At 40.4% G+C, this 288,358-nt stretch overlaps 2 protein-coding genes and 1 pseudogene across 3 annotated transcripts; all 3 read right to left on the bottom strand.

Annotated features, from left to right (window-relative positions):
* Positions 1 to 50,615: 50,615 nt before the first annotated feature.
* CAP2 (cyclase associated actin cytoskeleton regulatory protein 2) lies at positions 50,616 to 259,855 on the bottom strand. Of its 2 annotated transcripts, XM_010596195.3 has the most exons (14): positions 259,747 to 259,855; positions 219,150 to 219,216; positions 202,555 to 202,676; positions 195,297 to 195,397; positions 158,298 to 158,375; positions 104,659 to 104,802; positions 104,221 to 104,306; positions 95,996 to 96,101; positions 70,535 to 70,724; positions 68,362 to 68,537; positions 67,242 to 67,365; positions 67,051 to 67,133; positions 58,368 to 58,508; positions 50,616 to 52,034 (listed from the first exon to the last, which is right to left on the bottom strand). In XM_010596195.3, exons 3-14 carry the CDS (start codon positions 202,673 to 202,675, stop codon positions 51,951 to 51,953), a joined length of 1,434 nt encoding a protein of 477 aa, XP_010594497.2. In that variant the 5' UTR covers position 202,676; positions 219,150 to 219,216; positions 259,747 to 259,855; the 3' UTR covers positions 50,616 to 51,950. The 2 variants fall into 2 exon arrangements, with proteins under 2 accessions (XP_010594497.2, XP_003416506.2); XM_003416458.4 differs by lacking the exon at positions 219,150 to 219,216.
* LOC104846475 (small ubiquitin-related modifier 2-like) lies at positions 53,567 to 54,728 on the bottom strand. The gene has a single exon (XM_064281066.1). The coding sequence runs from the start codon at positions 54,334 to 54,336 to the stop codon at positions 54,052 to 54,054; it is 285 nt and encodes a 94-aa protein (XP_064137136.1). The 5' UTR covers positions 54,337 to 54,728; the 3' UTR covers positions 53,567 to 54,051.
* Positions 259,856 to 275,895: 16,040 nt separating the features above from the next.
* Positions 275,896 to 279,349, bottom strand: LOC111752369 (S-formylglutathione hydrolase-like; annotated as a pseudogene).
* Between the last annotated feature and the right edge of the window lie 9,009 nt (positions 279,350 to 288,358).

Genomic DNA, 288,358 nt, shown 5'->3' with positions numbered 1-288,358 from the left:
TTACTGGTCTGACAGAGACTGGAGGAACCCTGAGACTATGGCCCTGGCCACCCTGCTAACTCAGAACCAAAGCCACTCCCAAGGGCCTCCTTTCAGCCAAAGATTAGACAGGCCTATCAAACAAACAGTAATACACATAAGGAACATGCTTCTTGTCTCAGTCAAGTATATCAGGCCCAATGGGTAACATCTGCCCAAAAACAGTGATGAAAAGGTAGGAAGGGACAAAAAAACTGGACGCATGGAAACAGGAAACCCAGGATGGAAAGGGGGAGTGCTGACACATTGCGGGGATTATAGCCAATATCACGAAACAATTTGTGTATAAATTTTTGAAAGTGAAACTAACTTGCTCTGTAAACTTGCACCTAAAGCACAAGAAAATTAAATTTTTTTTTTTTTTTTTTTTAAATAATAAGCTTACTGTTAAGGCTGAGCTTCCAGAAGGATAAGAAGGGGCTTTATTTACTTGCTTTGTTTGATACAAACCTTGGCTATGTGTGAATTGTTGAAGAAAATGAATTACAGTTATGATATGCGTTTCAGCCTAATGTTAACACATTTTAGTTTAAGAAAATACATCAGAAAGTAATTGGTTTTAAGACAAGTCTTATATTTTTCTCAGTGACTAAAAATTCTTTGGCAGAGATGCAAATATGCTATTTTGAGTTTTATCTTCTGGTACAAAAACAGTGACTACTACTGATACAATCATAGAACATTTTAATAAAAGAAAAAAAAAACGAATGTCTGCCTCGAGCATTACGCTCTTTTAAGATCTACATGGGGTCAAATTGACAAGAGCAAATTGAAAGATTAGCTAGGAACCTTAGGGGTCAGTGAGTTTATGTTAATGGGGGAGGAACAACTTGGAAAACGAGGGTGAGAATGGTCACACAATTTGAAGGATATTATCAATGTTACTGAATTGTACGTGCAAAAATTGGACTGGTGTACGTTTTCCCTGCGTACATTACCAACAACAAAAAAATAAATTATTTAAAAAAAGAATTATTTTCTTTATAACTGAATTTTTTTATTTTAAGAATTTAAAGTGACCTATAAATGTAGCGTATTTCACAAAAGTCACTTTTTAAGATGCACTTAATAGCTGGGCCACCACCAAAAAAAAAAAAGCTGGGCAGAACTCATGAAATAACAGCCAACCTCGTTACATAATGTAAACTGACAAGACTTGAGATAGCCAGTAGGTGGCGGAATCTCCAAAGCTAAGAACTCGATCACTATCTAAAGGAAACCATCAGACTTCAGAACCCGAGGCCCTTAGAGATAATCAAGCCAGTCTTGTTTTATACTAACAGAAACTAAGAACTATGAACTGAGCAGCATGGTGTGGTGGAAATAAAAATGTACAATTTTCCGTTAGAACTGGATTTTAGTTCCCGCTTGGCACTTAAGGAGCAGTGTGGCAACGGACCAACTACCTCAGCACCTCTCAATTTCCTCATCTGCAAACGGGATAATTATACTATCTGCCTACCTCCCAGAATTGTTTAACAGATGAAATCCAGTCTCTTTTGTAAACAAGCGTTGTGAGCGCCAAAGCGCTATATAAATGATAGCGCTTCTGGAGGGAGTGGTTGTTATTAGAATCCGGACCCAGGTTTAACAGCTATTTTTCTTTTTCTTTTTTCAATACTCAGATCTGCTTTCTTCTAATGCAGCGATCTGTTCTCAAACATCCATGTGTACCAGCAATGTTTATCAAAGTGGAATTTTAGAGAAAAAAAAAAAATTCTCGTGGACTCCCCAGTATTGAATTAAATTAATTTTTATTGAAATGGTAAACAGAACAAACATTAATCTAGGTGTAAACTCTTTATAGAACTCGAAAACCCGGATTTATCAATTATGTTCAAATTCACACGAAATACAAGGCATTAAATTGTGTCCTGAGCCTAACTTGACAGGTGATGTTATTTTGCTGAAACTAAATTGTTGAAAGCAACATGAATGTGGTACGGACTGCTACAGAGAGTGACCTTTTTTCCTATTTAATCTACTACGTAGCCTTCATTTGGCCTCACTTGGCTTGATTTCTTAGTCTGTTTATTTTATTTTTTCATTAAAAACCTGTTGCTTTTGAGTGGATTCTGACTCATAGCCACCCTACAGTGCAGAGTAGAGTTGCCCCATAGGGTTTCCAAGGCTGTAATCTTCCCAGAAGCAGACTGCCACATCTTTCTCCTGTGGGTTGGCTGGTGGGTTAGAACTGCTAACCTTGTGGTTAGCAGCTGAGTGCTTAACTGCTGCACCACCCGGGCTCCTTTTCATTAGCCAGCGACAATTAGAGGAATATGGCTTACTGCAACATAATCATAAACACAAATGTAATCTTGGGCATTGAAATTGGATGGCCTAGAATATGCTTTCATTGAATTTATTCATTAATAGTTGATATGAAACATGAAATTATAGAGTACTTGTTAGGTAGTCCCCTACCCCACAGGACTTGAAGAGCGCATTTTGGAATGCAGTTACAGAAAGCTTACTATTCTTTCAGACAGCCTGTTCCATCATTGGACATCTAGTTATTTATCAGTAATTCTTTGTATGGAGCTAAATCTGTCTCCTTCTACCACGTAACTAGTTCTACCTTTTAAACCATAGAGATCTAATCCTCATCTTCCTCCACATGACAGCATTTAAATTTGTCGTTGCTTTTTAACTAATAGCTTTACTGAGATAGAACTCAAACCAAAAAACCCATTGCAGTCAATTCCAAGTCATAGCAACCCTATAGGACAGAGTAGAGCTGTCCCATAGGGTTTCCATGGAGAGACTAGTGGATTCGAACTGCTGACCTTTTGGTTAGCAGTCGAGCTCTTCACTGCTATGCTACCAACTTAAACACCATAAAATTCACCCCTTTAAAGAGGATAATTCAATTTTTTTTTTAGCGCATTCACAACGTTGTGCAACCGTCCTCACTATCCAATTTTAGAACAAAATTATCACTCCGAAGAGAAACTCTGTAGCTATTAGCAGTCACTCTCCATTACTCTTTTCCTCCGTCCCCTGGCAGCCACCAGTTTACCCTCTGTCTCTGTGAATTTGTCTATTCCAGACATTACATACAAACGGCATCTCACAATACGTGGCCCTCCGTGATCGGCTTCTTTCCCTTAGCATAATGTTTTTAAGACTTACCATGCTGTAGCATGTATCAGTACTCCATTACTTTTTATTGCCAAACAACATTCCATTGTATAGATGTATCACATTTTGTTTATCCATTTTCAGTTAATGGACATTTGGTTGTTTTCCTTTTTGGTTATTATAGACAAGTCTGCAATAAGTATTTGTTTACTGGCTTTTGTGTGGAAATGTATTTTCATTTTCTCTTGGGTATATACCTAGGAGTGAAATTGTTGGGTCACATTGTAACTATGCTCAGCATTTTGAGAAACTACCAAAATGTTTTCCAAAGTGACTGTACCATGTTACATTCCTACCAGCAGTGTGTGAGGATTCTAATTTCTCCACTCCCTCACCAGCACTTGGTATTGTCTGCCTTTTTGATTATAGCTATTCTTGTGAGTGTGAAGTAGTATCTTGTTGTGGTTTTGATTTGCATTTCCTCGATGGCTAATGTCATTGAAAGAGTCCCTGGATGAGGAGAACAATTAAGTGCTCAGCTACTAACCCAAAGGTTGGCTATTTGAATCCGCCCAGAGGTATCTTAGAAGAAAGGCCTGGCCATCTCCTTTCAGTAGGTCACAGCGTCGAAAACCCTGTGGAGTGAAGTTCTACTCTGAAACACATGGGATCACCAGGAGTCAGAATTGATTTGATGGCTACTGGTTTGGTTTTAATGATGCTGAGAATCTTTTCATGTGGTTATTGGCCATTTGTGTATCTTTTTTGGAGAAATGTCTATTCAGCTCCTTTGCCCATTTTTAAATTGCATTATTTGTCTTTTTATTTTTTTAGTTACAAGAGCCCTTTGTACATTCTAGATACAAAACGCTTATCAGGTAAATGATTTGTGATTGTTTTCTCCCATTTTGTGGGTTGTCTTTTCACTGTCTTAAAGTTGTCCTTTGAAGCTTCCAATTTTTAATTTTTACAGAGCCTGATTTAGCTATTTTTTTTTCTGTGCTTTTTGTATAACATCTAAGAAACCATTGCCTAACTCAAGACTTACTCATATGTTTTTTTCTAAGAGTTTTATAATTTTAGCTCTTTAAGATTATGGTCCATTTTGAGTTGGGTTTTGTGAATTGTGTGAGGTAGGGATAAAATGTAATTCTTCTGTACATACATGGCTATCTAGTTATCTCAGCAACACTTGTTGAAAAGACTATTCTTTTCCCATTGAATTTTCTTGGCATTTTTGCCAAAAAATTAATTAATCGTAAGTATAAGGGTTTATTTGTGGACTCAGTTCTATTCCACTGGATTATATGTCTATCCTTATCCCAGTATTACACTGTCTTGATTAGCTTTGCAGTAAGTTTTAAAATTGGGAAATGTGAATCATGCAATTTTGTTATTTTTGAAATATTGTTTTGATTATTCCTTGACCCTTCCATATCCATATAAATTTTAGGGTCAGCTTGCCATTTTCTGCAAGAAAGGCAACTATATTTTGATAACGATTTCATTGAATCTGTAGATTCATTTGGAGGGAACATTGCCATCTTAACAATATTGTCTTCTGATTCATCAACATGCAATGTCTTTTCAGTTATTAAGGTCTTGTTTAATTTCTTCCAACAATGTTTTGTAGTTTTCAGTGTACAAGTTCTTATACTTCTTTCGTTACATTTGTTCCTAAATATTTTATTCTTTTTGTGATGATATTGTTAATGGAATTATTTTCTTAATTTCATTTTCAGATTGTTCACCGCTAAACCCATTGCTGTTGAGTTGACTCCAACTCATAGCTACGCTATAGGTTGGAGTAGAACTGCTCATAGAGTTTGCAAGTCTGTAAATCTTTTTTGTTTGTTTGTTTTTACTTGTACTTTAGATGAAGGTTTACGGAGCAAACAAATTTCTCATTAAACAATTAGTACACATTTTTTTGTGACATGGATTGCCAACCCCATGACAAGTCAATACTTACCCATTCTGGACTTCAGTTCCCCATTACCAGCTTTCCTGTCTCCACCTGCCTTCTCATCCTTGCCCCTGGGCTGGTGTGCCCGTTTAGTCTCATTTTGTTTTATGGGACTGTCTAATTTTTGGCTGAAGGATAAACCTCAGGAGTGACTTCATTACTGATCTATAAGTGTGTCCAGGGGCCATACCATCACGGTCTCTCCAGTTTCTGTCAGATCAGTAAGTCTTGTCTTTTTTTTTTTTTTTGGTAAGTTAGAATTTTGTTCTACATTTTTCTCCAGCTCTGTCCGGGACCCTCTGTTGTGATCCCTGTCGGAGCAGTCAGTGGTGGTAGCTGAGCACCAACTAGTTGTGCTGGACTCACTCGGGTGGTGGCTGTGGTAGTTGTGTTCCATTAGTCCATTGGACTAATCTTTCCCTTTGCCTTTCGTTTTCTTCTTTCTCCCTTGCTCCAGATGGGTGAGACCAGTGGAGTATCTTAGATGGCCGCTCACAAGTTTTAAGACCCTAGACGCTACTCACCAAAGTAGAATGTAGAACATTTTCTTTATAAACTATGTTATGCTAATTGAGCTAGATGTTCCCAGAGACCATGGTCCTCACAGCCCTCAACCAAGTAATTTCTTCCATTGGGGAGTTTGGATGTGTCTATGGAGCTCCAATGATTTCATAGCCTTGGACAAGTTGTGCTGGCTTCCTCAGTATTGTGTACTGTCTTACCCTTCACCAAAGGTACCACTTACCTATTGTCTATTTAGTGTTTGTCCATCCCCACTCCTCCCCTCCCTCATAACCATCAAAGATTGTTTCTTTTTGTGTGTAAATCTTTTCATGAGTTTTTATAATAGTGGTCTCATAAATATTTGTCCTTTTCATTTATTTCACTCAGCATAATGCCTTCCGTGTTTATCCATGTTGTGAGATGTGTCACAGATTCATCATTGTTCTTCATCATTGTGTAATATTCCATTGCATGTATGTACCATAGTTTGTTTATCCATTCATCTGTGAACAATGCTGCCGTGAACATGGGTGTGCATATGTCTTTTCGTGTGATGGCTCTTATTTCTCTAGGATATATATACTAGGAATAAGATTGCTGGATGACATGGTATTTCTATTTCTAGCTTTTTAAGAAAGCGCCATATTGTTTTCCAAAATGATTGTACCATTTTGCATTCCCACCAGCAATGCATAAGAGAGCCAATTTTCCAGCAGCCTCTTCAACATTTATTTTCTGTTTTGTTGATTTGTGCCAGTAATATCAGGGTGAGATGGTATGTCATTGTGGTTTTGATTTGCATTTCTCTAGTGCCTAGTGATCGTGAGCATTTCCTCATGTATCTGTTAGTCATTTGAATGTCTTCTTTGGTGAAGTATCTGTTCCTTTGCCCATTTTTTAATTAGATTATTTGTCTTCTTGTTGTAGAGGTGTTGGGTTTTCTTGTAGATATTAGAGATGAGGCCTTTGTCGGATTTGTCATAGGCAAAAAATTTGTCCCAGCCTGTAGGTTCTCTTCTTACTCTTTTGGTGAAGTCTTTTGATGAATGTCAGCGTTTAATTTTTAGAAGATTAATGCCGTGTTTTAGGGCCTCCAACATCGATCCTATTTTCTCTTCCATGACCTTCATGGTTTTGGTTTTATATTTGGGTCTTTGGTCCATTGTGAATTAGTTTTTGTGTATGGTATGAGTTATAGGTCCTGTTTCATTTTTTTGCAGATGGACATTCAGTTTTGCCAGCACCATTTATTAAAAAGACTGTCTTTTCCCCACTTGATGGACCTTGGGCATTTGTTGAAGATCAGGTGACCATAGGTGGATGGATTTACATCTGGGTTCTCAATCTTATTCCATTGGTCAATGTATCTGTCGTTGTAGCGGTACCAGGCTGTTTTGACCACCGTAGCTGTATGGGAGGTTCTGAGGTCAGGTAGTGCTAGTCCTCCTATTTTATTCTTCTTCTTCAATAGTACTTTACTTATCTGGTACTTCTTTCTTTTCCATATAAAATTAATGATTTGTTTTTCCATCTCTTTAAAGAATGCTGTTGCTATTTGGATCAGGATTGGATTGCGTTTGTAGATTGCTTTGGATAGAATTGACACTTTCACACGGCTGAATCTACCTGCACATGAACATGGTATGTTTTTCCATTTATGTAGATGTCTTTTCGTTTCTTGCAGTAGCATTTGTAGTTTTGGTTGTATAGGGCTTTTACATCCCTAGGTAGGTTTATTCCTAAGTATTTTATTTTTTTAGGAGCTATTATAAATGGTACTATTTTCCTGATTTTCTTTTCATAGTCCTTTTTATTGTTGTTGTTGTTAGGTGCTGTCGATTCAGTTCCGATTCATAGCAATGCTATGCACAACAGAAAAAAATACTGCCTGGTCCTGAGCCATCCTCACAATGAACCCATTGTTGCAGGAACTGTGTCAATCCATTTCGTTGAGGATCTTCCTCTTTTTTGCTGACCCTCCACCAAGCTTGGTGTCCTTCTCCAGGAACCGATCCCTTCTGAGAACATGTCCAAAGTATGTGAGACGTGATCTTGCCATCCTTGCTTCTAAGGAGCATTCTGGTTGTACTTCTTCCAAAGCAGATTTGTTCATTCTTTTGCCAGTGCGTGGTATATTCAATATTTTTCACCAACACCACAATTCAAAGGTGTCAATTCTTCTGTCTTCCTTATTCACTGTCCACCTTTTGCATGCACGTATGGCAATTGAAAACACCATGGCTTGGGTCAGGCACACCTTAGTCCTCAAAGTGACATCTTTGCTATTCAACACTTTAAAGAGGTCTTTCGCAGCAGATTTGCCCAATGCAATGTGTCTTTTGATGTCTTGACTGCTGCTTCCACGGTATTGATTATGGATCCAAGTAAAATGAAATCATTGACAGCCTCAATCTTCTCTCATTTATCACGAAGTCGCTTATCTGTCCTATTGTGAAGATTTTTGTTTTCTTTATGTTAAGGTACAATCCATACTGAAGGCTGTGGTCTTTGATCTTCATCAGTAAGTGCTTCAAGTCCTCTTCACTTTCAGTAAGCAAGATTGTGTCATCTGCCTAGTGCAGGTTGTTAATAAGTCTTGCTCCAATCCCAATGAACCGTTCTTTTTCATACAGTCCACCTTCTTGGATTATTTGTTCAGCATACAGGTTGAATAAGTATGGTGAAAGGATACAACCCTGACACACACCTTTCCTGACTTTGAATCATGTAGTATCCCCTTGTTCTGTTCGAACTACTGCCTCTTGATCTATGTACAGGTTCCTCATGAGCACAATTAAGTGTTCCGGAATCCCCATTCTCCCCAACCTTATCCATAATTTGTTATGATCCACACAGCTGAATGCCTGAGCATAGTCAATAATACACAGGTAAACATCTTTCTGGTATTTTCTGCTTTCAGCCAGGATCCATGTGACATCAGCAATGGTTCTATACCCTCTTCTAAATTCTGCTTGAATTTCTGTCTGTTTTCTGTCAATATACTGCTGCAGCTGCTTTTTAATCATCTTCAGCAAAATTTTGCTTGCCTGTGATATTAATGATATTGTTCGATAATTTCTGCATTTGGTTGGATCACCATTCTTGGGAATAGGCATAAATATGGATCTCTTCCAGTCTGTTGGCCAGGTAGCTGTCTTCCAAATTTCTTGGCATAGACAAGTGAAGACTTCCAGCGCTGCATCCGTTTGTTGAAACATCTCAATTGGCGTTCTGGCAGTTCTCTTTTGCCAATGCCTTCAGTGCAGCTTGAACTTCTTCCTTCAGTACCATGGTTTCCTGATCATATGCTACCTCCCGAAATCATTGGATGTCGACAAATTCTTTTTGGTTCAGCAACTCTGTATTCCTTCCATCTTCTTCTGATGCTTTCTGTGTTGTTTAGCATTTCCCCCGTAGAATCCTTCAGTATTGCAACTCAAGGCTTGTATTTTTTCTTCAGTTCTTCCAGCTTGAGAAACGCTGAGTACGTTCTTCCCTTTTGGTTTTCTATCTCCAGGTCTTTGAACATGTCTTCATGATACTTTACTTTGTCTTCTTGGGCTGCCCTTTGGAATCTTCTGTTCAGCTCTTTTACTTCATTGATCCTTTTGCTTTAGCTACTTGACATTCAAGAGCAAGTTTCAGAGTCTCTTCTGACATCCATTTAGTTCTTTTCTTTCTTTCTTGTCTTTTTAATGACCTCTTGCTTTCTTCATGTATGATGTCCTTCCACAACTCATCTGGTCTTCAGTCATAAGTGTTCAACACGTCCAATCTATTCTTGAGATGGTCTCTAAATTCAGGTGGGATATAATCAAGGCCATACTTTGGCTCTTGTGGATTTGTCCTAATTTTCTTCAGTTTCAGCTTGAATATGAGTAATTGATGGTCTGTTCCACGGTTGGCCCCTGGCCTTGTTCTGATTCATGATATTGAGCTTTTCCATTGTCTCTTTCCACAGATGTAGTCGATTTGATTCCTGTGTATTCCATCTGGCAAGGTCCATGTGTATAGTTGCCATTTATGCTGGTGAAAATGTTATTTGCAATGAAGAAGTCGTTGGTCTTGCAAAATCATGCGACCTCCGGCATTGTTTCTGTCACCGAGGCCATATTTTCCAACTACTGATCCTTCTTCTTTGTTTCCAGCTTTCACGTTACAGTAATTACCAGTGCATCCTGACTGCAAGTTCAATCAATTTCAGACTGCAGAAGTTGGTAAAAATCTTCAATTTCTTCATTTTTGTTCTTAGTGGTTGGTGAGTAAATTTGAATAATAGTTGTTATTAACTGGCCTTCCATGTAGGAATATGGATATTATTCTATCACTGACAGCCTTGTACTTCAGGATAAATCTTGAAATGTTCTTTTTGATGATAAAGGCAATGCCATTTCTCTTCAAGTTGTCGTCATTCCTGGCGTAGTAGACCATGTGATTGTCTGATTCAAAATGTACAATACCAGTCCATTTCAGCTCACTAATGGCTAGGATATTGATCTTATGTGTTCCATTTCATTTTTGAAGATTTCCAATTTTCCTAGAGTCATACTTCATACATTATGTTGGCAGCTGTTTCTTCTCATTTTGAGTCCTGCCACATTAGCAAATGAAGGTCCCGAAAGCTTGACTCCATCCACATCATTAAGGTTGACTCTACTTTGAGGAGGCAGCTATTTCCCAGTCGTATTTTGAGTGCCTTCCGACTTGAGGGGCTCATCTTCCAGCACTGTTATTCATAATGTTGTCACTGGCTAATTCTTTTCACAAGTAGACTGCCTGGTCCTTCTTCCTAGTCTGTCTTAGTCTGGAAACTCAGCTGAAACCTGTCTGCCATGGTTGACCCTGCTGGTGTTTGAATAGCGGTGGCATAGCTTCCAGCATCACAGCAACACACAAGCCCCCACAGTACGACAAATTGACAGACACGTGGTGGTCTCTTTATTGGTGCATAGGAATCCAACTGATTTTTGTAAGTTTATCTTGTATCCTGTTACTCTTCTGAATCTTTCTATTAGTTCCAGTAGTTTTCTCGTGGAGTCTTTTGGACTTTCTATGTATAGTATCATATCTTCCACAAATAGGGACAGTTTTACTTCTTCTTACCAATTTCAATGCCCTTCATTTCTTTTTGTTGCCTTAGTACTGTAGCTAGGACGTCCAGCACAATGTTAAATAGGAGTGGTGATAAAGGTCATTTTTGTCTTGTTCCTGTTCTCAAGGGGAATGATTTCAGCCTCTTCCCATTACAAATGATGTTGGCTGTTGGTTTTGTATAGATGCCCCTTATTATGTTGAGGAATTTCACTTCTGTACCTATTTTATTGAGAGTTTTTATCAGGAATGGATGTTGGACTTTTTCAAATGCCTTTTCCGCGTCGATTGAGATGATCATGTGATTCTTTTATATTATTTATACGGTGGATTACGTTGATTGATTTTCTAATGTTGAACCATCTTTGTATACTTGGTATGAATCCTACTTACTCACGGCATATTATTTTTTTGATATGATGCTAAATTCTATTGGCTAGAATTTTGTTGAGAATTTTTGCATCTATATTCATGAGCCATATTGTTCTATAGTTTTCTTTTTTTTTGTGGTGTCTTTGCCTTGTTTTGGTATCAGGGTTATGCTGGCTTCATATAATGAATTCAAAAGTATCCCTTCCTTTTCTGTGTTCTGAAATATTTTAAGCAGTACTGGTGTAAACTCTTCTCTGAATTTTTGGTAGAGTTCTCCAGTGAAGCCACCTGCACCAGGGCTTTTTTTGGTCGGGAGTTTTTGTTTTTTTAATTACCTTTCAATGTCTTCTCTTGTTATGGGCATGTTCATATTTTCAGCATCATTTTGTGTTAGTTGTGTGTTTCTAGAAATTCATCCATTTCCTCTAGGTTTTCAAATTTGTTGGAGTATAGTTTTTCATAGTACTCTGTTCCACAAAAAAACCTGCTATGATCCTTTTTATATCAGTTGGATCTTTTGTAATGTCCCCCATTTCATTTCTTATTTGGGTTATTTGTGTCCTCTTCTGGTTTTTTTTTTTGTGTGTGTGTGTGTGTATTTGGCCAGTGGTTTGTCAATTTTGTTGATACTTTCAAAGAACCAACTTTTGGTCTTGTTGATTCTTTCTATTCTTTTTCTATTATCTATTTCTTTTATTTCTGCTCTGATTTTATTACTTCCTTTCCTTTTTTTTTTTTTTTCTTCTGGTGGCTGTGGGCTTCTTTTGCTGTTCTTTTTCTATTTGTTCGAGTTGTGTAGGTAATGTTTTGATTTTGCCCCTTTCTTCTTTTTTCATGTGTGCATCTATTGCTATAAATTGACCTCTAAGCACTGCCTTTGCTGTGCCCCAAAGGTTTTGGTATGATGTGTTTTCATTCTCATTTGATTCTAGAAATATTTTTGATTTCACCTATTACCCAGTTGTTTTTAAGCAGGGTGTTATGTGGTTTCCATGTATTTAATTTTTTTGCCGTTGGTCTTCTTGCTGTTAATTTCTACTTTGATGGCATTGTGATCAGAGAAGATACTTTGTATTATCTCAGTGTTTTGGATTTTGTTGAGGGTTGCTTTGTGGTCTATTTTGGAGAATGTTCCATGTGTGTTGGATAAGAGTGTGTACTTTGCTGTTGTTGGGTGGAGTGTTCTATATATGTCTATGAGGTGAAGTTGGTTGATGTGGCCTTTAGATCTTCTGTATCTTTGTTGAATTTCTTTCTGTATGTTTTGTCCTTTACCGAGAATGGTGTGTTGAAGTCTCCTACTATTATTGTGAAATTATCAATTTCTCTTTTCAGTGCTGCTAGAGTTTGTTTTATGTATTTTGAAGCCCTGTCACTGGGTGCATAGATATTTATTACGGTTATGTCTTCATGGTGGATTGTCCCTTTAATCATTATATAATGCCCTTCTTTGTCTTTTATGGTGGATTTTGTTTTAAAGTCTATTTTGTCTGAGATTAGCATTGCCACTTCTTTTTGTTTTGGTAGCTGTTTGCTTGATATTTTTTCCATTCTTTTATTTTTAATAAATTTATATCTTTGTTTCTAAGGTGTGTCTCTTGCAGATAGCATATTGATGGGTCCTATTTTTTAAAATACATTCTGTCACTGTCTGTTTCTTTATGGATGCATTTAAGGCATTTGCATTCAGTGCGATTATTGATAAGTGTGAGTTTATTGCTGTCATTTTGTAGTGTTTTTTTGTGGTGCTAATGTTTTCTTTGTTCCTCTTACTCTTCTGTGCTGAATTCTTTTTGTTTGTGTATTTTTTTTCATTTCTTTCATTTTTATAGATTTTATTTACTGAGGTTTTGTTTTTCTTTTTTATTCTGATGAGTAGGTTAGCTAACTTCCTTTGTGTTTACCTTGAAATTTACCCCATCTTCCTAAGTTTAAACCAGTCTTTTATTACTTGAGAGTGCCTTGACTTTCTTTCCATTTGAAGGTTCTATACCTACACCATTTATTCCCTCTTTTATTATTTTGACATTGTTTTCATTTACAGATTGATGTCTCTGGTTCCCTGTTGTAAATTTTTTGGTTTTGTTTTATCCTTGAGAATTTATTGTCTAGTTTGGTATCTGGCTGATGCTGTCTTATGTCCTAAATTCAGGTTGTTGTCTGATGTTGCTTCTTCTCTTACTGAAGGTCTCCCTTTAATAATTTTCATAAGTTTGGTTTTTTTTTTTTCATATTTCCTTAATTCTGTTATCTGGAAATATCCTAATTCACCATCATACTTGAGTGAGAGTTTTGCAGTGTATATTATTCTTGGTTGGCAGTTTTTTTCTTTTAAGGTTTTATATATGTCATCCCATTGCCTTCTTGCCTGCTTGGTTTCTGCCGAGTAATCAGTTTAATCCTATTGCTTCCCCTCTGTATGTGACTTTTCATTTTTCTTGAGCTGCTCTCAAGATTCTTTCTTTGTCTTTGGTTTTAGTGAGTGTGATTATGATGTGTCTTGGTGTCTTTCTTTTGGGGTCTATCCTATATGGGGTTCGCTGAGCTTCTTGGATAATCAGCTTTTCATCTCTCATGATACTAGGGAAGCTTTCTGTCAGCAAATCTTCAATGATTTTCTACCCGTTCTGGAATTCCAATCACATGCAAATTTTTGCTTTTGATTGTATCCCACATAATTCTCAGGGTTTCTTCATTTTTCTTCGTTTTTTTCCCCAAAGTGGTATCCAAGGATTTGTCTTTAATTTCGGTTATCCAGTTTTCCATTATTTTAAGTTTGCTCCTAAAATCTTATATTGTACTGTCTATTTCTGAAATCTTGTTATTTATCTTTTGGATTTCTAATTACTGTTTTTGTATGATTTATAGTTCTTTATTTTGACATTTTGTTCCTGTATTATTTTCCTGATTTATTCCATTGTTTTGTCTGTCTTTTCCATGATTTTGTCTATTTTTTCCTTATCTATGTCTGCATTTTCCTTCATCTGTTGGAGAATCCTGAATATTAGAGCTCTGAATTCCCTATGAGGTAGTTCCAGTGCCTTTTCCTCTAGAAGAAGGCCATCTGGTGTTTATTTTGGTAGCTTTCTGGATCTATCCTCTCCCTCTCTTTTTTAAATATGTTTTGATATTTTCTCCTGTTTCTGGGACATTCAGGAATTACTTTCTTCATTTATTGATTTTAGATTTGGTTGTCTTTTTCCTGCCTTTTTTTTTTTTTGCTTATGTCTGGGCAGCTGGGCTTGGTGTGTGTTGTTGCTTGCTCACCTGTGGGCACAATTCTTCTCATCACCTTGTTGAAGTGGGTAGGGCAAGCCACTCAGCTATGGTGCAGCAAGGCATGTCCAGTGGGGGTGTAGAGGTAGGGACAGGTAATTTGTGGTGTGAACTGGGGGCAATGAGCAGGGCTGGGAGGCAGTGCAAGGCAGGGTCTAGGGGACTGTGCCAGTACCACTCAGGGGTGTGGCACTTGGTGCATGGTGCAGAGAAGCAGGAGGGAAATGAGAGGATGTGATGAGCACAGCTATGTGGGTGGGTGAAAGAAGGGAAAGAAGAGAGAGATAAAGGCCAAAAAGAAAAAAAGGCAAAAAATGAAGTAAAAAGTAATAAAAATAAATAAAATAGTGGTACAGTAGGATTTGATGGGTCAGGGTGGGGCACACTGAGTGAGGTCATGTGCTGGTGCCTCTCTAGCCAAGTGGTGTGGGTTGGTCTGCTGAGAAGCAGTGTGGATGGTACATAGGGCTAGGTGGGCAGGGGAAAGAAAAGAGAAGAAATAGAGAGAGAAACTAACAATCAAACATATAAATAAAAAAACAAAAACAACCACCACAACAAAAAAATATGGTGCTGCGTGCACTGTCTGTTAGGGGAGGCACAGAATTGGGGTGGTGGTGAGCTGATGTCTCTCCACTGGTGGCATGGTATGGCCCATCAGGAAGGGGTGGAGGCAGTGAAGGGCCTAGGTGGGAGGGAGAAAGAAAAGGAGAGGGAGAAAGATAAAAGCATAAAGTATGGTGCTGAGGGAGCTGGCCTGTGGGGGCACCTCTGACCCAGAGAGGCCGTGTGCCAGTGGGTCTCCAGCTGAGTGGTACAGTGCAACCCACCAAGAAGTTGGGGGTGGTGCATGGGGCTGGGTGGGTGGGAGAGAGAAAAGGAAGGGAGAGAGAGAGGAGAACAATAACAACAACAACAACAAAACAGAAAAAAAAGACCAAAGACAAACAGTAAATAAAATGGCATTGAGGGAGCTGGTTGGTGACAGCAGCACAGATCCAGGGAGGCCTCTCGGAGTGACTCTACAACTGAACTGTACAGTGCATTCCCTCTAAAAGGGGTGGTAATGATGCACAAGTCTGGCAGGCAGGGGAAAGGAAAGAGAGGTAAGGAGAGGGAGAGAAGAAACAGAAAAAAAAGAAAGAAAAAAGAACAAAGAAAATAAACCAAAAAAAAAAAAAAATCACAGCCTATCAAGAAAGGGGAGGGGATGGCACATGGGGCTAGCTGGGTGGGAGAAAGGAAAGAAGTGAAAGAGAGGGAAGCAACACAAAAGGCCAAAACATTAAAAAAAAAAAAAAAAGACCAAAGCAAACAAACCAAAAAATCACAATCCATCAAGAAGGGGAGGGGATAGCCTACAAGCCTAGCTAGGTGGAAGAAAGAAAACGAAGGAAGGGAAAGAGAGAAAAGAAACAAAAAAGCCAAAAAAAAAAAAAAAACCCAATGAACAAAACAAACAAACAAAAGGAAAAAAGCAAACATACCATACAAGCACGGTCTGTCAAGAAGGAGAGGTGAGATGGTTAAGATTGTGTGTCAGCTTGGCTGGGTCATGATTCTCAGTGTTTTGGCAGTCATGTGATGTCGTGGTCACTTCCCTGTTGAGATTTGATATGTGATCACCTCCACGATTAGATCTGCTGTGAGGAGACAATTGATTGAAGGGGAGTTTCCTTGGGAGTGTGGCCAGCATCAACTGTAGACAGACATTCCGTCAGGGCTTGGGGGCTTTTGCTCATTCTGGATCCTGCAGCTGGCTCCTGTTCTTCTGACCTCCAGTTTTTGGGACTTAGGCTAGCAGCTTACCTGCTGTCTTGCCAGCTGATCTTGGAATTCATCGATCTTCACAGCCTGTGAGCAAGAGCCTTTCTCTCTGACCTGCCAATCTTGGGTTCACTAACCCCTGCGGCTACATGAATCAGGAGAAGCCTCTATCCTGACCCATGTACTTGAGACGTTATAGCCTCTTTAAAACCACATGAGCCATTTCCTTGATATAAATCTCTCTATAAATATATATTTATATGTTTTACTGGTTTTGCTTCTCTAGAGGACCCAGTCTTAGACAGGAGGGGATGGCACATGGGTTTAGCTGGGCAGGAGAAAGAGTAGGAAGAAAGAGAGAGAAAAGCAACAAAAAAAAGCCTTCCCCCCCAAAAAATCTGAGAGAACAAACCAAACCAAAAAAAAAAAAAGAAAGAAAAAAGCAACCAAACCAAAAAATCACGGCCTGTCAAGAAGGAGAGGGGATGGCACACAGGGCCAGAGAAGAAACAAAAAAAAAAAGTGCCCCCCTCAAATGCAAACAAACAAAAAACAAGCAAGCAAACAAAAACATTAGGCTAGAGGGGCTGGCTGGTGGGGCAGAGCTGACCCAGGTGGCAGTGAGCTAATGTCAGTCCAGCCACCAAAGAACTCAGACAGGGATATGGGAAGGCAAATTCATGGAACTCCCGGCAGGAGACAGATCACCCAGTAACCAGGGATGCACGCTTTCCCAACCCCCATCCTTCTTATCTCTACAAGGCCTCCACTACTTGCCAACGGGCTGTAGCCCAAGATGGTGAATTCAGCCGCGTTAGCCGGTATGGGACTTCCACTCCATAGCTCTCCTCATCTTCTGTTCTCTGTCAGTTTCTTATTCCATTTGGTGCTTGATCAAAGTCTTTAATTCCTTCTTTTGGTACTTAGGGTTCCAGGATTGATGTTTGTATCTGTTTTACTTAGTTTTTTGGGTCTTTGCTGCAGAGGGATGGCATGGTGCTTCTGTCTATAGCACCATGTTGGCTTCCTAAGCCCAAGGCTGCAAATCTTTTTGGAAGCAGAGTACTACATCTTTTTTCCATGGAGTAGCTGGTGGATTCTAACAGCTGACCTTTCAGTTAGCAGCTGAGTGCTTAACTACTGTGCAACCAGGACTCCCTTATTCACTGCTAGACTACACCTAAATTTTGTGAATAGCTATCATGCCTTTCTTTGTGTTTTATTATTTAGGTTGACCTTATCCAATTGCTTCAATTCACTTGAGATTTTCAACATCTGTCATGCTTCTGAGAACATGCAATGACTTAGTAGTGCTTCTCTTAATATGTCCTTCAGTAGAAATGATAGATATTAGCAATGCCTTCTTCCAGGACTAAATGTGATCCTCCAATGTGATTTTTAAAGTGTATTGTATAGTATGCGCACTACCTCCCGTAATCTGGATACTATCCTTTGGTGAATGTAGTCTGAAGCAGAAGTGGCTCTTTAGTAACTGCATCCCGTTTTTGAGTTTTACTGAGATTTTCATCAGGTTCAAGTTCCAGGTATTTTTTTCTAACATTGATTCCTGTGAATTTATTCTTCTTTGCCTTTTACCAGTATGACTGATTTTTTAAAATAGTACTTTAGATGAAGGTTTATAGAACAAAATAGTTTCTCATTAAACAGTTAGTATGCATATTGTTTCATGACATCAGTTGACAGCCCCACGACATGTTAACACTCTCCGTTCTCAACCTTGGGTTCCCTATCACTAGCCCTTCTGTCCCCTCCTGCCTTCTAGTCCCCATCCCAGGACTGGTGTGCCCCTTTAGTCTCATTCTGTTTTATGGGCCTGTCCACTCCTTGGCTGAAGGGTGAACCTCAGAAGTGACCTCACCACTGAGTTGAAAGGGTGCCCAGAGGCCACACTCTCAGGGTTTCTCTAGACTCTGTCAGGCCAGCAAATCTGGCCTTTCTTTTTGAGTTAGAATTTTGTTCTACATTTTTCTCCAGCTCTGTCTGGGACCCTCTGTTGTGATCCCTGTCAGTGGTGGTGGTAGCTGGGCACCGTCTAGTTGTACTGGGCTCAGTCTGGTGGAGACTGTGGTAGATGTGGTCCATTAGTCCTTTGGACTAATCTTTCCCTCGTATCTTTAGTTTTCTTCGTTTTTCCTTGCTCTCTGTCTTAGGCTGGGTTCTCTGAAGCAAAACGAGTAATGCATATAAATATATATAGATTTATATTAAGGAAACAGCTCCCGCGATTGTAGGGGTTGGAAAATCCCAAGTCCTTGGATCAGGATAGAGTCTTTCCCAATTCACAGAGCCACAGAAGCTGGTAAATCCAAGATGAGCAGGTTGGAGAGCAGGGATCCTCCTTACACGTTGTGATGGTCGAGGAATCCCCAAGGTCGGCAGGCAAGACCACTAGCTTCCTTCTGAGTCACTTAGCTGTAGGGGCTAGTGAACCCAAGATAGGTAGGTTAGGGGGCAAGTCTCTTGCTCACAGGCCATGAAGATTCGCAGATCCCAAGATGGACAGGTAAGCTGCTAGCTCAATCCCAAGAATCAGAAGTCAGACAAGAGACAGCTCCTGGATCCAGAACAAGCCAACAACCTTAGCAAGGTGAGCAGGAAGGAAGTATGTGGCAAAAGGTGGAGAGATAGAGGCTGAGGGGGCGGTGAGCTGCCACAGGCCCCACCCCTGCTGGTACCACTCAGCAGATTCCATCATGGGGGTGATCACATATCAAATTTCAACAGGAAAGTGATCATAACATTACACAACTGCCAAAACACTGAGAATCATGGCCCAGCCAAGTTGACAACACAATCTTAACCTTCACAGTCCACCCTTTGTCCACCTTGGCATCTGTACATCTCCCCAAACCATACGTAATCTCTGAACAAGCACAATTACAAAGTTGTACTTGCCCTAACATGATACAACTAACACACATAAACCAAAAATGCACTAGCCCCATTTACATCTTATATTTTATAAGTGAAGAGAACAAAAATATCTGATGCACACATACAAAGCAGAAATACTCATAACAATTACAGTCCTCATTTCTGCAACTGGTCACTTGACTGTAACTGGTATTTAGAACTACCTTCTTCCACCACCCAGTCTGTATTCCCTTTGCCCTCAGCAAGCACCTCAGATGGTTGTGGTTCTTTGCCTGGTGGGGTAACCCAAACCTTCATTCCTGCAGGGTCTGGGCCATTAGTAGTCATGTCGGAATTGGGTTGGTGTAGTTCCATTGACTTTAATCACAGGACAGGGTAGTACTAAGAGATACCCTAAAGGATCTCCTGCATTCCAGACATACTCTTCTTTACTTCCATTATGTAATATCAGTCTGATTTCCTCTTGGTAGTCTGATCAATCACACCAGCCAGTATTGTAACTCCCTTCTTTGCCTGTTGTTCCAGAGGCATAAGGAGCCCAAAATGGCCAGGTGGCATCCTTAGCTTCCGGTTCAACGGGATCAGTGATGTGTCTCCAGGTGGGAGCATTCCTTCCTTTGGAACTAAGACCTCTAGGCCTGCAGAGCATAAGGTTGTGGGGACAGGAAGCAAAAATCTCACAAGTGGGTCACTAGGGGTAATAGTGAGTGGTACCACTCCCATTTCCACCCCTTGATTCCTGGACCCATGAGTGCTTGCTATGGGAGAAACAGCACCATATATTGGACGCTGGTTTAGAGCATATACAACCTCCTGGAGGACACTGCCCCAACCTAGCTTGTGCCATAATTGTGTCTTTAGGAGACCATTCCATCGTTCTATCAAGCCAGCTGCTTCAGGATGATGGGAAACGTGGTAAGACCAGTGAATTCCATGAGCATGGGCCCACTGCTGCACTTCGTTTGCTGTGAAGTGAGTCCCTTGATCAGAGGCAATGCTGTGTGGAATACCATGATGGTGGATAAGGCATTCTGTAAGTCCACAAATGGTAGTTTTGGCAGAAGTATGGTGTGCAGGGAAGGGAAATCCATATCCAGAGTGTCTATTCCAGTAAGGACAAAACACTGCCCTTTCTATGATGGAAATGATCCAATGTAATCAACTTGCCGCCAAGTTGCTGGCTGGTCACCTTGAGGGATGGTGCTGTATCGAGGACTCAGTGTTGGTCTCTGCTGCTGGCAGATTGGGCACTCAGCAGTGGCTGTAGCCAGGTCAGCCTTGGTGAGTGGAAGTCCACATTGCTGGGCCCTTGCATAACCTCCAACCCTGCCACCATGGCCACTTTGGTCATGAGCCATTGGGCAATGATGGGAGTAGCTGGGGAAAGAGGATTAGGGGTTTCCACAGAACACATCATCCTATCCACTTGATTGTTAAAATCATCCTCTGCTGATGTCACCTTTTGGTGAGCATTCACATGAGACACAAATATCTTCACTTCTTGGGCCGATTCAGAGAGGTCTATTCACATACCCCTTCCCCATAAAATCTTGTTTCTAATTTTCCAACCATGTTCCTTCCAAGTCCCTGACCACCCAGCCAAATCATTGGCCACAGCCCATGAATCAGTATACAGTCAAACATCTGGCCATTTCTCCTTCCAAGCCAAATGAACAAACCAGGTGCACTGGTCGAAGTTCTGCCCATTGGGTGGATTTCCCTTTACCACTGTCCTTCAGGGAGATCCCAGAAAGGGACGGTAGTGCTGCTGCTGTCCAATTTTGAGTGATGCCCACATATCAAGCAGAACCATCTGTAAACCAGGCAAGAGTTTTCTGTTCTTCAGTCAACTGGTCATAAGGAACTCCCCATGAGGCCATAGGTGCAGACTGGGCGATGGAAGGTAATGCGACAGGATTAGAGACCATGGGCATTTGGGCCACTTCTTCATGCAAATTACTTGTGCATTTAGGTCCTGCTTAGGCCCAATCTCATATATACCACTTCCATTTAATGATGGAGTGCTGCTGTGCATGTCCAAATTTATGACTATGTGGGTCAGACAACAACACCCAGTTCATGATGGGTAGGTTGGGCCGCATGGTGACTTGGTGGCCCATGATTAAGCATTCAGTCTCTACTAAGGCCCAATAACAAGCTAAAAGCTGTTTCTCAAAAGGAGAATAGTTATCTGCAGAGGATGGGAGGGCTTTGCTCCAAAATCCTAAGGGCCTACACTGTGATTCACCAATAGGGGCCATGCATCTCTATCTGCCGTGGACACTGCAAACACTATTGATCAGCTGGATCATATGGCCCAAGTGGCAGAGAGGCTTGCACAGCAGCCTGAACCTTTTGTAGAGCCTTCTCTTGTTCTGGGCCCCACCCAAAACTAGCAGCTTTTCGAGTCACTTGGTAAATAGGTCAGAGAAGCACACCCAAATGAGAAGTATGTTGCCTCCAAAATCCAAAGAGGCCCACTAGGCACAGTGCCTCCTTTTTAGTTGTGGGAGTGGCCAGATGCAATAACTTATTCTTCACTTTAGAAGGAATATCTCCACACGTCCCACACCACTGGATCCCTAGAAATTTCACTGAGGTGGAAGGCGTCTGAATTTTTGTGGGATTAATTTCCCACCCTCTAGAACGCAAATATTTTACCAATAAGTCCAGAGTCATTCACACTTCTTCCTTACAAAGTCCAATCAGCATAATGTCATCAATGTAATGGACCAGTGTGACATTTTGTGGAAGGGAAAAGCAATCAAGGTCCCTGCAGATTAAATTATGACATAGGGCTGGAGAACTGATAGAGCTCTGAGGCAGGTAAGTGAGGTTGTATTGCTTCTGGTAGTCCTTTGAAATAGGTATGAAGAAAAAGGCATTTGCCAGGTCAATAGCTGCATGCCAGGTACCAGGAGATGTATTAATTTGCTCAAGCAATGAAACTACATCTGGAACAACAGCTGCAATCGGAGTCACCATCTGCTTAAGTTTTTGATAATCTACTCTCATTCTCCAAGATCGATCTGTTTTTTGCACAGGCCAAATAAGAGAGGTGAATGAGGATGTGGTGGGAATCACCAGCCCTGCATCCTTCAAGTCCTTTGACGGTGGCAGTAATCTCTGCAATCCCTCCAGGAATGTGGCATTGCTTTTGGTTTACTATTTTCCTAGGTAGGGGCAGTTCTAATGGCTTCCACTTGGCTTTTCCTACCATAATAGCCCTTACTCCATTTGTCAGGGATCCAATATGGGGGTTCTGCCAGTTGCTGAATATATCTATTCCAATTATGCGTTCCGGAACTGGGGAAATCACTATGGGTTGGGTTTGGGGACCCACTGGACCTACTGTGAGATGGACATGAGCCAAGACTCCATTAATAACTTGACTTTCATACATCCCCACTCTGACTGGTGGGCTACAGTGGCATTTTGGGTCCCTCGGAATTAATTCCAGCTCAGAGCCAGTATCTAGTAATCCCCAAATAGTCTGATTATTTCCTTTTCTCCAATGAACAGTCACTCTTGTAAATGGCCATAGATCCCTTTGGGGAAGTGTGGGAGAGAGATTAACACTACAAATTTTTGGCAGTGTATTGGAGTCCTTCCTCTAGGGGACCCAGCCTCACGTTCATTCAAGGGGTTGTGGGTCTTTAAACTTGCTCGAGTCTGGGAATTGACTGAAAGACTATGACTCTCTATTCTGGTGATTCGAGTTAGGTCACTATTCACCTGACCTAGAATTCATCCGTTTGTACAGATCAAGTAAATATTTAGTAGGTTTCCCATCTATTTCACTCCTAGGGACACCATGACTAAGTAGCCAAAGCCATAAGTCCATACGAGTCAGACTATTCTGATTACTGCTTTGACTCTGCTGTCCATTACTGTGACCATGCCCACCTCGTCTTTGTTGATGGAGTGCAGCCACTTGGCCCCTACTACTACAGGGTCCAATCAGCCCCATTGTAGCTAGGTGTCTTAATTCAGTTAGGGCACTTCCCACTGTCAAATCTGATTTACATAAAATAGCAAACACAGCAGTCTTCATGTATGCTGGAACTCCCTTCACAAATTTGTTCCTCAGTTATGGTAAAAGGTGTGTCCTCTGGGCATTCCATGTATGGGTCTGTGGGTCTAACCTGATAAATTCACTCTGGCATGCCAAATTCCCTAAGCCTTTGGATACCTTCTCCTACAGTACACCAAGGCAGGTCTGGTACTTCAACTTGGTTTAGTGTAGGCCACCACGAAATCCATGCTTCAGCAACCCAGCCAAACTATTAGATCCTTTCCTAACTTCTTGAGCTGAAACATTGAATGGAAGCTCTGTACTTATTGGACCCATACCAATAAACTCAGACTGATCCGTTTTTATGTTCCTTGCACAATTATCCCACACCCTTAATAGCCATTCCCACACATACTCCCCAGGTTTCTGTTTGTATATATTCCAAAAGTCAAGTAGTTCTTTTGGGGTGTAGCATACCTCCTCCCAGGCCACACTTTGTATGTCGCCTTTTGGGGCTTGCTGGGACTTAAGTCTAGTTATAGGTCTAGAAGCCAGAATTGGTAGTGTGAATTGTTTTGAGAACATTCAGCATTCTCTTGTAAAGCATTTACCTCAGGAGATGCCGCAGGCAGTGACTCCAGCAAGGGCTCTTTAGAGGCAGCTGGGCTACTGCTAATCTCCTGAGATGGGAGTGGAGAGGTTAATGATTTTTCTGGGCAGGGTGGTGTAGCAGACAAACATGAAGTAATCTCTTCAGATGGGCGTGGTTCTGTTGGCAGGAGTGATTTAACTTCAATGGAATTTAGGGGCCTGGTGTCTCCAGCTTCCTGATTATCTGCCCATATGTCCTCATTCCAAGTTTCAGGATCCCATTTCTTTCCAATCAATGCCCTCACTTTAACTTCAGATGCCTCTCTAGGTTGGCAATTGAGCTGGCGTTGTAATTCAGCTACTCTTACAATAAGAGCCTGGGTTTGGCTTTCGGCAGGATCAGCTCTGTTACTACAAGGAATAAGGCTTTCCTTCAAAGCACAAGTGGAAGCTTTGAGGTCATTTATGTGGCACTTGGCTTTGACTCTGAAGCCTTGAGCACATCTATTTCTTTCACCACTTTGTCTAGTGAAAGTAGGACTCACCAACCAACTTCCTTATACTTCTCATTCTGACAAAGCTCTAGAAAGAAATCACACATGTGTTCACCCAGAGCCTCACCTTTCACCAATGCCCCATCTACTGGTGGTGGTATTTTGCTTATTTGTTTTGCCACCTCAGCCCATGGATTAGCAGTTCCCTCTTTACTGTTGGAAGCAGAGTCATCAACATCTTTAAGACTACCCAGACTTGAGAACCAATTTGGAATGTTCATCCTTACAATTTTGTTTCTCTAAAACAACTCTCAGTACCAATTGTCTTAGGCTGAGTTCTCTAGAAAAGCAAAACCAGTAATGTGTATAAATATATATACAGAGATTTATATTAAGGAAACAACTCATATGATTGTAGGGGTTGGAACATCCCAAGTCCTTGGATCAGGATATAGTCATTTCCCAATTAATGGAGCCACAGAAGCTGGTGAATCCCCAAGGTCAGCAGACAAGACTGCAGGTTTCTCCTCCTCACTTAGCTGTAGGGGCTGGTGAACCTAAGATAAGCAGGTCAGGGAGCAGGACTCTTGCTCGCTGGCCGTGCAGATCGGCGGATCCCAAGAGGGACACGTAAGCTGCTGGCTCAATCCCAAGAATCAGAGGTCAGACAAGAGACAGCTGCTGGATCCAGAACAAGTCAACAACCTTAGCAAGGTGAGCAGGAAGGAAGTAGGCAGTGGAAGGCGGAGAGATGAAGGCTGATACCACTCAGCAGATTCCATCATGTGGGTGATCACATATCAAATTTCAACAGGAAAGTGATCACAACATTATACATTATACAATTGCCAAAACATTGAGAATCATGGCCCAGCCAAGTTGACACACAATCATAATCATCACACTCCTGAAAGGGTAAGACCAGTAGAGTATCTTAGATGGCTGCTCACAGACTTTTAAAACCCCAGATGCTTCTCACCAAAGTAGAGTATAGAACATTTTCTTTATAAACTGTGTTATGCCAGTTCGGCTAGATGTTTCCCACAGCCCTCAGCCTAGCAATTTGGTCCCTCAGGGAGTTTGGGTATTGGTGTGATTGATTTTTAAAACCTGAGTGTAAAACATCTTTTTTTAAATTGTGTTTAAGATATCTATACATATGCTGTTTCAACATTTTTTACACGTACAATTCAATGACACTAATTACATTCATCATGTTGTGCAGACATCACCACTATCTGTTTCCAAATTTTCCATCACCCTTAACAGAAACTCATTGCCCCCCAAGCAATGATTTCCCTTCTACCCTCCCTTCTGCCTCTGGTAACCATTAATAAACTTTGTCTTATAAAAACAACCAAAGCAAACCAAACCTGTTGCCGTTGAGTCAATTTCAACTCATAGCGACCCTATAGGAAAGAGTAGAACTGCACCATAGGGTTTCCAAGGAGTAGCTGATGGATTCAAACTGCTGACCTTTTGGTTACCAGCAAAGCTATACATGTGCCAAATTAAAGACATTTCGTATAAATGGGATCATACAATATTTGCCTTTTTGTGAATGACTTATTTCACTTACCATAATGTTTTCAAGATTCATCCACATTGTAGCATGTATCAGTACTTCAATTTTCTTTATGGTTGAGTAATATTTCGTTATATGCTTGTACTATACCTTGTTTTGTTTATCCATTTACCTGTCGATGGACGTTTAGATTGGTTCCACCTTTTGGCTATTGTGAATAGTGCTGCACTGAATATTGGTGTGCAAGTATCTGTTTGAATTCTTGCTTTTAATTCTTTTGGGTATATACCTAAAAGCAGAATTGCTGAGTCATATAATTCCATGTTTAATTCCTGAGGCGCTGCCAAACTGTTTTCCACAGCAGCTGCACCATTTACCATTCCACCAGCAATGGATAAGGGTTCCAGTTTCTCTACATCCTTTCCGTCACTTGTTGTTTTCTGTTTTACTGATCATAGCCATCCTAGTGGGGTAAAATGGCATCTAATTGTGGTTTTGATTTGAATTTTCGTAATGACTACAGATGTTGACCATCTTTTCTTTTTTTTTTTAATAACTTTTATTAAGCTTCAAGTGAACGTTTACAAATCCAATCAGTCTGTCACATATAAGTTTACATACATCTCACTCCCTACTCCCACTTGCTCTCCCCCTCTTGAGTCAGCCCTTTCAGTCTCTCCTTTCTTGACAATTTTGCCGGCTTCCCTCCCTCTCTATCCTCCCATCCCCTCTCCAGACAAGAGTTGCCAACACAATCTCAAGTGTCCACCTGATATAATTAGCTCACTCTTCATCAGCGTCACTCTCCCACCCGCTGACCAGTCCCTTTCATGTCTGATGAGTTGTCTTCGGGGATGGTTCCTGTCCTGTGCCAACAGAAGGTCTGGGAAGCATGGCCGCTGGGATTCCTCTAGCCTCAGTCAGACCATTAAGTATGGTCTTTTTATGAGAATTTGGGGTCTGTATCCCACTGATCTCCTGCTCCCTCAGGGGTCCTCTGCTGTGCTCCCTGTCAGGGCAGTCATCGATTGTGGCCGGGCACCAACTAGTTCTTCTGGTCTCAGGATGATGTAGGTCTCTGGTTCATGTGGCCCTTTCTGTCTCTTGGGCTCTTAGTTGTCGTGTGGCCTTGGTGTTCTTCATTTTCCTTTGCTCCAGGTGGGTTGAGACCAATTGATGCATCTTAGATGGCTGCTTGTTAGCATTTAAGACATTTCAAAGTGGGATGCAGAATGATTTCATAATAGAATTATTTTGCCATTTGACTTAGAAGGTTGACCATCTTTTCATTTGCTTGTTGGCCATTTTTACATCTTTGGTGAAAGTCTATTCGAGTCCTTTGCCCATTTTTTTATTGGGTTGTTTGTCTTTTTGTTGCTAAATTATATGAGTTCTTTATATATCCTGGTTATGTAACCATTACTTCATACCGTATTTCTACCCAAATAATGCATGCCTTCTATGTTTGCTAACTGCACTCTCCACCTGAGAGGTATTTTCATAGGCATGCTATGCTGATTTTTTTTACAGCAACGTGGTTCCCCAAAATTTCCTCCCAGCCTTCTGGTTTTTTCTTTCCTTTCTGACAAAGTCCTCTGTGTGCAGAAGTTTTTAATTTTGATAAAGTCCAATTTATCTGTTTTGTCTTTTGTTCTCACGCTTTTGTTGTCGTATCTAAGAATTCATTGTTACGAACTAGATCCCAAAGCATGACCCCTATGTTTTCTTCTAAGAATTTTATGACTTTAGTTCTCACATTTATATCTTTGATCCATCTTGAGTTAATTTTTATACGGGGGTCCAACTTCAGTTTTTTTGAATCTGGAAATCCAGTTTGTCCCAGCACCTTTTATTGAAGAGACTCTGCTTTCCTCACTGAATGGCAAGCATCCTTGTTGAACATCAATTGACTGTAGATGAAGGATTTATTTTTGGACTCTCAATTCTACTCCATTGGTATGTATATCTATCATTATACCAGAACCAGACTGTTTTGGCTACTGTAGCTTTATAATATGTTTTGAAATTGAGAAGTGTGAATCTTTCTATTTTGTTCTTTTTCAAGCTTACTTTCAATATTCGTCGCCCCTTGCAACTCCATATAAATTTGAGGATTGGCTTCTCCATTTCTGCAAATAAGGCTACTGGAATTATGATAGGGATTGTGTTGAATCTATGGATTGTTTGGGTAGTATTAATATTTTAACAATATTAAGTCTTTTTATTGATGAACATGGCATGTCCTTCTATTTATTTAGGTCTTCTTCAGTTTCTTTCAGTTATGTTTTTTAGTTTTCAATGTACAAGTTAAATTTATTCTATTCTTTTATATACTATTGCAAATGGAATTGCTTCCTTAATTTCCTTTTCCAGGATGCTTATTTCTTATGTATAGAAACCCAACTGATTTTGTGTGTTGATCTTGTACGCTGCAGCTTTGTTGAATTCACTTATGAGCTACTAGAGCCTGTGGATTCTTTGAGGTTTTCTAGATATAGAATCCTATAAAAAGGAATAGTTTTACGTCTTTCTTCCCAGTTTGGATAACGTTTACTTCTTTTTCTTGCTTAATTGCTCTGGCAATTAATTCCAGTACTGTATTGAATAACAGTGGTGAGAAGTCATCCTTGTAATATTCTTGATCTTAAGGGGAAAGTTCTCAGTCTTTCTCTAACGAATACGGTGTTAGCTGTGGCATTTTCATAAATGCCTTTATTCATAGTGAGGAATTTCCCTTCTATTTCTAGCTTGTTGAACATTTTTATCATGAAAAAGTGTTGGATTTTGTCAAATGCCTTTTCTGCGTTGAGATGATCACGTAGTTCTTTTGCTTTGTTCTGTTAATGTGGTATATCGCATTGATTGATTTTTTTATATGTTGAATCACCCTTGCATTCCTGGAATAAATCCCATTTGATCATAGTGTATAATCCTTTTAATATACTTTTGGATTTGGTTTGCTAGTATTTTGTCGAAAGTTTTTGCATCTATATTCATAAGTGATACTGGTCTGTAGTTTTTTTTTTTTTTTCTTGCGGTTATCTTTGTGTGGTTTTGGAATCAGGGTAATGCTGGTCTCATAGAGTCAGAAAATGTTCCCTCTTCTTTTCTGGAAAAGTTTAGGAAGGATTGGAGTCACTTCTATAAGTGTTTGGTAGAATTGTCCACTGTGATGGTTAATTTTATGTGTCAACTTGGCTAGGCTATGATTCTCGGTGGTTTGAGCAGATACTGGACTGGTTGCCCTTCTATAATGCAATGCAATGCCGTGTAATCACTTTCCATGACATGATCTGATGTAATCAACCGGCCAGTTGAAAGGGGAGTTTCCTTGGGGGTGTGGTCTGCCTCCAGAATATAAATGGATATTCTGGCAGAGTTTACTCTCTCTCTCTCTCTCTCTCTCGTGACAATGCACTCTTCTTATCTTCTGAACTCTGGATCTTGGGATGTAAGTCTGCAGAAGTCTCTGGTCTGCCACCTGACCTGCAGATTTTGGATTTGCCAGCCCCCGCAATCCTATAAGTCATCAGAGTACTCCAGTCTATGGATTTGGGACTTTCCAGCCCCCCACAATTGCATGAACCATTTCCTTGAAGTAAATCTCTCTCTAGATATTTATATACATATGCACGTCTCACTGATTTTACTCCTCTAGAGAACTCAAGTAAGACACCTAGTGAAGCTATCTTGTCCAGGGCTTTTTTTTTTTTTTGGTGGAGGGGATTTGATTACTGATTCAATCTCTTCACTTGTTATGGGTCTGTTGAGATCTTCCATTTCTTCTTGAGTCAATGTAGGAAGTTTCTGTGCTTCTAGGATTTTGTCCATTTCCTCTAAGTTATCTAATTTGTTGGCATACAGTTGTTCATAGTATTCTCTTAAGATTCTCTTTATTTCTGTAGGGTCAGTTGTAATGTCCCCACTTCAATTTTTGATTTTAGGTATTTGCATCTTCTCTCTCTTTTTCTTTGTCAGTCTCGCTGAAGGTTTGTCAATTTTATTGATCTTTTCAGTAACCCAACTTCTGGCTTCATTCATTCTCTCTTTTGTTTTTCTATTCTCAGTTTCATTTTTCTCCATTCTGATCTTTGTTATTTCCTTTCTTCTGGTAGCTTTGGGTTTGATTTGCTCTTCTTTTTCAAGTTCTTCACATTGTAAAGTTAGGTTATTGACTTGAGATTTTTCTTCATTATTAATGTAGATGTTAACTGCTATACATCTCCCTCTGAGCACTGCTTTTGCAGCATCCCATAAATTTTGGTATGCTGTGCTTTCATTTTCATTCATCTCTAAGTATTTTCTGATTTCTCTCTTGATTTCAGCCTTGAACCCCTGGCTGTTTAATACTGTGTTTTTTCATTTCCATGTATTTTCTCTTTTCCATTTTTCATTCTATTATTTATTTCTACCATCATTCCATTGTGGTTGGAGAACATTCTTTATATGATTTCAATCATTTTAAATTTACTGAAACTTGCTTTGTGACTTAATGAATGGCCGGCCTATCCTGGAGAATGATCCATGTGCACTGGAGAGGAATGTGTAGTGTGCTGTTGTTGGGTGGAGTGATATATATCTATTAGGTCTAGTTGGTTTATAGAGTTTGAATCCTCTATTTCTTTACTGATCTTCTTTCTAGATGTTCTATCCATTATCAAAAGTGGTGTGTTGAAGCCTTCAGCTGTCATTGTACAGCTGTCTATTTCTCCCTTCAAGTCAGTCTGTGTTTATTTTATGTATTTTGGGGTTCTGATGTTAAGTGAGGAGCTCTGGTGGGCTCGGCTGCAGTTTGAATCCACCAGCTGCTCCTTGAAAACCCTATAGGGTAGCTCTACTTTGTCCTATAGGGTCGCTTTGAGTCAGAATTGACTCAACAGCAATGGGTTTTGGATGATGTTAGCTGCTTATGTCTTCATGATGAGTTGATCCATTTACCATTCTATAATGTCCTTCTTTGTCTCTTACAAGAGATTTTGACTTAAAGTCTATTTTGTCTGATGTAAAAACCACCACCCCAACTTTCTTTTGACCACTATTTGCATGGAGTATTTTTTCTATGCTTTCACTTTCAACCTATTTGTGTCTTTTGGCCTAAGATGTGTGGATATGTTCCTTGTAGATAGCATGTAGCTGGATCATGTTTTTTTTTTTTTTTATTTATTCCTTTCTGTTTTAATTCATTCTTCCATTCTCTATTTTTTGATTGGAGCATTTGATACAATTATATTCATAGTAACTGCCAATAAGGAAAGACTTACTTCTGCCATTTTGTTGTTTTTTTGCATATATTTTATCTTTTTTTCCCCTATTTCCCTGAATACTGCCAGCATTTATGTTTTGTTGATTTTTTTGTAGTGAATCATTTTGATTCCCTTCTCTTTCATTTTGTGTGTATTTTTTTACTTATTTTCTTTTAGATTGCCATCAAGATTACATTTAACGTCTTACTTTTATTACAAATTGGTTTAAATTGATACCTTAAATCAGTAAATCAGAGGGTTCTTTAGGTGGCAAGTTAATTTTGGTAGGCCAAACCTATCTGATTAATACATACAGATATGTAATAAGTTAAGCGAAATAGAAGTTTATTTCTCAAGTGACCACTTAAGGCAGGTTCAGGGCAGTGGGTGGTTCTTCTCTACATGGTGATTCAAGGACCCAGTCTTTTTCTAACTAGTGGTTCTGGTATAACCAGGGCATACCATCATCTATATGATTGAGGCTGGTTGCCACGTCCAGGGTTTGGTTGGTGGAAGAAAAAGGGAACATAGACAAAACATGCTGTGTTAAAAGACTGAGTCCTGCAGTAGCATTTACCGTATTTGTTAACACTCACATTCCTTCGAGGAGAATTTAGTCATGTGGCCATTCAACTTTGAGAGAGGCTGGGAAATGTAGTCTACTAAGAAGGAAAGAATAGGATTTTTTTAAACATTTAAAAAATCAAATGTAATGCACAAATTCTTTAATGAACAAGATATCAAATTTTTAAATGAAGACAGCATCAGTTTTAGTGATTGTTCCTTTTGCTTCAAGCTCCAATGTAACTTTGCTTAGCACTGCTTCTGAGTCTCACTTCCCTCCATTCTTTTTTAATTGTGCTTTAATTGAAAGTTTACAGTTCAAGTTAGTTTCTCATACAAAAATTTATACACACATTGTTATGTGACCCTAGCTGTTCTCCCTATAATGTGACAGCACACTTTTCCTTTCCACCCCAGATTTCTCATGTCCATTCAACCAGCTCCTGTCCTTTCCTGCCTTCTCATCTTGCCTCTGGACGGGAGCTGCTCATTAGTCTCATGTATCTACTTGAGCTAAGAAGCACTCTCTTCATGAGTATCATTTTATGTCTTATAACAAAATGTCTTATAGTCCAGTCTAATCTTTGTCTGAAGAGTTGGCTCTGGGAATAGTTTCAGTTCTGGGGTAACAGAAAGCCCAGAGGCCATGTCCTCTGGGGTCCCTACAGTCTCAGTCAGATCATTAAGTCTGGTCTTTTTACTAGAATTTGAGCTCTGTATCCCACTTTTCTCCTGCTCCATCTGGGACTCTCTGTTGTATTCCCCTTCAGGGTAGAAATTGGTGGTAGCCAGGCACCATCTAGCTCTTCTGGTCTCAGGCTGATGAAGTCTCTGGTTTATGTGGCCCTTTCTTCTCTTGGGCTCATATTTTCCTTATGTCTTAGGTGTTCTTCATTCGCCTTTGCTCCTGGTAGATTGGGACCAGGAGAGAATAGGTTTTGGTGAACAAGCTAGAGGTTCTGCCTCAGGCAGTTTTGTTCTGTATTTGCTTAATTTCATATTTGCCAGTGGTTTTAAACATATTGATCTCATTTTTAAAAAATCCCATGTCTTTAAAGATGTCATAGACATTGGTCAAATAGACATACCTGTGGTTGGTGTCAGATCCAGAAGGGAAATCAGATCTTCTGACTCTCATGGCTAAGCTCTTTCTAATTAATGCAAGACCTACTCCAAAGGGCTTTAGTGACATACGAGCCCTTTTTCACCTAAAGATGATAAGGGCTACTAGAAATATCTCTAGTAAGATGTTCAAGGCTTTTTGAGAAAGACTTATTTCAGTAAAATACAGAGTATGGATTAATTTAATTTGACAAAATGGCTCTCTAGCCAGTTGGTAGAAGCAGCCTGCTGAATGTAGACCATATTGTGGGTGTGATTATTTTAGATGCTAACAAATGAGAGAACATTTTGGTAACTCTCATGAACCAGTTTTTAGCTGTTAAGATGAAACATTACTCCCGAATTCCACAACCCCTGATTGGGCTTTCATTAAAATATTTCTTCTTATTCTCCAAATACTCACATATCAGTTGTGACTGAGTATATAGGAAAGTGTTGATCATTTATTTGGTGAATTTGGACAGGTAATTTGGATAACTTAGGTTTTCAAATATTTCTTTTTCTTATAAGCATATGCAATTAATTTCTTTTTGCTCATGTTTTGAAGGTAAATATAGATATCACTGTTTAGATTTGTCATTGTAGTTGGAGTTCAAGAAATGAGATTCATAATGGTGGAGGAAACTCCTGGTTATTTCTTTTAACTCTTCTATCTATCCCAGAACATACATATAGCTTACAGCTCCTTTAAAAACCACATTAATATATATTTGTGTCCTTATTCGGAAAATAAATGTCATACATGGCTTTTGTAAAATACTTCTTTGGGTCCCTAAATAACCAGTTGCCATTGCTTTGATTCTGAGTCACAGCAACCCCACATGTTTCAGAGTAGAACTGTGCTACATAGGGTTTTCATTGGCTGATTTTTTGGAAGTAGATCATGAGGGCTTTCTCCTGAGATGCCTCTGGGTGGACTCAAATTTCCAAACTTTTGGCTAGCAGCTGAATGTGTTAACCATTTGCACCACCCAGGGAATCTTTCTGAGTCCCTGTTGTTGATGTTAAGTATCATTCAGTCAGCTCTGACTCATAGCCACCCTATGTACAATAGAAGGAAACACTGCCTGGTCCTGTGCCGTCCTCACAGCCATTGCTAAGCTTGAGCTCATTGTTGCTTGAGGGTCTTCCTCTTTTTTGCTGACTCTCTACTTTATCAAGTATAATGTCCTTTTCCAGGGACAGATCCTTCCTGATAACATTTCCAAAGTATGTGAGATGTAGTCTAGCCATCCTTGCTTCTGAGGAGTATTCTGGTTGTACTTCCAAGACAGATTTGTTCATTCTTTTGACAGTCCATGGTACATTCAATATTCTTTGCCAACACCCAATTCAAAAGTGTCAATTTTTCTTCAGTCTTTCTTATTCATCGTCCAGCTTTAGCATGCATATGAGGCAATCAAAAACAACAAGGTGACATCTTTGATTTTTAATACGTTAAAGAGGTCTTTTGCAGCAGATTCGTCCAATGCAGCGTGTCATTTGATATCTTGACTGCGGCTTACTTGAGTGTTGATTGTGGATCCAAGTAAAATGAAGTCCTTGACAACTTCAGTCTTTTCTTTGTTTGTCATGGTATTGCTTACTGGTCCAGTTGTGAGGATTTTCGTTTTCTTTATGTTGAGGAGAAATCCACACTGAAGGCTGTGGTTTTTTATCTTTATCAGTAAATGCTTCAAGTCCTCTTCACTTTCAGCAAGCAAGGTTGTATCATCTGTATAACACAGGTTGTTAATGAGTCTTACTTAAATCTTTATATGGTCCAGCTTCTCAGGTTATTTGCTCAAGCATACAGATTGAATAAGTACGGTGAAAGGATACAACCCTGACGCACCCCTTTCCTGACTTTAAAACCACGCAGTACCCTTTTGTTCTGTTTGAATGACAGCCTCTTGATCTATGTACAGTTTCCTCACAAGCACAATTAAGTTTTCTGGAACTCCCACTCTTCGTAATGTTATCCATAATTTGTTATGACCCACACAGTCAAATGTCTGCATAATCAATAAAACAGAGGTAAACATCTTTCTGGTACTATCTGTTTTCAGACAGGATTCGCCTGACATCAGCAATGACATTCCTCATTCCATGTCTTCTTCTGAACCCAGCTGGATTTCTGGCAGCCACTTTTGAATGATCTTCAACAAAATTTTACTTGGATTTGGCATTAGTGATATCATTTTATATTTTCTGCATTCAGTTCTATCACCTTCCTTTGGAGTGGACATAAATATGGATCTCTTCCAGTACATTGGCTAGGTAGATGTCTTCAAAATTTCTTGGCATAGACGAGTGAGCACTTCCAGCGCTGTATCCATTTGTTGAAACAACTCAACTGGTATTCAGTCAATTCATGAAGCCTTGTTTTTCACCAGTGCCTTCAATGCAGCTTGGACCTCTTCCCTCAGTACCATTGGATGCTGATCATATGCTACGTCCTGAAATGGTTGAACATTGGCCAAGTCTTTTTGGTAAAGTGACTCTCTGTATTCCTTCCATCTTCTTTTGATGCTTCCTGTGTAGTTTAATATTTCCCCTGTGGAATCCTTCACTGTGGCAACTTGAGGCTTGAATTTTTTCTTCAGCTCTTTCAGTGGGAGAGAGGCTGAGTGTGTTCTTCCCTTTTGCTTTTCTAACTCCAGGTCTTTGCACATGTCATTATAATACTTTACTTTGTCTTCTCGAGCTGCCCTTCGAAATCTTTTGTTCAGCTCTTTGACGACATCATTTCTTCCTTTCTCTTTAGCTACTTGATGTTTTAGCTTCTTTTTGCTTTAGCTACTCAGCCTTCAGGACGTTCTGGGTCCCTACACATATTTTAATAAGGCTTCTGGGCAATGTTTTTAAATATTCATAAAGGTTTGTAGATTTTTTTCATGCTTCGTTGCAGGAAGCAGTCACTTCCCTAGAGCTGACAGTCTGCATCCTTCTTACTCTGATGTCTCTACAGCTTTTAAACTGAAGAGCATTGTCTGAAACAGGGTGTAACCAAACAGCAGCTGCATGAACTGCAGGCTGCTGGGGAATATGTGTTATTGGCACTCCTTCTCTCCCCACCCCCCCGCAAGGGGATGTGTACTATTCATTATGTGAGGGCATGATTATACCCAGGGACAGCGTGTAAGAAAGAGCAGGAACTTTTCTCATGCTTCATAAATAAATCTACAGAGCTTTTATGTTCATGGGATGCCTTCCTATGATAGGTTTATTGACCTTTGAATCCAAGAAATGAGGTCATAGAGTTGTTGTTAAGAATAACAAGACAACAGGGAACAGGGAGTTCCTGATGGTGCAGGAGAAAAGTGGGGTGCAGAACTCAAATTCTAGTAAAAAAAAAAAAAACAGACTTAACGGTCTAAGACTGAAGGGACTCCAGAAGACATGGTCTTCAGGCTCTCAGCCTAAAACTAAAACAATTCCCAAAGCAAACTCTTCAGACAAAGATTAGACTGGACTCAGACATAAAACAATACTTGTGAAGAGCGTGATTCTTAGCTTAAGAAGATACATGACATGAAATGGGTAGCTCCTGTCTGGAGGTGAGATAAGGCAGAAAGGGACAGGAACTGGTTGAATGGACATGAGAAATCCGGGGTGGAAAGGAGGAGTGTGCTGTCACTTTATAGGGAGAGCAGCTAGGGCCACATAACAATGTGTGTATAAATTTTTATATAAGAAACTAACTTGAACTGTAAACTTTCATTTACAGCACAGTAAAAAAAAAAAAAAACAAAAAAACCAAAACCATTTTAAATGTGCACAACATCTCATTAATTTGACAGAATAAATGATTGATACTATGGGGCATTACTAGCTGAAATTCAGCAAAGAAATTTTGAATGGGATGTAAAAATGGATATTATGGTTTAGTAAGTGTGGTCAATGATGTATTTCTTTCATCTGGCTCCATATAATTGTAAAGTATCATTTTTGGCTATGATAGTCCTAAAAAGCAAAGTATTGTAATAAAGTGGACATATTCTAAGTTGTGGTTTTAGGTAAAATTTATCTTTAAAGATTAAATGATATATTTTACTGGTGGTGCTAAACCTGGCAAAAATTCTCTTCTCGTAGGCAAAGGGCACCCTTTGCTGGTTGCATATTCTGTGCCAAGTTACTAAGCGAACAGTAGAGGAACAAAAATCAATAGAGGACATCTGGCTGAATTATTACTGGCTAATTTGAGCTGCCCCCACGTGTCTGTCAGGTTGTCGTACTGTGGGGGCTTGAGTGTTGCTGTGATGCTGGAAGTTATGCCACCAGTATTCAGATACCAGCAGGGTCACCCATGGAGGACAGGTTTCAGCAGAGCTTCCAGACTAAGACAGACTAGGAAGACGGACCCAGCAGTCTGCTTCAGAAAAGCATTAGCCAGTGAAAATCTTATGCATAGCAGCAGAACATTGTCTGATACAATGCTGGAAGATGAGTCCCCCAGGTTGGAAGGCACTCAAAAGATGACTGGGAAAGAGTTGCCTCCTCAAAGTAGAGTAGACCTTAATGATGTGGATGGAGTAAAGCTTTCAGGACTTTCATTTGCTGACGTGGCACAACTCAAAGTGAGAAGAAACAGCTGCAAACATCCATTAATAATCAGAACCTGGAATGTATAAAGTATGAGTCTGGGAAAATTGGACATCGTCAAAAACGAAATGGAATGCATAAATATCGTTATCCTAGGCATTAGTGAGCTGAAATGGACTGGTATTGGCCATTTTGAATTGGGCAATCATATAGTCTACTATGCTGGGAATGATAACTCGAAGAGGAATGGTGTTGCATTCATGGTCAAAAAGAACGTTTCAAGATCTATCCTGAGGTACAACACTGTCAGTGATAGGATAAATGGCTACAAGGAAGACCTGTTAATATGATTATTATTCAAATTTATGCACCAACCACTAGGGCCAAAGATGAAGAAATAGAAGATTTTTATCAGCTGCTGCAGTCTGAAATTGATCGAATATGCAATCAAGATGCATTGATAATTACTGGCGATTGGAATGCAAAAGTTGGAAACAAAGAAGAAGGATCTGTAGTTGGAAAATATGGTCTTGGTGATAGAAACAATGCTGGAGATCGAATGAAAGAATTTTGCAACACCAGTGACTTCTTCATTGCAAATACTTTCTTTCACCAACATAAACAGCGACTATACACATGGACCTCACCAGATGGAACACACAGAAATCAAATTGACTACATCTGGGGAAAGAGACGATGGCAAAGCTCAGTATCATCAGTCAGAACAAGGCCAGGGGCCGACTGTGGAATAGATCATCAATTGCTCATATGCAAGTTCAACCTGGAACTGAAGAAAATCAGAGAAAGTCCACAAGAGCCAAAATATGATCTTGAGTGTATCCCACCTGAATTTAGAGACCATCTCAAGAATAGATTTGACGCATGGAACACTAGCAACCAAAGACCAGATGAGTTGTGGAATGACATCAAGGACATCATCCATGAAGAAAGCAAGAGGTCACTGAAAAGGCAGGAAAGAAAGAAAAGACCAAGATGGATGTCAGAGGAGACTTTGAAACTTGCTCTTGAGGGGTCACCTAAAGCCAAAGGAAGAATTGATGAAGTAAAAGAACTGAACAGAAGATTTCAAAGGGCCTCTCGAGAAAAGAAAGTCAAGTGTTATAATGACATGTGCAAAGAGCTGGAGACGGAAAACCAAAAGGAAAGAACACGCTAGGCATTTCTCAAGCTGAAAGAACTGAAGAAAAATTCAAGCCTCGAGTTGCAATAGTGAAGGATTCCATGGGGAAAATGTTAAACGATGCAGGAGGCATCAAAAGAAGATGGAAGGAATTCACAGAGTCATTATACCAAAAAGAATTAGTTGATATTCAACCATTTCAAGAGGTGGCATATGATCAGGAACCGATGGTACAGAAGGAAAAAGTCCAAGCTGCTCTGAAGGCACTGGCAAAAAACAAGGCTCCAGAAATTGATAGAATATCAATTGAGATGTTTCAAGAAAGAGATGCAATGCTGGAGGTGCTCACTCGTCTATGCCAAGAAATATGGAAGACAGCTTCCTGGCCAACTGACTGGAAGAGATCCATATTTATGCCTATTCTCAAGAAAGGTGATCCAACCGAATGTGGAAATTATAGAACAATATCATTAATATCACATGCAAGCAAAATTTTGCTGAAGATCATTCAAAAGCGGCTGCAGCAGTATATCAACAGGGAAATGCCCGAAATTCAGGCAGTATTCAGAAGAGGACGTGGAACCAGGGATATCACTGCTGATGTCAGGTGGATCCTGGCTGAAAGCAGAGAATACCAGAAGGATGTTTACCTGTGTTTTAATGGCTATGCAAAGGTATTCAACTGTGTGGATCATAATAAATTATGGATAACATTGCAAAGAATGGGAATTCCAGAACACTTAATTGTGCTCATGAGGAACCTTTACATAGATCAAGAGGCAGTTGTTCAGACAGAACAAGGGGATACTGAGTGTTTTAAAGTCAGGAGAAGTGTGTGTCAGGGTTGTATTCTTTCACCACACCTATTTAATCTGTGTGCTGAACAAATAATCCCAGAAGCTGGACTATATGAAGAAGAATGGGGCATCAGGATTGGAGGAAGACTCATTAACAACCTGCATTATGCAGATGACACAATCTTGCTTGCTGAAAGTGAAGAGGACTTGAAGCACTTACTAATGAAGATCAAAGACCACAGCCTTCAGTATAGACTGCACTGCAGCATAAAGAAAACAAAAATCCTCACAACTGGACCAATGAGCAACATCATGATAAATGGAGAAAAGACTGAAGTTGTCAAGGATTTCGTTTTACTTGGATCCACAATCAACACCCATGGAAGCAGCAGTCAAGAAATCAAAAGACACATTGTGTTGGGTAAATCTGCTGCAAAGGACCTCTTCAAAGTGTTGAAGAGCAAAGATGTCACCCTGAAGACTAAGGTGCTCCTGACCCAAGCCATGGTATTTTCAATCGCATCATATGCATGTGAAAGCTGGACAATGAATAAGGAAGACTGAAGAAGAATCGAAGCCTTTGAATTGTGGCATTGGTGAAGAATATCGAATGTACCATAGACTGCCAAAAGTATGAACAAATCTATCTTGGAAGAAGTGCAACCAGAATGTTCCTTAGAAGCAAGGAGGGTGAGACTACATCTCACATACTTTGGACATGTTATCAGGAGGGATCAGTCCCTGGAGAAGGACATCATGCTTGGCAAAGTACAGGGTCAGCGGAAAAGAGGAAGACCCTCAACGAGGTGGATTGACACAGTGGCTGCAACAATGAGCTCAAGCATAACAATGATTGTAAGGATGGCACAGGACCGGGTGGTGTTTCGTTCTGTTGTGCATAGGGTCGCTATGAGTCAGAACCAACTCGACAGCACCTAACAACAACAACAACAATTTGAGCTGGGTTACTTTGCACACATAGCATAGATATAAGCTTCATCATGCACAGAAACAATGAAATGGTTAAACTTGCAAAAGAAATCTGTGGAAGATTACAAAATCAGCTTGTCTTAGTTGAAGCAATTAAAGTCCTTAAAATTGCATTTGTGTCTGAAGTGGTGCAGAAAGTGCCAATGGTTTAAAATAATTCTTTTGAAATGAACATGTTTAATGAAAGTCATTTTTGAAATACTAAACTTTGGAAATGATTCCTAAGGATCTGGTATGGGAGACAGGAAAGGGCTCCAGTTCCTATATCCAACTACTTGCTCTCCATTCCCAGTTATAGGTCACAAAGGTACCCTGAATTAAACATGTTAAAGATTGAATCATGGCTTTTTCCCCCAGATCTGGTTCTTTTTCAGTGTTTCCTATCACAGGAAATGGTTGGTTTGAAGCTTATGATAAAAAGTGTGATGGGGTCATTGATAGAGTCCCTCGGTGGTATAAAATGTTAATGCACTTGACTGCTAATCGAAAGGTTGGAGGTTTTAATCCACCCAGAGGTACCTCAGAGAAAGGCTCGGTGATCTACTTCCAAAAAAATCAGACGCTGAAAAGCCTAAGGAGCACAGCTCTACTCTGATACACGTAGGGTCACTATGAGTTGGAATCGGCTTGACAGCAACTGGTACTAGGTCATTGACAGGAACAGGAAAGGCAGATAAAGAAAATATGGCTCTGTGGGAGATGTGCACTAATTTTAGCCATGTTGAGTGACGTTGGGACAGCAGATGGAATATTCCGTGGACACTTGGAGTTACGAATTTGGGGAGATGGATTTGGGTTGTGCGAATGGATTTGGGAATCATCTTCATCGACCTGATAAATGAAAGTTAGGGAAAGAAATAAGCACCGAAAGGGAATAAAAAGGTTGATTGGAGAGGGGCTGGAAAATTGTACTGTGTGTCGCAAGATCAAAGGAACTCTGGTGGTGCAATAGCTAAGCGCTTGGCTGCGAACTGAAAGGTCAGCGGTTTGCACCCACCATCCACTCCACGGGAGAAAGACCTAGTGATCTTCCATAAAGATTACAGCCTAGGAAACCCTATGGGGCAGTTCTACTCTGTCATAGAGGGTGGCTATGAGTTGGAATTGACTTGACAGCATACAACATCACAAAATCAATGGGAGTCCAATAGGAAAAGGGCAGTGTCAAGAATCTTGGATGAGGGATGAGCTAAAGCCATTGGATTTGGTGACCTTTGAGAGTTTCAGAAATGTGGTAAGACTAGAAGCCAAACTGCATTAGTTTTAAAAAGGGTGTGTGTATTCTGCCTCTAACCTGCTGCCCGTCCTTAGGCAAGTTGCTAACATCACTGGATCTTTGCTTTTTTGTCTTTAAATTGACGGGTTCCCTAGATAAATCCTTCTAGATTCTAAGAAATTTAGGTAGATATTTTCAATGAATGAAAGAGTAAATGAATAAAACTGTATGTAGTTCCTGCCAGTTCTAGAAAGAGTTTCAGTAGGTAAGAAGTGGTTAGTATTGACTACTCACTGTGAGATGTTTTGCTGTGAAAGGAAGACTGTCACTAATAGATTATCTAATAGGGACAGTAATGTCAAGGAAGGAGCCCTTGGGTGGCACAAATGATTAAGTGCTCTACAAACTGCAAGGTTGGCAGTTCAAACCCACCAAGAGGCACCTCAGAAGACTGGCTTGGCGGTCCGCTTCCAAAAGGTCACAGCCTTGAAAACCCTACGGAGCAGTTCTACCCTGCACACATGGGTCACCATGAGTTGGCAACTAACAACAATGTCAAGGAAAAGATTTTAATGACGATAAAAACTACCTCTTTTGGATTATTTTTAACCTGGAATACTACAGTAAAGTGATGTAGGAGATCTTTGGCACTTACGGATGTAAGAATTCTGGTTTTGACTTTTTGTGACTGTACATGACATGCAGTTCTCCTGAGTGTGGATTTCTTAGTCCTTCGATGACATTCACTAGGTCATAGCATTGGTAACACTGGGATACAGCAATGTGCAGGAAAGAAGAATGTGGTAAATGCAGTATTTTTTAAAAAAATTTTAATTGTGCTTTAATTGAAAGTTCACAAATCAAGTCAGCCTCTCACACAAAAACGTATATACACCTTGCTACATTCTCCCAATTGCTCTCCCCCTAATGAGACAGCCCGCTCCCTCCCTCCACTCTCTCTTTTCATGTCCATTTTGCCAGCTTCTAACCCCCTCTACCCTCTCATCTACTCTCCAGGCAGGAGGTGCCAACATAGTCTCAAGTGTCCACCTGATCCAAGAGGCTCATTCCTCACCAGCATCCCTCTCCAACCCGTTGTCCAATCCAATCCCTATCTGAAGAGTTGGCTTTGGGAATGGTTGCTGTCCTGGGCCAACAGAAGGCCTGGGGGCCATGACCACCGGGGTCTTTCTAGTCTCAGTCAGACGATTAAGTCTGGTTTTTTTAATGAGAATTTGGGGTCTGCATCCCACTGCTCTCCTGCTCCCTCAGGGATTCTCTGTTATGTTCCCTGTCAGGGCAGTCATCGGTCGTAGCCAGGCGCCATCTAGTTCTTCTAGTCCCAGGCTGATGTAGTCTCTGGTGTATGTGGCCCTTTCTGTCCCTTGGGCTCATAATTACGTTGTATCCTTGGTGTTCTTCATTCTCCTTTGTTCTGGGTAGGTTGAGACCAATTGATGCATCGTAGATGGCTGCTTGCTAGTGTTTAAGACCCCTGACGCTGCTCTACAGAGTGGGATGCAGAATGTTTTCTTAATAGATTTTATTATGCCAATTGACTTAGATGTCTCCTGAAACCATGGTCCCCAAACCTCCACCCCTGCTATGCTGGCCTTCGAAGCATTCAGTTTATTTAGGAAACTGCTTTGCTTTTGGTTTAGTCTAGTTGTGCTGACCTCTCCTGTATTGTGTGTTGTCTTTCCCATCACCTAAAATAGTTCTTATCTACTATCTAATTAGTGAATACCCCTCTCCCACCTCCCCTCCCTCCCCTGCTCGTAACCATCAAAGAATAGTTTCTTCCCTGTTTAAACTGTTTCTCGAGTTCTTATAATAGTGGTCTTATACAATATTTGTCCTTTTGCAAGTGACTAATTTCACTCAGCATAATGCCTTCCAGGTTCCTCCATGTTATGAAATGTTTCACAGATTCATCACTGTTCTTTATCGATGTGTACTATTCCATTGTGTGAGTATACCATAATTTATTTATCCATTCTTCCGTTGATGGGCACCTTGGTTGCTTCCATCTTTTTGGTATTGTAAAAAGTGCTGCAGTAAACATGGGTGTGCATATATCTGTTCATGTAAAGGCTCTTATTTCTCTAGGATATATTCCAAGGAGTGGGATTGCTGGATCATATGGTAGTTCTATTTCTAGCTTTTTAAGGAAGTGCCAAATCGATTTCCAAAGTGGTTGTACCATTTTACATTCCCATCAGCAGTGTATAAGTGTTCCAATCTCTCCACAGCCTCTCCAACGTTTACTGTTTTGTGTTTTTTGGATTAATGCCAGCCTCATTGGAATGAGATGAAATCTCATTGTAGTTTTGATCTGCATTTCTCTAATGGCTAATGATTGTGAGCATTTCCTCATGTATCCGTTAGCTACCTGAATGTCTTCTTCAGTGAAGTGTCTATTCATATCTTTTGCCTATTTTTTAATTGGGTTAGTTGTCTTTTTGTAGTTGAGTTTTTGCAGTATCATGTAGATTTTAGCAATCAGGCGCTGATCAGAAATATCATGGCTAAAAACTTATTTCCAGTCTGTAGGTAATCTTTTTACTCTTTTGGTGAAGTCTTTGGATGAGCACAGGTGTTTGATTTTTAGGAGCTTCCAGTTATCTAGTTTTTCTTCTGTACTGTTAGTAATGTTTTGTATATTGTTTATGCCATATATTAGGGCTCCTAATGTTGTCCCTATTTTTTATTCCATGATCTTTATCGTTTTAGATTTTATATTTAGGTCTTTGATTCATTTTCAGTTAGTCTTTGTGCATGGAGTGAGGTATGGGTCTTGTTTCATTTTTTTGCAGATGGATATCCAGTTTATGCAAGCACCATTTGTTAAAAAGACTGTCTTTTCCTCATTTAACGGTTTTGGGGCCTTTGTCAAACATCAACTGCTCATATGTGGATGGATTTATGTCTGGATTCTCAATTCTGTTTCATTGGTCTATGTATCTGTTGTTGTACCAGTTCCAGGCTGTTTTGACTACTGTGGCGGTATAATAGTTTCTAAAATCAGGTAGAGTAAGGCCTCCCGCTTTGTTCTTCTTTTTCAGTAATGCTTTACTCATCCGGGGCCTCTTTCCCTTCCATATGAAGTTGTTGATTTGTTTCTCCATCTCATTAAAGAATGTCGTTGGAATTTGAATCGGAATTGCATTAAATCTATAGATCGCTTTTGGTAGAATAGACATTTTTATAACGTTAAGTCTTCTTATCCATGAGCAGGGTATGTTTTTCCACTTATGTAGGTCTCTTTTAGTTTCTTGCAGAAGTGTTTTGTGGTTTTCTTTTACATCTCTGGTAAGATGTATTCCTAAGTATTTTATCTTCTTGGGGGCTACTGTAAATGGTATTGATTTGGTGATTCCATCTCTGATGTTCTTTTTGTTGGTGTAGAGGAATCCAACAGATTTTTGTATGTTTATCTTGTATCCCGATACTCTGCTGAACTATTAGGTTCAGTAGTTTTCTGGAGGATTCCTTAGGGTTTTCTGTGTATAAGATCATGTCATCTGCAAATAGAGATACTTTTACTTCTTCCTTACCAATCTGGATGCCCTTTATTTCTTTATCTAGCCTAATTGCTCTGGCTAGGACCTCCAGCACAATGTGGAATAAGAGTGGTGATAAAGGGCATCCTTGTCTGGTTCCTGATCTCAGTGGGAGTACTTTCATGCTCTCTCCATTTAGGATGATGTTGGCTATTGGCTTTGTATAAATGCCCTTTATTACGCTGAGGAATTTTCCTTCTATTCCTATTTTGCTGAGAGTTTTTATCACAAATGGGTGCTGAACTTCTCAAATGCTTTTTCTGCATCAATTGATAAAATCATGTGATTCTTATCTTTTGTTTTATTTATATGATGGATTACATTACTTGTTTCTCTAATGTTGAACCATCCCTGCATACCTGGTATGAAACCCACTTGGTCATGGTGAATTATTTTTTTGATATGTTGTTGAATTCTGTTGGCTAGAATTTTGTTGAGGATTTTTGCATCTAAGTTCATGAGGGATATAGGCCTGTAATTTTCTTTTTTTGTGGTGTCTTTACTTGGTTTTGGTATCAGGGATATGGTGGCTTCATAGAATGAGTTTGGGAGTATTCCATCCTCCTCTATGTCTCTGAAATACCTTTAGTAGTAGTGGTGTTACCTCTTCTCTGAAAGTTTGGTAGAACTCTGCACTTAAGCCGTCCGGGCCAGGGCTTTTTTTTTGTTGGGAGTTTTTTGATTACCTTTTCAATCTCTTCTTTTGTTATGGGTCTATTTAGTTGTTCTAACTCTGTTTGTGTTAGTTTAGTTAGGTAGTGCGTTTCTAGGAATTCATCCTTTTCTTCTAGGTTTTCAAATTTGTCAGAGTACAATTTTTCATAGTAATGTGATATGATTCTTTTAATTTCAGTTGGGTCTGTTGCAATATCGCCCATCTCATTTCTTATTCATGTTATTTGCTTCTTCTCCTGTTTTTCTTTTGTCAGTTTGGCCAATGGTTTATCAATTTTATTGAGTTTTTCAGAGAACAAGCTTTTGGTCTTGTTAATTCTTTCAATTGTTTTTCTGTTTCCTATTTCCTTTAGTTCTGCTCTAATTTTTATTATTTGTTTTCTTCTGGTGCCTGAGGGTTTCTTTTGTTGGTCTCTTTCTATTTGTTCAAGTCGTAGGGATAATTCTTTGATTTTGGCAGTTTCTTCTTTTTGGATGTGTGCATTTATTGATATAAATTGACCTCTGAGCACTGCTTTTGCTGTGTCCCAGAGGTTCTGATAGGAAGTGTTTTCATTCTCATTGGAGTGTATGAATTTCTTTATTCTATCCTTAATGTCTTCTACAATCCAGACTTTTTTGAGCAGGGCATTGTTCAGTTTCCAAGTGTTTGATTTCTTTTCCCTGCTTTTCCTGTTATTGATTTCCACTTTTACGGCCTTATGGTCAGAGAAGATGCTTTGTAATATTTCAGTGTTTTGGATTCTGCTAAGGCTTGCTTTATGCCCTAATATGTGGTCTATTCTTGAGAATGTTCCATGTGCACTAGAAAAGAAAGTATACTTGATTGGTGTTAGGTGGAGTGTTCTGTGTATATCTATGAGGTCAAGTTGGTTGATTGTGGCATTTAGATCTTCTGTGTCTTTATTGAGCTTCTTTCTGGATGTCCTGTCCTTTACTGAAAATCGTGTGTTGAGGTCTCCTACTATTATTGTGGAGCTGTCTATCTCACTTTTCAATGCTGGTAGAGTTTGTTTCACGTATCTTGCAGCCCTGTCATTGGATGTGTAGGTATTTAATATGGTTATGTCTTCTTGGTACGTTGTCACTTTAATCATTACGTAGTGTCGTCCCTTATCCTTTCTGATGGATTTAACTTTAAAGTCTATTTTGTCAGAAATTAATATTGCCACTCTTGCTCTTTTTTGATTGTTGTTTGCTCGATATATTTTTTTCCATCCTTTGAGTTTTAGTTTGTTTGTGTCTCTGTCTAAGGTGTGTCTCTTATAGGCAGCATAAATGGATCATGTTTTTAAATCCATTCTGCTACTCTCTGTCTTTATTGGTGCATTTAGTCCATTTACAGTCAGTGTAATTATGGATATGTATGACTTTAGTGATACTATTTTGATGTCTTTTTTTGTGTGTTGTTGACAGTTGCTTTTTCCCACTTAATTTTATGTGCTGAGTAGATTATCTTTACATATTGTCCTTTCGTCATATTCATTGTTGTTGATTTTATTTCTGCTGAGTCTCTATTTTTTTCTTGTATTTTGTTTTGATGTGTAAGATAGTTTGTCTCCTTTGTGGTTACCTTATTATTTACCCCTATTTTTCTAAATTTAAACCTAACTTTTATTTCTTTGTATTGCCTTATCTTCCTCTCCATATGGAAGATCTATGACTATACTTCTTAGTCCCTCTTTATTGTTTGAAAGTTGTCTTCTTTTAGATAATAACATTGCCCTTACCCTGTTTTGAGTGTTTTTCTTTTTTTAATCTTGATTCATTTTTTTTTGATTTCCTTGTCTGGGTTGACTTCTGATTGCTCTGCCCAGTGTTCTAGTCTTGGGTTGGTACCTGATGTTATTGATTTTCTAACCAAAGAACTCCCTTTAGTATTTCTTGTTGTTTTGGTTTGGTTTTTATGAATTCCCTAAATCTCTTTGTCTGGAAATGCCCTAATTTCACCTTCATATGTGAGAGACAATTTTGTAGGATATATGATTTTTGGCTGGTAATTTTTTTCCTTCAGTTTCTTAAATATGTCATCCCATTGCCTTCTTGCCTGCATGGTCTGCTGAGTAGTCCATGCTTATTCTTATTGACTCTCCTTTGTAGGTGACTTTTCGTTTATCCCTAGCTGCTCTTAAAATTCTCTCTTTATCTTGGTTTTGGCGAGTTTGGTTATAGTATTCCTTGGTGACTTTCTTTTAAGATCTACCTTTTGTGGAGTTCGATGAGAATCTTGGATAGATATCTTCTCATCTTTCCTGATATCAGGGAAGTTTCCTGCAACAAAATCTTCAACAATTCTCTCTGTATTTTCTGTTATACTTCCCTGTTCTGGTACTCCAATCACTCGCTGGTTATTTCTCTTGGTAGAGTCCCACATGACTCTTAAGGTTTCTTCATTTTTTAAAATTCTTTTATCTGATTTTCCTTCACATATATTAGTGCCAAGTGCTTTATCTTCAAGTTCAGAAATTCTGCCTTCCACTTGCTCAATTCTGCTCCTCTGACTTTCTACTGAGTTGTCTACTTCTGTAATTTTATTGTTAATCTTCTGAATTTCTGATTGGTGTCTGTCTATGGATTTTTCCAGCTTATTAAATTTTTCATTACGTTCCTGGATAATATTTTTAATTTCTTCAGTTGCTTTATCTGTGTGTTCCTTGGCTTGTTGTGCATATTGCCTCATTTCCTTCTTGATGTCTTGAAGGGTTCTGTATATTAATCTTTTGTATTCTGCCTCTGGTAATTCCAGGAAGGCACTTTCATCTAGATGATCCCTTGATTCTTTGTTTTGAGAGCTTGTTGAGGCAACCATGGTCTGTTTCTTTATGTGACTTGATATTGACTGTTGTCTCCGAGCCATCTATAAGTTATTGTATTAGTTCATTGTATGTTTGCATACTGTGTCATAGCTTCTTGCTTTGTTTTGTTTTGATATGCCAAAATGGGTTGCTTGAGTAAGCTAACTTGATTATTTTCGCCTTTCGAGCTCTGACATCCTGTCCCCAGATGGCTAGAGCTGTTATCTGGTATATCAGTCTAGGAGTGCATTCACTTTTCTTGTATGAGTTCAGCTCTGGTGTCCAGGTAGCTGATCATCAAGTGAGTTGTGCAGGGTCTGTCCTCCAGTCTTAGAGGAACAGGTGTGATTGGTGTAGTTACTGGCATCTGGTTGCAGCAGGGGGTCACACTCTGAACAAGGCAGGGGGCTGAGAATTATCCCCCATCTGTCTCTGAAGAAAGCATGTCCCTGTTCCCTAGAGTGTACAGGTGGGTGGGTTCTGCAGACAGACCATGGGCACCCAATGTTTTTGGTTGTGAGGACTGGGAGGTACCAGTTATCCTTGGACCCCGTCACAGGTGGCTGGGTGACCTGAGTGGAGTTACCAGTCCTTATGCCCCTGATGTGGGTAGATGAGGACCTTGTTTAATAGGCAAAGCATTGTCAAACATCAAACACCCACCTCTCCACCGCACAGCTGAAATGGTTGGAGTCTGTCAACAAGAGCCTATTCTCCTGAAATAGGCCCACGCAGGAAATGTACTCAAAGTCCACAGACCATTTATGCCTGGACAGGAGCCACTTCTGTCCTGAGCTCCCCTGGTTAGTGGAGCTGGCAAATTATCTTTTCCCCCACTGGCAAATTTATTCCTTCTCCAAGGCAGGGAGGATGGCTCTAGGCACTCAACAGGGCCTATCTCAGGCCCAGGAAAGTCAGCCACTTGGAAGCAGGGATGAGGGTGGGGGAGGGTGGTGCGTAAAGTGTATGCAAGTACAAGCCATTCTTCTCTGGCTCTGGTGGTGTGAGTAGGCTGTGTATCTGGCTGCTTCTCCCTGAGGAAACTGCAGCCGAATGCTAGTACCAGCCCACCGCAGCCACTCCCAGGAATGGTGCCTGAGGGCTCCATGTGATTCAGGTAACTCCTCTCCGCTTCTGAACCGTATCTTCCTCCCCCTACCCCTCAGTTTGCTTTCTAAGCTTGCCTTTGATGCTCAGGGGTCCTAGCTTGTCATAAATATACTCATTTTACTTGTTTTTTTCAGGTCTTTGTTGTAAAGAGGGCTTGCTGGAAGCATCTGTATAGTCCACCATCTTGGCTCCACCTCCTTTTATTTTCAAATGCAGTATTTTTGATAATTGTCTTATTTCCTTATACATTGCCAAGGTCCACCCCTCCTCCACAAATTCAACCTACTCAAAAGCCGGTAGATGGCTTACTAAAACCTGCTGCTGTCGAGTTGGTTCCAACTCACAGCGATGCTATAGGACAGAGGAGAACTGCCCCATAGGGTTTTCAAGGAGTGGCCGGTGGATTTGAACTTGTGACCTTTTTGGTCAGCAGCCAAGCTCTTAACCGTGGTACCACAGGGTTCTGTGCCCTCCCCCTGTGAGGTATTTTTGTAAGCACTGCTATCGCAGTGGCACTTACAAAAATACCTTGAGGTGGGTGGGCAGGGCTGGCAAACAAATGTAGAAAACGTATGTTATTTGTGTAAAAGTGTGGTAAGGGCTGGTAAAATAAGCATTCAAATCTCAAGTACAGATTTTCAATATCTGTGGTGAAGTGTTTCGAAAGGTTGATGCCAAATTCAAGGCCAGTGACAGATACTAAGAATTTTGAATAAGTACTTCTCAATACAAAATTATTGCTATATAATGGGTATGCAAAAACCAAAAAAACCAAACCTAGTGCCGTCGAGTTGATTCCAACTCATAATGATCCTATAGAACAGAGTAGAACTGCCCCATAGAGTTTCCAAGGAGTGCCTGGCAGATTCGAACTGCCGACCTTTTGGTCAGCAGCCGTAGCACTTAACCACTATGCCACCAGGGTTTCCAATGGGTATGCACTATGTCCTTTTTTATTGTCTTTTATTTCTACTTCAAATTTTTTGTTCTTTGGAAAATTTTTCTCAGTATCAGTAATAATACATTTGTTTGCTGGGATTTTCAAATTAATAAAGTTCTATCAGGATGATTAGAAAACTGGATTCTAGAATCTTCTGACATTCATTCCAATTGCAAATCTCTTTATCTGATCTCTGTCCCAAAGACACCTGGAAGCTGATGGCAGGCTGGGTAAATTCTCTGATTTGACCAGAAGGACTCAGCTGTTTTCCTTAAATCTGACCTGAGCAAAGAGCAAGTCATAAGGGAAGGGAAGGGAATAATTTTAACACCCAGAATTAATCATGGTATTTAAACAACTAGAATTTTACTTTATTTCAGAATAAGTTCACAGTCGAAAAATGCTATTTACTAAAGCCACAACATTATTCATATGGACAAAACTTTTATAGCAAAACCCTGGTACATGAGCATTAGTAATTTGAATACTATACAGATATAGAAGATATTTAAAAAACGGAAATGGTGTATTCCAAAGGCTGTAATAGGCACAATATATAGGCTTGTATTGGGTCTGCAAGCATTATACTATGATTCATTACAAGTGATCCAAGAAGTTGCAGGTTTTTTAACACTACGGACTGAAAAAGACATAAATGAATATCAGAGTTAGTCTTGTGTTAAAAAAGCACGTACTATCAAGACTATAAAATAGGAATGGCAAGCCAAACCAACAAATAATTGCTTCAGTTTTAGAAGAAGTAGTACATCTATGGCTTTTTCATGTTTCTTTTTGAGACTGGCTAGTAAGGGGAACACTACAGACATCATTTACAGGTTCAAAATTGGAAAACGAAAACTGAGCTTGATCTTTAGAGCAAAACTGTGAGGTCTTATATATATGTCAAGGAAAATGGTTTCCTCCTATCAACTTCTTGGCATAAAAATCTTGATGCAATACAGTTTTTCATGTGACATGGCAGAAAAAAAAATTAAGATGGCTAACCGGAATTTATTTTTGGTTTTAAGTAACTATAAAGAATATAGTCTTCCGAGGATCAAGAAAGTAAATTTGACCCTTAATATGGACTTCTAACTTTTTTTTTTTTTAAATATGGGCTGAAATATGTATTCACATTGACAATGTGTTCATGCTGATAAAGGTGGACGTGTGGTCAAAAATAAGGAAAAAATTGTACACTTTTCAGGGTGCACTATTACTAGATCATATCGAAATTACCTAAAAAATAAAAACGTACATCTTAGTCTCTCAAAGATTTTATTTTTTGGCTAGCAATTAATTAAACATAAGCATAAAAGTGAACCATGCAGTATTTTTACCTAGTGGTTACCGTGTTCATGACATGAGGGGAACAGACTTCCTTTTCTTTTTTTTTTTTAACCTTTAAATACGTAATGCTCACAGTCATGTGGAACTAAAATCACACATGAAGGCGAATCATGAAGAAACATTAAATACTTCAAAATGCCCACTACAGTGTGCCCAAAACAGCACTGTTTCCATAGCACAGAGTTACTGGAGGCCCAATCCAAAGCAGCAGGTGCTACCGGAACTTCTAGGTCTTCAATTCTGCTTTTTTTTTTTTTTGGATATGGGAGGTTCAGGAAATCAGGGGATTCGGTCTCTCTGGAGGTTAGGCCATAATTTCTGCAGGTTCAGTGACCAACTTGGATCCATCCCATATTGTCTTGAACTGTTCAGGAACCGGAAATTCTCTCTGGAAGAAGAACAAAGCCATTTCAACAACTGAGGCTTCCTTTGGAAAACAGGTGGGTATATGAATGGTGCCAAACGACGGGCAAGAAAATCTTATTGAACCCAAACCTGGATTGTGCAGAGGCCTCTCTACTTCCCTGCAGAAGTCATGTCAGTCCCAGTGGGAGACTGGCACGGGACAAAAGTTTTATAGCAAAACCCTGGTGTGTGAGTATTAGTAATTTGAATACTATATGGATATAAACTCAACAAAAACCAAACCTGCTGCTGTCAAGTCGATCCCGACTCATAGCAACCCTAATGGACAGAGTAGAACTGCCCCATAGGGTTTCCAAGGAGCAGCTGGTGAACTCCAACTGCTAACCTTTTGGTTAGCAGTAAAAGCTCTTAACCACTGCACCACCAGGGCGCCACTGTGCCACCAGGGCTTCTATATGAAAACAGAAGATATTTAAAAAATGGAAATGGTGTATTCCACATCTGTGCTTGCACTGGGTCTGCAGGTGCAGAGTTTTTAGCACTATGGAATGGAAAGGCACAAGCGAATATCATAGTTAACTCTTGTTTTGCAAAAGTATGTACTATCAGGTCTGCAGCTCTGTGCTGCACTTATTCAGAACCAGGCATTTTTTTAAGCACCAGGCATATATGAACTCAGTTAACTCTGCAATCATCCTATGACCTAGGCTTTATAGAGATCCCATCTACAAGAAACAGGTCTGGTGAGGTTAAGCAACTGGCCCAAGATGATATCACTAACCAGCAGAAGAGCCGGGATCTAAAACTAGGCAGCCTCTCTCACCCATTACTCTCTACCAAACTCCAACACACACGTGAATCAGCTGGGCATCTCGATAAAGTGCAGATTCTGATCCAGTAGGTCTGCATGTCCAAAAAGCTCCCAGGTGGTGCTGAGGCTGTTGGTCCCTAATTAATTTTTTTTTTTTTAAACAAGAAATTCATTTAAATGACAAGATGGATGACTTGAAGGGGGAAACTAGTGTTCATTTCTTTTAGAGTAATTTATCCCTACTTAGAGGGGAACCCTGGTGGTACAGTGGTTAAGAGCTCAGGCTACTAACCAAAACGTTGGCAGTTCAAATCCACCAGCTGCTCCTTGGAAACCCTATGGGGAAGTTCTACTCTGTCCCATAGGACAGCTATGAGTCGGAATGGACTGGACGGTAATGGGTCTGAGCCCTCGTGGCATAGTGGTTCACTGCTATGGCTGCTAACCACAAGGTCGGCAGTTTGAATTCACCAGCCACTCTTTGGAAACCCTATGGGGCAGCACCTATAGGGTTGCTATGAGTCAGAATCGACTTGGTGGCAATACGTATTAACTGATTTTTTAAACACAGATTGGAGCACTGGTGCAGAGGTTAAGAACTGGGCTGCTAACAAAAAGGTTGGCAGTTTGAATCCACCAGCTGCTCCTTGGAAACCCTCTGGGGCAGTTCTACTCTGTCTGATAGGGTTGCTATGAGTTGGAATTAACTCGACTGCAGTGGGTCGACTGGTTAGGAAAACAGATTGCCCTACATGTAATAACTATGTACAAAAAATGTTGTAAAATCATCCTTTGGCTTTACAGTGATAAATGAAAACCATTAAAATTCTCCAATTTAACAAGGTATGCAAGGATTTTTTATGTCGTTTTTTGTTAAACAGTGAGAGCAAAATAACTTACTGGAATATAAAGATGAGAGCTGAATGAGCATGCTGCTAATGGAGAAAGGGGGTATTTTCACTAAGGGGGTGTTTTCCGCCATCCCGCCTACACTTGATGTCGATCAAAACATACCATTGGCCATTTAGTTAAAAAAAAATGCAACATGCTTCGGCACATACACCAGTTACTTTATGTACAACAAAAGAACGGGGTAGGGGAAAACGAAAAAACAGAAAACTCTACTGTCATAGCCAGGATATGGTGGAGCCAAATTGTGATTTTCTAATTGAGAGTATATTCTCGGTCTGTAGGAACAGAGTTCTGGAGTAAGTAGCAGGCTCCCTTTTTAGGAGGCACCTGCCTGCTGCTGGAACACATCAATTGTATCTTCAGCCTCCATTTCCAACTGTCCAGGTGTGTCTGTCTCATTGATTTGCTGCCCATCAAATTGGAATCTGATCTGCCTCATTGACAAACCCTGTCGTTTATAATAGGCTTTCATTAGTTTACTAAGTGGAGTATGGCTGTTAATCCTAAACTGCACCACAGAACCATCCTCCCCCGCCATCTTCAAGTTAATATGATTGTTGTTCTCAGTCTTGACTCCTTCCTTGGGTTTTTCGTCAGCCATGGTGAGCACCGGAGTCTCCTCAGCTGCTGCTTCACAAAAGAGGTACCAGGTCTGCACTGAATGAGCACAGAAGCAGCACCAAGGGAGGCAGAAGCCCTACTCACATTTTGAGGAGCAAGGCTTTATCCCAGTGTTCCCTGGCTATTCTGGAGACCCTGGGTGGTGCAAACAGTTAACACACTACACTCGGCTGCTAACTGAAAAGTTAGTGACTTGAGTTCACACAGAGGCACCTTGGAAGAAAGGCCTGGTGATCTAGTTCCGAAAAATCAGCCATTGAAAACCCTATGGAGCACAGTTCTACTCTGACACACGTGGGCTTGTCACGAGTCAGAATAGACTTGACAGCACCTGGGTACCTGACTAAGTACAAAAATGTGCTTAGAGTTGCATATACATTGTTCACCCTTCACATGGCCACCCTACTCTTCCCATTGGGCACGCACACATACACAAAGGTAAAGAATAGCCAAAATAAAAATAGTTTGGACTCTCCCCTTTCCCCAGAGAGTGGTTCTCTAGTCATTTCAGGAGGGGATGTAAAAGGAGGGCCAGGAGCAGCCCCCATGGCCCTGACTTCTGTGGCCTCGCTGGATTTATTGTACACAGTGTTGGTTGAAAGCTGATGCATCTGGTAAACTGCTGCCTGTTCTCCTCCACTGGTGAGATGTGATGTTTCAGTGGAATACGCCCATGAGCACACCTCTTCCTAGATGTAGAACTCAATCACATCTTTTGGAAGAAGCAAATTATTATTATTATTATTTTGAAGAGAAGGCCCTTGTTATAGTGAGTAATGAATTCTCCTTGAGTGAAATCTGCAATGGAAAATCTTAAGACTAAGCAAAGAAGCCAGAGTCTTAATAACCTACTGCATGTGTGTGTGTGTGTGTGTTGAGGAGGTGGGTAGCCAGCATACCTTCTGGGACTGTTACTGAGAGTAAATGGGGGCTTGGTTTTGGTTCTTAAGCATCAGGCCAAGTGGAGAATGCTCTGGAGTGAAGCCCTCTTTGACAGTAAGTGCATTACAGCCATTCCAAATCGTTTTTGGAAATCACAGAAGTATGATGACAGATCTGAGAGACTGATTTCTTTATGGATGAATCATCCTTGCCATCTGTCTTAGTTATCGAGTGCTGCTATAACAGAAATACCACAAATAGATGGCTTTAACAAAGAGAAATTTATTTCTTTACAGTAAAGTAGGCTGAAAGTCCAAATTCAAGGCATCAGATCCAGGAGAAGGCTTTCTCCCTCTGTTGGCCTTTTCATCAATCTTCTCCCCAGACTAGGAGCTTCTCTGAGCAGGGACCCCGGGACTAAAGGGTGCTCTCTACTCCCAGCACTGCTTTCTTGGTGGTTTGAGGTCCCCCTGTCTCTGCTTGCTTCCCTTTCCTTTCATCTCTTGTAAGATAAAAGGTGTTGCAGGTCACGCCCCGGGGAAACTCCCGTTACATAGGATCAGGGATATGACCTAGGTAATGGTGTTACAATTCCACCCTAATCCTCTTTAACATAAAATTACAATCAGAAAATGGAGGACAACCACACAATACTGGAAATCATGGCCCAGCCAAATTGATACACATATTTTTTGGGGGACATAATTCAATCCATGATACCATCCATTTCCAGATTACAGTCCCCGTGGCAGGACCTCCTGTGTATTGCTCCCTACCGCCTCAACTGGAAAATGCAGGAAGAGGGCCGTAGACTGAGGACAAAGGTAACGGTCTATAGGTAAAACTTTACTTTTTCAGCATAAAAGCTCAGGTTTTGACCTAGACTCACGCTTTAAGCCAGTGGATCTCAATCTTGGCTGTATAGTAGAATCGCCTGGGAAGCTTTAAAAAATACACATCCTGGGCCCCACCCCCAGGGATTCTAGCTTAATTGGTCTGGATGTTCATCCAAACCCCATCGCCTTTCTTAGCAAATCCAACTTCCATGCAGCCGAGCCCTCTGCTTAAACAGCTGCCAAGACCAGAAAGCATTCTCATTTTTGGCTCTCCTACTCTGAAGCTGTTCTCCTGTACTGGGTTTAGTTCTTCAGTAGGGTTTTTGTTTGTTTTGTTTTGTTTCTTTTAAAAAAATTTTATTGCAGTAAATATATATATATATAAAAAACATTTACCATTTTAACTATTTTTAGGAGTACAATTCAGTGGCGTTAGTGACATTCACCATGTTGTGCAACCATCACTACTATCCATTTCTAAATGTCTGTCACCCTCTTTAGCAGAAACTCAGTATCCGTTAAGTAATAATGCCCAATTCCCCTCATTGCCCCCTGGTAACTACTAATAAACTTTTGTCTCTATGCATTTGCCAATTCTAAGTATTTTATATAAGTGGGGTCATGCAGTTTTTGTCCTTTTGTGAGTGATTTATCTTACTCAGCATAATGTTTCAAAGTTCATCTATGCTGTAGCATGTATTAGAAATTCATTTCTCTTCATGGCTGAGTAATATTCCACTGTATGGATATACCACATTTTGTTTATCCATTCACCTGTTGGTAGTCAGTTGGGTTGTTTCCACCTTTTGGCTATTGTGAGTAATGCTGTAATGAACACTGGTGTGCAAGTATCTGTTTGAACCCCTGCTTTCAAGTCTTTTGGTTATATACCTAGGAGTGGAATTGCTAGGTCTTCAGTAGTCTTTTAGGTAGAGCGCCTAAGAGGGGGCTCTTTTCTAGCTCAGGGTCGGACTAACCACATGCCTAGTAGTGAAGCATGGTTCAATGTTAGCAGAGTTCTGTTTTTTAAACTAAAATGATGACTTCAAGGATGCAATATGTGGCAAATGGCTCTGTAGAGCTGAAGACCTTTCTGACAGGTGGGGAGGGGAGAGAACAGGTCAGCAGTCGCCCAAGAAAAATCTGTCTGCCCAAGAAAATCAACCTGCATGTTGACAGCTGTATAGAGGACTGGCGATGGACCTGCAGGCCGATGTGGGGCCCCTCCCAAAGGCGTGCCTGATAGTTTGGTTTTCTCCTATCTTCTCGTGTTCACCGGACTCCTGCGCAGTTAGAATCAGAGTGAATTATCTCTGTATTTATTTACCTACTTCCAAGAAGCAACAACAGTAAATTCTACAGTTTTACCACACTGCATGGTCAACAAAGTGTTATTTATACTTCCTTTTTCATTTGCAAGAATATCTGCAAGCTGCTTTTAGAAGTTACTTTGTTTAGGAGAGGAGGCAAAAAAAACCGATGGTGGCAAAGTCACTTAGGCTAGGCTGGTGTTTCTCAGAAGGGCCATTGGTGGATTGCTGGCACTAGAATCATCGGGGATGCCTACTAAAAATACATATTCCCGGGCCCCACTCCAAACCTCCTGAATCCAACCTCTAGGTACTGGGTTGGGAGGTGGCCTTTTTATCAAGCTTCTTATGCCATGGCTGAGAACCTCTGACTTAAGTGTTCCTACACAAATTAGTCTATTATTACCCCCCTCCACTGTCTGCCTACACCACAAGCAGCAGAAAAACTAAAAACCAACCCATTGCCACTGAGTCTATTCTGACTCATAACAACCCTACAGGAGAGAGTAAAACTGCCCCATAGGGTTTCCAAGGCTGTAATCTTTTACAGGAGCTCATCACCAGGTCTTTCTCCTGAGGAGCAGTTGGTAGGACTGAACTGCTAATCTTTCGGTTGACAGCGAAGTGCTTAACCACTGTACCGCCAGGGATCCTGCCTCTGCTGCAAGCAGCATACTGAAGGAAAATATTGAGTCCTAAATAATGGGAACTCAGATGCATGGGGTACTTCTCGATAAAAGCTAGCCCATTAAGGTAATTATTAGTAAACTGCCTTGCAACTCATAGATCCTGGAGTGAGGGGAAATCAATCAAACAACTAACAGGGGAGAAGGGTGAGAAGGGCAATTCTCTAAATTCCTGCCCGGCCTGTGAACTGTTCTATCAATAAAGCTCATAGCTTGGTAGTTGGTTGATCAATCTCTGAGGATGTTAATAATGAAAGCTTGGGAACAATTCTTCAGAGTCTTTTCAAATATACTCACATAGTCACCATCCTGAGGGATAAGTATGTTCATTTCTGATGACTTGGCACTCACAATCTCACAATCTAGTGCATCTTCGCTGAGGTATATGTGGCAACCTTCTGTCTTATTAATGGAAATTGTTGGCACTCTCCCCATTACCTGATGTCAGGAAGGAAAAAGAGGAAAAAAAAATCTGAGCACGAAGCAAAGCGAAGCAATAGAAATCGTTTGTGTTTGTTAGTTGCTGTCGAGTTGGCTCCGACTCATGGCGACCTTATGTACAACAGAACGGAACGTTGCCCGATTCTGCGTCATCTTCATGATCATTGGTGTATTTGAGTTCATGGTGGTCATTATCTAATGATCAGCCACTGAAAACCCTATGGAGCACAGTTCTACTCTGACACACATGGGGTCGCCACGAGTTGGAATCAACTGGAGGGCAACTGGTTTTTAACAAAAATCATAACATCCCAAAAGAAGTACAATCCATTGATTCCTTTAACTTGGGCTTTAGCCTGGGCTTAACCGAGCATTAGGAATAGTTGGGTCAGGGCTGAGGAGGCTGGTTAATGGCAACTTCTGGAGGGTGAATTGGGCAGGAGTCAACTGGGGACAGAATGAAGGGACCACACAAGGGAATTTTCAAATCTCACAGTTTCTTTCATGAAACAAAATAAAGGGATTGATTTGAAAACAGCAGCTAAATGTTCAGAAAAAGCCTCACAACCCTGTTAGTGGATTTCAAACATATATTTGATTTCATGATAAAAGAAACAAGTCACATTTGCTTTTATTTGCTTAAAATTTTAGTTTGGATCAGTCTCTACGCAAATTGGCTTAAAACAGGCACTAAATCTTGTCACTTAAGAGTAAATAAATTATTCTGTAATTGAGTAGATTTTTTTCCTGAATATAAAAAGAGTAAGAAACAGTATAATTCTTTTCACGTAAGTCCTCTGCTGGATAAAAATCTCACTGGTTGAATGTGAGGCTTAAATGAGATAATGCGTCTAGGTATTTTGAAAGGTATTAATTTCAGGAGCCAATGCTGTGGACTTGGCTCAGGTCACTCATTGTATAGGTAAGCAGGACCATACACAACAGGAGGAGATCCTTTCTCTGTATTGTTTACAAATATCTAAGTGCTATAAAAATTCTGATCGGTTTTAAATTTCTCTTCCAACAATGGTTTTCAGATAGATGTCCCTCCAGATCTCCACAGGGGCAGACTGTTTCCCCAAGGACCGTATTACAGCTCTATAATTTGCCTTCTTATAATGGTAATTGAAGTGATAAAGACAGCTCCTCTTTCCCCTCGAAGAAAAGACTGGATTGCAAACCAAAGGAACAAGTCCTGCTGATGGTGCAGGTGATGTAAGCATTCCTTGGGGGGAGTCTAGCCAGGTTGCCACAGGTTTCCTCCTCTCTCCTTAGAAACTGGACGCTGCGTTGGAGTTGAGACCCAGTGCACAAAAAGGCAGAGGTTGTTTAAGGCCAAGTAAGTGGCAGGGCTCTGCCATAGATGAAATAATAATAACAATGTATCGAGAATGTGTCATCAGTCATGTTTTGGTAACTTCTGGATTTGCTTATTTTATAATGATGAAGAGCACTGGCATACTGGCCAGAACTGTGTTTATAATACCCAGGCCAGTAAAGAGAAAGGGGTAAGCTGTCAGTGAGTCTTAGCTGATTCATTTATAAGACAGAGTGGGGATAACGAGGCAAACGCATTGCACCAACGCATTTTATTTTTGTGTATATGTTGTTATATTATGTAAAAAACATACTGAAATACCCTATGTACTTGACAAGGCAATAGCAGTATTTAAAAAATAGCCCTGGTATTTTAAGATGTAATTTCCACAGCATTTTGGTCAATAGCACTTTGCTGTTATTCACTGCTGTCTGGCCGGCCCCCGGCTCATGGTGACCCCAAAAACAACGGAATGAAATGCTGCCTGGTCCTGTGTCATCACCATGACCCGTTGCAAATCTGATGTGATTGAGTGGGTTTTCATTGGTTTTCTGAAAGTAGATCACCAGGCCTTTCGTCCTAGTCTGTCTTAGTCTGGAAGCTCCACTGAAACCTGTTCAGCATCATAGCAACACGCAAGCTTCCACTGACAGGTGGTGGCTGTACATGAGGTGCACTGGCTGGGAATCGAACCCGGATACTACATTAGAGTAGATTATATATGTCTTACTTCTCTGGTAGTCTGTGACAAGGGGCCCTGGTGGCGCAATGGTTAAGTGCTTAGCTGCTAACCAAAAGGTCAGTGGTTTGGACTCACCAGTGGCTCTGCAGAATGAAGAGACCTGGTGATCTGCTCCCGTAAAGATTACTACCTGGGAAACCCTATGGGGCAGTTCATATAGGGTTGTATGAGTTGGAACTGACTCAACAGCAGGCAATAGTCCGCGAACACTTTGAGAACAGAGAATGTTTCTTATCAGGAGAACTGATGAGTGATCGGTGATAAGTGGCCTTGTCCAGGTCAATGCTCTAAAAAAAAAAGCCTGTTGCTGTCGAGTCAATTCCAACTCAAAATGACTCTATAGGACAGAGGGAACTGCCCCATAGGGTTTCCAAGGAGCAGCTGGTGGATTTGAACTGCCAACCTTTTGGTTAGCAGCGTGAGCTCTTAACCACTGTACCAACAGGGCTCCCGGTGAATGTGCTAGCATTTTAAAATGTTTCTGTATGAATTTTGTTTTTTGTGGATTTATTTTTTCCATAAAAAAGTAAAAAAAAAAATCTTTTGAATATCTTAGCCATTTTTCTCTCTCATAAAATATTCTCTCTCATAAGTTGTGCTATTTTCTTAGGATAGTTTTCCAGGAATAGAATTACTGGGTCAAATCATATGAACTCTTTGCCCATGCCTTTTTTTTAAACCTTCAATCTTTTTGCTTTAACAGCATTAACTGAAATTTTTTAAACGAAAAAATTTATCCATTTTCGGTGTACAATTCAATGATATTTAGTAATGTGGAGTTGTGCAACCTCATCTATAATTCAGTTTTAGAACACTTCCAACATCCCCCAAATATCCCTAATGTCCATTTACAGTCAATCCCTGTACTCACCCCTAAAACCAAAACCAAACCAAATTTGTCACTGTCAAGTCGATTCCAACTCATAGGGACCCTATAGGACAAAGTAGAACTGCCCCATAGAGTTCCCAAGGAGTGCTTGGTGGATTTGAACTGCAGACCCTTTGGTTAGCAGCCATGGGACTTAACCATTCTCACCCCCAGGCAACTACTAATCTGCTTTCTGTCTCTTGCTGTGTCCAGGCTCTTTTAAAGAGCACAGTTCCGATATGCATGAGTTTCAGAAAACATGGTTCCTTGCAATGTGAGGACAGCTTGTATGCAAAATTAAGGAATGTGAAAAATTATAGCTAATTATGGTATTAATTTCCACTTCACTATTGGTAGGCTATGCAGATTTCCATATATTCATTAGCCAGTTCAGTTTCTGTGACTTGCCTTACTATTTTTTGCTCATTTTCCTCTTGAGTTGTTAGTCTTTTTTTTTTTTTTTTTGATAACCACGACCAAGTTTATTTAGGTTTGAAAAACAGTTACAGCATACAAATACTGCTGAGAAACAAATTTAACAGCACTTTATACTGTGGCCTCTGTGGTTAAAAATTCAGCCTTATGTGTGTTAAAATCCATTATTCTTTTTTTTTTTTTATTAACTTTTATTGAGCTTCAAGTGAACGTTTACAAATCAAGTCAGACTGTCACATATAAGTTTATATACATCTTACTCCGTACTCCCACTTGCTCTCCCCCTAATGAGTCAGCCCTTCCAGTCTCTCCTTTCGTGACAATTTTGCCAGCTTCCAACTCTCTCTATCCTCCCATCCCCCCTCCAGACAGGGAATGCCAACACAGTCTCAAGTGTCCACCTGATATAATTAGCTCACTCTTCATCAGCATCTCTCTCCTACCCACTGTCTAGTCCCTTTCATGTCTGATGAGTTGTCTTCGGGGATGGTTCCTGTCCTGTGCCAACAGAAGGTTTGGGGACCATGACCGCCGGGATTCCTCTAGTCTCAGTCAGACCATTAAGTTTGGTCTTTTTATAAGAATTTGGGGTCTGCATCCCACTGTTCTGCTCCCTCAGGAGTTCTCTGTTGTGCTCCCTGTCAGGGCAGTCATCGATTGTGGCCGGGCACCAACTAATTTTTCTGGTCTCAGGATGATGTAGGTCTCTGGTTCATGTGGCCCTTTCTGTCTCTTGGGCTCTTAGTTGTCATGTGACCTTGGTGTTCTTCATTCTCCTTTGCTCCAAGTGGGTTGAGACCAATTGATGCATCTTAGATGGCCGCTTGTTAGCATTTAAGACCCCAGATGCCACATTTCAAAGTGGGATGCAGAATGTTTTCATAATAGAATTATTTTGCCAATTGACTTAGAAGTCCCCTTAAACCATGATCCCCAAACCCCCGCCCTTGCTCCGCTGACCTTTGAAGCATTCATTTTATCCCGGAAACTTCTTTGCTTTTGGTCCAGTCCAATTGAGCTGACCTTCCATGTATTGAGTGTTGTCCTTCCCTTCGCCTAAAGCAGTTCTTATCCACTAATTAATCAGTAAAAAACCTTCTCCCTCCCTCCCTGCCTCCCCCCCTCGTAACCACAAAAGTATGTGTTCTTCTCCGTTTATACTATTTCTCAAGATCTTATAATAGTGGTCTTATACAATATTTGTCCTTTTGCCTCTGACTAATTTCGCTCAGCATAATGCCTTCCAGGTTCCTCCATGTTACGAAATGTTTCGCAAATTCATCACTGTTCTTTATCGATGCGTAGTATTCCATTGTGTGAATATACCACAATTTATTTACCCATTCATCCATTTGATGGACCCCTTGGTTGCTTCGTTAGTCTTTTTTATATTGATCTAAGTATAAGATCTTTATACATTCTGGACACTAATCCATTTTGATTATTTGCATTGCAATAATTTCTTAAATCCATGGCTTGTCTTTGGATTTGTATCTGATGTCTTTTGTTGAATATATAATTTTGATTTTAAAGGGGTCAGATTCACCAGTTCTTTTTTTGTAGTTTGTGCTTTTTAAGCCTTATTAATTTCTTCCCTATCCAAAATCATAAAGATACTCTTCTATATTTTCTCGTCAAAGTTGTAAAGTATTTCTTTTCACACTTAGGGGTTTACTTTTATGTATGGTGTGAGATAGGGATTCAATATTTTTTCCCACTTGGATAATCAATTGTCATAAAATTTATTTGATATATCAGGGCTTTTGATTCTGGCTCTTTAGTCTATTTTTGTATCTATTTTTGTCCATTTGCCTTCCAAATGAATTTTAGGACTATTTTCATGAAAAACCTGTTGAGATTTTGAGCCAAATTTTATTAAATTTACCAATTAAATACATGGCAACAACTGATATTGATGTCTTCCTGTCCATTTGTTTACATCTGTTTTTTTTTAAATATATATCTTTTAGTTTTTTCCTTGATACTTTATAGTTTTTAAATCTTATTTTGATGACATTTTGCCATATTTATTGGTGGTATAAAGATGTTATTGATTTTTGTATGTTGATAATTTATCCAAGCGCCTGGTTGAATCTTTCTTCAGTTGTTTGTCTGTTGAATCTCCAGGGTTTTTTATATAGGCAATTGTTTTGTTGGCAAATAAGGAGGTTTTTTTTCTTCCCTTTCCAATTTTTTTCCATGTCTTATTGTATAAGTTATAACCTCTAATGCATTATTGAACAGAAGCAGTGACAGAGGAAATCTGTGCCTTGTTCCCAATTTTACTGGGAATTCTTCTAATGTTTCATAATAAGGTATGAATATTGCTATGGGAAATTGATAGATAACCTTAATCTGGTTACAGAATGTAGTATGTCTTTCCTGACTTTTTTCTAGGATTATCAGGTATAGCTATATCTGTGTATATATCTATGTTCATATATGTGTATATTTAGAAAAATAAAGTCATATTCTACATAATGGTACAAAACCTGTTCTTTCTTCTTAACAAGATATCATGAGTATCTCTCTACGTTATTCTTCTTAATGGTTACATAGTATCCCATCCTACATAATTCTGACATTTAAAATGATTTCCTCTATTATTTCTGAATTTAGAATTTTTTTCCCCTCCAGAAATTTGGTGAATATTTAGAACTATTTTCTTCTAGTTTTTTAATGGTTTTATGTCTTATATTTAATTCATCTTTTTTTAATTTTTGCATGTGATGTATTTACATTAAAATGATACTAACTTTGTATATTGTTTCATCAATGCCACTCAATCCAGTTCTGTAAGAATAAAGGGAACTTGAAATAAACTCTCAAAAATGAAGGGGGAAGGGTTAGGTTAAATTATTTCCAAGATACTTTTCAATCGTAACATACTATGATTACACAATTACAGCAAACTATGTACTCTCATCTCTGCCATAGAATATTAGTTCCCTGTTGCTATTTATGGAAACCCTGGTGGTGTAGTGGTTAAGTGCTACGGCTACTAACCAAAAGGTCGGCAGTTTGATTCCATCAGGTATTCCTTGGAAACCTTATGAGGCAGTTCTACTCTGTCCCATATGGTTGCTATGAGTCAGAATCAACTCGATGGCAATGGGTTTGGTTTTTTTTTGGCGGGGGGGGGTTTGGTTGCTATTTATAGTTTTTGTTTTGTTTTCTTTTAAACAAACAAAAAAATATTGTGAAGTGGAAGAAAGCCTGGCTGTTGACATAGGAACTTCCAACACCCAAAACAGTACTTGAGAGAATTATGGACTCATTATTAGATTCCTATGAACATATTTGTCTTTGAGGAAATGAACTTTTTCTTATGATGACTTATTTCCTTCAAATTTTCACGCATAATACTTTGAAAGAAGATGTGTCGATAAATGGATAAATGCAGTTGTCAGAAATATTAGACTGAGAGATAGTGCTGCCAGAATCTAAGCTTTATGAGGGAAGGGATTTTTGTCTGGTTTGCGCACTGCTTTCCTTAGTGTTAAGAATGGCGGATGGTCTATCAGGCATGTTCGATAAATACTTGGTGAATGAATGAATGAATGTTGAATGTTAAGTGGTCTTGGGCAAATAACTCACATTTCAGGATCTAAAGTATAACCCGAGGTTGGTCAAGTTTCCCTGTTTACAAAGTGAAGGCAACAATATAGCATGTGTCCATGGGAAATTATTCAGTTGCTTTGTTTTAAAGTCTTCCACCAAGGAATGGACTTTATGAACAAGTGAAAAAAGAATGGGAAAGGGGACAGGGATACTATACAGAGTCATAAAGACAGAGAATTCATGGAACTGGAACTGAATACTTATGCGAAAGAAACAAATGTATCTACAGAGACTACGTTGCAAGGATGCTAAGAATGTACTCAAAACCCATTGCGTTGAGTTGATTCCAACTCATAGCGACCCTATAGGACAAAGTAGAACCACCCCTTAGAGTTTCCAAGGAGCGCCTGGTGGATTCGAACTGCTGACCTTTTGGTTAGCAGCCATAGCACTTAACCACTATTCCACCAGGGTTTCTCAATGTAGGCAGGGAGGACCTCAAACCCCCAGCCAGCCTTCTCATGTATCAGGACAGGGAAGTCAGGGTCAGATATAAAGTGAATTGCCCAAGTGCACACAGCTGATGACAGTTAGTTGAGTGCTCAGGTCTCAAGATGCTCAGTTCAAGGCTATTCCCATTAAGTGGACACATGTGAAACCAAACCTAAGTGACAGTTAGTGAGATGGAAAATGTACAGTTGAATGTACTCTAATGAAAATTGGCAGTGGTGAAAAGCCTGGTAAAACAAAACTCAAAGAGCTAGAAAATCAATTTTAACAAACATTTTTAGGAGGCATCAGAGAGCAAAGAGTAATTAACAATATGAAAAGACTATAGTCAGAGATAGACATTATACTTGGCTGATGCTAAGAAGTCCTTTAGTTTTTAGCGTATTGTAAAATCCTATTTGGCTAAATTCAATAGCACTCTTATATTTTGGTTTGTATTTCTGATTATCTCACTGACTCTTTAGAAAACCTTTTCTTCCTCCTTATCCAGAACCATTTTCTCTTGGAAAAAACAATCTCTGCAGGAGGGTATTGTTATACTAGGAGAACCTCTTTGTATTTTAATTAATTAATTCCAATCATTCATTCATCAAGCATTTATTGGACACCTACTATGTGCAAGGTTCTGAGGCTATAAACATTAACTAGACACTATTTCTAGTCTTGAAATAGCAATGCAAAAGTAAGTGCAATGCAAAATGGGATGTGTTTTAAGAAATTGCAAAGGAGGAGCTAACATGAAGAGGAGTCCCTGGGTGGTGCAAATTGTTAACACCCTCAGCTGCTAACTGAAAGGTTGCAGGTTTGAGTACACCCAGGGGTGCCTCAGAAGAAAGGCCTGGCAATCTACATCCAGAAAATCAGCCACTGACAACCCTGTGGAGCACAATTCTACTCCAACACACATGGGCTCTCCATGCATCGGAGTCAACTCAACAGCCACTGGAAACACTAAAATGTAAGACAGGGGTTCACAGAGCAGAGGATGACACAGCAGTATCTTGAAGGAGAGGGAATAATTTTCTAGGTAGACACGGGGAGCCAGGGCTCCCCTTGCAGGCAGAGTAGATGGAAGGAGCAGAGCATCATTGTAAGGGCTGCCTACCTGAATTTGAATGTCCTTGGAATTGATCACTTCCACTATACCCACCACATTGTCAAACACAAGGCCGAACTTCTTACAGTTGTCTAGGAAAAAGAAAAAAAAAAAAAAAACCCCAAAAAACCATTAAATACACTGCAGCATGTTTATACAAAGTATCTTACAGTAAGGACAGGGCCATGGTTCTGCCCTACCAATCGTAATGGAATTTATTTTTCCTTTCATCTGCAGAGTAGACTTGTTGCATTTGAAAATGTAAGCCACTTGTTTCAGTTGAGTGTCTGCAACCATAAGGTCATTCCTGTCCTCTTGGTATTCCTAAAATTGAAGCATATGCCAAGTATGAGAATATATAGATAGCCTGAATCCACTGCAGACTGAAATTACTGTGTATTTTGGAGCTCAGCATCACCTACAGCCTTTCAGTGTTTCCTTTCTTGCAGAACAATTTTCTTACAGACTAAACCATAGGTCTTACCTTGTCATTGCAACAATTGAAACAAATAAAATCACTGGTAGGAGGTCAGTGTCAATTTTCAATTAGACAGGTGTCAGGAGCCCTGGCTAATGGGTGGGGGTGGGTGGGGGTATGAGAGCTTTTGGCTGAGGCACCCAGGCTGAGTCTGGAGTTAATGATGCAGCAGTACAATCTGCTCTGTCTAGTAGGAGTTGGGCAAATAGGCTGGTGAAGGATCACACAGGGGTCTAAGCACCATGTGTTTTCAGGCCACTTCCAGGTACCTGGAGTCCCTGGGTGGTGCAAACAGTTAATACACTCAGCTGCTGACTGAAAGGCTAGCAGTTTAATGCCACCCAGAGGCAACTCTGGGTGAAAAATCAGCCACTGAAAAACTTACAGGGCGCAGTTCTACTCTGACATGCATGGGGTCTCTGTGAGTTAGAATCAGCTCGATGGCAACTCGACTTTGGTCTTCAATCTTTAGGGAAGCCCCTGGATGGGCAGGGGGCACCACCTTTCATCTACATTCAAAGCGTCTTTGTACGGTTCACACGATTTACCCTGAAATTGGTGGGTGGCAGCAGTAGGGTGCAGTTATGTGTTTCCATCAGTGGGATACAATGAAACATCCAATTGTGATCAGAATGGGGCACAGTCCCACATGTTAATGGGTTCTCTTGCTGCCTGGGGAACAGCTTGTGGAAGCATTCAGAAATGTCCTGGTTTCTAGTCTAGCTGGTAGCCTTCTGCCTCTGTCATTTCACTTTGAAATCCTTAAGATCTTGGTAAGTGGCTTAGCTGCCGGTCCTTTTGTCAGATTGTGTCAGGGATAAAGATTAAAAGGCATTACTCACCACTCTCCATTTCTTTCCCTCCAACTCAAACACAGGAACATGTTTCTGAGGAGGATGAGATTTGGGAGAAGTGGGACTTGGAGTAAGGCTTTTGGTTGGAGATCGAGTTTGTCCTCCTTGAGCCCGTAGGCTGGGATTTTTGTGTGTCATCTGGTCATCTGTGACATGCCGGAGCCCTAGAAGGGTAACACATAGACAAATTTCTTTATATGTTATGCAGAGGGAGATGTCCTTAGCTTCCTAGATCGACATGATTTAAACAGCACAAGAATTTTTGGTAATGCTCTTTTCATAAGAATCTACTTCTTCTTCAGGGTTAACATCCAGAGTCTGGGACCTGTATAAATGTAGAATTGATAGAAGCTGTGGAGGTAATTTTTTATTTTGGGAACTTTTTCTTTAAGAAACTAAAGATGATAGATAAAAAATTCTGCAAAACACAAATCATCTCATCAAAAAGATCCCATAGTTTACTTCTTATCTCATGAATAAATCATTCCTCCCAAACCCAAAACCCGTTGCTGTCAAGTAGATTCCAACTCACAGCGACCCTATAGGACAGAGTAGAACTGCCCCATAGTTTCCAAGGAATACCTGGTGGATTTGAACTGCCGACCTTTCCGTTAGCAGATGTAGCTCTTAACTACTATGCTACCAGGATTTCCAATCATTCCCCAGACATAGCATAAAAAATCAGAGCATCCCAGTGAGTATATACCTGAGAATGAAATTGACTTTAGGGCTACGAGTCCAGTCTTACTTTGCAGATGATGCTCAGAGGGGATAGTACACACAGTTGGAGCCAAAGACAATTTTAGAATTTGGGGCTCTTAGCTCCCAGCCCAGAGCACAGGGACACTTACATCATAATTCCTATTACCTGTCCAAAGCAAAAATATATTTTCATATACTCTTTGGCCACATGACTTTATTTGTAGAATGCATGTGCTTCTGATGCTGATATATCTGAAATGTTCTGTTGATGCTGTTGTGTGCCATCGAGTTGATTTTGACTCAAAGTGACCCCACGTGGCAGAGTAGAATTGCCCAATATGATTTTGGTGGTTGTAATCTTTATGGAAGCAGATCGCCCAGCAGCTTGGTGGGTTCAAAGTATCAACCTTTTGGTTAGCAGCCAAGCATTTAACCATTGTACTACCAGGGCTCCTTAAATGTTCTATAATTACATAGAACCGACTTGAGGGCATATAACAATAACTATATATATATATATAGTTATTGTTATATATTTTATTTATATATATATATAAGCAGTTGTCATCGAGACGACTCTGACTCATGGTGACCCATATGTGTCAGAGTAGAAATATGCTCCATAGGGTTTTCAATGGAAGTAGATCATCAGGCCTTTCTTTCAAGGCACCTCTGGTTGGATTCTATACATACACACACACACACACACACAGAGAGACACACACACAGGGAGCCCTGGTGGTACAGTGGTTAAGCACTTGGTTGCTAACTGAAAGGTTGGCAGTTCAAACCTACCAGTCGCTCTGCCAGAGAAAGATGTGGCAATCTGCTTTGTAAAGATTATAGCCTTGGAAACCCTATGAGGCAGTTCTACTCTGTCTTATAGGGTAGCTATGAGTCAGAATCGACTCGACAGCAACAGGTTTGGTATGCAGACACATATAATTGAACTACCTTTGTCCTCATGAGGAATGGTTAATTTAAAAATAAATCAATAAGTAATGATATATTACCATTCTATATATCTCTGAATATATTTATATATAGTAGTGTATTGCCAACTTATTTATTTATATGTAAAAACATATACCATTATCTATTTATTTATAAATTAACCAGTCCTCATGAGGACAAAGGTAGTTCAATGACACAATTCTTTGACAAGCCTGGACACTGCCTAAGGAGAGGAGTGTTAATTGTTTATAATTTTTGTTTCACTTAATCTTGATGCCTTAATTGTAGAAGATGGGGCTGAGGTGGTGATACAACATAGGGGGAGACTGAGAACCCAGAGTCTTTGAGTTCTTCTTTCTGTTCCACTCAGCAGTCCACTGAACCAGGCTACCTTCCCAACAGCAGTTCTCTTTGTGTTAGAGAGAGGCATGGAATGAGTCAGCATGGGCTCTGGAGGATCCGGGTGCCTGGAAAGGGATACAGCCTCAACGTCCTGTTTTCTCACCTTTTGTAATTGCTTCTCCCTGGTTAAGCTGAGCAAATAAAGCTGAGCGTGAAGGAGAGGACTCTTCTTTTCTGCCTTCATTATCGAAAAGTGGAGGTGGTCCTGGAGGAGGAGGAGGAGGAGGAGGTGGAGGAAGGCCAGGCCCAGGGGAGAAGGCAGACAATACTGATGCAGTTGATGCTACTGGACCCTGTGGGAAAGAGAAAATGGAAAACACAGTTTGCATTGAGATGGATGCCCTTGCTGAGAGTTGGGACTTCACCAGTGTCACTTACAACCTGCTGACAATGAGGGAGTGGGCTCAAGACTCACTGACTGAGAGGACCCAGGCCTGAGAGGGGGATCTGCCATGGGAACTTGGACAAGAATGGAGCTGTGCAGCCCTGTATGTGGGCTTTGTATGTCCAGGATCTGAATGACACTGGGCCTTGGCCTTGATAAGAGGATTCGCTTTTTTTGGACACTGGGAATTGCCACCACCAATGAGAGGGAAAGAAGTTAAAATATGCAATGGTTATTAGATGTTTTTGAACCTTTTTCAAGCAGCTAATGAAAGAGATCGTGAAATCCTTCCTCTGGAACTCAATTTTCAAATATGCATGTCTCAAATGGACCCCCAGACAAGGACTGCCTGTGACCTGGATGCTTGTCAGACCTGGAGGTGTCCAGGGTCCAAAACCCATCTGATGGTTCATCCAATGCTGACTGTTAGTGGAGCAACCTGAATCCAATCTTCCCTGAGCAAGATCTATGCTTATCCTTGTTTTCTCTGTTATGCAAAAGGCAACCCTTGTTTTCAATATTAAGTTCTAATAAATTCAAGTGGTAGTAAAAGGTGACAGCAAAGGGAAGGATTTTTTTTTTTTTTAATTTTCTGCCTGTATTTAAAAATTTTTTTATCCTTGTGAAGTATTTCAAAAATATAGAAAAGTACAGTAAAAAAGAAATTCATTTTAAATGTTTTAAAAGGACCTTACAGATGACTGTTCTTTCAGAACTTAAAACCAGTAGGACAAAAACACACATATACAATAGACTTGGGATAAATACCATTCTATTTTTAAATTCAGAAGTAAAAATGTATAGCTATGGTAAGGAATTACAAGCTAATTCAATAAAAATAAAAGAAAAACCAGGGAGCTTAAAAATTGGGAATGAGCTAGGTGGTGCCCAGGTACAACTGATGACTGCCCTGACAGGGACCACAAAAGAGGACACCTGAGGGTGCAGGAGAGCAATGGGATGCAGACCCCAAATTCTCGTAAAAAGACCAGACTTAATGGTCTGACTGAGACTAGAAGTACCCTGGTGGTCATGGCCCCCAGACCTTCTGTTGGCTCAGGACAGGAATCATTTCCAAAGCCAACTCTTCAGACAGGGATTGGACTGGACAATGGGTTGGAGAGGGATCCTGGTGAGGAGTGAGCTTCTTGGATCAGGTGGACACTTGAGACTATGTTGGCATCTCCTGCCTGGAGGGGAGATGGGAGGGTAGAGGGGGTTAAAAACTGGTGAAATGGACACGAAAAGAGAGAGTGGAGGGAGGGAGTAGGCTGTCTCATTGGGGGAGAGCAATTGGGAGCATGTAGGAAGGTGTATATGGGTTTTTGTGTGAGAGACTGATTTGATTGGTAAACTTTCACTTAAAGCACAATAAAAATTAAAAAAAAAATTGGGGATGATGGAATTGTGGCTCAGGCTCACACATTTTCAATACCAAATACAAAACATTTGGTTATTGGGGGAAAACCACATTATCTAGTGCTAAATATTAATGAATAAGCATATCTTTATTTTCACCAACAATTCAGTATTACAGAATATCAAAACCAGGGTGTTTCTCTCTGTAGTAGTTTTCTGTTGAAAAAAAGCCATGCTATTTTCGAAGAATTTATGTAATTCCTATCAAGTGTAGAATTTCACTGAAAAGAGAAGATTCTTCTTTTATTCAGAATGCATGTCGTTATGGGTTGAATTATGTCCCCCCAAAATATGCATTATAAATCCTAACCTACGCCTGTGGTTATAATCCCATTTGGGAATGGATTGTCTCTGTTAATAGGCAGGATTAGCGTAGAGTGTATCTGGAGTCAGTCTCTCTTGAGATATAAAAAGAATTAAACAAGCTATCAGAGGAAAGATGGGGTAAGATAGATGCTAAAACACATGGAGATTTCCAAGGAACCAGGAAGCAGAAGCTAAAGAGACAAGGAACTTCCTCCAGAGCCAACAGAGACAGAAATCCTTCCCCTACAGCCAGCACCTGGAATTTGGACTTCTAGCCTCCTAAACTGTAAGGAAATAAATTTCTGTTTGTTAAAGCCACCACTTGTGGTATTTCTGTTATAACAACACTAGATAAGACAGAATTTGGTACCAAGAGTGGGGTGCTGCTCTAATAAAAAAAAAATTTTTTTTTAAATTTTTTTAGTTACCTAAAATGTGGAAGTGGTTTTGGAATTAGATAGTGGGTACAGGCTGGAAGAGTTTCAAGGTGCCTAATAGTACAAGCCTAGATTGCCTTGAAGAGGCTGTGGCAGAACTGTGGACATCAAAGGCAATTATGGTGGGGGCTCAGAAGGAAGTAAGGAAAGCTACAGAGAAAGTAATGTCTTAAAGAATACTTATGGTGCCAAAAATGAAAACAAACATTGCTAGAAATGTGGACATTAAATGTGCTTCTACTGAGGCTTTAAAAGAAAATGATAAACTTGATTAGAAAATGTAGGAAGGACAAGGTGTTTTATGCAGCGGCAAAGAACTTGTACAAATGTTTGGTGGAAGGTAGAACTTGTAAGTGATAAACCTGGAAGCCTGGCTAACGAGATTTCTAAGCAAACTCTTAAAGGGACCATGTGGTTTTTCCTTGCAGCTTACAGTAAAATTCTAGAGGAAAGAGATAGACTTAAAAATAAACTGTGAAAAATAAAAACAAAGCTTAAAGATGTGGAAAATTCTGTTGTACAAACTAAGGACATGTGTCCTAGAATTTTCACCAAGGACATGGCTACAAAATCTTTTGTTAAAGAGATTAAGCCTGTGACTGATGGATCAAACCTACTACCACAGCAGAAAACCCATTAGGTTAGACTGATGGGGACAGAGAATGAAAGAAAAAAATTCTGTTTTCTTGGAATTCTATAGGCAAGAAACAGGCCAAAAGAGCTGCATCCATTGTTCTCCAAGAAAAGAAAAGGACCATCCCTGGAACAGCTCAGCGATCAGCAGAACTGTTGGAAGGAGCATGGGAAGCAAGGTCTTCTTGGTTTCAGAGTTGGATCTTTGCCAGCTCGGTTCCAGAATGTGGGGCTGCTATTAAGGTGTGTCAGGGGGATGGGGCCACCACCCAAAGCTGAGGGGGCAGGGCTGCCATGCTGAATGGGCAGCCGAGGCCCAGGGGATGGGGTCTCCACTCACATGGACTAGTAGAATGGGGCTGCCCAAAGCCAAGTGAGCAGAGATGTCATGCCAGGGGGCCTGGAAGGTGAAACTGAAGTCCAGGGTTGAGGGGCCAAGGGGCCTCCACCCAGGATCCAGAGGCCAACACCCAGAGTCTCAGAGGCGGAGCCATTGTCCAGATGGTCTCAGAGAACAGAGGATTATTTTCGAGCCTTGACAGCTAATGTAATTTGTTCTGCTGAGTTTTAGACTTGCTTGGTGCCTGTTATTCCTACTTTCCCTCCAATTTCTCCCATTTGTAATGGAAATGTCTACCTCCTGCCTGTTCCGCCACTGAATTTTGGAAACATATAACTTATATTCTAGATTTCACAGTGTTTTAGGCTGGGCTCTCTAGAGAAGCAAAATCAGTGAAGCATATATATATGTATAGATATGTACATATCTACACGTAAAGATAGGTAGAGAGAGAGAGATTTATATCAAGGAAATGACTCATGCAGTTGTAGGGTCTAGAAAATTCCAAGTCCATGGGTCAGGCTGGAGGCTTCTCCTGACTCACATAGCTGTAGGGACCGGTGAACTGAAGGTTGGCAGGTAAGATTCCAGGCTACCGGCTCACAGGTTGCAGAGGCTGACAAATCCCAAGACCAGCAGGTAAGTTGCTAGCTGAAGTCCCAAGAACCAGAGGTCGGATGAGGGGCCAGTTGCAGGATCCAGAGCGAGCAAAAGCCAACCAGCTTTGCCAGAAAGTTCACATATATTGGATGCAGGACACTCCCCCAAAGAATCTCCCTTTCAACTGATTGGCTACTCATAGCAGATCTCATCATGGAGGTGATTATATCAGTTCTCATTATGGAAGTGATTAAATCATTACATAGCTGCCAAACTACATCATTACTGCCAAACCACTGAGAATCATGGCCCAGCCAAGTTGACACACAACCTGAACCATCACACACAGGTCCACAGATAAAGAGGAATTTTGCCCCAGGATGGAATACACCCAAATATTTGATTTAAATGATTCAGAAGGTGAGATTTTGGACTTGGTGTTGATTTAAGACTTTTGGGAGGATGTGAGAGCATGAATGTGTTTTGCGTGTGGGAAAGATATGAAAGTTTGGGGGCTAACGGGTGGAATGTTATGGATTAAGTCCCCCCAAAATATGTGTTGTAAATCCTAACCTCTATGCCTGTGGCTGGAAACCCTGGTGGCATAGTGGCTAAGTGCTAAGGGCTGCTAACCAAAGGGTCAGCAGTTCAAATCTGCCAGGTGCTCCTTGGAAACTCTATGGGGCAGTTCTACAAGGGAGCAGAGAGAGAGATGAGGTAAGATAGATGCCAAGACACATGAAGATCTCCAAGGAACCAGGAGGCAGAGGCTGAAGAGACAAGGAACTTCCTCCAGAGCTGACAGAGAGAGAGATCCTTCCCCTAGAGCCAGCACCCTGAATTCGGACTTCTGGCCTCCTAAATTGTGAGAAAATAAATTTCTGTTTGTTAAAGCCATCCGCTTGTGGTATTTCTGATATAACAGCACCAGATAACTAAGACGGTTGTCTGAAAAACTCAGCAAGCTGGAGGTCTCGTCTCCTGAAGACAAAATTTGCAATTTTTTGTTTGTTTGTTTCTAAGAAGAATTGGCTGGACTCCATTAGGATTCTTGGGTAAAGTAGAAAATGATAGTACAGTTCTTGAGACCGACCAACATATTTTTTCAGTATTCTAAATGTTTTCTATCATATTAAAAACCAAACCAAACCCAGTGCAGTCGAGTCATTTCCGACTCATAGCGACCCTATAGGACAGAGTAGAGCTGCCCCATAGAGTTTCCAAGGAGTGCCTGGCAGATTCAAACTGTCAACCCTTTGGTTAGCAGCCATAGCTCTTAACCACTACGCCACCAGGGTTTCCTTCTATTATATTAAAAAAACCCACTGCTGTCGAGTTGATTCCGACTCATAGCGACCCTATAGGCCAGAGTAGAACTGCCCCATAGAGTTTCCAAGGAGCGCCTGGTGGATTCGAACTGCTGACCTTTTGGTTAGCAGCCGTAGCACTTAACCACTACACCACCAGGGTTTCCTTCTATCATATTAAAAAAAAAATATATGTATTACTGGGGTGAAATTGGAGAATTTTCTTTGAATCATAAAGAGGATATAATATAACCTCTACACATCAAACCATATTCTAGTCCTCGGCTTCAGATGTTGAGAGCTACGCAGTATTACTTTCACTCGTAAGCACGTAATAACTCATAGCAGTTAAGTGAAGGACACCTCCTCCCCGCCCAAATCTGAAACACTGCAGCTTTATAGTCTTGTGGAAAAGGGAGTCCACACTGCTTCTAAATCTTAGCGGTTCCCTCACTCTCAGAATTCAGAGCCTCTTTCCAAAATGAACAGTGAAATCAATAAACCATGTATTCAACTTTTTGGAACTCTGATACAGTCAGATGGCTGATCCAGGAACACCAAACAAAGGGTTTACTGCAGCAAATGTTGAAAATAAAAACCAAAAAATAAGAGCACTCAGGACTTGTTGAAACCCTGCTTCGGACTTATCCTTTGTACGACCTGGCTCACTCTTGTATCAGCCCTGGAGGGAGCACAATACCACACTCTAGTTTCCAAGGTTACACTGCAGTTAGCATTCAGGGGCTTTACTGCACAGCAAGCTCGAAATCAAACTGATCAGACGTTGTCTGAACTGAGTCTCCGTGGGCTGCCCCTTGCAGCATGCCTGATCTTCGCCTCTTTATCCTCTTCTCTTTCTGTAGATTATTCCATCACAGGAGACCAAAGCTTTCTGCATAATCCTACCTGCCTGGCCACGAGGGATAGTCACGCTACTGGAATCTCAGCCTGTCCCCGCAGAAAACAGAGGGGAAGGAAAGGGAATCAAAAAGTGTGGCTAGTCCAGGGAGTGCCAGGCACTGCTTTTTCTCACCTATTTCACAAGTGTATATTTTTTTAATTAAAAAAAATTTTTTTGTGTGGTGAAATATATATAACAAAACATTTACTGTTTCAGCCATTTTTACATGTACAATCAGTGACATTAATTACGTTCACCATGTTGTGCAACCATTACCACGATCTATTTCCAGATTTTGTCATCACCCCACACAGAAACTCAGCGCCCCTTAAGAAATACCCCACCATTTCCCCCTTCCACTCACTACTGGTAACTTCTGATAAACTTTTGTCCCTATATATTTGCCTGTTCTAGATATTTCATGTAAGTGGGGTCATACACTATTTGTCCTTTTGTGTCGACCTTATCTCACTCAGAATCATGTTTTCAAGTTCATCCACACTGTAGCATGTATCAGAACTTCATTTCTCCTTATGGCTGAATAATACTCCATTATATGGACAGACCACATTTTGTTTATTCATTGATCAACAGATTGACTCTTGGGTTGTTTCCACCTTTTGGCTATTGTGAATAATGCTGCAATGAACATTGGTATACATGTATCTGTTTGTGTCCCTGCTTTCAGTTCTTTTGGGTCTATTCCTAGGAGTGGAATTGCTGGGTCATATGGTACATTGCACAGATATTTAATGTTCGATACACAGCAGACTCTATGCCAGGGGTTCCCAAACATGACGGAAGAGCAGTATCTTCTGGGGATCTATTAAAAATCTCAAAGCCCTGACCACATTCAGATTTTTTGAAGCTTCCTGGGTGATTCCAAAGAGCAGACAAGTTTGGGAACCACCATTCTGTGCTAGGGGTTGAGATTAATCTTAATTATCGTAACGATATTACTCAGGCTGTATTGAAATTCCTCTTTTAGAGAACAGGAAATGGAAAATCAGAAAGGCTGGTCCAATATTAAACTACTAGTAAATAGCAGGTGCGTAAATAATTCAAGCATGTACCTGCTTGATTCTAAAACTTTCTTTAGGGAAATCCTTTATGCTGTAGTCAGTGGCCTTTTTTTTTTTTTAAATAGCCACTAGTTAAATTAACTACAACCCGTCCGTCAGTTTGCCGTATTGTGGTGGCTTGTGTGTTGCCATGATGCTGGATGTTGTATCACCTGTATTTCATACACTAGCAGGGCCACTCATGGTGGACAGGTTTCAGTGGAGCTTCCAGACTGAGACAGATGAGGAGGAAAGAGCTGATGACCTACTTCTGAAAACCAGCCAATGAAAACCCTATGGATCACAACAGGATATTGTCTGGCATAGTGCTGGAAGATGAGCCCCCTAGGTTGGAGGGCACTCAAAATACACAGTGGCTGCAACAATGGACTCAAGCATACGAATGGTCGTGAAGATGGCACAGGACTGGGCAACATTTTGGTCTGTTGTACATGGGGTCACCATGAGTCAGACCTGACACGATGGCAACTAACAACAATGACAATCAAATAACTAAAGGTGTGGGCTGCCTTGACACATATGGGCCTCTGACCTGAACACATATGACTGAAGTTTTGGGAGGTGATGTAACAACCTGCCTCAGTTATTATCTCCTTTACCCCTCACTCCAGCCCTCTATTGCAGTAGCAGCTGACCAAGTTCCTACCCCTTACTCTGGAACCAGTCTTGATCCCAAGTCTTGGGCCTTGGTACTGCCACCTTAGCATGAATAGCCCTTAACACTGGTTTTGTTGTGGTCTATGCCCTGGTTCTAGAAACTAGCCTCTTGTCTTATTCATTTTTTTCTGAGTACCCACTGGTTTCACTAATGGGGTACTTGTACCTACACCTTGGTTCTCTGTTTATTGCTCAAATTGTTCTGGAATGGGAACTAAAGATTTAAGGGCGTTGCCCTTCATTTTAAAAAGATAAGGGCTCGTGTCAAAGGGAAATCACCAGGTTGTTTAGACTGATGAGAAGTAATGGATCAGATCACTTTCCTCCACAGGTCACTGAAGCTGTATTCCCCATGGGAGAGCAGGAGCTAAGAGGAGAAAGGGGCACCGAAAGAGGGCAGATTTTGCATCCTTTACGGTTTGAATCAGGGCACTCTGGATATAGAGGAGTCAGACCCTGGCTGGTGCAAATGGTTACTGCATTTGATTGCTAACCAAAACGCTGGCAGTTCTAGTCTATCCAGGGGCACCTTGGAAGAAAGCCCTGGTGACTGACTTCCCGAAATTCAGCTATTGAAAACCCTACGGAGCACAGTTCTACTCTGACACACATGAGGTTGCCATGAGTCAGAATCGACCTGGTGGCAACTGTTTTTTTCTAAGATACAGAAGGACATCTCCCAGATGGGCAACCTCACCTGGGAGGTGCCGAGAATGAGGACTGGGAAAAGCTTCTAAAGTAATGGTGCCTGTCCAGGGAACCTGAGAGCAATCTAGGAGAGTCACCAGGGGTAACATGTTAACAGGGCTCTCTTCCCTACTTATTTACCAAGGAAATCTTGAGAAATTGCAACATTAGCCGCAGACTGTATTCATTTCTCTGAACAGAGGCTATGTGGTCAGATTTACACATGCAGAAGAAAACAAAGATATGTAATAAAAGATGCTGCTTACTTGCAAATTATCTATTTCTGGTCCTTCTAAAAGAGCTCTTAATTTCAAATTCTTTTACAGTGTGTTTTACCGTAACAGTTACTTTCATTTTACTTCTACACTGTAGAATCATAATCTCAGACCTATAAGATTATGTGTGGTTTAGTCTCATTTAAAAAATTAAGAGACTCTTACCAAAGATGATACACAGGTGGCAAATAAGCATATGAAAAAATGTTCAGTGTTATATATCATTAGGGAATTGCAAATTAAAACAACAATGAAATACCTGACATACCTATTAAACAGTCGTTGTGGAGCTGACTCTGACTCATGGCAACCCCATGTGTGTCAGAGTAGAACTGTGTTTCATAGGGTTTTCAATGGCTGATTTTTCAGAAGTAGATCACCAGGCCTTTCTTCCAAGGCACTTCTGGGTGGACTCAAACCTCCTGACTTTTGATTAGCAGCTGAGCACAATAACCATTTGCCTCACCAAGGGACTGCTACACACCTACTACAAAGGCTGAATTTCAAAACATACTGGCAACACCAAATGCTGGTGAGGATGTGGAGCAACAGGAAGACTCAGTCACTCATGGTGTGATTGCATAATGGTACAACCACTTTGGAAGATAATCTGGCAGTTTCTTACAAAGCTAAACATAGTCTTACCATCCAATCCTGCAATCATGCTCTTAGGTGTTTACCCAAGTGAGTCAAAAACGTATGTCCACATAAAAACCTGAACATGAATGCGTCTAGCAGCTTCATTCATAACTGCCAAAAGTTGGAAGCAACCAAGAAGTCCTTCTTTAGGTGAATGGATAAACACGCCGTGGTACATCCATACAATGGAATACTATTCCGTAGTAAAAAGAAATGAGCTATCAAGCCTCGAAAAGACCTGGAGGAACCTCAAATGCGTATTGCTAAGTGAAAAAAGACAGCCTGAAAAAGCTACATCCTGTATGATGTCAACACTGGAGCCCAGGGCACTTTTAAGGCAGTGAATCTTTTCTGTATGATACGTACTGGTGGATACAGGACATTACACATTTGTCAAAGCTCATAGTACTGTACAACACAGAGTGAACTCTAACGTAAACTATTGGCTTTAGTTGTTGTTAGGTCCTGTTGAGTTGTTCCGTCCGACTCATAGCGACCGTATGCACAACAGAATGAAGCACTGCCTGTCCTGTGCCATCCTCACAACCATTGTTCTGCTTGAGCCCATTGTTGCAGTCACTGTGTCAATTCATCTCATTGAATGGCTGCCTCTTTTTCGTTGACCCTCTACTTTCCCAAGCATGATGTCCTTCTCTAGGGACTGCTCCCTCCTGATAATACATTATTATTCATTAATAATAATGGGTTAATATTTGTTCATCAATTTTAACAACTGTTCCACACAAACGTGTGGGTGTACGTCTGGGGTGAAGTAATAGAACTCTCTGTACTTTTTGCGCAATTTTTCTGTAAACTTAAAACCGCTCCAAAAAAAAAAAAAGTCTATTAAAAAAATAAAGAAGAACCATGCTGTGATGTCATGTGACTTGCACAAGCTCACACAGACTGGAAAGGGGAACTTGAGGATTGAAACACAGGCAGCCAGCTGTGGGAGCCCAAGGAGGGAAAGACTCAACATTAGTTGGGCAGAAATGACCACCCTCCCCCACCCCACACACAACTGCTCTTTAGGAAATCAGATTTGCTATGTTAATGAAATGAGTCTTTTAAATATCCTAGAGACAAAAACTGAGAACGATGGGAAAGTACATTTTATTAGTCATTGTAACAATGGCTTGGAAATCCTGGTGGTGTAGTGGTTAAGTGCTACGGCTGCTCACCGAGAGGGCAGGAGTTCAAATCCGCCAGGCGCTCCTTTGAAACTCTATGGGGCAGTTCTACTCAGTCCTATAGGGTTGCTATGAGTCAGAATTGACTCAACGGCAGTGGAATGGGAACAATGGCTTACAACTTAAAAAAAGGAAAAACAGCTCATTTTTGACCTTAAGGGGTCATATTCAGGGTACAAAAGTTCACTTGTGTTGCAAGAACACAACACAAACCTAAAACGGATGCTTCTGAAAGGTCTATTAAGATTAATTTCGAGAGCAGATATTTGATTATACACATACATAGTATTTCCTTTGGCACAAAGGGCTGTTTAAACAGTTAACTGTACTGCAAATCTCTTTCTCCAAGTTAATTTCAACTGTCCTGGAAACAGCTGCCTCCTGTGTCTTTAAATATATGAACTGTAACGATAAAATACTGAAGCCATTGCATGCGGCATGTGGAATGTTTATATGTTTTAGTTACACCTCACATAGTTGTAACCCTGGTGATGTAGTGGTTAAGAGCTACGGCTGCTAACCAAAAGGTCAGCAGTTCGAATCCATCAGGCACTCGTTGGAAACTCTATGGGGGCAGTTCAACCCTGTCCTATAGGGTCACTATGAGTCAGAATCATCTTGACAGCAACGAGTTTGGTTTGGTTTTCATATAGTTGTATACCAAAGTATAGATGTTTATTTTCACTAAATGTTACTTCTTGAAATAATTACTAATCATCTTATTACTTTAGAATTTAGATCTTATTCTGAAAGGGAGATTACTTCCCACTCTTAAATGAAATCTCCAGGTTGCTGTGCTGGTAGAGATAACACCCACAATGAACTTACTTCTCTCCCTCTCCCCCTCCCGCTCTGCGCACACAAACATTTTTGTATTACTTATCTGGTTGATTCAAGTAAAGTCTAACTTTGGATCTAAATAATCTATAAAAATAACTTCAATTATCCATTTTATTGAGTTTGTAGAAAGTTGGGCTGATAAGGTACTTTTAGACAGAGGTTTTATATTTTCACAGCAAATTTAAGGAAAAAGTGAAATGTATCAGCTTAAGTTAAAAAAATAAAAATCAGCCACAAAGAGGAATTTTTCATCTAAGATTTCCTGTGATTCTCTCCCAGATAATTAAATTGTTTGGAAAATTTCAGCCTTCACATTTTAAACCTTAAGATTGTTCAAACTCAACAATAGAGGTAGCAAATGATTTGGTCTAATCGTTTTCACCACCCTGGGACTCCTTACAAAAATCTACATGCCAAATGATCGCTCATTCCTTTATCTCTGCTCTTTAAGACTGAAGAGGGTACTACCTGAGTTGATCCCTCTTCAAAGGGGTTCTCAGTGGCTTTTGGTCATTTGAAAAAATAAAGTTCACTTTTAAAGGAGGAAGATTTGCCACTCTGAATCAACTCAAGGGCTATGGGTTTGGTTTTGGTTTTGCTTTTAGAATCCTAGAAAGGCTTTATCTGCCACTGCCCTTCCTCACTCCGAGGGTGGGGAGGGGAGGAGATGTGGAAAGTCACTCAGCCCTGGCAATGATTACTGGGTCTTCAGGAGTAGGGGAGTCTCTGGAGAGTGAAGGTTAAAAGGTCGGACTCAGAGGTGGCACCTCAGTGTGAATGAGAACCTAGGGTGCCTGGTGCAGTTCTGTGCTGTGGCTGGATGACAGGCAAGTCCAACTGCTGTCTCCTCCAAACCAGGCACCCCAGCTTTGCCCTGGGTAGACCTCTGCTGGCACCCTCAAACCACAATGTCCTGACTTTCCTCAAAGGGGCTGGAAGAGGGAGTAGCAATAGGACCTCCTCAGCTACACCTCGGCTTTCAAGGTTATAAATTAAAGAATTTTAAATTAACCTATCTTAATTAAAATGTCCCCAGGGCAATGGTTTAAATACATTATGGCTGCATATTAACTTGCTGGCCCTCTGATTTAGAGTTTGAGTTCTTGGCTATAAAAAATTCTAGTAAATAAAATAATCTTGACCATTAAAGTAGGTAGTTTTAAAACTACTTCTGTCTTGATTTAGGTAGAAAAAGTAAAGACTTAATTCTCTAAAAACATTTGTACATCCTCATCAACTAACACTAAAACTCAAAGATAATGGAAACCACTCTAATTATAAAATGTTTACTTAGAGCTTCATGCTGTAGTAACAAAAATAAAATAAAATAAACCCACTGCCATCAAGTAGATTCTGACTCATAGTGACCCTACAGGGCAGAGCAGAACTGTCCCATAGAGTTTCCAAGGAGCGCCTGGCGGATCTGAACTACTGACCTTTTGGTCAGCAGCCATAGCACTTAACAATGACCACCACCAGGGTTTCCAGGACATAGCACAGCTAACTCAATACTAGTGTGTATGAAATTACAGATATTTGACTGTTTTTGATCTACATTTATTCTACTGAAAATGTAGCCCAGATTAAAAGAAAATCCACAAAGAATCCCAAAACTTCAAAATGTAGAAATTGCTGCTATAAGCAATCATTCTTCAAATTAAGTAACTACTCCATAAATAATCAAGAGATGATTACATGAAAACTTCTTACTCCTTAATCATGTAAAACTAATTGTAGAACAAAACTCAAGTTCTTAAAAAAGGGTCAGACTTACTGGACCAGTAAAGACTAGAGGAATCTCCAAGACTACGGCCCTGAGATACCCGTTAAACTTTGAACTGAAACTCCTCCTGGAGGTTACCTTTCAGCTAAATAACAGATCGGCTTATAGAATAAACAATATCATCCATGAGTACTCCTTTTAAAAAAGAACAATCATCTATATGAATCCAAAGTGTCAACACTTACCCTAAAGCAAAGATGAGATGGTGGGGTGGAGGGCAGGGGAACTAGATTAATGGAAACAGAACAACTAGAAAAGAAATAATGAGAATGTGGACACAACGTGGAAAATGTAACCCTTGTCACTGAACAAAATTGTTAAATGAGAACATGATTTGCTGTGTAAACTTTCACCAGACGCACACACACACCGAAAAGCTACATCTACCTCCTATCTTCCAAAAAATGCTCTCTAGAAGTGCCCAATAATGTGGTCATCATTGATGATAGCAGCTTTATTTCTGCTCCTTGTTTTCCCTAGATTGCCACAGTTAATATCGCCAGTCTATCTTTCTGATGGAGTCCCTGGGTGGTGCAAATGGTTAACGCAGTTGACTGCTAACCAAAAGGTTGGAGGTTTGAGTCCACTCAGAGATGCCTCGGAAGAAAAGTCTGGTGATTTCCTTCTGAAAAATCAGCCACATAAATCCTGAAGGAGCACAGTTGTACTCTGAAACATACAAGGTTACCATGAGTTGGAGCTGACCCCGTGGCAACTGGCATTGGAATCTTTCTGATAGCTTTTGAGATGTCAGTTCTTCTAGTTCACCTCCTCTCTATGTCTCTTTTATCCTTGTTATGGATTGAATTGTGTCTCTCAAAAAGAAACATGGAAGTCTTAACCCCTAGAGCTATAATTATGTTTGGAAATAGTTTTTCTTTTGTTATGTTTGTGAGGCCATACCACAGTAGGGTGGGTCCTAAACCTAATTACTTCTGAGTGGTGTCTTCCAAGAAGGCAGAATAGACACAAGAGGAAGACAGATGCCATGTGAGAACCTGTCTACATGCAAAGGAACACCAAGGATTGCCAGCAGACACCAGAAATTAGGAGAGAGGCCCACAGAAGGAATTGACATGGCTAAGACCCTAACTTGGACTTTTAGCCTCCAGAACTGTGAGAAAATAAGTTTTTATCCTTTAAAGTCACCCATTCGTGGTGTTTCTGTTATGGCAGAACTGGGTAACTAACTAAGTCTCCTTGACTGAATTAGCCCATTTTTTAAATAAGGGTGTCCCCAAGGTTTTATCCTTAATCTTATTCTCATTTTCCTGCCTTTTCCTCTATCTACCTGTCATCTCTAGGCAGATGACTCCTCATGTGTATTGAAGTCTACTCCTTTACTGGGTTTTGGGCCTGTGTTTCCATCTCCCTGCTATACCTCTCCATCTGGATGAACCTCTCACCTGTACCCCAAACACAACATGGCAAACCACCAGGCAAATGTTTTTCCTCCTCCTATCCTAGTTCTTCCTCTTGATTTCTCTATTTTTACTGATGTTACCATGATTCTCCCAGGCTTCCAGATAGGAAACTTTGTATTTTGATTAAACCATTTTCTCTCTCTCCTTTGTTCTCCAGACTCATTGCCCCTCCGTCCCTTTCTTTGCATTGCCACTGTCATGCTCTAGGTTACATCCTCAGTGCCTCACAGCTAGGTAATCACTGAAGTCTCCTAACACGTATCAGGACTTCTAATCTCTTCTTTTTCCCATCTATCTTGCACATTTCCTAAATCATTACTTACAGCGTGAAACATTCTGCTTAATAATCTGTTGCTGTTATCTGCCATCAAGCTAGCTCTAACTTGTGGTGATCTTATGCTCACAAGATAAAATGCTGTCTAGTCCAGTGTCACCCCCATGATGGGTTGTGGATTGAATTGTTATGATTCATAGGGTTTTCCTTGGCTGATTTTTGGAAGTAGATCACCAGGCCTTTCTTCCTTATCTGTCTTAGTCTGGAAGTTCTGCTGAAACCTGTTCGGCATCATAGCAACATACAAACCTTCACAGACAGACAAGTAGTGTGTGCACAAGAGACACACTGGCCAGGAATCAAACCAGGATCTCCCGCATGGAAGGTGGGAATTCTACCATTGAACCACCAATGCTCCCTCTGAAACTTTACCCACTCATTTTGATTAAAAACCTAAGGCATGGAAGAAATGAGATGGGGGACACTACAACAGACCCAACTGGAATGAAAAGGGGCATAACAGAATACTATGAAAAACTGTACTCCAACCAATCTGAGAACCTGGAGGAAATGGACAAATTTCTGGAAACACAATACCAACCTAAACGAACACAAACCGAGACAGAAAATCCGAACAGACCCATAACAAGAGAAGAAATTGAAGAGGTGATTAAAAAAACTCCCCAAAACAACAAAAGTCCTCGCCCAGACAGCTTCACTGGAAAATTCTACCAAACATTCAGAGAAGATCTCATACCAGTACTACTCAAACTATATCACAGCATAGAAAAGGAAAGAATACTCCTGAATTCAATCTATGAAGCCAGCTTGATCCTAATACAAAGACAGACAAAGCACCACAAAAAAAGAAAATTACAGACCAGTATCTCTCATGAATACAGATGCAAAAATTCTCAAAAAATTTCTAGCCAATAGAATTCAGCATCATATCAAAACAAATAATACACCATGACCAAGTGGGATTCATACCAGGTATGCAAGGATGGTTCAACACTAGAAAATTAAGCAATGTAATCCACCACATAAATAGAACAAAAGAAAAGAATCATGTGATCACCTCAATCAATGCACAAAAAGGCATCTGATAAAGTCCAACGCCCATTCCTGATAAAAACTCTGAATAAACAGGAATAGAAGGTAAATTCCTCAACATAATAAAGGACATCTGTACAAAACCAACAGCCAACATCATTCCTAACACAGAGAGGCAAAAAACAGTCCCCTTGAGAAGAGGAACAAGACAGAGGATTTGTTTATCATCATTCCTATTTAACGTTGTGCTGGAAGTCCTTGCTAGAGCAAAAAGACAGGGACTGGACTGGACTATGGGATAGAAAATGATACTGGTGAAGAGTGAGCTTCTTGGATGAAGTAGACACATGAGACTATGTGGGCAGCTCCTGTCTGGAGAAGAGATGAGAGGGCAGAGGGAGTCAGAAGCTGGCCGAATAGACACGAAAACAGAGTGTAGAGGGAAGGAGTGTGCTGTCTCATTAGAGGGAGGGCAACTAGGAGTATATAAAGCAAGGTGTATATAAGTTTTTGCATGACAGACTGACTTGGTTTGCAAACTTTCACTTAAAGCACAATTAAAAAAAAAAAGAGTAGAAAAGAAAAAAAAATGTGCAAAGGATATGAATAGACCAAAGAAGATATTCAGGCAGCTAATAAATAAATGAGGAAATGCTTGCAATCCATTAAACCAAAACCAAACCAAACCCGTTGCCATCGAGTGCATTCCAACTCATAGTGACCCTATAGGACAGAGTAGAACTGCCCCATAGAATTTCCAAGGAATGCCTGGTGGATCTGAACTGCTGACCTTTTGGTTAGCAGCTGTAGCTCTACCACTACACCACCAGGGTCAAAACTACAATTGGATACCATCTCACCTTGACATTACTGGCACTTATTAAAAAAACAGAAAATAACAAATGTTGAAGAGGTTGCAGGGGGCTTGGAACTCTTACACACTGCTGGTGGGAATGTAAAATGGTATGTCCGCTATGAAAATCATATGCTGCATCCTTAAAAAGCTATAAATAGAAATACCATATGATCCAGCAATCCCACTCCTAGGAATACATTCTAGAGAAATAAGAGCCATCACACGTATAGACATATGCACACCCATGTTCCTTGCAGCATTATTCATAATATCAAAAAAATGGAAATAACCTAAGTGCCTATCAACAGATGAATGGATAAACAAATTATGGTACATATACACAATGGAATACTATGCAACAATAAAGAACAATGATGAATCCTCGAAACATCTCACAACATGGATAAAATTGGAGGGCATTATGCTGAGTGAATTAAGTCAATCACAAAAGGAAAAATATTGTATGAGACCACTATTATAAAAGCTCAAGAAAATGTTTACACACAGAAAAAAACAATCTTTGATGGTTACAAGGGAGGGGAGGGGTGGAAAGAGGATACTAGACAAGTGTTAACTTTGGTGAAAAGAAAGGCAACACACAATATAGGGTAAGTCAGCACAACTTGACCAAGTCAAAGCCATAGAAGCTTCCTAGATACAACCAAACACCTTGAGGGACTGAGTTGCTGGGGCTGAGGGCTGGGGACCATTGTCTTGGGGGACATTTAGGTCAACTGGCATAACATAGTTCATAAAGAAAATGTTCTACATCCTACTTTAGTGAGTAGCATTTGAAGTCTTAAAAGCTTGCCAGTGGCTATCTAAAATATATCTTTTTGCTCCCGTCACATTCAGAGCAAAGGAGAAATGAAGAAAACCAAAGACATATTGAAAATATCAGTTCAAAGGACTAATGGACCACATGAACTACAGCCTCCACCAGTCTGGGCCTGTGATAACTGGATGGTGCCCAGCTTCAGCATAGGCCACTATCACAGGGATCACAATAGAGGGTTCTGGGCAGAGCAGGAGAAAATGTAGAACAAAATTCAAATTTACAAAAGAATACCAGACTTACTGCTCTGACAGAGATTGGAGGAACTCCCGAGACTATGGCCACAGGACACCCTACTAATTCAGAAGGGAAGCCACTCCCGAAGCCCACCTTTCAGCCAAAGATTAGACAAGTGTATAATACAAATTTGAGAACCCTGGTGGCACAGTGGTTAAGAACTCAGGTGATAACCAAAAGGTCGGCAGTTCGAATCTACCACCCGTTGCTTGGAAACCCTATGGGGCAGTTCCACTCTGTCCAATAGCATTGCTATGAGTTGGAATTGAGTTGACAGCAACAGGTTTTTATAAAACAAACAATACCACAAGTGAGGAAAGTGCTTCTTAGTTCAATCAAGTATAGCAGACCTAATGGGCAACATCTGCCCAGAAGCAAAGATTAGAAGGCAGGAAGGGACAGGAAAACTGGACGAATGGGTACAGGGAAAGAGAGAAAGTGCTGACACATTGAGGGGATTGTAACCGATGTCACAGAACAATTTGTGTATATATTTTTGAGTGAGAAACTAATTTGTACCTGTAAACTTTCACCTGAAACACAATAAAAGTATTTAAAACAAAACAAAACAAAAATTTAAAGCATGGACTTGGTCCAAGTCCTAAAGGAACTCTTTAGATAGAAAAGGTTGAGAAGAGTTTTCTCTTAGAAATATCATCATGAGACCAGAAGAGTTAAAACTTAAGACATACATATTTTAATGACCTGCTACAGGGTCTACATTATTTATAATAAGTTAGGATACCCTCTGGCTGAGTTTTAATTTGATCAGAAGCAAGCAGTTAAACTTTCACTTTGTTAATGGACATTTGGCCTTTACATTGCAAAATGGGCTGAAAAGAAATATCTACCTGGAGGAAAAGAGTGATCATAAAGTGTCTTGCTTCAGGGAAAATAAAAGCCCACTTTGTCTATCATTTTAACTAAACCCAACTATCTGTATTTTAGCGAGGGTTCAGGAGAGGGCAGGATTGATAAGTCGGTGAATAAAACAGATTTTTAAAATTCCAGTGATCAGCATTAAGGAGTACATTGCCGTTACGCAAATGTTACACACATTTATCTACGAGTAGTTTTATTCTACTCTAGAATTATACCCCAGCTGTTAGCAAAACTAAAGTAATTCAGAAAGATGCATGAAAAGACAGAATATGCCAACAAATTTAACACCAGAAAGTTAAGAAAATAATCACATTTTATTCTATTCACGGAATTCTTTTCATGGCCTTTCTCTGGCCACATCCGTACAGAATGGAATCATAGTTTTGAATGAGGATCTGGACCGTTCATAGAAAAAAAAAATCAATTATTTTGTAATTATATGTGTAAGGATTAGGTCTTAGTTTCTCAGCTTTGGAACTTTGGTTGGAAGGAATTGCCAAAGAATATTACAAATCTGGCCAACTGCGTGGGATGGTAAGTAAAAGTGTCTCTACTGGGTTCGTGCCAAGAGATCACTTCAATAAAATGCTTCAACAAAGTGTATTTGAAACCTAGTGCTGAGGAAGCCATGTACATTAATATGAAAAAAAGGCCCCAAAGACCAAACTGAATAAAAATGGTAGAGTTCTTTTATTCTAAGTTGCTTTCATGTTGGAAAAAAAAAAAGCTTGCAGAAATTAGAAGATTCCATTCACCATGGTAAGCATAAAAAAAAAAAAAAAAGCTATGAGAAATTCCAGACAGATTACCCTACAGCTGCTGCTTCTCCTGAACACAACCCCCACCCCGGCACACTTGTGTGGTCACATGCACACACTCTATCTCTCACACACATACACACACACTTTTGCTCCAATCCCTGTCCAGAGAAATCGCTCTCCTCAAAGTTTTACATATTGCTGTGACAACTGAGTGGAGCAACAGTTGCCTGGCACAGCTGCTGTCTGAATGGAAGGTCAAGGGGTGGGACCAGGCAAATTCAGCTCCAACTGTTAGCTCAGGGGGAGGAAGTATTCTTAGAGGGATGCACACCCCTGGAAACTCAAAGTCTCCAACAGCATGGGGTCAGTTACTAAAAACCCCACAAAGTACAAATCTCAAAATCCAATTTCAAAATAGAAGAAACAACAATTACTCAAAGTACTTGTGATGTTAAGTAGCCATAGCTTTTTGTGGTACGTGTAAGGGCACTATAACTTATCGAATCTATTAAGAAGGAATGATTTTTTTAAACCCTCTAAATGTTGTGGTATTAGTGAACAGCCATACCAAATATGTCTACATTCTCTCCCGATCCTTATCATTTTATAAACATACAGTTTTTGCAGTGGGCCAATAAAAGAAATGATTTTTCCCATTTTTTTTTCTTCCCCAAGCCTATAACATCAGGCAATTCTAAAAGCCCTTTCCTTCTTGGCAACGAGGCTGTGATTGTTTATCATTCATCTTGCTGGTACGCCAACAGACCACAGTCAGTGAGGAGAAATTATTTTGATTTATGGTATTTCAAGCTTCAGAATCTTTTGAATAGGTGTTCTATAATTTCAAATAGAAATTTAATTTTAAAATTAAAATGATGATTTTTATAATATATTTTTAATAGGTTCCTGTCTGCCTCAAACCTAAAAGAAGATAAAAATATCAAGAAAGTATGTTTCTATGCATATGACTTAAAACTTGTCAAAAGATTTTGTAATATGATGTTTCTGAACCCATATTTTCTTACCATAAACATTCCTCATTTTTAATATCTAACTAAAACTTTATCGTGTCACTTTTCCTTCAGAGATCTGAAGTAGATGCTCTGCTTTATAATGACTGGCATTTTGAAAAGAATTTTCCCATGGCATAATATGTGTTCAGTAAATAATAAAAACCAAACTCATTGTTGTCAAGTCAATTTCAACTCATAGTGACCCTATAAGACAGAGTAGAACTGTCCCATAGGGTTTCCAAAGAGTGCCTGGTAGATTGGAACTGCTGACCTTTTGGTTAGCAGCTGAGCTCTTAACCACTGTGCCACCAGGACCAATAAATAATAGCTGTTATTATTATTATGGCAATTGTTACGAATTGAATTGTGTCCCCCCAGAATGTGTGTCAACTTGGCTAGGCCATAATTCTCAGTATTGTGTGACTGTCCACCATTTTGTCATCTGATATGATTTTCCTATGTGTTGTAAATGATGTTAATGAGCAGGATTAGAGGCAGTTATGTTCATAAGGCAGGACTCGATCTACAAGATTAGGTTGTGTCTTAAGCCAATCTCTTTTGAGACACAAAAGAGAAGCAAGCAGAGAGACGCGAGAACCTCATTCCACAAGAGCCAGGAGAATAGCACGTCTTTTGGACTGGGGGTCCTCACGCCGAGAAGCTCCTAGACCGGAGGAAGATTGATAACAAGAATCTTCCCCCCACAGCTGACAGTGAGAAAAGCCTTCCCTTGGAACTGGCATTCTGAATTTGGACTTCTAGCCTCCTAGATTGGGAGAGAGTAAATTTCTCTTTGTTAAAGCCATCCACTTGTGGTATTTCTGTTACAGTAGCACTAGGTGACTAAGACAGCAATCTATGATGCCCAATGGGTGACCATGGATCATTTACATATTATATAAAATAACATTTATGTTTTATAACATGTTTTTTAAAATGTGGGATGTAAACCCTTAGCAGGTCAAGAAATCAATTTAGTGGATCTCACTCAGTCAGAATTTTATAAAAATTACTTAAAAAAAGAAAACATCTTAAAAAAGAAAGAATGCATTGTACACGGTAAGAGAAAATACTGTTTCATGAAATATATTTCAGCAATATGAGTGGTGTGTGTGTGCGTATGTAAAAAGTATTCCTTACTACGGATTGTTTAGGAAGCTTGAAAATCACTGTCACAAAGCATATATTTCTAATGAGCATAATTAAAAGATAAGTATTCACTGTAGAACAAAGGAAAACACATACACTTATTTTTTCTACAATTAATAATCCTCTTTCATAATCATAAACATAACTACTTGGCTTTGTACATTGCGTTCAAGATATTCAAACCATTTAAAAATAATTTTTCTATTCATTTTCCTTGGGCCTCATTAGAGAATCAACAGGCTAGTATTTGTTGAGATTATTATTTTCCACAACTGGATTCTCATTCTTCTTACATTAAAAAAAAGAAGAAAAAAAACAACAACAACAACAGTTGCTGTTGAGTTGACTTCAGTTCCTGGTAACTTAGCTGTGCTCCATAGGGTTTTCAATATCTGATTTTTTGGAAGTAGGTCACCACGTGTTTCTCCTGAGTTGAATCTCTAACCTTTAGGTTAGCAGCTGAGCATGTTAACAATTTACACCACCAAGGGACTCTTGTGTCTGTCTGCCATGAAATAATAATAGATCCAAGGACTCTTGATTTTTAGTTTTACTATTCTCTGGTGGGAAACCCTGGTGGCACAGTGGTTAAGTGCTATGGCTGCTAACCAAAGGGTCGGCAGTTCAAAATCTGCCAGGTGCTCCTTGGAAACTCTATGCGGCAGTTCTACTCTGTCCTATACGGTTGCTATGAGTTGGAATCGACTTGATGGCACTGGGTTTGGTTTTTTGGTTTTTTATTCTCTGGTAGCACAGTGGTTAAGCGTTTGGCTGCTAACCAAATGTCAGCAGTTGGAATCTACCAGCTGTTCCTCGGAAACCCTATGGGGCAGTTCTACTCTATTCTATATGGTTTCTATCAACTCGATGGCAACAGGTTTGGTTTTTAAAAATTTTCTAATAATGGCCTATCTCCATGGCAAAGATATGCAATTTAGGACAAGTTAAGCTACAACAAAACAGCATCATATGGGAACTGGATGAAAAATAATTCCATTTAGTCTACGTAAAAACCCATCCACATCCACACATAGCCTTCCTTACTAAAACCCTCCAAATGCTTACGAACTTTTTCTCAAAAATCATAATGCAGTAGACAGAAAACCAAAATCAACCAACTTAGTTATATTTTTCACTGTGCATTTCAGTGCCATAAAGAAAATAGGCAAAGTAGAAAAAAAAAAGTCAGTCTTTAGGGGTCAGTGTTGAAGAACAATATAGAAGTCCCACAATCCCTTGAAAAATCACAAACTCTGCTGTAATAGGAGCCCTGGAGGCACAGTGGTTAAGAGCTAGGCTGCTAACCAAAAGGTCAGCAGTTTGAATCCACCAACTGCTCCTTGGAACTCCTATGGGGCAGTTCTACTCTGTCCTGTAGGAGCGCTATGAGTCAGAATTGACTCTGTGGCAACGAGTACACTGACATCAACATTCAGAACCGAAGAGTTAGATGTTGGAGTAAAGCTATCAGAAGAGTGAGTGTTTGCTCTTTGAGTGGAATTCACAAACGTGCCACTTAATTTTCTCAACATTTACTACCATCCACTGTAGTGTTAGACCATCCACTGCGACCACTTAAGAGTAACGTTTCATTTTTAACTGAAGGAACTTTCATGGCAAGCCTTTCTATAACAAGAACAGAGACTAAAAAGGGCAAAGGAGAGTCTAGGAGTCCCTGAATTCACAATTTAGTTCAAACCATTTATTGAGTACCTACTTAGAGCAGCAACCCAGCCAGGGACTGGTCAGAGAGAAGAGTTTCCAATCAAATGGGGAGCATTTCAGTGTTACGCAGAAAATTACAATTCCATATGTTAAGTGCTACAATGAGGTCTATTCAAGATACAGAGAAGAGCCCCGATGGCACAGTGGTTAAAGAGCTTGGCTGCTAACTGAAAGGTTGGTAGTTCAAACCCACTAGCCACTCCAAGGGAGAAAGATGTGGCAGTCTGTTTCAGTAAAGATTTACAGCCTTGGAAACTCTATGGGGCAGTTCTACTCTGCCTTATAGGGTCACTATGAGTTGGAATTGACTCGATGGTAGTGGGTTTGGTTTGGTTTTCAAGATACAGAGGAGGCAGAGAGGAGAGCTGTCCAACCCAGAAGGAGATCCAAGGGAGATTAGTGGAAGCTCCTCAAAGAGGTGATGTTTGAGCAGAGTCTTGGAGGATAAATTATCAGTAAGCCAGTTTAAGAAGAGGTAGGGGTGTTTTGCCCAGGGCTCTCTGGTGATAAAGCATGATATGTGTTCAGGATGTTGCAATAAAGGTTGTTGTTAGCTGCCATCACATCAGCCCCTGACTCATGGTGACACCATGCACAACCGAACAAAATGCTTCTCAGTCCTGCACCATCCCTATGATTGATTGTGAAACAGACCATTGTGCTCCACAGGGTTTTCACTGGCTGATTTTGAGAAGCAAACCACCAGGCCTTTCTTCTAGTCTATCTTAGTCTGGAAGATTTGCTGAAATCTGTTCAGCATCATAGCAACATACAAGCCTCCACTGACAGATGGGTGGTGGCTGCGCATGAGATACATTGGCTGGGAATTGATCTGGGTTTCCTACGTGGAAGGTGAGAATTCTACCGTTGAACTATCACTGCCCCCATGCAATAAAGGTTAAACAATATTGAATCGCCAAATTTGAGAAAACAATTTCATTTGGTTCAACCTATTTATAACATGAAGTATATTGAGGGTACCACAAGGGGTTTGGTATTGCTGGCACACTCGATGAGGCATAGGAAGAGAGGAGATACCAAGCTGAAGAAGGCCACATCAACCTTTCACCTGGGAATTAAAGTGGGAACAGACATAGGCCGGGATTTTATCCAAGAACTAGGATACTACTTAAAGTACTAGGATTGCCTAGGTATTTAAAAAAAAAAAAAAAAAAATTCAATAAATTTTAAAATACCAAAGGAGAAATTAAGAAAAATTTATAAGATGTTTTACTGTTGATTACACCTCCTTAAAAATTATAGCTATTCTCAAATCTTTCTGTCCTCTTCATTCTTTACCAAGTTTCTTAACACATATGCCATCTTATTATTCATAAACTTTTGAGCTCAACTTTATCACTTCACTTGAACTGGTAAATAGTTGTACATATAATCATCACATGTGTTGTTTTTAATGGCTATAGAGTGTTTCATGGAGCTCTGGTGGCACAGTGGTTAAGAGCTCGGCTGCTAACCTAAAGGTTGACAGTTCAAATCTATCAGCCCTTCCCTGGAAACCGAATAGGGCCGTTCTACTCTGTCTTATAGGGTCACTATGAAGCTGAATTGAATTGACGACAATGGGTTTGTTTTTTTTGTTGTTGTTGTTTAGAGTATTTCATTGCATTCTTACCATAGACAACTTCACCATCTTCTTTCTGTATGCCTGTATGTCTTTCCGTATGTCATGTAGGAAGAAATTTCCCTATTATAAATAATATTTTCATAAACAGCTTTCAGCATGCATAGTTTATCTTATGCTTTCCTTGAGGTAAATTCTGAAGTATGAGGTTACTAGGCCAACGGATATGACAATCTTCCTGAATATTTTCTTGGCCATTTGCTACCCAGGCGGAAGTGGACCTGGTACTTACTGTTTTGCTCCAAGTGAGGCCTGTGGTGTGGTGTTCCTTGATGTATGCTTGGAGCTCATTCCAAATGTTCAAATATGACTTCACCCAATCCACATGGCGCAGATCACTTTGTTATAAAGGAAAATGGGAGAGAGCCGAGTTAGGATCTAAAATAAATTAAAAAAAAAAAAATTAAGGGAACATGGCTATCCAGTAAGTAAGGCTCCAGATGGCCCTGGAAAAATTGCCCTCCTAGCCCGGGATCTGTGACCTGATTCAGAAGAAACCACTCGGGGGAAGAAGGCCCAGCACTTTTCTGGGATGAGGCGAGTGGATGGCCTAAGACCCCGTGCTCCATCTGTGGAGCAAGTTGGACCACAGGGAAGGGGACATGACAAAAGTGGGCAGCCTGGGGCAGCGTGTTCTGGTGTCATCAAATTCATTCATGTATAAGGAGGTGGTGAACATGGAGGGGAGACCATCTCTTTCTATACTGCTTCTGATGCAAAAAGAAAAACAATATACTGTCAGCAATGAGAAAGGACTTATAAAAAATTGCTGGGCTTGTTTTCTAATTTATTAAGTCATTTGGAAGTATAACCTAATTGGACAATTTTAGACATTTCTGACTGGTAAAAGAAAGCTGGTCTCATAAGAAAAATGATACCCATTTCTTACAAATGAGTAACATGCCGTACTTCTAAAAGGACATTTAAATTATCTTCATTTATTACTCATAATGACAATTCAAGCTAAGCAGGGCATGACAAGTATTTCTATCCTGACTTTATTGAACAAAGAAGTAATAAAAGGCTTACCTTTCATAACAGAGTTTACATACAGGACTAAAAGAACCATTAGAAATATTAAACTTACAGATGAAAAGAGTTGTATTTCCTTTTGATAATGTCCAACCACAGCCTTTTTTTTCCCCTCTGCTTTGAATCAAATAGTGGTAATGAGACAATGATGAAATTCCAGTTAACAGAAACTGGGCGATTAATCTGAAGCTAATCATTTAAGGAAATCCCTCTTGTTAAATCTCTTGTTGATAATAACTTGTTTCTGAACATATTTTGTACCACCAACATGCTTAGAATACATACCATTGTATTCTTAAGTCCTGCCATTTAGGAAAAATGAAATGAAGCAGTGGAGTCCTAACTATCTATCCCCCAAAGAGGAAAAATGTGAGTGTGGCTTTTGCTCTATATTTTTTGATTTACTGATTATATTAATCAAACCTATGAGAAAATCTCATTGTCACTTTCTCTCACTTTTACAGTCACAACCCAAAAGGCTAAGTGGAACTCCAGAGAACTTTATGTCTGTTTTCTTACAGGAAGGGGTAATAACAGTACCTATGCTATAAGGGAAGTTCCTGGGTGGTACAGATGGTTAACATGCTAACCAAGAGTTTGTAGGTTCAAGTCCACCCAGAGGTGCTTTGGAAGAAAGGCTCAGCGATCTACTCCCCCAAAAATCAGCCATTGAAAACTCTATGGAGCATAGTTCTACTCTGACACACATGAGGCCGCCAAGAGTTGGAACTGACTGGACGGCAACTGGTGGATCCTATAGGTTTTTTGAGGTTCTTAGTACAATGCTTGGAAACCCTGGTGGCATAGTGGTTAAGAGTTTGGCTGCTAACCAAAAGGTCGGCAATTAAAATCTACCAGGGGCTCCTTGGAAACTCTATGAGGCAGTTCTACTCTGTCCTATAGGGTCTCTATGAGTCAGAATCGACTTGAATACAGTGGGTTTTGGTTATACGTATATTTGTGTATGTATGTATGATACACACACAAGTCTGTAGACTTTATAAAAAAAAACCATACTGCACATTCAATATGCTTTCCATTATAAAGCTTACCATCTGATGAAGTGCAAACCTGTGCAGGCAAATTCACTTTTCTTTTAACCCACTGTAATATTGTTTTGACCTGAGGAAAGTCCTAGCAAAACTTGTAATAAGGAATAACAGCCTTTTTGTCTAACATCAGTCTCTAATGGATAACAAACTGAGCTGGACCCAGCTATATATTGGGAGTTGCAAACCCATGCTCAGTTTTCATTTACTGGAAGCTTCTGGAAGAAGTTACGGTAGAGGAATGTGGATTTCAATAATTATGACTCAGAGAGGCCAAAATAATCAACTTACTCTGTTCAGTTATTAAAAAAGAGCCAAACAACCAGTTGAGCCAATGGAAAGCATTGCACAGATGTGAAGCATCCACTTCTAACAGCCGTTTAGTTTAAAACCACAAGGAAGCCTACCTTTCAACTCCTTTATCCACTGGCCTATCTGTCAGGAAAGCTGGAAGTGAGTTGGAAATGACTACAATATCTACATCTGGATTGAACCGCATCCCCCCAAGATGTGTGTTGAATTCCTGGCCCTTGTACCTGTGGATGCGATCCTGTTTGGAAATAGCATTCTTCTTTTGTTATGTTAATGACATCGTACCAGCGTAGGGTTGGTCTTGAAAGTAATTACTCTGACTTATGAAAAGGAAACCCTGGTGGTGTAGTGGTTAAGAGCTACAGTTGCTAACCAGGAAGTTTGGCAGTTCAAATCCACCAGGCGTCCCTTGGAAATCATTATGGGGCAGTTGTACTCTGTCCCATAGGGTCGCTATGAGTTGGAATTGACTCGATGGCCACGGGTTTGGTTTGGTTTTGGTTTTATAAAAAGAAGAGAATAGACTCAGAGGTGCACATGGGGAAAGGCAGACATCATGTGAGGATCATCTACAAACCAAACAATACCCAGGAACACCTAGGGCTACTGACAAGGAAGAAACTGCCATGGCCCGAACGCCTCTGGAACTGTGAGAAAATAAATTTCCATTCTTGAAAGCCACCCACTTGCGGTATCTGTGTAATCACAGGATTAGGTAACTAAGACAACATCCTACAGCCCTCACTGAGCCCACACACAGCGAAGGCACAGCAGGCTGGGGTCCACCCATAAACAGTGGGCGGGTGTGGAGTAGTCTGCATTTGTCGAATTACCGCCCCTAGAAGCTCAAGAGTGACTTGGGGCTGGTTTGACTACTCCTAGGAGGTAGGTGAATGAATTTGCCCCTCTGGCTTGTTGCACAGTCTCCAGGTGGTCCACTAGACTTGAGTTGTCCTTGATGCTGCCAGAAGTACATTTTGTACTTAATAACTGACCCTATGGGGCGAACGCTGGATTCTCTGTATGTGTACAGAAAAGTGGAAAACCCAACACTCTTGGCTATGCTATTACCTGGGACAACCACCAACACGCAAGACCCCGACATACAGTCAAGTAGCGATGGGAGGAGGACAGGAGTTGATGAGCAGAAATAGAGATAAAAATAAAAGTGGCCTCCAAAGGTGATATGCAAAAACATGTAGAGGCCTAGGTAAAACCTAAGCTGTCCTGAACAGGCCTGTATAGCTCTGTCTGCACATCCTGGAAAAAAGACTAAGTGCAGAGGGTCTTTTTTGAAGTGGATATGACTATGGGTGTATGTTCATACTGATATATTTTTACACCCAGGTTTTGGAACTTAAACTTGTTCATTCCTGAGCTGTTACTTTTAGTTGATAAGAGCAGGGTGTCTTCCTTGGTGCCTTTTCTCATTCATATTGCACAGCTCTATAGTCTCTAGCGGAGTCTGTACGTGGCACAAATGGTTAATCACTTGTCTACTAACCGAAAGGTTGGAGGTTTGAATGCAACTCAAGGCACCTGGAAGAAAGGCCTAGCGATCTACGTTAGAAAAATTAACCACTGAAAAACCTATGGAGCACAGGTCTACTCAGACACACATGGGATCATCATGAGTTGCAGTCAACTTGATGGCAACTGGTTTATAGTCTCTGACACAACATGACAACATTTGGAGTCATGTCATTGGGCCCAACGAGTTCAACCACATTTCTGTGGGTGCAGGAAGACTGTCACTGAGCATAATGCTTTAACTAAAGATCCCTCGGGATGAACAGGAACCATAGGCGGGAAAGAGGCATGCTGAAGATACGGGAATTAGTCAGTGTTTCTCCATAATAAAACTGCTCTTCCTAAAAGCTGTAAGACCTGTTTTGCTAACATAGAATCTAAACTCTATAAGGACAGCATTGTGGCTATTTTTTGTTTTTGTTTGTTTTTAATGTAACAGCTTTATCGAGTTATAATTCACACACCATACAATTCACCCATTTAAATTGTACAATCCAATAGTTCAGTTCAACAGCGTTGTACAATCATTAACACAATCAATTTTAGAATATTTTCATCATCCCCAAAAGAAATTCCATATCCATGGGCAGTCACTTTCCATTTCCCCCAAACCTTCTTGGCTGTAGGCAACCACTAAGCTACTTTCTGTCTCTATGGATTTGCTTATTCTGCACATTTCATGTAAATGGAGGCTGCTAACCAGAAGGTCAGGGGTTCGAATCCGCCAGCTGCTCAGCAGAAGGATGTGGCAATCTGCTTCTGTAAGGATTTACAGCCTTGGAAACCCTATGGGGCAGTTCTACTTTGTCCTACAGGGTCACTATGAGTCAGAATTGACTCGATGGCAATGGGTTTTGGTTATATGTATACTTGTGTATGTACATACAATGTGTACACACTAGGCATCATCTAGTCTGTAGACATTATAGAAAGAGCATATGGCACATTCAATACACTTTTTTTTTTTATGGTACTTTAGATGAAGGTTTTAAGTCAATATACTTTCTATTACAAAGTTTAACGACTGATGAAATGCAAACCTGTGCAGGCAAGTTTATATTTCTTTTAACCCACTGCAGTATTATTTTGACCTGAATAAAGTCCTTGTAGTAAGGAATAACAGTATGATGCTGTTTTACCTGACATCAGTCTCTAAGGGAAAAAAAACTGACCTGGAGCCAACTATATATTAGGAGTTGCAAACCTATCCTTGGTTTTCATTTACTAGAAGCTTCTGGAAGAAGCTATGGCAGAGGAATGTGGATTTCAATAATTATGACTCAGAGAGGCCAAAATAATCAACCTACTCTATTCATTTACTGAAAAAGATCAAACAACTAGTCAAGCCAGTTGTAAGTGTTGCTTATTTTTCTCCCATTCTAACCAGTACCTTCTATAGTATCCCTGGTCAGAGTGGTCGGTAGTGGTAGCCAGTTATCCTCTAGTTCTAGTTAGAGGAGGCTGTGTTCACGTGGGCCATTAGTCTTTTGGACTAATCGCTTAAGTCTTTGGTTTCCTTCACTTTACTCTCTTCAGAAGGGAAGAGACCAATAGTTGTATCTTAGATGATCACTCACAAGCTTTTAAGACCCCGGACATTATTAGAGGAGTAGATAGTGTGATGTTTCTATTGATATCATGAAATCTCCTGCCTGGAAATTGAGCTGGATTGCTGTTTGGTTTATACATCTTTTTCCTAAAGAAGATAAACCACAAAACCTATTCCAGGTAGCTCAGTATCAACTAAGAAAAAAGCACAAAATTCTCAGAGCTCTTGAGGAAAGTGGTTGTTCCAATACTCTTGTGCAGACCTCTGTCCCTCCCTCCTACTGTAAACAGTACCCCCACCCCCACATTCCGCCTTGGGGAATAGAGGGACCACACTAGGGGTGCTCAGCTAATAAAAGCCTTAACGCTCTGGAGGAAAAAAAAAAAGACCCCAAATACTACTCACCACACTAGGATGTAGAACATTATTTTTATGAACAATTTATGCCAATTGATTGGGAGAGATGAACCAGTAAGCAAAGTACCCACCGGCTTATGGTAAACAAGCTACACACAAGCTTAACTGTGTTTACTTACTAATTTGTAGTGCACAGTTTCACATGGGTTTCGATGTGGTGAAAAACAGGTGAAATTGTGTACTGTAGATTAATAAGTAAGCACAAATAAGCCTGTGCATGTCTTGCTTATTGGGTCCATCCCTGCCAAATTACCTAGATCTCCCCAGAGACTGTGGTTCTTATCCTTCAAGCTCAGTAACTCAGCTCCACAAGGTGTTCAGATATGTCTAAGAAGTTTCCGTAGCTGTGCCCATGGCTGCTTTTTAAGTAAAGAAATGTTGGTACATATTTCTTAAACCGAACAGTGGAAGGACAGGTATTTTTTGTATTGTAATTCTTTATACCTTCCATATATTTTGTAAATATTCTCTTGTATCTACTTGACATTTACTAAAGCGAAAAATAACCTAAAAAAGAAATAGTGATGCAAATTTTAAATACGTAATATTGATCAATGACCTAGAACTAGAGTAGCTATTTATTCATACATTCCATGCAATTTTTCTATAGTTCATACACATTTTTTGTTTGGATAATGTTGAAGATTCCTTTTTACAGGGGTTCTTGGTCAAGTTTGTTGTGTTGTTGTTAGGTGCCGTTGAGTTGGTTCCAACTCATAGCGATCCTATGTACCACAGAACTAAACACTGCCTGATCCTGTGCCATGCTCACAATCGTTGTTATGCTTGAGCCTATTGTTGCAGCCACGGTGCCAATCCATCTTGTTGAGGGTCTTCTTCTTTTCTGCTGACCCTGTACTTTACCAAGCATGATGTCCTTCTCCAGGGACTAATCCCTCCTGCCAACATGTCCAAAGTATGTAAGACAGAGTCTTGCCATCCTTGCTTCTAAGGAGCATTCTGGTTGTACTTCTTTCAAGACAAATTTGTTTGTTCTTTTGGCAGGCCATGGTATATTCAATATTCTTCACCAACACCGCAACTCAAAGGTGTCATTTCTTCTTCAGTCTTCCTTATTCATTGTCCAGTATTCGCACACATATGCGAATACCCACCATGGCTTGGGTCAGGTGCACCTTAGTCCTCAAGGTGACATCTTTGCTTTTCAAGACTTTAAAGAGGTCCTTTCCAGCAGATTTGCCCAATGCAATGCATCTTTTGATTTCTTGGCTTTTCAAGTCTATGTTAGTAAAATAAAGAGGTGAACTGAGGCAAGAATCCAGACGATTTAGGCCCTAAAATTCAGCTTAATATGATTGTTGTTAGCTGCTGTCAAGTTGGCTCTGACTCATGGTGACCCCACGTACAACAATATGAAACACTGCCTGGTCTTCACAATCATTGGCACACTTGAGTCCATCGTTGAAGTTACTGTGTATTTCCCGTGCCTTCCAACCTAGAGGGCTCATCTTCCCAGCACTATATAAGACAATCTTCTGTTGCGATCCATAGGGTATTCACTGGCTAATTTCAGAAGTAGATTGACAGGTCTTTCTAGTCTGAGTCTGGAAGCTCTGCTGAAACCTGTCTACCATGGGTGACCCTGCTGGTCCTGGAAATACCAGTGGCATAGTTTCCAACATTGTAGCAACATGTCAGCCACCACAGTACGATAAACTAACAGATGGGTGGTGGATCTATTATTTATGCTTTAGAATGCAGGGTCCTTTCAAGCTGGTTTCCAGCCACAGCCCCTTGAGTCACACTGATCTGCTTCCCACAGCCATCTGAATGGCTGCTACTCTAATGGAAGTCTCTCTCTCCACCCCAACTGTATTTCATCTTAGTGTAATCTCTGCCTTTTCTCTCATTGGCCTGATTTATATCCTCATCTCACTTCTGTTCTTTATTTGCACTTCATTTCCTGATTCTTCCTCTCGTCTATCCGTTCACCCACCAACTCTCCATATACTCCTGGGTAAAGCCTGCTCTTTGATCAATGGAAAAGTTTTGGGACCACATAGTGCTGTTCCATCACAAACTGATGCTTATAAAGCCGTCTCACTAAGGTGGGAATACATACGATAGTGACATACGTTCAAGAGGGCAGAGTTATTCATTACAAGAACTTTGAGATAGGCTTTCTTAAACACATACATGACCTAGATAATCGATTCCACTTCCCACTTTGCTTTATCTGCAAAGATGAGCTTTTCTTTAAAGCTTATAACCAGTGCCAGTTGCCATCAAGCCAACTCTGACTCATGGTGATCTCACGTGTGTCAGGGTAGAACTGAGCTCCATAGTATTTTCAGCGGCTGATTTTTTTTTCAGAAGTAGATCACCAGGCCTTTCATCCAAAGCACCTCTGGGTGGACCTGAACCTCCAACCTTTCAGTTAGCAGGTGAGCACATTAACTTTTTCCACCACCCCGGAACTCCTGCAAGTTTATAGTATCCTAGTTAAGAGCCTTGGAAAGGGATTACTAATTAACTTTGCCAAGTTTTAGGGACAGAGGTGAAACAAGTGATCACCTGAAAATGGGGTCAGTAAAAGAAGGTACATACCTGTGTTTGTAGTCCTTTAGGACCCTGTTGGTGTAAAAGGTGGCTGCATCGTTCATCTCCTTGACATAAGGACCAGGTTTGGGGGACTGGGAGAAGAGCACCATCACCCAAACATAGAAGCAAAGGGGGGAAAAAAAAAACAGGATAAGAAAGAAAATGCCTCAAGAAAGAAGAAAAGCAATGGAGATGCTGAGTTGAAAGTTGGAGGCGCATTTTGATCTGCGAAGGCTGGTGAAACACTTTCCACACCACAGAACATAAAGCATTTAACTACACAGGGTGAGAAGGAGCTGATGCATTCCGCCTGAAACGAGTCTTCCTCAGTGCATCAGACTGAGGAAGAGGAGTGTAGAGGTGAATTGAGAAACCATAGCTAGGAGTTTTCCTAAACACTGCAAAAATGTGACCAGGTGCAGGCGACATTATGCCTGGACTCACCACAGCTATCCACCCCAGGGCAGGGATGCTTTCGCTGACAGCTGAGAGGTGATTAAACATGCTACTCCCCCGGTTTCGCTCTCTGAAGGTTTGGATTTCCTGAATCTTCTCCGATATCGGTTTCAGCAAGGCAGCCACGTCATGCTGTAAGCACAAAAACATGAGGACCATTACTAAGGACAGAACAGAGAAACGTGCGCCTCTCTCTACACTGGACTAAGCTGGCATACACTCAGGACTTTCTATTTGTCCAGTAGCCTAAGAGAAACATACGATGATCTTTTAGAATAGAATGTATATGTTGTTTATTATGGTAATACTGTATTTTCATTCCCTGCAGACTTTTATAGTTCACATATTTTTAACATTATTAGCAGTGTCTCCTGGGACACGGAAAAACCCAGAAGCATCTTTGTTGTTATTATTAGTTGCCATCAAGTTGATTCTGACTCTTGGTGACCCCATATGTATCAGAATAGAACTGTGCTCCATAGGGTTTTCAAGACTGTGATCTTTCAGAAGTATATCTCTAGGCCTGTCTTCCGAGGAACCTCTGGGTGGGTTGAAACTACCAACCTTTTGGCTAATAGTCGAGTGTTTAACTGTTTCTGCCACCCAGGGACTCCACAGCCTCTATTATGGAGAATCTTGCATGGAACACAGTAAAACTGAGTGTTTATCAATTTTATTTTCAAATGTAATGCATCAATCACACACTGGAACAAGACGGGTGTCAAATGGGAGTGGTTGAGAGGTTCGTACAATAATGTCTTCCTATTCCTGTGCAGAAGTCTGGTGGCACAATGGTTAAGAGCTTGGCTGCTAAACAAAAAGGTCGGCAGTTCGAATCTACCAGCCACCTCTTGGAAATCCTATGGGGCAGTTCTACTCTGTCCTATAGGGTCACTATGAGTTGGAATTGACTTGAAGGCAATGGGTTTGGTTTGGGTTTTATTCCTGTGGAAAATGGTGTGTGTGCGTGCGTGCGTGCGTGCGTGCGTGTGTGTGTGTGTGGTGGGGGTGGGTCTTGGCTTTTACCATAGTTACCATGATCCATATGAAAAAGTGGAATTATTTAACCGAGGCTCTTTTTTAGGGATATTTGATAGCTTGCAATATTTATAGTGACTTCAGTCTGGTTAGGTCCCAGGGTGGTGCAAACTGTTTGTCCTTGACGACTAACTGAAAGGTTCGTGGTTCTAACCCACCTGGAGGCGTCACAGAAGAAAGCCCTGTCCACCTGCTCTCATGAAGATTACAGGCAAGAAAACCCTACGGAGCATAGTCTCTGTAACACATGGGCTCGCCATGAGTCAGAATCGACTCAATGGCAATGTTTTTTTTTTTCTTTTCGGTGTGGTTTGTCTTTCTCTACATCATCTCCAGTCAACTTGACCTGACTCTTGATCACTGTCACTTTTGATTCATTCAACAACTGACAAACCGGACTCTTGGCGACCCTATATACAATGGAATGAAATGCTGCCCGAGCCTGTGGCTTCCCCATCATCAATTTCAAATTGGACTGTTGTGATCCATAAGGTTTTCATTGGCTGATTTTTCAGAAATAGATCACCAGGCCTTTATTCCTAGTCTGTCTTAGTCTGGAAGTTCTGCTGAAACCTGTTCAGGAACAAAGCAACTTGCAAGCCTCCACTGATGGATGGGTGGTGGCTGCACATGAGATACATTGGCTGGGAGTCGAAGCCAGGACTCCTGCACGGAAAGCAAGAATTCCACCACTGAGCCAGCCATGTCTCAACAACTAAGTCCTTTAGTCATATTAGAAACAACTTTCAAAATTACGAGGGCTAGGTTCTGAGATAGGTACTTATAAAAATATACTTATAAAATGCCCTGACCTACCCCCTTTTGCATTCTCTGCTTTCTTTAGGTTTTGAAGAGCAAACACAGAGTTGTTTACCTGAAATTTTCTTATGTGTCCCAAAGAAACAGCAACAGTCCTTCCCGCAGCTTTGTGAAAGCAGCTGAGGAGGTTTTGGCAGCATTTTACTAAATCTTACTTGCAGGGAGTGAAATGGAAAAGCTCCTGAAAGCTCTTTAATTTTTTTAACCAAGACTTTAGAGCAATGGTTCCCAACCTTGACTGCTCACTGGAATCACCTTGGGGGGTGTTTAAAAAACCCTGATGCTTGGTGTCACCAGTAGAGATTCCAATTTAACTAGTCTGAGGGGGTACCCTAGGGGAAATATGACAAGCTCCCCAGATGATTTTTAATCGCTGTTTTGGTGGGTGGTGACTTCACACCCCATAGCTCAGTGCTTTCTGCCAGGTATAGCAGACCGTTAGGGAAGAAATTATGTTCAGCTGCAATAATTACCAGACTTTGCCCTTCCTTCTCAACCTCTTTGTATACCCTCCCCTCAAAGAAATGTCAGGAGCCACTGAGAGGCACAAATAGCTAAGTGCTCGGCTACTAACTGAACGATTGGTGGTTCAAACCCACTCAGAGGCATCTTGCCTGCTTCTGTGATTATTACAGCTAGCAAAACCATGTGGAGCAGCTCTACTCTGTAACGCATGGAGTCGCTGTGAGTTGGAATTGACTAGACTCAATGGCAATGGGTCTGTTTTTTTGATTTAAAAGAAACGTCAGATGAACTCCTGAAACAGTTGCTCTGAGAGCACCTTTAAGCCTTAAACCAAAAATATCCCCTGAAGTCTTCTGAAAACCAAACAATAGTTTAGCTTAACTAATAAAAATTGTCTGTCTTGGACATTTAAGCTCCTTTAAGAACTATCTACATAAAACTATGGGACCTAGTTATTTTCAGTTATAGATTACCAAACACAACTACAAATGCATGGGCAACAGAAGACAAATTAGAGAACTGGGACCTATTAAAAATTAAATACTTATGCTCATCAAAAAGTTTATTAAAAGAGCAGAAACAAAACCTATGGATTGGGAAAAAATCTTTAGGAATGATCTATATTATAAGGGTCTGATCTCTAAAATATATAGAAAACTTCAACAACTCAACAACAAAAACAATTCGATTAAAAAATAGGCAAAGGACATGAACAGAACCTTCACCAAAGAGGACATTCAAGTGACCAACAAACACATGAAAAGCTGCCTGCGATCATAAGCCATTACAGAGATGCAGTTCAAAACTACAATGAGACACCATCTCACCCCTGGAAAAATGGCACTGATCAAAAAAAAAAAAGAAAACAACAAATGCTGGCAAGGATGTGGCAAGATTAGAACCCTTATCCACTGTTGGTAGGATTGTAAAATGGTACAACCACTACTGAAATAGTACAGTGCTTCCTTAAAAAGCTAGAAATAGAAATACCTTAAGATCCAGCAGTCCTACTCCTAGGAGATATATCTCCCCTAGAGATATAAAAGCAGTGACACAAATAGACATGCACATCCATGTTCACTGCGGCATTATTCACAACAGCAAAAAGACGGAAACAACCTAAGTGTCCATCAACAGACGAATGAACACAATGTGGTATACACATACAGTGGAATACTACACAGCTATAAAGAATCATGAGGAGTCCATGAGACACCTTACAACATGGATGACTCTGGAGGACGTTTAGCTGAATGAAATAAGTCAAGACAAAAGGACAAATACTGCATGAGACCACTTTTATAAAAAGATAAAAATAGGTATACAAATAGAAGTCAATGTTCTTTGGTGGTTAACAGGGATGGGAGGGAGAGGGAAGGGGAATCACTCTCTAGACAGCAGACACTCGTTAGTTTTGGTGATGGGAAAGGCAGCACCGAACGTCAGTGAAGTGAGCACAACTTAACCAAGGCAAAGAATGACACCAAGAAATACATAAGAATCAGGGACATTATTGGTAATGCTATAGTATACATTTGGCAACAACAGCAGTAACAACCAAAAAGTACATGAGTGGTTACACAGATAGCTATGTATGCGTATACATGTAAAGTATGTGTGTCTATACATAGGTGTATCTGCAGGTATATCTATATACATCTTTGTGAGTGTTGCACACATACTCATACGTATAATAAAGCACATAGGGAACACAGATGGCCACCTCCCAGACATAACCAGATGCCTCAAAGGACTAGATGACAGGGTCTGAAACCTTAGGACCATAGTCTCATAAGACACCCTGGTCATTTGGCACAATATTGCCTATAAAGTTTATGTTCTACATCCCAGTTAGGAAAGTAGCGTCTGGGGTCTTAAAAGCTTGCGAGTGGCCATCTAGGACGCAACTGCCAGTGAGAATACAGTTATTGGATTGTGAGAATAGCTGCGCAACCCAAAGAATGTAATCAATGTCACCGAACTAACTGTACATGTAGAAACGGTTGAATTGGTGTGTGTTTTGCTGTGTATACTCTCAACAACAACAAAATAAAAAAAATTAAAAAAAGGAATGTCAGATGAGAAAAGTAAGTGCTTTGGAATTAGAATGACCTTGGCTCAAACTTGAGCTCTGCCACTTTCTACCTATGAGGCCTTGAGCAAATTACTTAACCTAAACCTTGGTCCACCATTTGTCAATTGGAGATAATAATACCTACAATGTATAGGTTAGAAACAAAAACCAAAGCAAACTTGCTGCCATCGATTCCAACTCATACTGATCCTATAGGACAGAGTAGGACTGCCCCATAGGGTTTCCAAGGCTGTAAATCTTTACTGAAGCAGACTGCCACATCTTTCTCCTGCAGAGCAGCTGGTGGGTTCAAAGTTCGAACCACAAAACTTTTGGTTAGCAGCCGAGTACTTTAACCACCGTACCACCAGGGCTCCTCATAGGCTAGAGGAGATACTATATTTTAAACCCTTGGCACAGGGCATGTTCACAATAAATGGAATTAATTGTTATTATGCAAGTTGCTCACACTAGAGGTAAAAAGGATGTTCCCTGTAATATGTAAGATTCACTTGCTTCAAATAAATGATGGGATATTCAAGGTAAGAGAAGCTTCAAATCAACATCCGCGTAGGCTGGCAAAATTACCAAACCAGATGCCGTTGAGTAGATTCCAAGTCACAGCGACCCCATGTGTGTCAGAGTACAACTGTGCTCCATAAGGTTTTCACTGGCTGATTTTCCAGAAGTAGGTCACCAAGCCTTTCTTCTGAGGCACTATTGGGTGGACTTGAACCTCCACCCTTCCAGTTAGCAGCCGAGTGCATTAACCATTTGCCATCTGCTTCTGAAAGGTCACAGCCATGAAAACCCTATGGAGCACAGTTCTATTCTGACACACATGGGGTCATCATGAGTCGGAATCAACTCAAAGGCAACTGGTTTGTTGTTTTTTTTTTTTTGGTATGATTGGCTTTTAGGTGATCTCCATGGTATCTTTCATTTAAAAAGTCCCTGATTAACCAAATTCACTGACCAGCTCTTTCCTACCATACAAAACAACACAAAAAGAGAAATTTCCTAATTGAGATCTGCAGATAGAGAGGCACGCTTTTGTTTGGGAGGAAAGAAAGCAAATTGTTCTTCAGGTTCCTCAGTGGACTTTTTAATCCTTCCATCTTAAAAGGGAGGGAAAACAAAAAGGGGTTGCTGCGGGAGCTAGACAGGTCTTGTGGAAAATCCATGAATACCTTCCCGTCTCTCTCCTTTCCTCCTGGCTGTTACAAAGTAAGCATCTTAGAGATTTGACACGAAGACCCCCGAATTAGGGTCTAAAGCAATACAGGAAAACCAAACACCCCTCATTCCCCCAAAATCAGGTTTAAATACTCTCCCTGGAATCTCACTCTTTGGAAAGCAAACACTTCCCTCTTCAAGGGATTCTTTTAAATCCCAACTCAGCACATGATCAAAGGTTTGTCACAGGTTTCCCCAGAAGGCACCTGATTTTTAATTATGGCAGAACTACTAAAAAGCATACTTATTTTCTCCAAGCATTTGCTCAGCCATACTATTCCTGATCCAGCGACATTTTTGAGAAAGGCCAGAATACCTGAATTGTTGGCGATACATGACCTATCACCCCAAGGGGAGAAAGAACCAGAAACTGTGTATTTACAACGTTAGATAGATTTATGAAGGCCATCTTTGTTTATCTTCAGCTTCTCAAGAACAAACTCTAAAGTCCCAGGAGACAGAGTCTTCTGGAAGATATTTTATATTGGTTATCTGATGAAAGCATCATAAAGATTGAGAAAGTTTCCTTTTGCCTTAGTTTGGCAATTGCAGGAAGAATTGTCTTCATTAAAAAAAAAAAAAAAAAGGCAATGCTAAGAGAACAAAGTATAACAGCTACTTGCACAATTCTAATAAACAGTGCGGCTTTTATTCTGTGCCAGTAGGTTTCTCCTGCGCTTTAAAGTAGACTCGCATTTTCCAGCTCATCCTGAACTTTCACAGCTGGAATCAAAAATAGAGAAAAAAACATTCAAGTTATGGTGTTATTTCCGTGAAGGCTTAGTGTGTGGTATGTCAGGCAAAAAGCTAATGGGGGAGGATATTAGTTAGAGGAACTGCCACCTGTTTCTGTATTAAGCATATGTTGTTGTCGTTGTTAGTTGCCATTGAGTGGGCTCCTACTCATGGTGACCCCATGTACAACTGAACGAAGTGTTGCCTGGTCCTGTTCCATCTTTACAATTGTTGGTATGCTCAAGTCCATTGTTGCAGACATGGTGTATTTTGAGTGCCTTCCAACCTAGGACACTCATCTTCCAGCACTATATTGGACACTATTCTGTTGTGATCCATAAGGTTTTTGCTGACTGGTTCTCAGAAGTAGGTTGCCAGGCCTTTCTTCCTAGCTTGTCTTAGTATAGAATTTCCACTGAAACCTGTGGGTGACCCTGCTGGTGTTTGAAATACCAGTGGCATAGCTTCCAGCATCATAGCAACATGCGAGCCAGCACAGTAGGACGAACTGACAGGTGGGGGGTGGTAAGCCTGTATTAGGCATATCAGTAAATACAGGTTGATCGCACTGAAGCCAACTGAATCGATAAAAGTGCTTTCCACTGATGGAAGGAGATCATTTAAGAGGCATCCTGATTTTTTTCAGCGGACTGCATTGCTTGTTCCTTAGACACACCTAGCAGCTAGTGTGCTTTGGAATGACTTTAAATCACCTGGTTTTACATAGCTCCTACTTAAATATTCCTTTTATCTTTTCATTAAAAAAAACAAGAACTGGCTTGAGCTGACTTCAATTCATAGTGACCCTACCGGACAGAATAGAACTGTCCCACAGGGTTTCCAAGGAGCGGTCGGTGGATTTGAACTGAACTTTTGGTTGGCAGTCGTAGCTCTTAACCACTGTGCCACCAGGGCTCCACCTTTTCATTTAGGTTTTTATAAGTCTGAGAGACACTTTTCTGAAAGAAAGGCATTTTTCAAGCTTCATGTGAGGATGAGATGAAGATCTTCTCTGTCCTCCCCAGGTTTCTGTGACTTTTACGGAAGATGAAAACGCCCAAACTAGAGGAGATACATGGTCGGAGTGCGGGTTCCAGCAAATGTTTCCAAGGCTGTCTTAGCTCGACCGGGCGGTCCTGTGCAGAGTATTTCAGGACTCCATGTCTTTATGACCCCAGTGTCTGCTTTCAAGTTGAAGAATCGAGACCATTATCGGCTTCATCTCAGTTTTGCTCCAGAAGTCATTGTTTTGTAGGAAATAAAGTTAGAGAGCCTTATCAGCAAGCCTTGTAGAAACTTTGCCCAAAAAAGGAAAACTGAATCCTCATGCATGCTGTTTTGTAACGGATGGAACAATCTCTGGGAGTTTGACCTCAAAGATGTATTGTCATTGTGTAAAACCAAATAGGCCTGCTAATTCCTGGAATCCAAGGTTCTCATGTGTTTTTACAGCAGGTAGAAAGTAGATCAATTTATTGTACTTCATTTTAAATACTCTCCTTTTCTGATTATAAAATTAAGATATGCTCTGAAACACTGGGAAATACAGAGGAGCAAACAAAAACCATCCTTAATTCCACCACATGGTGAGAAGTACTGCTGAATATTGGGTTTTTTTCTATAGATATAATTATTGGAGATATCTTCAGAAGTAGCGATAATCACTTTGTAAATAATGGTTATTAAAACCATAAAGAATGGTTCTAAGAGTTGAATTCAAAGAAGTTCAATTAAAACAAAAAAGAACATGAACAAATAAAATCCCATTAATATATTCTGGGAAATACTGTGAGAAAGCTATCATTTAGAAAGAATGTTTTAAAGGTGAAACTACAAATGCACTACTATTACAAGGCAGGTACATTTAATGGCAGTAATCACTGGACTTTTTAATGTTCAGATCCTACCTACGTTAAAAATTCTAAGAAAGCTCATATGGAGCAGTACTTCTTAACAAACCATACGTCATGGATTGAATTATGTCCCCCCCAAAATGTGTGTATTAACTTGGTTAGGCCATGATTCCTAGTATTCTGTGTTTGTCTTCCATTTTGTGATTGTAATTTTATGTTAAAGAGGATTAGGGTGCGATTGTAACATCAGCCCTTTCCCAGGTCACATCCCTGATCCAGTGTAAAGGGAGTTTCCCTGGGGTGTGGCCTGCACCACCTTTTATCTCTCAAGAGATAAAAGGAAAGGGAAGCAAGCAGAGAGTAGGGGATCTTATACCACCAAGAAGGCAGTGCCAGGAGCAGAGCTCGTCCTTTGGACCTGGGATCCCTGTGCCTGAGAAGCAACTCGACCAGGGAAGATTGAGGACAGGGACCTTGCTCCAGAGCCGACAGAGAGAGAAAGCCTTCCCCTGGAGCTGACGCCCTCAATTTGGACTTGTAACCTACTAGACTGTGAGAGAATAAATTTCTCTTTGTTAAAGCCATCCACTTGTGGTATTACCATTATAGCAGCACTAGATAACCAAGACACCATACTTCCAAATATCAATCATTATTACTTTGGCTTACGTGTTTTTGTGCAAAGTGTTATCAGTTGATTCCATCCACGTGCATGTGTGTACATGTATATAAATGTATTGTGTAGTGCAAAAACCATAAAAGACATACATCAAAATGTTAGCATAGAGCATAGAATTTTTTATTTAATTTTTTTGGCTTATCTATATATTCTAATTTTCTAATATATATATACATTTCTTCTGTAATTAAGGACAAAAGTTTTAAAACAAAAAATATTATCCAATTTTGTACCTTCAACAGTAGAAAGAACTTCTCTTAGGTGCTATTAAATTTGCATATACCAAAAAATATGAAAGCATCCTTCTTCCCATCAGGTAATTAGCTTCAGGAAAATATATTCACAAATGGCCAGGATAAATTATTTGGATGATTAAGAAGAGTTAAAATTTTCTCAGGCAAAGGTTATCCAAATCAGGGACAATACTTGCTTCTAGAATTGTATTATTTAGGCATATTCTAGTAATTGCAGCAATTATTGTAACCATTTTAAGCCAGAACAAATATTTTTTATCAGAAATGTTAATTTAACTTCTGCTTTGGTGTATTGTAAATATTTCCCTAGGTAGTTCCCCTTCACATTCCTCTTCTCTAAAAATTTTCCACTGTTCAGGTACATTTTGGAGATTTCAGAATATACTTCATAGAAATACTTTAAAAAACACTTGTACATTTAAGGCAACTGGAAAATCTAAAAAATGTTTGCAAAGCTGTCACAGAAGTCAATCTAAATAAATGAAACCTATTGAGCACCACAAATATATATGGCACCATGGTAGTTGCCATTATATTGTATCATGACAAATTCCTGGAAAAGTATTTTTATATATTCATAAGGCTTTAAGTTTCAACATATATACCTTATTTTAGGGTTGATAGACCCCCTGGTGATACAGTGGTTAAGAGTTTGCTAACCAAATGGTCGGCAGTTTGAATCCATCAGCCTATGGGGCATTTCTGCTTTGTCCTATAGGGTCTCTATAAGTCAGAGTTGACTCAACGGCAACAGGTTTGTTTTTTTGTGGAAACTTGCTTAAAAATACAATCAAGAATTCCCAAGGCTTTTGCTTATAAAATCCTTAAAAATCATTTCTTAAAGGGTAAAACCTGCTGACTCAGTCTCCTTAGGGAATGAATTGCTTTGAATAGTTGCATTATCCTGATACCTAAGACAGTGCTTAACGTGCATAATGCATAAACGCCAATCTATATTTTTAAATGCAAATATTTCAACAACCCATAATACTCATCAGCACACTCTTTATTTCAGTAATACTTTTTTGTTTTTTTTAAAACCAAGCTATTTCAGACATACAGAAAAGCAGAGAAAAATAATAATGACAGGCTCTCATATATATGGGGGTCCCTGGGTGGTGTAAATGGTTAACGCACTCTGCCGCTAACCAAAAGGTTGGAAGTTTGAGTTCACCCAGAGGTACCTTGGAAGAAAGTCATGGTAACTTATTTCTGGAAAGTCAGCCATTGAAAACCCTGTGAAGCAGTTCTTCTCTGACACACAACTGGTTTTGTTTGCCATCAGGGGCCCAAGACCATCACTATGATGTCTTTTACAGATACTTACTGAGGACGAGCTGGAAATTCAAAGATATAGAGGCTGGGACATAGAACGATTTGGACCAGACCTCAGGGGTGACTCCGAAGGTCAGTGTTCTATTTTTCTCATAAATGAAAAACAGTACACCTGTAGTTGTATAATCCCTTAGGCTCTTTTTTTTTTATTCTGGTAAGTATGTATGTAGCAAAACATTGCCCATTTCAACATTTTTCAGGTGTATAATTTACTGACAGTAATTGTGTTCATCTTGTTTGTGTAACTGTTAACTTTATTCCTTGGGCATTTTTTAAAAAAATTTTTTTATTGTGTTTTAGGTGCAGGTTTACAGTGCAAATCAGCCTCTCCTTCAAAAATTCATATACAAATTGTTTTGTGACATTGTTTGCAATCCTCGCAATGTGTCAGCACTCTCCGCCTTTCTCTTTCCACCATAGGTTCTCTGTGTCCATTCATCTAGTTTTCCTGTATCCCTTGGGCATTTTCTTTTTTAAACTATTAAAACAGGCTTCATTTTATAAGAAATCTACCAGTTAAAAGAGTATAAAGTATAAAGTGACCTGCAAAAATACTACAACAAAGCCCAAAAAAATCCCCACTCAGGTAAGGAGAAGAAAGGGTCTGGTTCTGGAGCTGATGGTTCCTGGCTGTGAATGAGGAGTGCTTGTGGAGGAGGTGCGGCAACTGGCTCAGCCTCTGGTGCCCGAGGCAGAGCTGGAGATGGAGGACATGGTGCTCTACGGAGCTTCGGTGTTGGGCAGGAGCCGGATCAACATCAGCAGGTGGTCTGGGAGCTAGTTCTAGAGGTGGCCCAGGATGGAAATCCACCCCTCCAGGTGGCTGTCCATCTGATGCTGGTGATGGAGCTGGTGATAGAATAGCTATGGAGCTCCAGTGTTAGTGCAGGAGCAGGACCAACATCTGCAGGTGGTCCAGGAGCTGGTGCTGAAAATGACCCACGTGGTCCCTGCCCCCAGGAGCTCACAGTCTGGTGACTGCCCCAAGCTCTCAAGAGCCTGTGGCTGTGGTCTCAACTGAGTCCTGACTGGGGGGCATCTGCTCTCTGCTGACTCCTGTGTTATGAGCAGGAATCTGTGAGCTGTTGGACTGGGGTGGGGAGGGGGGCCTCACTTCCTCTCCGTCTGTTGATCAGAACCCTTCCTCAGGTCTTTGTTACATGGCCTCTCCAAGGGCAGGTCATACATCACAGCTGCTTCTCCCTTGGGCATTTTTAATGTAAAGTCTTCTCTGGAAAAATATTCAGCAGATTGTAGGTGAAAGAGCCTTCTCTGAGTCATTTTCCCACTTTTCAGATGATGATCTGGGCTGTTGTTATCAATATATTTTAATTTGTCTGACTCATTCAAAGCCTTAGATTTTTAAGACCATTGACACACAAGGAACAGATATTTCTTAGTCCGTTCCCACTTACTAGCCTTTGTCTTTGCCTCTGTTCACAGGTGTGAGTCCTATCTCTCATCGTTTTTAGATTGGGGCTTGGGGGGGGGGTGCCCAGTCTAAATCCTACAATTTATTCATCATAACAAGGCCACAGTTCTGTTGACCTGGGTGGGTCATACTTTTCTCTAAGCTCTCAATGTTTGACACTTCTCAGAAGAGCAGGTATGTGATACAAAAAGTCAAGTTCAATGGAAATCTGAATGTTTACAGGGTGACCCACACAGATTGGTACCTTGCAATATCTCATATCCTGAATCTCTGCTTCCTTAAACTCTTCCTTTCATATTTTGAAAGAAGCTGCTGGAAACACCCTACACTAATCCTATCTATTAACATAACAACGACATTCCACTCCCAAGTGGGATTATAACCACAGGCACAAACCCATTGCTGTCTAGTAGATTCCAATTCACAGTGACCAAAACCCAAAAAACCAAACCCCTTGCCATTGAGCTGATTCTGATTCACAGCAATCCTACGGAACAGAATAGAACTGCCCCATAGGGTTTCCAAGGAGCAGCTGGTGGATTTGAACTGCCAGCCTTTTGGTTAGCAGCCAAATGCTTAACCACTGCGCCACCAGGGCCCCATGGTGACCACAGGCACAGAAATAAGGATTTACAATGCAGATTTTGGGGGGTGACAATTCAAACCATAACATTCCACAGTGATTTTTATAATCACCTGCAATTTTACTGTAAAAGTCCCTAAAGCTGAAACCAAACACCTTGTCCTTGAGTTGATTCCGACTCATAGCGACCCTATAGAACAGAGTAGTACTCCCCCATAAGGTTTCCAAGGAGCACCTGGTGAATTCAAATTGCCGACCTTTTGGTTAACAGCCAGAGCTCTTAACCACTACTCCACCAGGGTTTCCTTAAAGGGCCCTAGGTGGTGCAAATGGTTTGCAATCGACTACTACCCTAAAGGAGCCCCGATGGCACAATGGTTAAGAGCTTAGCTGCTAGCCAAAAGGTCGGCAGTTCAAATCCACCAGCTGTTCCCTAGAAACCCGATGGGGCAGTTCTACTCTGTCCTATAGGGTCACTATGAGTTTGACTCAACGGCAATGGGTACTACCCTAAAGGGTGATGGTTTGAACCCACCCAGTGGTACCTCGAAAGAAAAGGCTTCTGTTAAGATCACAGCCAAGAAAATCCTATGGAGCAGTTCTACTCTGTAACACACAGGGTTGCCAAGAGTTGGAATCAACTTGACAGCAACTAACAACAATAACAGCAACAGCAACAACACCAGCAAGTTTGTGGGATTCTGCACATTAAGGCTGAAGAGCAGTAGATCTCACTGTATTTTATTCAGGGATCTTGCTGACTAGCAATCTCTGGGGCTACAAATTGGAGAAAACTGCCAAAAATCACTCAAATTCATCAACTTCATAAAATCTAAGACGATATACTATGATGAGAAATTTGTCCCTTGAAATAGCAAACACATAAATTCCCCTGAAGTGCCATTCATTTTTTCCTACCAACATTTGTTGAGCATCAGCTGTATGCCAAACGCCATGCTGATTGGTTCTCACCAGTTGTGTCTACTTTCTAACGACACAGCTCAGCTTCAAGTATCAAGGACACATTTGAAGGATCCCAGCCCAGTCAACTGCATCTACTCAGTCTTTGTCTTTCCCCTGGATAAGTGGACAGTGTTAGAGTGTTTAGTGACCAGATCTGTTCTCTGGTATTCATTTGCACAGAACGTGGCTGAGACAATGTAAATCTATAGTTTCAGACTCAGTAGATGTAAAAAACAAACAAACAAACAAACAAAAACTTCAACAATTCCCCTGTGAGTCTTCAGGCGTTCCACAGCGTAGATGAACCATTAACCATGAATGAACGGACCTACAGGTACTTTGCTCTGTTGTTGCTAGTTGCTGGTGAGTCGATTCAGACTTACGGTGATCCCATGTGTACAGAGGAGAACCGTGCGCCATAGGATTTTCAAGGCTGTGACCTTCCAGAAGCAGATCACTAGGACTGTTTTCTGAGGTGCCTGTCTGTGGGTTTGAACCGTCAACTTTCAGCACTTAACCATTTGCGCCACCCAGGGACTCCTACTTTTCTCTAACCATCCTTACATTATCAGAAGGCTGTTTTTCTCTTTTAAGGTTAATACAGTCTTTTAAGCTTCCACTGTTTGTTTTTCTCCAGAGCAGTGCTTCTCACAGCTCGTCCAACAGGGCAGGGGCCCCAGCTCTGTGAGGAGCTACACAAATACTGTTTCCTGGTCAGAGACACCTGGGGGAATTCTGCATATAATTTACCTCAGAGTACTACAAGAGGTAGTAAAGAAACCTATTTACCCTTGTTTAACCTCAAGCTTTTTTGCCCATGGAACATTACGTTTTCCCCTACGGTTTTCCAGGGAACTGGCGTTCTGTACTGCAGACCCTGAGAAAGGATGCAAGAGGAAGCCTGTAATGCAGTCTGTGGGGGTGGCTTTCGGGATTCACTGGGTATTCATTCAGCAGTCCTGTTCCTCTGCAGTTATTCCAGCTCATTACCATGGAGATGCTTGCAAGGGCATTTAATGGAGGAAAGGAAGTCTCTTCTCTCTCACCTCCAACACATACACACACTCTCTCTCTCACAAACACGCACACTCTCTCTCACACACACAGCTCAGATATTTTCAAGAGCTATTATAATCTATGTGAGGGCTGTTGGCACTGTGATTCTGTCTTCTGTTGCTTCCTCTTTTGTCACTGTTGGCCAGCCCTGCCCTCACTTCTAATTACTCCACCGTTGGTAGTTAGAGCCTCTTTCCTGTCCTTTCGCTTTATTTTCTTGGTTTTCTTTAGCTTCTTCTCTCACACATTACCTTCATTACCTAGTGCTGCCATAACCAAAATACCACAGTAGCTGGGCTTTAAAGAACAGAAATGTATTTTCTCACAGTTCTGGAGGCTGAAAGTCCAAATCAGGGTCTAGGCCGTGTCGATTTCTTCCGGGGGCCTCTCTCCTAGTTCCTGGTGGCTGCTGGTAATCCTTTCCCACTGACATAAGCTCCCTACCCCCGAAGCTACCTGTCTAACCTTTTGAGTTGCTGTTGTCGATTTGATCCCATATAGTTCTTTAAAAGAGCACAAGGCTTAAGACAGACATTCTTTACTAATTAATAAAGCTAAGCATGTTTGGTTTAAAAAAAAACTTCAGGGGATATTTTTGGTTTAAGGATTATCTCAGGACACTAGTTTCAGGGTGTCATCCAGCTTCCATGGCTATAGAAAGCCTGGATTCCATGAGTATTTATAATTCTGTTTTGTACCTTCTCCCCTTTTGACCAAGATTCTCCTACAGAATCTTTGATCAAAATGTTCAGTAATGATAGCTTGGCACCATCCAGTTCTTCTGGTCTCATGGCAAAGGAGGCAACTGTTCATGGAGGTAATTAGCCCTGCATTCCATTTCTTCCTCCTATTCCTAACTCCCCTTCTTCTTCTCTTGCTCCAGGTGAATAGAGACCAATTGTTGTAACTTGAATGGCTGCTTGTAAGCTTTTAAGACCCCAGGCACTGTGCAACTAACTAAGAGGTAGAACAGAAGCACTAAACATGACATTAGGCCTATTAACTGGGATGTTCCATGAAACCATAACCCTAATTCTCCAAACCTAGAAACCAAATCCCATGAAGTGTTTGGTTGTACATAAGCAGCCTCAGTTGTTACTCTTTTTGTAGGTTTGTTTGGTTTTAAAAATACATATTACGCAACATTTGCCAATTCAACTTTTTAGATACCTCTCAAAAGTGATTAATTAGGTTTAGGACTCACTGTATGCCGTCACTAACATGACAAAGGAAACCCCCTATTTCCAGACATGGTCATATTAGTAGGTACAGGGGTTAGGACTTCCTAACACATTTCTTTTGAGGGGGCACAATTCGATCCATAACATACCTTGTGTGTGAAACAGCAGATAATTTTGAAACAATATCACTGAATCATGGTATCCTTTTCCCTTTGCAAATTAAGCTGATGTCCAATCACATTTGTCTTTTATCTTGTGTCTTGGGCTATCTTCTGTCTCTGCTTGCTGCTTGGCTACAGGCTGCTTTTTCGTTAATCAAGAGGGATTTTTGACTATTTCCAAGCCACCTCCTGATTAAAGCCTCTCCTATGCCATAGATCACGTGGCCCCAAAGTCTTACCAGTTCTCGTAGAGTTGCGTGCCTTGTTTTTGACATTAACCCCAAAAAGAATGCGTGGCTAAGACTATGTGTGAAGCTGGCATAATGTGATGTACATCCACACATACTTTCTATGAGGCACATGCATAAAAATCATTCTTGGATCTTTGGCTCAGTTATCAGATGTAAGGCCTATAGCTCTTAACTGTAATTATATAGTCAAATGGAGTTTGTCTCCAGGGTTGAGAAATTGTTGAGAATAACTCAGGTGGAGAAAATTACTGTCATAGATTGAATTATGTCTCCCCAAAAATGTGTGTATCTGTTGGGCTGGGCCATGATTCCTGGTATTGTGTGATTTTCGTCTGTGTTGTAAATCCTGCCTCTATGATGTTAATGAGGGAGGGTGGGTGGCAGTTGTGTTAGTGAGGCAGGACTCAGTCTACAAGACTGGACTGTGTCTTGAGGCAATCTCTTGAGATATAAAAGAAAGAAGTGAGCATAGAGACAGGGGACCTCATACCACCACGAAAGCAGTGCTGAGAGCAGAGCATGTCCTTTGGACCTGGGGTCCCTGTGCCTGAGAAGCTCCTTGACCACAGGAAGTTTGAGGACAAGGACCTTCCTCCAGATCCAACAGAGAGAGAAGCCTTCCCCTGGAGCCCAAGCCCTGAATTTGGACTTGTAACCTGCTATACAGTGAGAAAATAAAATTTTCTTTGTTAAAGCCGTCCGCTTGTTACAGCAGCACTAGATGACTAAGACAATTACATATACTACATCTCTAAAGACAGTCATCTTGCTACCTGTTCGTTCCTGTGTTCCTTCATTTCTTTAACAAATACATGCTGAGTGCCAATTAGGTGCCAGGGTTGTTTGAGGTGCTGGAGTACAGCAATAGACAATACAGATGACACTCTTTATGTCCCTGCCCTCTCCCATTCAAGTGAGAATGAGGGAGATAAACACAGACCAATAAGTATAATAAATAAGTAATTCATGTAGTATATTACCAAACCAAAACCAAACCAGTTGCCACGGTGACCCTAGGTGTTTCAGAGTAGAACTGCTCCATAGGATTTTCAATGGCTATGACTTTTCAGAAAGAGATCACCACGCCTTTCTTCTGAGGTACTTTCTGGGTAGATTTGAACCACCAACCTTTTGGTTAGTAGCCTACTGCTCAACCACCTGCACCACCCAGGGACTCCACATAGCATGTCAGATGCGTTAAAAGCCATGGGGCGGGGGGCAGGGAAGGGAAGTAGAGTCAAAATAGGATGGCTAAGGTAGGTCTCTTTAAAAAGGTGGCATTGAATAACCACCTGGAGGAGGAGTGGGCATTAGCCACATGGATTTCTGGAGAAAGGGCTTTCCAAGCAGAGGAAACATCCAGTGCAAGGGAGCCCAGGGCAGAATGTGTCTCCAGTGTCCAAGGAACAGCACGCCCTCCCCCTGCACCGGAATGGAGTGAGTAAGGGGGAAGTGGCAGGATGTGAGGCTGGCGAGGAAATGGCACGCATGGGGGAAGTTCACAGATCGTGAAGGTTGCCGGAACGATTTTGGCTTTTATCTGGAATGAAATGGAAAATCACTGTAGAGTTTTTTTTTTTAACAGACTTTCTTTTTTAGAGCAGTTTTTGACTTACAGAAAGCCTGTGTGGAAAGTAGACAGTTCCCATATATCCTCCCCCCAACACAGCTTTTTCCATTAATAACATCTTGCATCCCTGTGTTACATTTGGTAAATTGGTGAACCCATATGGATATATTATTATTAACTGAAGTCCACAGTTTACATCAGGGTTCACTCTTTCTGCTGTACAGCCGTATGGGTTATGACAAATGCGTAATGTCGTATGCCCACCATTACACTACCAGGCAATAGTTTCACTGCCCTAAAAATACCCTGTGCTGCACCTATTTACCTTCCTCCGGTCCCCTAGCCCCCTGTGGAGTTTGAGCTAAGGAACGACATGATCTGGGTTTCCTTTTATAAGCATCACTCTGGCTGCTGTACTGAGAATAGATTGTAGGTCGGCGGTTGAGCCTCTCCGTGGAGAAGGATGTGGCAGTCAGCTTCCATAAAGATTTACAGCCTTAGAAACCCTATAAGGCAGTTCTACACTTTCCTATAAATCACTGAGTTGAAATCCACTTGAGGGCAATGGGTTAAGAGTAGAAGAAGGCACCCCGGTAGTGCAATGGTTAAGCCCTGGCTACTAAATGAAAGGTCAGTGATTCGAACCCACAAACAGCTCTGTGGGAGAAAGACCTGTTCCTGTAAAGATTATAGCCTAGGAAACCCTATGGGGAAGTTCTACTCTGTCCTACAGGGCTGCTATGAGTCAGAATTGACTCAATCGCATACAACAACAACAACGAAGGTAGAAGCAGGAAGACCAGTTTAGAGACTACTGTAACAATTGGGATGAGAGATACAGGTAAAGGGACCAAGGAGAGCAGTGTAAAGAGGGTGAGAAATAGACTCGGGGTTGGATGCCTCCAATCAAAGAAGGCATCAAGAAGAATTCCTTGGTTTTTGATCTGAGCAACTAAAAGGATAGAGTTGCCGTTGACTGAGAAGGGGAAAACCGCAGAAGGAGCAGTTTTTAGCAGGAAGACCAGGAGCTTAGATTTGGACACACTGTTTAGTCTGCCTTTCATCAGACTTCCCCAGGGGACCCAATTGAGTAACATCATCTGCAACGCAGCTTTTGATTTACTTAAAGCTTTTTTTTCCCTCACTTGATCCCCTGTGGTCTTCACTCTTCAGCTTGCCTTTGCTGGTGAGAGCCTTCTCATGTTCCCAACTTCGTACAACGCAAAGTATGCTCTATGTTCCTGTGGTCAGGACAGTTCCGTTCCAACTCAGTACAACACACAGCATAAATGTGCTATATGTTCCTGCCTTCAGTACCACTCAGTTCCAGTTCAGTACAATGAGAAGTATAAATGTGCTCTATGTTCCTGCGTTCAGTACAATTCAGTACAACACAACGTACGAATGTGCCGTGTGAATGTTTTTCACATACAGGGATGGATGGTGCTCTTGGCCTTTGGTCAGCAAGCTTTGTGATGGAGTGTGCTGAGTCTACCACTCTGGCCAGCAGCAACAGTCTGAGACAGCTAGCCTGGATTATGGGTACAGTCTGTCGCTGGGGGTAAAATTATTCTTGTTAGTATCTCAGGTCAATTACTCATTATATCCTGACACTAGCTGGCCCATGGAGAGATCACATTTTGGGCTTGGCTTCATCTGCCCCCACAACTTAATGAACTGAGGTATTTAAGATGATTGACCTGGGCTAGATCCAATCATGTTATGTGAGCGTATGTTGGTGATCTAGCTTGCATTTTTATACCAAGTACAGTGCTTATCACATAATAGGTGAATGAATGAACAAATTCATGTTGAAGTGATAAAAATAGTTTCTCAGAAGTTGATTGTGGTTTGGGTAGCAGAAATAAAACTTACCTAACAATAGCAGTGATTTTTCCTTTGTTGGTACATGTATTTTTAAAATTTATCAGTAAACAGAATTACCAGATATTTTTTCTATCCTTCTCCATTTTCCTTCATAACTTTTTTTCTGCCTGGTGTCCACTCATCCTGACCTCATAATGTGTTCTTCTTCCTTTTAGCTGTTAAAATATTTATTGAGCACCTATTATATGCCAGGCATAATCCTAGGTACTAGGAATATATTGGTGAGAGGAAAAAAAAAAAAAAAGCAACCTTCTCTTATGGAATCTACAAGTGAGGAAACAGAAACAATAAACGTAATAATAATATTATGCTGTGAAATGATAAGAAAGAGTAGAGGAATAAAAAGGGGATCAGGAATGCTGGGGAGTTTTTATTCACGAAAAAAGGCCTAAGTGAGACTATTTGGATGACTGAGACATTTGACCGAATACCTGGCTGATTCTGCTTGATCTAGCCAAACTGTCAAACACCAGAATGGAATATGGAACATCAACAAGGAGAAAACAGGAAGTAGAAGGGGATAAAAGCTGCTTTTTTCCCCAACTAGCTAACTTGAATTCAGTTCACTTTCAATTCCAGATACTCTTGACCTTGGATGCAGTCCAGGGTAATGTGCTTGCTGCTGGTTAACAAGACACAATTAATTCCACCTGCTGCAATCTCAAGTAGCAGCTTGACCACCTCGAAAACCCTGCTTTTCTCTTTCAGGGACCTTTTCTCAGCTCTGGGCCCTCCCGACTTCCGGCCCTTAGAATTACTTTCTTAAATACACTGTTTCTTGATTTTTTTTTTTTTGGTTGTCGTGGACCCAAAAATACAATACAATACACACACCCTACCACTGGCCAACATCGCAAGATATTTGTAAATGAACGAGGAAGTAAAATATATAACCTTTCCTTGTTGTTGGCTTTAGATGATTTCAAAGAATTTCTACGATATACCTTTCTAGTATCACATTTTGGTGCTGCAAGTACAAAATGCAATTTCTGCAAAGGAAAGCCCAACATGGTCAAACCCTTTCCTTTCTTTGGCTCTTTAAATGCTCCTTCCAGAAGAAACATATGGGGACAGGCTGGGACCAAGAACAGTTGAGCTGGGCAACCAATAGGATTTGGTCCTCATCAGCAGACCACACTGAGTACCCCCAGGAAAATACGCACGGGTCCTTTGGAGTGAGTATCTTTTGAGGATTAGTTTAGGGTGGAGGAAGAAAACGAACATTTATTGTTTGCCTACTATACCAGTTGTTAAAATACTGGAATATTTTGTTGTTGTTAGGTGCGGTCGAGTCGATTTTTGACTCATAGCGACCCCAAGTGACAGAGCAGAACTGCCCGTGGATTTTCTAGGCTGCGATCGTTATGGCAGCAGATTGCAGGTCCTTCTCCGGTGGTGCTGCTGTGTGGATTCGAACATCCAACATTTAGGTTAGCTGCTGAGCACTTAACTGTTGCACCACCAGGGCTCCTTGGAATATTCTGTAGTGGTTGGTCAGTGGCCACTTTCCAAAGTCCCTGTGCCCTATCTGAAAGGAGCCCTGGTAGTGCAGTGGTTAAAGCACTTGGCTTTGAACCCATCAAGACAGATGCGTTTGTTCTTCTGGAATTCAATATTCTTTGCCAACACCATAATTCGAAGGCATCAATTCTTCTTCGGTCTTCCTTATTCACTGTCCTTCTAGTTTGACGGCTGCTACTTAAAACTGTGGAGTCCCTGGGTGGTGCAAATGGTTAACACACTTGGCTGCTAACCGAAAGGTTGGAGGGTCAAGTCCATTCAGAGATACCTTGAAAGAAAGGGCTGGTGATCTACTTCTGAAAAATCAGCCATTGAAAACCCAATGGAGCACATTTCTACTCTGAGACACATGGGGTTGCCATGAGTTGGAATCAACTCAATGGCAAATGGTACTGGGTTAACAAGTGTTGAGAGGGTGAAGTCCAAATTCACTATTCCCACTATGTTCAGGCACAGCCTGAGTCCTGGTTCTTGGGACAGCTCACTTGCTACCTCAGGCCATGATGCCATCATTTACCAAAGCTGGCAGGAGAACATTGGTAGCACTGGTAACCAGAGTCTTGCGCACTGAGCTGGAAAAAGCCCAGCTGATCACTGCAGGTCTCTGGCAAGTTTTGAAATTGAACATCTGTGGGCTTTGATCTCTCCATCTGTAGATGCAGTATAACATTACCACCCATGCACTCTAGCGTGACATTGTGAAAATTAACTAACAGGTGATAAGAGGATTTTGAGATCTTTGAATTAAAAGGTCTCTTGTACATATTCACACCAAATGCCATCAGTACTTCTGCCATTTATATCAGGACTGGGAAAAAAAGGGCCCTCCGAACTGGAAATCTATTTATTTTACTATTTCTATTTGCCATTACACCTATGTCAAATTTGCTCCCTGGGCGGTGCAAATGGTTAACACACTCAGCTACTAATTGAAAGGTTGGAGATTTGAGTCCACTCAGAAACATTTTGGAAGAAAGGCCTGGCGACTTATTTCTGAAAAATCAGCCAATGAAAACTCTATGGAGCATATTTCTACTCTGACACACAAGAGGTCTCCGTGAGCTGGAATTGAATCAATGGTAACTGGTTATTTGCCACCCTGCTGATCTTAAATTCTCTCTCAGCTTAACGCCTCAACTTCACAAAACAAATATTGTCCATTCTATATTAGCCCTCTCATTATGAGTAGAGAAACAGAACACCAGAATTCAAAATGTATCTTGCATTTTGCATCCATTGACAAGAATCTTCATATTGTGCCAATAAAGAATGAGCTTCAAAGATAGTAGAAAAAACAAAACCAAAACATCTTTAGTTATGTAAGAATCGTTTGTGGCCAAAAGAGCAACAGGATGTGGGTCCTAAAACACAGTGACTCAACTCATCCTTCACCTGTCATAGAAACAATCCCCCGTGTCCACAGGCAGCTGCTGAATGGTCTCAAGACCATTTTCTTTATTGGATGCTCTTACCCAAGATAGTTCTACTGTGCTACCACGGTCAGGCTTCCTTGGGAGAGCCACAGAAGGCCTGATGTCACCAGACCCTGGTCCACAGTGATGCTACCCCCCAATGTAACCGACTTAACACAACACACATGATTTTTCAATTTGTAAAGCACCTGGGAAACAGATTTGATAGATATATAAGTCAGGTGTTTACAAACTGGTCAAGAAATATGATATTTATCCTCCCAGCCGAAATGAGCCCAACAGATGTATTTTTTGTTAAAATTAAAACTGTGAGCCATATCATATTACTCCGGCCATGCCGCCAGATGCACAGCATAGGGCTCACAAAGAGGCACCGTTGTGGTCGTTTGAGCACGGCTGTGGCTTCCAGCAATTCCTTACACAGGAGCTCATTACAAGGCCTGGCCTGGGATGGGGGAGAGGGCCTGCCCAAGTGTCAAGTACACAGAAGCAGACTTGAAATTGGTATGGAAATTCTTCTTTTCTATCTTTCCCTCCTTACAAATATGCTCCTGGTCAGGGAAGAGCTCTGGGCAGAAAATGAATGGTGTCAGTTATCTGATTTTTGTTTCCAAAATGGTTACTCATTTCAGACTAGTAGACTAGACATATTCCCAAGGACATAAGCATGGAAATGTATCAGCAGTTCCTCTCACTGTGCTCTCTGGGACTCCTCACTGGACTTACATGACCACAAATAGCAGTGATTTCTGTGTGCCCAGCAAGACATGTAGGAGAGACATGGGAGCCAACCCACAGGGCTATTTTCTAGGGCAACTCCACCTGGGTTCCCTGATTTTATTCAGGGTCCTCATACACACAGAGTCCCTGGTTGGTACAAACAGTAATCATGCTTGGCTGCTAACCGAAAGGTTGGAGGTTCACACTCACCCAGAAGCATCTTGGAAGAAAGGCCTAGCAATCTATTTCTAAAAAATCAGTCATTGAAAACCCTGTGGAGCACAGTTCTGCTCTGACACTCACGGGGCCACCAGGAGTCACAGTCAACTTGACGGTTACTTGTTTTTTTCTTGTATATATTTCATGAGTATGGTGCATATTTTGATTAGTAGGTGGCTCTTGGTGTGAAAATAATACTGCCAGCAACTCCAGGGAGAAAAATCTCTAAACTGCCATTAACGTTGGACTTCAAAAGGGCTTTGCCGTCCGGTGATGGGAGGTGTATATATAGGAATGCTATATCAAGGGGGTCCTGGGGCTCCATTTAGGTTGGAATTTCCATCCTTTCATGTTTTCCCTTTATGGACTGGTACTTGGTTCGTTCATACAGGGGCATATGCTCAACCTCGCTGGGTGCCGTTGAGTTGGTTCCAACTCATAGCGATCCCATGTGTGACAGAGTAGAACTGCCCCATAGGGGTTTCATGGCTGTAATCTTTATGGAAGCAGATTGCCAGGTCTTTTCTCCCACAGAGCTGCTGGGTGGGTTTGAACTGTCAACCTTTTGGTTAGCAACTGAGTGCTTCATTGTTGTGCCACCAGGGATCCTTTTGTCAAACCCTATTCCACTGTAATAAGGAATCCCAGTCAAACTGTATCCTTTGTTATTACCTTAGCTGCACCCTGTAGAGCTAGCCTACTGCTGGTTATGTCTCCCTGGAGTGCAGCCAAAGGCACAGTGCAAAGTGTTTCCTCCACATTTACATGTGCTCCACATGTGTCCATGACTTCCTAGGAAGTAACAAGGATTTTTATAAAACTGTCCATAAAAATTAGAAAGCAAAGAGTGGATTAAAAAAAAAAGATTTGGGTTCTGTCATGGATTGAATTGTATCCCCAGAAAATATCTGTTAACTTGGTTATGCCATGATTCCTAGTAGTGTGTGATTATCCTCCATTTTGTCATCTGATGTGATTTTCCTATGCAAATCCTGCCTCTACGATGTTAAAGAGGCGGGATTAGCGGCAGTTATGTTAATGAGGCAGGACTCAATCTACAAAATTAAGTTTTGTCTAAAGCCAATCCCTTTTGAGATGTAAAAGAGAGAAGCAAGAAGAGATACAGGGGGACCTCGTACCACCAAGAAGGCAGCACCGGGAGCAGAGTGCGTCCTTTGGGCTCAGGGTCCCTGCACCTGAGAAGTTCCTAATCCTGGGAAAGATTAATGACAAGGACCTTCTCTCAGGGCCAACGGAGGAAGAAAGCCTTTCCCTGGAACTGGAGGCCTGAATTTGGACTTCTAGCCTACTAGAGACTATGAGAGAATAAACTTCTGTTTGTTAAGGTCATTCTCTATGGTACTTCTGTTATAGCTGCGCTAGATAATCAAGATAGGTGCTATCTTCCCTGGACACTTGACGAGGAATTTTGAAGATGATAATACTCCCCTATAAAATTACTTGAAACAGAGAAACAAGAAGATACAACACACACAATACGATAAGCTTCATAAACAACAGATAAATCGAACAAATAAAATTCCACCAAATGACAGCCTGAGTCCTGTGAAAAAGTTTTGCAACATGAAAGGGAATAAGCAAAGCCCAGGGACCTGCGACCACCGACTTGAGCAGCGTCCAAAGAGAGGTAGAAGAAATACCCATTGCTACAGGAATCTGTAGTGATATAAAGGGCAGTGAAACTTGTGAACATTATAAAGGAATAAAAACCCAAAGAGGAGAATTGCTGCTGCACAAAGAGTTGGTGCTGCCAGGACATTCTAGAACTGGCCCAAATCATGGCTATATTACACAGATTCTAGCATTGCAACAGCACCTTACAAACCTAAGAAGTAGAATAAGGAACCTCAAGCTTTGAAGAATAGGAGTAGCAATGTGTTGTTTTGTTGTTGTTAGGTTGGTTCTGACTCATAGTGACCCTATGTACAACAGAACAAAACACTGCCCGGTCCTGTGCCATCCTCAACAACTATTATTGCAGCCAGGTCCTCCTTGGAAGTGAGGATGGCGAGACTTTGTCTCTCGTACTTTGGTCATATTATTAGGAGGCACAGTCCCTAGAGAAGGGTATCATGCTTGGTAAGGTAGGGGGTCACTGAAAAAGAAGAAGACCCTCAAAGAGATGGACTGACACAGTGGCTGCAACAATGGGCTCAAACATAGCAACGATTGTGAGGAGTACCAATAGCCTGAGGAAAAGACTGTGATGACGAGCACAAAATTAGGAATAGAAGTAATGGAAAATTTACTCAATTGAAAGAGAATTTTGGGCTGGATACCATAGAATCCAGAGAAAATTCCCTCAGTGGGTGGGTGACTTCCCCATGTCCAAACTTCTCTCCTTTAGCTTATCTATCACCTTTAAAAAATATATAAAAATAAAGCTTTAAAGTTACCACAAATAAGTGAAGTTGGTATTTAGTGATGTGAAGATAACAATTGATTGAGATTTCACTTCTTAGACCTTGGAAGAGAAAATGGCTGGCTGATGAAGCTATGACAAAGCCAAGAGAAAATGCTGGACCAGGGTAATTTTGCTCTTCGAAGACAGAGGAAAATGTTTTAAGACTTAGAGGACTTAAAAAAACTGGCCAATATTAAAAATACAAACAGTGGGCCACAAAGACTCACACTTATTACTTCATTGTGGGCGACAAGGCTAGAAAGAGGTTTAAAGGCATCTCTGAGAAAGAAATGAATTAGAGCAAGAATTAATTAAGGAATTAAGCAAGAATTAATAAAATGTAATGGCAACGATTGGTAAACTGGTAAATACATTCTTGGAACTACCAGGTATTAGCAGAATCTTGAAATGATCTCAAATAATAATTACAACAAATTGTGGAAGAGGAACAGAAGACCCCTTTTCTTTCCTAAAAGGGAATCAAATTTTACTTAGTTAATAGTAGAAGTAAATAGAAGCAATTAAAGTGTTTTATTCCAAAATACATTAATGTTAAAATGTTAGCAAACAGATCACTTGAGGTTATCTTTTGGTTTATTTCAAAATAAGTAAAGAGTTTAAAACCTACCACCGAAGCCACAGAAATGAAAAGAGAACTCAAGGCATGACTACAAGAAAGATGAATTTACTTGAGCTTCGGGGCAAATGACATAACAAAAAGTAAACGCCAACAGTCAAAACCTGTTTATTTTAAAAAAAAAATCCAGTCATTACTTGACGGAATTATAAAGAAAAATTCAACAACCTATTGTTTAAATAGATCTACTCAGCACCAAGTCATTGTGACAGGTCTACTACTCTTGTGTGACTACAAAAGGGAGGATATTCTAAGTTCTTCCATTTGTTAGATGCAATTTCACATGCACAAATCCTGCTCATCTCACAAGACCTGGTTCCAGAGGCCCCTCCTCTGCGACACCTTCTCCAACTCCTCATATCATCAGATTAGTTTTATTTTGTTTTTTTCACTTAGTTTCATAATAGAGCCTATGATGAGAGAAAGGGGAACTGACTGGAGAAGAGGGTTTGAGGCAGAAAGACTAGTAAAAGGGTCACATTTAGTGTCTGTCATGGTGTTGTTAGGTGCTGTTGAGTCGGCCCCAACTCATAGTGACTTTGGGTATAACAGAATGAAACCGAAATGTTGCCTGGTCCTGCACCATCCTCACAATTCTTGCTGTGTTTCAACCCATTGTTGCAGTCACCATGTCAGTTCATCTCATTGAGGGCTTCTCTCTTTTTTGCAGTCTGCTTAACCAAGCATGATGTCTTTCTCAAGTCATTGGTCCCTCCTGATAATATGTCCAAAGTCCGTGAGACAAAGTCTCGCCATCATTGCTTCTAAGGAACATTCTTGCTGTACTTCCTCCGACACAGATTTGTTCATTCTTCTGGCAGTCCACGGCATATTCAATATTTTTCACCAACACCATAATTCGGAAGCATCAATTCTTCTTCGTTCTTCTTTATTCATTGTCCAGATTTTATATGTATATGAGGTGACTGAAAATACCATGGCGTAGATCAGGCACCCTTTAGTCATCAAAGCGACATCTTTACTTTTGAACCTTTCAAAAAGAACTTTTGCAGCAGATTTGCCCAGTGCAGTACGTTGTTTGATTTCTTGGCTGCTGCATCCATGGGTTGTGATGGTAGATCCAGGTAAAATGAAATCGTTGGCAACTTCAGTTTCTTCACCATTTATCATGATGTTGTTTATTGGTCCAGTTATGAGGATTTTTGTTTTATGTTCAGGTGTTAAGTTTTTTGTCATGAGTGATAAGATCTTTTTTTTCTTTCCTTATTTCCTTTCTGTATTTCCCTCTTTGATTATTTTTTTAAGCAAGCTTATAAAACCATTGCTGTCGAGTCGATTTTGACCCATAGCAACCCTAAAGGAAGAGCAGAACTGACCTGTAGAGTTTCTAAGGAGTGCCTCGTGGATTTGAACTACAGACCTTTTGGTTAGCAGCCATAGCACTTAACTACTACGCCAGCAGGGTTTCCAAGCAAGCTTATAGTATCTTTATATTAAAAAAAAAAAAAAAGCTCTCTTTATTTACCTTTCCCTTTCTTCCTCCTCTTCCTTCCTTCCTTCTACTTATTTCCTCCCCCTACTTCCGTCACTCCCTCTCATAGTTCTTTCCTTTAGTAGAGTTAGGACAATGGCGATGGGGGAAGTAGTTCAGATCCCACAGGTTCTTGTGACCAGGGCATTGTCAGGAGTTGGAGATTGGCTGGATATGAGTAGCGAGGAAAAAGAGGAGTAGTGAAGAGGACTTTAGGAATTTCTAGTTCAAGCAGCTGGATGGTTTGGGTTTCCACCAATTGAGAGAAAGAACCAAGAGGGAAAACAGCATATGATTGAGATGTGTGTGCGTGTGGCTCTAGACAAACTGGATTTGAGGTTCCTGTGGACATCCAGGTTAAGTGGTGAGAGCCTGGAGTCTGGAGATGTATACTCGCACCATTAGCATATGGGAGGTTGTCACCACCATGGAAACTGATGAAATCCACCAGGCAGAGACTGGGTTTGAGAAAGTCCTTCTCTGATGATAAAGGATGAGATCTTGGGGGAATATGTATATTTAAGGTGAAGAGGAAGGAAGAAAAGCCAGAGAAAGAAACCCAATGAAATAACTTAGAAGGAAAAGAGTTTCAGTCTTAAGAAAAGGCAAACCTTTGAGAAGGGTAATGATTGGTGGTAACAGTTCTTCAAGGAGCTTGAAAGAATGAGGACAATTAGGAAGAGACTAGGGCACTGGGAAAGTCTCTTTTGGTAAAATGATATGGAGGGAAGGCAGATGACAGGGGAGGGAAGGCAGATGACAGGAGATGGAAGAGTGACAGGGAAGTGAGGTCAGGAAGGACAGAAGTTCAGCAGTGAAGGGGAGGGAGAGGTGCAAAGGCAATCAAAGAAGTTTTTTTTTTTTTTTTTTAAAGCTAGAGAAACCTGATTTGTTTGTAGACTAAACAAGAAGGAGCCAGTAGGGAGATAGAAACTGAAAATAGAAGAGAAAGAAGGGAATGGTTGATTAGATAAGGTTCTGGAGAACATTGAAAGAAGTCACATCAACAACACAAATAGGGATTCTTATTATGGTTATCAGAGTCCCTGGGAGGCACAAACAGTTAAGCACTCTACTAACTGAAAGCCTGACGGTTCAAATCCATTCAGAAGCACCTTGGAAGAAAGGCCTGGCGATTTGCTTCCAAAAGGTCACAGTCCTGAAAACCCTATGAAACACAGTTCTACTCTGTACACATGGGGTCACCATGAGTCAGAATTAACTTGATAAAATTGGTTTGGTGGGTTTTTTAAATTTATTTTTATCATATTATCAGATTAAAAAAAGAACTCTGAATAAAAAAGAATGAGGGGTCACCAGAGAATTGCAATAGATACCACCTACCTAAAATATTAATGTTTATGTCCTAAGCAACATAAAAAATACACATGAGAAAAGTGGGTAAAATCTAACAAAGAAGAAATACAATTAGTAATGACGTAACTTAGAGCTCTGCTCAGGACGTGCCTTCCTAATACACAAAGAATGGAGACAAAGCCAGAAATTGCAATCATTAAGGAAAAACTAACAGGTATATGAAACAACCTCAATGACAAGATCAAAAATATTTTCTTTTCAAGAAAGATAGATCTCTTCCAAAAAGTTTTATCACAAAAGAGAGACAAAATCACACTTACTAAAGACGTATGCTTAAACTATAAAACAATGATCCTAGAAAGCGTATATCAATTGAATTCTATTTAAGCAATCTCAAACAATTTAAAATTTTTTCTTATAAAGAATAAGAATAAAAGAGGCAAATCACGGCTCAACCCCTGTCCCCTTAAATTTCTTCTAGGACTTCATTCCTTGAATCCATTATTTCACTTCAGCTCCTCCAGTTTCCTCCCCAAGCTCTGCTGAGGACGTTGAGTAGTGTTTGCCCTTTATAAAGGCTTATTTGTTTGATGGTCTTCTCTACTCATTTCCAAATATAAATTCAAATACACGTATGGGCTAAAATTTATTACAGGAATAGAATAAAAAATTCAGATACAGTTAATAAAAACGTATTTTATGATCAATGAGAAGTAACAAAGATAGGAGAATAGCTAATCAAATTATATTTTATATACATAATTGAATACAATGTGTCTATTAAAGAAGTCCCTGGGGTGCAAATGGTTAATGCACAGGGCTCCTGTCCAAAAGACAGGAATTTTGAGCTCAACCAAAGTCAGCAGCTCTAGTGGCGAAGTGGTTAAGAGCTCAGGCTGCTAACCAAAAAGTTAGCAGTTAAAATCCACCAGCTGCTCCTTGGAAAGCCTATGGAGCGGTTCTACTCTGTCCTGTAGGGTCGCTGTGAGTCAGAATCGACTGGATGGCACACAACAACAACCACAAAGTCACCTCAGAAGAATGGCCTGGCAATCTACTTCTGAAAAACCAGCTGTTGAAAACTCTGTGAAGTACAGTTCTACTCTGACACACGTGGGGTTACCATGAGTCGGAGTCGACTGATGGCAACTGATTTTTATTTTTTTATGTCAATTACAATGACAAATATATAGCCTATGTTGCTCTGAGAAAATGTGCATATTTAATTGTACATGCAAAGAGCAGAAAATGTACTTTGGCACTGAACTGAAGTGCATAATGATCACTACATTATTTCCTTTAGAATTTCTTAAATTCATTTTTTTTCCTTTTCTTGTCTTTTTATATAAGTTACGTCATACAGTATTTGTGATTGTCCTTTTGTGATTGGCTTATTTTGCTCAGCGTAATATCTTCAAGCTCCATCCATACCGTAGCATGTATCAAGACTTCATTCCTCCTACTGGCTGAATAGTATCCCATTGTATGTATGCATAACATTTTGTTTATCTATTCATCTGTCAAGGGACATTTAGGTTGCTTCTACCCTTTTTTTTTTTTTTTTTTTAATACTTTAGATGAAGGTTTACAGAACAAACTAGCTTCTCATTAAACAGTTAGTACACATAGTTTTTTGTGGCGTTGGTTACCAACCCCACAACGTGTCAACATTCTCCCTTCTTGAACTTTGGTTCCCTATTACCAGCTTTCCTGTTCCCTCCTGCCTTTTGGTCCTTGCCCCTGGGCTGGAGTGCCCTCTTAGTCTCATTTTGTTTTATGGACCTGTCTAATCTTTGGCTGAAGGGTGAACCTCAGGACTGACCTCATTACTAAGCTAAAAGGGTGTCTGGGGGCCATACTCTTGGGGTTTCTCCTGTCTCTGTCAGACCATTAAGTCTGGTCTTTTTTGTGTGAGTGTGTGTGTGTGTGTGTGAGTCAGAATTTTGTTCTACATTTTTCTCCAGGTCTGTCCAGGACCCTCTATTGTGATTCCTGTCAGAGCAGTCAGTGGTGGTAGCGGGGCACCCTCTAGTTGTACTGGGCTCAGTTTGGTGGAGGCTGTGGTAGCTGTGGTCCATTAGTCCTTTGGACAAATCTTTCCTTCGTGTTTTCAGTTTTCTTCATTCTCCCTTGCTCCAGATGGAGCAAGGTATCTTAGATGGCCGCTCACAAGCTTTTAAGGCTCCAGATGCTACTCACCAAAGTAGAATGTAGAACATTTTCTTTATAAATTATGTTATACCAATTGAGCTAGATGTTCCCCGAGAGACCATGGTCTCCACAGCCCTCAGCCCAGTAATTCGGTCCCTCAGGGAGTTTGGATGTGTCTATGGAGCTTACGTGACCTTGTCTTGTACAAGTTGTGTTGGCTTCCTCAGTATTGTGTACTGTAAATTCATTTTTTTAACAAAATTAAAAAATCAGGGACAAAATAGTAACTTTCTTTGAAGAGTCAAGAAAATGGGAAGGTTGTAGAACACTTCAACAAAAACACTATTTTTATAAGACAGAAAAACCTATCTCTGAGTTCCATAATAGTACAATAAATGTTCCAGTAAGATAAATCAAACAAAAATAAAACTTCATAAAGTATTTGGGGCCTGTTAATAATTCATTGGTGAAATCTGTAGCAATGTTCACTTGGGAGGTAGTAGAAGCCAGTTATCATGATATTCAGGCAGGAAGTACAAAATTTAATTAAAATTTTTAAGTTATAAAATTAATTTTATTGGAATTAATTATTTACTGCTTAATTAGCATTTAAGGAAAAAAAAAGAAAAGCCAAATCAAAAGGAGATTTAGTGACAGATTCATGCTCAATAGTTCCAGAACTGAAAAACCTGGGTCTTCAATTTTTTTGCTCTTAGTGAATGATATCAGACAAGTAATCTTACTGTGCTTTATTCCTTATCTGTATGGAAATAATAATATTTTCTCATAACCAATCCATAACCCAGGTGATAATTTGGCTAAGGTGTTTTTTTTTCTACTTTTTTTTATTGTACTTTAATTGAAAGTTTATAGGCTAAATTAGTTTCTCATTAAACAATTAATACACATACTGTTTTGTGACATTAGTTGCCAACCCCATGACATGTCGACACTCTCCCCTTCTCGACCTTGAGTTCCCCATTACCCGCTTTCCTGTTGCCTCCTGCCTTCTTATCCTTGCCCCTGGGCTGATGTGCCCCTTTAGTCTTCTTTTGTTTTATGAGACTATCTAATCTTTAGCTGAAGGGCGAAGCTAAGGAGTGATGTCAGTACTAAGTAAAAAGGGTGTCCAGGGACCGTGCACTCAGGGTTTCTCCAGTCTCTGTCAGACCAGTAAGTCTGGTCTTTTTTGTGAGTTAGGATTTTGTTCTACATTTTCTCCAGCTCTGTCCAGGACCCTCTATTATGATCCCTGTCAGAGCAGTCGGTGGTGGTAGCCGGGCACCATCTAGCTGTGCTGGACTCAGTCTGGTGGGGGCTGTGGTAGTTTTGGTCCATTAGTCCTTTAGACTAATTTTTTCCTTGTGTCTTTTGTTTTCGTCATTCTCCTTTGCTCCAGACAGGGTGGGACCAGTGGAGCATCTTAGATGGCCACTCACAAGCTTTTAAGACCCCAGACACTACTCACCAAAGTAGGATGTAGAACATTTTCTTTATAAACTATGTTATGCCAGTTGAGCTAGATGTCCCCCAAGGCCATGGTCCGCAAATGCTAAGAACTTTAATGATGGTCTTGTTGAGTGTGAATCTCCTTTTTTACTAGGGAACATACACACCAGAAGTATGGAGTGAAGATCCTCTTTCAGACTCCCTGAGATTATCGTCCTTTACTTAAAAAAAAAAAAAAAAATTGGTATTAACTTTCTAGGTACTATTAGTTTGCACAAATACAGACAAAAGGAGGTTCCCAGACACCTATTTAATAAATGATCTTAGGAGAAGGTCTTAACCATACTGAATATCTGGAGTTCCATTGGTTTTGGATGGTTCTACCACTTGTTGAGTACCTTCTATGAGCCCTGGGCACAGGGCTAGGCACTCATTGCTCAGAAGTACCAAATAATCACATCCTATTATTTTTAGTTCCTCCCTGGTAGTTACGGGCAGTAATTTCAGTGATTGCTCATTACCTAAGTCAACAGTCAAATTAATCTGGTGCCAGAGATAACACAAGAGCATAAAGAGTCAGTCAGAGGAAACCAACTAAGTTTAGGGTAACCTGACTCAAAATAAAGGTACAAAAACAAGTCAAAGGAAGTTAAAGTGGTCTGATGATACGTTGTAACAGCAAGGTAGCCCTGTACTTCACAGCTCTGCTCTTTCAATACTGCCTTCTTACTAATTAACACCTACACTTTACTTTCTCTGCCTTAGAGGCTGCAAATGTTGGACAAAGACTCAGATGAGAAAATAAGGGCAAAGCGGTTCGGAGAAGTAATGTCCTAAAGCGTTCCAAGGTGCAGGGCCCCATCATTAGCTTGTACCTCCCTCTCTCACTTCTAATTGATAAATCACAGGGAAGTGATATCCTTCCTTACTTTCTCTCCTCGAACTTTTCCTGTTCTTTTCCTACTCCCTCCCCCCTTGGAGCACTGGGAGATGGAACAACAAAGAAAAGTTGAGTGAGGAGACCAGTCCTAAGAGAACCCTCCTCAACTGCACTCCTTGGTAACCAGTTACCATTGAGTTGACTCCAACTCATGACGACCTCATGTGTGTCAGAGTAGAGCTATGCTCCAAAGGCTGATTTTTCAGAAGGAAATTGCCAGATCTTCTGAGGCACCTCTGGGTGAAGTGGAATCTCCAATATTTCGGTTATCAGGCATGTGTGTTGTTTGCACCACTCAAGGACTCTTCATCCTTGAATGTCATGATTCTTTGGTTGCTGTTTCTGAAAAGGATAATTCAACCTCAAGTACAAAAAACCAAAGAACCAAACCTGTTGCCATCAAGTAGGTTCTGACTCATAGCGACCCTATAGGACAGAGTGGAGTTGCCCCATAGGGTTTGCAAGGAGCAGCTGGTGGATTCAAACTGCCGACCTTTTGGCTAGTGGCTGTAGCTCTTAGCCACTGTGCCACCAGGGCTCCACCTCAAGTACAGTACTATAGAATTGCAGAATGGTTTTCGGTGTCTCTGACCATGCCAGAGTAAATTCTATGGTGAGAGGAAAAGAAATGGCAAGAGTGCTTACTTTCCTACAAGTTATATTTTAAAGATATGGATGACCCAGTACATCTCTGCAAAAAGACTGTTCAGAGCTAAAAAGTCAAGTCAAATTATTACCTATGAGCATTTGTGATAGCCATCATCAGCTTCAGACAGTTACGATACAGACTTTTTATGTGCTGTATATGCAGTGAGAATTCATTGCGAACTCTGATAACCAACGCGAATGGAATCTTTATAACAAATTTACAGAACTTGGAGCCACATTTTCCCACTTTAAATAATTATAGAGTTTATAGTTGTATCTTAGCTTTTATGGTGTGTAGTTTGTCTTCTTTATTTGCTGTCAAGTTGGTAAAATATGAAGTTCCAAATTATAATCTTGTTCCTATGGGAAAATATAATCCAATTGACAACTTTCCAAGAGAAGTCCCTGTGTATGTTCAAGTGCAGGATATTCAGCCCAAGAAAAAGATGGAACTCTTGTTGTCTGAATCATTTAAACCCAGTTTTTGCGACCTGCTGGCCGTTATTCTGTTGAGAATCCATCTGCCCCGAGACGAGATAAACCCAGAAGTTCTTCGGTGCTGCAGTTGCTGTAATTCTAACTGTGTAATTAGCAGCTTCAGAGGACTGACATCAGATACAATTCCACAGCCTCAAGAAAGTACCAATTTTCACAATTTACATGAAAACACTGCACAGGGAAGAAGACATCTAATGGGAATATTTTCCAGCAGCATTTCAATATCAGGCCAGTTGGATTTCCACAGACCATGTGAATTTCATCAGCACACTTTTCCCAGAGCCTCTATTCTATAATCACAGAAGGCTGGAGCTACATCTGTCCCCCAAATCTGGTTGCCTCCACTTCTCATCATTGCTTCCACACATCCAGAAATGAACCATTCTGTGGCACCCTCGAAGGCACTCATTTTGTAAAAGGGTGTATAAAAGAAACAATATCTTTGAAACGAAATGCCTTTACTAACACCTTGTCACTTGTTCTTCCACTATCTCCCCTTTTCCAAATTCCTATAAGGAATGCTTTTTTACAGTGTGGCTGATCCTATGACTTACCGTTTTTTAATTGATATCTAAGTCAGTACCAAATACAGTTCCAAACATCAAATTCTTCTTCGGTAAAAGATACAAAAACAACAACAACAACAAAAACAGCTGCTGTGGAATCAATTCCAACTCATGGTGACTCCATGTGTGTCAAAGTAGAACTGTGCTCCGTAGGTTCACAATGGCTGATTTTTCGGAAGTAGATTGCCAGGCCTTTCTTCTAAACCTCCAACCTTTTGGTTAGGAGCTGAGCACTTTAACCATTTCATGTCACTTTGCTCTGTTCCCTTCCTTGTACTATTGTAATCCATTAACCCAGCTTTTAGTCCCCCAAACAAACCAAAAGTGATCGGGAGCCTGTTTGCTCTTCTTATCAAACCTGGCATCAAATAAAATATAGTTCAGACCAAAGCATGTCATAAAAGCCAAGACACGTCAACTGTAAAGATCCCTGAAGCTCTTAGAACCTTGTTGAAGGGATGGAAAATCTGTTCAAAAAAAAAAGCCATGGAATGTTGTGGAAATAACACATAAACAAGTAACTTGTGGTTTAGGGGAGACTGCTACATGGGTGCTGAGGACGTTCAAAGCTATAAAAGGATGTCACAAGGTGTCATGGATTGAATTGTGTCCCCCATAAATATCTGTATCAATCTGGCTAGGCCAAGATTCCCAGTGCTGTGTGATTGTCCACCATTTTGTCATCTGATGTAATTTTCCTATGTGTTGTAAATCCTACCTCTGTGATGTTAATGGGAAACCCTGGTGGCATAGTGGTTAAGTGCTATGGCTGCTAAGCAAAAGGTTGGCAAATCCACCAGGCGCTTCTTGGAAACCCTATGGGGCAGTTCTACTCTGTCCTACGGGGTCGCTATGAGTCGGAATTGACTTGACAGCAATAGGTTTGGTTTTATTTTAGGTATGATGTTAATAAGGTGGGATAAGCGGCAGTTATGTTAATGAGGCAGGACTCAATCTGCAAGACTGGATTGTGTCTTTAGCCAATCTCTTTTGAGATATAAAAGAGAGAAGTTTGAGCAGAGACACAGGGGGACGTTGCACTACCAAGAAAGCAGTGCCAGGAGCAGAGTGCGTCCTTTGGGCCCGGGGTTCCTCTGTGGAGAAGCTCCTAGGCCAGGGGAAGATTGATGACAAGGACCTTCCTCCAAAGCTGACAGAGAAAGTCTTCCCCTGGAGCTGACACCCTGAATTTGGACTTCTAGCCTACTAGACTGTGAGAGAATAAACTTCTGTTTCTTAAAGCCATCCACTTGTGGTATTTCTGTTATAGCAGCACTAGATAACTGAGACACAAGGTTTAGTTAATCAGCTCCTTAATGGGGGACAGTGGTGAGGAAAGTTCTAATGGTGTTTGTGGTGGCTGTGGTGGTGGTGGGAGTCAGTGGGATTTAAGGCACGGAGATGGTAACGTGTAAGGTTAGTGCAAAGCACAGGAATATATAAATCATGGCCAATAATATAAATCATGGCCAATAACGTCACCCAGACCCTACTTTTCCGAAGTATGCTCTCAGCCAAATGATAAAACGACAGAGGGAGAAGCGCTGAATGCCATAACCGCTACGTTGTAGGCATCTGATAAATGTTTGGTTAAAAAAAAAAGCCAAGAAAGCCCTGAGAAATAAGTTCATGGAGTTGAGGAAATCAAAGAGGACTGGAGTATGTAAGGTGAAAAGGGCCTAACAGACATCTGAAGCGATGACTTACAGGCAGATTCATCAAATAAACGATTCCAGAAATGGAAACGCTGTCGTTCTCACAGCAGCTAATCCACCCAAACCTGACAAGAACATTTTTTTCCCTGTTTAGTTTATGAAAAGAAATAATCAACAAAGAAGCAGTACATTCCATATGGGTTTGCCACTAAAAACGTAAATGTTAAAGTGCAATGGGGGAAGCACTGTGGGAAACAGAAAGGAAAAAAGTAAATAAATAAAATAGGTGTGAGAGTTTTCTTTTCTCTCTTGATCAGATGGCGAGAGAATGTATCTCTATTAAAATAAACTGCCATCTAGTAAGATCCCTCTTATTCAAGTTAGGAGACTGGCTAGAAAATGTAAAACGGTGCATTTTGGTCTTTACTCTTCTGGCAATGTGGTCTTGTTCATCTTCAAAATTATGTTTAAAATCTCTGGAAAGCATAGTGTATTTCCATTAGTTAAGATATACATGAGCACCGTGTCTTCTCCTAAAGACAATTATATAAAATTTATTGTGGATCATTTGTGATTTTAGTACTTAGGGAAGTGCTTGTATTTTCAATTACGAGCTAAATATACAAATGAAAAGTACTGCACAGTGAAGCTTAAATCTAGCCATCACTCCTTGGTGCACATAAAAACTAATATCAAATGCTGGTTTTGTCATGTGATCCGTCTCCCAGCACATACAAATATAGAACATGACCATAAAAAGGAACGGCCCATGCCCTCTCCTAAGTAATTTATTACAGCTGATCTGGGCTGGAATGCCAGCTGGAATTACCTTCTCCCCGCCTGCTATTTTCACATATTCAGCTTTTACAGATGATAGAAGCTATGTACCGCCAAGAGGACTCAAGTTAAGGCTGCTGAAACAATTACCAAGTAGCAAATCTGAATCAAAGGCCAAAATATGTTTGGCTTTCAAAAAGATTTGTTGTAACGACTCAATGACCTCTGTTCTAAATTTTTGATTCAGGCCATAAAAGACAAACTTGCAACGCTTCTAACTTTTAGTATTGGATTTATGGCGGCTAACAGCAAATATTTAGCTTCATAGTGAAGAACGATAAATAGTGGATAATTATTTTATGCAAAATACAAAGCGATCCCAATATGTGACTCAACGGAGAATGAAGAATTCCCTAGTCAAATACACGGCTCTGTCTTTTATACAGCATTTGCTGTCAAGGTAGTCCGGCATTTTAGAAAACTTAGTATGACATAGGTCCCTGGATGGCACAGGCTGTTTGCCCTCAGCTACTACCCAAAAGGTTGGCGACTCGAACCCATCCAGGGCACCACAGGAGAAAGACGTGGCAATCTGCTCCAGTAAAGATTAAACCAGAAAACAAACAAACAAACCAAGCCCATTGCCGTCAAGTCGATTCCAACTCATAGCCACCCTGTAGGACAGAGGAGAACCACCCCATAGGGTTTCCAAGGATGCAATCTTTACAGAAGCAAGCTGCCACATCTTTGTCCCTCAGAGTGGCTGGTGGATTTGAATTGCTGACCTTTTGCTTAGCAGCTGAGTGCTTTAACCACTGAGCCACCAGGGCTCCTTCCCATAAAGGTTAAACAACAACAAAAACCCAAACCCATTGCCGTCGAGTTGATTCCGACTCATAGCGACCCTAAAGGACAGAGTAGAACTGCTCCAGGGAGCACCTAGTGAATTCAAACGCCAACCTTTTGGTTAGCAGCTGTAGCTCTTAACCACTACGCCACCAGGGTTTCTCCCGTAACCTAGAAATCCCTATGGGGCAGTTCTGCTCTGTCACACGGGGTCACTATGAGTCCAAATTGACTCCACAGCACCTAAAAACAACAATCTTACGGAAGCAGAGCACAGGTCTTTCTTCTTTCAGTTAGTAACAGAGGGCAAACTTAACCAATGTGCCACCACGGCTCCTTTCTGTAAGATTACAGCCAAGAAAACCCTGTGGAACTCTGAAGCACATGGGGTCACCATGAGACAGAATTGACTCACCAGCAACAGGTTTTGTTGTTGTTGTTGTTGTTGTTGTTTGTTTAGTATTACAAAGTAGATAAAACAGAGGATAGATAAAACAGGATATTTTGCTTCTTTACTAACCTTTTACCCCTCAGCTAATCCCCTGTGTGTGATAACCCCCTCACTTCCTTTTGTCAGCCATTCATTATCTAATTCATGTCCTACACAGAGAGATGAGCTAACATGCCTTATCAGATTAGGCCAAAAAAAAAAAAGTCACTATGAGTGATAGCCCAACAGGACAGGATCTTAACAAATCCTTTCTGCCTCCATAACCTTTGGGTTTCTAAATACCTATAAAGCTACTACCCCACAGCCACAGCTCACAAGCTCATCCGTGGCTTTATACTGCTAAAGCAAACAGTCTGGGCAGAAGAATGACAGAATTACGCTGCTTTCTGGTTATCCTCCTCTCGGCATCCTGATAAATGAGTGATTAGCTTCCCTGTTGGGTTTCAGCACAGACTGGGTAGCTTCAGGCTGTCAACACAAGCAGACCCTGATGATATCACACAAATTGCTGCCTCTTCCTCCCCTGGTGCTTTTTCTGCCTCAACCAGCCTCTATAACCAGCATGGAGAACAGTCCTCACAGGCTAGCCAGGGTGTAATTACTGAGGTCATTTTCCTGCCATAGAAAAGCTCATACGAAAAGGAGCAGTTTCTTTGCGCCTCATTTCCCCACCTACAACACAAATTGTTGTTCAGAAAGCTGCTAGGTGAAAAAAACAAAACCAAAAACCTGTAGTTACCAGGAAGCAATGAGTTTTTACCTGCTCTACACAGACTGTGTATTCAAGTAGCTATTTTCATTGAGCTTCTTCTGCAGAAATTAAAAGCATCTATTGCCTTTGGGTGCTTCTGAGTTAACAGTAAAGAGGATCAACCCATCTAGCAATATCAGGAAGAGCTGAAACTCGTGCACGTTTACGAAATGAGAATATAGAGTTAATTTGGAAGAGGCCATAACGCGAGCTACTGGTTAGAGCCTAAAGTGCTATTCCGGAGGCCTTGTCAACTCAGCACAGGAATTACCACTATGAAATGAAAACACAGTAGTACAAATACAAAGGATAGAAACTTTTTACTTTTTATTTCTCTGGTGATTTCAAGACGCATTTAGAAATTATATATTTAAAAATTCATTAAAAATCCTTGCTTGGCACATATAATTATCAGCAGTTACTCAACAGAATATTTTCTTTGGTCTTAAGAAAAAAAAAGAACAATGCAACTTCATAGCAACATTTTAAAGCAGGCATTTCATTTTACATAAAGGCCAGAATTACTTTATTGTGTTATGTTATCTGACATATGCCCCCTGACAACAGAATTTAGCAGTGCTGACCAGGGCCAAATCTTTCAAGAAGATTCGGCAATCCTGATTGAGCAATGCTGTGACATTTTCTGGGCATGGACTTAAGAAACGCTTTGGAGTTTGGCTTTGTTCATTCCCTTGTTTTTCCTTTACAATTTCCAGACCTACCACTAACAACAACTAATTTACCCAAGACATGCTCTGAAATCAAAGTCACTTGACTATTTTGTTTGGCACTTTAAGATATTGGCCAATAACTTGATGCCTTATAGTTATGGCAAAACATTACATAGGCAAAATGGGTGAACTTGCTTTAACTAAAAGATACTGAGATGTCTATCTGTCTATCTCTATCCATCCATCCAACTGCAATAAAAACAAACTCAGCTGTTAGATCTGCAAGTCCTTCTTATCTTTTCTGGACTGATACTGGGGGATTAATCCAGAAAAATCCACATGAGTTTTTGGAAAGACAACATATTTTCACTAAGATAGCTCTCATTTCAGCCAAACCACGTTACCCATACTGGAAGATTGGCTAAATGCTCACCAAATCTTTTAATTCGTTCTTCTAGGCATATTAAACAACAACAAAAACCATTGCTATAGGGTCAATTCCAACTCATAGCAACCATATAAGTCAGAGCAGAAGTGCCCCATTTCCAAGAAGTACCTGGTGGATTCCAACTGCTGACCTTTTGGTTAGCAGATGTAGCTCCTAACCACTATGCCACCAGGGTTTGATTGACTAAATTTCCCAGCCTCTCTTGCAGCTAGAAATGGCTGTAAGATTGAATGGAGGTGGAGGTGACATATACTACTTCTAGGCCTGTCCCATAAAACCTTCCCAGGAGTGATGCTGCATTCTCTTTTTCAATTCAGTAGTCGAGGACCTAGAGGAAGTGGGGGCCACATGACAGAAGAAGCCAGGGTTCCTGAATGGCCATGTAGAAGGCTATTGACCAAAAATCTCAAAGTAGACCTTATGTGAGCAAGAAAGTCTTTGAGATTTGGGGACTGTTTGCTAAAGCAGTTGGACTACCCTCACTAATACACAAATTTTCTCATTTAATCCTTATAATAACTTTATGAGGCAGGATCTATTATCTCCATTTTAAAGACAACTGCCTTGCCCCAAGTGGGTAACTTGACAAGTTGGTTTCGTTACAGTGGCTCAGTGGAAATGTATTGTGGACTTCATCAATCTTCATTCTCCTGTAAACCAAACCATCACCACTGGGTTAATTCCAATTCATGGCGGTCCCATGTGTTGCAGAGTAGAACCGCACTTCACAGGGTTTTCAAGGCTATGACCTTTCAGAAGTAGATCGCCAGGCCTTTCTTCCGAGGCACCTCTGGGTGGGTTTGACCCTCCAACCTTTCAGTTAGGAGCCCAGCCCTTAACTGTTTGTGCCACCCAGGGATGCCACTATTTTCCAGTAGCCACCCAGCAAAAGACCTATGATTTTCAAATTTAGGAGACACAGATGAATTTATTTTTCTTACATATGGATTAGCAGAGTTAATAAATAGAAGATCTGGGATTCAAATCCAGGTCTCCCCAAGTCCCAGGTTTCTTCTCTTGACTACCCTCATAAATTAATGTTTTATAAAAATCTCAAATCTATTTATGCCCACTAGTAATTTGGATCCATCAGTGCACCTAAATAATTAGCAGTAGTTCTAAATTTACTGCCCCTAGGCTTTCTTGCTTAGTTTAAGATGCACTGTTAACAAATCTGATTACTGGTTCCATGCGTGCATATTCACTCAGCTATGGAGGAATGGCCAGGAGGAGGCTCTAACCCTCCACCCCACTGTAAATGTTCAGAATGTATAAACAATGAAAGGAAAAAGAATCAGTTTTAGATTCTTGCTCTAGGCACAGGAAGGCACTATTTCCTTTTAAAGTACAAGCCCACACAAGACAGAAGAGGACAGGGAGGCTAGAAACAACTCTGCCTCTCTCACTTCCGGCGGAACACAATATGCAGGCTTTCTAGTCTTTTCCACAGAATCAAATCCATGGAGCTATCAATAACCATAAATCATCTCTCCTGGAGTTAGGAAATTCAGAGTTATTTTTTTTTTCTGTGTACCGGGGAATGTACATTAATTTCATGCAAATCTACAGACACTCAGACACACACACATAGACCATTGCATTGTCAGGTCTTAGCGGCATAAGAAATGCTGGGGAAAATATGGAAAGAGTGTGTGGGAGGGAAGAAGGAAGCCTGCTTTTCTTAGAGCTGAACAGCTGTGGCTCTCCATTCTCCAGGTGCTGCCCATCTGCTCCTGCAAATTAGCCAGAGCCAGGCGAGGTGGGTAGGTGGGGGACCTCCTGGGAACTCCCCTGGCGATAGTCTCCCTTGGGGTTGGGGCCAATGCAGGACCTCAGAGGCACTGGCCTACTGGAGGCCGCGTTTTCAGCTCAGACCTGAGTTTTGGGGTCACTCAGGGTTGCAATCACTAAAGATCATGTTTCACCTCTCTCCCAGGTGATGGGAAATGCCTCAATGCCAAACAGCGCTTGTTGGGTGGCATTATATCACCTCTCCTGTTCAACCAAATACTTCCTTCAGTTTTATTTTGACTGTGCAGTGTGGTTTTTGTGGTATGTGTTGTTGTTGTTAGGTGCTGTCGAGTTGATTCTGATTCATAGCAACCCCACGTGTGACAGAGGGTTTTCTTGGCTGTAATTTTTATGGGAGCAGATCACCAAGTCTTACTCCTGTGGTGCTACTGGGTGGGTCTGAACCACTGATGTTTTGGTTAGCAGCCGAGTGCTTAGCCATTGTGCCACCAGGGCTCCTTTTGTAATGAGTACTGTCTGTGAAAGGGACTTTGGATGGTGAGTAAAGGGTCCAGGTCTAGATTCCCTGGCCAGGTCAATGATGTGTCATCGCATTTCATTCTTCATGTTTGTAAATGTGAAACAACATATTTTCCCTGTACCCACCTGATGTAAATATAAATGAATGGTTGAATGTGCCAGGGTCCCTTGAAAAATTCTGCACTTGTAGACTGAGGTCTTCTTGGTCAGTTTCCATGAGGAAATCATTCCATCAACTGGAAAAAGATGGACTTGATGAATGGTCACTAAAATTCCTAGAGGATCTTACTGTAAGGACTAGACTATTCTTTCACCCAAAGATTACTGATATAAATGACAGCAGGGGAGAGAAGAAAAGCATGAGATGTTCTGCAAATATTTTGTATCTTGTTCTGTGTCATAAGCATTGCAATATATCATAGACATACACTGAGTGGAAGGCATGACCCAACAGTATATCATGAAATTGCTTCAGTGGGACACAACCAGCATTAGAAAGAGAAAAAGAGAGCCAAGCAATAGAATGGAGTAGAAGAAAAATATCAGAGTGCACTGCACACAGAAAGGAGAGCTATTGTTTTGTGAAAGTAGATTGTGAAGTAAAATGTTATTAGTTTTTTTCTATGGGTCACATCTGAAAAATCTGAAAACCCCTCTATTAGAGAATGTGAGGGTAACGGTGGTTCAGTGGTAGAATTCTTGCCTTCCATGCAAGAGGCTCAGGTTCAATTCCAGCCAACACACCTCATGCATAGCCACCACCTGTCTGTCAGTGGAATCTTGCGTGTTGCTGTGATGCTGAACAGATTTCAGCGGAGCTTCTAGACTAAGACAGACTAGGAAGAAAGGCCTGGCAATCTACTTCTGAAAATCAGCCAATGAAAACCCTATGGACCACAACAGTCCAATCTGTAGTCAATCATGAGGATGGTGCAGGACTGGGCAGTGTTTTGTTCTGTTGCACACGTGGTTGCCATGAGTCGGAGCTGATTCAACGGCAGCTAACAACAACATATTCGAGAATAGAGGAAGGCCCGATACTCAGTGCCAAAACGAGAAAGGAAATTTAAAATTGGCTGTCATCATTGTCAGTCAGGGCCATGGCTGAACTTCTTATCCTGCTCTTTCTAAAGTAGATGGGTGGGTGGTTAGAGCAATGTGGGGTCAGGGAAGAGAAGGCAAATAGCAAGGAGCTTCACATTTTAGTTTGTGGCCCATGGCCAAAAATAACTAAATAAGCCAGTTAATTATTTTAGAGTCTGGCAAGGAGGAAAGAATCAAGGGAACCTGTGTTAGTTTTCTATTGCTGTGTAACAAATTACCATTTAGTGGCTTAAAACAACATCCATTTATTATCCTGAAGTTTTGTAGGTCAGAAGTCTGGGCAAGGTGTAGCTAGGCTCTCTGCTCAGGGCCTCACGAAGCTGAAATCAAGGTGTTGGCCTGGCTGTGTTCTCATTTGGAGCTTGGGGTCCTCTTTTAAGCTCAGGTAGCTGTTGCAGAACTCAGTTCCTTGAGGTTATAGGACGGAGATGCCTGTTTTATTGCTGGCTGTCCGCAGGAGGTCTGTCATGGTTAGTTTTATCTGTCATCTTGGCTATACTACAGTGCCCAGTTGTTTGGTAAAACACAGTCTAATTGTGGTTATAAATTGCATGTGATTAAATCTACTGGACTCAAATAAAGCAGATTACCTTCCATAATACGGATGGCCTTCAATCAACCAGTTAAGAGCAAAAAAGGGAGTTTTTCAAGGCTACATTCTACCTCTAAACCATAAATAGACATTTTGCCAGAGCATACTCATTCTTCACTCTCCTTGTCACCTGACCTACGGATCTTGGGACACAAGCCTGCAGGAGTCTGCAGCATGTTGCCTGACCTATGGATTAAGGACTTGCCAGCCCCGCAAAATTGTGTGAGCCAATTCCTTAAAGTAAATCTCTCTCTCTCTTTATACATATATATTTCACTGGTTCTGTTTCTCTAGAGAACCCTGAGTAAGCCAGGGTCACTCTTGGCTTCTAGCAGCTGTCCTGGGGGCCTAGTTATGTGGCCCTCTTACAACATGGCAGCTCACTTCTTCAAGGCCAGCAGGAGACACTCTCTTCTCTGCTATGACTCAGTCTTATTTAATATTACATGATCACGGGAGGGGCCATCCATCACCTTACTCATATAACCTAATCAAAGCAGTGACTATTCGATCAGACTCACAGGTCCCACCCACACTTGAAGGGACAGAATTATACATGGTAGGTACATTCCCCAAAACCCCTTTAGGAGGTGGTATTCTTGGGAGCCATCCTACAATGCCTCCTACCACAGAATCCCTCCAATAGTTGGAATGTACCTAAAGTAAATGAACATAAAGCATTCAGAACAACTTACAGGAAGCATGCCAAGTCAACATTATCCCCACTGATGCACCATCTTTCTACAGGACGTGAATAGATGTCCCTGTACAAAAAGGCTCCATGGTTAAATATTGTTGCCGTTGTTGTTAGGTGCTATCAAGTCGCTTCATACGCATAGTGACCCTATGCACAACAGAACAAAACACTGCCTGGTCCTGCACCATCCTCACAATAGTTGTTATGCTTCAGCCCATTGTTGTAGCCACTGTGTCAATCCACCTCTTTGAGGGCCTTCCTCTTTCCTGCTGACCCTGTACTTTACCAAGCACGATGTCCTTCTCCAGGGACTAATCCCTCCTGACAACACGTCCAAAGTGTGTAAGACACAGTCTCACCATCCTTGCTTCTAAGAAGCATTCTGGTTGTACTCCTTTCCAAGGCAGATTTGTTCTTTTGGCAGTCCATGGTATATTCAATACTCTTCGTCAACAGCACAATGCAAAGGCGTCAATTCTTCTTCAGTCTTCCTTATTCATTGTCCAGCTTTCACATGCATGTGAGGCGACTGAAAATACCATGGCTTGGGTGAGGCGCATCTTTAGTCTTCAAGGTGACATCTTTGCTCTTCAACACTTTAAAGAGGTCCTTTGCAGCAGATTTGCCCAATGCAATGCATCATTTGATTGCTTGACTGCTGCTTCCATGGGTCTTGATTGTGGATCCAAGTAAAATGAAATCCTTGACAACTTCAGTCTTTTCTCCGTTTATCATGACGTTGCTCATTGGTCCAGTTGTGAGGATTTTTGTTTTCTTTATGTTGAAGTGTAATCCATACTGAAGGATTTTCATTAGTAAATGCTTCAAATCCTCTTCACTTTCAGCAAGCAAGGTTGTGTCATCTGCATAACGCAGGTTGTTAATGAGTCTTCCTCTAATCCTGATGCCCCATTCTTCTTCATATAGTCCAGTTTCTTGGATTATTTGCTCAGCATACAGATTGAATAGGTATGGTGAAAGAATACAACTCTGACGCATACCTTTCCTGGCTTTAAACCACTCAGTATCCCCTTCTTGTTCTGTCCTAACAACTGCCTCTTGATCTATGTAAAGGTTCCTCATGAGCACAATTAAGTGTTCTGGAATCCCCATTCTTCACAATGTTAACCATAATTTGTGTTCTGATCCACACAGACGAATGCCTTTGCATAGTCAATAAAACACAGGTAAACATCCTTCTGGTATTCTCTGCTTTCAGCCAGGATCCATCTGACATCAGCAATAATATCCCTGGTTCCATGTCCTCTTCTGAATCCAGCCTTAATTTCTGTCAGTTCCCTGTCGATATACTGCTACAGCCGCTTTTCAATGATCTTCAGCAAAATTTTACTTGCATGTGATATAAATGGTATTGTTCGATGATTTCTGCATTTGGTTGGATCACCTTTCTTGGGAATAGGCATAAATATGGATCTCTTCCATGAGTCGGCCAGGAAGCTGTCTTCCATATTTCTTGGCATAGATGAGTAAGCACTTCCAACACTTCATCCGTTTGTTGAAACATCTCAATTGATATTCCGTCAGTTCCTGGAGCCTTGTTTTTCACCAATGCCTTCAGAGCTGCTTGGACTTCTTCCTTCAGTACCATCAGTTCCTGATCATATGCTACCTCTTGAAATGGTTGAACGTTGGCTAATTCTTTTCGGTATAATGACTCTTTGTATTCTTTCCATCTTCTTTTGATACTTCTTGCATAGTTTAGTATTTTCCCCATAGAATCCTTCACTCTTGCAACTCGAGGCTTGAATTTTTTCTTCAGTTCTTTCAGCTTGAGAAACACTGAGAGTGTTCTTCCTTTTTGGTTTTCTATCTCCAGCTGTTAACACATGTCATTATAATACTTTGTCTTCTCAAGCCACTCTTTGAAATCTTCTGTTCAGTTCTTTTACTTCATTATTTTTTCCTTTTGCTTTAGCTGCTCAATGTTCGACAGCAAGTTTCAGAGTCTCTTCTGACATCCATCTTGGTCTTTTCTTTCTTTCCTGTCTTTTCAATGACCTCTTGCTTTCTTCACGTACGATGTCCTCAATGTCATTCTACAACTTGTCTGGTCTTCAGTCATTAGTGTTCAACGTGTGAAATCTACTCTTGAGATGATCTCTAAATTCAGGTGGGATATACTCAAGGTTGTATTCTGGGCTCTCAATCGGAACCTGGAATGTATGAAGTATGAATCTAGGAAAATTGGAAATCATCAAAAATAAAATGGAATGCATAAACATTGATAGCCTAGGCATTAGTGAACTGAAATGGACTGGTATTGGCCATTTTGAAGCAGACAATCATATAGTCTACTATTCCAGGAATGACAGCTTAAAGAGGAATGGTTTTGTGTTCATCTCTAAAAAGAACATTTCAAGATCCATCCTGAAGCACAATGCTGTCAGTGATAGGATAATATCCAAATGCCTACAAGGAAGACCAGTTAATACGACTATTATTCAAACTTATGCACCAACCACTAAGGCCAAAGATGAAGAAATTGAAGATTTTTATCAGCTCCTGCAGTCTGAAATTGATCAAAATGTAATCAGGATGCATTGATAATTACTGGTGACTGGAATGACAAAGTTGGAAACAAAGAAGAAGGACCGGTAGTTGGAAAACATGGCCTTGGTGATAGAAATAACACCGGAGATCGAACAATAGAATTTTGCAAGATTGATGACTTCTTCATTGCAAATACGTTTTTTCACCAACATAAACGGTGACTCTACACATGGACCTCACCAGATGGAACACAGAGGAATCAAATCGACTACATCTGTGGAAAGAGATGATGGAAAAGCTCAATATCATCAGTCAGAACAAGGCCAGGGGCGGACTGTGGAATAGACCATCAATTGCTCATATGCAAGTTCAAGCTGAAACTGAAGAAAATCAGAGCATGATTAAATAAGTTGAGGAAAATGTGGGTTTAACAAAATTTAACATGTTTCTTTACTGAATAGAGTATGGATTTTTCTCAAACACATTTAACTCAGAAAAGTTTTTTTTTCACTTTGTGCTAAATAAGTCTATCGTTTTATTAATATCACTGCAATATAAATATTACATCAAAAGCAGTTGTTTTATTATTGCTTTTCTATTGTCATTTTACTTCCTTTATGATGCTTTTCCTGATCACCTTTGTCTACAAGTTTTGTTGTTATTGCTAGGTGCCGTTGAGTAGATTTTGACTCATAGCAACCCACGTGACATAGTAGGCCTGTCCCTAAGGTTTTTTAGGCTTTAATCTTTACCAGAGCAGATCGCCAGACATTTCTTCCACTAAGCCAAGGGGTGGATTTGAACTGCCCACCTTTCAGTTAGCAGCCAAGCACTTAACTGTTGCCCCACCTACCGCCCCTGAATTTCTGTAGCATTAATGGTCTACCTTACTTGATTGGTAGTTTGCTTATCGTTGATAAATATAAACTATTGCTAGTTTTATGTAGTCGCCCCCTGCTAAATATAATCTCTCTGAAAGCTGGCACTCTGGCTTAAAGCAACAGCGTAGAGCCCTGGAAACAGCTGAGGCAGTGAGGGTAGACGTTGGCTGGGAGGTCTGGGAACCAGAGTTACCTGGAGGACAATTCACTAGCTGTGGGACCAATGAGTAAACCATTTACCCTCTCTCTGAACCTCTCTTGGCTCACCCTTAAATTGAGCATGCTGCGAGAGATGATTTTGGAGGTCTCTTCCACACCTCCAGTTGCTGTTGCCTCCAACTCACAGTGACCCCATGCGTGTCAGAGTAGAACTGTGCTCCATAGCATTTCCAATGGCTGGTTTTGGGGAAGCAGATCGCCAGGACTTTCTTCCAAAGCGCCTCTGGGTGGATTTGAGCTGCTAACCTTTTGGTTACCAGCGGAGACCATTACCGTTTGCACCACCCAAGGACTCCTTTCCACACCTAATATTCCGTGTATGCCTGCCCTCAAGCCTTACCCCATCTCACAGGAGTTTTGTAGAGTGCCTTGCCCACAGCAAGCACTTAATAAATATCTGCTGGCTGACCAACTGGGAGCTTGCAGCTTCATGGGTTCCTAAATCTTATCAGTATTCTTCTTTTGTGTTGTAGGAGGTTGCTAACTTGTAGCTGGCCAAGACGCTCACCCTTAAACTTGAACATCTAGTTTATACAACCCTCAGGCCACAACTGACCACAAATGCTGGTTTAGGCCTCTCTTATGCTTCCTCGTGGCCTTATGGTGGCATAGTGGTTAAGTGCTACCGCTGGTAACCAAGACATTGGCATTTTGAATCCACGAGGCACTCCTTGGAAACTCTAGGGGACAGTTCTACTCTGTCCTATAGGGTTGCTATGAGTTGGAATTAACTCGATGGCAATGGGTCTTTTGGGTTTTATGCTTCGGCAGCGTAAGTAGTCACCTGCATTCCCCAGTGAAAACAACAAGTGGTAACCTGCATTAGAGGGATCAAAAGCACCATCTGGAAGGTTCTCCTGCCCTAAAATATCTTCCCATCCCACTGTCTGAAACTCCTATTCAAGTTTCATTCCCTATCTTGTTTCCCAAAGCCCTTATCACAACTTTAAGTAAATAATTATATGAGTAATTATTGAATAACTCACCCACTAGAGAGCAAGTGGACTTGCAACAGGCATCTAGTAAGAATTAAGAAGGTTCCTGGTGGTGCAACCAGTTTGCACTGGACTACTACCTGAAAAACTGGAGGTTCAAATCCACCCAGCAGCACTGCAGAAGCAAGGCCCAGCAATCTACTTCCAAAAGAATACAGCCATTGAGCACCCTATGTGCAGTTTTACTCTGAAGCATGTGGAATCACTGTGAGTTAGAATTGACTCAACGGCAATGGGTTAGGGGTGGATTAGAAATAAACTTTTGTTATTATAAGCTGTGGAGCCCTGGTTGTGCAGTGGTTAAGAGCTCAGGCTGCTAACCAAAAGGTCAGCAGTTCGAATCCACCAGCCATTCCTTGGAAACCCTATGGGGCAGTTTTACTCTGTTCTATAGGGTCGCTATGAGTCAGAATTTACTCACGGGCAATGGTTTTTTTGTTTGTTTGTTTGTTTTGTTATAAGATACTAAGATATTGGAGATATTTATCACTGCAGCATAACATACCCTATATTGGCTGATACAGAAATGTCGGGGAAAAGAATGAGTTCGATATTTGTCTATTAAGCCTGTTGCACTGGTGGGGATTTTAGGTGGCAACACCTGAAGTTTTGTTGCTTAAACTGTAGCAACAGATCAGCTACATCAACACCACCTGGCAGCTTGAGGGAACTACAGAATCTCAGGTCCCATCCCTACTGAGGACCTACTGAGCCAGACTTTTCATTTTAACAAGATCCCCAGGTGATTCAAATGAAGATTAAAGTTGAGAAGCAGTGGTCTAGCCAAAAACCAAACCCACTGCCATCCTGTCAATTCTGACTCATAGTGACCCTGTAGAACTGCCCCATAGGGTTTCCAAGGCCGTAATCTTTTTTTTTTTTTTAATTGTGCTTTAGGTGAAGGTTTATAGAGCAAATTAGTTTCCCATTAAACAATTAATGCACATATTGTTTTGTGACATTGGTTGCCAACCCCACGATGTGTCAACACTCTCACCTTCTTGACCTTGGTTCCCCATTTCCTTTTGTCCAACTTTCCTGTCCCCTCCTGCCTTCTTGTTCCTGTCCCTGGGCTGGGGTCCCCATTTAGTCTCATATACGTGGCTGAGCTATGTGTATTATTGTTTGTTTTATGTCTAATCTTTGATAACATTGCAAAGAATGGGAATTTTAGAACATTTAATTGTGCTAATGACGAACCTACACTTAGACCGAGAGGCAGTTGTTTGAACAGAACAAGGCGATGCTGCATGGTTCAGAGGCAGAAAAGGTGTGCATCAGGGTTATATCCTTTCATTGTACTTATTCAATCTGTATGCTGAGAAAATAATCTGAGAAGCTGGATTATTTGATATATGAAGAAGAATGGGGCATCAGGATTGGAGAAAGACTCATTAACAACTTGCGTTATGCAGACGACACAACTTTGCTTGCTGAAAGTGAAGAGGACTTGAAGCACTTAGTGATGAAAGATCAAAGACCACAGTCTTCAGTATGCATTATACCTCAATATAAAGAAAAGAAAAATCTTCACAACTGGGCCAGTAAGCAACATCCTGATAAATGGAGAAAAGATTGAAATTGTCCAGGATTTCACTTTACTTGGACCCACAATCAACGCCCATGAAAGCATCAGTGAAGTAATCAAATGATGCATCGCATTGGGCAAATCTGCTGCAAAAGACCTCTTTAAAGCGTTGAAAAGCAAAGATGTCAGTTTAAAAACTAAGGAGGGCCTGACCCAAGCCATGGTATTTTCAATCACCTCACATGCATGCAATGAATAAGGAAGGCTGAAGAACTGACACCTTTCAATTATGGTGTTGGTGAAGAATATTGAATATACCATGGACAGACAGAAGAACGAACAAATCTGTCTTGGAAAAAGTACAGTCAGAATGCTCATTAGAAGTGAGGATGGCGAAACTTTGTCTCACATATTTTGATGTTATCAGGAGGGACTAGTCCCTAGAGAAGAACATTATGCTTGGTAAAGCAGAGGGTTAGCGAAAAAGAGGAAGGCCCTCTACAAAATGGATTGACACAGTGGCTGCAACAATGGGCTCAAGCATAATGATTGTGAGGATGGCACAGGATTGGGCAGTATTCTGTTCTGTTGTACATAGGGTCACTATGTGTTGGAACTGACTTGACAGCACCTAACAACAACAACAATCCTTGACTGAAGGGTGAACCTCAGAAGTGACTATTGAGATAAGAGGGTGTTTTGGGGCCATACTCTTGGGGTTTCTCTGGTCTCTGTCAGACCAGTAAGTCTAGTCTTTTTTTGTTAGTTAGAATTTTGTTGTACATTTTTCTCCAGCTCCATCCAGGACCTTATTCCGATCTCTGTCAGAACAGTCAGTGGTGGGAGCCAGGCACCATCTAGTTGTGCTTGACTCAGTCTGGTGGGGGCTGTGGTAGTTGTGGCCCATTAGTTCTTTGGACTAATCTTTCCTTTGTGTGGGGGCACGGGAGACCCTTGGTGACATAGATTGGCATTATAGCCACAGTGATGGACTTGGACACGGCAGTGATTGTGAGGAGGGCACAGGATTGGGCAGTGTTTCATTCTGTTGTACATAAGGCTGCCATGCATCAGAGTTGACCAGAGGCAGCAATCTATCTATCTGTCTGTATGCCATCTATCACCTATATGTTATCTATCACCTATCTATATATCTATCATCAATCTATCATCCACCTATCTACCAATCATCTATCTATCTGTCTATCTATATCTTTCTTTTGGAATAGGAGCTGAATGAAATTTGTATGTAGAATTTATAGTGAGAAGTTCTGATGATCATAGCAGTGAACAATTTTGGACAACAAAATCACACAAAATGTGACCTAAAAACTAGTAGTAAACACTTCCTTGATTATAAAAAGCTTGTGAGGCAAATAAAAAGAATAGAATACAGATGATATGAATAAGTTAACCATTTAAACTGGTGATATCAATTGCCACAGTATGCATCTGGCCATAACGACATAGTAGTAGGAGGAAGGCATTATTGCTCCCCCCCCATTGGCATGTATTTTTTAAAACACCTATTAAGATTATGAAGACAGAAGAAATGTTCCATGTCACGATCTGAACTGGAGATGGGACCTACATGTACTATAAGTCTCAATTTTGGAGATGCCTCTTACAGTATATTTCTTACCTCTTGGGGTTGTTGGTACTGAGAGGCCATCAGAAGGAAAGCCCGCTGTGCCTGGAAGGCGCTGTGCACCATTTCTGCCTGGGAACAAAGAACAAGTGGACAGTTAAATGTTTGAGCTCCTAAACAAAAAGCTACCTACCATATGATCCAGCAATTCCACTCTAGGTGTATAACCAGCAGGAATGAAAACATGTGTTCATGCAAAAACTTGCACATGATCATTTACAGCAGCTTCACTCACACTAGCCAAAGGTGGGAACAACCTAAATGCCCATCAATGGATGAATGGATAAACAAAATCTAGTATACTCATCCAACGGAATATTATTCAGTCGTAAAGAGAAATGAAGTTCTGATACACGCTGTGGCATGGATGAACCTTGAAAATATGCTAAGTGAAAGAAGCCACTCAAAAAAGACTACATCTTATATGATTCCATTTATACAAAATGTCCAGAGTAGGCAAATACATAGAGACAGAAAGTAGATTAGTAGTTGCCAGGGATTGGGGGGTAAAGGGAGGCAGAGGGAAATAAGGAGTGATTGCTAATGGGTATGAAATTTCTTTCTGGAGAGATGAAAATATTCTGGAATTAGATAGTGGGGATGGTTGCACAACCATTGGATTGTGCACTTTAAAACAGTGAATGTTGTGGTGTGTGAATTGAGAAGCTGTTAAAAAAAGTCTGAGCCCCAAAGTGCAACTGTTTTCAAAGTGTCTCTCCTATCCTCTTTCATTGTGAGCCCAAATCTGCTCTATACCTTCTGAGTGGGAAAAAGATTGTCCCTTAAGCCATTCGGGTGAAGATGCTCACCTACAGCCAGCAGCTTCTACGACTGCTCTTTGAGATGGGTCTGGAGGAGATTTCAGTGCTATTGGGTAGCCCTGGTAGAAGGGACCCCACTGGGACACATCCCCCTAAAAAGAAGTTGTGCAGGTGGGAATGCCCTCAAGGAGGGGAGTTATACTCCTGGTCCTCACCTTCTACAAGTCTTAACTAATTAATTCTTTAAATTAAAAAATTATAAAAAAGTACCAAGAACAACATAATAATTTCCAATATTTTTGTCTTTATTCAAATATTTTCATTCAAAGATTGACAGTATTTTCTAGTTTTTTTTAAAAATCACAGTTGTTTTTATAAAATAAAACATATTGATTTTAAATGATTTTTTTTTAAATGCAGAGTTACAAAGATTAAAGTTAAAAAGTGCCTCACAACCTAGAAACACTCATTACCAACGTTAGATGAATATCACTAGAGCCACCTACTAAGATATACACACGAGAGACATTTATAAAATGAGATCATACCCTAGCTGTTATTTCTTAAAATAAAAAGTATACGTTTTAACAGTGATTAAACAGTACAGATAAAATAAAAAGAGCTGTTAAAGTTCAGATAAAAGTTTCCAAACTATAATCATTACTATTTCCTAAGTGATCATTCTAAGGTAAAAAAAAAAAAAAAATCATAAAATATTAAGAGGTTGGAATAATTACGTGCTTGCACTTTAAACTTCATGTTACAATTTTAGTTGATATTGATTTACTCCTGCTGGGAAAGATGAAGACATATGTAGTCTCCCACTTTTTTCCACCCCTGGCCCTCTATCTTCCATATTCTTTGGTTAAATAATTATTTTTATTTTGCCCAATTGAGAGCATTCGTATTGTCTCTGTAACATTAGTCTCCATTGTTGTTTAGTATCATTTCTACATAATGCAAGTTTATTGGTTCCCACACCAAATTTTACCACGGCTGAGTTATTCCTGAGTTATTTCCACCTCTTTACTATTGACGAGACCCTCAAAATCAAGAATTCTCTTTAAAACGATCTCATAGTTGCTTTAGTTCTCTCAAGTTTAAGCATGTCTCCTTGCTGTCTTTATATTTTAACAACATCTTGACTGAATATGGTATCCTGGGGTGACTTTCTTTCTCTGTATCCAGGCAGCATGGCACTAAATGCTTCAATGGGGAGGACTGAAGCCAGTTCAATTTTTTTTTTTTTCCTTCCTTGTAGGAGACAAGCATTTTCTGGCTTGACATCTGAAGAATTATTTCTTTATCTCTGAGATGTGATAGCTTAACTAAGATATGTCTGAGTTTTAAACATTCTATATTTCCTGGAACAGATTTGGTCCTTTTTTTTCATTTCTGGGAAATTTTCTTTTCTGTTCAATTTGTTAGATTTTCTACTCAGAGACTCCAACTATTACCCTCAGATTGTATAATATTTTCATGTCTTCATATCTTTTAGATTCTCTGGGATTGTCTTTAAATCCCTTCTCTTTCCTCTATCTTCACTGTGATTACATGAGTTATCTATTGTTAAAAAAACAAACCAAACCCATTGCCGTCCAGTCGATTCTGACTCCTAGTGACCCTTTAGGACAGAGTAGAACTGCTCCACAGGGTTTTCAAGGAGCGGCTGGTGGAATCAAACTGCCCACGTTTTGGTTAGCAGCCTGAGCTCTTAAGCACTGCGCCACCAGGGCTCCAATCTATTGTTAGGAAAACAATTTTCAAGTGTCTCTTTTATATTTTAGCATTTCTATTTATATCTCATTTCCACAATAATATTGTTTTATTCCTTAATTTGTTTTGTTAGACTTGCAGTTTCCCTTTTCATCTCATTCTTATTGTTTTATCACCTTGTCTTTAGGCTATTTAAAAGGTATGTTAATACCCTTGTTAAGTTATGAGAATATAAGTTATACTCTTGTTACGCCACTTTGAAGAATCTGTTTCTGTCCCTTGAGTTTCATTTTCTTCGAGGGGGAGCCCATGCCTGCTCTTTGCATGCTGTGTTCCTTCTGACACACACTATTTGTAACTGCCATGCCGGTTTTTTTCATCTTGTTCCTGCTCGAGCAGCTCTGTGCAAATATTCTAATTGCTCTGATAAAGTGTGGGTGAGTCTCTTGCCACCATATTGGAGACCAGTTAATTTTCCCTTTCAAGCAACAGTTTGAGAGCTAAATGCTTTGTGTTTTGTCAGCTCTTCTGGGGCCTGATGGAATAGGGAACAGGGAAAGGGAGAGGTCAGCTGGGGTGGTGTCCAGTCTTTATCTGAGTACCTGAGTGTTGCTCATTCTTCTGGGAATCTGTTAAATAGCCTATCTCAGGATTCACTCCACCTGCTCCTGACACCTGCCATTCTGATGGGATGGTGCCCACAAACTTTAGGGCATTTCCCTACTTCAGAACCTAATCCTGAAGCCTTTACATCTACAGAGGGAGGCAGCTCCATGGTCTCCTTTTCCTTTTTTATATTTTCCTCTCCTGATTTCATTTCCTCTAAGATATGTCTTCAAGGGGGAGGGGAAACGGGCAGAGTTAGGAACCAAAAGCTGCCCAGCCATCAGTTAATGAGATGTATTGTTTTAGGTTATGGGTTTTTGGTTTGGTTACTATCACTGAATTTTATTTATTTATTTGGACTCATTTTGGGGAAGGGAAAAATTCTATAATTCACTTTAATTTTGCCATCTTAACAAGAAAGCCCTATATCCCCTTTTATAGGGCTTCCTCACATACGTTTATATTCTTTTGAGCTTACTGATTTCATCCTTAATCTCCTCCTTGTTAACTTCACATCTGTTTGGGGCAGTTTCCATCTCTCTGCCATCTTGGAGGTGACTTACTCTGGATAGATAGAGAAGAACCACCTTAATACGTTTTCAAAAACAGGTATCTAGAGTATCAATAACAAGATTGGGTTGATTTCATCCCGTTGTCAATATCAGGCCATTCTCTGGGCTGAAAGGGTAAAAGTGTTAACTAATTGGGGAATGAATCTTTATTTAACACATTCATCATTCTACTTCATTATCATTGTTCATTATCTGATAAGTTTTCCAAAATATTTACTGAAATAAGCAACTTCATTTTGTTTCTGACTTTCCTCATTAGTTCTCTTCTAAGAAAAAAAAAAAAATTTTTTTTTTTTTAAGGATGAGTCGGAATTGACTCTATAGCAGTGGGTGGGTTTTAAGAAGCAAATGCTTAAAATCAAACCAAGATTAGGTAGGCCATTTACATTAAAAATCACAAATTCAGTAATCATTAACATAACAGGTTATGTCTCATGAATGTTTAAATGAGCATATATTTTTTACAAAGCCATTTTGGAGTATGCCATCTTCTCTCTGTCCTGGTAGTCTGATTGCTGGGTCTCTATGGCTTAAAATCTCAAATTTTGAATATTCCTTAGGGAGGGATAGAGGATTTTCGTATTTCACTCTCCTGGAGGCCACCATGACCATAAGAATGTGCAGCTCTGAGCTATGCGAACGTTTATTCGTGTGTCTTAGCTACCCAGGGCTGCCGTAATAGAAATGCTACAAGTGAGTGGCTTTAAAGACCAGACACGTATTCATTTCAGGAGGCTAGAAGTCTGAATTCAGGACGTGGTTCTGAGGGGAAGTCCTTCTTTGTTGGCAGCCCCAGGAGTTCCTTGGAATTCTTTAGTGTTCCTGGGCAGCTGTGTTTCCCCTGTGTGTGTCTCTGGGTCTATTCTGGTCTTTTTATAATCCAGAAAGAATCTGGTATGACCTCATGCACAACTAACAAGATCATATCCACAGGTATAAGGGCCAGGATTTACCACATGTATTTGGGAATACATTCAAGCCACAACACCATGTATCAAAATGCATATTTCCAGTGGTTCAGAAGAACTTCCATCAGTCTCTAATGACCACATTTCCAAAGAGAAGACTGAAATACAACTTTCCAATGCCTGTATACAAACAAAATAACTGCACTTCTACCAGCAACAGTAATATAGGGGCATCTCCTCATCTATTACAAACCTTGCCAAATTGACTGAATTATAGTTGCTGTGGGAACAGTAATTTGGGGTCGCCTGGTTTCTGGCGTTAAAACTGCGGCTCAGAAGTACAATAATATTTTGTAGTTATTGAAAGATTACTACTATCATTAGCCTTTTCTACTTTCCCTACTACCAACATTTAGCCTGTTGCTAGCAGAGCAATTCTCTGGTGGATCCGATTAGCATTTCATTAATTAATTGCTTTATGCAAATAGCCTTTCACTCAACAGTAGGGACTGAGGTTGGGGTGGAGAATAGCTGTATACCTAGATAATGTCTTTAACTCACCTTTGCACTTTGTTGTGTAGACAGAACCTTTCTGAGGATTCAACTGTATGCTTCTCCGTCTAATACCTCCGAGGAACGTTGGGCACAATTAACAGCCCGTAACCAAAGCCAAGTTCCTGGGTGGTGCGATACGCTACTTACTAACTGAAAGGTTGGTGGTTCAAACCCACCCAGACGCACCTTAGAAGTAAGGCCTGATGATCTGCTTCCAAAAGATCACAGCCTTGAAAACCCTATGAAGCAGTTCTACTTTGTATATTTGGGGTCACCATGAGTTGGAACTGACTCAATGATTACTGACAACAACAAACAACCAAAACCAAACCAAACCTGTTGCCACAGAGTCATTTCTGAGTCATAGAGACCCCATGTGTGCAGTGTAGAACTGCACTCCACAGTGTCTTCAATGACTGTGATCTTTGAGAAGCATATCAGTTAATAGCCAAGCAGGTAGCTGTTTGTGCTACCCAGGGACTCCTTGCAGACTCTAAGCCACATTTGTTTGTAACCTCAACTCTGTCCACATTTTAAAGGACTTTCATTCCAACTTTCAGATACTCTGATCCATCTGCTTCTTACTGCCGGAAAGTTCCAAGAGTCCCTTCATCAGATAGCAACCCATTTGTGAGCAATGTTACTAAACCAGCTGAGTCCGATAACTTGAAAGGGAGAATTCAGCTCACTCAGACAGTTCAAAACATTGTGAAAGGAAAAACCAAACGTAGGGATTTTTCAGTAACGACACATAATTGAGGGGTTTTGCTGAGCTTGTCCATCACAAGTGTGCAGGGCTCAGAGAGGGAATGACTTTTGTGGGTGTGCATGAGAACCTATTTGCCTGTGAGCACGTATGTGCTGAGAACATGGAATAGTTTTGCTAAAAGTCAAGGCTAGCATTCTGTTTGAACTCTATCAACTGTCACTTAGGCAACTGGGGCTCTTGTACAGCCAGGATGGTGGAACGCCTGTGGTTCTGTGGTCCTAGGGTGAAGAATAGGACTATGAATTCCAATGATCAGTTCAAAGCAAGCCTCGGGACAAGCAGACATGAGCTAAATATGACTTATTTCCATCTAATCCCCTTGGGAGAGAGAGCAGACTCACTGGAGAAGCCCAATTGAACTCTGAATGCTCATCAAAGCTTTGCACTGTTTAGCTGGACAAGTCATAGGCTGCTGCAAAGTACTATGTGGATGACAAAATGAGCAAGGCACAACTAGGGGGAAAGGATAAGACATGGAAAAGTTGAGAAAAGCATTTCCAGATCCTTCTGTGACTATATCAGGTCGTTTTCGAGAATTGGATACAAAGGGAAAGGGCCCTTCTCCCTCTCACTACCGCAAGTCTTAGAAAGGGGCAGGATGAGTGTCTGCTTGTTGTTATTTGTGGTTAGCTGCCATTGAGTTGACTTCTCCTTATGTACAACAGAAGGAAACGATGCCTGGTCCTGAGTCATCCTCATGATCGCTGGCATGTTTGAGTCCATTATTGTGGCTACTGTTCCAATCCATCTCACCGAGGGTCTCCCTTGCTCTTGTGGCCCTCTACTTCACCAAACATGATGTCCTCTCTAGTGATTGATCCCTTCTGATGCCATGTCCAAAGCAAACGATTTGGACAATGTTTGGCTATGATCCATAACATTTTCATTGGTTAATTTTCAGAAGCAGATCACCAAGTAGACAGTCTTCCTAGTCTGTCTTAGTCTGGAAGCGCTACTGAAACCTGTTCACTGTGGGTGATACTGCTTGTGTTTGAAGTACCAGTGGTATAGCTTCCAACATCACAGCAACACGTAAGCTACCACAGCATGACAAACTGACAGATGGGTGGTGAGGGCATCGGCTTACTCGGTGCATATCACAAGCCCTGGGGAAGTCACTGCTAATGCTATTCCCCAAAGACCACAACTGGTCTATCAATGCCCACTATTTCATAATTATGGCTACTGTATTTTCAGATCTTATTCTTTCAGGACCTCTACTCCATCTGAATGGAGGATTCTTTTGAGTTTCATCCAATCAAAGGTGAGGAGGGATCTGACAGATGAAAGTAAGATGGGAAAAATAGCTGGGGGAAAAATAAAAAGGTAACAGGATGCTGTTATGGATTGAATTGTGTCCCCCAAAAATGTGTATCAACTTGGCTAGGCCATGATTCCCAGTATTGTGTGATAGTCCACCATCTTGTCGTCTGATATGATTTTCCTATGTGTTGTAAGTCCTATCTCTATGATGTTAATGAAGCAGGATTAAAGTCAGTTATGTTAATGAAGCAGGTCTCAATCTGCAAGATTAGATTGTACATTGAGTTAATCTCTTTTGAGATATAAAAGAGAGAAGCAAGCAGAGAGACAGGGGGATCTCATATTATCAAGAAAGCAGTGCTGGGAGCAAAGCGTGTCATTTGGACCCAGATTCCTGCACGGAGAAGCTCCTAGACCAAGGGAAGATTGATGAAAAGGACCTTCCTCCAGAGCTGACAGAGAAGAAAGCCTTCCCCTGGAGCTGGTGCCCTGATTTGAACTTCTAGCTGACCAGACAGTGAGAGAATAAACTTCTGTTTGTTAAAGCCATCACTTGTGGTATTTCTGTTATAGCAGCACTGGATGACTAAGACAGATGCCAAAGACAAAATTCACCCATTTTACAATTTTGCTTAAAACAAAATTAGTTTTGTAGACATGAGCAGAATCTCTGACTTCTTGATTCCTTTTCTGTTGTTGTTAGTTTGCCACTAAGTTGGCTCTGACTCATGGAGACACCATGTAAAATAGAGCGAAACATTGCCCGGTCCTGTACTATTTTCACGATTGTTGGTATGCTTGAGTCCTTTGCTGCAGCTACTGCGTATTTTGAGTGCCTTCCAACCTAGGAGCCTCATCTTCCTATAGTTGGCAACATTCTGTTGTAATCAATAAGGTGTTCACTGGCTGATTTTTGGAAGTAGATCACCAGTCCTTTCTTCCCAGTCTGTCTTAGTCTAGAAGCTCTGCTGAAACCTAACCACTATAGGCAACCCTGCTGGTATTTGAAATACTGGTGGCATAGCTTCCAGTATCATTGCATCACACAAGCTACCACAGTATGACAAACTGACAGATAGTTGGGGGATTCCTTTCCTAGGACTCCTTTATTGTCAGAGAACAGAGAAGAATAGAATTGGGAAAAGTCTGGCCAAAGGGAGTGAGAACAAAGAAGATTATGAGAGCTGCATAAAATGGTGTTAGGCCAAGGGTTTTTTGAAAAATGTTAATAAGACTGACTTCTTAGCTACTAATGTTCACCTAGTGGAAGAAGACAAGTGGTCATGAGCTAAGCCAGTCATGAGGATTATTACCACCTGAAAGTACTTACAATGCATGCCATGAGCACTTTGCTTCCGTCTGAGCACAGAGCAGCAGCAGCAGTAATGGGAAGTTACAAAAGGGATAGAGGATGACCATCTGCAAAAGCAAAGGCTGGAAATGGGTTTTAAAGGCGCTTGTCACTCCCTGACTCCCAGTTTCAAGAAATACCAATCATCCAATGAATCAGTAATGGCGGGGTAGGAAGGTACTTCTTAGGAAAGAAAAGAGGAAAGAAAACTAGTTGTTGTTGTTGTTGTTGTTAGGTGCCATCAAGTCGGTTCTGACTCATAGCTACCCTATGCACAACAGAACGAAACACTGCCTGGTCCTGAGCCATCCTTAAAATCGTTGTTATGCTTGAGCTCATTGTTGCAGCCACTGTGTCAATCTACCTTGTTGAGGGTCTTCCTCTTTTCCACTGACCCTGTACTCTGCCAAGCATGATGTCCTTCTCCAGGAACTGATCCCTCCTGACAACATGTCCAAAGTATGTAAGACGCAGTCTCTCCATCCTTGCCTCTAAGGAGCATTCTGGCCGCACTTCTTCCAAGACAGATTTGTTCGTTCTTTTGGCAGTCCATGGTATATTCGATATTCTTCCCCAACACCACAATTCAAAGGCGTCAACTCTTCTTCGGTCTTCCTTATTCATTGTCCAGCTTTCACATGCGTACGATGCGATTGAAAATACCATGGCTTGTGTCAGGCACACCTTAGTCTTCAGGGTGACATCTTTGCTCTTCTACACTTTGAAGAGGTCCTTTGCAGCAGATTTACCCAATGCAATGCATCTTTTGATTTCTTGACTGCTGCTTCCATGGGTGTTGATTGTGGATCCAAGTAAAATGAAATCCTTGACAGCTTCAATCTTTTCTCCGTTTATCATGATGTTGCTCATTGGTCCAGTTGTGAGGATTTTTGCTTTCTTTATGTTGAGGTGTAATCCATACTGAAGGCTGTGGTCTTTGATCTTCATTAGTAAGTGCTTCAAGTCCTCTTCACTTTCAGCAAGCAAGGTTGTGTCATCTGCATAACGCAGGCTGTTAATGAGTCTTCCTCCAATTCTGATGCCCTGTTCTTCTTCATATAGTCCAGCGTCTTGGATTATTTGTTCAGCATACAGATTAAATAGGTATGGTGAAAGAATACAACCCTGACGCACACGTTCCTGACTTTAAACCAATCAGTATCCCCTTGTCCTGTCCGAACAACTGCCTCTCGATCTATGTAAAGGTTTCTCATGAGCACAATTAAGTGCTCTGGAATTCCCATTCTTCACAGTGTTATCCATTGTTTGTTATGATCCACACAGTCAAATGCCTTTGCATAGTCAATAAAACACAGGTAAACATCCTTCCGGTATTCTCTGCTTTCAGCTAGGACCCATCTGACATCAGCAATAATATCCCTGGTTCCACGTCCTCTTCTGAATCCAGCCTTAATTTCTGGCAGTTCCCTGTTGATATACTGCTGCAGCTGTTTTTGAATGATCTTCAGCAGGATTTTGCTTGCTCGTGATATTAATGACATTGTTCTATAATTTTCACATTCATTTGGATCACCTTTCTTGGGAATAGGCATGAATATGGATCTCTTCCAGTCAGTTGCCCAGGAAGCTGTCTTCCATATTTCTTGGCATATAGGAGTGAGCACCTCCAGCGCTGCATCTGTTTGTTGAAACATCTCAATTGATATTCCATCAATTCCTGGAGGCTTGTTTTTTGCCAGTGCCTTCTTTTTTTTTTTTTTTTTTCAGAGCAGCTTGGACTTCTTCCTTCAGTACCATCAGTTCGTGATCATATGCCACCTCTTGAAATGGTTGAATATCGACTAATTCTTTTTGGTATAATGACGCTGTGTATTCCTTCCATCTTCTTTTGATGCTTCCTGCATCGTTTAATATTTGCCCCATGGAATCCTTCACTATTGCAACTTGAGGCTTGAATTTTTTCTTCAATTCTTTCAGGTTGAGAAACACTGAGCGTGTTGTTCCCTTTTGATTTTCCATCTCCAGCTCTTTGCACATGTGATTATAATACTTTACTTTGTCTTCTCGAGAGGCCCTTTGAAATCTTCTGTTCAGTTCTTTTACTTCATCAGTTCTTCCTTTTGCTTTAGCTGCTTGATGCTCAAGAGCAAGTTTCAGAGTCTCCTCTGACATCCATCTTGGTCTTTTCTTTCTTTCCTGTCTTTTCAGTGACCTCTTGCTTTCTTCATGGATGATGTCGTTGATGCCATTCCACAACTCGTCTGGTGTTCGGTCACTAGTGTTCAATGCATCAAATCTATTCTTCAGATGGTCTCTAAATTCAGGTGGGATATACTCAAGGTCATATTTTGGCTCTCGTGGACTTGCTCTGATTTTCTTCAGTTTCAGCTTGAACTTGCATATGAGCAATTGATGGTCTGTTCCACAGTCGACCCCATCCTTGTTCTTACTGATGATATTGAGCTTTTCCATAGTCTCTTTCCACAGATGTAGTCAATTTGATTTCTGTGTGTTCCATCTGGCGAGGTCCATGTGTATAGTCACCATTTATGTCGGTGAAAGAAGGTATTTGCAATGAAGAAGTCGTTGGTCTTGCAAAATTCTATCATTGATCTCCAGCATTGTTTCTATCACCAAGGCCATATTTTCCAACTACTGGTCCTTCTTCTTTGTTTCCAACCTTTGCATTCCAATCACCAATAACTGGCAATTGGAATGCAAAAGAAAATGAGAGCCCTGGGTAAATATGTGCTAATTCCATTTGGGAGTAGATGCTGCAGGCCAAGGAAAGAATGCCTCAAACAAACAAGAGCAAAAGTGAGTGCTTGAATACTTATTTTCTTATAATGACTTCAAAGGTTCTTATTTCTTGTGAGAGGCTTGGATAAAGTCCAGAATTTTGCGTGGTCTTCAAATCCTCCAAAATGGGATCCTCATCTTCTGGCATCATACCCACGACTCCTCTGCAAGCACCCTCTGATCCAGTAGGATGGTCCCTCAAGAGACCCAGGACTCCTCCAGAAAAAGCCCTGGGATAGGAAATATATTTATAAACCCAGAACCTACCTTACACAGCTCTTTTGCCTCTTTGATACAGAAACCAAGACTAGAAAGATTAGTGAATTTCCCAATATCAGTGGACAAGTTTAAGATTAAAGTCCACAACTACTGACACTTAGTCTACTGCCCCAACCCTAATCTCATATTAATTATCCAGCCAGACGTCAATTCTGAAACATGGCAACCCCATGTGTGTCAGAGGAGAACTGTGCTCTACAGGTTTTTCAATGGCTGATTTTTGGAGTACATTACCAGGCCTTTCTTTCGAGGTGCCCCTGGGTGGACTTGAATCCCGAACATTTCTGTTAGCAGCTGAGCATGTTAACTTTTTGCACCATCCAGGAACTCCATACTAATGATGTTGGCAGGTTAACTTTGTACATACGGTATCTTCATTGTTTTTCCCAATGGGACTCCAAGACCCTAAAGAGTTAGGATATCTTGTTCTACCCTTTTGTATCCTCTACTGAGTCTGGTGTGGGACTTTGAATACAGTAGATGACTTATAATTATTTATTGTTTGACGAGGATTCCACTCGTTGTATTCTAGAAAAAAAATAAGTCCAGGAGCTGACACAGAAAACAGACTGGGAGGATGACCATCTGCAAAAGCCAAGACTGGAAATGGATTCCACAGGCCCTTGTCCCTTCCCTGATGCCCAGTTTCAGGAAATCAATCATTCAATGAATCAGTAATGGTGACGTAGGAAGGTCGTTCTTAGTCTACACTGTCTGACCCAGAATTGAGAGGTTCTCTGAAGTCTTCAATATTGTTTCACACTCTACATGGCTTTGTCTTTGCTTCCTCTTCCATTCTCCCAAGTATTTATTTCCAATTCCTAATTCATTCTTCAAACCTCTGTTCCCACCTCACCCACTGCCTGGCGTATAATAGGTGCTTAAGAACTACTGACAAGATGAATGAATGAACGAAAAGTATGGTCAGGATTTGAACTGAGTGTAAATTATTTAATGTCAAATCCAACAATATTGGCTGTAAGTAGTAGATGGAAAAGCTATAATAACTCAACATCCTTTCAACTTCTGCTATCAGTGCTGTGAGTTCAACTATCCACCCCTCCACTTTTTTTTTAAGGAGTAAAAATTTGGTCAGTTTCCATTTTTGGCAACATTATAGAGCTTTCACCCCAACTTCAGCCTCTTGGTGACAGAAGCATCTCTCTACTACTTGCCTTTTGTTGTGTGTATGGGAGTGTTAGGGATTGAATTGTGCCCTCTAAATAGTTATGTTGAAGGCCTAACCTCTGTACTTGTCAATATGACCATGTATGGAAAATTGGGGTTTCTTTTGTTATGTTAATGAGGTCATACTGGAATAAGGTGGGTCCTAAACCTAATCACTTCTGAGTCGTGTTTTAAAAAGTACAGAATAAACACAAACACAGCCTCCTTAGGGCCACACCCTGAATTCAGACTTCTAGCTTCCTGAACAGAATATAAACTTCTGTTCTTTAAAGCCACCCACTTGGGAAGTTTGTTATGGCAGCCCAAGCAAACTAAGATGGGGATTTGTGGGCAAAGTGGGAGGGGGATAGTGTTATGAGCACCAGAGATGTTATGAACACCTATGCAGGAGGGGCATAAGGGTAGTTATCTGGAAAGGATGGTGGGGCTACAAAGATGCAGGTCACTAAGAGATTATATAATAAGCCCTGGTGGTGCAGTGGTTAAGAGCTCAACTGCTAACCAAAAGGTTGGCAATTCCAAGCCACCAGCCGATCCTTGGAAATTCTGTGGGGCAGTTCTACTCCGCCTATAGGGTCACTATGAGTTGGGATCAACTCTATGGCAACATGTTTAGATTTTTTGTTTTTGGTTTTTATTTGGATTGTTTCTGTTTCCTAAAAATATCAAAGTTCTTTAAAAATGCTTTTATCCTCACTACATAGGATTTTATTCTTTGGGCATATTATTGTTATCAATAAATATGATAATATGAGGATACTTAGAGAATCTTACAGATATTATGGGGAGGTAAAGCAACACCCCAAATCCCCATTGCAGTCAAATTGATTCTGACTCATAGCGACCCTATAGGACAGAGTAGAACTGCTCCATAGGGTTTCCAAGGCTATGATCTTTATGGAAGCAGAATGCCACATCTTTCTCCCCTTTGGTTAGCAGCCCAGTGCTTTACCAGTGTGCCACCAGGGCTCCTAGCAACACCCCAAACTGTCCCTTTGTGCCATCACTACCAAGAATAAAACATACAAGTTAGGAATTTTTTCTCTGCTATGACTTCTTTAGTTCCCATGAACTTTTGTCTGTTTTGCATAAGTCTGGGGAACAGCTCTCTCTCATCCCAATATGCCATTAGGAAAGGCCACAAAGAAGAAGCCAGAATGACCATTAACACAGAAACTTGTACATCTGTTTGTTCTCAAACCACTCTGGGGGCAACATCTGTTTGGTCAGTAACTTAGTCTAAGGTTAAGGTTTTTTTTTTTTCTTAATTAATATTTTCTTGTGTTTAAGGTAGAAATTTACACAGCAAATTAGGCTTCCATTTAACAATTTCTCCACAAATTATTCAGTGGTATTGGTTACATTTTTCACAAAGTATTATCATTCTCATTCATTCCAGTCTGGTTGACCATTTTCAGTACTCTAGTTTCCCTGCCCCTTCACTGTCTCATCTTTGCTTTGGAGTAATAAGGTTAAAGTTTCAGAAATGAGCAATCAGATTGACTGCTATTTGTAGCTGAATCTGTAATTGCCACAGTAAGAGGGGTGAAAAACAAACAAACAAAACCTCAAACCCGTTGCCCTCGAGCCGATTCTCACTCATAGCGACCCCATAGGACAGAGTAGAACTGCCCCATGGGGTTTCCAAAGAGCGACTGGCGGATTCAAACTGCTGACCTTTTGGTTTCCAAAAGGGGAAAAGGGCCTAACTTTACTTGGACTACGTCTGGTCCCACCATTCCAGTCAGCCATCTTAATAATTCAACTACCTGCACCTGCCAGGCTTGTCATGTGACTCAGAGATGACTCAGTCACTTGTCCCTATATACGACCCTCACAGATGACTGTTTTAATTATAAACAAGACTTTACAATGTATAGTTTTTAGGTTCGGAATGTCCTTATGAAATAGCTGTGCCATGATACCAAGGGTAGTTATCTCTGAGTAGTGGGACTAAAAGCTGCTTTGACTCTCTTCTTCATACACTTATTTTAAAACTTTTCCACATCAAGCATTTTTTATTTTATTATCAGAAAAAAATTTATTAAAAAGACATAACTGAGTAATTATACAGTTATAGAATACTTTCCAAGTATCGACTTATGTGCCTAGGTGCTCCCAGGTACAAATGAGAGGAAATGAGACGTGAACTAGTATGATCATTAGTGAACGTGAGTGGTAAATGATAAAGAACCAATTGTGTGGAACAGACAACAAACATTCAGTCTTGAAAGGAATGGGTTATTGATATCACCAGTCCATGGGGGGAGCCCTGGTGGCACAGTGGTTAAGAAGCTCAGCTGCTAACCAAAAGTTTGGCAGTTTGAGTCCACCAGCCACTCCTTGGAAACCCTATGGGGCAGTTATACTCTGTCCTATAGGGTCGCTATGAGTCGGAATCGACTCGACAGCAATGGGTAAGTAGTCCATGGAGGACTGTAACCAAAATAGCACAGCAGGTGGCTTTAAAGAACTGAAATTAATTTTCTCACAGTTCAGGAGGCTGGAAATCTGAATTCAGGGCACCAGCTCTAGGGGCAGGCTCTCTCTGTTGGCTCTAGGGAAAGAATCCCTGTCTCTTCCGGTTTCTGTAGCCTGGTTCCTTGGTTCCTTGGCGATCTTCACGTGGCATCTACTTTCCCCCGTTTTGTGCTTCCTTGTCACCATGTGTGTTCTACTCTTTTTATAACTCAGAAGTGATTAGGTTTAGACCACACTGATATGGCCTCACTAACATAACAAAGAGAAACTTATGCCCAAACAGAATTACATCCACAGGTATAGAACCAAACCAAACCATACCAAACTTGTTGCCATCCGAGTCGATCCCGACCTCATGGCAATACCATTTTTTCTTGGCTATAATCGTTACAGAAGATCGCCGGGCCTTTCTTCCACGGTGCCACTGGGTGGGTTCTAACCACCAACCATTAGGCTAGCAGTCGAACACAAACCATTTGCAACACCCAGGGACCTTAGGGGTTAGGATTCTAACACATATTTTGGGGGAACACGATTTAGTCCATAACAATTTCCCATTTGGTTAGCTTGAAAAAACACAAGAAACATTATCATGAAAAAGGGAACGAGTTCATTCTGAATAATAGTTTTCCTTTGCTCCAGAACCCAGGAAGTACACTGCCCGGTGCTCAGTCATTTCTGATCATCATATCCCTTAACGTGGCTCTATGGCTCTTCAAGACAAGGACGTCTTCATAAATTCAGGCACGGCTACCTTTCTGAAGTATCCAGTGTGTGCACAATAAAACAGGAGCCTAAATTTACAGTCTGACTAGGGGAAGATGTCACAGCCCACTTACTTAAAAAAATGTTGGCAATACTCCATTAAATCACAAAGACAAGTTAATTTAAAGACTCTGGCTTGCTCAAACACCAACACAGCTACCATTAATTTCAGGCTCTGCCTTAGCCGAAGCATGCATCAAAAGGGCAATAATTTTATATTAGGTAACTGTTATAAATTAGTATTTTTACTACCCTTACTGTTTACTTTTTTTTTTTTTTTTTCATTTAATGATTCCACTTCCATTGGCAGAGAAAGGAGGTATGCTGATTGAATAGGGCTAAATAGTTTTGCAGACTGGAAAGGAAAGATGGGTAGGTAGATTCAAAATATCATGTTAGACTACCAGGCACCTTTCATTAAAAAAGAAAAATCATTCAGGCATTGATAATAAATGAGGTTAATTTTTCATTGATAGGACTGTTGCCTTGGCAACCCCCAGCTCACATAAGTATTTGCATCAGCTACACGGTACAGTTCTGACACTAACAGCTCCAATATGACCCTTCTACATCCATGCCTGAACTCTTCTATTTCATATCTCAGCTGCCTGATTTGTCTCAGTGAGGGTGACCTTAATGCCCCACCAACCCCATTCAATATATTTCATATCCAACTCCAAAGAGGCAATAGAAACAAGTTTCTTGGTAAGTCTTCGGTACTGGCTCATAGCAACCCCGTGAGACAGAGTAAAACTGCCCCATAGGGTTTTCTAGGCTGTATTCCTATGGGAGCAGATTGCCAGGTCTTTCTCCCATGGAGTGGTGGGATGGGTTTGAACTACTGACCTTTTGACTAGCAGCCGAACACTTAACCATTGAGCCACCAGAGCTCCTTAGACAAGCAGTAAAACTGATAAATATTTTTCTTTTGCAAAAAGCATGACTTATATGGGGGAAAGAGAGCTTTGTTTTTATTTTCCTGCTTCTCCAGCAGAGGGCAAAGTATTTTTAAACAATGTCATGAATATTAATGTGCATTGAAGTCATGCACTGTTTTCCTAAAACTCTTATTTTCTAGTTCATGATTATCAACAAACAGCCTGAAGGACTTGCAGACTCTGTGAGAGTGTGAATTAGTACAGCAGGGGCCGGGTGAGGGGGAAGTATAGATGAGGGAGGGGATTTGACAATAGATATTAGAGAGAGCTTGCCTTTGGCCTAGCACTTCCAATTCTGGGTGTTTTCCTTGAGAAAATAATTGGACAATTTTATAATCTAAAGTTCGTATAATGATATTCACTGCAATTTCATTTGTAATAGGGAAAAAACTGAAAACAGGCCAAATGTCACCAATTTTTTATGATTATAAACAGCACTAGATGAGCACCTTTCAGGGTCAGGACCAGGGTGAGGCAAGCAAAGAGCCGGGGATGTGGAATTTAAGAAGCTCACTCTCAGCATGCCCACTGGTCTCAGCCTGCATTCTTGTACAAACTTATTTCACATATATACAATTGTGATTGTTTAAATCGATTATGGCGTAACTATACATTGAAATAGTATGCAGTCATTAAAAATCATAACATAGATCTCAATTTACTGACATGGAAAGAGCCAGTTGCCATCAAGTTGATTCTGACTCATGGCGACCCCATATGTGTGATGGTAGAACTGTGCTCCACAGGGTTTTCAATGGCTGATTTTTCAGAGGCAGATCACCAGGCCTTTCTTCTGAAGTGCCTTTGGGTGGATTCGAACCTCCAGCTTTTCCATTAGCAGCCAGGCACATTAACCATTTGCACCACCCAGGGACTCCGACATGGAAAGAGGCCCTGAATATATCATCTAAGCTAAATAATCAGGTTACATAAATAGCATGTGCAGAAAACTTTGCAAAATCTATAATATAAAACCAATTACTGTAATTTAAAAAGCCCAGCACAGAGCTCTACTAAATAATTGATTATTGCAATTTATATAATAAAAGATCAAAGAGTTGAAAGAGTTAAAAGCAGGGAGTGTTTCTCAAAGGCAAAAGAAAAGGAAAAGAAAGCACCACCGTCTGTTTAAATCTGTTTGCACTTCTGACAGGCATGAAGATTGTTACAAGTTAGTATTCTGAGCAAGACAGTTCTTCTAAATTAACGTTATTTTCAAATTCAATCATTATGTAACTACAAAATACTTGGCAGATTGGCCCCTCTCCAAAGTGTCTAACTTTTTCTAACAGTTAAGGAATCTAAAGAACTGTATCAGCATGTTGAAACCAAATCCTTTGATTTAGGAAGCCGGCAACCACTTTACGGTGGATGAATCCTGGGTCTACACAAGTAAAGGAGACTGGGCAACTCAGAGACCACTCAGAAAAACCAGAGACATCAAGGACCTCCTTATACTACAATACATAATGACGCTGAGCATCACCTTTTCACTATGTAGTATTTAAGCCATAGTCCTTTCACGCGTGTATGTACACCTTGCGTCTCCAAGTACATATCACATTCTTAAGGACTAAGCCAGCGAGTGCCTTACATAAAAGGGCCTTTATTCCAACTGACCAGCACCCATCTTCTGGTATGTTGTACTGTGGTGGCTTGCATGTTGCTGAGACACTGGAAGCTATGCCGTGGGTATTTCAAACACTAGCAGGGTCACTCATGGTAGACAGGTTTCAGCAGACCCTCCAGATGAAGACTGACTAGGAAGAAATGCCTGGTGATCTACTTCTGAAAATTTGCCCATGAAAATTCTGTGGATCACAACAGCATACTGTCCAGTATAGTGCTGGAAGACGAACCTCCAAGGTTGGAAAGCGCTCCAGGTACACAGTGGCAGCATCAATGGACTTGAGCACACCAGTGATCGTGAAGATAGAGTAGGATCAACAATGTTGCCTTCTGTTTTACATGGGGTGGCCGTGCATCAGAGATGACTCGATGGCAACTAACAAATTACAACAGAAGTTCACTAAGTATTGTTTAATAATGAATGATTGAAAATTATTAGAAAAGTAATGTGGTGTAGTAGAGAAATTGTAAGCTTTAGACAAGCCTGAGATAGAATCCAACTTTACCCCTACTAGGTGCATGGGCAAAAACAAGTTATCCAACCTTTCCAAGGGTTGGTTTCCTTATCTGGAACATGACTCACCTTAAGCGCAATACCAATGAATTGATTCCAACTCTGATGACCCCATGTGTTACATAGTAACTGTTCCATAGGGTTTCTTGGCTACAATCTTAACAAAAACAGATTGCCAAGCCTAGGTTATTGTTGCTTGGGTTCGAATCACCAACCTTTAGTCTAGCAGTCAAGTACAAACGGTTTGCACCACCTGCCTAACTTAAAGGCTTCTCCTAATGACCAAGGGAAGTAATGTTTGTCAGTAGCTTAGCACAGTGCCTGACACATAGCAGACACTCAACAGATGCTTGTTCTTTTTTTCCTTCTTTACCACCACCTCTCTTACTAATAAGGAAAAGGAAACTAAGGTCGGGAAATAAAGTTGATCTCTAGTGATTATAAAAATTAGCCAAGAATCAGATTTTATTCACTCATCAGCCATGTCTATCCAACATCAACCCATCTAGACTGAGGTCTTCACAATATGAACATTCAACTCATAAAAGGTCCTTCCTGAACACTGTTTCTCCCATTTCCCATGTATTCTCAGGCAGCTTAGACCCCTATCCATGAGGCTCCACCATCAGTGGAACTACCTAGGGATGGCATGAGAACCTTCAGATCCCATTCTTAAGGACTAAGCCAGTGAGTGCCTTACATACAAGGGCCTTTATTACAACAGACCCCATTTTCTCTTCACTTTGTCTTTTGCTACTCACTGAAATCCCTTTCAGGCAATACCTTGACTCTATTTTTCTTCCAAATACCAAAATATTCCTTTCCCCCTCTTCTGATTATAACATTAGCCCATGCTTGTTGCAAAAAACTCAAAAGATATAGACATTTAGGAAATAAATGCCTTCAGTAGTCCCACCCCCAGGGATGACCATTGTCAGCAGTTCAATGACTATCCTTCCAGACTTGATTTTTAACAAAGCAAATCTTTCTTAAGCACACATATACCTCCTTGCTCTCTCTCTTTCATTGCACAGTTATCCTCAGAAAGTCTCTCTTTTTTTTTTTTTCTGCCTTTTTGTTCCAAAGGTACTCTTATAATGGCTAGTAAGCATAAAAGGAAATAACTATAAACCCATAAAGAAAAAGAGAAATCCTGTGTTTGATAGTAAAAATAGAGATAAATCCAGTCCAACACCAGCTGAAAGAACTCAGAATCTGCACAGAAAAATCCATCTATTTCTTTCTCTTTATGTAATTAAACTCATATTCCCCCAGGTATCAGCATTCTTAGTAAGTGACTGTTTTTCATTTCATGTTATTGTTTTCCTGCTTCATTTAACTTAAAGCACAAAGGAATTTTTTTTCTAGCATTATAAAAATGCTGTTCAAAAACCCTACGATAAATATTTTCTCATCTGTCATAGACTGATACTTTTGTAAAATAAATAAAAATACATTACTAGAAAAGCAAAATTATAAAAACCAGACGTACAAAGTCCAAGCCCTAATTTTTTAAATCACTAGATTTTGTTATTGTTAGTTGCCACAGAGTAGACTCTTAACTCTTGACAATCCCATGTGTAACAGAATGAAACATTGCCTGGTCCTGTACCATCTTCATCATCATTGGTATGTTTGAACACATTTTTGTGGCTATGGTGTCAATCCATCTCATTGAGGGTTTCCCTCATTTTCTCTGACCCTCTGCTTAACCAAGCATGGTGTCCTTTTCTAGGGGTTGGTCCTGCCTGATGACGTGTCCCAAGTAAATGAGACCAAGTCCTGCCAACCTCGGTTCTAAGGAGCATTCTGGTTGTATTTCTTCTATGACTGATTTGTTTCTTTGGCCGCCCACAGTACAGTCAATATTCTCCACCAACAATGAACAAACTTAAAATTATTCTGTTGGACTGATGTAAAAAGTGCTTTCTGTACTTATCTTGTGGCTGACTACACTTGGAGTAGTACTCTTCCAGATCTTTGCGTAGGAACCATTCATCATTTACCTTAGGCCTAGGAGAGCACGTCTTCCAAGCTTCTAACAACTCATTTACAAATGAATTGGGGTGTCTCATTTAAAAGTTTGGGAATGGCTGCATTTGAAGATATTGGGACAACTGAATTTTTCACTTTTCATCCAGATATTTGAAATTATATAACTACAACTGAAGACTCTTGAAACCAGAAAGATTTGATTATTAGAAATATGCAGTGAAACCTCAGACAAAAATTTAATTTCCCAACTTGCCCTTTCTGACTCCAAAGTTCTTTCTTGCCTGATTGCTACCATTTTGAATATTAATGATCAAGGGGAAACAACATGCCAAAACCCAGTCAAGGAGACCAAAGCAAACCAAATTCCATTTCTTTTTTAACTCTGACCTTCAGCTTAAAATAGTTATAGTAAGGAGCATAAAAATATCCTGTCTCAGCTAGAGCTCATAGAATTTTTACTGGGAGCAGACTACAAATCAATATATTGATGGATTTTGATGTTACTTAAGAATTCTCATCTTGCTTTCTTACGTTGTGTTAGGGCCCTAGTCTTTCTTTTTTTGTTGCTGTACTTTAGATAAAGGTTTACAGAACAAACTAGTTTCTCATCAAACAGTAAACACATTGTTCTATAACATCGGTTAACAACCCCATGACATGTCAACACTCTCCCTTCTCATCCCTGGGTTCCCTATTACCAGCTTTCCTGTTCCCTCCTGCTTTCCAGTCCCTAGGGCCCTAGTCTTTCAATGACTCACTTCCTTCAACTACAAAACAGAAATAAGAATGAAGGGATGTTATTTGCTGTCATGGACTGAATTATGTCCCACAAAAAATGTATGTATCAATTTGGCTGGGCCATGGTTCCCCATATTGTGCGGTTGTGCTCTCTTTTGATTGTAATTTTATGTTATGAAGGATTAGAGTGGAATTGTAATTTGATGTTAAAGAGGATTAGGGTGGGATTGTAACTCCCTTACCAGGTCACATCCTTGATCCAATGTAAAGGGAGTTTCCCTGGGGTGTGGCCTGCACCACCTTTTCTCTCTCAAGAGTTAAAAAGGAAAGGGAAGCAAGCAGAGAGTTGGGAACCTCATACCACCAAGAAAGCAGTGTCAGGAGCAGAGCGTGTCCTTTGGATCTGAGATTCCTACGCTGAGATGCTCCCAGACCAAGGGAAGACTGAGGAGAAGGACCTTCCTCCAGAGCCAACACAGAAAGTTTTCCCCCGGAGCTGACGCCCTGAATTTGAACTTCTAGCCTACTAGACTGTGAGAGAATAAATTTCTCTGTGTTGATGTCAGCCGTTTGTGATATTTCTGTTACAGCAGCAGTAGATGACTAAAACAACGTTATAACATAGGCTATTTTCCATGATTTAGTACATAGCTTCTCTCTTTATCTTCCATTTAGTCTATGTATATTTGGCCAACAGATAATAAAAATAGAACCAAAAAAAAAAAGAATGACGGGATGGAGGGAGGTACTAGATAAACTGTCAGTGCAATGGTAAACTCAAGATTTTTTTTATGATAAACAGAAACTCTACAGAGAGACCAAAAAAAAACAAAAACCTGTTGCCGTCGAGTCGATTCTGACTCATGGCGGCCATAAAGGACAGGGTAGAACTGCCCCATAGGGTTTCCAAGGAGCACCTGGTGTATCTGAACTGTCCACCTTTTGGTTAGCAGCTGTAGCTCTTAACCACTACGCCAGCAGGACAGTAATCTAATAATCCATGTTTCTCCATATTTCACTTGCTAATTCATGACTCAAAACCTGGTCTTCATGATCTAAAAAAAAAAACTTAACAGTTAGTCTAGGTTATTGCTATATTCAAACTGTCAGCCATAATAAATTCACCCATCCATTGATTCAATGATTCATTAATGATTTGATCCATTCATTTATATATCCACTCATTTAAAAAAACAAAAACCCATTGCCCTTGAGTCAATTCCTACTCATAGCAGGCCTATAAAAAAAAAAAGTAAAAGTGCCCCATAGGGTTTCCGTGGCATAGTGGTTAAGAGCTACAGCTGCTAACCAAAAGGCTGGCAGTTTGAATCCACCAGCCACAGAAGCAGACTGCCACATCTTTCTCCTGTGGAGCAGTTGGTGGGTTCAAACTGCTGACCTTTTGGTTAGCTGCCAAGCGCTTAACCACTTTGTCACCAGGACTCTTATCTACTCATTTAGCAAACATTTATTAACTACTGACTATGGCACAGAGGTAGATACTGACGGGGCCACACATACTTCTAGAACCTTGTTAATAGACCCCAACACTTGAAAGATGGGCCCAATGTTATAAATTATAGTACTTGAACTGTACATTAATTAATCTGTTTTAACTAAAACAATTGAAAGTCAAGAATCAGTATTTGCAGTAGCTCAATATATTTAAGATATTTATTTTTAAAACAGTCTTTTCTAAAAGGGAAAGGCTTCCTGTTGCAAACATAATGAGTGATAAATCACTAACTCACTGAATACCTTATTTTCTTTTACGTCATCAAAATATCATGTATTTGCTATATTAAAAAGAGTTGGCTTGTCACTAGTCTTAAAATGAATCAACTGTCACATTTTTAAAGCTTACGGTGTTAAATCACAATACAAATACAACTGGAAAGAGACAAAAGACGTACTAAAGGTGAGAAAGCATATTTTTGTACTTGCCTCATGCCCAGTAGCAACTCTGCAAACGTGTTTCCTAGAATCAGAGTGACTCTTGGGCCAGTGCTGTCACATATTTGATGGAGATTGTTTTTTCTTATATGTAGCTAATGAGGTATTACGAGGAGTTCTTAGATGAACGTGGGTATGCGTATGTGAGAGCCCTCGTGGTGCAGTGGTCAAGAGCGAGGCTGCTAACAAAAGGTGGGCAGTTCAGATTTACCAGCCACTCCTTGGAAACCCTGTGGGGCAGTTCTACTCTGTTCTATGGGGTCGCTATGTGTCGGAATCGACTTGACAGCAACAGGTTTATTTTCAGATGTGTATGTGCATCTGTGTGTGTGTGTGTGCGAATGCATACTCTGTGGCAATAGATATGTGGGGAGAAATAACAAGATAATCTAAATGAAATCAGAACTTAAAAGGTCATTACTTTTGAACAAAGTATTAATTTTCAGACCCTGAAGCAGCCTCCAGGCAAAAATTAAATTATCCTGAAGTAACGACAACAAAAAAAAGCAACAAAAACAAATGTTCCACTTATTGGCCCAGTTTTAGAAAGAAAGAAGAAAAAAGTCAAGCCAAGGAGAAAAGAAAGGAACAAATATTTTGCAGTCTTTGGGGTCCCTAGGTAGTGCAAATAGTTACTGCACTCCACTGCTAACTGAAAGGTTGGAGGTTTGGATACACCCAGAGGCACCTCAGAAAAAAGACTTGGTGACCTACTTCTGAAAAATCATCCATTGAAAACCCAATGGAGCACAATTCTACTCTGACACACATGGGGCCGCCATGAGTCAGAACTGACTGGACATCAACTGGTTTTTTAGGTAGCGATTAAATTTTGAATCTGGGAAACAACCTCCTGAAAGGAGGAAAATGTTAGGAGAAAATGTTGCCGGTTACCTGTAGGTACTTCTGACATGGACTTAGACATCTGCTATGCTTTTACACAGGGTAATGCATCCATGTGAGACTCAATAACTTAATTTTTCCCAGATGCAGGCCAACAGGTGCCAGCCGGTAGGTGATGTAGCTCCCTCCCAACCCCCACCAACCTGGACGTGCTTAGAATGCTTCTCTGTGTACGCTGGCCCTTCCGTTTTGCTTATGCCAATGAAGGCAGGAAGGGAGAACCAGGTCTGGTGTTCCAGAGGTTGTCTGGTGGCAAACATCATCACGTAAGGACTCAAAGACACAGAGAACTAAGAAAGTTGCACGCAGCTGCGAAGCACGTTAATATTAGAGTCGGAAGTAAAACCTGGGCTGTCTTTACCTCGTCCAGTATTCCACTCATTACCTCACAAGCTCTATGGATGGAGCACAGGAACTGGTTTCAGATTCTGTAATTCTAGTGAGGATTAAAGGAGCCCTGGTGCTGTAGTGGTTAAGCGCTTGGCTGCGAACTGAAAGGTCATGGGTTCAAACCCACCAGGAGAAAGATGTGGCAGTCTGCTTCCGTAAAGATTACAGCCTTGGAAGCTCTACAGGGCAGTTCGACTTTGCCCTATGGGGTCACTATGAGTTTGGAATTGACTCAATGGCAATGGGTTTAGTGAGGATTAAGTTTTGTCTGACTTACTCAACCAAAGAATTCAATTGCCCCTAAAGAATCTGCTACTAAAACAGGCCAGTAAAAGCTAATGTCATTGTGGGGGCTCTTCCTCTTCCTGCTTAATTTGTTAGTACAGGCAACAATGAGCTCTGCAGAGAAGTGCAAGGACAAGGGGCTCATCACGATTCCGACGCCTTGTGGCTGCTGTTTTTTCCTTTGTAAATTTCAGATTAGAATAATGTGAGTTGTGTGCATAACAGAAAAATTAATTCATAATTGCTATTTTAAGGTTCCTTTTTTTTTTTTTTTGGTCAGAAATCTGTTGGCTATAGTTTAATTGTGCATGTATGGTAGAAAAACATTAAAAAAAAAATTTAGACAAAGAATCTAAAATAAGAATCCACTGAATACATACAATGGCCTTAAGCTTAAAAGTGTTTAAAAACTCATTTAGTATTTAAAATATAATCTATAGTTAGATAAATAGATAGCTTAAAAATACACAAAGATTTTTCAAAGACTGCATTTTTCTTTAATAAATTAGCTCTTATATGATTCAATCCATTTTGACTCAGAAAGCTTCCTATTTCCCTTTGCCAGATGTGAAATTCCTTAAACATCTTGGAAGACAAATGGAAAAGTTTAGGGTGGTCATTTCAACATAATTACATAACCTCCCTAAATATAAGAATGGTTCGATATTAAAAACTGTATTAATATAATTTGTCTTATTAAAAGATCTAAGGAGAAAAGGTACATGATTCTCTCCACAAATGCTTAAAAAATTCTTGACAAAATTCAACACTCTTCTTGTTTAAAAAAAGACACTAAAAATTGGATGCTAAAAAGGATTTTTAAAATACATACGTATTTTTCCAGCCCACAGCTAGCATCATACTTACCAGGCAGGCATTCCTGCTAAAAGATAGCCATTATCAACACTTTTTAGCATTGTCTTAGAGGTAACGGAGAAGAAAAATAAATTAAAGGTGTAAAAATTGGAAAGAAAGGGTAAATCAATTATTATTTGCAAATAATTATATACCTAGAAACCCTGGATAATCAATTGAAAAGCTATTTGAAATATTAAGCAAAGTAAAGAACTAAAGAAAGCTAGCAAGACATGCAATTAACCCAGAGAAATCAACAATCTTCACATATACAAACAGCCAATTAGAAAATATGCAGAAAGGTCCATTTGCTAGCAATAACAAACCGCCCCTCCCCAAATAAACTCAAGAATTGTGCTAAAATATTTGAAAATCGTGCAAAAACAACTTGAAAAAGCACTGGAATTTTCATGAAGGATACAATGTAGGATTAGTAGACTTGAATCAACAGAAAGACATATCTTGTCCTTGGAATAAGAACATTCAGCATCATACGGATGTAAATTGTTCTCCACACTGATTTATAAATTTAACATAATTCCATTTTTAAAAAAAGCTTTTTTTTTTCCTAGAATCAGATAAGCTGATTCTATAGTTTACATAAAAAGTTAAACAAGCAAGAACATCTGTCATGGATTGAATTGTGTCCCCAAAAATATGTGTATCAGTTCGGACTGCTAGCGTACTGGACTGTGAGAGAACAAACTTCTGTTTGTTAAAGCCATCCACTTGTGGTATTTCTGTTATGGCAACGCTAGATAACTGATAAAACATCCAAGAAAACTCTGGATAGAAAGAAAGATAGGAACGCAAAAGGAATTAACCCTATAAGATATTAAACATCCTCTATGACCCAGTGGTTAAGTGTTTGCCTGCTAACCAAAAGGTGGTCAGTTCAAATCCACCAGCCGCTCCTTGGAAGCCCTATGGGGCAGTTCTACTCTGTCCTTATAAGTCGCTATGAGTCAGAATCAACTTGGTCGCAATGGGATTTTTTTTTTTAATATATAGGGGAGCCTTGTGGTGCAGTGGTTAAAGTGCTCAGCTGATAACCAAAAAGTAGGCAGTTTGAACCCATCTCCACAGGAGAAGGATGTGGCAGTTTGCTTCCGTAAAGATTTATAGCCTTGGAACCCCTATAAGGCAGTTCTACTCTGTCCTATAGGGTCCCTACAAACCAGAATCTACTCGATGGCAGTGGCTTTGGTTTTTTTGGTTCTATCCTCTGTAAGAACCCCTGGTTGCATAGTGGTTAAGCACTTGCCTGCTAACCGAAAGGTTGGCAGTTCAAACCCACCAGCCACTCCATGGGAGAAAGATGTCGCAGTTTGTTTTCATCAAGATTACAGACTTGGGGCAGTTCTACCTTGTTCTATAGGGTCAGAATGAGTGGGAATTGACTCGACAGCAAGGGTTTGGGTTTTGGTATATCCTTCTGTGATTATTTGCCCTGTAGGGTCGCTATGAGTCGGAATCCACTCAATGGCACTGGCTCTCTGGGGTTAAAATAGATGGTATTAGAATAGACTGAAAGCATAATGAAATCAATAGAAAGTCCAAAAATAGACCAAAGACATACAAGTAGTTGGCATACAATAAAGGTAGCATTTCAATCAACAGGGAAAATGGAACGATTAATAAATGGTGATTGGAATACCAGGAAGTCATCTAAAAAAAAAAATTTATATCCATACCTTACGTCATACACCAAAAGAAGGAGACATATGGATCAAATTTATATGTAAAAAAAAATAAAACCATAGAAGTATCTGTAGAAAAAGTCTTTTTAAATGGACTCAAAATCTAGAAGTCATAAAAGAAAAACATTGATACATTTATGATAAACTTTACTACGTAAAAAAACCTTACATGACCAAAAAAAAAAAAAGCTCCCCCATAAGCAATGTGCTTTGGATTGAATTGCATCCTCCAAAAAGATATGTTGAGGTCCTAACACCTGTACTCATGAATGTGAGCTTGTTTGGGAAAAAAGGGTTTTTCTTTGGAGATGTTGTCAGTTAACAATGTTATACTGGAGTAGGGTGGTCCTAATCTCTTCTGAGTAGTAAGGACAGTCATTACATTCTATACCCAAGTTTGTTGAGTAGTTTCTGGGGTCTTAAAACCTATCGTAAGCAGCCATCTAAGATACAACTATTTGTCCAGAGTAAAAGAGAGAAAGAAGGAAACCGAATACTTAGAGACTGAACTAGTCCAAAGGACTAATAGTCTACTTGAATCACGATCTCATCTACCCCAAGACCAAAAGAACCAGATGGTGCCTGGCTATCACTGCTGACCATTCTGATCAGAAACAAAATAGATGGACCCTGATAGAATAGGAGCAAAAGGTGAAACAGAACTCAAATTCTTAAAAAGCCCAGGCTTACCGGACTGGTTGAGACCGAAGGACTCCCCGAGACTATTGCCCTGAGATACTCTTTAAACCTTGAACCAAAACTATTCCATGAGATCATCTTTTAGCTAAATAACAGATTAGCTCATAAAATAAAAAATATCATCCGCGAGTGCTGTGATTCTTCAAAAAACCATCTGTATGACACCAAACAATCAATATTTACTCAAAAACAAAGACTAGAAGACAAGAGGGCAGGGAAACTAGATTACTGGAAACAGACCAGCCAGAACGGAAATAATGAGAAAGCTGACACACTGAAAAATGTAACCAAAGTCACTGAACAAATTGTGTAGAAATTGTTAAATAGTGGGAACCTAATTTGCTGTGTAAACTTTCATCCAAAACACACACACACACACAAAGGAGAGTCAAGCACAGGGGGAAGACAGGCATTATGTAACTCAGGGAGGCAGATCCATCTATAAACAGCAAAGGAATGACAAGAACTGACGGCAACCACAGAAACTACGATAGAGGCATGAAACAATTCTTTCTCAAAGGCCCTGGAAGGAATCAGCATGGCCAATTTGGAACTGTATTTCACAGTTTTTCCAGAACTGTGAAATAATAAGCACTAGGCTGGAAACTGAAATGTTGGCAGTTCAAATCCACCCAGCGGCTCCAAGGGAAAAAAGACCTGGCTATCTGCTCCCGTAAAGATTATAAAAAAAAAAAAAAATAGAAAACCCTATGGGGCAGTTCTACTCTGCTATGAGTCAAAAATCAACTAGACAGCACCTAACAACAACAACATACAGCCACCCAGTTTGTGGCGTTTTGGTTCGGTGGCCCTAGGAAACCAAGACAAAATGTCAAAAAACAAATGACAACATGGAAAAAATATTTGCACCTCTCATTATAGACAGAGGGCTAATCTCCTAAATATATGTTGTTGTTGTTGTGTGACATCGAGTCGATTCTGGCTCATAGTAAGCTCATATGACAGAGAAGAACTGCCCAATAGGATTTTCTAGGCTGTAATCTTTACGGGAGCAGATTGACAGGTCTTTTATTCCACAGAGCCGCTGGTGGGTTCAAAGATCTCTAAAAATTGATAATAAACAAAGCAACGACCTCCTTGTCCCTGCCTATGGATAAAAGATATGAGTAGATGGTTCACAGCAAAAAGAAATATTAGTGGCCTAAAAGCTATGAGTCGGAATCTACTTGATGGCAATAGGTAATGGGTAAGAGCCCCATATGTTTAAGAACATATGAAAAGATGCTCAACTTCACTCATTATAAATATATATATATATACAAATTAAAACTACGCAGAATTACCATTTCTCATGTATCATATCAGCAAAAATCCAAGAGGTTGACGTGGCTCTGAGGTGATATTGGAGAAATAGACTTTTATTGCTGACGAACATACAGACGGGTACACCCCCTATGGAAGGCAATTTATAATAAACCTCAGAAGCACAAATGCTTTCCCTTCACCCGGGGTGCTGGTTTGCTGCTTACATCCACTCTCTATCCTTCTTCACCCTGCTCTGTGGTCCAGGAAGCACCCATGTGGGCTGCATCAGCATCAAAGGCTCCCTTGCCTCCTGGCTTCTGATAGGGTTCAGATAAAGGAAGGCCTCCGCAGGAGGCTGCAGCATGGGTGGGAAGTAAAGAGGGGTCTTCATTTCGCTGGCTTTGCCCTGCTGGCCACCACAGGTTGGTTGTGTCTCTCTACTGAAGGCAGCCCTCTTCATGCTGCTACTGTTATGGATCAAATTGTGTCCCCCTAAAATGTGTATCAACTTGGCTAGGCCATGACTCCTAATATTGTGTGGTTGTCATCCATTTTGTGATCTAATTATCCTATGTGTTGTAAATCCTAACCTCATGATGTTAACGAGGCGGGATTAGAGGCAGTTATGTTAATGCGGCAGGACTCAATCTACAGGATTGGGTTGTAGCTTGAGTCAATCTCTTTTGAGATATAAAAGAAGAAAACTTAGCAGAGAAGAGAGGGACCTCATGCTACCAAGAAAGAAGCTCCAGGAGCAGAGCATGTCCTTTGGACCCGGGGTCCTAGTGCTAAGAAGCTCCTAGGCCAGGGGAAGATTGAGGACAAGGACCTTCCCCCCGAGCCAACAGAGACAAAAAGCCTTCCCCAGGACTGGGGCCCTGAATTTAGACTTCTAGCCTCCTAGACTGTGAGAAAATAGATTTCTGTTTGTTAAAGCCATTCGCTCATGGTATTTCTGTTAAAGCAGCACTAGATAACTTAGACAGCTACCCTTTCAGGGTTCTGAGCCACTCCTACTCCTTGTGTCTTTTAGCCTTGAGCTAGCAATGGTTCCTACTATTATTAGTCCAGGATACTGTACTACTTCCTGTTTCTATAAACCCTGCCCATGGTTTTGTAAATAGCCCCTTTATTATTTGTTGTCGTCCGTTGCCATTGAGTTGGTGCCAACTCATGGTGATACCACGTCAAACAGAACCAAACATTGCTTGGTCCTGTGCCACCTTCACTGTTGGGGCCACCGTGCATTTTGAATGCCTTCCAATGTAGGGGGCTCATCTTCTAGCATTACATCAGGCAATATTCTGTGTGATCCATAGGATATTCATTGGCTAATTTTTGGAAGTAGATCTCCAGGCTGGGAGCTCCTCTGGAGCCTGTCCACCATGAGTGACCCTGCTAGTATTTGAAATACTGTTGGCATAGCTTCTAGAATCATAGCAACACACAAGCCACTACAATATCACAAACTAACAGACAGTGGTAGCTCTTTAGTAAACTCTCCTCAAATTCCCTAGTTTTGAGCATTCCATCTGTATCCTTCCAGGGCCCTGACCCAACAATCTCATTTTGGGAACTTCATCCTCAGATATATTTGTATACGTAAAAAATTATGTATGCACAAGGTTATATGCTGTAGGAAAAGATTGGAAACAACTCATTATCTAGCAACAGTGGTCTGTTTAATAAACCATGATATATGTACAGAGTGAAATAGCATGAAGCTGTAAAAAAGAATAAGGAAGCTCTTTATGTACTGATAGATCTCTAGAATATACTGTTAAGTAAAAAGAACAGGTGCAAAGCAATACATACAGTGACCTAACTGTTTAGTAACAAGGGGGAAAATAAGAATACAAATATTTTCAAAAAGAAATACTGAATGGATGCATAAGACACTTAAAAAGTAGTAAACTACAGAGTGGGGAGCCCTGGTGATGCAGAGGTTAAGAGTTTGGCTGCTAACCAAAAGGTCAGCAGTTCCAATCCACCAGCTGCTCCTTGGAAACCCTATGGGGCAGTTCCTCTGTTCTATAGGGTCACTATGAGTTGGAACTGACTTGACAGTAAGACAGTAAGAAAGGAGATTCCCATTTAAATCCTGTATGAAACCCAGAGGCTGAATTCTTTACACAAGTCTGTCATTTGGAGAAAGTGAAAGACTATATATAAATTCTTTGGCCTTGAGATTGCTAAGGTATCCTAGGTCTAGTTATGATAAAAATAAATGTCCGAATTAAAATGATTTTCCAAAAATTAGAAGTTAATGGAAAGAGCAACTTGTGTTGAAGGCAGAGGGGGAGAGGGAGGTAGACCTTTGTGGACTGGGCTGGTTTGTTGAGTCAACCCCAACCTTGTGCTTCTGAATCTTTTGGGGGGGGAGGGGAGGGGTCCAGCATAGACCCAGATTATAAAGCACCAAAAAAATGTAAATGGTTACTTTTCTAATGAGTACAAATTACCTATAAATAGTTTCTAAAATCACAGGAAGGATACGGATACCAATAGTTAAATAAATAAGTATGCAGACATTTTGTCTTATTTATGTCAGAAATTAAATTTATTATTTATTCCAGATATAGGTCCAGGTAAAGGAAGAAGTGACAACCTATAAAACGAAGAAGTATAGACTCCTGGGGACCTAAAGATCTTTTTACATGAAGGGACCGGTTTCCCTCTACACCGTTGTAAAGTAGGATGGCATTTTATCCTTAGTGCTCTGTATATCATTTTTCTGGCATGCTTCCTTTCACTTGTTTCTCATGTTCAGATGGTTCAGGTGCTTTCCCTGGCGGGGCTCATGATGCTTTTTATAACGGTGACAATGTTACCCTGTTGCAATTTTTTCTTGGAAACCCAATAGCCCCCTCATGCTTTAATGCTGAGATAACTGATGAGTCACCTCAGCACGGACTTTGAGAGCTGGAAGATCCTTACAAATGTTGCCTAGCCCCCTTACTGAAAAGGCTAAGGGACTAGTTCAAGGTCATGGCAGTAGGAAGTAGAGCCAAAATCCAAATACAAACTGCCGGTGCCAGTTGGGGATTCCCTGCACTGCAAACCAATAGGTTGAAGGTTCAAGTCCACCCAGAGGTGACTCAGAAAAAAAATCAGCCACTGAAAATCCTATGGAGCACAGCTCTACTCTGACATACATGGGGTCGCCATGAGTTGGGATCAACTTGACGGCACCTGGTTGGTTAGTGCCAGTCAGAGGAAGAGCTACGTCTCCCCTTGCTGCTCTTGGAGCTCATGGCCTAACCAGCAAGGTATAAACGAACAAAACATGTCGCAGATGATCTAAGTAAAATGACAAAGACTAGAAACATCTAACATTGTGATCATGACCCATCAAAAGTGAGGCTAGAGTAATTGTCTAAAAATGTTCATCCTTTATCAAGTCAGGGGATCCAAGGACATCACATTTTGTAGCGTGTGGTTTAATCATACCATGCTTTACCTGGTTTCAACTTCTTAGCTGAAAATTTTATCGCCCTTCTGATCAAACTGCAGTTGTCTCATTTTTATTAAACAATTAATAAAAGGATTTGCTTACCCATTTTAATCAATGACAGGAAATAAATATTCCAGAAACATTTAAAATGTAACTCCTATTTGTCTTCAAAAGGGATTTGGGTTAGGAAACAACTGATTGGCAGTTGCTTCATAATTTTCAAATCATTAAGAAATAGACCCAAGATCAGTTCCATATACCATGAATAACAACCAGATACCTTGTTAAAAAAAAAAAAAAAAATCACATTAGTCACTTTAAGGATCAATGGTGTCTAACCAAGGGCTTGGTATTATGGAGGTATAGTTCCTAGAGGGTCCTTTCCTTTGACCTTGATGACTGTATTTACCCTAAATATCTATTATAAAATTATGCATTGTTGATCCTTTCTTAAAAAGGGTACAAGCTGTGCCAATGTCCCTGGGTTGAAGGGTAATTTAAATAAGCCCTTTGGTTTACATTGCATACAAGAAGGCTTTACAAGACCTAATCTTTTCTAAACCTGTTATGTTCTTCGGTTCAGCAGAGCTTCCTAATTGTAGCTATTAGCTCCCCTTTTTTGTGGTCTGTTCCGTCAATAGACTATTGAGTGTTCAGTAAATTAAGCCCAACCAGCAGCCAACACATGGAGACAGACGTTAAATCATAGCTTGGCTGCCCTTGTTCATTATCAGTATCGGTGACATGGCTTTTGAGTGCAGGGACGGGATTTAACATGATGCACATTTGTGTCATTCTCGAATTTCCATACCGTACAATCAGGTATGCGGGTTTTTTTTTCTCTATGTAACAGGTGTGTTCTTGGAACAAAGCTCAACCCCCACTTCTGGCTTATTTGAGAGGCAGCAGCTGCAAGCTTAATGCCAATGACACATGGTCCTATAAGAGAGAAAAAAATAAACTTCTTGTTCAAACTGTTAATGTCATGGGCAGATGGACCATAGCTGCCTGCACTTTTCTTTGTGCTGAAGAACCAGTCTAAACTTACAGATGACTGTGTTTTCTATTCTCTTCTTTCTTTCTCTTCCTTCTCTCCCTCTCTTCCTGCCATCTTTTTTTTTATATATGTAAAGAATCAGTGGGAAACAGACATTTCTTCAAGCATTACATATTCATTATTGACAATATTCCTTCATTTGAGTCATGCTGTTTTTAGCTGCTGGATGGAGTAAAGAAAAAATTTAATATAAATCAAGCTGTACTTTATTTATAATTCACTTTGGAGGAAAGAGGATTTAAAGGGACTGTTTACTATGCAATTTGAAGTGACTTACTCGGTATGCAAATCCTACATTTTTTGACATTCAAAATTAAATATATTTATTTAAAGGCCTCATTATTCCCTAGGAATGAGCTTCTCTCTAGAAATTTGTGAGAAATTACTAATAAGAATTATTATAATGTACTGTGTACCTCAGAAACATAACGTCAATGTTAACAGTAACAGCAATGATACAATAATTATTGTATTAACGTTCAGTCACTCAAGAATTTCTTTTAGTGTTTGGGGGATAATATTCCTTTTTATATGTTAGCTTTCAGGTATTAGCATGCCACAATATAAGAAACTCAGCCACTATCTTACTGCACACAAAGTTTCTTGTAAATAAGAACACTGAGGAAAAGAACAGAGTACAGTAATTACATAGCTCTGGGATACACTTGAAGTGAACATGTCTTATTACAGACTTTTCTGGAACTTGTGAATATTAACGTTTCCCCTCTCTTGACAATGGGCACGTTACCAGAAATATTTAATAAAAACGAAAGCCAAGAAAAGAATCTTTGTTTTCTTAGAAGTGGCAAATAGATATGTTGCACATGTGATGGTAAGCAGCTATTTAATAACCGTCCTGAAGCCTTCGTCACCGTATCCCCTGGAGGACTGGTGTTGGGTGTTGCGTACAACGTCTAATTGGGAAGGAGTAAAGAGAGAATCCCTTTTTACTTTTTTTTTTAACCCCTAACCGCAACTTTACTCTAGAATCAGATTTTCTGTGCACCTATAATAAAGTGGGGTTGCCTTGTTGCTGAGAAATCCACAGGCAGAGAGATTAGGAATTCAGTAGCTTGCCAGAAACAAAGGCCAATGAAAAAGAAGAACCTTGTGATAGCTTTTATTTTTTTTAATTTTAATTGGCTTGTTTATTACATTAGATTTTTATTAATGCATGCAAATAGTGACTAGCCTCAGGGATGGTGTTAAAAAAGTACGTTTTTTAAAAAAGTACGAAAGAATGTCTAAAACTGGGAGGTCAGCCTAGATATTTTTAAGGTCTCTTCTAATCCAGTGATTCTCATATTCTATGACTTGCCTTTCCTCAGGTTGCACTTTGTGGAAAGCAGAAGCGAGTGGTGACTGACTCAGCTCAGCCAGAGTGATCTTTTATAAACATGAATCAAATCACCTGTCATTCTCTGCCCAGTGCCCTGCAGTGACTTTGCCTCACACTCAGAACAAATTATGACCAAGAAGGCCTCATGTCATCTGGCCCTTTGCTGTCGCTCTCCCTCACCGACCATCTAACTGGCCCAATCTGCCTAGAAATATCACCCAGGTACCCTCCTCTGGGTCTTTGCCCTTGCAGCTTCCTCTGCCTGGAATTTCCTTCCTCACCTCACAGCCTGGCTCATTCCCTCACCTCAGTCATCTCTGCTCACCTGACATCTCCACAGACAGCCCATCCCTATCTCCACCTCTCTAATAGGGGGCACTGGTGATTCCGTAGTAGAACCCTTGCCTTCCATGTGGGAGACCAGGTTGGATTTGCGGCCAATGCACCTCGTACACGCTCACCACCCCTCTGTCAGTGGAGGCTTTCGTGTTGCTATGATGCTGAACAGGTTTCAGCAGAGCTTCCAGACTAAGAAGACTAGGAAGAAAAGCCTGGAAATCTGCTTCAGAAAATCAGTCCATGAAAACCCTATGGATCACAATGGTCTGATCACAGGGATGGCAGGGACCAGGCGGTATATTATTCCACTGAGCATGGGATTGCCATGAGTCAGGGCAGACTCGACGTCAGCTAACATCTTCAACAAATCCCTGCTCCCAGAAGTTTCTGTATCATTCCCCAGCTTTATTTTTGTTTATGGTCCTTAATACTACCTGAGTTAGTCTATATATTTATACATAGTGTCTTTTTTTCCAGACTAAAATGAAAGTTCCATGAGTGCAGGGGCTTGGCCTGTCTTGTTCATCCCTATATTAATTCTCAACTTCTAGAACAGGACGTGGCACAGGCTCAATTGGTAAGTGTTGCAGGAATGATTAAGTGAACAAATGCATAAATGAATGTTTTAGTTACCACCTACCTAGCTAGGGAGTCCCTGAGTGGGGCTCAGCAGCTAAACGAAAAGTTACAGGTTCGAGTCCATCCAGAAGAAAGGCCTGGCAATCTACTTCCCAAAAACCAGCCACGGAAACCCTATGGAGCATCTACTTCCCCCAAACCAGCCATGGAAACCGTACGGAGCACAGTTCTACTCTGACACACATGAGCCTGAATTGACTCAATGACAACTGGTACCAGGCTAGATTAGAAAACTTTAGAAAGATCTCATCTCGCCATTAGAGTTGGCAGCAGCTGGGCTGATCATTTGAAACTCTACACGGAGAACAGGAGAAGGAAGTACTCACGTGAGTCTCCACGTCGCCAGCGAGGATCCTACTGTTCTTTAGAAACTCGGCCACCATACCGTTCATCAGCTTATCGAAGGCCTCTACAGAGGGTGTCACACCTTTGGAAGAGGAACCTGTTGTTATTCCCTGGAAGTTCAGTGAAAAATGAGTACTGCCTTGTCATAAGTAATACGGACATTTAATACTATTAAAATCATCCTCCGTCTATTCAATAAGTTATTCATTTACTCAATCAATATATTTCTAAACACTTCTCTCTGGCTTCAGAAAACACTGCTTTCCTACTTTTCCTCCTCTTTAATTAAATACTTTTATGTCACTTAAATTCCCCCCAAACTCAGTGAGGTTAGTGGTACCATCATAATTTCACAGATAAGGAAATGGAGATGGAAACAGAGCAAATGGCTTGACTGAAGCGTATTCCAAGTCAGAGGTAGATTCAAAATGGAACCTGTTTAAAAAAAAAAAAAAAAAACTCCTTGGCATTGAGTCTATTCCAAGTCATGGCGACCCCACGTGACACAGTGGCACTGTCCCACCCAGTTTTCTTGGCTATAATCTTCGTGGAAGCAGACAGCCAGGCCTTTCTTCTGAAGCACCACTAAGGGGATTCAAACCACCAACCTTTAGGTCAGTAGCCAAGTGCAAACCGTTCGTGTCACCCAGGGACCTAAAATGGAACTGAATCTTATTAATTCAAAGCTGGGATGCTTTCTTGTATACCGACCTGTCCAGGTGCTATGACAACCTTGTAAATAGTTACCAAGGTTACCCAGGGCAATTAAAACGTAATAATGAATTCTAGGCAAGTAGGAAAATAAAGCCGATTTCACACATATTTCTTCTTTTTTACTTTCTGGGGGGCTAAGAGGTGGTGAAGGTAGGTATGAAAATGCCCACTGAGCTCACCCATGTTGGGTTTTGAGCTGGCAAGTTACTGTAAAGCTGAAATGGCAATAGTCCAACCTGGTGTGCACTGACTGTCTGCTCTGCATTTCTTTCACTGCATTTTAATTAGCAGAAAAAAAATTCTAAGTCACTGACTTCAAGTCCATAACAGTGAGAAACACCATACTGAGAAACTCTGCAGTACAGGCTATTAAAATCCAAACGAAACCTAGGATTCCCTCCCTCATATTGTACAGAAATATCCATGCTCATAAAACTTACAGGGTAAAGCTCTCCTCCTTTTCTCTTTTCCTCATTTGCCCACTTCCACAGGCCCAGCGACTGACGAAAACAGTTATTTACAGCTCTCTGTATCTGGGTGGCACAAACAGCTAAGCACTTGGCTACTAACTAAAATGTTGGTGGTTCAAATCAACCCGGAGGCCCCTCAGAAGAGAGGCCTGAAGATCTACTTCTGAAAGACCACAGCCATTGAAAATTCTATGGAGCACAGTTCTACTCTGACACACATAGGGTCGCCATGAGTCAGAATCGACTGGATAGCAGCTGATACCTATGGTATAACTTCTAAGCAGGCTATTGGAGCTGAGTTGTCCTTAAACTTCAAAATATAGTATGTGTCAACTCCTAGAACACAAAAGGGGCACAAGCCCAAAGATTGTTTATGGATGTATTTGGAAACAGATAAATCTATTTGTTGCTATGGGAGAGGTCTCTGATGAGTATTTAAAGTAGGAGAAGGTTTTAGAGATATTATGGAAGGCCTCTACATAGCAGAAGGTACAAGGATAAAAAGGAATACTTTCCAATTTCCTTTCATCACTCAGCTTTGCTCACACCTCCTCCGGGCAGCCTTTAATGTCCTGCCTTTCTCCCCAGCCTGCATCCTTTGAACGTTCCTTAATCAAAGCACTTGCAGCACTCAATGGTAATTCATTGAGACCAAAAGATTCCTGAGGGTTAGAGCTGTGTATAACTCATCCGAGAGTGCCTCATACCTAGCACAGTGCTTGTCACTTGGCAGGCATGTAAAAATATTTCTTCAACTGTTGAGCTGAACTTACCTGATAGCCAGGGAAAAAGAAAACACACCATAAAACACATCATAACACCAGTATCGTAACTGGGTAGTTCTTTGATCTGTGCAGATTATATATTTGTAATGGATCATGTTCCTTTTAAAAGTTTCTTTTTTTTTTATAATTTTTATTGTGCTTTAAGTGAAAGTTTACAAATCAAGTCAGTCTCTCACATAAAAACTTATATACACCTTGCTACACACTCCCAATTACTCTCCCCCTAATGAGACAGCCTGCTCTCTCCTTCCACTCTCTCTTTCTGTGTCCATTTCGCCAGCTTCTAACACCTTCTACCCTCTCATCTACCCTCCAGGCGGGAGATGCCAACATAGTCTCAAGTGTCCACCTGGTCCAAGAAGCTTACTCCTCACCAGCATCCCTCTGCAACCTATTGTCCAGTCCAATCCCTGTCTGAAGAGTTGCCTTCGGGAATGGTTCCTGTCCTGGGCCAACAGAAGGTCTGGGGGCCAAGACCACTGGGGTTCTTCTAGTTTCAGTCAGACCATTAAGTCTGGTCTTTTTATGAGAATTTGGGGTCTGCATCCCACTGCTCTCCTGCTCCCTCAGGGGTTCTCTGTTGTGTTCCCTGTCAGGGCAGTCATCGGTTATAGCCGGGCACCATCTAGTTCTTCTGGTCTCAGGATGATGTAGTCTCTGGTTCATGTGACCCTTTCTCTCTTGGGCTCGTAATTACCTTGTGTCCTTGGTGTTCTTCATTCTCCTTTGATCCAGGTGGGTTGAGGCCAATTGATGCATCTTAGATGGCTGCTTACTAGTGTTTAAGATCCCAGATGCCACTCTTCAAAGTGGGATGCAGAATGTTTTCTGAATAGATTTTATTATGCCAATTGACTTAGATGTCCCTTGAAATCATGGTCCCAAACCCCTGTCCCTGCTACGCTGGCCTTCAAAGCATTCAGTTTATCCAGGAAACTTCTTTGCTTTTGGTTAAGTCCAGTTGTGCTGACCTCCCCTGTATTGTGTGTTGTCTTTCCCTTCACCTAAAGTAGTTCTTATCTACCATCTAATTAGTGAATACCCCTCTCCCACCCTCCCTCCTTCCCTCCTCTCATAACCACAAAAGAATGTTTTCTTCTCAGGCTAAACTATTTCTCAAGTTCCTATAATAGTGGTCTTATACAATATTTGTCCTTTTTCAACTGACTAATCTCACTTGGCATAATGCCTTCCAGGTTGCTCCATGTTATGAAATGTTTCACAGATTCCTCACTGTTCTTTATCGATGCGTAGTATTCCATTGTGTGAATATACCATAATTTATTTATCCATTCATCTGTTGATGGGCACCTTGGTTGCTTCCATTTTTTTGCTATTGTAAACAGTGCTACAATAAACATGGGTGTGCATATATCTGTTCGTGTAAAGGCTCTTATTTCTCTAGGATATATTCCAAGGAGTGGGATTGCTGGATCGTATGGTAGTTCTATTTCTAGCTTTTTAAGGAAGCGCCAAATTGATTTCCAAAGTGGTTGTACCATTTGACATTCCCACCAGCAGTGTATAAGTCTTCCAATCTCTCCATACCCTCTCCAACATTTATTATTTTGTGTTTTTTGGATTAATGCCAGCCTTGTTGGAGTGCAATGAAATTTCATTGTAGTCTTGATCTGCATTTCTCTAATGGCTAATGATGGCGAACATTTCCTCATGTATCTGTTCGTTACCTGAATGTCTTCTTTAGTGAAGTGTCTATTCGTATCTTTTGTCTATTTTTTAATTGGGTTATTTGTCTTTTTGTAGTTGAGTTTTTACAGTATCAGGTAGGTTTTACAGATCAGATGCTGACCGGAAATGTCATAGCTAAAAACTTTTTCCCAGTCTGTAGGTAGTCTTTTTACTCTTCTGGTGAAGTCTTTGGATGAGCATAGGTGTTTGATTTTCAGGAGCTCCCAGTTATCCAGTTTTTCTTCTGCATTCTTAATAATGTTTATATACTGTTCATGCCATGTATTAGGGCTCCTAACATTGTCCCTATTTTTTCTTCCATGATCTTTATTGTTTTAGATTTTATATTTAGGTCTTTGATCCATTTTGAGCTCATTTTTGGGCATGGAGTGAGGTATGGGTCTTGTTTCATTTTTTTGCAGATTGATATCCAGTTATGCCAGCACAGTTTATTAAAAAGGCTGTCTTTCCCCCATTTAGCTGTTTTGGGGCCTTTGTCAAATATCAACTGCTCATATGTGGATGGATGGATGTCTGGATTCTCAATTCTGTTCCATTGGTCTATGTATCTGTTGTTGTACCAGTACCAGGCTGTTTTGACTACTGTGGCATTATATATATATATATAAAACCCACTGCAAGAGGTTGGCAGTGGCAGTATAATAGGTTCTAAAATCAGGTAAAGTAAGGCCTCCCACTTTGTTCTGCTCTTTCAGTAATGCCTTATTTATCTGGGGCCTCTTTCCCCTCCATATAAAGTTGGTGATTTGTTTCTCCATCTCATTAAAGAAAGTTGTTGGGATTTGGATTGGAATTGCATTAAATCTATAGATCGCTTTTGGTAGAATAGACGTTTTTATAATGTTAAGTCTTCCTATCCATGAGCAAGGTATGTTTTTCCATTTATGTAAGTCTGTTTTGGTTTCTTGCAGAAGTGTACTGTAGTTTTCTTTGTATAAGTCTTTTACATTTCTGGTAAGATTTATTCCTAAGTATTTTATCTTCTTGGGGGCTGCTGTAAATGGCATTGATTTGATGATATCCTTTTTGATGTTCTTTTTGTTGGTGTAGAGGAACCCAACTGATTTTTCTATGTTTATCTTGTATCCCGATACTCTGCTGAACTCTTCTATTAGTTTCAGTAGTTGTCTGGAGGATTCCTTAGGGTTTTTTAAAGTTTCTTCTTTAAATAAAAAAATTTTAAATGTTAGTTAGAACATCATTGCCATCATCACGATTATATTTAAAGTGAGAGGTTGTCCTTAAGGATTTCATAAAAACTGAATTTAGAAAATGTACCAAAATTTACTAAGAATAAATGGAAGCTCTGTTGTTTGGGCCACCACCCATCTGTCAGTTTGTACTACTGTGGTGGCTTGCATGTTGCTATGATGCTGGAAGTTATGCCAGCAGTATTTCAAATACCAGTAGGGTCACCCATGGTGGACAGGTTTCAGTGGAGCTTCAGACTAAGACAGTGTTGGAAGAAAGGCTTAGCGATCTACTTGCAAAAATTAGCTGATGCAAATCGTATGGATCACAACAGAATATTTTAAGACTCACTTGCTTTGAGCATATCACCAGGAGGGATCAGTCTCTAGGGGAGGACATCACGTTTGGTGAAGTAGTGCCCAGTGACGGTAAGAGAAACCCTTGGAGAGTTGGATTTGCAGAATAGCTTCAACAATAGACTCAAACATGCCAGCAGCTGTGAGGGTGATGCAGGACTGGGGAATGTTTCATTCTATTGTACATAAGGTTGTTAGGAGTCAGAGTCTTCTAGATGACAGCTGTCTGTGTATCTATCTGTATATCTATGTATCTATCTATCTGTGTTGTTTGAGATTACTAAAATGTTTGAAGGATGAATATCATCCCACCTACTAACTATCCTATTTTATTTCAAGCAGGACAATAAATTGTTGGCTAAGTTGCACTAAAAGAGCTTACTCTAAAAACTGATTAGGAATGACTTGCTATATTAGAAAATATCTGTTTAAACACTGAAGTAATTTAATTATATGCCCTCCAATTTTGTTTAGCATATCAATTTTCCTAGAAAATTATTTATTAAAAAGAAATACAAGGTTCAGTCTAGTACCTCTGAGTAAGTGAGGTCCCAATTATTGAGGTTTTTCTTTATTCAACAGCACTACAGAATCTCCTGGGAGCTGGGTTTTAACTTTGTGTTTTCCCAATCTTAACATTTGTCATCAGCAATCTTAGAGAAATGTCTTATGATCACCTGACACACACAGCATAATGAAACAAAGTGACTGAAGAGGACATGAAAATATTTTCTTCGGAGTAAGGTTTACCGAATCTCATATACCAGCTGTATGGTTAACAAAAAGATGCTTAAAATGAAATCACTGATGTGTCTCAGCTAATGTGGAAAAACTTACAGGCCCCTGGCAGCCTTCCTTTAAATATCACCCCCTTTCAATTCATTCTGAGCGTTTTAATTTTTATTATGTTCACGGGGAGGAAGTAAAAAAAAAAAAAAAAAAAAACCACACAGCCCGTGCCTTTGTGCTCACATGGTCATTTCTGTCTCAGGGTATGCAATACAAGGCACAGCTCCAAATAGCCTGAAATTCTAGAAGCATCAGTGTAGATCTTGCCAGGCAAAAGTTTTTTTTTTTTTGAAACCCCTTCTTTTTCAAGGCTTTTTACAGCCCCAAGAAGCTGACAGGATTTGAAGTGGGTCAGATAAGCAGGAATGGCATGTGTGATAAGAATAGAGTTGCCAGATTAAATACAGCACACCCATTTAAATGTGAATTTTAGATAAACAATGGATAACTTTTTAGTATAATAAGTATGCCCATGTAGTATGGCTGATGCAGTATTTGGGGCATACTTATACAAAACATATTCATTTGAAATTAAAATTTAACTGAGTGTCCTGCATTTTTATTTACTAAATCTGCAACCCTAAAAAAAAACGAGAAGAATTTGGAAAGATTACTGTAGATAACTTAGAGAGTTTGCCATATATGGTACACCTTTTAAGAAAGCGGTAAACTTTTTTGTTTTTGATTATATAATTGTAAAAGCATATTTGGTTAGGAACAGGCGAAGGTAAAACAATGTGATGTGACCATGTTATAACAAAGTTATACTTGGCTTCACATCAGACTAGCTTCCTTTAAAGTCTCAGTTCCTAAATTTAATGACTTGTTCTCTTTAAAATTAAAATCCACAGAACAGTAACTCTTTCCAATTTACATTCTAATTGAGAACATTCGTTTCTTTTTGATAATTACTTAGATAATATACTTAGCCCTTGACTGTGGCTCAGCAGTATAAACATTAAAATGAAAGAATAATGACATTTAGCACATGGCGCAGATATTGGAAATTTTAGTGGATTGTAGGTTGTAGTTTTTCCTTTCTCTCTTTTAGCAACTGCTTTTTTTTTTTTGCATCTGGTTAATGTTATACTTGCATGTAAAGGAAAGAGTAAGAAAGTTGAAGAAAGAAAGGCAGAAATATTTCTTACTTTGAGAGCTGAATGATGTGAACAAAATCAAGTGACCCACATAGAAACCAGTAACGACAACACCCTGTTGCCCTACCTCCATTGACACCATTCACTTCCCCGCAGTCCCCAGGAGGCCTGTGTGACCCTGCAGACAGCAACTCCAGCCGGACGACTGCCTGCTCCAGCCTTTGCATCAGTCCTTGCATTTCTGCCATTCTAGAAAAACACAAACGGAGGCCATGTGAACATTAGCAAGGGTGAGCAAGCTGTCACCATTTAACTTATTAGTGGAAAATATTTAAGTTTTCATTTTCTCACAGGTTTCTGCCTTAAACAGGTTTCTGGCTTTCACAGGTTTTACTGTATTAAGCTTGTTTTCTATTCAATTCAATGATTTTTACATGTCCTGGCGGCGCAGTGGTTAAGAGCCTGGCTGCTAACCAAAAGATTAGCAGTTTGAATCCATCAGCTGCTTCTTGGAAATTCTATGGGGCAGTTCTACTCTGTCCTATAGGGTCACTGTGAGTTAGAATTGATTCAACGGCAATGGGATTTTTTTTTTTTTTTTTTTAATATGTTATATAGGAGTCCTTGGGTGGCACATACGGTTAAGCAATCAACTACTAAACCAAAAGGTTGGTAGTTCAAATTCACCAGAGGTGCCTCAGAAGAAAGGACTGGCCACCTGCTTCTGAGAAGTTACAACCTTGAAAACCCTACGGAGCAGTTCTACTCCGCACACATGAGCTTACCATGAGTTGGAAGCGACTCGAGGGCAACTGGTTAGGTAATTTCTAACATGCAAATCTTCATTCTCTTTACACTATTAAGTGTCTACTTTGATACTTCCTTGTGGTGCAGCAGTTAAGAGTTTCAGCCGCTATCCAAAAGGTCGGCGATTTGAATTCACCAGTTGCTCCTTGGAACCCTATGGGGCAGTTCTACTCCGTCCCATAGGATCACTTTGAGTCGGAATCGACTCAGTGGCATGGGTTTGGTTTGGTTTTGTTATATGATACAATCTTAGGTATGCTGTTGCTGTTGTTAGTTGCCATCCAGTCGGCTCTGGCCAACGGTGGCCTTATGTACAACAAAACAAAACGTTGCCCAGGCCTGTGCCATGTTCATGATCGTTGGTATGTTTTAGTCCATTGTTGTCATTATTGTATCAATTCATCTCATCGAGGGTTTCCCTCGTTTTCACTGACCCTCTACTTTACGAAACATAATGTCATTCTCTAGTGATTGGTCTTTCCTGTGTCCAGAGTAAGTGAGCTGAGAAGTCCTACCATCCTCACTTCTAAGGAGCATTAGGGTTGTATTTTTTGTAAGACTGATTTGTTCGTTCTCCTAGCAGTCCATGCTATCTATATTCAATATTCTTGCCTACAATACAATTTGAATGAATCAATTCTTCTTTCTTTTTCATTATTGCTGAACATATATTTCACAATTTGTATCCTGCTAAATGTTGGGAGCTTATTTTTACTATTTCTAATAATTCTTTCTGTTAAAGTACAATTTTCCAGGAAACACTAAACCCACTGGTAATCTTTCTTTACTCAATTACATCAAATCAAACAGCCCAGCTCAGGACAACTATAAGTTTATGAAACTGTGCATCATTTAGCAGGCAAACTGAAGTAATTATCTCCCACAGCTAGTTGAGGAACTCTGGTGAGCAGTGGTTAAGCGCTTGGCTGCTAATCAAAAGGTCGGCGGTTCGAACCCACCAGGTGCTCTGCAGGAGAAAGATGTGGCAGTCTGCTTCCATGAAGATTTACAGCCTTGGAACCCCATGGGGCAGTTCTACTCTGTCCTACGGGGTCTCCATGTGTCGAAATTGACGGCAGTGGGTCACAGCTAATTGTTTTCTTACGTGTGTGTGTGTCTGTGTAGATATGTATATATATATATATATATATATATATATATATAAAATTGAGTTTTTGGTGAAAGTTTACACAGCAATTTAACCATTTCCACAAAAATTGTTCAGTGACATTAGCTACATTTACCACCATGTGGCAACATTCTCTTTAATTGTATCCTGTCTGTTCCCTTTCCAGTACTCTAGCTTCCCTGCCTCCTTACTTTCTCATCTTTGCTTTTGACTGAGTTGTTCCATGAGACTGCAGTACTAAGCCGTCCAACCCAGAAAACCAGTCTTGGAAGGTGTTTGGTTATGTCTGAGGAGTATCCATATTTGAGTCTTTAATGAATATACATGCTTCTACCCACTTACTTGTGTTTACATGTACCTATAATACTTCTATCTGTTCTCACCTATGTACACACCTGTACCTACCTATATACCAGTTTGCCTATACTCATCCATATGTGCTCAAACACTCATTTTACTTTGGTTGTGCCCTGCTTACAACATCCATATTCGGTGCCACTTTTCCCATCACCAAAAATAACAAGAGTCTAAAGAGTACTTTCCCTTCCCCTCCCCACCCCTCGTAATTGCCACTGAACATTTGATTTTCTATATTTATCTATTCTTGTCTTCTTATAAAAGAAGGACCATACAATATTTGTCCTTATACACTCGACTTATTTCACTTAGCATTATGCCCTCCAGGTCCATCCATGTTATAACGTTTTGCAGGCTCATCATTGTTCTTTATGGTTGTGTAGTATTCCATCGTATGTATGTACCACAGTTTGCTTGTCCATTCATCCACTGATGGACATTTTGGTTGTTAAACCATTTTTTTGCTATTGTGAATAAAGCAGCAATGAACATACTTCTGTATATGTCTGTTCTTGTCATTATTTTTAGGTCTCTAGGTATATACAATGTTCCCCTGCTATTGATAAGGTTTTCACTGGCTACTACTTTTCAGAAGTAGACTGCCGGCTCTTTCTTCCTAGTCTGTCTTAGTCTGGAAGCTCAGCTGAAACTGGTATCTGAATACCGGTGGCATAGCTTCCAGCATCACTGCAACACACAACTCCCCACACTAGGACAAACTGACAGAGCAAGTCCACGAGAGCCAAAATATGACCTTGAGTATATCCCACCTGGATTTACAGACCATCTCAAGAATAGATTTGATGCATTGAACACTAGCGACCAAAGACCAGACGAGTTGTGGAATGACATCAAGGACATCATCCATGAAGAAAGCAAGAGGTCACTGAAAAGACAGGTAAGAAAGAAAAGACCAAGATGGATGTCAGAAGAGACTCTGAAACTTACTCTCGAACGTCAAGCAGGTAAAGAAAAAGGAAGAATTGATGAAGTAAAAGAACTGAAGAGAAGATTTCAAAGGGCAGCTTGAGAAGACCAAGTAAAGTACTATAATGACATGTGCAAAGAGCTGGAAATGGAAAACCAAAAGGGAAGAACACACTCAGCGTTTCTCAAGCTGAAAGAACTGAAGAAAAAATTCAAGCCTCGAGATGCAATAGTGAAGGGTTCTATGGGGAAAGTATTAAATGACACAGGAAGCATCAAAAGAAGATAGAAGGAATACACAGCGTCATTATACCAAAAAGAATTAGTCGATGTTCAGCCATTTCAAGAGGTAGCATATGATCAGGAACTGATGGTACTGAAGGAAGAAGTCCAAGCTGCTCTGAAGGCACTGGCAAAAAACAAGGCTCCAGGAACTGATGGAATATCAATTGAGATGTTTCAACAAATGGATTCAGTGCTGGAGGTGCTCACTCGTTTATGCCAAGAAATATGGAAGACAGCTTCCTGGCCAACTGACTGGAAGAAATCCATATTTATGCCTATTCTCAAGAAAGGTGATCCAAGCAAATGTAGAAATTACAGAACAATATCATTAATATCACATGCAAGCAAAATTTTGCTGAAGATCATTCAAAAACGGCTGTAGCAGTATATTGACAGGGAAATGCCGGAAATCAGGCTGGATTCAGAAGAGGACGTGGAACCAGGGATATCATTGCTGATGTCAGATGGACCCTGGCTGAAAGCAGAGAATACCAGAAGGATGTTTACCTGTGTTTTATTGACTATGCAAAGGCATTCGACTGTGTGGATCATAACAAATTATGGACAGCATTGAGAAGAAAGGGAATTCCAGAACACTTAACTGTGCTCATGAGGAACCTTTATATAGATCAAGAGGCAGTTGTTCAGACAGGACAAGGGGATACTGATTGGTTTAAAGTCAGGAAAGGTGTGTGTCAGGGTTGTATTCTTTCACCATACCTATTCAATCTGTATGCTGAGCAAATAATCCGAGAAGCTGGACTATATGAAGAAGAACGGGGCATCAGGATTGGAGGGAGACTCATTAACAACTTGCGTTATGCAGATGACACAACCTTGCTGGCTGAAAGTGAAGAGGACTTGAAGCACTTACTAATGAAGATCAAAGACCAAAGCCTTCAGTATGGATTGCACCTCAACATAAAGAAAACAAAAATCCTCACAACTGGACCAACGAGCAACATCATGATAAACGGAGAAAAGACTGAAGTTGTCAAGGATTTCATTTTACTTGGATCCACAATCAACAGCCATGGAAGCAGCAGTCAAGAAATCAAGAGACGTATTGCATTGGGTAAATCTGCTGTAAAAGACCTGTTTAAAGTGTTGAAGAGCAAAGATGTCACCTTGAAGACTAAGGTGCACCTGACCCATGCCATGGTATTTTCAATCACATCATATGCATGTGAAAGCTAGACAGTGAATAAGAAAGACCAAAGAAGAATTGATGCCTTTGAATTGTGATGTTGGCAAAGAATATTGAATATACCATGGACTGCCAGAAGAAGGAACAAATCTGTCTTAGAAGAAGTACAGCCAGAATGCTCCTTAGAAGCAAGGATGGCGAGACTGCGTCTTAAATACTTTGGATATGTTGTCAGGAGAGATCAGTCTCTGGAGAGGGATATCATGCTTGGCAAAGTACAGGGTCAGCAGAAAAGAGGAAGACCCTCAACAAGGTGGACTGACGCAGTGGCTGCAACAATGGGCTCAAGCATAACAACGGTTTTAAAGATGGTGCAGTGCCAGGCAGTGTTTCCTTCTGTTGTGCATGGGGTTGCTATGAGTCAAAACCGACTTGATGGCACGTAACAACAACAACAACAGGGAATATACAGAAGCCCTAGTGACACAGTAGTTAAAGTGCTGGCTGCTAACCAAAAGGCTGGTGGTTTGGACCCACTAGCAGCTCTGAGGGAGAAAGATGTGGTAGTCTGCTTCAATAAAGGTTTACAGCCTTGGAGATCCTATGAGGCAGTTCTACTCTGTTGTATAGGGTCGCTATGAGTTGAAATTAACTCAATGGCAGTGAGTTTTTGATTTTATAGTATTTTTTTTTTTTTTACCTAAGAGTGGGATTGCCGGGTTATAGGGTAGTTCTATTTTTAGTTTTTTGAGAAAGCACTATATTGTTTTTCATTACGGTTGTATCATTTTACAGTCCCACCAGCAATGAATAAGGGTTCCAATTTCTCCACATCCTCGCCAACATTTGTTGTTATCTATTTTTTGTTTTAATCAGTGCCATTTTACCTGAGGTAAGATGGTATCTCATTGCAGTTTTGATTTGCATCTCTCTAATGGCTAATGATAGTGAACACCTCTTCATATGTCTGTTGGCTGCTTGGATGTCCTATTTGGTGAAGGTTCTGTTCATGTCCTTTGCCCATTTTGTGATTGGGTTATTTGCCTTTTTGATGTTGAGTTGTTAGAGTTTCCTACAGATTTTATAAATTAGCCTTTTATCAGACAAGTTGCTTCCAAAGATTTTTTTCCCAGTCTGTAGGTTGTCTATTTACTTTTTAAATAAAGTCTTTGGATGAGTAGGAAGCCCTAGTGACACAGTGGTTAAGAGCTCGGCTGCTAACCAAAGGTCAGCATTTCGAATCTGCCGGCTGCTCCTTGGAAACTCTATGGGGCAGTTCTACTCCATCCTATAGGGTCACTATGAGTTGAATTGACTCAATGGGAATGAGTTGGTTTTTGATAAGTATAAATTTTTCATTTTTATGAGGTCCCTTTTACCTATTTTGTCTTCTTCTATTCACCCATTTGTTGTAATGTTTGTTATCCTATTTTTACAAAAGATTAGGTCCCATAATCTTCTCCCTATGTTTTCTTCCAGGAATTTCATGGTCTTAAGTTTAACATTTAGGTCTTTGATCCATTCTGAGTTAGTTTTTTTGTATGGTGTGAGGTATGGCTCCTGTTTCATTCTTCTGCAGGTGGATATCCAGTTTTGTCAGTACAATTTACTAAGAGACTGTTTCTGTCCCACTAAATGGACTTTGACTCCTTGTCAAAAATCAGTTGTCCATAGATGGCTGAGTTTAATTCTAAGTTCACAATTCTATTCCACTGGTCTATGTGTCTACCGTTGTACCAATACCAGGCTGTTCTGATTACAAGTGGCTGTATAGTATGTTTTAATATTGGGGAGTGTGAGGTCTCCTGCTTTGTTCTTTTTCTTCAATATTGCATTGGCTATTAGGGGTTTCTTTCCTTTGCATATGAAGTTGGTTATTAGTTTTTCAAAATCAGTGAAGAATGTTGTTGGATGTCGCATCAGGATTGCATTGTATCTGTAGCTTGTTTTAGGTAGAACTGACATTTTCACCATATTATATCTTTTAATCTGTGAGTATGGGATGTCTTTCTATTTTAGGATGTCTCTTTTTAGTCTCTTGTTAGTAGTGTTTTATCATTTTTATTATATAAGTCTTTCATGTCCCTGGTTAGTTTAATTCCTAGGTATTTTATTGATTTGGAGGCTACTGTAAATGGTATTGTTTTCTTGATTTCTTTTTCCAGGTAGTCTTTATTAGTGTAGAGGAACCCAACTGATTTTTGTGTGTTGCTCTTGTACCCTACAATGTTGCTAAATTCTTCTATTAGTTCCAGCAGTTTTCTTGTGGAATCTTTAGGGTCTTCTATGCATAGGATTGGAAACTCTGGTGGCATAGAAGTTAAAAGTTTGGCTGCTAATCAAAAAGTCAACAATTCAAATCCACCAGGCGCTCGTTGGAAACCCTATGGAGCAATCCTATAGGGTCACTATCAGTTGAAATCAACTCTACGGCAATGGGTATGTATAGGATCATGTCATCTGCAAATGGAGAAAGTTTTACTTCTTCCTTACAGATTTGGGTACCTTTTATTTCTCTTTCTTGCCGTATTGCTCTGGCTAGGACTTCCAGTAAAAAATGTTGAGTAACAGTGATGATAATGGGCATCCTTGTCTCGTTCCCATTGTCAAAGGGAAGGAAGGCTCTTAGCTTTTCTCCACTGTGTATAATGTTGGCATTGGTTTTACATATATGTCTTTAATTATGTTAAGAAGTTTCCCTTCTATTCCTATTTTGCTGAAGAAAGGGTGCTGAATTTATCAAATGCCTTTTCTGCATCAACTGATATGATCATATGATTCTTTTCCTTTGTTTTATTTATGTGGTGGATTACATGGATTGATTTTCTAATGCTGAACCACCCTTGTAATCCTAGTATGAATCCCACTAGATTACAGTGTATGAGTTTTTGGATGTGTTGCTGAAGCCTGTTGGCTAAAATATTTTGAAATTTTTTGCATCTGTGTTCATAAGGGACTTTGGCCTGTAATTTTCTTTTTTTGTAATGTAATTGCCTGGTTTATGTACCAGGGTTATGCTGGCTTCATAGGAAGAGTTAGGTAGTGTCTCTTCCTCTTCTGTTTTTGAAAAGATTGAGTAGGATTGGTGTCAACTCTTCTCGGAACGTTTGGTAGAATTCTCCAGTGTAGCCATCTGGTCCTGGGCTTTCTTCCTTGTTGTCAGCAGTTTTTGATGACATCTTCAATCTTTCCTTTTGTAATGTGTTTAAATTTTCTACCCCTGTTTGTGTTAGTTTGAGTAGGAAGTGTGTTTCTAGGAATTTGTCCATTTTGTCTAGGTTTTCAAATTTGTTGGAGTACAATTTTTCATAGTAATCTGTTATGATCTTCTTTATCTCTGTTGGATCAGCTGTAAAGTCAGCAATTTCATTTCTTAATTTGGTTATTTGCCTTCTTTGTTTTTTTGCCTTTTTTCAGTCTAGCCAGTGGTTTGTCTATTTTACTGATCCTTTCAAAGAACCAACTTTTGGTTTTGTTTATTCTACTGTTTTTCTATTTCTTTGATTTCCTTTTTTTCTGGTAGCTTTTGGCTTCTTTTCCTCTTACTTTTCTATTTATTCAAGATGTTGGTTTAAGTTAATAATTTTGGATCTTTCTTCTTTTTTAAATGTAGGTATTTATTTCTATAAATTTCCCTCTGAGCACTGCTTCCGCTGTGTCACAATGGTTTTGATATGTTGTGTTTTCATTTTTGTTTGATGCCAGGAATTTTTAAATTTCACTTTTGATTTCCTCTATGACCCAATCCAAAAAAAAAAACCTAGTGTAGTTTTTTTTTAAGTAGTGTATTATTTAGTTTCCTTTTATTATTTTTTCCTTATTTTCCCATTGTTGATTTCTAGCTTCATACCATTATGGTCAGAGAAGACATTTTGTATAATTTCAATCTTTTTAAATTTGTTGAGACTTGTTTTGTGTCCTAGCATGTGGTCTATCCTGGAAAACAATCCATGTGCACTGGAGAAGGGTGTGTATTGCTCTGATGCTGGGTAGACTTTCTATATACATCCATTAGGTCCAACTGGATTATGATTTTATTTAAGTTCTCAATGTCCTTAGTAATCTTCTTTTTATATGTTCTGTCTATAATTGAAAGTGGTGTGTTGAAGTCCCCTATTAGTATTGTGGAGTTGTCTATCTCTCCTTTCATATTAGTTGGTATTTGTCTCATGTATTTTGGTGCATTGCTTTTAGGTGCGTATATATTTATAATTGTTACATGTTTTTGCTGGAGTGACCCTTTTATTATTATGTAATGTCCTTCTTTATCTCTTGTAATACGCTTTGATTTGAAGTCTATTTTATCTGGTATCTGAATGGCCACCCCCACTCCTTTTTGTTTACTGGCTGCATGGAATATTTTTCTCCATCCTTTTATTTTCAGTTTGTTTGTGTCCTTATGTCTAAGGTATGTTTCTTAGAGAAAAAGGATGGAGCATTTTTTTTTTTTTTAATCCATTCTGCCACTCTCTGCCTTTCACATGGGGCATTTAGACCATTTATATTTAAGGTTATTACTGAAAATGAAGTGTCTACCTCACTCATTTTGCTATTTGTTTTTTGAATGTTTCAAAACTTCTTTGTTTTTTTATTCTGATTTTTCTGTTTTTGTTTGTATTTGGCTGCTTTCTTGTAACAAGCCTTTTTGCTATCTTCCTTCTTTTCTTCTGAATGTTTCTTCTTGGTGATTTCTTAGTGGTTTCCACATATGTTACATTACACAACTTACAACTGCAGCAATGTTTTACATATGAACAACAGTTAACATACAACCTTAACATAATAAATCTACTCCTAATTGCTCTTCCTTCCCCATTCCTATTGGTGTGTCTCCATTAACATCAATATACAACCATATTTGATGTTAGTTTATGTTTATTCTTACAAACTTGATGGTCTATCATTTGTGAAACTTAATTATTGAGTTTATTCCCTAAAAATATCATACACTTGGTCCTTATGATAGCCCATGTTGTTGCATTTTTTGGAGATCGCATTCTTTTTTTTTCCCCCCGTTTTTTATAGATATGAGTATTTATTTGATGTCTTGCCTTTCTATTTGGAGTACTCCCTTGAGTAATACTTGCAGAGCTGGTCTGGTGGTGGCAAATTCCCAGAGCTTCTGTTTGTTAAGGAATTTCTTGATTTCCCCTTCATTTTTGAATGAAAACTTTGCCAGGTAAAGAATTCTTGGTTGGTAATTGTTTTTGGTCGGTATATTTCACTCCACTGTCTTCTGGACTCTAGAGTTTATGGGGAGAAATCCACACTGATTCTTATGAAAACCCCCTTGGTATATTATATTGCCTTTTTCTCTCGCTGCTTTCAGAATTCTCTCCTCGTCTTTGGTTTTCCAGAATTTTATTAGGATATGGCACAGAGTTGATCTTTTTGTGTCTCTTCTAATTGGGGTTCATGTATCTTCCTGTATGTGCACGCTTAGATCTCTGTTCAGATCTGGGAAATTCTCTCTTGGAAAATCATTTCTATGCCTTTATTGCTGTCATGGTGCGCTGAGATTCCAATTAGAAAATTCTGTTCTATTTCTTTATTGAATGCCATTTTTCCTTTTGGGGTTTTTTTTTTTTTTTTTTTTTGCTTTCCTTTGTTCTTTTCTCTTGTTTCTCTTGAGACTTGATAAGTTCAGTTACTTTGTCTTCTAGTTCATTTATTCTATCTTCTGCCTGTTTGACCCTATTGTTGAGGGTTCCTCTTGCTTTTTCGAATTCATTTGCTATATTCTTCAGTTCCAGTATGGTTTTATTTGATGTTTTCAGTTTTCTTGTTGAGTCTTTCATTTTGTTCCTCCATTTGTTTCCCAATTGCCGCTAGTTTGTTTTCTGAGGATTTTTGTTTTCTGTAAACATACTTAGAACTATAGTCTGAAAATCATCAATTCTTTGTATTAGTCTGGCCTCCATAGGAGAAATCTCCTCTTCTTCATGTTTTGCTTTTAGTTGGTCCTTCTTCTCTGGTGATTTTGTTGTGTATTACTATTTTTGGTTGAATATGGGCCATTTTATTTTATTTTTACTTTAAATTTTATATTCTGGTTTTGGTAGGAAATGTTTCCGATTGGGTGCTCTAGTGGCGCAGTGGCCAAGCACCTGGTTGCCAACTGAAAGGCTAGGGTCCACACCCAACAGTTGCTTCATGGGAGAAAGATGCAAGCAGCCTACCTCCGCAAAGACTCACAGCTCTGGGAACCCCACAGGACAGCTCCACTCCACCCCACAGGGTTGCTATGAGTCAGAATCGACACAGCAGCAGTAGGCTTGATATTTTCTCCTGAGAACCACTAGAGGGCACTCTTATCCGCAGATTTTTTTTCAGTGCTGATTCAGTTCTGGAAGCTTGATCTCTGGGATTCAATACACATGTGCAGGAAGGAAGGGTTTAGCTGGTTGCAGACTTTGGTGTAAGCAGTGGGGCTCAACTTTCCTGAGGTGAAGGTGGTGGGCTCTTTATGTCTTTGCCTCACAAGCACCCCTTCACAGGTTCTCCCATGGTGTCCTGCTATGGTCAGGGAGCTAGCCACTTCCCTCTGTTCACTGTCTAATGTATTCCCCTTTCTGCACTGCCCTTGCAGTTCCTCCCAGTCCTACTGCAGGTATTGGGCCTCAGTGAGATTCAACAGCACTCTTTCACAGTGCCACGGTCTCCCTTCACCCTCTTCCAATTGCACAGCCCATAAATTCCCACACCCAATCTGCACTGTCTTAAAAAAATTGGGTTATGGCTTCTCTCAGATTAGCTCACTTTCTATGTTCCCTTCTTGGAGTGTTGCCCAGCCCCATCCCAAAATGCTTGTGATGAGCAAGTGCACGCAATGTTAGTGGGTAGGTTCTGCCAGCTTCTGTGCGGTCCCTGCTCCTCCTGTCCCCTACTGCTGGACTCACCCCAACTCTCCAATACCTGAGCTGCCATCCAGAGTTCTGAGATCTCAGTCTGTGTTTGTTTTTATTCATTGTTCAGTGGATTGGTTGCTAGGGGAGTAAATGGGAGCATCCACTCACTTCACTGTCTTGCTCTGACTCCTCTAGAGTTAATTGTTTTCCATCTGTTATTAGTTTGTTTCAGTGCTCCTGTACTGAAGTATTTTAATTTACAATTATTTTGAATGGTGGGAATTTTAATTTAAACTGTTAAAATGCTAATTTTCCTTTTGTAACTCTGCTAATTATTTTTAGATAAAAGTTAGTCTGAGATGAAGTTGTTTTGGAGACAGGAATCTTCAAAGAGCTCTTGGCTGGGATAAACTGAGTTTCAAGTATGAAAAAGTGGGGTTTGGTGTCCATGGTCCCCCCCTCCACACATGTCTTAAACACCTACACTTAAATTCCAAACCCATATAAAACACCCTGAGTGAGGACAGGATAAACTAGTTGCCATCAAGTTGATTCCAACTCATGGCTACCCCACATGTGTCAGAATAGAATTGTGTTCCACAGGGTTTTCAATGGCTGGTTTTTTGGACATAGATCATTAGGCCCTTCTTTCAAGAAGTCTGTGGATGGACATGAACCACCAACATTTTGATTAGCAGATGAGCTCATTAGTAATTCACACCACCCAGGGACTCCTGAAAACAGGGTAAGTATCTTGAAATTATTGGCCCTAGTGTTTGTATGTCATTAAGGAGATCTCTGAGGAATGGAACCCAGTGCATTGGTTGGGTTCACAGAGACCTGGCTTATAAATACCCATAACACTGACCATACCAATGTATGACTGCTTTGGGGAAAATCAATCTGCTGTTCCAAAGAGATTAAAACATGCCTTGCCTTAACCAGTGCCTGTAGTTCGTCTCACCTTCAGGAACTTTTTAAGCATCATTCTAAGCAAAAACAGAAGAGCATGCTTCTACATCAGAGACACCACTGCCGCAGCCATAACACCCACTGCCGTCGCAGAGGATGGGTAAAATTGTATTCTCTGAGATGTATAAAGAGGGCATTGTTTTTTGCAGCAACAACAACAACAAAAATAAAAAAGGAAAGGGGCTACAGATGCTGATAATAATTAGACGTATCCAATCCCCTGATAGGATTAGTTCTCTTGGTCTGGGGGCTTAGGGTCATGATCTCATGGGACAATCCAGTCAATTGGCATAATATAGTTCTTAAAGTTTATAATTTATCTCCCAGTATGGTAAGTAGTGACTGGGGTCTTAAAAGCTTATGTGCAGCCATCTAAGATACAACTATTTGTCTTTATTCCTCTGAAACAAAAGAGAAAGGAGGAAGCCCAAGAATCAGAGAAGACATGGACTACAGGTCTACAGGAATCAGTAACTCCTCCACCTTGGGACCAGGAGAACTAGATGGTGCCCAGCTACCACTAATATATGTTCTGATCAGGAACACAGTAGATGAATCCTGATAAAAAGAGGGGAAAATGTGCAACAAAACTTCAAATTCTTGAAAAAATCCAGACTTAGTGGGCCTGTTGGGGCTGGAGGAGGCCCCGGGACTATGGCCCTGTGTTGCTCTTCAAATCTTGAATTGAAAATATCCCCTGAAGTCAACTGTAAACTAAGTTTAGCCCAAAGAGTAAAGATTGTCATCCTTCAGTATTGCATTTATACACACACACACGCATCTGTACGCACACATATATATATATATGACCAAAGGGTGAACAGCTATTTTAAAGGATAGATTTAAAATCAGAGATAATTAAAATGTTGACACAATGTGATGAGTATAACCAGTGTCACTGATCAGTATGTCTGGAAACTATGTCTAGACATCTAGATGTCTAGGTCATTATGTCTACAGCACATTTTCTGTGTATATGTTCACCAAAAATAAAGTTTAAAAAAAAAAAAGGGCGTTAGTTGTTCAGTGGTGGAATTCTTGCCTTCCAAGAGGGAAACCCAGGCTCAATTTCTGGCCAGTGCAGCTTATGTGCAGCCACCACCTGTCTTTCAGTGGAGGCGTGTGTGTTGCTATGATGCTGAATAGGTTTCAAAAGAGCTTTCAGACTGAGATGGACTAAAAAGAAAGGCCTGGCAATCTACCTCAGGAAATCAGCCAAGGAAAAACCACCAGAGCACAATAGTCTGATCCTCTCATGCATGGGGTCATCATGAGTCAGGGACAGATGTCACATCAGCTAACAACAACTACAACACCTGTAAATATCTTTATTTCCGCTAGGAACTAGGTAATACATTCCTCTTTTGTAATTTGTATTACATTAGTTTTCAGCTTAAATATAATGACAAGTTCCCACTGGCATTTTTAAAAGCAAGGCTATACTTATCAAGCATGTGTATAGCTCTGCAATTCTGCATACAAATGTCAGATGGTAATCAGATATGGATGGTGGAGTTCACTTTCTATTTTGAAAAGTCATCTCTGAAAATGCTGGCAGCAACTCTTTCAAAATATGGGGCAGTGTTCTCTGCACAGCTAAAATCAGAGTCTAATCCCAAGAGGACTCAAAATTAGAAGTTTCTCATCTATTCTTTTCCTCTTAACCTCAGAGCTTTTGCTTTCATCACAATTGGGGAAAAAAATGAAGAAGAAATTTAATTGAATCCTTTACATAATCTTCTTGCAAGGGAACTGGGTATCCTGTAGGTGGATGAAGGCCATTTGAGACATGATGAAAGCCCCTCAAATCTTTTAATAGTTGCCCATCTGTTCACAGTTATCTATGTTCCCCATTACTCAACTTGCCAAATGTTACCACCATAGCCCTAGCCTGTGATAGGAAAAAAAAAGTGTTTGCTTTTTTAAGAAGGTCCCAGTCCCCACCCCCATCCCAACAGAAAAGCACCAACCACCCCCAGCAGATCACAGTATAAGCTGTTTCAGGAAGGCCTGTTATATTTCACACTTAGGACTGTTGCCCCTGACTGTGGCTTAATCAGTTTCTCTGACAAGACTCAAACTCGCACTATCTAATAGTGCTCCATATGCTGAAAGACAACAGGAGAGAGTCCATAAACTGCAGGCTGGGCAGGCTGGTATGGAATGCAGTCTAAAAGGGACTCAAATATCTCTGCATATAAAATCACCATGAAAGAGACTGAAGCCTCACCATGGCTTCTTAAGAGGTCAAAATATAGTTCATGGAAGAAAGCTGGAAAGGTGCCTCTGGGTTTAAAATGGTAGAACAGTTTCTAAGAGAAACAGAAAAACAAATAAAAGAAAGAATATACCCAGGATATAAAAAAATATACATGTCAGCATTCCCATGGAGAAGGAAGGAGTCCAAGATGGCCATGTCCTCTTCTGACCACACACACACACACACACACACTCCATTTACCCACAAGTATCCTCAGCTGCTAATCCAGCATTAAGAATGAGTAAAGAACAAAGCTGCAGATTCCCCAAATTTTTCCCAAGCAGTCCCATTAGCCTTAGTAGAACTGCTCCACAGGATCTCCAAGGCTATAATCTTTGTGGAAGTAGACTGCCACATCCTTCTCCCTTGGAGCAGCTGGTGGGTTCAAACCACCAACCTTTCAGTTAGCAGCTGAGTGCTTAACCACTGTGCCACCAGGGCTCCTGTACCGGTAGGGTAGTTAGAGCAAATGTAACAGCAAGGTCAGAGTAAGGAAAGAGTCAGAGCCAGGTGGGCAGACAGACGAGTTTGGATCAGGAAATCAGCAGAGTAGAGTGATGTACCAAGATGACTAGACTTAAGACATTCTAAGAGTCAGAGGAAGACCAAAGAGAAGCCAGATACACAGCTAGAGAATCAAAGATTAGGTTAGATGAGGCAGCTCAAATTTGGCCCTTCAGGTTTTCTAGACATCTTATTCAAGCAGACACTAACCCTAGGGTGAGATCTCCTATGACCCACAGCTGATGGAGGACACATGCAAGCATTAGACTAGAGTGTGAAGGGTGTGTGGAGGGAAAAATAAGGAAGGACGTAGCATCTCATGGCTTTCTCTTTTTAATGATCCATTTTAGGAAACTATGCTTGAGGTTACCCTCAGTTCCTTGTTTTATATTAATTTTTGAGTATTCATTTTCAAGTTTCATTATGATGGGAAGTAAAACCCACCTTTGTCATTTTTTTAACTTATTCAATTTTTTTCCTTTTTTCAAAGTTTAATCTTTATTTTTTATCAAAGTCAAACCTGCACAGAACTCAGTCAACAGCTATGTGAGGTTTATTACAAAAAAACACAGCATCTCCCTGCCTACCTTTGTAAGCCATTTTCAATTATTTTAGCTGTTTCGTTTGGTAATTAGCTCCTTATCTCTAAAGAGCATGCTCCTATCTCTACATCCTGTCTTGGAAGAAGTACAACCAGAATGCTCCTTAGAAGCAAGGATAGCAGGACTGCGTCTTACATACTTTGGACATATTGTCAGGCAGGATCAGTCCCTGCAGGAGGACATCATGCTTGGTAAAGTAGAGGGTCAGCAGAAAAGAGGAAGACCCTCAGTGAGATGGACTGATCAGTGGCTGCAACAATGGGCTCAAGCATAACAACGACTGTGTTTCGTTCTGTCGTAGAGGGTGGCTAAGAGTTGAAACTGACTGGATGGCACCTAGCAACAACAACATCTGTAGATCTTGTTTATTTTTCTCCATTTTTTGGTATTATCCATTGAACTTCCACTAAAAACTGAGCTTACTTTTTCTTTTTTTCTCGCTTCATGCCCACCACCACATACATGCACATTTCCTATCCCGCCATACTCCCAGTAGTGTTATATCATAATTTTTTCTTTTAGTATTCAGCATTAACACAATAATGGCTACTCGCAGCTAAATCATGTGGTATAAGCTTATTTTCTACTTTTTTGCACAACCTGGAGCCAATATGCTCATTTTTTCAGCTGCTCAGTTTTCTAAATGATTCATCTCCAAACTCTTCCCCAGGTGTGTAAGTCTCCTTTCAATAGGTACAAAAAAAAAAAAAAAATTCAAGCACATCTGGAATTCTATTAATTTTTTTTCTTTTTGGAGGCATCTCTTCTGGAGGATTAGCCCAGTCTACACGATGGCCCTACAGGCCTGCTGCCCGTCTGTAATCTGGGATCTGCTTTCACCTTCCTTCTAGGGATTTTCCTCCCCTCCCTTTTATGTTGGTCACCTGTTTCCTGGATTCTATGTCTTCTTCTTTCTTGGTGTACTTTCTTAATTGGTAAGAGCATCTTCTTCTGAAAAAAGGTACATAACAGATCAGTTTTTTGAGATCTTACAAGTCTAACAATGTCTTTATTTTTGTCATCACACATGAGTGGTAGTTTGGTAGTTGGCTGAAAAAATTTTTCCTTAGGATATTGAAAGCACTGTTCATTGTATCCTAGATTGCTATTGACATGTCCAAAGCAATCCCGATATCCCTGTGTTTTCCCATGTGGAGAAAGTTTTTGGAATCTTCTCTCTGTCCTCAGTGTTTTGAATTTCATGATGACACGCTTTATTGTTGAGCTATTTTCTTTATAATGATTTTCAGAAGGTGTAGAAAAGACAGAAAAATGGGCATTACATATTGTTTCTCTGGGTGAGTTTATAAACCAAGTGGGCTTTTCCCCCTCCCCCAAATAAAGAAGTTAGCATTTTAAATACTGAATTCAAATTTTCTCACACCAGTTGCATATATTTACAGATACTTCATATACTTCAGTAGGAATATAGTCAGTTGGTATTCTCTCATCTACTGTCCTGTAATAATAAGGTCTCCTGGAATCAAGAAAATATTTTCCTAGGAGGAACGGTAACTGTAATTATTTTAAAAAATAACTAGGGAGGCAAAAAAGATTTTGACAGTACTGGTCATCTTATAAAGCCATCCTCAAAGCATAGATACTTAGTTCATAACATGACAATTGTGTGTCCAATGTTATGTCCACAGTACAGTGACAATGCTTAAAGCAGCTAGGAGAGACAACATTTCTATCCTATTCTTAACAGGTTCTACAAAATGAGAGTTCCACGCACTCTCAAACATTTTATGGAGCCCTGGTGATGCAGTGGTTAAGAGCTCGACTGCAAAACAAAAGGTGGGGTGTTTGAATCCACCAGCTGCTTCTTGGAAATCCTATGGGGTAGTTCTACTCTGTCTTATAGGGTTGCTATGAGTCAGAATTGACTCGATGGCAACGGGTTTGCTTTTTCGGTTTTCACAATCATTGTCTTGCCTGTCTTTAATAGGTGCAGTACAGAAGTCCCTGGCTTTGGAATTAGACTCAGATTTGCACTCTGACTCACTAGCTGGGGGATTCTGCAAAAGGCACTTAATTCTGCTTTGCTTCAGTGACTGTGTGTACATAGGGTTGCCACAGTGTTCAACGAGGTGATGCGTATAAAGTCTGGCACATGGTCAACAATAAACATGTTAGTTACTATTACTAGGACGTCTCACCTCATTTTGCTCTCAGTAGGAATAGGTATACCTACAAACCAATGTATCAAGTCTTATTGTATCTGAAATGTTAGCAATTGTCTGGAAGTTCTGAACAATGGAAACGTCCAGCTGAAAACTTCAGGTAGGTATATCCTGGTTTTGCTTTTTTCCCTAATGTTTCATTTTCCTTTGTCCGTGTACTTATTCCTTGAACATTTCTAAACCAGGCCTTCTCAAGTTCATGTGTAATGGCTACTATAACATGGAAATTTCAGCATGGAATTAGTTTTTGGAATCACATATTTCCCCTGATCATTTGCTTCTAAATAAATCCATTGCTGTTGAGTCGATCTCGACTCATAGCAACCCTATAGGGCAGAGTAGAACTGCCCCATAGGGTTTCCAAGAGCGGCTGGTGGATTTGAACTACGGAAATTTTTGTTAGCAGCTCTTAACCACTGTGCCACCAGAACTCCTGGCTTCTAAATAGTTTTCTGCAAAGGACAGAGGCACAATCTCTGCAGCATGACTTTTGGAAGTTAACGCTCCATCAACCCTCATATTATCTTCAACCAAATCATCTTACGCTCAGAGGTGAGGGGTCAGAGTCAGGATCTTCTAACGCTTTACCTAACTCAGTTTTTTAACTAGTTATGAAAGCAGCTTTTATAGCTGCTTTGAAAACTGACATCCCATGGCACACAGTAAATGGTGACAGGTGCAGAATAACAGCCTGTTTGCCAATATTACTTACTCACTATCTGTAAAACATACGGCCCAGTTAAAACACTGTCTCTTGCTAACTTTTCTGTTAGCACAGGTATGCTTGTCTCCCAAGGAGACTGGTGGTAAGCTTTTCACCAACTGGGGCTGTATCTTACTCTTCTTTGTATCTCCCACTGAGTCCAGCATGGTGCCCTGTACACAGTACATTCTAGAAATATTTTTTGACTGATTAATTGATCGGCTACCACTCACTGCCTTTCCTTTGCCTGCCCACTCACTGGCACACTCTTCCTAGATCAGGCTGATAGTTAGGTTTTCATAGGAGAAATTTCCATGTAAAAGAAGATGCTAGATTATTTCTTTTACTTAAAATCACAGCGGCCTTCTACCCAAGATAATTTTAAAGAGCCCACTTGCTCACCCTAATGTGAAGCTTTGGGTCTTCCATGGCTCCTTTTTCTCTAGGATTTCAAATTTTAAAAAGCTCCACATTGTCCAAAGAATTTTAAGTCAACTCTCATTATTTCTCAGAACAAGTTCAAAAACAAGAAAGTGGGAAGGCTACTTTGGTAACACTTTCATGTAAACGAAAAGAGCTGGGTCTTCCACATTTCCAAATGCTAGTTCAAAGTTCTCCTCATAAGGCCAAACGTACAAAAATAACTGGTGCGTTTCTCATCTGAATCTGTAAGGGAGACCCGGACCCAAGGCATTTAAAAGATTAAGAGCATAAGATTAAGTAGGAAATAGGCTTCACAGGAAATTGAAGACATTTCAAAACTTTTTTCTCATGGTGAGGCTGGGAAACTGGCTCATATGTGAATTCTCTGCAAAAAATAAAGCCAAATCACAAAGGACTAATTTCTCTATACATGAACCACAATTCAAATATATTTGTTAAACTACGAAAAGATTGTCCTAGATTGTTAAATTCACTTTACCATGACTATATCAATTACTTCCTTTCCTTTTCCAGAAAACTACCAATCACAGGATAGTAATCTTGTGACTCACTAGTAGTAATTGGGGAAATAGTGTCTAGAGAACAAGCAAACAAACCATTCATTCATTCATTGACTGGATAATTGAATGATTTGTTTGTTTCAGCCACTCATTCCTTTATCCCCACTATCTGCTAAACACAATGCTCAGAACTAGAAAATCAATGGTGACCTGACCAGCAACAGCGGGAGGGGGTTGAAAGCAGAACCTGCTCAGTCAAGCCAGAGAGCTGTTTCATAAACCATGTATTCACCTTGGCAATGTTCCCACCTTCGTATCTTTTGCTTGCTCTCCTAGAGAGCATTTCTGGAGTCAGCTTCTCACCAAAGAGCAAACAAAAGCCACCATTTTCTTTTTTGTTACAAAAAAGTTACAAGAGTCAGATTTTGAAGAAGGTGTAATCAGAATATGAGAAATCAGTGTGTTATACAACTAGAACGAAACTTTAAATTTTTCACAAAATTAGAGGAAACATACAGTAAAACCTGCGAAAGCCAGAACTTGTGTAAGGCAGAGACCTGTCCAAGAAGGAAAACTCAAATATTTTCCACTAATAGACAGCAATAGAAAAGTGGTAAGACCGCACCCTGTCATAGGCAGGAAACTTGTGAAACTCGGGAAAACAAGCCAATTCCATTGAGCTCCGGCTCTCACAGGTTTTACTTAGATCCTGGTTAGCCAACATACTTCGCCAAAGCCTCTAATAAGTTCCCACTACAGAGAAAAAAAGCAAAGTCTTCACCTTGACTTTCAAAACGATCTCACCCCAACAGACCTTTTGATCTGCTCTCCCCACTACAAACCAATAGGCTCCTGAGATCCAATCACAGGAATGACTCATCATTCCCCAGTCAGACCCAAGGCCACCTGTCTTCTAAGCTATGGCTCCGCTGTTTCCGCTGCTTCATGTGTCCTTCCCATCACTACTTCAACTATTCTCCAACTTCCAACTTCTCTAAGAGTCTTCCAGCATCCCACGAATCAGAGGTACCCTCTCTTAGGTATTTCTTTCTTATCATCTCCATCAAATCTACATCTACCAATTACCTTGCCATCCCACTTGTCCTCTCCACTCTGGTGGTATCATGCCACAGAACCATCCCTCATCAGTCCTGTCTCTTCTCTAATTTCTCCTCTAACTGGAAGCCTCTGAAGAAGGTAGATTTCATAACTTGGTGTAATCAAAAAAGCATTTTCAGGATCAAAGAACCTTAAATGTATATCCAGTCCCTTAACTGACCACTCTTGTGACTCTGGGCGGATTACTTAATGTGTCTGCGTTTCAGTTTTCTCATTTCCTATAAATGAATTCATTTCTTATCCTTCATTCACTAACTTAAGAAAATTACATACATGTGTTTTTAAAGTGTATTCTGGCTGCTGGGGCTACACAGATGGATGAGACACAGGCTGTCCTGAAGGCACCATGATCTCCTTGAAAAGTGGTGTAGTTTAGCTGCTAGGAACAGGTTAGCCCTCCCAGGCATCAGGGCACAGGGAACTGGGCTATTGCAGCAGGGGGGAAAAAAAAAAAAAAAACCCTAGGAGGAACTGAGACCACTGGGGAGGTCTGACTATATCTCGAAGGCTGGCTTTGTGTACTGAGCTTGGTGTTGTGGAGCTGAGTGAGAATACAGTCATAAAACAATAGCCTGGGAAGGCTAAATGGGACCAGAACACACCACTATCCCATTCCTTACCATAAGATGGTAACAGCCTTAGCTAAATGTATGGCAAGGGCTCTTCCTTGAAAAGGAGCTCCCCTCCCTACCCTGACACCTTCTAGGCTTCTGTGCTGTTGGAGATATTCTTTGTATTACCGTTTCCTCACATTGCCCTTCTGCACTTGTTTATGCCATGGAAGAGGCGGATACCAAAGAGCTGCTTACATCATCCCCATTGTCAAAATGACCCTTTCTCTAGATCTGGGACCAGTAGCTTCCAGGAGTCACCCAAGAGCCACATCCTGACACTGGGAAAAGAAGAGCCATTGAGACCCCACTGGCAAGTTCACTACAGCATGGGCAAGGTTTTCACAGATGTTTTGTCCCTCTGTCAACTAAATGCACTGTTCCCCTTCTATCCTGACTATATAAGGAATGCCTATAATTCAATAATAAGACAAATACTCCAGTTTAATGGGCAAAGTATGTGAATTGACATTCTAAAGAAGATATGCAAATGGCCAATAAGCACATGAAAAGATGCTCAACACCATTAGTCCCTAAACCAAACCCAGTGCCGTCGAGTCCATTCTGACTCATACGACTCTACAGGACACAGTAGAACTGCCCCATAGAGTTTCCAAGGAGCGCCTGGCAGATTTGAACTGCTGACCCTTTGGTTAGCAGCTGTAGCACTTAACCACTGCACCACCAGGGTTTCGGAATTTCAAATAAAAGTTACAAGATACCACTTGTAAGGTCCCTAGGTGGCACAAACAGTTTGCACTCCACTGCTCACCTAAAGGTTGATGGTTTGAACCCATTCTGTGGTACTACAGAAGGAAATTTCGGGTGATCTGCTGTTAAGATTACAGCCAAAAAAAACTGCTATGGAGTAGTTCTACTCTGGAACACATGTGGTTGCCATGAGTTGGAATCGGCTTGATGGCAACTAACAACAACATCAAAAAGGATGGCTATTATAAAAAAACAGACAATAAGTGTTGGTGAGGAAGTGGAGAAACTGGAACTTTCATACACTGCTGGTGAGAATGCAAAATGGTGCAGTCATTCTGGAAAACAGTTTGACAGTTTCTTAAAAAGTGAAGCATAGATTTGTCCACTGCTAGGTATGTACCCAAGAGAAATGTACCTACACAAAGACTTACACATAAATGTTAAAAGCAGAATTATTCATAATAGCCAGAAAATGGAAACAATGATAAATGGATAAATGTTGTAGATCCATACCGTAGAATATTATGTGGCAAGAAAAAGGGACAAAGTATGAGAGTATGGCCCCCGGACATCCTTTTAACTCAGTACTGATCCCAAGTCCGTGGATCAGGGTAGAGGCTTCTCTTGATTCATGCAGCTGCAGGGGCTGGCAAACCTAAGGTTGGCAAGTCAGAGTCCCAAGAACCAGAGGTCAGATGAACAGGAAGCAGCCTCAAAAAAAGCCAGAATGTCTGCTTACATTCAGATGAAGGCCACACCCTCCAGGAAGCTCCCTTTCAACTGATTGGCTACTCACAGCAGATTCCATCATGGGAGTGATCATATATAAACACTGAGACTCATGGCCCAGCCAAGTTGACACACAATCTTAACCATTACAACAGTCTTTTTAACAAGTGGTACTGGCAAAACTGGATGTCCATCTGTAAAAAAAATGAAACAGGACCCACACCTCAAACCATACACAAAAACTAATTCAAAATGATCAAAGACCTAAATATATAAAACCAAAAACTATAAATATCATGGAAGAAAAAACAGGGTCAACGCTAGGTGCTCTAATACACGGCATAGGCAGCATACAAACCACAATTAACAATACACAAACACCAAAAGATAAGCCAGATAAACGGGATCTTCTAAAAATTAAACACTGAGTTCATCAAAAGACTTTACCAAAGGAGTAAAAAGAGAACCTACGGACTGGGAAAAAATCTTTGGCTATGACATATCTGGCAAAGGTTTAAGCTCTAAAATCTATAGGAAAATCCAACACCTCTACACTAAAAAAGACAAATAATCCAATTACAAAATGGGCAAAGGAAAAGAACAGACACTTCACCAAAGAAGACATTCAGGCAGCTAACAGACACTTGAGGAAATGCTCAAGATCACTAGCCATTAGAGAAATGCAAATCAAAACTACAATGAAACACCATCTCACCCCAACATTACTGACACAAACTACAAAAACAGAAAATAACAAATGTTGGAGAGGCTGCAGGGAGCTTGGAACTCTTATGCATGGCTGGTGGGAATGTAAAATGGTACAAGCATTTTGGAAAATGATATGGTGCTTCCTTAAAAGCTAGAAATAAACATACCATATGACCCAACAATCCTGCTCCTAGGAATATATCCTAGAGAAATAAGAGCAGTCACACAAGTAGACATATGCACACCCATATTCCTTGCAGCATTACTCACAATAGCAAAATGATGGAAACAATCTAAGTGCCTATCAACAGATGAATGGGTAAACAAACTATGGTACATACACACAATGGAATCCCATAATACTATGCAACAATAAAGAACAATGATGAATCTGTGAAACATCTCATGACATGGATGAATCTGGAGGGCATTATGCTGAGTGAAATAAGTCAATCACAAAAGGACAAATATTGTATTATAAAAGGTTTTATAAATACTCATTAAAAGGTTTTTAAACAAAAAGAAACAATCTTTGATGGTTAAGAGGGAGGGTAAGAGTAGGGAGCCAGAAACACTAAACAGACAATAGACAAGCGGTAACTTTGGTGAAGGGTAAGACAGTACACAATACTGGGGAAATCAGCACAACTTGACCAGGGCAAAGTCTAAGAAGCTTCATAGACACATCCAAACGCTAAGAAACATGCAAATGCTAAGTAATCCATCTACCTACGGCCACCTGATCTTTGACAAAGGCCCAAAGTCCATTAAATGGGGAAAAATAGTCTTTTTAACAAATGGTGCTGGCAAAATTGGATGTCCATCTGTAAAAAAAAATGATATAGGACCCATACCTCACACCATATATGAAAACTAGTAGACATATGCACAAATAAGCTACTGGGCTGAGGGCTGGGGACCCGGTCTGGGGGACGTCTAGCTCAATTGGCATAAGATAGTTTATGAAGAAAATGTTCTACATCTGACTGTGGTAAGTAGCATCTGGGGTCTTAATAGCCTGGGAGCAGCCTTGTAAGATACATCTACTGGTCTCATCCTGGCTAGAGCAAAGGAGAATGAAGAAAACCAAAGACACAAGAGAAAGATTAGTCCAAAGGATAAATAGACCACAACCTCCACCAGAATGAACCCAGAGCAACTAGATGGTGCCTGGTTATCACCACCGACTGCTCTGACAAGGATCACAGTAGAGGGTCCCAGACAGAATTGGAATAAAATGTAGAACAAAACTCAAATTTACACACACACGAAAAAGACCAGGCTTGCTGGTCTGACAGAGACTGGAGAAACCCCAAGAGTATGGCCCCTGGACACCCTTTTAACTCAGTACTGAAGTCACTCCTGAGGTTTACCCTTCAGCCAAAGATGGGACAGGTCTATACGGTCAACAATAACACATGTGAAGAATGTGCTTCGTAGTTCAATCCTGTATACGAGGCTAATGGGCACACCAGCCCAAAATTAAAGATGAGAAGGCAGGAAAGGACAGGAAAACTGAATGAATGGAAACAGGGAACCCAGGGTGGAGAAGGGGAGAGTGTTGACACATCATGGGGTTACCAACCAATGTCACAAAACAATTTGTGTATTAACTGTTTAATGAAAAATTAATTTTCTCTGTTAACTTTCATCTAAAGCACAGTAAAACAAAACAAAACAAAAATGCTGAATAAAAGAAGCCATTTCCAAAGACTGTATGATTCCATTTATATGAAATGTCCAGAAAAAGGTAATCTACAGAGACAAAAAGTAGATTAGTGGTTGCCTAGGTCTTGGAGGTGGGAAAGGAGAACGACTGCAGAATGGTACAAAGTTTTTATTGGGAGTAATGGAAATGGTTTAAAATAAGATTGCAGCAGTGGTTGCACAAATCTTTAAATATCCAAATAATTATTGAATTGTATGTTTAAAATGAGTGAATTTTATGGTATACAAATTATACCTCAATAAAGCATTAAAAACAAGCAAAAAAATACTGCTCCCTTTATAAAGATATGCTGGATAAAGAGTTAAATTTAAGCAATTTTGCTTCTCTCATCTCCCAACAAAAGTACAGGTGGTAACCAAACTTCAGCAAGCCATACCTCTTGCTCCTAGAAGCAGTTGTAGGTGACAGAATAAAACAGTGGCTCTCAAAATCTTGTGCCTCAGAATTACTGGGGAATGTGGAGGTTTTCTAAATGCAGATTCCTAGGCTCTACTCTCAGGAAAACCAATTAATTAGTTCTGGTGTTCCCCGGAAAGTGGATTTTTAAGAAGTACTTGAAGACTACAAAGACCACATTCTTAGAAATACTATACCAGAGATGCATAGGAATAGTGTGGGAGCATGCAGGGATGGGGGATGAGGATGGGTGGGTACGCAACTGATCCTTGGCAAGTAGGGAGGCTAAGAAAGTTTATTTAGGTACTAAACTAAATCTCAAAGGATGAGAAGGTGATACTCAAAAAAATATAAGCAAATAAAGGCATTCCGAGCCTATGTCTAACCTGTGCAAAGGCATGGAGGCATTAACAGCCAGAAAATATTTAGTGAGCATTCACTATGTGCCAGGAGCTGTCTAAGAAAGCATGAGAAACAGGGTTGATGAATAGTTTTAAAGATGACCGGTACCCAGAGTCCATGGAAGGATCTGATGGTAGGTAAAACTGGGAGGGGACTTGGGAGTTTACTATGAAGGTGACAGTAGATTGAAGAGAATCTGAGAGATGTTAGGATTAAGCAAGATTTGAGAAAGAACTAAATGGATGGAGGCTTGGAGAAAAAGGAAGAGTACAATAACTCCGATGTCTTGCTTCAAAATAGGGTTGTGCCAATACAAATGAAGATAGGGAATGGAGATCCCTGGTGGTACAAATGGTTAATGCGCTTGGCTGTTAGCCAAAAGGTTACAGGTTCCAGTTGATCCAGAGGCACCTTGGAAGAAAGGCCTTGTGATCTACTTCTGAAAAATCAGCCATTGAAAACCCTGTGGAGCACAGTTCTACTCTGACACACATGCGGTCGCCATGAATTGGGATTGACTCAATGGCAACTAGTACTGGTAAATAAAGTTGAGGAGTTCAGTGTTTGATGATCTGAGTTTGAGGTATCTACAGTGATATTTAGATGACAGTTGGCAGTTGGAAGTAGGGACCTGAAGCTCAGGAGACTTCTAGAATGAAGTTATAAGCATTGTTGCTGGTGGTGGTGCCATTGAGTTGCCATCATAGCAACCCTATGTACAACAGGACAAAATGCTGCCTGTTCCTACATCATCCTCTCAATTGTTTCCCACCTAATAACAATACTTGACTCAGTATTCTTTGGAATATTAAAGGAGATGATGAGGTAAACTTTGTAAAAATATAAAGTGATGCATAAGTGTCATTATAATTTACCCCTGAATGTTCCACAGCATTCATCACGGTGATTTGCACCCAGTGAGTGCTCAATTCATGAATTATTTTACGTGTTACCACATTTTCTATTCCCCAAACATAATCACCATAACATCTCATACACCACACTTCTAAGACCATGCCACAGCACCAATAAAAATGCAAACACTACTGACGGAAGGCATGAAAGCGGGGATATAATTTCATGTAGTCAGCTATTTCTCACGACATGACTGGAAATATTTTTCTTTAGTGAAATCTGTCATTTCAGTGATAAGAATGTCATTCTCTCCGGAATGATGAAGATAATAAGGTTAGCTAAAATCACTTCTACTCTCAAAATATACTCGCTTTCATTGTAGGATTTATATGCAATTTGATAACATATTCAGTAATTCTCTTAAAAGAAAAAGAAAAACGTTCAGGGGTAGTTCTTAATTGTTAGGTCAGTTTTATGCATGGAAATTGTCAACAAGTTCCAGGGTAAGCATTTGATTTAAAATAGCCAAAGTAATTGATTTGGCCCAAGCACTTTCCTCCAACCCCCCTTCTGCTTCTTTGTGTGTCTGCAGCCTTCTGTTCTGCTGTTGACCACTGTTTTACTTACCTAGTGCTGCTATAAAAGAAATACCACAAGTGGGGAGGCGGGGCCAAGATGGCAGACTAGGTGGACGCTACCGCGGATCCCTCTTGCAACAAAGACTCGGAAAAACAAGTGAATCTATCAAATACGTAACAATCTACGAACTCTGAACAACAAACACAGATTTAGAGACGGAGAACGAACAAATACGGGGAGACAGCGATTGTCTTCAGAGCCAGGAGCCAGCGTACCAGTCAGCGGATTTTCTGGAAAAACTAGTTTCCCAGTGATGGCTCAGAGACAGCAGTCCATATCAAACCACATAAAGAAGCAGACCATGACAGCTTCTACAACCCCCCAAAAAAAAGAATCAAAATTTCTCCCAAATGAAGATACAATCCTGGAATTATCAGATACAGAATATAAAAAACTAATTTACAGAATGCTTAAAGACATCACAAATCAAATTAGGCTAACTGCAGAAAAAGCCAAGGAACACACTGATAAAACTGTTGAAGAACTCAAAAAGATTATTCAAGAACATAGTGGAAAAATTAATAAGTTGCAAGAATCCATAGAGAGACAGCATGTAGAAATCCAAAAGATTCACAATAAAATTACAGAATTAGACAATGCAATAGGAAGTCAGAGGAGCAGACTCGAGCAATTAGAATGCAGACTGGGACTTCTGGAGGACCAGGGAAACAACACCAACATAGCTGAAAAAAAATCAGATAAAAGAATTAAAAAAAATGAAGAAACCCTAAGAATCATGTGGGACTCTATCAAGAAGGATAACTTGCGAGTGATTGAGTCCCAGAACAGGGAGGGGGAACAGAAAACACAGAGAAAATAGTTGAAGAACTCCTGACACAAAACTTCCCTGACATCATGAAAGATGAAAGGATATCTATCCAAGATGCTCATCGAACCCTATTTAAGATTGATCCAAAAAGAAAAACACCAAGACATATTATCATCAAACTTGCCAAAACCAAAGACAAACAGAAAATTTTAAAAGCAGCCAGGGAGAAAAGAAAGGTTTCCTTCAAGGGAGAATCAATAAGAATAAGTTCAGACTACTCAGCAGAAACCATGCAGGCAAGAAGGGAATGGGATGACATGTACAGAGCACTGAAGGAGAAAAACTGCCAACCAAGGATCATATATCCAGCAAAACTCTCTCTGAAATATGAAGGCGAAATTAAGATATTTACAGATAAACACAAGTTTAGAGAATTTGCAAAAACCAAACCAAGGCTACAAGAAATGCTAAAGGAGATTGTTTGGTCAGATGACCAATAATATCAGGTACCAGCACAATACAAGGTCACAAAACAGAACGTCCTAATATCAACTCAAATAGGGAAAGCACAAAAACAAACAAATTAAGATTAATTCTAAAAAATAATAAACAAAATAATACACATAACAGGGAATCATGGAAATCAATAGATAAAAGATCACAATAATCAAAAAGAGGGACTAAATATAGGAGGCATTGAACTGCCAGATGGAGAGTGATACAAGGCGATATAGAACGATACAAGTTAGGTTTTTACTTAGAAAAATAGGGGTAAAAAATAAGGTAACCACAAAAAGGAATATCAACTCCATAACTCAAGAAAAAAGCCAAGAAAAACGTAACGACTCAACTAACATAAAGTTAAACATTATGAAAATGAGGATCTCACAATCTACTAAGAAAAATGTCTCAGCACAAAAAAGTATGTGGAAAAATGAAATGGCCAACAACACACATGAAAAGGCATCAAAATGACAGCACTAAAAACTTATTTATCTATAATTACGCTGAATGTAAATGGACTAAATGCACCAATAAAGAGACAGAGAGTCACGGACCGGATAAAGAAACACGATCCATCTATATGCTGCCTACAAGAGACACACCTTAGGCTTAGAGACACAAACAAACTAAAACTCAAAGGATGGAAAAAAATATATCAAGCAAACAATAAGCAAAAAAGAAGAGGAGTAGCAATATTAATTTCTGACAAACTAGACTTTAGACTTAAATCCACCACAGAGGATAAAGAAGGACACTATATAATGATAAAAGGGACAATTGATCAGGAAGACATAACCATATTAAATATTTATGCACCCAATGACAGGCCTGCAAGATACATAAATCAAATTTTAACAGAATTGAAAAGTGAGATAGACACCTCCACATTTATAGTAAGAGACTTCAACACACCACTTTCGGAGAAGGACAGGACATCCAGTAAGAAGCTCAATAGAGACACGGAAGACCTACTTACAACAATCAACCAACTTGACCTCATTGACTTATACAGAACTTTCCACCCAACTGCTGCAAAATATACTTTTTTTTCTAGTGCACATGGAACATTCTCTAGAATAGACCACATATTAGGTCATAAAACAAATCTGTGCAGAGTCCCAAACATCGAAATATTACAAAGCATCTTCTCAGACCACAAGGCAATGAAACTAGAAATCAATAACAGAAAAACTAGGGAAAAGAAATCAAATACTTGGAAAATGAACAATACCCTCCTGAAAAAAGACTGGGTTATAGAAGACATCAAGGAGGGAATAAGGAAATTCTTAGAAAGCAACGAGAATGAAAATACTTCCTATCAAAACCTCTGAGACACAGCAAAAGCAGTGCTCAGAGGCCAATTTATATCGATAAATGCACACATACAAAAAGAAGAAAGAGCCAAAATCAGAGAACTGTCCCGACAACTTGAACAAATAGAAAGTGAGCAACAAAAGAACCCATCAGCCACCAGAAGAAAACAAATAATAAAAATTAGAGCTCAACTAAATGAATTAGAGAACAGAAAAACAATTGAAAGAATTAACAAAGCCAAAAGCTGGTTCTTTGAAAAAATTAACAAAATTGATAAACCATTGGCTAGACTGACTAAAGAAAAACAGGAAAGGAAACAAATAACCCGAATAAGAAACGAGAAGGACCACATCACAACAGAGCCAAATGAAATTAAAAGAATCATTTCAGATTACTACGAAAAATTGTACTCTAACAAATTTGAAAACCTAGAAGAAATGGATGAATTCTTGGAAAAACACTACCTACCTAAACTAACACATTCAGAAGTAGAACAACTAAATAGATCCATAACGAAAAAAGAGATTGAAACGGTAATTAAAAAACTTCCAACAAAAAAAAGTCCTGGCCCGGACGGCTTCACTGCAGAGTTCTACCAAACCTTCAGAGAAGACTTAAAACCACTACTACTGAAAGTATTTCAAAGCATAGAAAAAGACGGAATACTACCCAACTCTTTCTGTGAAGCTACCATCTCCCTGATACCAAAACCAGGTAAAGACATTACAAAAAAAGAAAATTATAGACCTATATCCCTCATGAACATAGATGCAAAAATCCTCAACAAAATTCTAGCCAATAGAATCCAACAACACATCAAAAAAATAATTCACCCTGATCAAGTGGGATTTATACCAGGTATGCAAGGCTGGTTTAATATCAGAAAAACCATTAATGTAATCCATCACATAAATAAAAGATAAAAACCACATGATCTTATCAATAGATGCAGAAAAGGCATTTGACAAAGTTCAACACCCATTTATGATAAAGACTCTTACCAAAATAGGAATTGAAGGAAAATTCCTCAACATAATAAAGGGCATCTATGCAAAGCCAACAGCTAATATCACTCTAAATGGAGAGAACCTGAAAGCATTTCCCTTGAGAACGGGAACCAGACAAGGATGCCCTTTATCACCGCTCTTCTTCAACATCGTACTTGAAGTCCTAGCCAGGGCAATTAGGCTAGACAAAGAAATAAAGGGTATCCGGATTGGCAACGAGGAAGTAAAGCTATCATTATTTGCAGATGACATGATCGTATACACAGAAAACCCTAAGGAATCCTCCAGAAAACTACTGAAACTAATAGAAGAGTTTGGCAGAGTCTCAGGTTATAAAATAAACATACAAAAATCACTTGGATTCCTCTACATCAACAAAAAGAGCACCGAAGAGGAAATAACCAAATCAATACCATTCACAGTAGCCCCCAAGAAGATAAAATACTTAGGAATAAATCTTACCAAGGATGTAAAAGACCTATACAAAGAAAACTACAAAGCTCTACTACAAGAAATTCAAAAGGACACACTTAAGTGGAAAAACATACCTTGCTCATGGATAGGAAGACTTAACATAGTAAAAATGTCTATTCTACCAAAAGCCATCTATACATTTAACGCACTTCCGATCCAAATCCCAATGTCATATTTTAAGGGGATAGAGAACCAAATCACCAATTTCATATGGAAGAGAAAGAACCCCCGGATAAGCAAAGCATTACTGAAAAAGAAGAAGAAAGTGGGAGGCCTCACTCTACCTGATTTCAGAACCTATTATACAGCTACAGTAGTCAAAACAGCCTGGTACTGGTACAACAACAGGCACATAGACCAATGGAACAGAATTGAGAACCCAGATATAAATACATCCACATATGAGCAGCTGATATTTGACAAAGGCCCAGTGTCAGTTAATTGGAGAAAAGATAGTCTTTTTAACAAATGGTGCTGGCATAACTGGATATCCACTTGCAAAAGAATGAAACAGGACCCATACCTCACACCATGCACAAAAACTAACTCCAAGAGGATCAAAGACCTGAACATAAAGACTAAAACGATAAAGATCATGGAAGAAAAAATAAGGACAACGTTAGGAGCCCTAATTCAAGGCATAAACAGAATACAAAACATTACCAAAAATGATGAAGAGAAACCAGATAACTGGGAGCTCCTAAAAATCAAACACCTATGCTCATCTAAAGACTTCACCAAAAGAGTAAAAAGACCACCTACTGACTGGGAAAGAATATTCAGCTATGACATCTCAGACCAGCGCCTGATCTCTAAAATCTACATGATTCTGTCGAAACTCAACCACAAAAAGACAAACAATCCAATCAAGAAGTGGGCAAAGGATATGAACACACATTTCACTAAAGAAGATATTCAGGCAGCCAACAGATACATGAGAAAATGGTCCTGATCATTAGCCATTAGAGAAATGCAAATTAAAACTACGATGAGATTCCATCTCACACCAACTAGGCTGGCATTAATCCAAAAAACACAAAATAATAAATGTTGGAGAGGCTGCAGAGAGATTGGAACTCTCATACACTGCTGGTGGGAATGTAAAATGGTACAACCACTTTGGAAATCCATCTGGCATTATCTTAAACAGTTAGAAATAGAACTACCATACAACCCAGAAATCCCACTCCTAGGAATATACCCTAGAGATACAAGAGCCTTCACCCAAACTGATATATGCACACCCATGTTTATTGCAGCTCTGTTTACAATAGCAAAAAGCTGGAAGCAACCAAGGTGTCTGTCAACGGATGAATGGGTAAATAAACTGTGGTATATTCACACAATGGAATACTACGCATCGATAAAGAACAGTGACAAATCTCTGAAACATTTCATAACATGGAGGAATCTGGAAGGCATTATGCTGAGCGAAATGAGTCAGAGGCAAAAGGACAAATATTGTATAAGACCACTATTATAAGATCTTGAGAAATAGAAAAAACTGAGAAGAACACATACTTTTGTGGTTACGAAGGGGGGAGGGAGGGAGGGAGGGAGAGGGTTTTTTATTGATCAATCAGTAGATAAGATCTGCTTTGGGTGAAGGGAAAGACAACACTCAATACATGGAAGGTCAGCCCAATTGGTCTGGAATAAAAGCAAAGAAGTTTCCGGGATAAAATGAATGCTTCAAAGGTCAGCGGAGCAGGGGCTGGGGTCTAGGGAACATGGTTTGAGGGGACTTCTAAGTCAATTGGCAAAACAATTCTATTACGAAAACATTCTGTATCCCACTTTGAAATGTGGCGTCTGGGGTCCTAAATGCTAACAAGCGGACATCTAAGATATATCAATTGGTCTCAACCCACCTGGAGCAAAGGAAAATGAAGAACACCAAGGTCACACAACAACTAAGAACCCAAGAGACAGAAAGGGCCACATGAACCAGAGACCTACATCATCCTGAGACCAGAAGAACTAGTCGGTGCCCGGCCACAATCGATGACTGCCCTGTTAGGGAGCACAACAGAGAACTCCTGAGGGAGCAGGTGATCAGTGGGATACAGACCCCAAATTCTCATAAAAAGACCATACTTAATGGTCTGACTGCGACTAGAGGAATCCCGGTAGCAATGCTCCCCAGACCTTCTGTTGGCACAGGACAGGAACCATCCCCGAAGACAACTCATCAGACATGAAAGGGACTGGGCAGCGGCGGGGAGAGAGATGCTGATGAAGAGTGAGCTAATTGAATCAGGTGGACACTGGAGAGTGTGTTGGCAACTCTTGACTGGAGGGGGGATGGGAAGATAGAGAGAGAGGGAAGACGGCAAAATTGGCACGAAACGGCAGACTGAAAGGGCTGACTCAATAGGGGGAGAGCAAGTGGGAGATGGGAGTAAGATGTATGTAAACTTACATGTGACAGACTGATTGGAATTGTAAATGTTCACTTGAAGTTTAATAACAGTTAATTAAAAAAAAAAAAAGAAAAGAAATACCACAAGTGGATGGCTTTAACAAACAGAAATTTATTCTCTCACAGTTTAGGAGGATATAAGTCTGAATTCATGGTGCCGGCTCCAGGGGAAGGCTCTCTTTCTTTGTCAGCTCTGGGAGAAGGTCCTGTCATCAATATTCTCCTGGTCTAGGAGCATCTCAGCGGAAGGACCCTGGTCCAAAAAACATGCTCCAATCCCGACTCTGCTTTCTTGGTGATATGAGGTCCCTCTGTCTCTCTGCTCACTTCTCTCTTTTATATCTCAAAAGAGATTGACTCAAGGCACAATTTAATCTTGTAGATTGAGTCTTGCCTCATTAACATAACTACTTCTATTCCTGCCTTATTAACATCACAGTGGTAGGATTTACAACACATAGGAAACTCATATCAGATGACAAAATGGTGGACAATCACACAAGACTGGAAATCATGACTTAGCTAAGTTAACACACATTTTGCGGGGACACAATTCAATCCATAACAACCACTAAAAGACTAGAGGTTCTGCTTGCTCACACTTTGGACAAAGGAGCCCATATGAAAATGGAAAAAAAAAGAAAGAGGGTAAAGTATAAAGAACAGTGGAGTGTGGAAAAGAAATGAAGAGGGAATAAAGGAATGCACAATAAGAATATCAGTGATAGTAAAGTAGTCAGCCCATTACAACCTATCTTTAAACTATGTTCAAAACACAAAAAGCAACTGCCTGGCTCTGAAAAGGAAACAACAGTAGGTGAATACAGGAGAGGAGTCAGAACCTGAAAAAGATACCTATTTGGGTGTGAGTTTCTGGGTTTTCTTCCTTTTTTCTCTCTAGGGTTGACCGAAAGGTAGTAATACATAGAGGGTGTGGGCAGCAAAAAATCTGAGACAATTCCCTCTTTCTGGCCAGAAGACAAAGAATAGGAGTTCCTGCAAGTAGAAGAGTTTGAAGAAAGTACTGTTTTGGGTTTTTTTTTTTTTTTTTTTTTTAATCTCTTTTTTCACTCCCAATGGTAGCCACAGCCATAGAACTGCAGGGCAGAACTACAGGGCAGAACTGCAGCACAGCCTATTAGCTCCAGGAGAAACCCAGTCTTTCTGGTCAGAGGAATGGGAAAAAGGAGTCCCTGTGGTCCAAAGAATATGAGGAGAATCTCTGTTATTTTTTTCTCTCTCCCTTTTGTCCCACTGCTTTGCCCTGAGTATGGCCCATATTTGGGTTATAATGCAACAGCATGAGCAGCTAAAATTTTAAGAGATACCCCATCTTTCTGGCCAGAAGAGTAGGGAAAGGAGCTCTTCAGAGCAGGAGACTTTGGGGGAAGCCACAGAGAGGAGACTGCTGAAGGAGGGGATCCCCTGATTCTGTATGAGCCAACACAAGTCCCAGTCTCAGTCCTGAGCTGCGCATGTGCAGGAGAGACCCCCAGACTTTGAGAACTGAGCTATTACATAAACTACTTGCTCAAGTCCCAGACTAAGCCCTAAAAAGCACATGCACAGGACCCAAGGCAGAATAACAAAGGCTTTGAAAAACAAACTGATTGGTGTTGGAAACACCACCTAAAAAATGCAAGACAAAATGGATGGTTTGAACCTAACTGGGTTGCCTAGAAAAATACACTACTGAGAATTTTCAAAAGGACCCAGAGTCTCACAATGTATGTTGTTGTTAGGTGCCGTGGAGTCGGTTCTGACTCATAGTGACCCTATGAACAAAACGAAACACTGCCCAGTCCTGCACCATCCTCACAATTGTTATTCTTGAGCCCATCATTGCAGCCACTGTGTCAGTCCATCTCGTTGAAGATCTTCCTCATTTTCACTGGCCCTCTACTTTACCAAGCATGATGTCCTTCTCCAGGGACTGGTCCCTCCTGATAACATGTCCGGAGTATGTGAGACGTAGTCTCGCCATCCTTGCTTCCAAAGAGCATTCTGGTTGTACTTCTTCCAAGACAGATTCATTTGTTCTTTTGGCAGTCCACGGTATATTCAATATTCTTCACCAACGTGACAATTCAAAGGCTTCAATTCTTCAGTCTTCCTTACTCATTGCCCAGATTTCGCATGCATATAAGGCAATTGAAAACACCATGGCTAGGATCAGGTGAACCCGGGTGCCATAGTGGTTAAGTGCTACAACTGCTAACCAAAAGGTCAGCAGTTCGAATTCACCAGGTGCTCCTTGGAAACTCTGAGCGGCAGTTCTACTCCATTCTGTAGGGTCACTGTGAATAGGAATCGACTCAACAGCAACCGGTTTGGTTTTGGAAACCCTGATGGAGTAGCAGTTAAAATCTATGGCTGCTAACTAAAAGGCCAGTAGTTCAAATCCACCAGGTGCTCCTTGGAAACCCTATAGGGCAGTTCTACTCTGTCCTTTAGGGTCACTATGAGTCACAATTGACTTGACAGCAATGGGTTTGGTTGTTTTTTTTTTTTTTAGGATCAGGCATACCTCAGTCTTTAAGGTGACATCTTTGCTTTTCAACACTTTAAGGATTTGCCCAATGCAATGCATCTTTTGATTTCTTGACTGCTGCTTCCATGGATGTTGATTGTGGATCCAAGTAAAATGAAATCCTTGACAACTTCAATCTTTTCTCCATTAATCATGATGTTGCTCATTGGTCCAGTTGTGAAGATTTTTCTTTTCTTTATGTTGAGGTGTAATCCATACTGAAGGCTGTAGTCTTTGATATTCATCAGTAAGTGCTTCAAGTCCTCTTCACTTTCAGCAAGCAAGGTTGTGTCAACTGCATAACACAGGTTGTTAATGAGTCTTCCTCCAATCCTGATGCCACATTCTTCTTCATATTGTCCAGCTTCGTGGATTATTTGTTCAGCATACAGGTCGAATGGGTATGATGAAAGAGTACAACCCTGATGTACACCTTTCCTCACTTTAAACCACACAGTATCCCCTCGTTCTGTTCAAATAACTGTCTCTTGATCTATGTACAGGTTCCTCATGAGCACAGTTAGGTGTTCTGGAATTCCCATTCTTCTCAATGTTATCCATAATTTGTTATGATACACACAGCCCAATGTCTTTTCGTAGTCAATAAAACACAGGCAAACATCTTTCTGGTATTTTCTGCTTTCAGCCAAGATCGATCTGACATCAGCAATGATATCCCTGGTTCCATGTCCTCTTCTGAATCTGGCTTGAATTTCTGACAGTTCCCTATTGGTATACTGCTGCAGCCACTTTTGAAAGATCTTCAGCAAAATTTTACTTGCATGTGATCTTGATGGTAGTGTTTGATAATTTCCACATTTGGTTGGATCACCCTCCTTTGGAATAGGCATAAATATGGATCTCTTCCAGTCAGTTGGCCAGATAGCTGTCTTCCAAATTTCTTAGCATTGATGGTGAGCACTTCCACTGCTGCATCCATTTGTTGAAACATCTCATTTGGTATTCCGTCAATTCCTGAAGCCTTGTTTTTTGCCAATGCCGTCAGTGCAGCTTGAGCTTCTTCCTTTAGTACCATCATTTCTTGATCACATGCTACCTCGTGAAATGGCTGAAGGTCAACCAATTCTTTTTGGTATAGTGATGCTGAGTATTCCTTCAATCTTCTTTTGATGCTTCCTTCAATATTGCAGCTGAAGGCTTGAATTTTTTCTTCAGTTCTTTCAGCTTGAGAAACGCTGAATGTGTTCTTCCCTTTTGGTTTTCCATCTCCAGGTCTTTGTACATGTCATTATAATACTTTGTCTTCTTGAGCTACCCTTTGAAATCTTTTATTTGGCTCTTTTACTTCATCATTTCATCCATTTGCTTTAGCTACTCGAAGTTCAAGAGCAAGTTTCAGAGTCTCTTCTGACATCCATTTTGGTCTTTTCACTCTTTCCTGTCTTTTTAATAATGTCTTGCTTTCTTCATGTATGATGTCATTCCACAACTGGACTGGTCTTTGGTCATTAGCATTCAACACATCAAATCTATTCTTGAAACGGTCTGTTAATTCAGGTGGGAATATACTCAAAGTCACACTTTGGCTTTTGTGGGCTTGTTTTCATTTTCTTCAGCTTCAGCTTGAACTTACATATGAGCAATTGATGGTCTGTTCTGCAATCGGCCTCTGGCCTTGTTCTAACTGATGATACTGAGCTTTTCCATCGTCTCTTCCCACAGATGTAGTCAATTTGATTCCTGTGTATCCCATCTGGCGAAGTCCATGTGTATAAACAAAGAAAAAAAACCAAACCTGTTGCCATCGAGTCAATTCCAACTCACAGTAACCCTATAGTACAGAGTAGAACTGTCCCTTAGAGTTCCCAAGGAGCACCTGGTAGATTCTAACTGGTTAGCAGCTATAGCTCTTAACCACTCCGCCACCAGGGTTTCCATGTATACAGTCGCCATTTATGTTGGTGAAAAAGGTATTTGCAATGAAGAAGTTGTTGGTCTTGTAAAATTCTATCACGCAATCTCTGGCATCATTTCTATTACCAAGGCCATATTTTCCCACTACTAATCCTTTTTGTTTCCAACTTTTTCATTCCAGTCACCAGTAATTATCATGCATCCTGATCGCATATTCGATCAATTTCAGACTGCAGAAGTTGGTAAAAATCTTCAATTTCTTTATCTTTTGCCCCGGTGGTTAATTCATAAATTTGAATAATAGTTTTATTAACTGGTCTTCTTGTAGGTGTATGGATATTATTCTATCTCTGACAATCTTGTACCTCAGGGTAGCTCTTGAAATGTTCTTTTTGATGATGAATGCAACGCCATTCCTCTTTAAGTTGTCATTCCTGGCATAGGAGACTGTGTGATTGTCCAATTCAAAATGGCCAATACCAGTCCATTTCAGCTCACTAATATCTAGGATATCAATGTTTATGCATTCCATTTCATTTTAGAAGATTTCCAATTTTTCTAGTTTCATGCTTCATACATGCCATGTTCCGATTATCAATGGATATTTGCAGTACTTTTTTCTTCTTATTTTGAGTTGTGCCACATCAGCAAATGAAGATCCTGAAAGCTTGACTCCATTCACTTCATTAAGGTCAACTCTACTTTGAGGAGGCAGCTCTTCCCCAGTCATATTTTGAGTGTCTTCCAACCTGAGGGGCTCATCTTCTGGCACTATATCAGACAATGTTCCACTGCTATTCATAAGGTTTTCACTGGCTAATTGTTTTCAGAAGTAGACTGCTGGATTCTTCTTCCTAGTCCATCTTAGCCTGGAAGCTCAGCTGAAACCTGTCCGCCATTGGTGACTCTGCTGGTATTTGAATACTGGTGGCAAAGCTTCCAGCATGACAGCAACATGCAAGAGCTCACAGTACAAAAAACTGACAGACACGTGGGGGCTCACAACATATAATAGTCATTATGTCAATAATTCAATCCAAAAATATTTGACATACAAGGGACCAGGCAATTGTAACCAATTCTCAAGAGATAAGACAATCAACAGATGCCAACCTTGAGATGACAGAGATGTTGGAATTATCAGAAAGATTTTAAATGAGCTATTATAACTATGGAGCACTAGTGGCATAGTGGTTAACAGCTTAACAGCTAACCAAAAAGTTGGCAGTTCAAATCCATCAGCTGCTCCTTGGAAACCTTATGGGGCAGTTCTATTCTGTCATACAGGGTTGCTCTGAGTTGGAATTGACTCGACGGCATCAGGTTTCATTTTTTTTCTTACCATAAATATAGGAACCCTGGTGGCGCAGCGGTTGAGTGCTCAATGCTTACCGAAAGGTTGGAGTTTCAAACCCACCAGCTGCTTTGTGGAAGAAAGATGTATCAGTCTGCTTATGCAAAGATTTACAGCCTTGGAAACCGTATGGGACAGTTCTACTCTGTCCTAGAGGGTTGCTATGAGTTGGAACTGACTTGATGGCAATGGGTAGGTAGGGTATTATAACTATGCTGCAGGAAATAAAGGTAAAAAATCTTGAAATGAAAGGAAAGATAAAACTTGTCAGCAGAGACATACAAACTAAAAAATGTGAAAATTTTAGAACTGAAAAATGGAGCAACTGAAATATAAAATTCATTGGATAGGTTCCATAGAAGAATGGAGATGACTGAGGAAAGTGTCAGTGAACTTGACATAGAAATTATCCAATATGAAATAGAATAAAGATTGGAAAAAAGAAAAATGAACAGGGATAACATTACTGTTGTGGGACTTCCAGGAAAGGAGAAACAGATTGATGTGGATAACATATTTCAAGAAATAATGGCCAAAAACTTTACAAATTTGGTGGAAGCCACACATTTACACATTGAAGTAGTGGTATATGCCTGGTTATTACACACATACAGGCACATACACACAAAATACCTTACAGTGAGTGCCTCCAAAGGGGAGAACAAAAAAGACGAGTAAAGCAAAGATAACCAGTTGTCGTTGAGTTGAATCTGACTCATTATGACCCCATGTGCGTCACAGTAGAGCTGTGCTCCACAGGGCTTTCAGTAGCTGATTTTTCAGAGGTGGATCACAAGGCCTTTCTTCTAAGGTGCCTCTGGGTGGAATTGAACCTCCAATCTTTTGGTTAGCAGCCAAGTGCGTTAATCATTGGTACCACCCAGGGACAATTTGCCTAAAATGAATTAAGTAAAATGTGATGAGCTATCATCCCCTTTTGAGAGGTATCTGGGTTATCTCATTCATTGTCTAGGCTATTTCACCACTTAATAAACAGAGACATTAACCTGTAGAAAGCTGATAATAAAGCAAAAAATTATTGTCTATAAACCTGAATCAGCATAAATCTGTCAGTTTGTTGTACTATGGTGGTTTCAGTGTTGTTATGATGCAGGAAGCTATGCCACCAGTATTTCAAATACCAGCAGGGTCACCCATGGTGGACATGTTTCAGCAGAGCTTCCAGACTAAGACAGACCAGGAAGGAAGGCCTGAAGATCTGCTTCTAAAAATTAGCTAGTAAAAACCTATAGATCGCAACAGAATACCATTCAATATAGTGCTGGAAAATGACGCCCCAAGGTTGGAAGGTGCTGCACAATAGCCCAACAATGGGCTTAAACATGCCAACAATCATGAAGACGGCACAGACAACATTTCATTCTGTTATACATAAGAGAGTGGGAGCCAACTCGACAGCAACTAACAACCACAACATACATATGAAATTAATTTTATCCTGTGGAAGTTCATTTATTTCCTTCTCTCACTATTTTTAGAAGCCAGATTTGAGTCTATTAAGAGAATTCACTTCAGCATTCCTTATATGTGTCTACTTTTTGGATTCTCCTTCAAACCAACTATAGACCTTTCTGCCTCTCATTTTTAAATAAATTAAATCAAATCTCTGGCACATGTTCATTTTTCATTTGTATGAGAGTCATGTTTTTATTTTCTTTTAAAATTTATTCTTAACATCAGTTTACATGTAATTAGATTTATCTTATTTTTTTTTAAACAAAGGTTTAGAAAACACATGATTTGCAAAAGGATCTCTGTGCAGGCATTAAAATCATACACTTTCTCATCCTTCACACTGATATTCTAAAATCTCCCTCTATTTTCCCCACCCTCCTCCCCCACCACTCCCTCCTCCTTGAAATTTTTATATCCTTGGGCAATGGGATTAAGTGAGATTCAGGAAGAGCTAGATATAGGCCTTTCTTATATAAAGTGAGAGAGGGCAATTATAGGAAAGAAGGTGGGAAAGGGAACCTACATCTCCATTATCTGCCAGCTCTTAGGAAGCTCAGTCTTAGGAAAGAGGACATATGGAAGATGACAGTTTGGAAAGTTATTTTATCAAAACACCTGTGCACACAACAATTGGTCTCTATTCACCTGGAGCAACAGAGGAAGAAGGAGAGTCAAGAATAGGAGGAAGAAATGGAATGTGTTGCTAACTGTCTCCGCAAACAACTGCCTCCTTTGCTATGACACTGGAAGAACTGGATGGTGCCTGGCTACCATTACTGAACATTTTGATCGAAGAGGCTGTAGAAGAATCCTGATCAAACAAGGGAAAACGTAGAACAAAATTTCAAATTCTCTTGGACTCCAGACTTTCCAAAGTCATGGAGGCTGGATGGACCCCTGAAACTACTGCCTGGAGATAACCTTTAAATCTTAAACTAAAAACATCCCCTGAAGTCTTAAAACCTAATACCAGTTTGGCTTAATTGGTTAAAAAAAAAAAAGTCTGCCTTGAGCATTATGCTTTTTTAAGAACTGTCTATATGGGATCAAATTGAGAATAGCAACTAGAAAGATTAAGGAACCTTAGGGGGCAGTAAGTTTATGTTAATGGAAAAGGAACAACTCCCTTAAGAAATCTGACCAGACAGTTTTCTTAAGAAAATGAGAGTGAGAATGGTTACACAACTTGAAGAACGTAATCAGTGCCATTCAATCGTACATGTAGAAACTGCTGAATTGGCGTATGTTTTGCTGTGTATATTCTCAAAAAAGCAGCAAAATAAATAAAATTAAAAAAATAAACCAACAAACTGTGTGCACATACCTTTGTGAAGTTTTTACAGATGGTAAATGTGCACAGTTTGAAGACCTAAAGCGAGAGGCATAAAAATGAGCCCCACCTCAAATTCTATACACTTGAATCATTTGCATCAACAAATCTCTTTTTTAAAGTTTTGAATTATAGAAGAACTTTAATTAGATAACCTCAGAACAGATATTGAGGGAAGTGGATCCTAATGAAGGATGAGGCCATTCTGAAGTAGGACTGGAGAAGAGGCAATGAAAGTTTGTCCATAAACTTCCACAAAGTACACAAACTGAACTTTGAACAACCAGAGGGTACCATGAGAGTGTTAAGAAGCAAAGAAGAAATGGAAATGAGGGAGAAATTAAACTTTTAAACTTTCTGCCTAAATACTGGTAGGCCTGCACTGTACCACTGAAAATCTCTAGCCATAGCTTCTGCCATGAGTGCCAAGAGAAAGCCTGTCATAGTTTAATCTACCTAATGCCAAGCAACCAACTGGATGGGCTTTTCCATCAACTAACTCACCTGGCCAGATATATGGGCTTCCTCCCATTGGAGAGAGGTACGTAAAAGTACCAGGCCTGTGTTCATTAGATGGAAAGACCACCCTTAAATTACACTTATCCTTCACCTACACACTCTGGGCGGTACATAAGCTTCTAAGCAGACTAAATAAAATGGGACACCCCAACAACATATGAGACTGATCAGTCTGAGATATGTATCCATCACTTGAAAGTCCGACCACCTATCTGTCCTTTGTTCTACTGTGGCGACTTGCATGTTGCTATGATTCTGAAAGCTATGTCACAGGTATTTCAAATACCAGTGGGGTCACTCATGATGGACAGGTTTCATCAGAGGTTCCAGACTAAAACTAGAAAGAAAGGCCTGGTGATCTACTTCAGAAAATTAATCAATAAAAACCTTATGGATCACAACAGAATATTGTCTGATAGAGTGCTGGAAGATGAGCCCTCTAGGTTGGAAGGCACTCAAAATACACAGTGGCAGCAACAGTGGACAGCCAGAGGGTACCATGACAGTATTAAGAAGCAAAGAGGAAATGGAAATGGAGGAGGAATCAAAATTTAAACTTTTAAAACGAGCATGCCGATGATCATGAAAATAACTCAGGACCAGGCAATGTTTTGTTCTGTTGCGCACAGGGTCACCATGAATTGGAGCTGACTTGAAGGCAGCTAATAACAACTTGGAAGCCTGTTTTACCCAGATCTGGAAAAATCTGATTGGACGGTTTTAGTGTGATTTAATTTGACTGCTTCTTATCGCCTTGGAGTAAAGCAATCTATCTCCTAAGAATCCCAGTGATTCTTCTCTGAGTAAAATTAAGTACAAACAAGGTGGGAAACAATGATGACAACCACTTGAGATCCTTTGAGGCTTTATGTTCACAGCTGTGGGACAAGAAGTTTGTGTGGTCCTTTGACTCTGGTTTCTGGACATAGCCTAAGCAATCAAGATGCCTTTGTCTCCCATATTAGCCAGGCAAGTAGAGGCTTCACAGGCTCTTTGCCAGGCAACTAACTTCAGGAAGGGAGGGGGCCTAAGACGGTCATGCACATTCATTTCTTAGATGGATCATAACTATGCATTAAGGCCCAAGTCATGCATATTCACTGAGGTTCCAATGACTAGGGGACCTGAGACCTTGGAGTGCTCTTTTTGGGGCCTCCTGGATTGGTGAGAACATTTATGCACTGCACAGGGTGTGGCACGTCCCTGGGGACAATGGCGGCCCCATGCCAGAACACTTGCAGACCTTAAATGATGCAGCTCTATGCTTGCATCCTTTCTGGTTACAATAAATGAGGAACTGTAGGTATGGGTAATAGTTTCCGTGAATTTTGTGAGTTACTCTAGAGAGCTATTGAACCTACTGGGGACTTTGAGAACCATCGGAGAGGCTGGCTGGTTTTGCCTATTTGACAGGGACTGGAAGGACAGTCCTGATTTGTGGAGACCCAACAATGGTTGGTTAGGGTCAGAGAGAGAGAAAGAGTGCCAAGTGGGTGGCTGGTATCAGAATGATGAAGTGGGGATATGAATTATCTTTACATTTTGGAAATTAGCCTGTGATGGCTATTATTCATCCAACAGCTTCATTACATCTTCCTTCACCGATATTCATCCTTGCATCTCCAGTGATTTTCACTGTGCTGGGCATATAACAGTCACCCAATATAGGGAGAATAAAGAGGGAATAAGATGGCAGAATTTCCCTGGATTTCCAAGTGGATTGATGCAAAGTAACAGAGGTTATTGTCTCATTCAACGCTGCACAAGCATGGACATAAGACAACCAATGTTGTCTATGTACTACAAGGTCTGCCTCTGGTGTTGTCAGCATCTATCTTCTCCAAGGACCATCCTCCTCTTCAATGTTGCCATTCAGACCACCTCACTTCTATTTTCAGACTCCTAGAACCCTCCTGCTCTTTAACACCTCCTCCTATCAAAACAAGAAAGATTTTAGATCAGACTTTTACATTGTATTCTGAGAAGCTGGAGCTAACAGGAACCTCAAAAGTTACCTCATTCATTACATAGATGTGAAATTTTCTGAATTTGGGATTACTGCATTTGGCTCTCCATTTGGCTAAGTAGTTATTGAGAAGCCAGGATTATTAGATGTCAAATACGCTAAACAGGGCAGATAAAAACACCATCCATAACAGTCAAAAGTTCTTCTGGTTTTAGGCACCTTCCTATGCTCCTTCTTGTATCAGACTGTATACTGAAAGGGAAATAATTGTGTTACATAATTTCTCAATAAAAGTGAGAACCCACTGCAGTCAAATCAATTCTGACTCATAGCAACCCTGCAGAACAGAGTAGAAGTGTTCATAGGGTTTCTAAGGCTGTAATCTTTATGGAAGCAGACTGCCACATCTTTCTCCTGTGGAGCAACTAGTGTGTTCAAACTGCCAACCTTTCCATTAGCAGTCAAGTGCTTAAAGAGTCTACTAAAGAGAAAAATAAAATGAGATAAGATGGAATTACCCTAAAACCCAGTGCTGTCGAGTCATAGATATATAAATTTGTTAAACAAGTTACCTTATCATGGCCTGTTTTGACCTTAGGGGGCTTCTGCCCCTTCTAACTACAGGTAGAAATATCCTGGGTGAACTGTCAAAGCTTGCTGCCTGAACCAAGGGTAGATCTAAAAACTGTTTGAGGATATAACACTAGATTTCCAATCAGCTTGTCGTCCAGAATAACCAAACTAAATCACAATTGGAAATACTGGATGGACAATAAGAGGAAAATTACAGTGTAGTTCATTGTCGTTAGGTGCTGTTGAGTCAACTCTGACTCGCAGTAGAACTGCCCCATAGGATTGTCTAGGCTGTAATCTTTACAGAAGCAGATCTCCAGATCTTTCTCCCACGGAGCCACTGGGTAGATCTGAACCGCCAACTTTTGGTTAGCAGCCAAGTGCTTAACTGAGGCACCTCTGGGGCTCCTTATAGTATAGTTTAGTAACCACTTATGCATCCTGCTTAAAGTTATGTCCCTTTGACTTAATGGTTAAAGTTGTCCTCCATCCCATTCTAAACCCAAGCGATGTAAGAGGGAATGAAGATGCTCATGAGTGGTTGGGTTAAATGATCCTGCTGTAGGATTCAGCTGTAAAGTTTTAGATTAGAGTTTTTACACACTTCTTAAGACATGAGAAAATACATATTAAAATAAGAATTTAAATAGGGTGAGAAATCAGAATCTCCAACCAGTAATTTTATCTTGGTTTGGAGGAATGAATCAGCTAGATATATATCATCAATGTATAAGTAAGAAGGAGAATCAGCTATGTTTTTTTGGCTATTAAAATACATGATACCAACACTCATACTGCACGACTGGGCAATTCCACACCTAGAGGAACTCTTGAACATATGCATCAATAGACAGGGACAAAGTCTTCAAACAGCACTCTCTAACAGCAATACACAGGAACCAATCCGAATAGCCGTCAGCAATAGATAACAATAAATAAATTGCAGAATATTTTTATTAATATATAGCTACATACAACAGTATGAATGCATCTTAAAAACCTGATGTTGAATTTTTAAAAATGAGAAGATTATCTATACCCTTTTTAAAAACAAAAAACAAGCAAACCTAAACAGTATGTTATTTAGGAATACATATGTATGCCATAAAATCTTTTACAATAAAATCAGTGAATGATTAACACAAAATTCAGGACTGGGAGGAATATGCGGAATGGCATATGAGGAGAGCATAAAGAAAGATGTAACAGTATAGGAAGCAATCTAGTCCTTAAACCCTAGTTTCTAAACCTGATGACAAGTTCACAGGTGTTCATTTGAAATCAGTACAGTGTTTATAATTTACACAGACTTAGCACATTCTTTTTACTTATAAACTAGTATATAATTGATTGTGCCTGACTCAGACCATGGTGTTTTCAATTGCCTCATATGCATGTGAAAGCTGGACAATGAGTAAGAAGTCAGAAGAAGAACTGGTGCCTTTGAATTACGGTGTTAGCAAACAATATTGAATATACCATGGACTGCCAAAAGAATGAACAAATCTGTCTTGGAAGAAGTACAGCCAGAATGCTCCTTAGAAGCAAGGATGGTGAGACTTCATCTCACACACTTTGGACATGTTATCAGGAGGAATCAGTTCCTGGAGAAGGACATCATGCTTGGTAAAGCAGAGGACCAGGAAAAAAGGAAAACCCTCAATGAGATAGATTGACACAGTGGCTGCAACAATGGGCTTCAGGCACAACGACGATCACGAGGAAGGTGCAGGACCAGACAATGTTTCATTCTGTTGTACACAGGGTCACTATGAGTCAGAGCTGACTTGAAGGCACCTACCAACAAGCATAAAAAATCTGCTAGAAAATATTCAAAACAAAACACCATACTGCCCAAAATAAGTTAATGTCACTCTTAAGGGTACTTAACTCAGGGGTATTTTTTTATAACCTAGGCACCCAGACAATCTGGATTAATCCTTTCAAAAGGTTCCTCTCCAAACCGTAGAATAAGGTTGCTACTGTTGTTAGTTGCCACTGAGTTGATTCTGACTCATGGTGACCCCATATGTTTCAGGGTAGAACTGTTTCAAAAAGTTTTCAAAGCTGTGACCTTTCAGAAGCCTGTTTTCCCAGATGCCTTTGGTTTGGTTTGAACCGCCAACCTTTCACCTAGTAGTTGAGTCTTTAACTGTTTTCACTCCCTGGAGCCTCTTTACAACAAGGTAGGTGCTAATTTTCTAAGGCACTGATACTGAGAATGGTTTTTATATTTTTAAATAGTTGAAAAAAAATCAAAAGAAGAATAGTATTTCATCACTGGCAAAAAGTACATGAAATTCAAATTCCAGTGTCCATAAATAAAGTGAAACCCAACCACCCATTCGTTGGTATTTTCTATGGTTACTTTCAAGCTACCATGGCAGAGTTGAGTAGTCACTAAAGTGACCATATGGCCAGCAAAGCCGAAAATACTATCTGGCCTTTTACAGGAATGTTTGCCACTTCCTGCACTATATCAACAACTTAAATTGCTTCCAACTTCTATGATGAAGAGTGGAAACCTCTTTGCTTCTTACCAAGATCACCCTGATGATGTCTCATAGTCAACTTCTCCTTCTCTTTATCCTTAATAGATATTTACATGTGTGCTAGCAAAAATTCAAGCATAGAGGTGTTCCGAGCAGGCTTTCAGTAAAGGGTTAACATGAGCCACTCGTGGGGAAACAAGGGAGGGGATGAAGGAGAAGTGACTGTTCTGGGAAAATATGTACAAAGAATGTTCCAGGAAGCATGTAACGAAAATGTTCTCGTAAATTACTTACCCAAACTGTTATCAAGAAATGTTTGTCAGAAAATAAATTAATCAAATGAAGAATTTTTTTTTTTTTTTTGTAAATATCTGTGGTATTGGTCATGCTGAAGCCTGTGTGTAAAAATTCTGCCCTTTTTCAGAACAGCAGAGCACTTTGTAGTTTAACTGTGTGCTGCCCAAGCTGAGTTGCTATTCCTCAATAAAACTCTTTGTTTTTACTCCTATCAGACTATGAGATGTTCTTCTTTGACGTATTTGGTGTCAGAAAAGGCATTTTAAATATACATTGCCTCCAACAACCCCTGAGGTGTTGAGGAATCAGGTTCAGGTACCAGCCAAGGTGTTTGGGCTCTCCATCTCTGTGGACTCTTGGGAGTCATCTCAAGGTAAATAACCTCTCGAATCCGAGCTCTGCTCCCTTGTGTTGTAGCTCTTTGAGTTTCATTGAAGGATTTGTTTTTGTTCTTGCAAGTAAGTTTTTACTATCTTTCAGAAGAAGAAAAGGGCAAATCAGAACCTTCCTCCAAAACTTCTGCCTACTATATGAACAAACATTTTGGACCTTTAACGTGTGCATTCTTGCCTGGATGGGATGACCTCACTAAAGATAGTTTGGAAAATCAGTGGCCACTTTGGAGTTCTTTTAATTTATCCATATTAGCTTTTCTGTGCAGTGAATTGGATTAAACAACCTCAATACGATGCCTACATTGATTGGTATTTAGAGGCCTCCAAGAGACTTCAAGATAGCAAAATTGCTTTCCTGCAGGATACTGTTTCCAAATTAACAAAACAAAATAAGGAGCTGCAATATCAGAACTCTGCTCCTGTTCCATCTGCCCCTTTGCTGCCTGTCTCTCCTTTATACCCCTTCTTACCCTCCTATTCCTCTGATAACATTTTGAGTTTCCTTTTTACCCTGAGAAACCTACTAAGAAACTTTTACCAGAAATGCACTTTAGGATCCATCTTACTGATGCTGAGGACTCTCCCTGTGTTACCTTTTCCCCTAGACTCACTCAAAATTGCTTAGCATTGTGAAGGGTTTTTCAAAATTACATGGAGACCCTTAAAAATTTGCTGAGGAATTTAAAATTGTTATTGAAGTTTACCACTCTGGGCTCCCAGATATTTTACAACTAGTCCATATGATAACTAGGCCTAGAGAAGCTCGCTATGGTTAGAACATGATGAATGGGAAGATCCTCAGAAGAACTTAGCTCTAAATATAGATAAGACAGCTGCTGAGCTGCTTGAGGATGCTTGAACAATGAGTAAGAGATTACTTGAGGCTTTTCCTAAGGCCTTCCCCCCAGTAATTGATTGGACAAAAATTCATTCTTGTAAACAGAATAAAGATGAGAATGTTTATGATTATCAAACCAGGCTACTTCAAAAATTTTCTGAACACTCTGGTATTATCTTTTCTGCTCCAGATGCAACTGGAGTTTTTAATGCTGTTTTCATATCTGGATTAAAACCTGAAACCTCAGCCTTGGTTAAGAGGCATCGATTGGAATGGAAAATGGCCCCCTTTGTGGAATTGACTAATTTGGCTTATAAACTTTCTCAGACTCTTGAGGCTGAAAGGGACAAAAAAGCTAATAAATTGATAACCCTCCAGTTGTAACCATTACAGTCCCCAAATCAAAAGAAGAATGCCAAATCTTCTAGTGGCCCCAAAGTTGGCATCTGCCACTACTGTATGAAACCTGGTCATTGGAAAAATGAATTTTATAAAGTAAAAAACAAAATGAAACTGCCCAAAAAGATGTCCTTCAACCTGATATGGAATGAAGGGGCTCCAGGGACACAACAGACACTTTTCTTATGGTGGCATTTAATTCACAAGGGGAAACTATTGTAAACAATAATGGAGAACCTTGACAATTCTTTATTGACACTGGAGTCACCCTCTTTGCTATTAACCCCACTTTATTGCAAAAGCCCCTGCCCCGGAGTACAAAAACCTCTAAGGCAGTGGGGGTTATCAATCAAGAGCAAACACTAATTATCAACCCATTTCCATATCTCTCATTCCTAGTGAAGACTTATACATTTTTTTGCTTAGTCCTGATACCCTTGTCAATTTGCTGGGCCAAGATCTTTTGTTTAAATAGAACTGTCATTTGCAGTTTACTGAAAAGGGGGAAATATTATTAAGTTTTCCCAAACTCAAACCCACTGCCATTGAGTTGATTCTGACTCATAGCAACCCTACAGGACAGAGTAGAACTGCCCCATAGGATTTCCAAGGAGCCACTGGTGGATTTGAACTGCCGACTTTATGGTTAGCAGTTGAGCTCTTAACCACTGATGTCCCAAAATTTACTGACACAGGTTTTGAATTAGAACCGATACAAAAGGAGGAGACTGCTTGATGCTTGCAACTGCTGGTCATGCACAATGATGATTCAACTCAATCTAGCCCTCTTCCTCCTGATATTCTTTCATTAACTCCTGAAACTTTATGGGCCACCACATCTACTGATGTGGGCCAAGTTTTGACAGCAAAACCAATCAAGATTCCAATACATCTAAACTCTTGCCAAAGACTCCTCAGTATCTCCTTAAATGAGAAGCAAAGGAGCGGCTAGCTCCCATTATACAAGATTTCCTTTCTAAAGGCTGGATTGTCCCCTGCACCAGCCCTTGCAATACCTTTGTCCTTCCTGTGAAGAAATCAAACAATAGGGGACTGGAGGTCTGTTCAGGATTCATGTGCTATTAACCACATTGTTATTCCTACATTTCCAGTAGCCCCATACCCTTATTTACGGCTTTCCAATATTCCTCCAAATGTCACCCATTTTACAGTTGTTGATGTTTGCAGTGTTTTTTTTCTTTAGTATTCCTGTGCATTCTGAAAGCCAATATTTGTTTGCTTTCACCTGGGAAAGTAAACAATTTACGTGAACTGTAATGCCCCAGGGATTTACTTAATTGCCCATTTATTTTTACCAAATTCACCATGCAGACTTGCTGCCTTTGCAGTTTATGTACAAATCCAAGTTGCTACAATATGTCAATGATTTATTAGTATTTTCAACCTCCCAGTGGGCTTAAATTGACAATAATGTACTTTTGTTAAGGCATTTGGATGCCGGTGGACAAAAATTTCCAAAGAGAAAATACAATTGTTCTGACCTTCTGTCAAATATTTGGGCCAAAGTCTCTGCAGAAGGTACCTCTATCTACCCTGAATGAAAGGAAGCCATTTTTGCTCTCTCTACCCAGAACAAAGAAACAACTACAAGGGCTTTTAGGGCTTTGTGGCTATTGTAGGACTTAGATCCCTAGTTTTTCTTTGTTGGCCAAACCCTTATATAAATATTTAAAGGTCTCTAAACCCGATTCATTCCAAATTTCACCAGAGGATGAGGCTATAGATAAATTAAAAGGGGCTTTAACAGAAACACCCGCTGTAGATTTTACAAACTATCATCTAGATTTTTTTTGTTTATTAGTATATGAAGTATCTGGAAACTTTTTAGGTGCATTGACCCAGAAACATGAAGGGTATCAAAAACCTGTAAGTTATTACAGCCTGCAGCTTGACCCTGTAGCTCAAGGATACTCTCCTCGTTTCCAGGCTGCAGCTAAAAAACAGGCTGCAGCTACTACAGCCAAATTAGTGGAAATCATTGTAAATACAGTGCTGGAATTTTTTTTTAGATGTTTATGTGCCCCAGGCTGTATCTACCACACTTAATTCTGCTTTGACTCAACATCTTTATGCCAGGTGGTTCACTTCTTATGAAGTTCTCCTTCTGGCTGCATCTAACGTTAGACTATATTCTGTGACTTGTTTAAGTCCAGCCATCCTTCTCCCCAAAACTGAGGATAATTACCCTATGCATAACTGTCTGAATTCAACTGAACAACTTTTGACTCCTCAAAAACATTTAAGAGAGACCCCTTTAACTATTCCTGATTTAGTTTTGTTTGTGGACAGTTCCTACTTAATCAAATTCTGCTGGCTGTCACTACCAGGTTGGACATGCCATCACAACTTTTACTAAAGTTCTTGAGAGTCAAACTTCCTGAAGCTACTTCTGCCCAGCGAGCTGAATTAACTGCCCTTACTAGAGGTTGTAAGCTTATTTCAGCAAAGTCTATTAATATTTACACTGATTCTTGTTTTGGGGTTGTATATGATTTTGACATGTTATGGTAACAAAGATTTTTAACTTCTTCTGCAACTGCCATAAAAAATGAAACTTTAGTGGTGGACCTTTTAGATACTCTGCTACTCCCCTCTGAAATTGCTGTAATAAAAATACAAGCTCACCAACCAAAAGGAGTACCCCAAACTGAAGATGGGAAAAAATTTTTTGAAGCTGCTGAACATGTTGCCTCCCACTGCCTCATTTACTCTTGCCACAATCCCTGAAAGCATCTTCAAGTCCTACCTGGACAATACCCCTTGCCCTCTGGGCCTATGCTTGAATGGCAGCTGGATTTCATTCTGCTCCTTTCCTCCAATGGAAATAAATACATGTTAGTGATGATTTGGGGTCGCTATGGGTCGGAATCAACTCGAAGGCAACAGGAGTGATGACTTGTAGATTTTCACATTGGGTGGAGGTTTTACCCTGCCACCATGCAACTGTGGACTTTGTGGCTATGAAACTTCTTGAAAACATCATCCCTACCTTGGGAGCACCAAAGACTCTTTGTAGTGATTAAAAGAAAAAAAAACTCTTGCCGTCAAGTCTATTACAATTCACAGCGACCCTATAGGACAGAGTAGATCTGCCCCACAGGGTTTCCAAGGAGCAGCTGGTGGATTCAAACTGCCTACCTTTTGGTTAGCATCCAAATACTTAACCACTATGCCACCACAGCCCCTTTGTAGTGACAGAGGGACCCATTTCACTGGTCAAGTCATTCAAGAAATATGTCAACTCTTCCCCATGTTTCAGAGATTACATTGCCTCTACCACCCCTAAGCTTCTCACCTAGTGGAAAGGACTAATGGTATAATAAAAACTCAATTAACCAAGTTTTATGAGGCCCTAAATTTATCCTGGATTAAGGTTCTTCTTTTAGTCCTTTGAACTTAAGATCTTCCCCATTTGGATCCCATAAACTTCACCCATATAATTACTGGAAGACCCTCCCACCCATCTCCTCATTACTTACACCTAGGCTGCATCCTGATGCCCCTCCCCATCTACTTTTTACTCACACTTGGAAATTCCTCTAACCCCTCCCACCTCCTCACACCCTGTACTTGGGCTTTCTCCTGACCCCCTACCACGTCATTACCCACACCTGCTCATTCTCCTGGCCCCTCCCACCACATCACATCTCATGCCTGGACTCCTTTTACGTGCTAGTTACCCTCACCTCATGGTGGCCCTCCCTCATGTTGCCTATACTAACTCTAACATTGTTCAACCTGAATTATTAAAATACTGTTGGTCTTTAATCCAATACTCTAAAGAATATTTTTTAACAGGTTAAAGAAGCCTCCGGTGACGAAAAGTTAGAATCCCAAAATCTGACTAACATTGCCCCAGAAGACTATGTATGTTGGAAAAGGTATCTATTAAAAGACTCACTAGAACCTTGACGGAAAGGGCTGCATCTAGTTTTCCTTGCTGATCCATGTGCTGCCAAATTACATGAAGTTAAAACTTGGATCTATCTGTCACAACTAAAGAAGGCTGACACTACTGTGGACTTGTCAACCCCCTGGAGGGCTAAAAATCACTTTGAAGCACCCTAGTGGACAAAAGCAGATGACATCTGAGGTAGACAGCTGATCTCAAGATCATGGAACAAGACTCCATGAATCTTGCTGAATTTTGTGGACTTTGCTTTATAATCGTAGCTATTCTTACGATATTAACTTTGCTTCATACTTGTGGTTTTTTTCCTTGGTAATTTCATCCAACATGAAGGTCCATTTAGCTTTTATCATTCTCTTTTCAGTGGCATCTCCCACCACATGGGAAAAGAATGCATTTCTTACATTAGCCCAATCAGTAGATATTGGATATGTCATCTCCAACTGCCTTCTGGGCATGAAAATTCAAATCCATTAGCATTTCCTATATCTATCAAAAGCACTGTCCCCAGTGCTACTATGAATTTCAACATTATCTTTAAGCAGCTCATATGTGTTAGGCTATGGCAACCCCCTGGATTGTTAGCTCAATCTCAGGTACCATGATTCAACCTAACTCACACTGTGAAATGAAGACTGACTTGTTCTACGATAAAATCATTTCCCATTTGGAAGAGATTGCAGATGACTTTGGAAACGGAATGGCTGCTCAACAAAGATCTTTAGAATCTCTTGTTAAGGTGGTACTAGATGATAGAATAGTTCTTGATTTCCTTCTAGCTCAGCAATGAGGGGTCTGTGCTATTGCTAACACCTCCTGTTGTGCTTGGATAACCACCACTGGAGAAGCAGAATAAGACATCAGGAAAATTATTCAAAAAGCTACTTGGCTGCATTTGATACCTCCTATGCCTGACTCTCCTTTTCCAGATATCTTTAGTAGGTCACCAAATGGTATTGGTTCCTGGTTGCATTCCATATTACAAACTGGCTTAATTCTTTTATTTTCTTTACTGATCTTTGTAGGATTAATCACATATTGTATGAAATGCTTATTGAATACCTGCAACCAAAATGAAACTCCACTAGCTATGCAAAGAGTTATGTATTTCAAGGAAGCTGAGTCCTTAGAAGAAAACTGATCCTATACCCGAATTTTACTTTTTACCACATGCTATTTTGTTTTTTATGTGTGTACTTCCCTTTACTTTGAGTTCTATTCTCAAAAACCTCACCAGCATTTAGACTAATGAAGAGGACACACCTTGTTTCCCAGGGTGTTTTGCGTTGACCTTTTGTTGTTCTTTCCTCCCATTTGGTCTTGCCTGCTGCCATAACCCAAAGAAGGATCTACTCACCCTGAAGATGAGGCCTATTAGCTCAGCAAGGTGAAGAAAATAATTTTATTGACCAAAGCTTTCTGAGAAAGCAAAGTCCTTGCAGAAGAAAAGATACTCAATTGTGAGTGATCAGTGCCCCCTAGTGGAAGCTTGATCAAAAGGGGGAAACATGCTAACAAAAATTCAAACATAGAGGCATTCTGAACAGGCTCTCAATAAAGGGTTAACATGAACCTCTTGGGCAAAGGAGGGGATGAAGGAGAAGGGGTTGTTCTGGGAAAATTTGTATAAAGAATGTTCCAGAAAGTATGTAAAAAACATGATCTTGAAATTGCTTAATTGCTTTACCCAAACTGTTATCAAGAAATGTTTGTCAGAAAATAGATTAACCAAATAAACAAAGTTTTTTTTTTTTTTTTAAATGTCTGTGGTATTGGTCAGATTGAACCCTGTGTACAAAAACTCTGCCCTTTTTCAGAACAGTGGAACACTTTCACTATGTGCTGCCCAACTTGAGTTGCTATTCCTCAATAAAACACTTTGTTCTTTCTCCTATCAGAGTACAAGATTTTCTTCTTTGACACATGACATCTTTATTCTAATTTTATTAAGGATGTTTATATTTGGGAATTCAGGGAGAAGTAGTCTTTTCTTGCCAAATGTGCAGTATCTTCACAAAGCTACACTCAAGCTATTGAATTATTTTCACAAAGGTGTATTGCCTACTCATTACATGCTATGACTAATCATATACTGTTCGGTGCTGTAGGAACAACCAAAAAACCCATCCTTGCCCTCAATTCGCTTACAGTCTAATTAGACTCTATTACTAACAATAAGAACAATTTACCCCAGGATCACCCTACTGTTTTAATTTTACTTTAACTGGGCTTGGATATTTTATGAAGAATTCTATGGAATGTTTTTTAAATTAAAATAAATTTATATTAGCAATAAAGAAATAGTATCTCTGCAAACAGTTTTGGTAAACTATGATGCATAAGCCCCACAGGTTTTTGCATTCACATGACTCAATACCCTAAGGCTCTTGATCTTTTTGCTAGACCCTCATCTCTGTTCTGGCTGTATCTAATCCCTGTTGAATATTCTAAATGCAGTCACCCATATTTACTCATTTTAAAGAATGAGCAGTTCAAATATCGCCAAAACTTGCTGCATATTTGCTGGGACACCACGCTGGTGAGAATAAAGAAAGGGCCATCTGTACGTATGATCATTAGCCTTAAAAGTGATGATAACGCGGCTGCATCCACTAACCATCCTCTTCCCAAAGCAGTTAAGATCCAGCTGTAGGATGCAGTAGTTTTTTTTTTTTTTTTTTTGGAGCCGTCCCTCAGTACCTCAGTTGCCTTTTCATTTTTTAAAAGTGACTCATCGCCTCAAGTCAGATTCTGCTCAGGAGCCAAGCAGGGTCCGTTTCTTTCCAGCACTTTCTGACCGAGGTTGCTAAGGTCAGATCCAGCCAAACGACACCCCACCCCCACCTCTTGAGGCTCTGAGTAGAGCGGGCGAGGACCCCGAAAGTTCGGGCCCCCTGGCACGGGGCAGCGCTCGCTGGCTAGCCCGCGGCAGTCGGCCCAGCGCCGAGCCCGCCTCCGCGCCAGCACCCGCCTTCCAGCCAGTTGGGGCCCCCGGGAGCGGCGGAGAGGCGGCGGGGGCAGGGTGCACCGCCGTCACTGAGCTGACCCAGATGCAGCCGCCGCCCTCGGCCCGCGTACCCCGCGAATCCCCCGCTCACCGCGCTCGCGCCCCAGCGCAGGTCCCCGGTCCCCGCGCCGCCTTTATGCCCGGCGCTCCTCCGCGTCCGGGGCCCCTTCCCCACCACACCCATTCGGCGCAACTTCCGAGCACCAGCCGCGAGATGCCCCCCGCACCTGCACCCCCGGCCACCTCCACCCTCGCCGGGCACAGACAGCTCCCGGATTACCTGCTGCGGTGACCTGGGGTCTTGTCCTCGGCAATGAAAATCCGTGTTAGGCCACTTGCACCCTCCTCCCGCGTTCCCTCCCCCTTCTCCTGCCCTTCTCCTCCTCCCCCTTAATAGGAGTCGGTGTCAGTCACGCTGCTCCAGGGGAGAGTCGCCGGCAGCTTCCGGGAGCTCCAAATACAGACAAGCTAAGGGGGAGCGGGAGGAGGGAGAGCAAAGCTACAGGGGTAGGAGTGAAAATAAAGGCAAGCAGAGAGGAGAGACGGATGGAGGAGAGGAGAGGCAGATGGGCTGTAAGGGAAAACAGAGGGAGATGGGGACGGCAGAAAAAAGGAAGGCAGAGGCAAGGAGAAAGAGAGCCTGCCAAGCGCCCAGTCTATGAAAGAAATGAATTCACTTTATCAGGCTGGATTGCAAAGAAGTCTGGAAGGACCCAGGAGGCTCCTGGCCCTCCTTGGCCAAAGGAGACAGAGAATGACTGGGTCTCCAAAGGCGCGTGCAGAGAAGTGGGTAATGGGTCCTTAGGAAGCAAGAGACAGGCCTATGTGCCCCCTAACCCCAATATTTGGATAAAGAAGAGAAGGGTGGCCATCTAACACTTTAGCTGCTGGGCATTAAGACTAATGCATTCATATTTTGTACAACATTAAAAAACTGATTATTTTATATAAACAACTTTAAAAAGAATAAAATACTGCCTGATTATTTTGAAACAAACTTAACCAAAACCAATCTACCTTTTAAAATGTGTATTTGTGGCCATTTCCCATATATATATTGTAATTACAAAATTAGAGGCTTTTTGTTTTTTTCTTTTTGGTTAATACCGTTAGGAGGAAAGCACTGATTTTCAATTTTCATCCAAGTGTACTTCCAACTTCAAAAAGAGGACTTGAAACCCTTCATTGAATGAATGACAGGAAAATAATTGGCAGACAAGAGAGAAAAGAGGGGAAAATATAACTGATATCTTCTTAACACAAAATTTCCAAACAAACAGACATGAAGATGAATCCCTTAAAAGCCAATACACTCTGTAGGTATTGAACTTGCACCTCAGGGCTCTCCTCATTAAAAGAGGCCAGAAAACAAAACAAAACCGAATCCCGTTGCCATCGATTCTGACTCATGGTGACCCTATGTGTTACAGAGCAGAATTGCTCCATAGGGTTTTCTTGGCTTTGATTTTTATAGAAGCAGACCACTAGGCTTTTCTTCCCCAGCACTGCTGAGCGGGTTCAAACTGCCAAACTTTAGGTTAGTACTTGAGTGCAAACTATTTGCACCACTCAAGAACCTTCTTAGACTTCATGAATCACAAATTAAATGAAGGTCATTCCTGTGACACATTGCTTTTGGCTAACGTGGTGATGTGAAGTGGTTCTTTGCTTCCCTTTGTCTGAAAAGAAGGGGAACAAAATGACATAAACATCGGTCAATGAATGCAGATCCTGATAAACCCCAGAGCTGTCCTTATCATGCACACACCTTGCATATGGCTGGTATGCAATGCTTTTATATTGAATAAATGAATAAAAATGGACTGATGGATGAATGGATGAAATATATATGTATTTAGAACATTTATGTTCCAGGGTGCAGAAAATAATATATCCATGAGAGCCAATTTGTGCAGGTTCACAGGAAACCCCAGAGCATCCGTTCTCATATGATTTGCCCTTTTTCAGCATTCACTTCAACATTCATTGAGCACTTGCTTTAGCTGAATAAATTTTGCAATGGAGTATAAAGACGGATAAGGCACAGATCCTGCGCCTAGGTTTATAATATAGCAGGAAGATGAGGAGATATAAAAATAACCACAGTGCAAGAAAGTCTGTGAAAAATGTCCTAAGAGAAGGATGAACAATGTTCTGTAGATGTACAGAAGAAGAAGGAGGCCGCTTCTAGTACTGCGAATCAGAGAATAGTTCCTGGTGGAAGCCGAGTTGAGCCCTCCAGCCAAAGTAAGACAGTATGAGTATACAGTGAAGGAAGGACACTCAAGACGACGGAAGCATTGGGGGCAGAAGGCAAGAGGCAATAACACATGGGACGAGTACGAAGGACAGTCAGTGGGCTTAGCTTTGGTGGAGAGACTGGAACGGGAGTTATGGGAACCACTTCCCGGAAAGTAGGTAGGTCCCGGTGGGTGGAGGCCTCCAATCTTAGCCTGAAATGTTCGAACTCTAAGTAGTAGGAAATAAGGGACTGTCTTAGTTTCTGGCTATAACAAACAAATTTATTTTCTCACAGTTTAGGAGACTAGAAGTACTGGTGTCATGAGGGAGGTGAGGGGTGTGCAGAGCACACCAGGTGACACTGTCAGAGGGAGTGACACCAAAATGTCTGTCTATAAAATTTTTATGCTATGTTTCAGCAGAAATTTATTATTTTTTATAAAAAATCCCTGTAGTTAGTCATAGCAACAAAAACATTTTTCTTAAGACCAGCTTACATACCTACAAGGCTACAACTCTATGGTAATTTACTTTCTGAACCCTCTAATGCCCTGGGTCAGAGCTCACATTAATTACAATGATGCTTCGAATCACGTGGTTTCGTCTGCGCACTACAAACACCAGCTGTTGTTTTCATTGCTGCTGTTGTTTTTATAGTAACTGATTTTGTCAAATTTTCTGGTGTTTTAGCTATAGTATCATGGTAATTAGTATTTGTGAACCTATATCAATAACTTCTTTTGAGAATGAAGTAGTAATTAAAGGAAACAAAGGAATGATATACAGTAATTATGATTTACGAGTAACAGTACAAAAAACATTGCTAAAGATTTTATATGGTCTGGTATAGGAGGAGGTCCATGGCAGAATGACACCATGAGTTACCGCACTGAGTGACACCAAACCCAGTGAGGCCACTGACTATGAGCCCAAATCCAGGGTGCCAGCTGTAGGGGAAGGCCCCCTTTCTCTTGGCTCTGGAGGATTGTCTTTGTCTCTTTTCAGCTTCCGTCCCTCAGTTCCTTGGCAATCTTCATGTGGTGTGGCATCTATTTTCCCCCACCTGTGCCTGCTTGCTTCTGAGCCTAATCTGTTTTTTTTAATATCTCAGAAGTGATTCGCTTAAGACACACCCTACACTGATACAGCTTCATTAGTATGATAAGGAAAAACTCTATTCCCATAGAAAAAACTTTAAAGGTATCCAAAAAAACTCAAACCCACTGCTGTTGAGTTGATTCCGAGTTGTAGCGACCCTGTAGGACAGAGTAGAACTGCCCCGTAGGGTTTTCAAGGCTATGAATCTTTATGGAAGCAGAATGTCACATCTTTCTCCCAAGGAGCAGCTGGTGGGTTTGAACAGTGACCTTTCGATTAGCAGCCAAGCTCTTAACCACAGCACCACCAGGGCTCTTTATACATGTAGGGGTTAGGATTTACATCACATATTTTGGGGGGACTCAATTCAATCCATAACAGGAACTATTGACAGTTTTTGAACAGGATCATGATACCAATTGCTACTGCGTTGACTCTGACTCCTGTCAGAGTAGAACTGAGCTGCGTAGGATATTCAATGGCTGATTTTTCAAAAGTAAATCACCCGGCCTTTCTTCCGAGGAACCTTTGGATCCACTTCAACCACTAACCTCTTGATTAGCAGCCAAGCCCATTAGCCATTTGCACTACCCAGGGACTTGAAAAAAAAAATAAACCACCAAAAAAACAAAGCCCGTTACCATCTAGTCGATTCTGACTCATAGCGACCCTATAGGACAGAGTAGAACTGCCCCATAGAGTTTCTGAGGAACAGCTGTTGAATTCGACCTGCCGAGCCCTTGGTTCACAGCTGAACTCTTAACCACTACGCCACTAGGGCTCCATGATAGAAAATGTTATTTTGGTTGTATAGGCCTGGAAAGAGAAGACAGGAAATTTCTCTAAAAAATAATTCACTAATGTATTAGTTTCCTAGGCCTGCTCTAACAAAGTACCACAGAGTAGGAGGCTTAAAATGACAAAATTTTTTGTCTCATAGTTCTAGAGGCCAAAAGTCGGAAATCAAGGTGTCAGGAGGGCCATCCAAGTTCTCTCTCTAAAGGCTGTTGAGGAAGATCCTTTCTTGTCTCTTCTAGCTTCTGGAAGCCCCAAGCGATCCTTGCCTTATGGCAACATAACTTCAATATCTCTGCCTCCATCTTCGCGTGGTGTTCCCTTCTGCATGTGTCTCTGTGTCTGCTCTCCTCTTTTACAAGGACTCCACTCAGATTAGATTAGGACCCACCCTACTCCAGTATGACCTCATGTTAACTGAAAACATCTTCAGAGACTCTATTTCCAAACAAGGTTACGTTCACAAGTACTGGTGGTTGGAATTTCAACATATCTTTTTGGGTGGAAGCCCTAGTGGCTGAATGGTTAAGAGTTTGGCTGCTAACCAAAAGGTCAGCAGTTCATATTCACCAGCCACTCCTTGGAAATCCTACAGGGCAGTTCTACTCTGTCCTATAGGGTCACTATGAGTTGGAATCGATGCGACAACAGGTTTTGTTTTTTGGGGGTGGCACAATTCAACCCATAACAATTAGTCTGGAGAGGAAAATAATGAGACATAACCTGGTACCTGACTTCTTCCTTAACTACTCCCACTTAGCATAGCATCCATCTACATAATGACATATCTCCCAATGGGTCTAATGCAGTAAACTTTTTTCTTTTTCTCACAACTCTCTAATATTTTTTGTTGTTAGGTGCTGTCAAGTTGGTTCCGACTCATAGCGACCCTATGTACAACAGAATAAAACACTGCCAGGTCCTGTACCATCCTCATAGTCATTGTTATGCTTGAGACCATTGTTGCAGCCACTGTGTCAATCCACCTTGTTGAGAGTCTTCCTCTTTTTCACTGACCCTTTACTCTACCAGGCATGATGTCCTTTTCCAGGGACTGGTCCCTCCTGAGAACATGTTCAAAGTATGTGAGACGAGGTCTCTCCATTTGATAAGCATTCTGGCTGTATTTCTTCCAAGATGGATTTGTTCATTCTTCTGTAGTCCATGGTATATTCAATATTCTTCACCAACACCAAGGGCATCGACTCGACTCTTCTTTGGTCTTCCTTACTCATTGTCCAGCTTTCACATGCATATGAGGCAACTGCAAATACTATGGCTTAGGCTAGGTGCACCTTAGTCCTTAAAGTGACACCTTTGCTTTTAGCACTTTAAAGAGATCTTTTGCAGCAGATTTGCCCAATGCAATGTGACATTTGATTTCTTGACTGCTGCTTTCATGGGTGTAGATTGTGGATCCAAGTAAAATGAAATCCTTGACAACTTCAATCTTTCCTCCGTTTATCATGATGTTGCTCGTTGGTCCAGTTGTGAGGGTTTTTGTTTTCTTTATGTTGAGGTATAATCCCCTACGAAGGGCTATAGTCTTTGATGTTCATCAGTAAGTGCTTCAAGTGCTCTTCACTTTCAGCAAGCAAGGTTGTGTCACCTGCATAACAGGGGTTGTTAATGAGTCTTCCTTCAATCCTGACGCCCCATTCTTCATATAGTCCAACTTCTCGGATTATTTGCTCAGCATACAGATTGAATAATTATAGTGAAAGGATTCAACCCTGATGCACACATTTCCTGACTTTAAAATACACAGTAGTCCCTTGTTCTGTTCAAACGACTGCCTCTTGGTCTACGTACAGGTTCCTCATGAGCATAATTAAGTGTTCTGGAATTCTCATTCTTTGCAATGTTATTCATAATTTGTTACGATCCACACAGTTGCATGCCTTTGCACAATCAATAAAACACCGGTAAACATCTTTCTGGTATTCTTTGCTTCAGCCAGGATCCATCTGACATCAGTGATGATATCCCTCATTCCATGTCCTCTTATGAATCTGGCTTGAATTTTTAGCACTTCTCTGTCGATGTCCTGCTGCAACTGCTTTGAAATGATCTTGAGCAAAATTTTATTTGTGTGTGATGTTAATGATATTGTTCGAAAATTTCCTCATTCTGTTGGATCACCTTTCTTTAGAATGGGTACAAATATGGATCTCTTCCAGCTGGTTGGCCAGGTAGCTGTCTTCCAAATTTCTTGGCATAGACAAATGAACACTTCCAGCACTGCATCCATTGGTTGAAATATCTCAATTGGTATTTTGTCAAATTTGGAGCCTTGTTTTTCGCCAGTGCCTTTAGTGCAGCTTGGATCTCTTCCTTCAGTATCATCTAACATTTATTGTCTGCATGTTCTAACTAGAACACAAGAAGGCAGGGATCATGTCTGTTTGGCTCAAGGCTATTTTCCCAGGGCTGACACAAAGCAATCATTCAGTACATATTTGCTGATAAAATTTTCTTCTACAGAATTTGTTCAGAAAGTACTGGTAGTGGAATTGAAAAGAAGAGGACAGATGCTGGGCTGTTCCAAATTTTTTCCATCTTCCTTGATATTCCAACACAACCTGCCTTTTTCCTTAGTAGTTGATCTCACTACCTGGTTTACAAGGAGTCTGATGCCATGTTCAGTTCTACTCCTTCAACTTTTCTCCTTTCTACCTCAAAATTTCTCCTCTCTTCTCCTCTGTCCCTTATATTTCATTTGAATCAATGTCCCCTTTCTTGCCAAGGTTAAAACTATTCTTGTCTTATCCCACCTTAAGCCCTTACTCTTGCATCCTGGGTCTTTTCCTTTCCATTGATTCCATTCCCTTGATTGTAGTTCATTTGCAACCAGACATCATGTTGGACAAAGTAGAGGGTCAGTGAAAATGAGGGAAGCCCTCAAGGAGATGGACTGACATAATAGCCACAGCCATGGACTCAAGCATATCAACAATCACGAAGATGGTATAAGACTGGGCAACGTTTTGTTCTGTTGTGCATGGGGTCACCATGAGATGGTGCTGACTGAACAGCAGCTAACAAAAACAAGGGCTGTATCCAAGAGCTGATAACACGGTAGACGTATGTCAAAAGGAAAGAACCCACCATTGGAAAGGCACTTGCATATCTTTGTTCTACTGCCATTCTTTATATACTTTTTAGTTAACTATTTTATATGAAGGATTGTGCTAGAATCTTGACAGACCTCAGAATTCAGTCCATAAATCTCTGGAAGTAATTATCTCAATTGTCAGGTGGGATCTAGACTTCCATGATCCCCTCTCAGATTGTGCCCCTGAGTACCAAAAGAACCTGCATATCACTCTGACACACGTGGGTAACCATCTCTGAGCTGGCCCAGTGAAAACTTCCCCTAAAAGTGTGTATTGGTTGGCAACAAATGGATCCAAATAGACCTTCCTGCTGGGCCAGGGAGAGAGGATGGGCCTGTGGATTCCTGGTTGTGTCTTAAGCTAAGTAGGGCCTTCAATCTTTATGACTCCTGTTCAACTCACATGGCGGCTGAGACCACTTCCACCAGATGATTGCCCTGTGCTACTTTACAGCAACCCCCTTTACCCTGTCTGGCAAATAGAAAGTGCCTAATAAACACAGTGTTCATATTTGGAGATTTAACTGGCCCGTCAGGATGACAGACTGATGATGATCTGCCTCCACAAATGTGCCTTCTTAGAAGTCTAAAGTTCTGAAGAATGTGTTATAAATGCACCATGGGAGTTTGTGTTTTAATTTGATAGGTCACAAGTGCAAAGTTATCAACAGGTTATTGTACCAGCAGTTGATTCAAGAACATTTATTCTACAAATCATTGAAGGTCCACTAGGTACCACACATTGTGGGTGCTGAGAATGCAACACTCCAGGCAAACAGAGAGTAGTCATCATAGCTACTAGTGTGCACTACTATGGGCCAAGCTCTGTTCAAAGTATTTTATATGTGTTAACCCACCAACCTTATGCGGTGGGTAATGTTCTTATCTCTACTTCATAAACGAAGAAGCCAACACAGAGAGGTCTAGTCTTTTGCCCAAGATCACAAAACAACATTGGTAGTGGAATATGAATCCAGCAATCTGGTTTGAGTTTGTGCACTTCACCATTATACTTCACAGGAATAACCAGGAACAAATAAGAATGAATAGAAAACTACCAAATGGTAATATCACAAATAGTTATGATAAGACTAGATATCCGGCCTGTTGTGATAGGGATTGATGTCGGTGCATCACCAAGAATCAACCTAGAGATAAAACTGAGATATTCTGCTTCCAGATATTAATAAGCTTGACTGAGGAAAGTGATAGAACTGTTTAGTATGTCAGAGTCATCTGTGTAGAGAAAGTGGTAGTTGAGTAATACTCTCTTGAGTTCATGAGATACAGACTAATACGTTATATGAGTTAAATAGTACTCCATCTATGTAATACAAACGTCTTTTGCAGAAGTAAATAGCAAGCCTTTGATTGCTTTGGGTGAATTAATTTTTTAAATCCCTTTTGTCTAAGAGAGTGCATGGACTGTAAATAGAAGGCAAAGGTGAACAATTAATATTTTAGATCTTGTGCATTCATCTGAGGAGATGATCCATAAAAAATATAGCTTTTACTAAATTTTCCAGAGTGGTCTATGTCTAAAAATTAATTGAAATATTAATGATTTGCAGAACTACAAACCAGAGACAAGTGGTTCCTCCCTGCCTTCTCTTTCCTAGTCCCTTGACAACACGAACATCTCAGCCTTAGGTGAACATGTTGTTGTTGTAGGCTGCTGTCTACCCGGAAATTCTGCTGAAATCTGTTCAGCCTAATAGTAACACACAGATGGGAGGTGGCTGTGCTTGAGGAGCACTGGCTGGGAATCAAACCCAGGTCTCCCACATGGAAGGTAAGCATCCTACCAGGGAACATCACTGCCCTCAGGCCAGCATGGACTCTTGGTTCTCCATAGAAGTGTGAACAGCCTTGCTCATCAGGACCACCCAGACAGATAATGTTTGATATGTTTAACCTTTTGGGGACAGGTTCTTTTTTTAAAAGGGCATCTTGTGACGGCCATACCTTAACTCACAGGGATGACTTGCTAACTTCAGGCACTGAGGTATGGGTTAGGTGAGGTTCAAAGGCATTTGAGAAGAAGAAGGGGGCTGGCTAACACCACTCATTCACAGTGCAAGCATCTATTAACTCACTTTGTGGATGCCTTAGTCTGGGTTTTCCAGAGGAGCAAAATCTGTGAGATATATATATATGTATGTATACACACATAGAGATTCACTTCAACTAAATGACTCACACAGTAGTGGGGACTGGCAAGCCCCAAATCTACAGGTCAGACAGAAGGCTGGAGACCTCTGCTGACTCAAGGGATTCCAGGGGCTGAAGAATCCAAAATCTGCAGGACAAGTGGCAGGCCAGAGGCTTCTGCAGTCTTACATTCCAGGAACCAGAGCTCAGGCGACCAGAAGAGTGCAGGGTGGAGAGAGAACAAGCTCTGCAAGAACATGCATTTATATTCTGGAGGCAGGCCATGCCCTCAAGGAAACTTCCCTTTCAACTGATTGGCTGATCACATCAGATCACATTATGGGGATGATTGCATTATATTACATTATGGAGAACTACCAGTCCAGTGTCTGCCAAACTATTGAGAATTGTAGGTTAGCCAAATTGATATATAACATTAACCATCACAGTGGATAAAATTGTCCCCGGCATGAAAATTGTATGTAACTAGAAATAGAGAAGACCACTGCTGCTACACCTAAAGATCCTTTTTAAATTCCACTGACTTGCTGGGGCTTTACCTAAGTACTCCGGTCCATATTCATTTCTTCTTTCTTTGAATACATTTGACATTTAACACTTACTCATTAAAATAGGAAAACATTCTCTTAGCATTTTTTTTCTGCTTTCTGTTTTTTAAGTCTATATTTAAGCACCTAAAAGCAGGACCATACATACCTAAAATTTATTTTATATCACTATACAGTTCTTAGGAAAGGGCTGCTGGTGCCCATATGACGCTTCTTCCTCAGGTTGACAAAGAGCCTCCATTCACCCATTAGCCAGATGCCTTCGGGTAGGGCATACCTGCACAGTTATACACAGAGGCCCTGGCCAAGGACGGCGCATGACACACAGTAAGTGGTCAGCAAACTGTTATTATTTTAAGGAGCCTTAGTGGTGCAGTGTTTAAGCTCTTGGCTGCTAACCCAAAGGTCGGCAGTTGAAGCTCACCAGAGGCTCCGAAGAAGAAAGATGTGGCAGTCTGCTTTTACAAGAAAAGATCACAGCCTCAAAAACTCTATGCGGCAGTTCTCCTTTGCCCTATAGGGTCACTCTGAGTCGAAATTGATTTGATGACAATGAGTAGGAGGAAACAGTTACACTTGTTTGCTTAATGAAACAAACACTTTTGAAGTCAGAGGTTCAGAGAAATAACTAAATTTATCTGAAATAGTATAGGGAATGCTTGCCAAAAAAGGTTTAACTACGTAAACATATTTTTCACTGTCATAAACATACATATAACAGGAAATGTGCCAAATCTATATTTTTCACATGTACAATTCAATAAAACCAATTATGCTGTGTGGAACAAGTCAGTCACAAAAGCACAAATGTTGTATGATTTCACTAATAGAAACACTTTTTCTTAATTCCAATTATTGGGAGGAAATGAGGTAACGGCTCTGAAAACAGAATTAGGAAGAAAAAAGCCAGATTCAAAAGTTTGGAGACTATGTAAGAGAGACTTTATCCAAGAGAATTTAAGAGACCTGGAGGCCAATTTGGGAAACCCTGGTGGCACAGTGGTTAAGGGCTACATCTGCTAACAAAAAGGTTGGCAGTTCAAATCCACCAGTCGCTCCTTGGAAACTCTATGGGGCAGTTCTACTCTGTCCTATAGGGTCGCTGTTAGTCGGAATTGACTTGACGGCAGTGGGTTTTTTTTTTTTCTTTTTGTGGGGGAGGCCAATTTGAAGCCAGAGTGAATTTAGAAAAACGCTAATGCGATATTTAACCCTTGTACTCCACCTAACTGAGTATAAAGAAGGCTTGAGAGGGGGAATTTTGCCTGAGGCCAATGGTTAGACAAAGGGCTTCTTAGTAAGATTCCGACTCATAGCACCTTTAAAAATGAAAATAGAGAACAGATTTTTTAAAAATCACATTATTCTGGGACAACATGCTAATATTGATATATTATCTCATTTCTTTTCCTGTCTCTTCTTTGTGATATATTTTATAGTTGTAAGGTAAAGGGAAAGCCATAACGTGTAACGGAAATAGAGAATTCAATTTCAGCTTTAAAAATAAAATCATGTGTATTAAGTGAAATACTCTTGCCTCTTCCTTTTAATCATGGCAGATGTAAGTGCTTATATTGTTCCCATAATACAGGGCAGCTAAGGATGGTGAAGAAAGAAAAACTGAATGGCGTCAAGAAGTCTAGGTAGAATTTAGCCAAAATTAACAACCCCTGTTTAAGTGACAGAAATGCCAAGATATCCATCCACCAGGCACGTGGAGGCCACCAATGAAGATTGATTGAACTGAATTTGTGGTATTTTTAACATTCAGTCAGGGAACAATCTGGAAGATATGCATTGTCTAGAAGAGATTTTCATTGTCCAAAACAATTTTAAGCAATAGCTTTAAGGATTATACACTTAGCAGCTTAAAAAAGCTGTAGCTTAGCATGTATTAAATACAAAGTGTGTTTAATACAGGCGTTGGGGGTTCAGTGGTAGAATTCTCACTTTCCATTCAGGAGACCCTGGGTTTGATTCCTGGCCGAGGCACCTGTGTGCAACCCCCAACTGTCGGCCAGTGGAGGTTTGTGTGTTGTTATGATGCTGAGCGGGTTTCAGCAGAGCTTCCAGACTAAGACTAGAAAGAAAAACCTGGCAATCTACTTCCAAAAATTAGCCAGTGAAAACTGTATGGATCACAAGAACCCAATCTGAAATTTATTGTGGGAATGGCACAGAACCAGGGAGCATTTTTTTCCCAATTGTATGTGGGATTGCCATGAGTCGAGGGTGCCTAGGCTGCAAATAACAGCAAAAAATGTTTGCCATTATTTTTACACAAATAACATGCACCTTCTATATTTGTTTGGCAACTAAACCCTTTTCATGAGAGGTATTTTTGTAAGTGAGCTATGCTATTTTTTTTTTTTTTTTTTTTTACAAATAATGTAAAACAAAAACTGCATAGCAGTGTTTAGGAAAATACCCTGGGGTGGGGAAAGCATGGTTGGCAAACAAATGTAGAAGATGCGCGTTATTTGCATAAAATACGGTAATACCTATAAAGAAGAGGTTAAACTACAATTTCATGGAATCTCTAAGACAGCAAGTGCAAATACAAAAAAAAAAAAGGCTTTCTCTCCAGTAAGGTATATTCCTAGCCAGGACACCTAAAATTTTTTTCAGTGAATGACTCCAGATTCCAAGTCTCTGCCTGTTTTAGTTCAGCAGTCATCAACATAACAGAAGGGATTAACTTCAAATCATTTTCCTGGACAGATGCCATACTCGGCAAATAACATTCTGTTGAGTTTTATGAATTTTCCAATTTTTGGAAACAATGCAATCTGGATTAAGTGTTTTGTAATGATCCCACAAAATAACAGTAAGGCTGATTTAAACTGGATCCTTCTTCGTAACACTTCAAGAGCTTTGTTGGTATGATCCAGTTGTTTCTCATTGAATGTCAGGGATGGAGTCATGAGTTATTTAGGCTTCTGAGCCACATGAAAGAAGATGTATGAACAACCCTACCCAATTCTGGTCAGAGAGGTGAGCATTTGTCTTCTTGTCTCTCCCCCACACTTCCCATCCTAGATTAGCTTGATCATCTTGTGACTGAAGGAGAAAATAACTCGGCAGCTGTCGGTGGCTTTCTCAGCTGCCAACAGGAGAGTTTGGTATTACTGGGGAAATTCCTGAATTAGGGAAAGAGAAGCAACATGCTCACTTTTCTTTTTTCAGACCATTTCGTATCATGTTAAACATTCAGACAAGTTGCCAGAATTGTACAAGAAACACCAACTATACCCTGTACTCAGGTCTATCATTTGGTTACATTGATTATGTTTTGTCTCATTTGCTTTATTTTTATTTTTTTATTATGGTAAATATTTAATTAATATTTGCCATTTCAACAATCTTCATGTATACCATCTTGTGACATTAAATATGTTCATGAAGTTGTTCAGCTATCACTATTAACAATTCCTGAATTCTTCTATCACACTTAACCAAAGCTCAGTGTCCCCTAAGCATTGAAACATGCACACTTTTGATTACACCATGAGAGCTTCAGGGTGGTGGTGATGAAGGATGCCTAGGCCCGCCCTTACCCGTGCTCCTCGAAGGATGCCTGAGGCTACAATAAAGACCGATTTCTTTTATTCTTCTTTTATTCAATTGTATTCCCCCAAAGATATCAATCTCCAGTGCCTGTGACCGTGACCTTGTTTGGAAATAGGGTCTTTGACAATGTTGTCAGTTAACGTGAGGTTATATCTGTGTAGGGGGGGCCCTGATCTCATCTGAGCGGTGTCCTTATAAAGAAGAGACACAGAGACACACACAGGGGGTGATGGCCATGTGAAGATAGAAACAGAGATTGGAGTGATGCTGCTCCAAGACAAGGAACACCTGGGGCTACCAGAAGCTGGAAGAGACAAAAAAGGATCTTCCCCTAGAGCCTTGGAAGAGAATATGGCTCTACTGACACCCTGGATCCATACTTCTGGCCTCCAGAACTGTGAGAGAATAAATTTCTATTGTTTTAAGTCGCCCACTTTGTGGTACTCTGTTGCAGAGCCCTATGAAACAAATACGTGATGACACCTTTTGAGGAACTAATATGGACTAAGGCTGGAGGCAGAAACCCCGGTGGCGTAGTGGTTAAGTGCTACGGCTCCTAACCAAGAGGTCGACAGTTCAAATTCACCAGGGTGCTCCTTGGAAACTCTATGGGGCAGTTCTACTCTGTCCTATAGGGTCGCTATGAGTCGGAATCGACTTGACAGCAGTGGGTTCGGTTTTTGGTTTTGGAGGCTGGAGGGATCCCGGGTAGTACAGTGGTTAAGAGTTATGGCTGCTGACCAAAAGCTTGGCAGTTCAAATCTACCAGGCACTCCTTGGAAACCTTATGGGGCAGTTCTACTCTGCCCTATAGGGTCACTATGAGTTGGAATTGACTCGATTGCAAAGGATTTGGATTTTTTTATTTGAGACTGCAGGGGCAAGAACTGAGATGAGAAAGGCAAGGACACCCATGGGTCCATCTGGCAGTGCATGAGTGGAGGGAGGCCCTGGAGGAGACAGCAGAAAAAGCAGGGTGCCCTGTGCACAGTAGAGAGAGTCAGCAGAGCTAGGACCAGCCCATGGCGCCAGAGTTGGTGAGGAACAGAGCTGGCTGGGCCACAGTCTTGTTGAGTGAGGGAACCAGGGCCTGGCTGAAATAAAAACTTCCAAGTCCACCAGCTGTGACCACATGGCAGGTCTCACTGAAAGTCATCCCGAATCTGAACAGAAAGAACCTGGAAAAGCTGTTACTTGATTTCATATTTTAAGAATAATTAAAGCAGTAATAGTTGAAATTCTGTATTTTTGAAACCTTAATAAGCACCTAACTAATTTTGTGGATTTCTTCAAGTGGTGATAAAATAAAAATAGAAGAAATAAAATCAATGTAAACCAGTTGCTGTTGAGTCAATTTAGGCCTGATTTAGAGTCAATGTAGGCTGATTTGCAATAGTAGATCTCCAGACCTTTCTTATGAGGTGCCTCTGAGTAGACTCAAATCTCTACTCTTTTTGTTAGTAGTCTAGCATGGTTACAGTTTTCATGACTCCCCTCCTCCAAAAAACAAACAAAAAAACAAAAAGCCAAACCCATTACTGTCAATTCCAGTTCATAGAGACTCTATAGGACAGAGTAGAACTGTCTCACAGGGTTTCCAGGGAGTGACTGGTGGATTCCAACTGCCAAACTTTTGGTTAGCAGCCAAGCTCTTAACCACTGTGCCACCAGGGCTGCTTTCATGAACCAGGGACCCTAAAATCAATATAACCTTGTGAAATGCCTAGAATGGAAAGGGACACAGAGGGGAAGAATTTTACAGTACAGAGTGGAGTCAAGTTTATATTTCAAGTTTCTGACCTGATGAAGAAGAAGAAGACTGGAGGCTCAAATCTAAATTGACTGTAAACAAACAAACAGAAAAGAGTGATTTCTTATCTTCACTGATATAAAAAAAAAATAGCAGTGAAAATTCATTCTTCGTGCAAAAAACCTTGATCTTCAGACAAGTCTTGGATGATTTACTCCAACCTCATAAAAAGTGTCAAAGAGATCCATAAAATAAGGCCTGTCTTCCCCACATGTTTAAAAAAGTGACTAAAGAAAAGTCTTTTAATAATGTGTGGTGCCGTTCAAACACGTTTGATGGTTGATAAGCCTTCTAACATCACAAGTATACACTCAAACTTTTTATTTTTTTGCTTCCTATACAATCATTTAGAAGAGGAACCCCTTTTAGTGTCACAAAAAAATCCAAATACTAAAATCTAGTGACTACATTTCTCTTTAGTCTAACTTGTATAATTCTGAAGACAGTGCCTAGTATCTGACATTTCTAGCATTCGGGTATTTTGCATGAAGTCTGATGTGATCATTAATAAAGATGACAGTGAAAAGTAACTATAATCTTAACCCTTTGGCAATCTAAAAACAAATTGGCACAGGCAGTTATAAAGTGTGTGGGAAGTAGATTTCCTTTTTTTTATTATTATTATTTTTATTCTACTTTAGATGAAGGTTTACAGAACAAACTAGTTTCTCATTAAACAGTTAGTACACATATTGTTTTATGACATTGGTTACCAACCTGATGACATGTCATCACTCTCCCTTCTTAACTTTGGGTTCCCTATTACCAGCTTTCTTGTTCCCTCCTGCTTCCTAGTCCTTGCCCCTGGGCTTGTGTGCCCCCTTAGTCTTGTTTTGTTTTATGGGCCTGTCCAATCTTTGGCTGAAGTGTGAACCCCAAGAGTGACTTCATTACTGAGCTAATGAGGTGTCCAGGGGCCATACTCTCAGAGTTTCTCCAGTCTCTGCCAGGCTAGCAGGTCTGGTCTTTCTGAAGTAGCTTTCTTGCTGAAATATTTGGTCATCATCTCCTCGATTTTGCTTAACCAGAGCCTGAATAAAAATTTATAACAATAGCAGCATCATAAGCCTTCACTTATTTTTATATGATCCCAAATATCCATGGAGAGATTTTTGCCTCTCCTCTCCCAAAGACAGAGAACTGGTTGCAAACTGGAGCAAATGCTAACACAGATCTGCATTTTCCAGGATTCTTCAAAGCACGAGTCAGAGCTGCATGGCCTCCCATGAAGTGACCAAAAATAGATGCTTTTCCATGGTCCACTGGAAAACTGGCATTTATCAGTTGGGGAAGCTTATTCATTATGTAAGAGTACATTCTGTAGATAGTTTTTCAAGGTTCTTAAGTGGAATCCAAGTTAAAACCAGCCTTAGTGCCAATGTCCCACATCTCATCTTTCCATGGTGTCTGGAGCAATAATGGCTTGGCCATGTTCTGAGGTAGCTTTATGAAGGCTGCATGCATTGTAGCATTTGCTCTGTCTATTTTAAGACAGGCAGCCAGTGCAGTACAAGAACTTTCCCAGTTCCTGATTTTGGAAGTAAGCAGACAGCAAATTTCGTTTTGCACGTTAGTTCAAATGTGTCATGTTTAAACACCTTCAGCAACCCTCTAGAGAGCAGTGCTGTCCAAAAGAACTTTCTGCGATGATGGAAATATTCATTGTAAGTTTGACTGGAAAAGTTCTAGTGGGTCCCCTCCCGCAACTGTTTGCTTCAGTCTTGACAGCAGAAACCTCCACCACCACTGCTGGTAATCATTTACCTTGTCAGTCACCCTTGGGTGAGGACAGAAAATAAAATAGCAATCAAATAGATTTCTAGCATCAAGTTCTCTAGGCTTGTTCTGCCCAATATGGCGGCCACTGGCCACGTGTCAATTAAAATTAAAATATAAAGTAATGAAAATTAAATAAAATTAGTAATTCTGCTCTTCACTAGCCACATTTCAAGTGTTCAATAGCCACATGTGTTTACTACTGTTTTAGACAGTGTAGCATCCGGCTGTACAATAAGTGGTAGGAGAAAAAGTTGAGGAAAGAAAAAAATTCTGCCAGTTGAATAATCCAACTCCAACACTCCTTCCCCATCATCATTGTTGCTGTTGTTAGGTGCTGTCCAGTCAGTTCTGACTCATAGTGACCCTATGAACAACAAAACAAAATACTGCTGGGTTCTGTGCCATACTCACAGTCATTGCTACGATTTTTTCTTTCATTTCTTTTTTTTTTTTATTGTGCTTTAGATGAAGGTTTACACAGCAAATTAGTTTCTTATTAAACCTTTAACACACATATCGTTTTGTGACATTAGTTACCAACCGAACGACATGTCAACGCTCCCCCTTTCTTGACTTTAGGTTCCCCATTACCAGTTTTCCTGTCCCTTCATGCCTTCTCATCCATGACCCGGGGCTGGTGTGAACACTTAGTCTCATATACACAGTTGAGTTACATGTATTATTATTTGTTTTATGGGCCTGTCTGATCTTTAGCTGAAGGGTGAACCTCAGGAGTGCCTTCAGAACTGAGTTAAAAGAGTGTCCAAGGGCCATACTCTCGAGGTTTCTCCAGTCTCTGTTAGACCAGTAAGTTTGGACTTTTTTTGTGAGTTTGAATTTTGTTCTACATTTTTATCCAGCTCTGTCACAACCCTTTATTGTGATCCCTGTCTGAGAAGTCAGTGGTGGTAGCTGGGTATCATCTAGTTGCGCTGGATTCAGTCTGGTGGAGGCTGTGGTAGTAGTGGTCCATTAGTCCTTTGGACTAATCTTTCCCTTGTGTCTTTAGTTTTCTTCATTCTTCCTTGCTCCCGACGGGGTGAGACCAGTGGAGAATCTTAGATGGCTGCTCACAAGCTTTTAAGACCCAGATGCTACTCACCAAAGTAGAATGTAGAACATTTTCTTTATAAACTATGTTCGTTTCTATGTTTAAGCCCAATGTTGCAGCTACTGAGTCAATTCATCTCATTGAGGGTCTTCCCCTTTTTCTTTGATTTTCTACCTACCAAGCATGATGTCCTTCTCCAGGTACTGGTCCCTTCTGAGAACATGTCCTCAGTACATAAGAAGTCTAGCCATCCTCGCTTCCAAGGAGCACTCTGGCTGTACTTCTTTCAAGACAGACTTGTTCTGCTGGCAGTCCATGGTATACTCAATATTTTTCAGCAACACTGTAATTCAAAGTCACCAATTCTTCTTCAGTCTTTCTTATTCATTGTCCAGCTTGCACATGCATATGAGGCAGTTGAAAATCTCATAGCTTGGGTCAGGTGCACCTAAGTCCTCAAAGTAACATCTTTGCTTTTCAACACTTTAAAGAAGTCTTTTGTAGCATATTTGCCTGATACAATATATCATTTGTTTTTTTGACTGCTGCTTCCATGGGCATTGATTGTGGATCCAAGTAAAATGAAATCCTGGACAAATTCAATGTTTTCTCTGTTTATCATGATGTTGCTTATTGGTTCAGTTGTGAGGGTTTTTGTTTTCTTTATGTTGAGGTATAATCCATACTGAAGGCTATAGTCTTTGATCTTCATCAGTAAATGCTTCAAGTCCTCTTCGTTTTCAGCAAGCAAGCTTATGTTATGGGCATATTGCAAGTGGTTAATTAGTCTTCTCCCAACCCTGATGCCGTTTTATTCTTCATATAGTGCAGGTTCTCAGATTACTGGCTCAGCACACAGATTGAATAAGTATGGTGAAAGGACACATCCCTGATGCACGCCTTTTCTGATTTTAAACCATGCAGTATCCCCTTGTTCTGTTGTAACAACTGCCTCAGTCTAAGCACAGGTTCCTCAGGTATATATACCACAATTAAGTGTTCTGGAATATCCATTCTTTGCAATGTTATCCATAATTTGTTACGGTCCACACAGTTGAATGCCTTTGCATACTCAATAAAACACAGGTAAATACTTCTCTGGTTTTCTCTGCTTTCGGCGAAGATCCATCTGACATCAGCAATGATATCCCTTGTTCCACGTCTTTTTCTGAATCTAGCTTGATTTTCTGCAAGTTCCCTGCTGATGTACTGCTTCAACCGTTTTTGAAATATCTTCAGCAAAATTTTACTTGTGTGTGATATTAATGATATTGTCCTATAATTTCTGCATTCTATTGGATTGTGTTTCTTTGGAAAGGGCACAAATATGAATCTCTTCCATCATCATCACCATCATCTAATGCTTCAAAGTTTCAAAAACCACAAGCCTACAGTCTAAATTCATCAGCATGGCTTCTTGTTTATATATTTATATGGTAAGTGTGACGGTTAATGTTGTGTGTCAACTCGGATGGGCCCTGATTTTCAATGGTTTGGCAGACATGTAATGACGTAGTTTGGCAGTTATGTAATGATGTTATTTGGTAGTTACTTAATGATGTAGTCATCCTCCATGATGTGATCTGATGTGATCAGCCAATCAGCTGTAAAGGGATTTTCCTTGGGGGTGTTGCCTGCATCCAACATATACATGGACAATCTGGCAAAGCTTGCTCCCTTTCTCTGGATCCTGCAGCCACTCATCATCATCTAATCTATAGTTCTTAGGACTTGAGCCAGCAGCTTGCCGTATTGCCTGCTTATCTTGGGATTCTTCAGCCTCTACAGCCTGTGAGCCAACAGCCTACCATCTTACCTGTCAACCTTGGATTCACCAGCCTCTGTAGCCTGTGATCCAGTGGTCTGCCATCTGACCTGCCAATCTTGGATTTGTCAGCCCTTACAGCTATGTGAGTCAGAAGCCTCCAGTTAGAAACCTGACCCACAGACTTGGAAATTTCCAGGCTCTACAACCACATGAGCCATTTCTTTGAGATAAATATCTCTCTGTCTCTGTCTCTGTGTGTGTATGTATGTATATATATGGAAACCCTGGTGGTGTAGTGGTTAAGTGCTAATGCTGCTAACCGAGAGGTCAGCAGTTTGAATCCATCACGTGCTTCTTGGAAACTCTAAGGGGCAGTCCTACTCTGTCCAATAGGGTCGCTATGAGTCAGAATCGACTTGATGGCAGTGGGTTTTTGGGTATATATATCCAAGTGGTATATATACCAAATGGACTGGTATTGGCCATTTTGAATCAGATAATCATTTAGTCTACTATTCTGGGAATGACAACTTGAAGAGGAATGCTGTTGCATTCATCTTCAAAAAGGACATTTCAAGATCTATCCTGAAATACAATGCTGTCAGTGATAGGATAATATCCACACACCTACAAGGAAGACCAGTTAATACTACAATTATTCAAATTTACTCACCAACCACTAGGGCCAAAGATGAAGAAATAGAAGATTTTTATCAGCTCCTGCAGTCTGAAATTGATTGAACATGCAATCAAGGTGCATTGATAATTATTGGCAATTGGAATACGAAAGTTGGAAACAAAGAAGAAGAATCAGTAGTTGGAACATATGGCCTTGGTGATAGAAACAATGCCAGAGATCAAATGATAGAATTTTGCAAGACCAATGACTTCTTCATTGCAAATACCTTCTGTCACCAACAAAAACGGCGACTATACACATGGACCTCGCCACATGGAACTCGCAGAAATCGAATTGACTACATCTGTGGAAAGAGACGATGGAAAAGCTCTATATCTTCAGTCAGAACGAGGCCAGGGGCTGACTGTGGAACAGACTATTAACGCTCCTATGCAAGTTCAACCTGAAACTGAAGAAAATCAGAGCAAGCCCACAAGAGCCAAAATATGACCTTGAGTATATCCCACCTGAATTTAGAGGCCATCTCAAGAATAGATTTGACGCATTGAACACTAGTGACCGAAGACCAGACAAGTTGTGGAATGACATCAAGGACATCATACATGAAGAAAGCAAGAGGTCATTGAAAAGACAGGAAAGAAAGAAAAGGCCAGATGAATGTCAGAAGAGACCCTGAAGCTTGCCCTCAAACATTGAGCAGCTAAAGCTAAAGGAAGAATTGATGACGTAAAAGAGCTGAACAGAAGATTTCAAAGGGCATCTCGAGAAGACAAAGTATTATAGTGACATGTGCAAAGAGCTGGAGATGGAAAACCAAAAGGTAAGAACATGCTCGGCATTTCTCAAGCTGAAAGAACTGAAGAAAAAATTCAAGTCTCGAGTTGCAATAGTGAAGCATTCTATGGGAAAAATATTAAACGATGCAGAAAGCATCAAAAGAAGATGGGAGGAGTATACAGAGTCATTATACCAAAAAGAATCAGTCGATATTCAACCATGTCAAGAGGTGGCATATGATCAGGAACCGATGGTACTGAAGGAAGAAGTCCAAGCTGCTCTGAAGGCATTGGAGAAAAATAAGCCTCCAGGAATTAATGGCATGTCAATTGAGATGTTTCAACAAATGGATTCAGCGCTGGAGGTGCTCACTTGTCTATGTCAAGAAATATGGAAGACAGCTTCCTGGTCAACTGACTGGAAGAGATCCATATTTATGCCCATTCCCAAGAAAGGTGATCCAACTGAATGTGGAAATTATACAACAATATCATTAATATCACACACAAGCAAAATTTTGCTGAAGATCATTCAAAAGTGGCTGCAGTAGTATATCGACAAGGAACTGCCAGAAATTCAGCCCAGTTTCAGAAGAGGATGTGGAACCAGGAATATCATTGCTGATGTCAGATGGATCCTGGCTGAAAGCAAAGAATACCAGAAGGATGTTTACCTGTGTTTTATTGACTATGCAAAGGCATTCGACTGTGTGGATCATAACAAATTATTTATAGCATTCGAAGAATGGGAATTCCAGAACACTTCATTGTGCTCATGAGGAACCTTTACATACATCAAGAGGCAGTTGTTTGGACAGAACAAGGGGATACTGAGTGGTTTAGAGTCAGGAAAGGTGTGAGCCAGGGTTGTATTCTTTCACCATACCTATTCAATCTGTGTGCTGAGCAAAGTATCCAAGAAGCTGGACTATATGAAGAGCAACAGGGCATCAGGATTGGAGGAAGACTCATTAACAACCTGAGTTATGCAGATGACACAACCTTGCTTGCTGAAAGTGAAGAGGACTTGAAGCACTTACTAATGAAGATCAAAGACCACAGCCTTCAGTATGGTTTGCACCTCAACATAAGGAAAACAAAAATCCTCACAACTGGACCAATAAGCAACATCATGATAAACGGAGAAAAGATTGAAGTTATCAAGGATTTCATTTTACTTGGATCCACAATGAACAACCATGGAAGCAGCAGTCAAGAAATCAAAAGACACATTGCATTGGGTAAATCTGCTGGGAAGGACCTTTTTAAAATGTTGAAGAGCAAAGATGTCACCTTGAAGACTAAGGTGTGCCTGACCCAAGCCATGGTATTTTCAGTCACATCATATGCATGTGAAAGCTGGACAATGAATAAGCAAGACAGAAGAAGAATTGATGCCTTTGAATTGTGGTGTTGGTGAAGAATATTGAAGATACCATGGACCACAGAAGAACGAACAAATTTGTTTTGGAAGAAGCACAGCCAGAATGCTCCTTAGAGGGAAGGATGACGAGACTGTGTCTTACATACTTTGGACATGTTGTCAGGAGGGATCAGTTCCTGGAGAAGGACATCATGCTTGGCAGAGTACAGGGTCAGTGGAAAAGAGGAAGACCCTCAACAAGGTAGATTGACACAGTGGCTGCAACAATGAGCTCAAGCACAACAACAATTGTAAGGATGGCTGAGGACCAGGCGGTGTTTCGTTCTGTTGTGCATAGGGTCACTATTAGTCGGAACCGACCTGACGGCACCTAACAACAACAACAACAACAACATATATAGTTAAATATATATATATGTTTCTCTGGTTTTGCTTTTCTAGAGAACCCAGCCTAAGACTTCTGGTACTGAGAATTGTTCTAGAGAAACAAATCATAAGGATGAGTTTTCCAAATTGGTTCTCAAGTCTGTCTAGTCTTAAAGGCTCTGACTGATGACTCTGCCTCCGTAGTAAAGAGAGTGCTGCTAATCCATGGCATGAGGTGGTAATATTAATATGCAAAATATCACCACCAATAGATTAAGTATTAATGAGAAGAGAGTGCTGTTCTACAATTTTGTCAGAATGAAAAGCAAAGGGAAGCCGTTTGGTTGGTCCTACTTTTGCTAGACAAGGTAGTGAAAGAAAGAGATGAGCTCAGAACTTCAGAGCCACAGCTCAAGTGCAGCACAAATGACCTCAAAGTTGCCACTTGTGTCCTGAAAGAAAGGCTTATTTCTTGTAGTAACAGAGCTGATATTGCCAAAAACCAAACTGAGAGTCTTATCATAAGAGTGGCTGAATTACAAGCAAACCAAATTCCCACTTTGGAGACTATCTGAAGTTAAAGTGAGGGCAATGATTGGGAAGAAATGGGATCCTGAAACTTGGGATAGGTATATGTGGGTAGATAATCAGGAATCTGTGGACACTGAGTCCCTAAATTCTGATGAATATCTCCTGCCAAGGGAACCAGCCTTCTTACTACCTGCTGACGAGATTACTCCATATTTGCTGCAAGCCACCCTCCCCAGTAAAACCATTATCCCCTCCAACCCCATCTGATGAGATTAACTCAGCTGTGTCTGAAAAGCCTTTGTCTGAGACATCGCCTTGGGCAACACCTGAGTCATTGCCTCGGGCATTGGCTAGGGTAGATGTCTTATAAAACATTGTTGAATGTTCCCAGGACACACACCTACCACCCACTTTTGCTTCTAGACCTATAGCTAGACTGAAGTCCCAGAGAGCCCCATAAGGTGAAGCACAAAGTGTTTCCCATGAGGAGGTGCACTACACTCAAAAAAACTGCTTGACTTTTGTAATATCTATGAACAGAAACCTGGGAAATATATGTAAGAATGGCTATTAAGGCTGTGGGGTAATGGTGCAAGGAACATAAAGTTGGGTAAGTCTGAGTTTATTGATATGGGCCCATTAAGCACAGGTCCTTCATTCAGTGTCTCAGCTCCAGAGGTTAGGAAAGGATCTAATAATTTATCTGGTTGGTTGCTAAAGCATGGGTTATTCAGTGGCCTATTCTAAATCAAGTTGGAGTACCAGACCTGCACTGGTATACTGTAGAAGAAGGTATCCAAAGGCTTATGGAAATTGGCATGCTAGAGTGGATTTATCAGATTAGACCCACAGAAACACATGTGGAGTGCCCAGAGGACACATCTTTTACCACAATGGTGAGGAACTAATTTGTGAGGGGAGCCCCAGCATCCTTGAAGACTGTTAAGATTGCTAGTTTATGTAAATCAGATTCGACAGTGGGAACTGCCCTAATGAATTGAGACAACTAACTAGAGTGGGACTGATTACACCCTGTGGTGGTAGGGGACAAGTGGCAGAACTCAACTGACAAAGACAAAGTTGGCATGGTTACCATAATGGACAGCAGAGTCAAAACAGTAATCAAAATAGTCTGACTCGTCTGGACTTACCGCATTGGCTACTTAGTCCTGGTGTTCCTAGTGGTGAAATACCTGGGAAATGCACTAAATATTTCCTTGATCTGTATAAGCAGAATTCCAGGTCAAATGAGCAGCAGTCTAACTCAAATTGCCAGAATAGAGAGTCATAGCCCCTAATCAATTATAGACTCAAGCCAGTTTACAGACCCACAACTCCTTGAATGAAGGGGGTACTGGATCCTCTTGAGGAAAGACCCCACTACACTGCCAGAAATTTATACTGTTAATCTTTCTCCTAGCCTTCCCTAAAGGGATCTACGGCCTTTTACTAGAGTGACTGTTCCTTGGGGAAAAGGAAATAATCAAACTTTTCAGAGATTACTGGATTAATGATTACATTAATGGATTACAAAGATTATGGCTCTAAATTGACACTAATTCCAGGAGATCCAAAATATCACTTTGGCCCACCAGTCAGAGTGGGGAATGTGTGGAGGTCAGGTTATTAACAGAGTCTTAGCTCAGGTTCTTCTCACACTGGATCCAGGGGGTCCCCAAACTTATCCTGTAGTGATTTCTCCAGTTTCAGAATGCATAATTGGAATAGACATACTCAGTGACTGGCAGAACCCCCACACTAAATCTCTGACAAGTGGAGTGAGAGTTATCATGGCAGGAAAAGCCAAGTGGAAGCTATTAGAAATGCTCTAAACCGAAAGCAATATCACATTCCTGGAGGGACTGCAGAGATACTGCCACCATCAAGGACTTGAAGGATGCAGGAGTAGTGATTCCCACCACATCCTCATTCATCTCGCCTATTTGGCCTGTGCAAATAAGAGATGGATCTTGAGTAATGACAGTGGATTATCGAAAACTTAACCAGGTGGTGACTCCAATCGTAGCTGCTGTCCTAGATGTAGTTTCATTGTTTGAGCAAATTAATACATCTCCTGGTACCTAGCATGCAGCTATTGACCTGGCCCAAGGCCTTTTACTTGATTCCAGTTTCAAAGGAACACCAGAAGCAGTTTGCCTTCAGCTGGTAAGGCTATCAATACACCTTCACTATCCTACCTCAGGGGCATATCAACTCTCCAGCGCTATGTCATAATTTAGTCTGCAGGGACCTTGATTGCCTTTTCCTTCCACAAAACATCACACTGATCCATTACATTGATGACATTGTACTGATTGGACCTAGTAAGGAAGAAGTGTCAATGCGTCTATACTTACTGGTAAAATATTTGTGTGCTATAAAAAAAAAAAAAAAAAAATTTTTTTTTTTTTTTTTTTTTTTTTTATAGGGTGGGAAATTAATCCCACAAAAATTCGGGCACCTTCCATGTGAGTTAAATTTCTAGTGGTCCAATGGTGTGGGGCATGTGGAGATATTCCTTCTAAAGTGAAGGATAAGTTATTGCATCTGGCCCCTCCTACAACTAAAAAGAGGCACAATACCTGGTGGGCCTCTTTAGATTTTGGAGGCAACATATTCCTCACTTGGATGTGCTACTTTGACCTATTTATCAAGTGACCAGAAAAGCTGTTTTGAGTGGTGCCCAGAAAAGAAGAAGTTCTACAATAGGTTCAGGCTGCCATGCAATTCACTCTACCACTTGGGCCATATGATTCAGCTGATCTACTGGTGCTTTAATTGTCAGTGGTAGATAGAGATGCTATTTGGAGTCTTTGACAGGCCTCTATTTGTGAATCATGGTGCAGACCTTTGGGATTTTGGAGCAGAGCCCTGCCATCCTTTGCAGATAACTACTCTCCTTTTGAGAAACAGCTTTTGGCTTATTACTGGGCCTTAGCAGAAATTGAATGCTTCACCATAGGCCACCAAGTTATCATGCAGCCTGAGCTGCCCATCATGAACTGGATGTTTGTCTGACCCACAGAGACATAGTCTGACATGCACAGCAGCACTCCATCATTAAATGGAAGTGGTATATAAGATAGCAGGCCCAAGAAGGCCTGAAAGCACAAGTAAGTTGTATGAGCAAGTGGCCCAAATGCACATGGTCTCCAGTCTTGTCACATTACCTGCCCTCTCCTGGGCTGCACCTATGGCCTCATGGGGTGTTCCTTATGATCAGCTGGCTGAGGAAGAGAAAACTCATGCCTGGCTTACAGATTTTCTGAGCGATATGCAGACACCACTCTAAAGTGAAGAGCAGCAGCACTGTAGCTCCTTTCTGGGACCTTCCTAAAGTACAGTGGGGAAGGAAAATCCTCTCAATGGGCAGAACTTCAAGCAGGGCACCTGGTTGTTCACTTTGTTTGCAAGAAGAAACGGCCAGATGTGTGACTGTATACTGTGGCCAATGGTTATGTTGAATGGTCAGGGACTTGGAAGGAACATGACTGGAAAATTTTTGACAAGGTCTTATGGGGAGGAGGTATGTGGATATACCTCTCTGAATGAGACAAAGAAGTGAAGATATTTGTGTCTCATGCGAATGCTTACCAAAGGGTACCCTAGGCAGAGGAGGATTTTAACAATCAAGAGGACAGGGTGATGTGTTCTATAGAAACCAGTCAACCTCTTTCCCCAGCCACTCCTGTTATTGCCCAATGGGCTCATGAACAAAGTGCCGATGGTGGCAGGGATGGAGGTTGTGCATGGGCTTGGCAACATGGAGTTCCACTCACCAAGGCCAACTTGGCTGCAGTCACTGCTGAGTGCCCAATCTATCAGTAGCAGAGACCAACACTGAGTCCCCAATATGGCACCATTCCTCAAGATGATCAGCCAACAACCTGGTAGCAGGTTGATTACATTGGACCGCTTCCATCATGGGAAGAGCAGTGTTTCATTCTTATTGGGATAGACACTCTGTATATGGATTTGCCATCTGTGTTTCTAAGGAGCATTTGTTCAGTTTTGAAAAGTTCATGGTTGGTAGTTGTCTGGGACTACAGGTAGGAGGAAAACGGAAATGACTGTTAATAGGTATGGAGTTTCTTTTGGGTTGATGAAATGTTCTGGAATTAGTGGTGATGCTTGTACAACCTTGTGTATATATTAAAGATCATTGAATTGTACACTTCCAAAGGGTGAATTTTATGGCATATGAATTATATATCAATAAAAGAACATGTATCTGAATAAAGTATAGCATGGCAAAAATCCTCATTCTATTGGCACTGGGTTATTGAATCACTATTAGTGTAACCACCTCAAATTCTTTTTTAAAAACTGTTCAATTTCTATAAATGCATCTAATTGGAGCTACTAAGCATAAGAACAAAACACTTGACTAAACAGAAGTAGATAATGCTGATCTCTAAGAGAACTTTCCGTGATTTTCAGGCAACCTCTTGACAAGGACTTGGTCCTGAAGTCATGTGACTCCCGCCACACTGTAATGAGAAAGGAGTATTAGATGGTTTTCCACTACGAACACCATGATCTCTTCTACTTTCCTAATCAGTTGTTCAAACCAGTAACTAAAATGACATTCTAAGTTGGTTACCCTCAGGAAAGAAGCAATTGTTAGTATTACCAGTGCTTAGGACACATGTTTAAAAATGATGCTCCGCCCCAATATGGTTTCTTTTTATATTATGTTGAAAATATAAATAACAAAATTCATCATCTCAACGATTTCTACATGTACAAGTTGTGCAACCATCCAACATGGGTTTTTGATCTGTAGACTAGCTGTTACTGAAGGATCAGCCAGTACAATATTTGTCTGTAATAAAAAATGTTGGCTATTTAAAAAATCATTCAGATTTTGTATGTGGCTTTTTCTTGCTTTATAACATTTCCTTATAAGATTATCTTTAAAGATTATGAAAAAAAAATCCCAAGCCCATTGATTCCAACTCATAGTGACCCTATAGGACAGAGTAGAATAGGCACATAGAGTTTCCAAGGAGCGCCTGGTAGATTCAAGCTGCAGACCTTTTGGTTAGTAGATGTAGCTCTTAACCATTATGCCACCAGGGTTTCCAATTAAAGATTATAGAAGTCCATTATCTTTGTTTTATATAATTTAAGATATTTTAGAGATGCATGAAGTGAGTTGGTAATAATAATAAAAAAAGAACTATTTGGAGAAACTAGTTCTTTAAAGAGAATTCTTGAGATGATTTCAAACTTATGAAACAATGTA

Source organism: Loxodonta africana, chromosome 1 (assembly GCF_030014295.1).
Source record: "Loxodonta africana isolate mLoxAfr1 chromosome 1, mLoxAfr1.hap2, whole genome shotgun sequence".
Taxonomy (NCBI): domain Eukaryota; kingdom Metazoa; phylum Chordata; class Mammalia; order Proboscidea; family Elephantidae; genus Loxodonta; species Loxodonta africana.
This window is presented reverse-complemented; position numbering and strand designations above follow the sequence as displayed.

Bases quoted from the DNA above. Each gene is read 5' to 3' on its own strand.
- CAP2 (XM_010596195.3), bottom strand. From the start codon at position 202,675: ATGGCAGAAATGCAAGGACTGATGCAAAGGCTGGAGCAGGCAGTCGTC. The intron at 96,102-104,220 runs GTATGTACCTTC...TTTATAACAAAG, and splicing joins CTAAAGGACTACAAACACAG to TGATCTGCGCCATGTGGATT. The intron at 58,509-67,050 runs GTAGGCAGCCCT...TCCTGACATCAG, and splicing joins CCAAGGACATTCAAATTCAG to GTAATGGGGAGAGTGCCAAC.
- LOC104846475 (XM_064281066.1), bottom strand. From the start codon at position 54,336: ATGGCTGACGAAAAACCCAAGGAAGGAGTCAAGACTGAGAACAACAAT.